General features: G+C 43.5%; 10 protein-coding genes and 4 pseudogenes across 14 annotated transcripts; 7 read left to right on the top strand and 7 right to left on the bottom strand.

Annotated features, from left to right (window-relative positions):
* Nucleotides 1-3,381: 3,381 nt before the first annotated feature.
* On the top strand, nt 3,382-10,449 carry LOC311099981 (fibroblast growth factor 13-like; the record flags this gene model as incomplete). Its single annotated transcript, XM_084140707.1, has 5 exons — nt 3,382-3,586; nt 4,253-4,363; nt 5,151-5,254; nt 9,297-9,495; nt 10,307-10,449. The coding sequence occupies exons 1-5, from the start codon at nt 3,385-3,387 to the stop codon at nt 10,447-10,449; spliced, it is 759 nt and encodes a 252-aa protein (XP_083996833.1). The 5' UTR covers nt 3,382-3,384.
* A 42,873-nt stretch (nt 10,450-53,322) lies between these two features.
* LOC311099335 (zinc finger protein ZIC 3-like) lies at nt 53,323-55,112 on the top strand (the record flags this gene model as incomplete). The annotated part of the gene is made up of 3 exons (XM_084140056.1): nt 53,323-54,304; nt 54,520-54,683; nt 54,921-55,112. 3 exons carry the CDS (start codon nt 53,323-53,325, stop codon nt 55,110-55,112), a joined length of 1,338 nt encoding a protein of 445 aa, XP_083996182.1.
* A 5,575-nt stretch (nt 55,113-60,687) lies between these two features.
* On the bottom strand, nt 60,688-74,271 carry LOC311099320 (pinopsin-like; annotated as a pseudogene). Its single transcript has 4 exons — nt 73,851-74,271; nt 72,322-72,659; nt 60,984-61,217; nt 60,688-60,851 (listed from the first exon to the last, which is right to left on the bottom strand). The product of its transcript is annotated as a pinopsin-like (transcript).
* A 14,595-nt stretch (nt 74,272-88,866) lies between these two features.
* Nucleotides 88,867-94,439, bottom strand: LOC311100285 (17S U2 SnRNP complex component HTATSF1-like). The gene is made up of 10 exons (XM_084141142.1): nt 94,401-94,439; nt 93,794-93,958; nt 93,469-93,670; nt 93,335-93,382; nt 92,378-92,532; nt 91,761-91,924; nt 91,553-91,649; nt 91,205-91,294; nt 89,919-90,056; nt 88,867-89,572 (listed from the first exon to the last, which is right to left on the bottom strand). Exons 2-10 carry the CDS (start codon nt 93,956-93,958, stop codon nt 89,294-89,296), a joined length of 1,338 nt encoding a protein of 445 aa, XP_083997268.1. The 5' UTR covers nt 94,401-94,439; the 3' UTR covers nt 88,867-89,293.
* Nucleotides 94,440-95,931: 1,492 nt separating this feature from the next.
* On the bottom strand, nt 95,932-124,700 carry LOC311099857 (annotated as a pseudogene). The gene is made up of 33 exons (XR_014615727.1): nt 124,689-124,700; nt 123,383-123,557; nt 122,675-122,849; nt 120,974-121,159; nt 120,629-120,816; nt 113,371-113,377; nt 112,528-113,169; nt 112,026-112,123; nt 111,825-111,889; nt 111,670-111,721; nt 111,482-111,519; nt 111,125-111,273; nt 110,782-110,886; nt 110,241-110,317; nt 110,078-110,142; nt 109,896-109,941; nt 109,711-109,733; nt 109,414-109,562; nt 109,066-109,189; nt 108,328-108,428; nt 102,320-102,524; nt 101,805-101,973; nt 101,497-101,637; nt 101,275-101,400; nt 100,920-100,965; nt 99,102-99,205; nt 98,868-98,989; nt 98,384-98,652; nt 98,133-98,238; nt 97,579-97,862; nt 96,982-97,083; nt 96,666-96,821; nt 95,932-96,523 (listed from the first exon to the last, which is right to left on the bottom strand). The product of XR_014615727.1 is annotated as an uncharacterized misc_RNA (transcript).
* Nucleotides 124,701-126,325: 1,625 nt separating this feature from the next.
* LOC311100061 (sodium/hydrogen exchanger 6-like) lies at nt 126,326-143,360 on the bottom strand. Its single transcript, XM_084140803.1, has 16 exons — nt 143,027-143,360; nt 142,557-142,756; nt 142,074-142,151; nt 141,874-141,950; nt 140,417-140,529; nt 138,742-138,847; nt 131,686-131,827; nt 131,331-131,436; nt 131,136-131,224; nt 130,893-131,006; nt 130,644-130,755; nt 130,361-130,514; nt 130,204-130,234; nt 129,915-130,000; nt 128,317-128,422; nt 126,326-128,246 (listed from the first exon to the last, which is right to left on the bottom strand). The coding sequence occupies exons 1-16, from the start codon at nt 143,301-143,303 to the stop codon at nt 127,902-127,904; spliced, it is 2,136 nt and encodes a 711-aa protein (XP_083996929.1). The 5' UTR covers nt 143,304-143,360; the 3' UTR covers nt 126,326-127,901.
* A 1,523-nt stretch (nt 143,361-144,883) lies between these two features.
* On the top strand, nt 144,884-150,375 carry LOC311099856 (cytokine receptor common subunit gamma-like; annotated as a pseudogene). The gene is made up of 4 exons (XR_014615725.1): nt 144,884-144,941; nt 149,301-149,437; nt 149,579-149,975; nt 150,113-150,375. The product of XR_014615725.1 is annotated as a cytokine receptor common subunit gamma-like (transcript).
* A 13,870-nt stretch (nt 150,376-164,245) lies between these two features.
* On the top strand, nt 164,246-175,812 carry dpp3 (dipeptidyl-peptidase 3). The gene is made up of 18 exons (XM_084140746.1): nt 164,246-164,319; nt 167,731-168,061; nt 168,358-168,447; nt 168,544-168,681; nt 168,830-168,904; nt 169,157-169,247; nt 169,377-169,507; nt 169,644-169,774; nt 169,877-169,935; nt 170,045-170,239; nt 170,377-170,489; nt 170,816-170,908; nt 171,187-171,249; nt 172,606-172,730; nt 172,860-172,980; nt 173,170-173,349; nt 173,483-173,645; nt 175,215-175,812. The coding sequence occupies exons 2-18, from the start codon at nt 167,792-167,794 to the stop codon at nt 175,355-175,357; spliced, it is 2,181 nt and encodes a 726-aa protein (XP_083996872.1). The 5' UTR covers nt 164,246-164,319; nt 167,731-167,791; the 3' UTR covers nt 175,358-175,812.
* Nucleotides 175,813-175,833: 21 nt separating this feature from the next.
* On the bottom strand, nt 175,834-185,775 carry rin1a (Ras and Rab interactor 1a). The gene is made up of 10 exons (XM_084140745.1): nt 185,518-185,775; nt 182,977-183,171; nt 182,664-182,778; nt 180,896-180,968; nt 180,719-180,810; nt 179,180-180,232; nt 178,721-179,029; nt 178,458-178,589; nt 178,205-178,371; nt 175,834-176,548 (listed from the first exon to the last, which is right to left on the bottom strand). Exons 2-10 carry the CDS (start codon nt 183,169-183,171, stop codon nt 176,234-176,236), a joined length of 2,451 nt encoding a protein of 816 aa, XP_083996871.1. The 5' UTR covers nt 185,518-185,775; the 3' UTR covers nt 175,834-176,233.
* A 565-nt stretch (nt 185,776-186,340) lies between these two features.
* On the top strand, nt 186,341-194,749 carry LOC311100284 (uncharacterized protein). Its single transcript, XM_084141141.1, has 4 exons — nt 186,341-186,381; nt 187,016-187,385; nt 188,151-189,048; nt 189,147-194,749. Exons 2-4 carry the CDS (start codon nt 187,028-187,030, stop codon nt 189,430-189,432), a joined length of 1,542 nt encoding a protein of 513 aa, XP_083997267.1. The 5' UTR covers nt 186,341-186,381; nt 187,016-187,027; the 3' UTR covers nt 189,433-194,749.
* Nucleotides 194,750-195,502: 753 nt separating this feature from the next.
* On the top strand, nt 195,503-223,144 carry LOC311099855 (alpha-actinin-3-like; annotated as a pseudogene). Its single transcript has 16 exons — nt 195,503-195,571; nt 209,626-210,001; nt 214,321-214,406; nt 214,500-214,583; nt 214,674-214,904; nt 215,041-215,188; nt 215,315-215,465; nt 215,680-215,788; nt 215,969-216,109; nt 216,492-216,641; nt 216,770-216,946; nt 217,388-217,564; nt 221,473-221,619; nt 221,711-221,773; nt 221,910-222,057; nt 222,986-223,144. The product of its transcript is annotated as an alpha-actinin-3-like (transcript).
* A 3,254-nt stretch (nt 223,145-226,398) lies between these two features.
* Nucleotides 226,399-250,412, bottom strand: pacs1a (phosphofurin acidic cluster sorting protein 1a; the record flags this gene model as incomplete). Its single annotated transcript, XM_084140389.1, has 23 exons — nt 226,399-226,517; nt 226,611-226,730; nt 227,634-227,872; nt 228,009-228,144; nt 228,480-228,522; nt 228,714-228,756; nt 228,849-228,957; nt 229,217-229,327; nt 229,929-230,083; nt 230,192-230,298; nt 232,256-232,360; nt 232,592-232,727; nt 233,352-233,503; nt 234,425-234,502; nt 235,813-235,906; nt 236,009-236,226; nt 236,329-236,412; nt 236,515-236,606; nt 242,310-242,454; nt 242,964-243,089; nt 243,247-243,336; nt 243,493-243,580; nt 250,258-250,412. The coding sequence occupies 23 exons, from the start codon at nt 250,410-250,412 to the stop codon at nt 226,399-226,401; spliced, it is 2,745 nt and encodes a 914-aa protein (XP_083996515.1).
* A 4,557-nt stretch (nt 250,413-254,969) lies between these two features.
* Nucleotides 254,970-266,239, top strand: LOC311099708 (calpain-1 catalytic subunit). The gene is made up of 22 exons (XM_084140448.1): nt 254,970-255,242; nt 255,582-255,894; nt 256,004-256,073; nt 257,948-258,066; nt 258,975-259,108; nt 259,204-259,372; nt 260,015-260,098; nt 260,186-260,271; nt 260,441-260,515; nt 260,657-260,817; nt 260,901-261,061; nt 261,161-261,172; nt 261,322-261,533; nt 261,638-261,677; nt 261,790-261,855; nt 261,928-261,985; nt 262,080-262,144; nt 262,252-262,320; nt 265,119-265,197; nt 265,596-265,712; nt 265,801-265,859; nt 266,060-266,239. Exons 2-22 carry the CDS (start codon nt 255,625-255,627, stop codon nt 266,084-266,086), a joined length of 2,133 nt encoding a protein of 710 aa, XP_083996574.1. The 5' UTR covers nt 254,970-255,242; nt 255,582-255,624; the 3' UTR covers nt 266,087-266,239.
* A 192-nt stretch (nt 266,240-266,431) lies between these two features.
* On the bottom strand, nt 266,432-275,112 carry bbs1 (Bardet-Biedl syndrome 1). Its single transcript, XM_084140447.1, has 17 exons — nt 274,957-275,112; nt 274,301-274,374; nt 274,067-274,101; nt 273,597-273,869; nt 273,303-273,349; nt 272,999-273,037; nt 272,815-272,887; nt 272,584-272,715; nt 272,214-272,320; nt 268,982-269,102; nt 268,705-268,863; nt 268,403-268,472; nt 268,103-268,261; nt 267,807-267,940; nt 267,548-267,682; nt 267,314-267,400; nt 266,432-267,175 (listed from the first exon to the last, which is right to left on the bottom strand). Exons 1-17 carry the CDS (start codon nt 274,983-274,985, stop codon nt 267,089-267,091), a joined length of 1,761 nt encoding a protein of 586 aa, XP_083996573.1. The 5' UTR covers nt 274,986-275,112; the 3' UTR covers nt 266,432-267,088.
* Nucleotides 275,113-288,358: the final 13,246 nt, after the last annotated feature.

Raw genomic sequence — 288,358 nt, 5'->3', positions numbered from 1 at the left:
TTGTCCAGAGCAGTAGGCCCAAGAATACTCTTCTTTATTACTTCCGTAACTTATTAGCTGCTGATCAAATCTTTAAGGGTGGGGATTGCTTGGCTTCCCTTTTCTTTCCTTTTACTAATGTTGTAGGATAATTGTATGTAATGGAGACCTGCGGTCGATTGGATGTTTATCAATTCAGCCATGAAGACATCAATGTCACAATCCATAACATTCGCCATTTACAGTATATTTAATGACAGGGTGAATAAAATGAACATTTTCCATAACAATGGATAGACTTCTAAGCCATTATAGGCCATTTGATGTTTGTAAAGGGGTTCCCTTATCTTCCCGCACACCAGCGTAGGCTACAGTGGCCCAGTAATGGACGTTTTTGGCCGATCAGCGATGCCTTGGGATAAATCATTAATGAGCATTCCTGAAGACATAATGGCCTTCCACTAATGCTTTATAATGATCTCCTATCACAACCACGTGCACAGATTTAATGGATGGAATGCCTTTGAGAATTCTCCGTTTAAACTTCGAAAAGTCCTCTCCCCTTTCACTGTGCATATCGGGAAGAGCTAAAACATTAACAAAGAGCTCCTCCTTGGCTCCGCGAAGCATGACTTTCCCTCTCCGGAGATCAACATCAGGTGCGCTCATTTAAATACATTTTATTATTAAAATTTAGACTAATCTAACAAAAAAAAGCGTTTTGTTTTGGAAGGAGGCCCAGGTAAATTCAATCAAATATTAGGCTTTCCTACTGATGCCCTCGCCTAATGCTCCTGTAAGCATGGATTGAAGTAGTTTTCCCCCTGGTGGAGTGACGCTTGTGAGTAGAGAGTGCTGTCCACGGTGCTGATCTTAAAGGTTACGGTCCAAAGAGCTGATGTAGTGACATTCCCTGTCGAATATAATTGAATAGGTGTTTCATAGAAATAGAAGTGTACTTTTGCTCTGTCCAAGGTGCTGAAGTTATAAGTGACGCTCCCTGTTCAAGGTGCTGAAGTTATAAATGACGCTCCCTGTCCAAGGTGCTGAAGTTATAAGTGACGCTCCCTGTTCAAGGTGCTGAAGTTATAAATGACGCTCCCTGTCCAAGGTGCTGAAGTTATAAGTGACGCTCCATGTCCAAGGTGCTGAAGTTACATTTGTTTGCTTTCCTGCTATATTTTATGTTAATGAAAAATGGATCTATTCACAGTTTAATTGTTGTTGTTGTTATTCTTCTTTTTTATGGGGTTGTTATTTTACTGTTGACACGAGATGACAAGAATTGGGTAGTAATGTGTAAGTGATTCTCTATGAAATGCAGGTGGCGCAATTGAAGAAATGATCTGTCCAATATCTTCAACAAAGGGCCAAAGAGAGAGGGCAATTGAAGAAATGATCTGTCCAATATCTTCACCAAAGGGCCAAAGAGAGAGGGCAATTGAAGAAATGATCTGTCCAATATCTTCACCAAAGGACCAAAGAGAGAGGGCAATTGAAGAAATTATCTGTCCAATATCTTCACCAAAGGGCCACAGAGAGAGGGCAATTGAACACCAAATGAAATGAATGATAATCAAAACACCGAGATTTATATCACGACTGAAGCAACTTATAATTTTATGGAAATTATTCAGCCAAATACTAAAACGGTTATAATAGGGGGAAGTTATAATAGCTTATGGGGAAATGTTTATTTCACATTCAATCTCATTCAGTTTCAAGCACAAATATGATTGCTTATGCTTTAATTATTCATCCAAATAAAACTAGGAGGCGTCACTCATTGATCCCCTATTAACTTTCATCGACAACTTTCATTTATTTTTGAGGGCAAATCATACTCAAATCAACTTTTTGTTATTGTTGATGTCGTTGACGATATTGTTGTTATTGCCGTTTTTTTCTGAGACCCATTATTTTTGTACTATACAATTCTTATTTTATTCTATTGAATGAAAGGTTAATTACATTTAGGATAGGCCAAAATGCCGCCAAATCCGAAACCACAACAAAACTTCTATACATTTAAATCTGATGACAAATGTGGTTGTTACCTGACTCAAGAGAGGCAACAGACAGATGTTACCCCAAGATGAAGACCCCCACCAAAGTCTTTCTTGAGTCTGACGACATTTCTCAAGCTTATGTTCTCGGCGCTTCGGAAAGCACCAATTTAAGCCTCTCGAAAGTATAGGCTCATGCAGATTCACTTCACATGGCCGCAGCCCTGTTGGAGAGGCGACAGGGGAGCTGAATGAGCTTAATCTGCCGCAAACAAGTTAGTTTTAGCAGAAAGCACAAATCTAGGAACACCTCCCTACCCTTATTATTTTTGCAATGGGCCATAGGATGCTATCAGTGATCTTCTGTTCTCCCTGGATTTATATGATGCGACATTTTCTTTCTGCGTTTTGCATCAGCTTCTCATGCCTTGCCTGTCAGATGCCTAAATTCAGTTATGAAGATTCCTGCAAAAAGCGCCCGCAGTTTCTCCTAATGCATTTGGTTCAGACTCCTATGCCGCAATTCATATCGCAGAGATGGAGAGGTGGAAGGAATAGTAGGGGATACTCTGCACCAAAATGAGGCAAGACCTCTCTCTCTCTCTTGCTCTCTCTCTCTCTCTCGTCATAGCCTAACATGTATGAGTGTCTCTCGTCATAGCCTAACATGTATGAGTGTCTCTCGTCATAGCCTAACATGTATGAGTGTCTCTCGTCATAGCCTAACATGTATGAGTGTCTCTCGTCATAGCCTAACATGTATGAGTGTTATACCACGTGGCACAAACAGCTCTTTACTGTAAGTCATACTGTAGGTTATGTGGCATTGGCTCCAAACCCGAGGAGAGGATTGCTTGCGGTTGCTGCATTAATGGCACACACAACTATGACAAGAGTTGTTTCATTGATTGAAAATAATTTGGAGGACTGCATTTTTTCTCACGGAGAGTGGATGGATGCATCCCAGCCGGTGTGCACGCAGGAGAAGCTGCAGTGATCAACAACACATCGAATGTATAAATTGGAGAGACTAGCTGTTGATTCACAGCTGAAGGCGCCCGAGCCCACTGGGCACAGACGTCAATTCACCGTCTATTCCATGTTGGTTCAACGTAATTGCATTGAATTGGCATTGAATTGACGTGGAAACAACGTTGATTAAACCAGTGTATGTCCAGTGGGAGGTTTGTCTGCTCGGAATATCCAGAATCATTTTTTTCCAGCTGTGACAATAAAACTATATTGACTTTTTTACGCACTTTAAGGATATAATGGATTATTTGGTTTACATAAAAACAATACTGCTTAGATTTCATTGGATAATATTCATTATTTGGTGAGTGGTGGATATATCATTTTCTTCTGGGACGTTTGCCATCACTAAGCCGCCAAACTGGCTATGGCCGCTGCGATCGCCAGCTCCCTCATTCGGCAGAAGAGGGAGCGGGAGCGGGAGAAGGCGAATGCCTGCCGCTGCACAAGCAGTCCGAATATTTGCAAAGCAGGGGACAGGGGACCCTGTGAGAAACCGAGCAAGCTGAACGTGTTCTCACGCGTCAAACTCTTTGGCTCTAAGAAACGGAAGAGAATAAGGCGACCAGGTGTGCTCTTGAGTGTGATTTCTCGACATAACACAAAAACTGTCATCATCACAATCATCACCATCACCATCACCACCAACTCTTCGAACACCACGAACACTTCCATCCTATCCCATTTTAAATGTGACGACCTCGGAGTAATTACACCTCTGTCCAAATTGTGATGGTATAGTATAAGAAATACATTATTTGACTATCTATCCATCAAACTGTCGTGCTCCTGCAAGTCCATACACTCATCAATGAATTACCTCACTCTAACACTTAAGACACTGCCATCATCGGATAAGAGCACAACACATTCACACTGCCATGTTTCTGTTGCGCATGAAATTATCATCTTAACAAGAATGAAATTCAAAACACAGTGTCAGTGTACAGTATCCAGACAGCTAGATCACCTGTTTTTGAAACTATGAATGAGCTTGATATTGCATGGCCGGCCATCACTATCCCAGGTACCCATCACACTGTTTTGGGTTTGTGTGATGTCTATGGGATGCCTGAGGTTCCTCGGGTGGTTTACTACTGACTGTGTGTGAAGCAGTAGCAAACTAGCTAGTAGAGTTGGACTATAGACTTGGTATATGTCTTTTTTATTATCTCCTCTCTCCTTCTCTCTTCCCTCTCCTCCTGTTCTCACGTTCTGCCCTGTTGTCTCCACAGAGCCCCAGCTCAAGGGGATAGTGACGAGGCTGTACAGCCGCACAGGCTTCTGCCTTCAGATGCAGGCTGATGGAACCATCGATGGAACCAAGGACGAGGACAACAGCTATGGTAGGACTATTTGTATTTGACTGTGTTTTTGCCTTGAATTCGTTCAAATTTCAGATGATTGTGATATTGAATTCAAGAAGAGAGAATAGTCGGCTTCACTTCTTTTGCTCAACATTTTCTGTAGCTCTATGTTCCCTATTACATCTCTGGTAGAATGTTTCCCTTATACAGTCTACACTCAGAAAAAAAGGTGCTATCTAGAACCTATAAGGGCTCTTCGGCTGTTCCCATAGGATAACCCTTTGAATAACCCTTTTTGGTTCCAGGTAGAACTCTTTTGGTTCCAGGTAGAACCCTTTTGAGTTCTATGTAGAACCCTTTACACAGAGGGTTCTACATGGAACCCAAAAGAGTTCTACATGGAACCAAAAAGGGTTCTACCTGGAACCAAAAGAGTTCTACCTGGAACCAAAAAGGGTTCTACCTGGAACCAAAATGGTTCTACCTGGAACCAAAAAGGGTTCTACCTGGAACCAAAAGAGTTCTCCCTGGAACCAAAAAGGGTTCTACCTGGAACCAAAAGAGTTCTACCTGGAACCAAAAAGGGTTCTACCTGGAACCAAAAGAGTTCTACCTGGAACCAAAAAGGGTTCTACCTGGAACCAAAAGAGTTCTACCTGGAACCAAAAAGAGTTCTACCTGGAACCAAATGAGTTCTACCTGGAACCAAAAAGGGTTCTACCTGGAACCAAAAGTGTTCTACCTGGAACCAAAAATGGGGACAACAGAAAAACCCTTTTTTCTAAGAGTGTACAACCCATCCTTTCTTTTGGATTCCACATTGCAGCTGTGTTCAACCTCATTCCTGTTGGGCTGCGAGTGGTGGCCATCCAGGGGGTTCAGACCAAGCTCTACCTAGCCATGAACAACGACGGCTTCCTTTACACTTCGGTGAGTCTCACTTTACATTTTAGCAGACACTCTTATCCAGGGTTAAGTGCCTTGCTCAAGGGCACTTCGGCAGATTTTTCACCTAGTCGGCTCGGGGATTCAAACCAACGACCTTTCAGTTACTGGCCAAACACTCTTAATTGCTAGACTACCTGCCGAATCCATTGGGTCTCCTACACACTTTTCCTAGCTAGGTTTCCATGTGGCAGGTCGTATATCACATTATAAACTGGCTGGTTCGAGCCCTGAATGCTGATTGGCTGACAGCTGTGGTATATCAGACCTTATACCACAGGTATGACAAAATATTTATTTTTACTGCTCTAATAGGTAACCAGTTTATAATAGCAATAAGGCACCTCAGGGGTTTGTGGTATATGGCCAATATACCGCATTGTGTTTTGCCTAAGAACAGCCCTTAGCCGTGGTATATTGGCTATATACCACAAACCCAGAGGTGCCTTATTGCTTAAGTATACTATTACCTGTGTTACTGAGCTAATTGATTACGTTGAAGGTCACCTTAACTGCCATGTTAATTATATTTAAGCATCAATTGTTGGTGTGAAAACCAAAGTGACTGGAGTGATGACTAAGGTCAGTAGTTGTGCAGTAGTTGCTGCTGTGAGTGTGGCAGTGGCAACCACATTGTGTTTTTAACTTGTAATAGTGATCTTGTCACTTTGTTTATGTCCCCATTGGTAACCTGGGGGCTATCTTTATGAGAGTGATGGTTTGTATTCTGTGGAGTTGCAAGTTACCATGGAGACACATGAGTATGGAAATGCTAATGTCAACCCTCTGAAGTTGGGATTATTTCAGCTCTGATGAGGTCATTTCGCAATGTGGATGGAAAAATAAAGCATGGGCTGAATTTCAAACACTGCATTTAGATTCACTCTGTTTATTTAGCTAAGTTGCCTAAAGCCTAGCCTGTGTGTGTGTGTGTGTGTGTGTGTGTGTGCGCGCGTGCGTATGATTGGATGTGTGTGTGTGTGTGTGTGTGAGTGTTATCACCATAAACATTGTTGTCTCTGGATATCTCTTGCCAGAATGAGGTTTTGTATCGATCTTTGCCAATGAAAGTATTGACCTTTGTCTGGCAATTGAATGAGTCTGTTTTCAAACTATGCAGTTGAAAAGTAATCAGCTCGCCACCACAATCTGAGCGAGCTGTAAGTGTGAGGGATGGCTCATGGTGGCTCCAATAGTCGGAGATTACCATCATAGGCATGTTCACACAGTATGGCAAGCCAGTTCAATTCAGCTCGTCAGTCAAATGAGGTTTTCACAACTCAATTCTGAAAGTGATCAGTTGTAAGGGACCTCATACTGTAGATTTGCAGCTGGGCCCTTTGGGGCAGGCCTATGCTGATTTGTAAGCTGTACTGCTCTGGACAGATTCTCGTAGTGCTTCACGCCAGGTAGTTATTCCATCCCTTCTGTCCTCATTCAATTCCCTTTGGACATTTGATATGAATGGATAGCCTGGGTGAGAGTGAAATGGTTGAAACTGGGTGGAGCTTTCTCTCTTTCTCTGCCTCTCCCTCTTTCTGTCTCTGCCGCTCTCGTTCTCTCGTTCTCTCTTTCTCTGCCTCTCTCTTTCTCTGCCTCTCTCTTTCTCTGCCTCTCTCTTTCTCTGCCTCTCTCTTTCTCTCCCTCTCTCTTTCTTTCCCTCTCTCTTTCTCTGCCTCTCTCTTTCTCTCCCTCTCTCTCTCTGCCTCTCTCTTTCTCTCCCTCTCTCTCTCTGCCTCTCTCTTTCTCTCCCTCTCTCTTTCTTTCCCTCTCTCTCTCTCTGCCTCTCTCTTTCTCTGCCACTCTCTTTCTCTGCCTCTCTCTTTCTCTCCCTCTCTCATTCTCTGCCTCTCTCTTTCTCTGCCTCGCTCTTTCTCTGCCTCTCTGTTTCTCTCCCTCTCTCTTTCTCTGCCTCTCTCTTTCTCTCCCTCTCTATTTCTCTGCCTCTCTCTTTCTCTCCCTCTCTCGTTCTCTGCCTCTCTCTTTCTCTGCCTCGCTCTTTCTCTGCCTCTCTGTTTCTCTCCCTCTCTCTTTCTCTGCCTCTCTCTTTCTCTGCCTCTCTCTTTCTCTGCCTCTCTCTTTCTCTCCCTCTCTCTTTCTCTGCCTCTCTCTTTCTCTGCCTCTCTTTCTCTGCCTCTCTTTCTCTGCCTCTCTCTTTCTCTGCCTCTCTCTTTCTCTGCCTCTCTCTTTCTCTCCCTCTCTCTTTCTTTCACTCTCTCTTTCTCTGCCTCTCTTTCTCTCCCTCTCTTTCTCTCCCTCTCTCTTTCTCTGCCTCTCTCTTTCTCTCCCTCTCTCTTTCTCTGCCTCTCTCTTTCTCTCCCTCTCTCTTTCTCTGCCTCTCTCTTTCTCTCCCTCTCTCTTTCTCTGCCTCTCTCTTTCTCTGCCTCTCTCTTTCTCTGCCTCTCTCTTTCTCTGCCTCTCTCTTTCTCTCCCTCTCTCTTTCTCTGCCTCTCTCTTTCTCTCCCTCTCTCTTTCTCTGCCTCTCTTTCTATCCCTCTCTCTTTCTCTGCCTCTCTCTTTCTCTGCCTCTCTCTTTCTCTCCCTCTCTCTTTCTTTCCCTCTCTCTTTCTCTGCCTCTCTCTTTCTCTCCCTCTCTTTCTCTCCCTCTCTCTTTCTCTGCCTCTCTCTTTCTCTCCCTCTCTCTTTCTCTGCCTCTCTCTTTCTCTCCCTCTCTCTTTCTCTGCCTCTCTCTTTCTCTGCCTCTCTCTTTCTCTGCCTCTCTCTTTATATCCTCTCTCTTTCTCTGCCTCTCTCTTTCTCTCCCTCTCTCTTTCTCTGCCTCTCTCTTTCTCTCCCTCTCTCTCTCTCTGCCTCTCTCTTTCTCTCCCTCTCTCTTTCTTTCCCCCTCTCTCTCTCTGCCTCTCTCTTTCTCTGCCACTCTCTTTCTCTCCCTCTCTCTTTCGCTCCCTCTCTCTTTCTCTGCCTCTCTCTTTCTCTCCCTCTCTCATTCTCTGCCTCTCTCTTTCTCTGCCTCGCTCTTTCTCTGCCTCTCTGTTTCTCTCCCTCTCTCTTTCTCTGCCTCTCTCTTTCTCTCCCTCTCTATTTCTCTGCCTCTCTCTTTCTCTCCCTCTCTCGTTCTCTGCCTCTCTCTTTCTCTGCCTCGCTCTTTCTCTGCCTCTCTGTTTCTCTCCCTCTCTCTTTCTCTGCCTCTCTCTTTCTCTGCCTCTCTCTTTCTCTGCCTCTCTCTTTCTCTCCCTCTCTCTTTCTCTGCCTCTCTCTTTCTCTGCCTCTCTCTTTCTCTGCCTCTCTCTTTCTCTGCCTCTCTCTTTCTTTCACTCTCTCTTTCTCTGCCTCTCTTTCTCTCCCTCTCTTTCTCTCCCTCTCTCTTTCTCTGCCTCTCTCTTTCTCTCCCTCTCTCTTTCTCTGCCTCTCTCTTTCTCTCCCTCTCTCTTTCTCTGCCTCTCTCTTTCTCTCCCTCTCTCTTTCTCTGCCTCTCTCTTTCTCTGCCTCTCTCTTTCTCTGCCTCTCTCTTTCTCTGCCTCTTTCTTTCTCTCCCTCTCTCTTTCTCTGCCTCTCTCTTTCTCTCCCTCTCTCTTTCTCTGCCTCTCTTTCTATCCCTCTCTCTTTCTCTGCCTCTCTCTTTCTCTGCCTCTCTCTTTCTCTCCCTCTCTCTTTCTTTCCCTCTCTCTTTCTCTGCCTCTCTCTTTCTCTCCCTCTCTTTCTCTCCCTCTCTCTTTCTCTGCCTCTCTCTTTCTCTCCCTCTCTCTTTCTCTGCCTCTCTCTTTCTCTCCCTCTCTCTTTCTCTGCCTCTCTCTTTCTCTGCCTCTCTCTTTCTCTGCCTCTCTCTTTCTCTCCCTCTCTCTTTCTCTGCCTCTCTCTTTCTATCCTCTCTCTTTCTCTGCCTCTCTCTTTCTCTCCCTCTCTCTTTCTCTGCCTCTCTCTTTCTCTCCCTCTCTCTCTCTGCCTCTCTCTTTCTCTGCCTCTCTCTTTCTCTGCCTCTCTCTTTCTCTGCCTCTCTGTTTCTTCTCTCTTTATTTCTCTCACATTCACACTCCTGTCTTTATCTCCTCTCTGTCTCCCTCTTTAGGAACACTTCACCCCGGAGTGTAAGTTCAAGGAGTCTGTGTTTGAGAACTACTACGTGACCTACTCCTCCATGATCTACAGACAGCAGCAGTCGGGCAGGGCCTGGTACCTTGGCCTCAACAAAGAGGGGGTCATCATGAAGGGGAACCATGTGAAGAAGAATAAACCGTCAGGCCACTTCATCCCCAAGCCACTGAAAGGTGAGTGGGTCTTACTCTGAGAGGCTATGAGTGGGTCTTAAGGCGTCCGCATGCTTCCCAGCCGAAACAGTTCTGAATGGTTGATGCATATATTATGACGACATTTTGTGACGTTTTTGAGCGTTTTTGTCCCGGCTGTTCGGACACACAAACATTTTTCTGGAGGCAAACCGAAGTCGGTAGCCAAAGTCTACGCCCCTTCGTCTGTGATTTGGTCAACAATAGAGATTCTTCAATAAAGTCTTTGTTGTCATTCAACAAGAGACAACTTCTTTATTCATGCACATTTTTCATTGAGAAATACTGCACCAAAAATATTAGTTAGATGTAAAATTGCGCGACTAAGAAATCCTTGGCAAAAATGTCAAAATTAATGACAGCAATTTATATAGCAGATTTCTTGAGTTATCTTAATTCTGACTATTTTGAGGACGTGTATACTGGCTATGGCGTTCAAAATGGACAAACAGTACTATTGCCACTTTTTTCTCTTTTAAGGGAGTCGAACGGAAGCATGCTGACGCCTTTACTCTGAGAGGGTCTTACTCTGAGAGTCTGTGTGTCAAATCAAATCAAATCAAATCAAATCAAATTTTATTGGTCACATGCGCCGAATACAACAGGTGCAGACATTACAGTGAAATGTGTGTGTGTGTGTATCTGTGTTGAAGGTTGTTGGGGGAACTGTTGGAGTTAAGGGGCTTGTTAGAAAGACTCACCCTAGTATATTGCAGAAGAATATCATGTTTGTCAATACACAATACAGATACCCAGAGTTTATCTTTACCATCTCTGCCTCTTTGTCTTCCAGTTGCCATGTACAGGGAACCGTCTCTCCACGATCTGACCGAGTTCTCCCGCTCCGACAGCGGTACTCCCACTAAGAGCCGCAGTGCATCGGCCCTGCTGAACGGAGGAGGGAAGCCGCTGAGCCAGAACGAGCAGTCCACATAGCTGTGGGGGTCAGCGTCGGGCAGAGGCGGCTCTCACAGTCTCATCGTAAGCAGACTCAACTGATCTTCGTCAAACTGAACAGGTGGAGAGGAAGCAAATTAGGTTAGCTTAGTGTGTACTGAAACCACTGTGACAGACTATGACATCATCAATTAAATCAATCCATGAGCGAGCTTCTGCGGGTCAACTTTGCTATGAACTTCGATACGAAAAGCCTAAGCCATTTTGCTGGTCTGAAATTTATATTCTTCCTTGTATTCTTGAGCATATGTAACGTATTACCCATGTATATCTCTCCAAAGGTCTTGAGAGGGAGTTACTGGTCAGTATTTATGTGGTCCGTGAACTGTTGCTTTCATGCCTCCTAAAAAAAGCGTTTTTGTGTGTTTGAGTCCAGGGTGTACATATCTGCAAGCCTTCTGCTTCGTCTGCCATATAAACTGCTTGCCAGCTATACTGATTGCGATAATTTTTCCTGTGTACCAAAGAGTCAAGTGTCGTATATGATGAATGGTGGCAATTATTGCTGTCAACAAAAGGAGTCTGCTCATACTGAACATTGATCATAAGGTTTATTCAGACCACAAGCTTCAGCATGAGTTTACAGACACGCGTTGTCCGGAGAGCAGTGTCGTCCAATTTTCATGTCTGCTCTGTCCTATCTTCTTCGTGTACCCCTATTTATAACCAATGCAACAAGATGGCTCCCTCTGCTGGCCAGTTTACAATACACTTCCTGTCTATTATATGTTACATTATACTAACATAACCAACATTCCATTTCGTCATGAAAAACATTTAACAAAGGCATAATCTTCAGATACGATATTCCCCCCTTTCGAGACGAAATAAACGTCTCGAAAACAAACAGAATAAGATTATGACTATTAACCATTTATCTCATTGAATATTCTTAACCTTAAACCCAAAAACATTCTCCTCTAGAGTGTAAATACCTTTCTATGAAATACCTGTTTATGAAGTGTGAATACATTACTATGAATTATGAATAAATCTCTATGGAGTGTGAGAGCGAAAAACTGTCCAGCAGCCATCCATCCATATCAATCAAGACAGTAAAATTCTCTCACGGTCCCTCTGCCCCAGGCAACCACCGTCGGTACTCCAGATAACCTCATTAACCATGTAAATGCATTTGAAACTATGATGTAATTAAATACCCATGTAAACAAAATCCTATCCATAAATATCCATTGTACAACTGGTCAACCCATCGAATCGTACAATGAATCTCTCCCTTCCTAGACCTTCTGTCCCTAACCCCATCGAAATAAACAAAAGCATCTAAGATCCTCATCTGCATTCAATAACATCAAACATCATTCTACTAAAATCAATACCTAAGAATATGACACAATTATGTATTACACATGTCTATATTTCATTGCAGACACTGGAATGTAGTCCACTACACTTCATCTCCCTGTAATGTCCTCTTCCAATGGACTTGTTGATGATGGAATCAGCCACACCCTCCTTGTTTCATCTCCTCCAGTCATATTGTCCCTTCATATTGTCTTTGTTTGAGTATTCCAATCTCCACATATTCTCCCAAATGCTTCTGTAATGACAAGAAAATAAACAACCAAACAGTATCCTTTGCAAAACAACCACTTTCAAATTAAACCTCCATTTCCCCTAAGAATTTAAAAAATGATACATAAATGATGCATAAATGATGTATGAATCACATTAACCTATCCCCCCCTTGATTCATAAATCATACTAAAATCATACTAAAAAAAAATGTTTTCCTTGAAACAATAAAAATAAAATGATCAAATAATCAAAAAGGATATTTATCCATTCAGTAGTCCATCTAGACCCCCTCGTCCGTCTTCGTCCAGATCCGGAACAGTCAACACCGGCATCTGAGTGTTGTCTCCAGGCACCACTTCTCCAACCTATCTCAATCTCATAACTTTCTCAAAAGTCAGTACAAACATCACACAGTGTTATCAAAGCTTAAACTAGAATCTGACCCATCACTGCCCCTACTGGCCTAATTGATCTTGCAACCAAATCCTTTCAAATGCATCCCTTATAATGCATCTATAACCCCAGTGATATTATCTGAACTATCTGGACTCAAAGTATAACTAATATTTATCAATATTATCTTCCCAAATGTTACACCATACCATGAATGAAGTCCCCCCTTCTCCCTTAGACTTACCCTTCAATGATAGGCTTGAAGACTATGACATGTCGCCATGTGTCTGCTAAATGACTAAAATGTAAATGTAATGTCACCCTTTTAACCCTAGATTTAGCTGTGTCCAATGCTATCCCTCTTATAATGGTAAAACCTCATATGGAAGCTTAAACGTTGACCTGTAACAACATCCTATCCCCCATAGGGTAAGAATATACTCTATCATCACAAACCCACCAAATATCTCTAAAATTCCCATAGTCACATTGTCAGTCAAAAGCTAATCTTTTAACCATCAAAGTCCTGCTCTTCTTACTACCTGATATATAAAAAGTAACCGATTATTTGTCATTACTACCCTTAAGGTCATACTTATCCAAAGTTATCATCTAACATCCCAATCTGATCTTCCCATAACCCCTTACCTCATATGTTTTATTAGAACAACAACAACTTTTATCCTCATTGGTTCACCTGAATACTTCAGGTTTCCACTGTTACCTGACTTTACATCTAACAATTCCCATAGGATAATCCATTTACCCAAGAACACTTAAACCCTACTGTTTTGACAACGACATTATTTTATCTGTCAATGACTGTTGCCAATTCCACAGTCATGACAAAGCTCAAGACTGACCCACACCTGACAGAGGCTGCGCAACCGTCTAACAGGTTCGGGATGGAATTCTCAACAGACATGGACCCTCAAGATTCCTCACTGATTCTTACCGAATGAGTTAATCTATCTCCAATTTCCACAACAGAGGAACGAGCAGCACTGATCAGATGCCCCCCCCCCTCTGTCATCAAAATCAAAAGACCTCATCCTGCAGCTTCCATGATGAATCTCTCTTCTCCATTTCAGATTAATCTATATTGCTCTCTACTACTATCTGCTCTACTTTTTTAACCCTATTCGTAGTAACCTAAACCCCTGAGTCTCTCTTGCTGCCTCCTTTAATTTCAGAAAAGTTGTTGTCATCCTTCCTACATTTGCTATTACCATCGTATCATTAATCCCTTCCAAAGTTACCATTAAAGTAGTTGATTTAGTTGATGAATTAAAACCCTTAATTCCTTCTAGTGGAAAAGCTACCCATATCCCATGTGTATTATTCACTGTTGGAGTGACTACTGTAATAAACTTATCTTTAACTCCCTCTGTGACTGTGGAAACTTCTACAGACTTCAAATCTTCCATTATAAGCGTCACCTTACAAATTACATAGCCCTTTAACCAATAATTCTTAACCAAAACAAATTTTAATGCTTTCACTAGATAAGTACACATATTCTCCCTAACCTTTCTCGATAATATTACGCGACATAAGTGAACAGTCACTCCTAACCCTCTTCTCAACTATACCTCCTTTTACTCCTGGTCCTGATAACAACACTTATTCTCCATAATTATCTCTCTCTCTCTCTCTCTCTCTGTGAAAGAAACGTCATCATCCTAAATGGCATATTATAATTATTATTATCCTAACCCCCATAACAGTATTTTCCCCCTATAATTGATGCTGGACCCTTAATCAAATGCGCTATATTTATGGCTTTAATAACTATCAATGTTGAAAGAGTTAAATTACTTCTACCTGTTATTTTAATAGACTCACGTGTTGATGTCATTATTGTTACTACCTCATCCCTAGTTTTCCCCTAAGCTCTGAACTCTTTCCTTGTACTTCCATCCATCACCCCTAGTGTCACTTTTTCCCCCTTTCAGTTCTACCTCTAAACTTTAAACTTTTGATTACACAAAATACACCTATAATGACATTGATCTCCCTGCTGGAAACTGTAAACATAGATACTCAATCACCCTCAAATCATTCAGCAACACATACTTTCTCAATGCATCTGCTCCTAACCGATTTAAACTCCTACCATATCTTCCCACTAAACTTTAAAATGTCCTTCCTCACTGTTCTCTCTCTGTCTTACTACTAACTTTGAAACTTAGCTTACTGTCTCAGAGTCCCTTCAACCTAACCTACCCCTAACTTATTTTAATCTAATCTTTTCTCTCATAACATTTAAAACCTTTTCCCCTGATCTATTGACAAAATCTCTTACCACCAAATTTTTGGAATATGTGATTGGGAAAGTTCCCCACCTGCTTCTGACTCATTACACACAGACTTGGCAAAACCGACTAAACACCTTTTAGCCTAACCTCAAATCTCTTAGTGTAAGAATGTAACCCAGAATAAACAGTCACCCCTTTTAACTTTTCAGACAGATTGTCTGACAGTCGTCTAGTGGACATCTTATTGTACAATTCAATTCTCTTCCCAACACTACAATAACAGTATCTTCTAATATTAGTACCTTAAGAGTAAGTACTACCTCAAATCCCTATCCTAATTAGTTATCAATTAGTGATATGTTTAACCTCTTTAGGCCTAAACCCAGATAAGTTTTCCCCTATTCACTATCCCTTCTAATGGTCGGTTGTTTCAACTGTTAGCTATTTTCTCTTCTTCTCTAATCAAGGCTCTCAGCAATGCACCCCTTCCGGATATTCTCGGCACTCTAGAATATTTAGTGTTCACCTGAAGCACAGGTGATCTTCACTTGCTCGTTGATCTTCCTCTGTTTCTTCTTCTCCAATTCTGTGTCTGTCCAGAAACTGACAGTCGATATGGAACATCTGGTCCCCCCTTGGCGGGTACAATTGCCTTTGATATTGTTCAGTTAAAGCTGTAACAGTGATTGTTGATTTGATTCCCTCTGATTCTTCATAACCAACACTTATTTTCTCCTTCTCCAACTCTTGGGATTATTTTCTCAGCAGATTTTCTTGATCCTGTTCCTTCTCGTCGTTGACATATCAGTATTCTTCAACCTTAGTTCTAAGTTCTGTCCTCGAAATATCATCTTCATCATCCTCTTCACGTTCCAGACATCTCCTATTGTTGAGATCCTTTTCTTCATCAGTTTTTCTTCTCTTCATCTTCATCTTCATCTTTCTGAACCTCCTTCTCTTCGTTTCCAGACATGTCGGTTCTTCTTACTTCTGGAGTTTTGAATTCATCTTCATCGTTGTTTCTGCTGGTACCCTATCTATTATTACTCTATATTTCTGATGCAATAATCACTCCTGGATAATCATTGTAAGCTGAGAATAAACATCCCTAAGCTCTACTTTCTAAACCTATTTTATCAATTTCTGTTTGAGAATGAAGGGCAACTTTTGTTTCACTTGCCGGATACCCTAGCAACACTTTAGTTAAAGGATTACCACTATGCACTATATCAACCCGTGTAATGACTTTCATAGTCCTGATATCTTTTTCCCCATTGTAACACCCTTTTATATTCCTTTATTGTGAACTATCTTATTCTAGACTGTATAAATTATATAGACTTCCCCCCTGTAATTATTAATATAACCCTAACAACTCCAAATAAATCCTGAATAATTAAACCCAATTTTTATTCCTATATCCTATGTCACCAACTTATCCATTAGTGTTGAGTATATTACCACAGCCCATCAAATGCAAGTAAATGCAAGTTAGTCATCTTCAGACTAAAATACCCATAAACAAAGCCTTCTAACCTTCAATACTACAATACTCCAATTCCCATAACCCCTTGTTTCTTCCTATGATATAAACCCCAAGTATCATAATTGCAAAATAATGTCAGTACCTGATTTCCAATCGAACTGTAATCCAGCCCAGTGATGCACATAGCCTCCAAAATGTAACTTTTATTGAAATAAAATTTGCCAAGCCCCTGTAAAATCGTCATAACATCACATATCCTGTTAGAGAAAGATTTTGTAACCATAATCAGTACCAAAACCTTTTTGACTTGATCCTCTGCCACGTGACGTGCACGTCAGCACGTCCTCTCTCTCTCCCCTTTGCTCTCGTCTGTCGTCTAGTCCTATTGCTCCTCTCATATGACAGAAGAACATACACAGAAAAAGACTTTAGTAGTTAATGCAATCACTGAGTATTTCCAACCATTCAATATTCATTCGTTCTACCTTATTCACTCTAAGACTTTAACTCAGAATTAAATAGATCGCTCAAAAACCTTTTTTTTATTTTAATCCGTTATTTAATTATTTAATTCAATCTATTATAATCCGTTATCCTATATTTAATGTATAAATTCAATAGGTCCCAAACAAGTTTCATCTTAACCCACCACCGTTTAAACTAGAATCATCGTGTGAAAATCTCCTTGTGCCTATTTGTTCCGTCGTCTGTGTTCCTCTGTCTCCCCCTGCAGTTTAACCAATGTGCTGTTTTGCAGAATCCCACGCATGCGCAAATATTATTTTAAAATTAAACGCATCCCCATACATTTACTAAATAGATCGCTCCAAACCATTTCATTTAATTTTAATCGTCTTATTTTAATTAATTATACTCCGTCAACATATATTTGATCTATAAATGTACTACATCTCGCCAAATAGTTTAACGTTCACATAACAGTTACTTTAACGATTTTAAAAGAGTCGTGTTCACCTCTCTCTTCCGGTAGCCCTTAAACCCATGAAAAGGAAACCCCAAACAAACATATGACCTTACGCCACCATTTTGTTTCGTCGACCGCATGTCGTAGATTTAGTGCCGTAAACCAAAACGTGTCCTAATCTCGTGTCATAAACTCCCCCTTTCTGTAGTGTAGTGTCGCAAAATTAAACGCATGCGCACAACCATTCAAAAACCCCTTTTCACCGTGGAAGAAAGATTCTCTCTTCTCTCTCTCCCCAAACAGAAAGAATAACAGCCAGCTGTAACTTCCCATTTCCCCCTTATAGTCAAACAACATTTAACAGCGCTCACAAAACATACAACCTGACTTACAGACAGTGACAAATTTAAGAGACTTTAATCCATCGCAATGGAATCTCTAAGGATATCCGTTAGCATGTAGCACGCAACACAATTAGCCTGTAGCATTAGCCTAAGGTACACCGTGGCACAAAACACAATTAGCACTAGCATCCACCTCAGCCACCATGATGTAGCATGATTCACACTTTAGCCTTACAAAAATTAGCCTGAGCAACGATGTACCACGTGGCCTGAAACAATCCAGCATTAACACCAACCTCCAGCTAACTGCAGCCTACTAGCTATACAAATGAACACCCCGCACCGCGGCCCAATCATTATCCATGATCATCAATAATATCTCCTTCTAACTTTTTGTTGCCTTGAAAGATGAATCTCATATCAAGCGGTTATCCCCAAACCAATTTCCCGTCGGCCAGAGGAGGAGTATAACATAAATACACCAATTCACTTCATAATTCCCGCTTAAGAAATCAACCTGACCCAATACTAACTAAGTCTGGATTTGTAGCCCATTCATAAAGAATCGCCTCCTCGAGGTCTTTTCCAGATTCACGGTGCTCTAATTATGCAGATATCTTCCCAACATTATTCTCTACCAATCCATTTGTACAATCCATTGTTGTAAACAGCGTTTACACATCAACCAAATTTAAAATATTTTCGTTCAGACTCCCAGTTAACAGCCATAACGCCACCCGAAACACGGTCGTAAGGGTACATTCCTCCAGTGTACATAAGCAGTAACAAACCAACAACTTAGCTGTGTCTAGTCGGGTCATGACTCCAAATCACAGTCAGCTTGAGTTAGCTTGTCGACTCCAAATGCAGCAAAGAAGGATTGCATCATCCCTCCTGGCAAGCTCGCCATTCTGTCGTATATGATGAATGGTGGCAATTATTGCTGTCAACAAAAGGAGTCTGCTCATACTGAACATTGATCATAAGGTTTATTCAGACCACAAGCTTCAGCATGAGTTTACAGACACGCGTTGTCCGGAGAGCAGTGTCGTCCAATTTTCATGTCTGCTCTGTCCTATCTTCTTCGTGTACCCCTATTTATAACCAATGCAACAAGATGGCTCCCTCTGCTGGCCAGTTTACAATACACTTCCTGTCTATTATATGTTACATTATACTAACATAACCAACATTCCATTTCGTCATGAAAAACATTTAACAAAGGCATAATCTTCAGATACGATACAAGCGTGTTTCTCTAGTTTTACTCAAGGCAAAGAAAGGAAGAAAGAAAGAAGGAAATTGAATCACAAGCATAGGCCATGTCCTAAATCCCTCTTGCCTACTACTAAAACGACATACTGTGTAGTGTGTACCAATCGTACTACATACTATTTAGAATGTACTGTTTAGTAAACATTTATGCAGTAAGCAACAAATATCAACATACTAGGCTCACCCATACTGAGAATGCGCCATCTAATGCACAATTGCGTTGTTTCCCGACATTCATTCATTTTGGTACAACTCTTCCCCTTTTTTTGATTATCAGCTGATAATGTTGATGTTGTCAAACACACGTAGGTCTAAAAAGACAATTGGCTTCCTCAATAGCATGCAGAGAATTTGTACTAGATGAAAAGCCTAAATGAGTATGACATCCTGGCATTTAAAGCATACTCCATTTTCAGAATGTGTCATAGTATAACATTTTCTATTTTCTCATACCCAATCAGCCTACTATTTAGAACACAAGTAGGCATTGGGTAATTGGACACGGACAACGTGTGGTCTATAGCAGCTTGTTTTAATAATAAAATAGAGAAACAGTGTAGTTGTTTAAAAACTTATGTCAACCCTTTTACAGTATTGCGTCATTAGTAGGCTCCTTTGACATAACAAACTATAAACTACATTTCATATTGTATTTAGATGTGTTCAGTCATTTGCTTGCATGTATGTGTGTTTAGTGTTATTTGTGTGTGTGTGTGTGTGTGTGTGTGTGTGTGTGTGTGTGTGTGTGTGTGTGTGTGTGTGTTGAAGGCTAATAACATAATCCTTTATGTTTTATTTTACTATGAAGCGGGGATAATTAGTGACATTGAGGCTCTTGCAGATTAAATGATTGTTTGTGTTCTCCTTCATTGTTTTTTCCCTGGAGCCTAATAGATGCTGATGTCTATCATTTTGATTGATTGACTGATTGATTTATTGAAAATATTATTGCATGGGAGACTGTGGACCTCTGGGAAATAGCAGCATGATGTACTGTAGGTCTACTCTGCTTATTATCAACCTGTTTTGGACCCTGTGCTCCACTCTGTACCAGTCTACAAGGGAATGATCCACAGAGCACAGATACACTTTTAATCTGGTACCTTCTTCCAGTTTGTTATTTGTTGTTCTAAGGAAAATGCACTGAATAAAATGTTTATAAGGAAATACGATTTTTGTCAAATTGTGCTTATTTTGACCTTCTTTTACACCTGTTGATAGTGGCATTAATTAATCCACCATCATTTACATTTACATTTACTTCATTTAGCAGATGCTCTTATCCAGAGTGATCATATGGATAGGATAGCAAGATCATCATCAATTCATCCATAGCGAACTGGGCCCATATTCATTCACAAAGCATCTCAGAGTAAGAGTGCTGATCCAGGACCAGTTTTGTATTTTAATCATAATTAATAAGATTATATGGGCAGGGAGGACCTGATCCTAGATCAGCACTCTTGCTCTGAGACAGTTCCCTAGCGATGAATGAAAAGCCCATTTTGCTGTGTGGCGCTAGAGGCTGAAAGGTCATTAATATTGATAGTAATGATGCGTCACAAGGCCTTCTCAACAGGAGAGTGACTGAGCCAATCAGAGTGGAGCACAACTCTCGAGCTCTGCTTGAGGTCGCATAGACCTCAGCACAAACAGTATTATAAATGAGAACAAGAGAGGGCGAGAGAGACCCCTGTTGCTGCAGGAGAAATCGTGCAGTCTACAGAACATTTGGTAGAGCATGTCTATTCGCCATAGAAATAAAGAAATGCAGCACAAATGTGGGGAGAGCTCTTCACTGCAGGGTGTGTGGAGAAAGCATAGCAGCACGAGTTGCACATGATCAAAACCACATCAGTAGAGGGCAGCATTGGTATGACTTTGGGATGACAATATATTTTGTTGTCCCGCAGTTTATTTGGAAACGGTTGTCTTTCTGATTTGTATCCGTTAGCCTACGTCTACCTATTGTATTAAAAGCACATCTTTGTCGCATTTATTCACACACTCAGAATTCACTGCTTCTACTTTAGTACCTCTCCTCTCAACGTCGTCTTTACCTCTCCTAGTTGGACGTGCGAGATCAAGTGCGCCTAGCCTATATGTGTGGTCTCATTGAAATAGAGTTGGCTGCCTATACATGGGCAGAGAATCACGTGGTAGTTACCTTTCCAAGGAAATTAACTTTTAAATGATTAGACTATAGTTTACTACAGTGTCTTTAAATAAATATTGATAATGGAAAGAAGTGCAGGGTTCTCAACCAACGTGAGTCGAGGTGCAATCAATACATTTGATCATCATTGAAAAGGAAAAGTTGCAACGCGAGCACAGGCTACCATAGTGAGCAGGCTTTGCGCCTTTCCATTTTCAATAAATATTGATTACCCATTTATTTGTTTCTGCCTGCAACTCGTCCCGCTCCTAAAAGGTAGGCTATATTCTATATGCAAAACGTAGCTCAAGAAAAAGTGTAAATGTCCGCTCTCATTATTCTTGCTGCTTCAAGTTCAGTAGCCATACATGATCTGGTGCGCGTGTTGTCTCAATTCAACAGAGTAGGCTATAGACTATGCATAGGCGGAGAAGAACGGGGAACGTATCTTCCCAAGGAAATTGACATCCTAAATATGATTAGGCTATAGTTTACTACATTGGCTAGAAATACATATTGATCACCCATATTTGTTTCCGTCTGAAAATAACATTGCGGGACTGCGTTTGGGTTGGGGACCAGTTCTTGCGTTAGCGGGTGGGAGTGGCACAGAAAGCCAGCGGGTACGGGCGGGAGCGAGATGAAGAAATCAGTTCCGCACAGACCTCTACACAGCAGGAACTGACTGAGACAGTGACAAACAGGAATGACCGCTGTAATTATTATGGTATTGATAACAACACAGAGAACAGCGCACATCATTGACAGCAATCAATAGATGAATCTAGAGCCCTTGGTTGAAGGATAAGGTAAACATGGAACACCTGCAAGCAGTGAATAATATACCACTCTTATCAATCACTCTGGAGGGGTCAATAAAGGGTCAATGATAGGGAGAGGGGAACGTTATTTATCTCTTATATTTCTAAGCCAATGAGGATGCCATCTAGATAGCCATTACTATTGGGAGATACATATCACATGTCATGTAATGGATATCTACAGGCCCTACTCATTGGCCCCTTAAGAGTGACTGATAAGAGTGGGATATTATTCACTGCTCTGGCCTGTGTGGCATGCTTGCCTTATCCTTGATGCTCATGACAATGGCTTACTTCCAACACTAATTGCATAATTGCAGATGAAGGGCCATGCTGTGGAACTGTAATCTTGCTAAGATCCTTACCTCTCAACCTCTGATCTGTTACTGACCATTCACTTGACCCCTGTTGTTATGCTTGTTGGGAAATATTTTCATGTCACTCACACTCAGCCTCAGGATTAAATACAATAATTGCACTCTTCTTACTATCATGTGAGGCCAATTCTTAGCTCATGTGTGAGGCCAACTCTTAGCTCATGTGTGAGGCCAACTCTTAGCTCATGTGAGGCCAACTCTTAGCTCATGTGAGGCCAACTCTTAGCTCATGTGAGACCAACTCTTAAATGTAAGTGAGGCCAAAACTTAGTTTATGTGAGGCCAACTCTTAGCTCATGTGTGAGGCCAACTCTTAGCTCTTGTGAAGCCAACTCTTAGCTCATGTGAGACCAACTCTTAAATGTATGTGAGGCCAAAACTTAGTGTATGTGCGGCCAATTCTTAGCTCATGTGTGAGGCCAACTCTTAGTTTAGCTCATACTAACTATCAGTCGCTCTGGATAAGTGTCACGATCGTCGTATGAAGCAGACCAAGGCGCAGCGTGATATGCGTACATCTTTTAATGAGTACTTAACACTATGAACAAAACGATACGTGAAGTCCTAAGGTTAACAAACACAAACCTCTCCGGAACAAGATCCCACAAAAGACAAGTGCACAACAGGCTGCCTAAGTATGGTTCCCAATCAGAGACAACGAGCCACAGCTGTCTCTAATTGGGAACCACCCCGGCCAACATAGAAACACATAAACTAGAACAAGAACATAGAAAACGAAACATAGAACCTAACACCCAGAAACTAACACATAGAAACTAACACCCTGGCTCAACATATAAAAGTCCCCAGAGCCAGGTCGTGACAATAAGAGCGTCTTCTAAATTACTTACAGTGCCTTCAGAAAGTATTCACACCCCTTGACTTTTTCCACATTTTGTTGTGTTACGGCCTGAATTTTAAAGGGATTCAATTAAGATTGTATGTCACTGGCCTACACACAATGCCCTATAATATCAAAGCAGAATTATGTTTTCTAAATTGTTACAAATGAATTAACAATGAAATGCTGAAATGTCTTGAGTCAATAAGTATTCAACCCCTTTGTTATGGCAAGCCTAAATAAGTTCAGGAGTAAAAATGTGTTTAACAAGTCACAGAATAAGTTGCATGGACTCACTCTGTGTTCAATAATAGTGTTTAACATGATTTTGTAATGACCACCTCATTTCTGTACCCCATACATACAATTATCTGTAAGGTCCCTCAGTCAAGCAGTGAATTTCAAACACAGATTCAACCACCAAGACCAGGGAGGTTTTCCAATGCCTCGCAAAGAAGGGCACCTATTGAGATTAGTAAAAAAAAAAGCAGACATTGAATATCCCTTTGAGCATGGTGAAGCTTTTAATTACACTTTGGATGGTCAATACACCCAGTCATTACAAAGATACAGGCGTCCTTACTAAGTCAGTTGCCAGAGAGGAAGGAAACCCCTCAGTGAATTCACTATGAGGCCAATGATGACTTTAAAATAGTTACAGAGTTGAATGGCTGTGATAGGAGAAAACTGAGGATGGATCAACAACATTGTAGTTACTCCACAATACTAACCTAAATGACAGAGTGAAAAGAAGGAAGCCTGTACAGAATACAAATATTCCAAAATATGCATCCTGTTTGCTATAAGGCACCAAAGTAAAACTGCAAAAAATGTGGCAAAGAAATTAACTTTATGTCCTGAATACAAAGCGTTATGTTTGGGGCAAATCCAACACAACACATCACTGAGCACCACTCTTCATATTTTCAAGCATGGTGGTGGCTGCATCATGTTATGGGTATGCTTGTCATCGGCAAAGACTAGGGAGTTTTTATGATAAAAAGAAACGCAATAGAGCTAAGCACAGGCAAAATCCTAGAGGAAAACCTGGTTCAGTCTGCTTTCCAATAGACACTGGGAGACAAATTCTCCTTTCAGCAGGACAATAACCTAAAACACAAGGCCATATCTACACTGGAGTTGCTTACAACAATGAATGTTCCTGAGTGGCCTAGTACTTAAATCAGCTTGACAATCTATGGCAAGACTTGAAAATGGCTGTCTAGCAATGATCAACAACCAACTTGAGAGAGCTTAAAGACTTTTTAAAATAATAATGTGCAAATATTGTACAATTCAGCTCTTTGAGACTTACCCAGAAAGACTCACATATGTAATTGCTGCCAAAGGTGATTCTAACACATATTGACTCAGGGGGTTGAATACTTATCTAATCAAGATATATGAGTGTTTTATTTTAATAAATGTTGACATTGCAGAGTATTTTGTGTAGATCGTTGACAAAAAAAGGACAATTAAATCCATTTTAATCCCACCTTGTACCACAAAACATTTGGAAAAAGTCAAGTGGTGTGAATACATTCTGAAGGCACTGTAAATGTAAAAATGTAAATGTAATCTCATTTACATTCTTATGATATAAAACAATGTTATTTGGTATTTGTATGAGTTATTCATCAACAATATTGAAAGATTCAAACAAAAAACTTAATGTGGCCACAATGTTATCACCACAGACGTGACTGGCTTCCAGTTTGAGGGGATAGAGCACAACTAGCTTTTAATGAAGGCATTTTACTGGAACATGAGTCACAATCAGTGCAGGGATTGGCTATGGTGGCTATGTTGTGGACAGCTGATAGGTTCACTCCAACTGGTAGGAATGGAATGTGTCTGAAAGGTACGTTTATGGAACCCTGTCCTATTTTCAGATGTGCTGTCACCTTTGTTTCAGTCAGACGGGGCAGATTCAAGAGACTGCCATTAAGGTGATGAGTCTATAGAGTTTAAATAAACTGCTCTATCTACACAGTAACCCAGTGAAATTAATTCCTCTAATGGGAGGAGGTGCTTTGGGACTTTGTCAGACCAGACTTTCCAGGAAAATTAAAATTAAAAAGCAAACTTAAAAACAAAACTTGCCACTGTCCACCAGAAAATAAGATTGTGATCTTACTTAAATCATTAACTTGTATGTTCTCAAAGTTAAAGAGTGTTCTGTTCTTCACTTCTCTGACTCAGCCTAAAATGCATCTGCATACGATTACCGGAATAAATCATATTTATTGGCTGTGAGCCCTGATTACTCCAGAGGGTTGTAACTTGTACAGTAGTGTACACAAGCACATCCACCACGCTTTCATAAATACAGATGGATTATAGCAGTAGGCCTAGCCTTCATTACCAGGAAGACAGTTTTCTTCCAAGTTGTTCCGTTTCCCCTCTAGTAATACCTCTATCGATTAATTTGTTACAAATTCAATGGAATGAGTAGAGACCACAGGTAGCCTAGCGGTTAAGAGCATTGGGCCAGTAACGGAAAGATCGCTGGTTCGAAACTCAGAGCCCAGAAGGTGTAAAAATATGCCTTTTCTCCACTTGCGCAAGGCAGTTAACCCCCAACAACTGCTCCCTGGGCGCTGACGACTTGGAGGTTGATTAAGACAGACCCCCACACATCTCTAATTCAGAGGGGTTGGGTTAAATGCGGAAAACACATTTTGGTTGTGCAACTGACTAGGTTTTCCCTTCATACTGTGACTGTTGTCCTTGTGTGTGTTCCTCACCACGGCTTATGTATTGTATAAAACATCACTCCTCCAGGCAGGCCAGCGGCACTCTTTCACCCCAGCACCTGATGCAGAGAAGCTCTACCTGATGATCCCCATTACCATGCAGCACAGGCCCTCTGTCTGCAGAGACAGAGATATGACTCTGGAATAGAAATGACCTTGTTTACTCTCTTCCCTCATCGTTAGAGTGGACCTTTTCAGATCCTGCATGCATTAAGCATTAATGGGAAAGTACCGCAATGTATGTCCCCTGTAGCTCAGTTGGTAGAGCATGGCGCTTGCAACGCCAGGGTTGTAGGTTCGTTTTCCCACGGGGGGCCAGTATGAAAATGTATGCACTCACTAACTGTAAGTCGCTCTGGATAAGAGCCTCTGTTAAATGACTAATATGTAAAAATAGGGACCCCATACATTGCTGGGAACTAATAGACAGAGATCACAGGGACATTAGGTAGAATGTTATCTGCTGATATATCAGAGGCTAATATCTCACCTCAAGGTCAACAGAGATGTGTTTCACTGGAAACAAACATCCTACAGTGATATAACAAATTATTGATTTTAAGTCGTTGATCGTATTGAAATTGGTCCAATAGGTTCAAATTAAATGGTTGTGGTTAACCAAGGTCTCAGGCCTTGTGTTGGGGATATGAAAACAATTTATTGTGAATGAGGTGTAATTCTCCGCTGGACACTTGAATGAATGCAGATGTGTAACCAATGAGAGGAGTTCTGCAGCAGCCTCTTCATCATCTGTGAGTAATGGAGTCGCCATCTACTGGTGAACAAAGGGAGATACCTTTCCAGTCAGCCTGGTCTCATAGACTAGACGTAACATAGTAAACGTAAATCATGGACAGCCAAATTAAAGGAAAGGGAAAGGGAAATATGTTATGTTTGGTATGGTTGCATAAGACAGAAGGTTACTTAAGGCAGAGTACAGGCCTCAGTGTTAAGTACGGTCGTTAAGACACTAACAGCTTACAGACGGTAGGCAATTAAGGTCACAGTTATGAAAACTTAGGACACTAAAGAGGCCTTTCTACTGACTCTGAAAAACACCAAAAGAAAGATGCCCAGGGTCCCTGCTCATCTGTGTGAATGTGCCTTAGGCATGCTGCAAGGAGGCAGGAGGACTGCAGATGTGGCCAGGGCAATAAAATGCAATGTCCGTACTGTGAGATGCCTAAGACTACAGGGAGACAGAACGGACAGCTGATCGTCCTCGCAGTGGCAGACCACGTGTAACAACACCTGCACAGGATCGGTACATCCGAACATCACACCTGCGGAACAGGTACAGGATGGCAACAACAACTGCCCGAGTTACACCAGGAACGCACAATCCCTCCATCAGTGCTCAGACTGTCCGCAATAGGCTGAGATAGGATGGACTGAGAGCTGTTGTAAGGCAGGTCCTCACCAGACATCACCGGCAACAACATCGCATATGGGCACAAACCCACCGTCACTGGACCAGACAGGAAAAAGTGCTCTTCACTGATGAGTCGCGGTTTTGTCTCACCAGGGGTGATGGTCAGATTTGCGTTTATCGTCGAAGGAATGAGCGTTACACCGAGGCCTGTACTCTGGAGCGGGATTGATTTGGAGGTGGAGGGTCCGTCATGGTCTGGGGCGGTGTGTCACAGCATCATCGGACTGAGCTTGTTGTCATTGCAGGCAATCTCAACACTGTGCGTTACAGGGAAGACATCCTCCTCCCTCATGTGGTACCCTTCCTTCAGGCACATCCTGACATGACCCTCCAGCATGACAATGCTACCAGCCATACTGCTCGTTCTGTGTGTGATTTCCTGCAAGACAGGAATGTCAGTGTTCTGCCATGGCCAGTGAAGAGCCCGGATCTCAATCCTATTGAGCACGTCTTGGACCTGTTGGATCAGAGGGTGAGGGCTAGGGCCATTCCCCCCAGAAATGTCTGGGAACTTGCAGGTGCCTTGGTGGAAGAGTGAGGTAACATCTCACAGCAAGAACTGGCAAATCTGGTGCAGTCCACGAGGAGGAGATGCACTGCAGTACTTAATGCAGCTGGTGGCCACACCAGATACTGACTGTTACTTTGATTTTGACCCCCCCCCCTTTGTTCAGGGACACATTATTCAATTTATGTTAGTCACATGTCTGTGGAACTTGTTCAGTTTATGTCTCAGTTGTTGAATCTTGTTATGTTCATACAAATATTTGCACATGTTAAGTTTGCTGAAAATAAACGCAGTTGACAGTGAGAGGACGTTTCTTTTTTTGCTGAGTTTAGATATGGCACGCACGTGGGAGAGCGGGATGTTCCCGAATGCTGGAAGGGGGGCCCGAGTAAAAAAGTTAAGGCAAAAATGAGAAGGAGGGTGATTGGTCGGGTGGTTGGAGTAGGTGTATAACGCGAATGTCTAGCAACCCAAAGGTTGTTCACATTTCATCATGGACACCTTTAATAACGTTGCAACTACTTATCATGTTAGATAACCCTTCCCCTAACCCTAACCCTAACCTTAACCCTTTAACTTAACTCCTAACCCTAACCTTAACCCTAACCCTAACCCCTAGCCTAGCTAACGTTAGCTGCCTAGCTAACTTTAACGCTAGCAACCTAGCTAACGTTAGGAACAACAAATTGGAATTCGTAACATATCATATGTATTGCAAATTCGTAACATATTGTACGAATTGCAATTTGTAAGATATCATACAAATTGAAATTCGTAACATGTCATATGAAATGCGTGACATCCACAAATTAATACATATCATACGAAATGTAACATATCATACCAAATGGAGTGTCTCTGATTTAGGTACAGAATAATATACATTTACATTTACATTTTAGTCATTTAGCAGACGCTCTTATCCAGAGCGACTTACAGGAGCAATTAGGGTTAAGTGCCTTGCTCAAGGGCACATTTACGTCATTTAGCAGACGCTCTTATCCAGAGCGACTCACCAATTGGTGCGTTCACCCTATAACCAGTGGGATAACCACTTTACAATTTTTTTTTTGGGGGGGGGGGGGGGGGGGGGGGGGGTAGAAGGATTACTTTATCCTATCCCAGGTATTCCTTAAAGAGGTGGGGTTTCAAATGTCTCCGGAAGGTGGTGAGTGACTCCGCTGTCCTGGCGTCGTGAGGGAGCTTGTTCCACCATTGGGGTGCCAGAGCAGCGAACAGTTTTGACTGGGCTGAGCGGGAACTATGCTTCCGCAGAGGAAGGGGAGCCAGCAGGCCAGAGGTGGATGAACGCAATGCCCTCGTTTGGGTGTAGGGACTGATCAGAGCCCGAAGGTACAGAGGTGCCGTTCCCCTCACTGCTCCATAGGCAAGTGTCGTATCGAGTGAGTGGTGGCAATTATTGCTGATGAACAAAAGGAGTCTGCTCATACTGAACGTTGATCATAAGGTTTATTCAGACCACAAGCTTCAGCATGAGTAACAGGTGACATGACACCCGGAGAGTGACGCCTCAGAATGGCTGCTCGTTCTGACTTTCTTCTTCGTTTTCCCCCCTATTTATAAACACTGATGCTCCCTCTTCTGGCCAATCACCAGTCTCCCCTGTCTACAACACACTTCCTGTCTGTTATATGTGACGTTACACTAAAAACATTCCCTCTTGATACTAACATAAACAACATTCCATTTTTTCATGAAAAACATTTAACACCATCATAATCTTAATACACTACATATTCCCCCCTTCGAGACGAACTAAACGTCTCGAAAACAAACAGAATAGGATTATGACCAGTAACAATTTCTTATTGAGTATCTTTAACATTAAACCAAAAACATTCTTCTCTAGAGTGTAAATACCTTTCTATGAAATATGAATAACTGTTTATGAAGTGTGAATACATTACTATGACATATGAACAAATCTTTATGGAGTGTAAGAGCGAAAAACTGTCCGGCAACCTTCCATCCATTAATCAAGACAGTAAAATTCTCTCACGGTCCCTCTGCCCCAGGCAACCACCTTCGGTACTCCAGATAACCTCATAAACCATGTAAATGCATTTGAAACTATGATGCAATTAAATACACATGTAAGCCCCTGCAAACAAAATCCTATCCAATAACATCCATTGTAAGGCTGGTCAACCCATTGGACCTTACAGTGAAACTCTCCCTACCTAAATTTCCTCTGTCCCTAAGCATTCACGAAATAAACAAAAACATCTAAGATCCTCACATGTATTCAATAACATCAAACATCATTCTACAAAATTAATCCCTGAGGCTATTACACAATTATGTATTACACATGTCTATATTTCATTGCAGACACTGGAATGTAGTCCACTACACTTCATCTCCCTGTAGTCTCGACTTCCAATGGACTGTTGATGATGGAATCAGCCACACCCTCCTTGTTTCATCTCCTCCCGTCATATTGTTTCATATTGTCCCTTCATATTGTCCTTGTTTGAGTATTTCAATCTCCATATGTTCCCCCAAATGCTTCTGGAAGAAAAGAAAAGAAACGACCAAACAGTATCTTTTGCAAACCAACCCTTTCAAATTAAACATCAATATGCACTACGAATATAAAAATGATATATAAATGATGCATGAATCACATTAATCTCCTCCCCCCTTTGATTCATAAAATCATTACAAGAATCACACTAATATTAATTCTTTAAAAATGATCAAATAATCAAAAATGATATTTATCCCTCAGTTCCACTTGTCCATCTTTATCCAGATCAGGAACAGTCAACACCGGCATCTGAGTGTTGTTTCCAGGCATCACAACACCAACCTATCTCAATATCATAGCTTTCTCCAAGGTCAGTAACAACTTACAAACATCACACAGTGCTATCAAAGCTGCCATTAAATGTAAACCATCACTGCCCCTACTGGCCTACCTGATCTTGCAACCAAGTCTTCTCAGACCTCCCAAACGCATCCCTTATATTCTCCAATGCATATCTAACTATCTGAACTATCTGGACTCAAAGTATAACTATTATCATCAATAGGATCTTCCCAAATGTTACACCATACCATGGAAAAAAGTCAAGTCCCCACTTCTCTCCCAGACTTATTCTCCAATGGTAGGCTTCAAGATTACTAAATTTAGCCATGTCTCTTTTCACCCTATTTTCAACAGTAGTTTCAGATTGATCTGTGTTCGGTGCTACTCCTCTTCTAATTGTAAAAACCTCATATGGAAGCTTCAACGTTGACATGTAACAACATCCTTCCCATCCATGGGGTAAGAATATATATGCTTTATCACCACAAACCCTCCAAATATCTCTAAAATTCCTCATAGTCACATTGTCAGGCAAAAGCTAATCTTTTAACCATCAAAGTCCTGCTGTTCCTACTACCTGGAACATAAAAAATAACATATTTCTCATTACTACCCTTAAGGTCATGCTTACCCAAAGTTATCATATAACATCACAATCTGATATTCCCATGAACATACCCCTTACCTCATATGTTTTATTAGAACCAAACAACTTTTAGCCCTCCATGGTTACACCTCAAATGCTTCAGGGTTTGCTTGTTACCTGATTTTACTTTCCATCTAACAAATGCACCCAAATTAATTCACTTAACCCAATAACACCTAAACCTAGGCTTAAACAAATGTTTTGACAACGACATTATTCTATCGGTTACTGATTGTTGCTGATACCACAGTCATGACAAAGCATATACTTGATAGAGGTCGAACGACCGTCTCTACCATGTTTGGTGGAATTCTCACCAGACATGGACCCTCAAGATTCCTCCCTGATATTACAGAATGAGCTGACCGCTGGACCCAAAGATTCCTACCTCTAATTTTCACAACAGAAGAATCAAACCACTCCCTTTAGTTTCTCTCTCCCCTAACGAGCGGTACTGCAGATACCTCTCCTTGTCTGTCATTAAAATCAAAGACCTCATCCTGTCCTCCATGATGAATCTATATTCTCTCTACTACTATCTGTTCTCCTATTTTAACCCTATTCGTACTATCATTGACAGCACTCTCCATCCGTAACATAAACCCCTGAGTCCTTCTTGCTACCCCCTTTAATTTCAGAAAAGTTGTTGTCGGTGTCATACTTCCTACATTTGCTATTGCCATCGTATCACTAATCCCTTCCAAAGTTACCATTAAAGTAGTTGACTTAATTGCTGTATCAACCCTAATTACTTCTAGTGCAAAAGTTCCCATTATCCTCTGTGTATTATCTACTGTTGGAGTGACTACTGTAACATATTCTTCCTGAACTCCCTTGATGACTGTGAAACTTCAACAGATTTCAAATCTTCCATCATAAGCGTCACTTTACGAATTACATATCCTTTAACCAATAATTCTTAACCGGAACAAATTTTAATGCTTGCACTAGATAAGTACACATATATTCTCCCTGACCTTTCTCTGTAACATTACGCAACATAAGTGAACAGTCACTCCTAACCTCTTCCACTTCATATCGTTGTACAAACTATCCCTCCTTTGACTAGGGGACACCGCTTCTACATCTGGTCCTGATAACAATACTTATTCTCCATAATTATCTCTCCATATGAGATAAACGTCCCCATCCTAACCCTAATAAGTATTCTTTCCCTAAAATTGGTGCTGTATTGGTTCCCTTATAATCAAATGCGATATATTTATGGCTTTAATAACTATCAATGTTGAAAGAGTTAAATTGCTTCTCCCTGTTGTTCTAATAAACTGAAGTGTTAATGTCCTTAGTTACTCCTAATTTTCCCCAAAGAAAAGTTGTCTCTGCTTGTACTTCCATCTATCACCACTAGTGTCACTTTTTCCCCAAATCTCAGTCCTTTCTCTAATCCCCGACTTTCAAACTTTTGATTACACAAAATACCCCTATAATTACCTTGATCTTCCTACTCTACAGTGTCATTCACCATTGTTCTCTCTCTTACTACTAACTTTGAAACTTAGCTTACTGTCTCAGAGTTCCTTCAACCCTAATCTACTCCTAACTTATTTTAATCTAATCTTTTCTCTCATAACATTTACAACTTTCCCCCTGATTTATTCACAAAATCCCTTACCACCAAATTTTTAGAATATGTGATTGGGAAAGTTCCCCACCTGCTTCTGACTCATTACACACAGACTTGGCAAAACGACTAAACACCTTTTAGCCTAGCCTGAAATCTCTTAGTGTAAGAATGTAACCCAGAATAAACAGTCACCCCTTTTAACTTTTCAGACAGATTGTCTAATAGACAGTCGTCTAGTGTACATCTTATTGTACAATTCAATTTAAACAATGCATCTCTTCCCAACACTGCAATAACAGTATCTTCTAATATTAGTACCTTAAGAGTAATTAACTGTTTTACTACCTCAAATCCCTATCCTAATTAGTTATCAATTAGTGAGATGTTTAACCTCTTTAGGCTGAACCCAGATAAGTTTTTCCACTATTCACCATCACTTCTAATGGTCAGTTGTTTTTACTTCAATTGTTAGCTATTTTCTCTTCTTCTCTAATCGATGCTCTCAGCTGATACCCCCCTTCCGGATCTTCTAGACACTAACAGGTGATCTTCACTTGCTCCTTTATCTTCCTCTGTTGTTTTCTCCTGACGCATTTTCATCACAGGTAAAGTACCCAATCTGTCCACAATTATAACAGTCTTCTGAAAGTTGCTGAAAGTGTAGCTGAAATCTTCCTCCTCCTTCTATTTCTTCTCGTCCTCTTCAATTCTGTGTCTGTCCAGAAACTGGCTTTGGATATGGAACATCTGGTACCCCCCTTGGCTACAATTGCATTTGATATTGTTCAGTTGAAGCTGTAACAGTGATTATTGATTTGGTTCACTCTGATTCTTCATAACCAAAACTTATCTTCTCCACCAGTTGTATGATTGAGTTTTCAGAGTTTCTTCGTCCTGTTCTTTCTTCTTCTCCAATTCTTGGGATCCTCTCAGCAGTTTCTCCTCTTCTGTATCTTCAGCTGTGTTACTTCTTCTAAACTATTTGCTTTATCCAGGCATGATAAACATCGGTCTATATCTCCTTTCTTCTTTGCTAGTCATTGTAGGATAAAATCCTCTTGAACATAAAGCACCTTTAATCTCCAAATCTTCATCGCTTTCTTCATCTTCAACTTCCATCAGAGATCAAATCTCGTGTATCCTTCTTCTTTTTCCTCTTGCCAACTTCCTTCTGATCACAGAGTCATATCCACCCATGCATGACCTCTTCATCATCACTCATCTTCATCATCCTCATCCTCATCCTCTTTAACCTCACTCTTCTCTTCCATACATCACATTTTCTTCCTTCTGGAGTTTTGAATTCATCTTCATCGTCGTTTCTGCTTGTCCTCTATCTATTATTCATCTTCATCTCTGATGCAACAATCCCCCTCCTAGATGATCACTGAAAGCTGAGGATAAACATCCCTAAGCTCTACTTTTTGCTGAATCCGTATGTGAGAAAGGTGTACTAACTTCTGCCATTAGTTTTTCTAACACTACTTTCTAACACTACTTTAGTTAAAGGATTACTATTTTTTCCCTATATCAATCGGTGTAATCACCTTCATCTAGCCTTGCTGTCCTTTCTCCCCATTGTAACAACCCTTTTATATTCCTTTATTATGAATTAGCTTATTTTAGACTGTATAGCCTATGGCTTCCCTCCTGTAATTATTAATATAAACCTAACAACTCCAAATAAATCCAAATAAACTCCAAATAAATCAATTAAAAATCATGAATAATTAAAACCAATTTTTATTCCTATGTCACCAATTTATCAATTAGTGTTGGCTATCTTACCACAACCCATCAAATGCAAGTAAATGTAAGTTAGTCAACTTCAAAGCAATCCCAAAAACAAAGCCTGCTAACCTTACAACCCTTTGATTTTTATAAATTCCATTGTTTAATATGCACCCAAGTATCTTAATTGCCGAATAATGTCAGTACCTGATTTCCAACCGAACTGTAATCCAGCCCAGTGATGCACAGAGACTCCAAAATGCACATTTTATTCAAATCAGTATTTGCCAAGCCTATGCGAAATCGTCATACCACATATTTTGTAAGGGATGATTGTGAACTAGCCTGATATCTGATCCTCTGCTTCGTCACACCTTGTCACGTGACGCACGTCAGTCACACGTTAGCCCCTCCTCTCTCCTGTCGTATCGTATTGCTCCACTCATATGACAGAAAAACAGAGAAACAGAATCACATTTTAGTAGTTAATGCAATCACTGAGTTATTTCAACCATATTCAATATTTCTTCGTTCACCCATTATTCACTCTAAGACTAACCTCAGAACTAAATAGATCGCTCAAAAACATTTTTATTTTATTTTAATCCGTCATTTAATTCAATTCATTATACTTCGCCAAGATATATTTAATGTATAAATTCAATAGATCACAAAACAAGTTTCATCTTTAACCATCGCCGATGTAACAACTAGAATACTCATGTCCCAATATCTCTTTGTCTGTGTCCATTTCCCCCTTGCAGGGTAACACGAGATGGGACCTATGACCTTTACCCATAATGCAGTGTTTTGTAGGCTTAGCCCAACCGCATGTTGTAGTTTTAGCCCCGTAAAATCAAGCACATGCGCACATCCATTCAAAAATACCTTTTCACCGTGGAAGGAAGATTCTCTACTCCCTCCCCAAACAGACAGAATAACAGTCCAGCTGTACCTCCCGTTTCCCCCTCCTAGTCAAACAACATTTAACAGCGCTCACAAAACATATAACCTGACTTACAAACACAGAGACAAGTTTAAGAGACTTTAATCCATCGCAATGGAGTCTCTAAGGATATCCGTTAGCATGTAGCACACAACACAATTAGCATTTAGCCTTAGCCACGATGTACCATGTAGCATGAAACACACTCCCATTTAGCATTAACATTAGCCTTAGCCTCTAGCTAACTGCGGCCTACTACGCCAATAAATATCCTGCATTGTGCCCAAATCATTATCCATCATTATCCATATCTCCGCCTAACTTTATGCTGCCGTGAATGATGAATATCATATCGAGCGGTTACCCCCAACATATCTCCCGTCGGCTTATAGGAGGAGTATAACATAGATACAATCGTTCACCTCATGGTTCCCAGAACCAACCTGACCAAGTCTAATACTTCGCCCGGATTTGTAGCCCACTCCTGCGAGTCGCCCCCCCGGGGGTCTTTCCAGATTCACAATGCCCTAAATATGTATACGTATATCTGCCTTTATTCACTACCAATCCATTGTTCTCGACTTGCTATTATTTACCGTTTACACATCAACCAAATTTAGAAATTTTTCAGACTCCCAGTCAACAACAATAACGCCACCAGAGGCACGGTCGGAATGGTACATTCCTCCAGTGTACACAAGCAGTAACAAAACTAACAACTTAGCTGTGTTTGGTCGGGTCATGACTCCAGACCGAAGTTAGCTTGAGTTAGCTTGGCGGCTCCAAATGCAGCAAAGGAGGATTGCAGAACCACTCCTGGCAAGCTCGCCATTTGTCGTATCGAGTGAGTGGTGGCAATTATTGCTGATGAACAAAAGGAGTCTGCTCATACTGAACGTTGATCATAAGGTTTATTCAGACCACAAGCTTCAGCATGAGTAACAGGTGACATGACACCCGGAGAGTGACGCCTCAGAATGGCTGCTCGTTCTGACTTTCTTCTTCGTTTTCCCCCCTATTTATAAACACTGATGCTCCCTCTTCTGGCCAATCACCAGTCTCCCCTGTCTACAACACACTTCCTGTCTGTTATATGTGACGTTACACTAAAAACATTCCCTCTTGATACTAACATAAACAACATTCCATTTCTTCATGAAAAACATTTAACACCATCATAATCTTAATACACTACACAAGCACCATGGTCTTGTAGCGGATGCGAGCTTCAACTGGAAGCCAGTGGAGTGTGCGGAGGAGCGGGGTGACGTGAGAGAACTTGGGAAGGTTGAACACCAGACGGGCTGCGGCATTCTGGATGAGTTGTAGGGGTTTAATGGCACAGGCAGGGAGGCCAGCCAACAGCGAGTTGCAGTAGTCCAGACGGGAGATGACAAGTGCCTGGATTAGGACCTGTGCCGCTTCCTGTGTAAGGCAGGGTCGTACTCTCCGAATGTTGTAGAGCATGAACCTGCAGGAGCGGGTCACCGCCTTGATGTTGGCGGAGAACGACAGGGTGTTGTCCAGGGTCACGCCTAGGCTCTTCGCACTCTGGGAGGAGGACACAGCGGAGTTGTCAACCGTGATGGCGAGATCATGGAACGGGCAGTCCTTCCCCGGGAGGAAGAGCAGCTCCGTCTTGCCAGGGTTCAGCTTGAGGTGGTGATCCGTCATCCATACTGATATGTCTGCCAGACATGCAGAGATGCGATTCGCCACCTGGTTATCAGAAGGGGGAAAGGAGAAGATTAGTTGTGTATCATCAGCGTAGCAATGATAGGAGAGGCCATGTGAGGATATGACAGAGCCAAGTGACTTGGTGTATAGGGAGAAAAGGAGAGGGCCTAGAACTGAGCCCTGGGGGACACCAGTGGTGAGAGCACGTGGTGCGGAGACAGCTTCTCGCCACGCCACTTGGTAGGAGCGACCGGTCAGGTAGGACGCAATCCAGGAGTGAGCCGCGCCGGAGATGCCCAGCTCGGAGAGGGTGGAGAGGAGGATCTGATGGTTCACAGTATCAAAGGCAGCAGACAGGTCTAGAAGGACAAGAGCAGAGGAGAGAGAGTTAGCTTTAGCAGTGCGGAGAGCCTCCGTGACACAGAGAAGAGCAGTCTCAGTTGAATGACCAGTCCTGAAACCTGACTGGTTTGGATCAAGAAGGTAATTCTGAGAGAGATAGCAAGAGAGTTGGCTAAAGACGGCACGCTCAATAGTTTTGGAAAGAAAAGAAAGAAGGGATACTGGTCTGTAGTTGTTGACATCAGTGGGATCGAGTGTTGGTTTCTTGAGAAGGGGAGCAACTCTCGCTCTCTTGAAGACGGAAGGGACATGGCCAGCGGTCAAGGATGAGTTGATCAGCGAGGTGAGGTAGGGGAGAAGGTCACCGGAGATGGTCTGGAGAAGAGAGGAGGGGATGGGGTCAAGCGGGCAGGTTGTTGGGCGGCCTGCAGTCACAAGTCGCAGGATTTTATCTGGAGAGAGAGGGGAGAAAGAAGTCAAAGCATAGGGTAGGGCAGTGTGAGTAGGACCAGCAGTGTCATTAGACTTAACAAACGAGGATCGAATGTCGTCAACCTTCTTTTCAAAGTGGTTGACGAAGTCATCCACAGAGAGAGAGGAGGGGGGGGCGGGGGGGGGAGGATTCAGGAGGGAGGAAAATGTGGCAAAGAGCTTCCTAGGGTTAGAGGCAGATGCTTGGAATTTAGAGTGGTAGAAAGTGGCCTTAGCAGCAGAAACAGATGAAGAAAATGTAGAGAGGAGGGAGTGAAAAGATGCCAGGGCGGCAGGGAGTTTAGTTTTCTTCCATTTCCGCTCCGCTGCCCGGAGCTCTGTTCTGTGAGCTCGCAATGAGTCATCAAGCCACGGAGCTGGAGGGGAGGACCGAGCCGGCCGGGAGGATAGGGGACACAGAGAGTCAAAGGATGCAGAAAGGGAGGAGAGGAGGGTTGAGGAGGCAGAATCAGGAGATTGGAGGGAGAAGGATTGAGCAGAGGGAAGAGATGATAGGATGGAAGAGGAGAGAGTAGTGGGAGAGAGAGAGCGAAGGTTGCGGCGGCGCATTACCATCTGTGTAGGGGCAGAGTGAGTAGTGTGGGAGGAGAGCGAGAGAGAAAAGGAAACAAAGTAGTGGTCGGAGACATGGAGGGGAGTTGCAGTGAGATTAGTAGAAGAGCAGCATCTAGTAAAGATGAGGTCAAGCGTATTGCCTGCCTTGTGAGTAGGGGGGGACGGTGAGAGGGTGAGGTCAAAAGAGGAGAGAAGTGGAAAGAAGGAGGCAGAGAGAAATGAGTCAAATGTGGACATAGGGAGGTTGAAATCCCCCAAAACTGTGAGGGGTGAGCCATCCTCAGGAAAGGAACTTATCAAGGCGTCAAGCTCATTGATGAACTCTCCAAGGGAACCTGGAGGGTGATAGATGACAAGGATATTAAGCTTAAATGGGCTAGTGACTGTGACAGCATGGAATTCAAATGAGGAGATAGACAGATGGGTTAGGGGAAAAATTGAGAATGTCCACTTGGGAGAGATGAGGATTCCTGTGCCACCACCCCTCTGACCAGATGCTCTCGGGGTATGCGAGAACACATGGTCAGACGAGGAGAGAGCAGTAGGAGTAGCAGTGTTTTCAGTGGTAATCCATGTTTCCGTCAGCGCCAGGAAGTCGAGGGACTGGAGATTAGCATAGGCTGGGATGAAGTCAGCTTTGTTGGCAGCAGAACGGCAGTTCCAGAGGCTGCCTGAGACCTGGAACTCCAGGTGTGGGGTGCGTGCAGGGACCACCAGGTTAGAGAGGCAGCAGCCACGCGGTGTGGGGCGTTTGTGTAGCCTGTGCAGAGAGGAGAGAACAGGGATAGGCAGAGGCATAGTTGACAGGCTGTAGCAAATGGCTACAATAATGCAGAGGAGATCGGAATGAAATGAACTAAACATCTGGGACAGTAGAGAGCAGGGCCTCCCTCACCAAAAACTTCTACTTCTAACAACTATAATTGTTTCACTGAACCACCCGAACAAAAACTCTACCAACTTCCACCTTTAGAAATCAGAATTGTTGTGAACCACAGCGGTTCAATGTTTAAAGGAATAGACTCAACCCACTTTATTCAGCTAGCTAACTATGACACCATAGCTAACTAGCATGCTAGCATCCAAAAACACACAGTTTAGCACCAACACTTGCATCCAAAAACACACAGTTTAGCGCCAACACTTGGTCACAACAAACCACCAATAGTGTGTTAACACACTAAGCAGATAATTTGTGTCCGTGTCTGTTGGCTAGCTAGCAATGGCCACTGTGTTGACCTTGTTTGAAGAACGGCTAGCTAGCTAGCTTCGTGCTACCCCCGGCACCGCCGAACAACAATGCCAACCCACAGTAACTAACCACAACAGCCCACGATGCCTAGCTATGACGCCATAGCTAACTAGCATGCTAGCATCCAATAACACACAGTTTAGCACCAATACTTGGTTACAACAAACCACCAAGAGTGTGTTAACACACTAAACAGATAATTCATGTCCGTGTCTAGTTTCTTTCGTAACGCAGCAAAAAATTAAGCGTTGGTTAGCTAGCACATTAACATTGGAAACAACTCTCCACCGTTGCACTAAACAGATAATTACCAATAAACGTTACCAGTAGCTACCCGCTAGCTAGCTAGCATACCAAGAGTGTGTTAACACACAAAACAGATCATTCATATGAAATGCTCTGAGACCAGGTTGTTCCATTTAATGTGGAGAAGCATGCTGACTGGACAAGGTATTGTCATCTGTGAACTTCTACAATGTCCAAGCTCAACTAATTAATTGCTTCAGTAATACAATCCAATTACTGATAGAACAACATACCGTAAGTGGTACTGGTCTTTCAGAAGAATATGGTGACTTGAGGTTTTGTTCAAGCAAACAATCAATTTCTGTTGAAGGCACTTACACTGTCCTGACTCTCTATTGGTAATGAATTATTAAACAATGAGAAAACAACACCTTTCAAACCTGATCATATGACACTATCCCTGTCATCTTGGTTTTAGAAAATCTTATTTTTAAATAAATTAATTGGTACCTTTTATATCATCTTTGTTTTAGAATATTAACATTAACCTCTCCCATTTCTAAACCCCATTATTTGTTAACCTCTCTCGCTCTCCTCTCCTCTCTCTCTCTCTCTGCCTTTCCTTGCAGTTAGTCAGGGTGATGATGAGGGCTAATTCACTTGTTCAAAGGTGCAGTAATTGAGTGTATTTGACATCTGGTTGTTCAGGATTTCTGCTGTAGTTTTGGAGTGTGCAGTCAGGGCTTGATTCATGCCATCTGGGTAACTGTCTGTAGAGGCCAACAAAGTCCACCAACAGGATCGTTATCTTAATACCATGGAATCTCACTGGACAGCCATATCATTCTGGTTTGAGATGTGTCAGGGCCAGAAGCGGCCATTGTTGAAAACAACGGTAGGATTAAGTTGGGCTGAATCAATATTCACGGCAGAACATAGAGAAAGAAACTCTGGGGTTTTGTTTACACAGTCACACAGCCATGGTTGGTCTTTCCTACACAGTGGGATTAAATAAAACAGCAGGTCCTCTAAACCAGCGGTTCCCAACCAGGGGTACTAGGACTCCTGGGGGTACTTGGCCTATCCACAGGGGGTACTTGAGAAGACTCATGAGACCATAGTCCTACTGGTAGAATGTACATGAGGGGGTACTTCAGGGGTACTCCAGGCAGAGCAAAATTCAGTTGGTGGTACAGTAACCGAAAAGGTTTGGGAACCACTGCTCTAACCCCTCTCTCATCTGCCTCCAAACTGCCTTACCTCAACACTTACATGGAAACATGGACCCGGATAGTGCTATCCTCCCAGCAACAGGTGCTTCCTCCTCAACATGTTCTATAGGAAAGTGCTGATGGATTTATCAGGAACCATTTTGGCAGGACAGAAAATGTGTTAAGGCCTCAAGATTGAGTACTCGAGATGAATTGCTGCATCAACCATGGTGTGCTGCCGTTATCTATGCAGCAGAGGGCACTCTCTTCCAATGTAAATGTTATTGTTCTGATAAACCTTTTCGTACTACTATTTTGAATAGTACACGAAACATCTAATATAAATTGCATGAAATGATACGTGCCATCATGTAAATGTGATGACTTCATTTATTTATATTGAAATCAAACCCACAACCTGGTTGGACTACTAAGGGTTTTATCATAGTAAGAGTGCTGCAAACATCATCGTCATCCTCTCATCATAACCATTCAAGGAAAAAGATAATAGCATTACAGAAGGTAGAGTAGCCAGGAGGAGGCATAAGGCTTTCTCTCTTTAGCCACGTTTATACCTGGTTCTAACATGTATCCTTTGTCCTGATCTTTGTCTTCATTATGATTTTGCCCACATTTTTAGACAGGTGTAGACAATTAAAAGACTCATTGTGATCAGATTTTGATCAGATCTTATAACTGTAAATGGAAACGATCAGGACAACATCGGGATAAGATCAAGACGAAGGTTGCATGTTAGCGGCAGGTATAAGCAGGGCTTTTATCCCCTGTTGTGTGATGGGAGAGGCCTCTAATCTATGTGCTTTCTCTTACATCTAATTTCCAATTTTCTTCCGTAAAATGACCAAACAACCACCTATTCACTCTGTCATCCATTACACTTGTCTATTCTCTTCTATCAAGTAAATAAACTGTAGGCCTGCTTCTAAATTGCAAATATAGCCTCCCCCCCCCTTCTCTCACATATGCTGCACGATCAGATCCTTTATCTGTCCTTTGAAAAGAAGCCTGAAGTACAATACCTTTCTCTTCTAATGGCCCGTAGAATATAGGTTTAATGTGCCATCCAAATTCTCACAAAGGCCCCTTGTTAGTATCTCCTCATAAAAGCTACTGGCCCAAATATAATCTGTAGTCTTAGGTGAGTGGCCCACTGCGCAGTATGCTTGTATTGGGGATCTTTTCATAGGCCCTGGAGCCAGCAGGGAAATATAGAGGTAAGCCTCCAATGTACAGTACCCTCCTCTCACTTTACTCCTCCAGGATAAATAACTTTTAGGGGGCAAGGGTTTGGGGATTAGAGTGGTTTTAATGTGAAAATATTTTAAATACATGGACATATTTTGTGATAACAAGGCATTTTTGGTAAGGATATGCTCACCAAAATGAAGGTCAGACAGACAGGTTGCCAGAATGCATATACAGTTGAAGTCGGAGGTTTACATACACCTTAGCCAAATACATTTAAACTCAGTTTTTCACAATTCCTGACATTTAATCCTAGTAAGAATTCCCTGTCTTAGGTCAGTTAGGATCACCACTTTATTTTAAGAATGGGAAATGTCAGAATAATAGTAGAGAGAATGATTTATTTCAGCTTTTATTTATTTCATCACATTCCCAGTGGGTCAGAAGTTATACACTCAATTAATATTTGGTAGCATTGCCTTTAAATTGTTTAACTTGGGTCAAACGTTTCGGGTAGCCTTCCACAAGCTTCGCACAATAAGTTGGGTAGATTTTGGCCCATTACTCCTGACAGAGCTGGTGTAACTGAGTTAGGTTTGTAGGCCTCCTTGCTCGCACACGCTTTTTATGTTCTGCCCACAAATCTTCTATAGGATTGAGGTCAGGGCTTTGTGATGGCCACTCCAATACCTTGACTTTGTTGTCCTTAAGCCATTTTGCCACAACTTTGGAAGTATGCTTGGGGTCATTGTCCATTTGGAAGACCCATTTGCGACCAAGCTTTAACTTCCTGACTGATGCCTTGAGATGTTGCTTCAATATATCCACATAATTTTCCTTCCTCATAATGCCATCTATTTTGTGAAGTGGCACCCCCACAGCATGATGCTGCCACCGCCGTGCTTCACGGTTGGGATAGTGTTCTTCGGCTTGCAAGACCCCCTTTTTCCTCCAAACATAACGATGGTCATTATGGCCAAACAGTTATATTTTTGTTTCATCAGACCAGAGGACATTTCTCCAAAAGGTACGATCTTTGTCCCCATGTGCAGTTGCAAACCGTAGTCTGGCTTTTTTATGGCGGTTTTGGAGCAGTGGCTTCTTCCTTGCTGAGCTGCCTTTCAGGTTATGTTGACATAGGACTCGTTTTACTGTGGATATAGATACTTTTGTACCTGTTTCCTCCAGCATCGTCACAAGGTCCTTTGCTGTTGTGCTGGGATTGATTTGCACTTTTCGCACCAAAGTACATTCATCTCTAGGAGACAGAACACATCTCCTTCCTGAGCGGTATGACGGCTGCGTGGTCCCATGGTGTTTATACTTGCGTACTATTGTTTGTACAGATGAACGTGGTACCTTCAGGCGTTTGGAAATTGCTCCCAAGTATGAACCAGACTTGTGGAGGTCTACAATTCTTTTTCTGAGGTCTTGGCTGATTTCTTTTGATTTTCCCATGATGTCAAGCAAAGAGGCACTGAGTTTGAAGGTAGAAATATATCCACAGGTACACCTCCAATTGACTCACATGATGTCAATTAGCCTATCAGAAGCTTCTAAAGCCATGACATCATTTTCTTGAATTTTCCAAGCTGTTTAAAGGCACAGTCAACTTAGTGTATGTAAACTTCTGACCCACTGGAATTGTGATAAAGTGAATTATAAGTGAAATAATCTGTCTGTAAACAATTGTTGGAAAAATTACTTGTGTCATGCACAAAGTAGATGTCCTAACCGACTTGCCAAAACTATAGTTTGTTAAAAAGAAAATTGTGGAGTGGTTGAAAAACGAGTTTTAATGACTCCAACCTAAGTGTATCTAAACTTCCGACTTCAACTGTATTTAGTTTTACATTTTACCAACCTATGAATGCAATTGTTCAAATAATAGGCAGTCTTTGTACATTTTGTTGTTGGGTAATGTATTGTTAAGCTTGTTTACGTTTTGAGGCTTGATAGGTTATCATTAATGCAGGTTTGTCTGTGTTTATGGATTATAGTTTATAGTATGAATGTGTTTCCACTCCCCATGGAAGCCCGTTTTATAAAGAACATTTGAGATGTACTGTGTTGTTACTTTCACTTTCAGAAGAATATCTATATACTTATACTAAACAAACTCTAAGTCAGCAGGGGTTAGATGACACATCACTGAGGATGTGGGCTGGCTGGTAGTCTAGCGATTAGGAGGTTGGCCCAGTAACGGAAAGGTTGCTTGTTAGAATCCCAGAGCTGACTAGGTGAAATCGGTCGATGTGCCCTTGAGCAAGGCACTTAAACCGAATTGCTCCTGTAAGTCGCTCTGGATAAGAACGTCTCCTAAATGACTAAAATGTAAATGTAAATAAGAGCGTCTGCTAAATGACATAAATGTATGATGTACATGACAGATACAGTGTATTTGACTTCTGACTTGGTTGGTTTGCTGAAAATTGGGAACATAGAGTTCATTCGGAAAGTATTCAGACTCCTTGAATGTTTCCACATTTTGTTACGTTACAGCCTTATTCTAAAATTGATTAAATTGTTTTTTTCACCTCATCAATCTACACACAATACCCCATAACGACAAAGCAAAAACAGGTTTTTAGACATTTTTGCAAATTGATTAAAAATAAAAAACTGAAATATAACATTTACATAAGTATTCAGACCCTTTACTCAGTACTTTGTTGAAGCACCTTTGGCAGCGATTACAGCCTCGAGTCTTCTTGGGTATGATGCTACAAGCTTGGCACACCTGTATTTGGGGAGATTCGCCCATTCTTCTCTGCAGATCCTTTCAAGCTCTGTCAGGTTTGATGGGAAGTGTCGCTGCACAGCTATTTTCAAGTCTCTCCAGAGATGTTTGATCTTCCTAGAGCGGCCAGCTCTAGGAAGAGTCTTGGTGGTTCCAAACTTCTTCCATTTAAGAATAATGGAGGCCACTGTGTTCTTGGGGACCTTCAATGCTACAGACATTTTCTGGTACCCTTCCCCAGATCTGTGCCTCGACACAACCCTGTCTCGGAGCTCTACGGACAGTTCCTTTGTCCTCATGGTTTGGTTTTTGCTCTGACATGCACTGTCAATTGTGGGACCTTATATAGACAGGTGTGTGCCTTTCCAAATCATGTCCAATCAATTGAATTTACCACAGATGGACTCCAATCAAGTTGTAGAAACATCTCAAGGATGATCAATGGAAACAGGATGCACCTGAGCTCAGTTTCAAGTCTCATAGCAAAGGGTCTGAATACTTATGTAAATAAAGTATATCTGTTTTTTAATGTTTCATTTGCAAACACATCTAAAAACCTTTTTCCGCTTTGTCATTATTGTGTATTATGTGTAGATTGATGATGGGAAAAAATAATTTCATCAATTTTAGAATAAGGCTGTAACGTAAAACAAAATATGGAAAAAGGGAAGGGGTCTGAATACTTTCCGAAAGCACTGTATATATATATTCAAATACCCTGTTTTATATGATTATTTTACTGAAATGTATGTGCACGATGAATACTGGTGGGCTAGTGGGTTTCTTTCTTTTCATTGTTTTAAATTAAATTCCATAAGAAGACAGGCAATAAATATAAATAGATATATAGGCTAGTAAATCAAAACCTTGTATACTATTGTCAAAGACTCAATAATAGGGATTCTAGGCCTCAATATTGATGCTGCTTCTGCTTTTTGTTAATACAAAAACACACAGTGACACAGAAAGTTAAATACTGTAGTGTAAAATATGATATTTACTGATCAATTATGTAAAGTGTTGGTCCCATGTTTCATGAGCTGAAATAAAAGATCCCAGAAATGATCCATACGCACGAAAAGCTTATATCTCGCTCAAATGTTGTGCACTAATTTATTTACATCCCTGTTAATGAGCATTTCCCCTTTGCCAAGATAATCCACCGACCTGACAGCTGTGGCATATCAAAAACCTGAATAAACAGCATGATTATTACACAGGTGAAGGTTGTGCTGGGGACAATAAAAGGCCACAAAATTTTGAGGGAGCGTGCAATTGGCATGCTGATTGCAGGAATGTCCACCAGAGCTGTTGCCAGAGAATTGAATGTTCATTTCTCTACCATAAGCTGCCTCCAACGTCGTTTTAGAGAACTTGGCAGTACGTCCAACCAGCCTCAAAACCGCAGACCACGTGTAACCACGCCAGCCCAGGACCTACACATCCGGCTTCTTCACCTGCGGTATCGTCTCAAACCAGCCACCCGGACAGCTGATGAAACTGAGGAGTGTTTCTATCTGTAATAAAGCCCTTTTGTGGTGAAAAACATATTCTGATTAGCTGGGCCTGCCTCCCCAGTGGTTGGGCCTATGGCTGCGCCCCTGCCCAGTCATTTGAAATCCATAGATTAGGGCCTAATGAATTTATTTCAATTGACTGATTTCCTTATATGAACTGTAACTCAGTAAAATCTTTGAAATTGTTGCATGTTGCGTTTATATTTTTGTTCAGCATACAATGAGCATATTGTGAGTATAGTGAGTGTAATTGATAAATGTCTCATAGGTAACACAGAAATTAGACATAGCCAGTGTGGGATATCCTTTGTTCTGTTACATTGACAGTACTAGTATTGGAGTAGTTTAATTTACAAATGTTCTTCCATATCATAAGTTGTTGTGATAACATAAAAGCATTTTTAAAAATCTAAATTGCCGTTGTGAATAATATTTGAAATCTGTCTCACTGACAAAAAATAAACATTATCAGACTCTCACACAACATGGAGGACCCAACTGACGCAACCTCCTACCAGAACATCTCAAAATGGCTACCATTCCTGAATCATATTTTCATTAACAAATTGATGCAGCGCATAACAGCTCATAACATAATCTCAGCCTTTATTTACATACTGAGACAATAAAAAAGGGAAAATGGTGGTTGTGTACATTTTGGGGTACATCCAGTAGATCTATTTCATCAATTTGGCCAGTGAACGAGGAATTTGAACTGATTTGGTCAATCTATGCTATCTGTATTACAGATCAGGCTCAGAGATGTTTAAACTACTTGATACCCCCATTTTCTCTGTCTCATACTGGTGCCCTTATGATCATGAGAATGTTTTGATATTGATTTGATAATGGAACTGTATTGGTTACTATGAACTGAATCGTGTACGCAGCTTTTTGAGTTTTGAATTAATAAGGAGCTTGCTATTGAGGCCTGCATTCAAAGCTTTGCATTACGACCAAAGAGAAGGGGAGATCATCATAAGAAATTCATTAATGTTATTTCTGTGGTTACAGTGAATGCCCTTTCAATGCCAAAGGCCTCTGAATACTGCTTGCATGAGATTGCATCAGAGACATTAGCAAGCGAGGCAATCTGAATGAATGAATTCATTAATTAATGAGTCTGAATGTAATGTCCTAACATGCTAGATTGGATCGAGCACATGTTTATTGTCTATCACAAACATAATCATACAAATCAGATTGGTTTCTTGTGTGAATCATATCAATTTGTTTGCTTGTGGGGTACCCCTGCACATTGATCTGGTACCGGTACTTCCTGTAAATAGCTCCATTCTTGTGTATTTTATTCCTCTTGTGTTACTATTTTTATTATTTTTTTTTAACTCTGCATCATTGGGAAGGGCTCGTAACTAAGCATTTCATGGTAGACTACATCCGTTGTATTCAGCGCATGTGACAAATAACATTTGATTTGATTTGATTTGATTTATTAAACACACATTACTTTTTAACATTAGTGCGAGCTTGGAAACATGTATTACAATTATCATACTGACTCCTTGGAAGGGAAACAAAGGGACATCCCTACAGCAACTGGATGAGAAATAAAGCATCATAACTAGGGGTTGGCATTTCTTTACAAAATACATCAAAGTGAGATGCTTTTTTCATCGAAAAAGAAAGTACATGAAGAAAGATAATGGCTTGGGAAAAACGTTTAGGATTTGATTTCCTCACTTGTATACTCCGGGTCGGTATTCATGTCATAAGAAGGAATTCCCCTCGACTACGCCGACAAATTGCGGAAAACAAACATTCTTCCCCATTGACCCCCATTGTAAAAGAGCCAACTTCGTCGTTGGTTTTTTGTTATACAGAAATCACAAAACATTTTGAAAAGCTGCTGTGTTGTTCAATGTACATGTAACCAGGTCAAAAATCCAAACCTACAGTTCCCAATGATCCCACATAGGGATATAAGAGCCGGCTATTCGGCGTGGGAAATTGTGGGGACCCAGTGTCGATGTACACGTAGCAAAAATGTAATCACAGGTAAGACATTTAACTTGTTTAGTATAGTCCCTTTGTAACTCCACTCACTACATGTATCTGTATAGTTAGTTTGTTTGTGTGGTCTTGGCTAGCTTTAATGTTTTGGTCGGTAGCTAGCTAGCTAGCTAGAACTCACTCACTGGCTAACGTTAGCACCATCATGAAAAGAGGCATGAGGGAAGCCCTACAATATTACATTTTTCTAAGTATTGAGAACGCTCGGGAGCAGGCAATTTTCGAAAGTCATGTCTTTAGATATGTTGTACTTTTCTTAAATGTAGTTTCGCAATTGACTAAAACAAGCAGACAACAAGAAAATTGCAATTTGAAAAAAGTTTTTGCTGTGAGCCAATGGTTGTTGTTTTCCCCTGGGACTATGGGTTGATGCACTAGGCCTAACGTTTCCAATCTTTCCAAACTGTTTTTACAAACATGTATAATGATAAAAGCACCGCTGGATGTTTGCAACTTGGAGCTCTGTTTTCAGAAATTAAGCCAGGCTACCTGGATAGTTCATTAACTATTTTATTAGTTAGACTTGCGAAAGCAAAATTCCCACTTTAAATAATGTACAACATATTTCTGACTTTTTCTTTGGAACGCTTCTCCTCTTACACTAGGCTAAAAACGCAATTCAAACTTTAAAACGTGCAGAACATTCTGGAATAGTGTGCTTTTGAAAACATTTATACTTTTTAAAAGTTTTGTCCTTCTAAAAAAACGAATCCACTTTAATGGGATTTCTTCAACATTCTAAAGCTCCCGTTGTTAAAAACTCCCATGACTTCCAACATTCGATTCACTGTAAACATTTTCACTTTTGACACAAATCAGCTACTTTTCCAACAAACAAAAACTTAGAGGGTATGACATATTAATCTACTTCTTTGCCGTTCAAATCTGAAATCAGAACAGAATTATATTCTACCAAAAGAGGTACAGCTGTTTAAGGAACTGCACCAACTACTTTCATTAAGCTAACTTCCCACTGTTGAATTAACTAACAGCCATAGAACATTCAAAAATGTCAAATTATAGCACTGCAGGAGTACATTCTAAGCATTAGACAATGAGTAAAGATTGTGATTTATGACACAAATCAGCTACTTTGACCACTTTCCCAACAAGGTAGGCTTTTCCTGAAGTCAATGACCAAAAGCGCCCTCTTTGTCCTCATGGATGGAATGTTATTAATATTTTTCAGAATGTAATTATTAGTACATTTCTTTCTTCTTCTTTTGACGAAAATCCGGTATTTCTTTGTCAAACAGTTTTGTTATATTTCAGTCTTCAGTGATGTATATAAAATGTAATATTGGGATGCAAACTCAAAATGTAACACATTTCAACTCCATATCTGACATGGTATCAGTGTCTTCTTTTTTTAAAGCTCATAACCATGTGTGTGAGGTGCATACTTTTGTTTCAAAGTAGATTTGTTTACGAGTACCAAGAATCACTCTGTGTAGCCCACTGCAGTAAAAGGTTAACTTAGAGTTGATAAAATTTGAACAGAACAGCAACTGCACCGCCCGCAACCGCAGGGCTCTCCAGAGGGTGGTGCGGTCAGCCCAACGCATCACCAGGGGCACACTGCCTGCCCACCAGGACATCTACAAAGCTGGGACTGAGATACCTAAAAACAGCTATCTCCAGGCCATCAGACTGCTGAACAGTCATCACTAGTCACCTTCAGCCCGCTACCCTGCCCTGCACCTTAGTCACTGTCACTAGCCGGTTACCACCCGGTACTCTACTTAGCACCTTAGAGACTGCTACCCTATGCGCTGTACATAGAGTCGTTGAACACTGGTTACATTAATAATGTTTACAAAATGTTTATTGCTCTGAAATCATTTTAAACAGATAAGATTAGCATTCCTGCAACATTATCTTGTTGAACTATAATTTGATCTCTGAAAATTACGCTAATTGTTTATTCGGTTTACATGTAAATACTGTATTCTGGACATAGCTCATCCATATAACTACTGCTGTACATACCTTTTTCCTACTTGTATATTGACCATATTGTCTATATACACCATGTATTTATATTCTGGACTCTGATATTGCGCGTTCCGATATTTCTTAATTTCTTGTTTTGTCTTCTTCTTTTTTGTCGTTGTTGATTATTTGTGTATTAGTATTGTACTGTTAGATATTTACTGCACTGCTGGAGTTAGAAACACATGCATTTCCTGGCACCTGCTTTAACATCTGCTAATCTGTGTATACAAATAAACTTTGATTCGATGTTGACTTGATTTAAATCTGAAATCAGAATGTAAATATCTTCTACCAATACAACAATACAGCTGTTTTAGTAAACACATCAACTACTTTCTCTGTACTTTTACAAACAACTGAAATGTTGTCCACTTTTACAACAACTTGGAAAACAATTTAGAGTGTATGAAATCTTAGTCTACTTCTCTGCTTTTCAAATCTGAAATCAGAACAGAAATATATTCTACAAATCAAATTATAGCACTGGGGGGTTTGAGTACTGACAGTCCTGAATGCTGATTGGCTGACAGCCGTGGTATATCAGACCGTATACCAAGGGTATGACAAAACATTTATTTTTACTACTCTAATTACATTGGTAACCAGTTTATAATAGCAATAAGGCACCTCTGGGGTTTGTGGTACAGTATATGGCCAATATACCACACCAAGGGCTGTATCCAGACACTCCGCGTTGCGTCGTGTGTAAGAACAGCCCTGAGCCGTGGTATATTGGCCATGTACCACACCTCCTCTGGCCTTATTGCTTAATTATAGCACTGGGGGGAGCACATAAGACTGACTGTGCCACATAGTTCACCCAACTAAACTACCCTCACACTCCCAGACCAAACTACAATTTACTATAGCTAACCCATGGCCTACCTAAAACATTCAATATTATTACTGCATTGTACTGCTACTAGTACTTCTGTGCTACTTACTACTACCTAGTCTCCCACTGAAGGCTACTATCAACTATGTATAAAACAGTCCCGTCCTCTACTACACCAGCCTCAATTGTTCAACACACATATTCCTTTTTAATTCCTTATGAGTTAAAGTATAGTAGTCTGAGTCTAGTTATTTGTGATGAAATATGTGATGTCACCGCCCACACTATAAAAGTAATAATAATATAATATGTAATACAATATGCCATTTAGCAGATAATAAGGTTGATTATAGTAGTCTATCAAAGAAATCAGACCAGATATTTTTAATATTTAACTTTGACTAGACTATATTTCACAGCTTCGCTTAAGTAACAGTTCTTTCACTACCACAAATACATTTGTTTTCATGAAAAATGACCATCTAGTTTATTTATTTATATTTATTTAGAGCTCCTGTTTGCTGCACCTGGTAGGCTACTCCATGTGAAAGGCTACCTGCAGAGGGCAGCCATATGCTCCAATCCGATCCGTGACTAATTATTGGCAGTGGCTTCAAACGCCTTGCTAAACCATTTAACAGGTGCTTAAGGCCGTTTGCAAACACATAAGCTATATGAGGCCTAACTTTCTGTCGCTTGAATCCCGTGTCAAAAAAAATGATAACAGTTTGAAAGTCTTTGGTCAATTAGGCTTACTTATGATCGGAGAACAACATCTGAGAACAACATCTGACTGCCAATTCGCAGTAATTCTACAGGCTAACAGCATAATCGCATTAGGCCAACCCCTATTTATTTATTTTATTTGTATTTTGTTCGTTTTAATTTGAAATGTCTGATAACTGGGTTATAGCCTACCTCTGTACCAATGCTACACCTGACAGCAATACTGGATACAATTGCTCAATTGCTATGAAAACTAAGTGATTCTTGAGATAAATAAATATAAGCTATATCCTACATTAAAAACAAAAATATCCCTGAAATGTTTCAGCCTTTATGCCTATGCACATGTAGGCTACACAGAAACATTAAGAGTGAATTAGCCTGTTTCAAATAGGCCTACACGTGACATGGAAGTTGGCTTATAGCCTACAGGTCAAGTGTAATAAGCTATTTGTATGCAATAATTTAGCAAAGTACGCACATGTAGGATAGTTTATTATTTGGAGGCATTTACTTGTGCATGGACCTGCTTGGTAAACCATAGTGTACAGGAGAAGCTACGGCCAAAATACTGCAGTGCGGGTTTGGTTGAATACACTATAATGAAATTCCCAAACATTGCCGATCTAAAGCAGTATAGTGGTGGTAATTAGGCAGTGTCAAGGGTATAGCAATGACGCCCAGGAAAGTCATGGAACCCATGAGAATAAGGCTACACTTTTTGATAGACAAGAATTATGACAGCTTGACGCTTTTGAAGTTACTACAGATTCTTTCTACGTATACATGTAGGCTACCAGTCTGCCAATGAGGCAATGGCTTTTCAATTAATTCACTGTACAAAAATCACGTGCCAAGAGGTTATCTTGGATGTCATTGGTTACTGTATAGTTGCTGCTGGTGTCGTATTTGGGCGGAGTGATTGACTTGAATCGACCGAATACATTCACTAGTCTAGCCTATAGCCCACGCAATCGAAAGGGGTGGGAGTTTGACCCCCTCTCACCTTTTGTGCCATCTAAAAACCTTAGGATTTCAAGGAATTGTGGATTAACCTATACATTTAACAGAATGGAAACGTGCATACGATTTTCGCACATTATGGACACTTTGGCCACTATAAAGCTGTAAAAGGTTTCTGTACTTCTTTACAAAAGTGATATCTTCGGTGCTTCAATGACCAAGCTCGTTGACCACGGTGAGCAATTCTCCGCGCTTGGTGTCGGGGACGTTGGAATGCCAAGACATCTTGAACCGGGGGGCAAAGACATTCGGTTAGGGATCAGCCCTTACGGAGAGACCTCTCACATAGCAGCCTTCAATCTCAGCACTGCATGTCAAGACGTTGCCGCCGCACAGAAGTCCCCGTTTATTCCCCAAGTCTCTGGATACGCAGCTGCGCTCGGAAACCACTACGGCGGGCACTTTGGTTCACATGAATACAGAGCTATTGACTCCATGGATTTTTCGATCAGGTATCGCACTTCAGACATTGTCGATATAGCAACAAGGGATGCTGAGCACGGATTTTTCAGCCGCACCTCAGCAGAAAGTGTACGAATGCCCCTGATGATCTCTGAAAACCTGGTGCACCCTCTCTTTCCATCTATATACGCATCCCCAAACGCATCCCCAAATGGATACATAGCGAACAGCAGGGCGCATTTGGGTTCACAGGGAGACGTATACGTGGGAGCAGATCCGCATCAACCTGTCTCCAGCCAGCACCCACACGTCAGTGCCAGCCAGCTCCACTTTGATCACAATGTGGAGATGGGTATGAGAGTGGCAACACAGAATGGTAACGGTGCTTTCTTTCGATACATTCGACAGCCCTCTAAGCAGGACGTCACATGTAAATGGGTAGATGAGAATCAAACAAATCAACCCCAAAAAACGTGCGGCAAGATGTTCTGCTCCATGATCGAACTGGTTTCGCACGTCTCCATGGATCACGTCGGTGGTCCAGACCAGGGTCTGCACACTTGCTTTTGGGAGGATTGTCCGAGAGAAGGTCAATCTTTTAAAGCAAAGTATAAATTAGTCAACCACATTCGTGTACACACTGGAGAAAAGCCATTCAATTGTCCGTTTCATGGTTGTGGGAAAATATTTGCCAGGTCGGAAAATTTGAAAATACATAAAAGGACTCATACAGGTAATGAGCCTGCCATACATTCTATCAAATCAACCGGCCTAACACAGTATTTAATGTGTTATATGAAACTGGTTAAAGTTACAATGCGCTCTGTTTTAAAACTGCTATGGGTCCAACTTTGGCTAACTACCAGTCAATAGGCCTATCCAAAAGCAATTTTAACGCACAACGCACTGCAATTTATGAAATTAATTTCTACGCATTTTCTTTGGCAGGTGAAAAGCCTTTTAAATGCAATTTCGAAGGCTGTGACAGGCGGTTCGCCAATAGCAGCGACAGAAAAAAACACATGCACGTACATACCTCAGACAAGCCATACAACTGCAAGGTGTGTGACAAGGCCTACACTCATCCCAGCTCTCTGAGGAAACACTCGAAGGCAAGCCATCATTTCTGGTGAAAGAATGCCAGCGTATATGACCTATATTTATATGACCTAGGATATAGAAATCAAATGATTCTCCATTGTTATATCTAATTGAAAGAAAACACACACAGATATAGGCTATGGATAAAACTGAAGGACTAGGCTACATATCCTGTTTTTGTAAATTGGAGCAATCAAAAAATACACTTTTGAGTAATCACATCTACAATAAATGTTCTCACTTTGCAGGTTCACGAATCTCAAAGCTCAGGGACCTCCCCAACCGGAACCTCTGGATATGAGTCATCCACGCCACCAGCTCCGTGTAGACCTATGTCCTCAACCATCGAAGACTCGACAAAACCATCCATGCTGGTCAAGCATCATAAGTCAATATTTAAAGAGGATCTCTCATCCAATTGTGTTGAATGGTACGTTTGAAACGGTAGGAACAGGCCTATAGCCTAGGTTTGCCAAGTTTTCAATAAAAGTTCAGAAAACACAGGGTAGGCCTATACATTGCCTTAGTGTTGAGCTGTAAAGGTGCTTTCATAAAATGCAGAGCAAATGCAATCATTTTGGAGTGATGTTTCTTCTATAGCCTCCCAAATGTTTGGAAAAGTCTGATCCTGGGAAAATACTACACATTTACTGCTGATTTACAGATGACAATGTGGCCCACTGCACCAAAGCCTTTAAATTCATAGATAGGCCTCCATATAACCCTAATGATGAAAGAAAGAAAGATACGAAATGAACAAACAAAAGCAAAATATAGAAACCATAAAGTGCATAAAAAGAAAGGAAGTAACTTCAAAGAAAAAAAAGAAAACAGATGGAGGAAATTAATTATAGTAGAAGAACAGTATTTGCATGTGTTACTATATTTTAGCTCTGTTGTCATAATCAGTTTTAAGACAGAAAAACATGGGCCTGCTGTCATTGACATGGAATGTTGCCTTTTGCAAAGAACAATATAAAATGTATAGCTTAATTTCTCTATATTAAAATATACCGTTTACAATATAATTGATATAATTGTATTTTAGTTGCAATTTATTGTAATGTTGGTGTATACATTTACAGATATAAATGGTTATATATAAATCAACATGATTTATATATTTCTATCATGTTCATAAGAGGCATGCAACTTTAGTCAACACTTCAATGAAAAACATGTTTATGGACATTTTATAAATTTTTGTTTTGAGTGATGTTGACTTGTATACATTTTGGGGCTTTTATGTTTTAGATGTTGGATTTTGGAGTGGTAGCCTACCTTTTGCTAAATGATTGACAAGATCCAGCATTTGATGACAAAGCAAAGTTCACAATCCATTAAGGCACCTAAGACAAAAAATATTCTGAAAGTGTTCAGTGGAACATCAAGGAAAATATTTTAAACAGGCAATTTAAATACATCTGGTATATGTTGTTCAGTTAGCCAAACTAGCATCAGATTCAGATAAAAAGTGAAATGAAAACTAAATGCAAAATATCATAGATCAAGGCAAAAGAGAAATAAATAACAGAAATCTGACCTATTTTGAAATTGTGGCATTTAATTTTGTTTGTTGATTTGTTGAAATTGATACTATATATGTAGTGTATCCCAAATTACCAATAAATTGGTAAGACTTTGATTTAGTTTTCCCCTGTTTATTTATCAGGATGATGCTGTACATTATGTGTGGATCTGTACACGAATCTGCTCTCAATATAGCCTATTAGATATCACTGGCGTAGCAAATTAACAAATTGTGTTGAAATATCAGGATATCCTTTATCAGATTAACCATCAAGCTACCAACATATTTTACATAATGTACATCAATTACCCACTGGGGTCATTTTGACCGCAAGAAGAAGCTATTGAAAAAGGAACAATCATAGCAAAATATCAACTTATGAGTTATCAAAACATCAACAAAAAATGACCAAAACAGACTGTTATTTTAGCAAAATTACCATTCATTTGCTAATTCTGTCAAAAAAATATATAAATGTTTCTTTCATATAATGTGCAGCTTTTTCCCAAAGTACAATCCACGTTAGTGCTAAGATGCTAATTGACCATCATTTGATTATATCATTTAAGTTTTCAGAATTTTGAAGTAAATATACATTTTGTCATATTCTTGTGGTAAAAACGACTGCCTACTTGAAATATACTTAATTATATTGACAAAAAGTGATTCAATTCACTTCAAAAAGTGATTCTGAGAGACATTGACCAAAAATATGGCTTAGTTTTCTTTATTTATAGTGAAACAATCAGAGGGGTATGCGCAATGGCAACATGCTTCAAAAAACCTGCCCAAATATTTTAAGTCACATCAAATATCATTGTATACCATTGGCAGATATTTATAGGCACGGAAATAAGGTCATTTTTGTTTTGTACACAGTCATAAGATACGTGGTATAGAAAAGTACAATCTTAGGCGAGTACATGGGGCGCTTTATCTCTGCAGGTGATCTGTCTATCTGGTCAAAATCACTGATACAGGTCCCCCTCTACCCTCTGGTGGTATGGATAACTAGTAATTTTGTCTCCATAGAAACCTAGATTAAAATAATCAGTAAGAAAAAAAAAAATTATGCACTCATTAACTGTAAATTGCTCTGGATAAGAGCATCTGCTAAATGACTAAAATGTAAATGTAAAAAAGAATAAAGGTAATATAATGTATCATATTACACAGGCGGAATTAAGGGATTTTTTTTGATACAGTTCATATTGATATAGAAACACTAAACAATGATTTAGATTAGTTAAGAACAAGTTGATTGACAAAATCATGAACAATTAGAAGAATTGAATAAACCACCTTTGGGCTATGATTTAAAAAAATATGCCTCTGGGGTCAAAATGACCCCAGTCGGTAGCTTGAGGGTTAACAGAATGCCTTCTGATGATAAGCATGGTATCAGAGAGAACCTATATTTAAACCCATGCACTGCACCATTCATATATTATCTTTTACAGGTCTTTATTTTACTGTTGGCCATGAACGGGCACACAACACTACCTACCTTTTCGGCCTACCCTTCAGCTCTATTAGTCTATATCTGCTGGCTTAGCTGGAAGCACGTTCTAAGAGGATCAACCCATAAGCAGTTTCCAACGGCCCTTTGTCACGCAAGTGTCTGTGTCATCTTTGTGAGAGTCTGGTCCTGTGTTGTTTTCTACGGATAGCCTGGCGGTACCAATGTCAACTGACTTCTTGTCGGTTCTAGCCCTGCTTATCGGTAGACGCCCTCACGAATATGAAGTACTCCCCTCAGTAATATCACACCAATTTCACAAGCAACTGAGTAATCATGGTTGCCACAGATTTAACAGAGATTTTTTTTTATTCTCCAAAATGCCCCATAATCTTCATCTTCCCTGTTCTCCACCTTCCTCTTCACCATAATCATCCTCTTTGCCCTCCATGGCACTCTTCTGAGGACACTCCTGCCATATGAGCGGAGCCATCAGCCGTGGTGGTGACAGGCTGGAGCCTGCAGTAATTGTGCCCCTGCTGAGGTTCTGGCCTGTCTGGGATCAGGGCCCAGCAGGAGGGGGGAGGGGGGAGGGGGGGGGGGGGGGCCTGCCCTACAGCCATGGGAACAGCCAGGGGAGGAGGAGCCTAACCTGTCAGAGATTAAGACCTACTTGTTGATCTCTCATCCCACATACTCACTAAGCTGAACAAAAATTAATCTTTGGACAATTTGGGAGAGGAGAAACTGCTGAACAAACATGAATTCCACCTACAGTTGGGGTTGATTAGGAGAGGAGGGAAGTTAGAAGGTACCTAGTGTTCACAAAACCGTTTATAGTCAGTTGACCTTTAGTAGATTATCGGAAGAGAGACGAAACAGAAACTATTTGTAGAATATTAAAGCTCATCATTAGCTGTTTATTAGCAAAAATCTGTCTCTCCACTTGTCTGATTCCAGTCAAAGTCCTTTTTTCTGTGTGTATATGTATGTGTGTGCGCTGTGCGTGCATTCATGCATGCGCGTCTACTCCCATTCATTACTTTAATCTTATTTTTCAGCAGTCTCTCCTCTCAGTGCCAGACCAAGCCTCTTGCCCAGTAGGGTACACTTCTACCCCTGACCACCTGCTGGGCTCAGAGCATGGCCCCATTCATGACTCTCTCCTTCTACTTTTTGGTCCCCTCCCCTCCCTCTACAGACATTTGCTTTGGTCCTTATTTTTTGTCCACTTTCTTATCTTTACATTTAGGTCGTTACGGACAGCCCCTCTTACAATAACTGTATGCAGAAAGCAGAGGAAGACTCAACTTCACAGGACTTTCAACTAAAAAGTGGGCGGAGACATGAATCACATATGGCTTAACTCTAGTGACCTCCCACTGGGTTATATTTGTGAGGTGTGGTTCATTGAAGAGAAAAAAGCCAAGTGGGGCTAATGGTGCCAACCATTTACATTTTAGTCATTTAGCAGACGCTCTTATCCAGAGCGAGTTAGTTAGTGCATACATGTTTTTTATTTCAGAGCCACATATAGAGAGTTAGGCCAACTTTTAGAACATTTTATATTGTTCTAATTCTAGTCATTCAGTTATATAGAATTGTTTAAATACATCACATGTAATGTTAATGGAGAGCTAACATGGCTGCCGTAGAATATTGTAGTGTCAAGTAAATGTATCATAATGCTCATTCTAGACATTCTATTTTATAGTATTTAAAAAATAAAATATTCCCCATGTAATGTTATCGGGGAGCTAACATGGCTGCCAAAGAATGTTGAAGAGTCATGTAAATGCATCATAATGCAGAAACCGCATTGGCCCAACTCTCAAAATATATATATTGAACAAAAATATAAATGCAACATGTAAAGGTATTGATCCCATGTTCCATGAGCTGAAATAAAATATCCCACAAATTTGAGGAGTATTTCTGTCTGTAATAAAGCCCTTTTGTGGCAAAAAAAACTCATTCTGATTGGCTGGGCCCTGGCTCCCAAGTGGGTAGGCCTATGCTCTCCCAGGCCCACCCATGGCTGCACACCTGCCCAGTCATGAAAATTAATAGATTAGGGCCTAATGCATGTATTTATATTGACTGGTTTCCTTATATGAACAGTAACAGTAAAATCTTTGAAATTTATATTTTTGTTCAGTGTACATGGCCATCTGGTGCCATCTAGTGGTGAAGAGGAGATGCATCAAGCAGCCTTTCAGCAGGGTGGTGGTCAATATAATACTGAAACTTCCCTTTTACTTTGTAAAATATCTTTATTGAACAGATCACTAAATCAATGATAACCTAATGTCAAAGTCATTAGAGCCTCCTAATAATGTGACAATCATCTTGTAAAATAATGGTGATTTTCAACATAAATATCGGGAGCATTGTGAATGTTACTGTGTTTGAACATGCATACACAAAAAAGGCATCAGATTTATAGTAACTTATGAAAGAGAGAACCCATCATGATGAATGGGCTTTTGTCACAGAATTCACATTGGAAAAACGGCAGTCAAGTTCTGCAGACATCAATTCACAGACTGCTTGATACACAGATTATATCATAGAAATATAATTATATTTCTATCAATGATATACAGGAGATCTTACATCTGGTTGGTACAAGGGGCTGGGATAACTAAGAAAGATGAACGTGTTATCTATATTGGCCATGTTAAAGCAGGCTGCCATCTTGTGGCCGAACAGGCCACATTCAGCCACAGGGTGAAGGAAAAGGTTGCTGCAACTTAGCTACATATACAGTATGATGGCAACTTTAAATGACATTTACACATCCAGTTGACAAATAATACCTAATCTAATGAAAATAGAGATAGTTTGGTACCTTCATTTCACAGCAGCCTTGATAACCTCTATCATATCATTTTGCAGTGTGGGCACCATGTGTCTTGGCTCCTGTGAGCAGTGGAGTAGGCCCAAAATACCTCAGCTCCTCAGGGGTGGTAGTGCACAACCAGGACCAATTTCTCTCTCTGCTGAGACCTAGAGTGGGGTCCCACTACTGTCCAGGGGCTTGCATGTACCAGGGGATGTGTCAGGCTCCTCATGGGCAAGGGGAGTTGCCGTTAGGGCTAGTGACTCGGCTGCTGGGCAGGGTGCATTGGGTGTGGCTGCCAGATGATCTGACCCGCAGCTCACAAAGGCCAGGAAGCACCTGTAAAACTGTAACACATGAAATCATCAATGCAATGCATCTTGTGTGATAATGGAACACTGAGGTTTCAATTTCATCATCAAATCACCGACAAGTAAGAACAATGGCCTTTGACGTGTGTGTCATTGGCAGGCTGTTACCTGGTTGTTTAACAGCATATATATGATAGGGTTGAGAAAAGTGCTACTTTTGGCAAGGATGGAGGGGACAATGCTTGTTGTGGGGCTGACAAGGCCATCCTGACCAAAAGTAGCTAGCAGAGCTATCACCCCGTAGGGCATCCAGCAGAGCAGGTAGCAGGACACCATGGTGACAACCATCACCAACACATGGATCTCCCGCCGATGTGCAGCCAACTGGTTGATTTTGGCTACCTGAGGAGATATGACTATTACTTATATTATTATACTGTATGATTTATATTATATAACAAGAATAATAATAAAAGCCATTTAGCAGACACTTTTATCCAAAGCAACTTTCAGTTGCATACATTGTACAGTCGTGGTCAAAAGTTTTGAGAATGACAAGTGTTGGTCTTCACAAAGTTCGCTGCTTCAGTGTTATGAGATATTTTTGTCAGATGTTACTATGGTATACTGAAGTATAATTACAAGCATTCCATAAGTGTCAAAGGCTTTTATTGACAATTACATTAAGTTTATGCAAAGAGTCAATATTTGCAGTGTTGACCCTTCTTTTTCAAGACCTCTGCAATCCGCCCTGGCATGCTGTCAATTAACTTCTGGGCCACATCCTGACTGATGGCAGCCCATTCTTGCATAATCAATGCTTGGAGTTTGTCAGAATTTGTGGGTTTTTGTTTGTCCACCCGCCTCTTGAGGATCGACCACAAGTTCTCAATGGGATTAAGGTCTGGGGAGTGTCCTGGCCATGGACCCAAAATGTCGATGTTTTGTTCGCCGAGCCACTTAGTTATCACTTTTGCCTTACAGTGGGGGAAAAAAGTATTTAGTCAGCCACCAATTGTGCAAGTTCTCCCACTTAAAAAGATGAGAGAGGCCTGTAATTTTCATCATAGGTACACGTCAACTATGACAGACAAAATGAGAATTTTTTTCTCCAGAAAATCACATTGTAGGATTTTTAATGTATTTATTTGCAGATTATGGTGGAAAATAAGTATTTGGTCAATAACAAAAGTTTCTCAATACTTTGTTATATACCCTTTGTTGGCAATGACACAGGTCAAACGTTTTCTGTAAGTCTTCACAAGGTTTTCACACACTGTTGCTGGTATTTTGGCCCATTCCTCCATGCAGATCTCCTCTAGAGCAGTGATGTTTTGGGGCTGTCGCTGGGCAACACGGACTTTCAACTCCCTCCAAAGATTTTCTATGGGGTTGAGATCTGGAGACTGGCTAGGCCACTCCAGGACCTTGAAATGCTTCTTACGAAGCCACTCCTTCGTTGCCCGGGCGGTGTGTTTGGGATCATTGTCATGCTGAAAGACCCAGCCACGTTTCATCTTCAATGCCCTTGCTGATGGAAGGAGGTTTTCACTCAAAATCTCACGATACATGGCCCCATTAATTCTTTCCTTTACACGGATCAGTCGTCCTGGTCCCTTTGCAGAAAAACAGCCCCAAAGCATGATGTTTCCACCCCCATGCTTCACAGTAGGTATGGTGTTCTTTGGATGCAACTCGGCATTCTTTGTCCTCCAAACACGACGAGTTGAGTTTTTACCAAAAAGTTCTATTTTGGTTTCATCTGACCATATGACATTCTCCCAATCCTCTTCTGGATCATCCAAATGCACTCTAGCAAACTCCAGACGGGCCTGGACATGTACTGGCTTAAGCAGGGGGACACGTCTGGTACTGCAGGATTTGAGTCCCTGGCGGCGTAGTGTGTTACTGATGGTAGGCTTTGTTACTTTGGTCCCAGCTCTCTGCAGGTCATTCACTAGGTCCCCCCGTGTGGTTCTGGGATTTTTGCTCACCGTTCTTGTGATCATTTTGACCCCACGGGGTGAGATCTTGCGTGGAGCCCCAGATCGAGGGAGATTATCAGTGGTCTTGTATGTCTTCCATTTCCTAATAATTGCTCCCACAGTTGATTTCTTTAAACCAAGCTGCTTACCTATTGCAGATTCAGTCTTCCCAGCCTGGTGCAGGTCTACAATTTTGTTTCTTGTGTCCTTTGACAGCTCTTTGGTCTTGGCCATAGTGGAGTTTGGAGTGTGACTGTTTGAGGTTGTGGACAAGTGTCTTTTATACTGATAACAAGTTCAAACAGGTGCCATTAATACAGGTAACGAGTGGAGGACAGAGGAGCCTCTTAAAGAAGAAGTTACAGGTCTGTGAGAGCCAGAAATCTTGCTTGTTTGTAGGTGACCAAATACTTATTTTCCACCATAATTTGCAAATAAATTCATAAAAAAATCCTACAATGTGATTTTCTGGAAAAAAAATTCTCAATTTGTCTGTCATAGTTGACGTGTACCTATGATGAAAATTACAGGCCTCTCTCATCTTTTTAAGTGGGAGAACTTGCACAATTGGTGGCTGACTAAATACTTTTTTCCCCCACTGTATGTCAAGGTGCTCCATCATGCTGGAAAAGGCATTGGTCGTCACCAAACTGTTCTTGGATGGTTGGGAGAAGTTGCTCTCGGAGGATGTGTTGGTACCATTCTTTATTCATGGCTGTGTTCTTAGGCAAAATTGTGAGTGAGCCCACTCCCTTGGCTGAAAAGCAACCCCACACATGAATGGTCTCAGGATGCTTTACTGTTGGCATGACACAGGACTGATGGTAGCGCTCACCTTGTCTTCTCCGGACAAGGTGTTTTCCGGATGCCCCAAACAATCGGAAAGGGGATTCTGAGAAAATGACTTTAATGTATTTTTATATATTTTTTATTGTAATATTATTATTATTATTATTATTTATTTATTTATTTTTTGGGGGGGGGGGGGGGGGGGTGGATCAGCTTAATATTGCAGATAGATTGTATCTTCTATCAATGTAATTGTCTGCATCACTTCCAATCCCCCATGTTTTTTATATATACATACTCCCCTTTATTACTTTTCAACCCCGCCATCCTTTCCCTACTTGGAGTAAATAAGTGAACAACAATGCCCAAGCCTCTACTTCCGGTCTATACTTACTATCTACACCTTATGGATATATATATATATATATATATATATATATATATATATATATATATATATATATATTTTTTTTTTTGCTCCTGAACTTCTTCTACTCTCAACCTCTCCGATCATTTTCATGATGTCCATTCGGTTTGCTTCTACAGTGGGGAGAACAACTATTTGATACACTGCCGATTTTGCAGGTTTTCCTACTTACAAAGCATGTAGAGGTCTGTAATTTTTATCATAGGTACACTTCAACTGTGAGAGCCGGAATCTAAAACAAAAATCCAGAAAATCACATTGTATGATTTTTAAGTAATTAATTTGCATTTTATTGCATGACATAAGTATTTGATACATCAGAAAAGCAGAACTTAATATTTGGTACAGAAACCTTTGTTTGCAATTACAGAGATCATACGTTTCCTGTAGGTCTTGACCAGGTTTGCACACACTGCAGCAGGGATTTTGGCCCACTCCTCCATACAGACCTTCTCCAGATCCTTCAGGTTTCGGGGCTGTCGCTGGGCAATACAGCCTTTCAGCTCCCTCCAAAGATTTTTTATTGGGTTCAGGTCTGGAGACTGGCTAGGCCACTCCAGGACCTTGAGATGCTTCTTACGGAGCCACTCCTTAGTTGCCCTGGCTGTGTGTTTCAGGTCGTTGTCATGCTGGAAGACCCAGCCACGACCCATCTTCAATGCTCTTACTGAGGGAAGGAGGTTGTTGGCCAAGATCTCACGATACATGGCCCCATCCTTCCTCCCCTCAATACGGTGCAGTCGTCCTGTCCCCTTTGCAGAAAAGCATCCCCAAAGAATGATGTTTCCACATCCATGCTTCACGGTTGGGATGGTGTTCTTGGGTTGTACTCATCCTTCTTCTTCCTCCAAACACGGCGAGTGGAGTTTAGACCAAAAAGCTCTATTTTTGTCTCATCAGACCACATGACCTTCTCCCATTCCTCCTCTGGATCATCCAGATGGTCATTGGCAAACTTCAGACGGGCCTGGACATGCGCTGGCTTGAGCAGGGGGACCTTGTGTGCGCTGCAGGATTTTAATCCATGACGGCGTAGTGTGTTACTGATGGTTTTCTTTGAGACTGTGGTCCCAGCTCTCTTCAGGTCATTGACCAGGTCCTGCCGTGTAGTTCTGGGCTGATCCCTCACCTTCCTCATGATCATTGATGCCCCACGAGGTGAGATCTTGCATGGAGCCCCAGACCGAGGGTGATTGACCATCATCTTGAACTTCTTCCATTTTCTAATAATTGCGCCAACAGTTGTTGCCTTCTCACCAAGCTGCTTACCTATTGTCCTGTAGCCCATCCCAGCCTTGTGCAGGTCTACAATTTTATCCCTGATGTCCTTGGCCATTGTGGAGAGGTTGGAGTATGTTTGATTGAGTGTGTGGACAGGTGTCTTTTATACAGGTAACAAGTTCAAACAGGTGCAGTTAATACAGGTAATGAGTGGAGAACAGGAGGGCTTCTTAAAGAAAAACTAACAGGTCTGTGAGAGCCGGAATTCTTACTGGTTGGTAGGTGATCAAATACTTATGTCATGCAATAAAATGCAAATTAATTACTTAAAAATCATACAATGTGATTTTCTGGATTTTTGTTTTAGATTCCGTCTCTCACAGTTCAAGTGTACCTATGATAAAACTTACAGACCTCTACATGCTTTGTAAGTAGGAAAACCTGCAAAATCGGCAGTGTATCAAATACTTGTTCTCCCCACTGTATATGCCATATCTTTCTAACTGTGCTCTTTCCCAAAAGCTCCCAACATACAACCTATATACTTATTATGGACACAGTATGCTTACATTATTAGCTATCTCTGTTATTATTTGTTGTTATTTGTTATTAGTCCCATCCTTAAACTCTATTCAATACCTCCCATCTCTTAACACCATCCATATAGGATTTCTATTTGCCATATATATTTCAACCGTACTGTGATGTTTTACAAAAGTTCTGAACCTTTCTATTCTCATTGCTTCTACAGATTGTGAATTAAAGATAAACATTTTTGCTAAAAGTATTATTATATTATTGATTGATTGACTATGACTTTTCAGATCACCCAGTAATGCTATCTGCAAGGTTAGCTCCAGGTAAATATTGCAATCCTTTAGCCATTCCTGGACCTGAGTCCAAAAACAAGCTACAAATGGACAGAACCAAAACAAATGATCTAATGATTCTGTCTCTTCACAGCAAAATCTGCAGAGCTGGGAAGATTGTATCCCCCATATAAATAACATTCTATTGGTAGCAAGAATTTTATATAATAATTTAAATTGAAAGATTCTAATTTTTGAATCCGGTGTCGTTTTGCGTGTCAGTTCATAAACACTATGCCATGGGATCAGTACGTCAAAGATCTCTTCCCAACTATTTTGCAATCTATATGGGACGGCTGTCAATCCTTTGGTCCTTAAGTGAAACTGATATACTTTTTTATTTATCACAGTTTTCCTTAACCAATTATGTTCTTTAATGCAAGGCCGACAGACAAATTCCTTACTTTCTCCCCCTTCCACTTTCCTCTTCCACTTTTGCGGTAAGGCTGCAATTATTTGGTTGTAATTTTGGGTAGAGCAGACATTTCCATTTGTTTTTGTTAGCTGCATGTGCGACATAACTCCACCAGTCCTACCGATGATATCATTTACGAAGATTATACCTTTTGAAACATTCTGTCAAAAAATAAAGGTTTTTTGTCAATGAGTATATTTGAATTTAACCACAATATTTGTTGCATTATTTGTTCCGTCGTTTCTGGAGGATTAATTTGAAATTGCAACCAACTTTCTATGGCTTGTTTTAGAAATAGTGATATTTGGGAGATTATTTCCTTTTCAAATAACTGCAAATGAGTTGTTGTAATCTGAATAAAGGGAAAAAGGCCTTTCTTGAACATTGGGTGAGACAATCTTACTAATTTGCTTGAGAACCAGTTCGGATTTAAGTATAACTTTTGTATGACTGAAGCGTTTAGTGATAGGTCTAATGCTTTAATATTTAATCATTTCTGTCCTCCGAATTCATATTCATTATATAAATATGCCCTTTTAATTTTGTCTGGCTTGCTGTTCCAAAAAAAAATTAATATTTTTTTCTCATATAATTTAAAAAACTGTTCGCTAGGCGTAGGCAAGACCATAAGCAAATAGGTAAACTGGGATAATACAAAATAGTTAATCAGGGTGATTTTTCCACAAATTGACAGGTATTTTCCTTTCCATGGTAGTAAGATCTTATCTATTTTTGCTAAATTTCTATTAAAATTTATTGAAGTGAGATCATTTATTTCCTTTGGGATATGTATTCCGAGTATATCCACATCACCATCAGACAATTTTATTGGTAAACTACATGGTAATGTAAACATTTTATTTTTTAGTGATCCAATACGTAATATAGTACATTTGTCATAATTTGGTTATAATCCAGAGAGGTTAGAAAATGTATCTAGATCCTCTATGAGGCTGTGGAGGGATTCTAGTTGTGGATTTAAAAGAAAACATGAATCATCAGCGTACAATGACACCTTTGTTTTTAAGCCCTGTATTTCTAATCCTCTGATATTATTATTGGATCTAATTTCAATAGCTAACATCTCGATGGCCACAATAAATAGATATGCCGATAGTGGACAACCTTGTTTCACTCCTCTTGACAGTTTAAAACTTTCGGAGAAATAGCCATTATTTACTATTTTACACCTAGGGTTACTATACATGATTTTGACCCATTTTATAAGAGATTCTCCAAAATTGAAATGCTCCAGGCATTTATATATAAACCCCAGTCGAACTTTATCAAATGCCTTTTCGAAGTCTGCTATGAATAGCAGGCCTGGTTTCCCATATTTTCCATAGTGTTCTATTGTTTCCAATACTTGCCTTATATTATCTCCAATGTATCTTCCATGTAAAAAACCTGTCTGATTAGAATGAATAATATCAGACAATACATTTTTAATTCTATGCGCTATACATTTTGCTAGGATTTTTGCATCACAACACTGAAGTGTAAGGGGCCTCCAATTTTGTAAATGGACTGGATCTTTATATTTTCCACTTGTATCCTGTTTCAGTAATAATGAGATCAGACCTTCTTCTTGAGTGTCAGATAATCTACCATTTACATAGGAGTGGTTAAAACATGCTAATAACGGTCCTCTTAGTATATCAAAAAAGGTTTGGTATACCTCGACTGGTATGCCATCCAACCCTGGAGTTTTCCCAGACTTAAAGTCTTTAATTGCATCCAGAAGTTCCTCCTCTGTAATTTCACCTTCACATGAGTCTTTCTGTGTGGCTGTTAATTTGACATTATCAATAGAAAAAAAATCTCTACAATTAGCTTCAGTTAGAGGAGATGGAGGCGACTGAAAAGAAAACATATGCTTAAAGTACTTTGTTTCTTCCTTCAAAATATCATTTGGTGAATTATGGGTGACACCGTCAATTGTAACCAGTTTCATTAAGTTCTTTTTGGTAGCATTCCTATGTTGAAGATAAAAATAATTTTGTGCATTTTTCCCCATATTCCATCCAGTTTGCTTTATTTTTATAATATATTACACTTGATCTTTCTTGAATAAGTTTCTCCATTTCTTTTTGTTTTTCCTCTAATTTATTCTGAGCCTCTATGTTACAGTTTTTTTTGCCATCTATCTGTTCTGTTATACTTTCTATTTCCTTTCTTAGTATAAACTCTTCTGACCTAAATTGCTTTTGTTTTCGAGATGAGTACTGAATTGCATGGCCTCTAAAGGCACATTTAAAGGTGTCCCATACAATAAGGGGATTCGCTGTACCTATGTTATGTTGGAAAAAGTCATTTATAAATTCCTTTGTTCTAATTATAAATAAAGTATCATCTAATAGGCTTTGATTAAATTTCCAATATCCTCGCCCACGTGGAAATTCAGTAAGAGTAATGTATATGCCTATTAAATGACTTTACCCTAGTCCTCAGCAGTCCAATCCCTGTACCTTTTGCAGAATATCAGTCTGTCCATGATGTTTTTCCTGGAGAGAAGTGGCTTCTTTGTTGTCCTCCTTGACACCAGGCCATCCTCCAAAAGTCTTTGCCTCACTGTGCGTGCAGATGCACTCACACCTGCCTGCTGCCATTCCTGAGCAAGCTCTGCACTGGTGGTGCCCCGATCAACTTTAGGAGACAGTCCTGGCGCTTGCTGGACTTTCTTGGGCGCCCTGACTCCTTCTTCACAACAATTGAACCTCTCTCCTTGAAGTTCTTGATGATCCAAAAAATGGTTGATTTAGGTGCAATCTTACTAGCAGCAATATCCTTGCCTGTGAAGCCCTTTTTGTGCAAAGCAATGATGACGGCACGTGTTTCCTTGCAGGTAACCATGGTTAACAGAGGAAGAACAATGATTTCAAGCACCACCCTCCTTTTAAAGCTTCCAGTCTGTTATTCTAACTCAATCAGCATGACAGAGTGATCTCCAGCCTTGTCCTAGTCAACACTCTCACCGGTGTTAACGAGAGAATCACTGACATGATGGCAGCTGGTCCTTTTGTGGCAGGGCTGAAATGCAGTGGAAATGTTTTTGGGGGATTAAGTTCATTTTCATGGCAAATTGACATCATCAAAACTGAGGCAGCAGACTTTGTGAAAATTTGTATTTGTGTCATTCTAAAAACGTTTGACCACGACTGTATATAGCTCCAGGAATCAACCCACTGTCCTGGCGTTGCAAGTGCAACGCTCTACCAACTGAGCTACAGACTCAGAGGACCATTTTATTCAAGTTACTTACACTGACTGGATGGGGGTTTGATTGGAGAAATTAAACGCATCACTATCATCTAGAGAAGATCACTACCATTCTCGGTGGTCAGGTTTAGTTTTATAACAACAGCAGTCTGAAGGCCGCCTCATGATTTCGGTATATCAGGGAATAAACACATAAAACATGCATATCTAATGTTTATGCAGGGGAAACATACAGCCATTACACAGGCAGTCATAGGGTGTGAGCTTTACACATAAAAACATGCTAGAGGCCAGGGTTAATGATGGCTAGCGGGTGGTGGCCAAACCCCATGGAATAGCCTACTGACATACAGATGTAGGATCTTAATTTGATCACTCCTTTGTTGCTGAGAATGTTCCTGCACAGCAGGAAATGCAAACTAGTAGTGTATTCAAGGTTTAAAAAGGCTTCTAAAGTTTGTGATTTCCACTTTAACATTTCAGACTTGATTTGTCCTAACTAAAAATGTATCAACCCCTACAAAAAATGTCTATTCATTATAATCCACGTAATAATTCACATTTCCTGTTGCTGCAGGATTATTTTCCTGCTGTAGCAAACTGGCTGAAATTAAGATTCTACATCTGTAAGACGTTGATTCTTAGATGTGCATCAGTCCCCTTGGTAACAGAAAAACCAAACAACCATTGATCTACTCCTTGAAGTCTACACGTGTTATGTTTACCCACTTTAGAAATGATGATATCATGACCTGTAATGTTTCTGCACAAGTATTCCCATGTAATCCATGACTAATTTCACATACTGTATGTAACTAATAGTGCTCTCCGTATGTTAAACTGTAAGTAATGATTAGAATAGTGGGGTGGAGATTACTTGCTGTTGATGAATGTACACTGAGTATACCAATCATTAGGAACACCTTCCTAATATTGAGTTGCCCCCGGTCAGTCTATGTCATGGAAAGAGCAGGTGTTCTTAATGTTTTGTATACTTAGTGTAGTTTAGAAGAAGATAAGCCACCAATTACAATTTAGCAACTCGGATGTATAATATTCAGTAACTAATTTTGCTGCATGTTTCGTAAAATAACAGAACATGTCTGACACTAAGAAATCAGAGTAAAATAAATCTAAACTTCATCATATAAATTACAAGTAATTGAACCGATAAAAACAGACAGACACTGGAGTGGAACAAGCCTTGACACCTGTTAAAGGAAATCAAATACAACAGGGGGGAAATCAACAACCTTATGTACTGTAGACTATTGTTGTTATTCAAACTTTTTGTGTCAGCCACTTACAGTGCAGTCATGCGGTCATTATAGAGTCCTTCTGATTTGCAGAGAAAGTAAAGCTGTGTTGAAGACCGCCTAATCTAATGCATAAAACCACAGTAGGTCTACAGTGTATAATAAGCATGGAAAAACTGATGCTCAAAATCATACCCAGGGCATGCATTTGTGGCCCAACACTCAGGAAATGTGTTCCTAAATGACCACAGGGAATATCTATCTGAATGAAAGGAGAGTGAATAAAGAGTTATCAGTTTATGTTAGGGCATAATACAGACAATGTGGGTATACTGTATGTCCCACTATTGCACTAGTGGCAAGGTGGACTAGCCAACCTGCCTCACCTTTAGAGTGACTGCAGACCTTCATGCTGGCAGAACTTAGCATGAATGATGGTGGCCCACTGGAATGTCACAGCTGTCTCAACATGATACATGGTTTCACTGTGTTGAATGTGTAGTGTTAAGGATTTCCTAAGGAGGGCATTTTCTTGCCAATATCTTTAGCTAAGGTCTGCTGTACATGTCACAGATTTAGGACAAACATTGTGACATTTCCACTTCCTGCTTTTTCAATTATTGTCTCTGTCTTGCATATTTCACCATAGTTTATCCTCCTTTTTGTTATTACCAAAACACATATTAGGATCTGAGCAGTCTGTTGGGAGTGGTCTAGAACAGGGTCATGGCTCTATGTGGAGGGAGGTGAAAGATGCTTTAAGAGAGACTGATGCTTCCATCAGAGAGGGAAGAAGATGTTTACTCAGGGCAACAAGGCAATACAAAAAGCCTTCAGCACATCATTCACTTCCTTTGTGTGAAAGACAGCCGAGAGACATAATCAACCTTGACATGAGTGAGTGGCGCAGTGGTCTAAGGCACTGCATCGCAGTGCTAGCTGTGCCACTAGAGATCCTGGTTCGAATCCAGGCTCTGTCGTAGCCGGCCGCGACCGGGAGACCCATGGGGCGGCGCACAATTGGCCCAGCGTCGTCCAGGGTAGTGGAGGGAATGGCCGGCAGGGATGTAGCTCAGTTGGTAGAGCATGGCGTTTGCAATGCCAGGGTTGTGGGTTCGATTCCCAAGGGGGGCCAGTATGAAAAATAAAAAATAATGAATGCACTCACTAACTGTAAGTCGCTCTGGATAAGAGCGTCTGCTAAATGACTAAAATGTAAATCATCATTGTCACCATCTTCATGTACAAGCATGCCCACCATTGTCATCAAAATACTCACCATCAATACAAAATCGGTTTAGGATTGACCAATGACACGGACTCACCCCACGGATGACAAAGAGGATCTTTCCATAGCAGATGATCATGAGCAGCAGGGGAAGTAGGAGGCAGAAGATGAAGAGGCAGGTGACATAGGAGATGTTCCTAAAAGAGCGCTGGTGCCACTGCACTGAGCATATGGTGCCTGGGCCCTCGGGACCGTAGCTGCTCCAGCCAAAGAAAGGTGGCACCGTCCAAACCAAGGAGTAGAGCCAGCAGCCTGCGATGGCCAGCCAGGCCTTCTTGTAGTCAGCCGGGTCAGACGGGTCAGCCTTCATGTAAGGCACCATCGTGGAGTAGCGCTCGTAGGACAGGACGGCCAGGGATACTCGAGAAACAATGCCTGCACAGAGAAATGGGTGGAGGTGCCCCAGTGTCTGTGCGTTAGAGATGTCTAAGATGAGTATGAAGTGTCTCCTCTCTAACGTTCAGAAAGCTCCGCAAGTGTAATAATGTCAAAATAAGTTTGTTACTCACCAAATATCTTCATTTACTCCAGTTACGGCCGTTATGTACTTCCAAAAAAGGTCTAAATATTTTTTTTTCAAGCAAACTAAAGAAATGCCTCTTCAGCACCTCCAACGTATTGAGCTGGTGTAGACTTCCGACCTGTGCGTGGCAGTAATGACTGATTTACATTGGAGGTGCCGAAGAGGCATTTTTTTGGTTGCTTGTACATTTTTATTTAGACCTTTTCTGGAACAACATACAGGCCATAACGGGAGTAAATGAAGATAGTTACTCACCAAATATGGAGTTTCGCTAAGGAACTAACATATTTTGACATTTTAACGCTTGCAGAGCTGTCTAATGGAAGTTTGAGTCAGAGCTTCCTGGGCGTTAGAGAGGAAACACGTCATACTCATCGTAGACATCCCTAATGCACAGATACTGGGTGAAAGAAGACAGAGGAAGCAAAAGTTTCCACATTGTAATCCATAACGCATACCCTTGCAGTTAGAACCTATAATATAGATTACACTCTGTCTCCAGATGTCAGCCTTTAATCCGCAATCTAAGTCCTAGACAAGCAGGCTACCTCTCTTGATATATGAAAGGCATGCAGAGCATACCATGTGCAATTTGTATAATTTCTGCTGTGGAAAAAAATCCAGCTCATAAATAAGATGTAGGTATTATTCTATTGGTCAGCAGACATCTTAACCAAGGTGTCAGTTTGTATATTGTTGAGCAGGGGACAAGATACAGTGAAAGATTACATAAGAATAAAATACTAACAGTCATCAAGAAACACTGGTTTGACTTGAAAGTTTGACTCAGAATGTGTCTCTTTACCAGTCAAACTGACTGTGTAGCGAGTATCAGAGATCAAAAGTGTTATTTGCTTATTTACTGTTAATTCAAGACTAGGATACATGTGGTATGTATCTCTCACACAGGATGGAGAGCATGGCGCGAGGGGACCTGTTGAAACATGAGATGACATGCAAGTTTCTTCTTCGGTTTTCAGTCTCTCTAAAACTTTACCATTATGAAAAGGATAGGAAGCGTATAGGTTATCAAGTCAACTCACCGAAAAGCGAGTTGGCGAAACCGTACCATTTGCACCCTTGGTCTCCGATGAGCCATCTGCCGTAGAGGCTCGCGGCAAAACTGAAGGCAGTTCCAAAGATACAGATCAGCATGTCGCTCACGCTGATGTTGAGCAGGATGAGGTTGATGGGTGTCCTCAGCACCTGAAACCGCGCGAAGAGGAGAAGGACGAAGAAATTGCCGATGAATCCTAATAGTAAAATGACACCGAGGAATACTGCAACCACTGTGTGCCCTGTCCTGCTGAGCTCGGGCTTCTCCCTGTTCATAAGAAAGTCACAGACACTGTCATTCGCGCTGGGGTTCGTCCCGGAGCTGTCCTCGGTGCTGAAATTGAAGTTGCCGCTCTCAACAACAACCATGGTAGCGCCTTGCGGAGTCGGTGGCGCTGGATGACACATTTCAAGGGGCGGGGGGAGATTGTTCTGGACCTTAGCTCTCGCTCACACGTTGGTCAGTGCAAGAAAGATAAGACTCGCCTGCAGATTATAGTTTCCACTGCTCTCGCTTGCAGCTCTAGTTATACACTTCCCGAAGAGTAGGCTATCGATCGACGAATCGGCCCCAGACTGCTCAACGCCAACTCTTTATTTATCTCACATTCCCACTGGGAGTTTTCATAGTTTTAATTGAATGTTGTACGCGATGAGGTAGTCGGCGAAACACTAAAATAGTTGAATTAGCCAACAACGGTAGACTATGGCTAATATACTAATGTAATTAGATAAGCACCCACATCAGTCTCTATTCAATGAATACAAAGCACACTGACGTCACACAATGGCTGCGTTGACACATGCAGCCCAATTATGATAGTTTCCCACTAATTAGTATTTTGACCAATCAGATCAGCTCTTTTGCCATTAATTGGGCAAAGGGTCAGAATTGACCGTATAAAGGTCAGAATTGACTGCAGCCAAACACATGAATTGCATTTTCCAAAGACAGTTGCCCTCCTCAAAATACTGTACTTTCAGACTCAGTAATCAACAACCTTATGTACTGTAGACTATTGTTGTTATTCAAACTTTTTGTGTCAGCCACTTACAGTGCAGTCATGCGGTCATTATAGAGTCCTTCTGATTTGCAGAGAAAGTAAAGCTGTGTTGAAGACCGCCTAATCTAATGCATAAAACCACAGTAGGTCTACAGTGTATAATAAGCATGGAAAAACTGATGCTCAAAATCATACCCAGGGCATGCATTTGTGGCCCAACACTCAGGAAATGTGTTCCTAAATGACCACAGGGAATATCTATCTGAATGAAAGGAGAGTGAATAAAGAGTTATCAGTTTATGTTAGGGCATAATACAGACAATGTGGGTATACAGTGGGGAGAACAAGTATTTGATACACTGCCGATTTTGCAGGTTTTCCTACTTACAAAGCATGTAGAGGTCTGTAATTTATATCATAGGTACACTTCAACTGTGAGAGACTGAATCTAAAACAAAAATCCAGAAAATCACATTGTATGATTTTTAAGTAATTAATTTGCATTTTATTGCATGACATAAGTATTTGATACATCAGAAAAGCAGAACTTAATATTTGGTACAGAAACCTTTGTTTGCAATTACAGAGATCATACGTTTCCTGTAGGTCTTGACCAGGTTTGCACACACTGCAGCAGGGATTTTGGCCCACTCCTCCATACAGACCTTCTCCAGATCCTTCAGGTTTCGGGGCTGTCGCTGGGCAATACGGACTTTCAGCTCCCTCCAAAGATTTTCTATTGGGTTCAGGTCTGGAAACTGGCTAGGCCACTCCAGGACCTTGAAATGCTTCTTACGGAGCCACTCCTTAGTTGCCCTGGCTGTGTGTTTCGGGTCGTTGTCATGCTGGAAGACCCAGCCATGACCCATCTTCAATGCTCTTAATGAGGGAAGGAGGTTGTTGGCCAAGATCTCGCGATACATAGCCCCATCCATCCTCCCCTCAATACGGTGCAGTCGTCCTGTCCCCTTTGCAGAAAAGCATCCCCAAAGAATGATGTTTCCACCACCATGCTTCACGGTTGGGATGGTGTTCTTGGGGTTGTACTCATTCTTCTTCTTCCTCCAAACACGGCGAGGGGAATTTAGACCAAAAAGCTCTATTTATGTCTCATCAGACCACATGACCTTCTCCCATTCCTCCTCTGGATCATCCAGATGGTCATTGGCAAACTTCAGACGGGCCTGGACATGCGCTGGCTTGAGCAGGGGGACCTTGCGTGCGCTGCATGATTTTAATCCATGACGGCGTAGTGTGTTACTAATGGTTTTCTTTGAGACTGTGGTCCCAGCTTTCTTCAGGTCATTGACCAGGTCCTGCCGTGTAGTTCTGGGCTGATCCCTCACCTTCCTCATGATCATTGATGCCCCACGAGGTGAGATCTTGCATGGAGCCCCAGACCGAGGGTGATTGACCGTCATCTTAAACTTCTTCCATTTTCTAATAATTGCGCCAACAGTTGTTGCCTTCTCACCAAGCTGCTTGCCTATTGTCCTGTAGCCCATCCCAGCCTTGTGCAGGTCTACAATTTTATCCCCGATGTCCTTACACAGCTCTCTGGTCTTGGCCATTATGGAGAGGTTGGAGTCTGTTTGATTGAGTGTGTGGACAGGTGTCTTTTATACAGGTAACGAGTTCAAACAGGTGCAGTTAATACAGGTATTGAGTGGAGAACAGGAGGGCTTCTTAAAGAAAAACGAACAGGACTGTGAGAGCTGGAATTCTTACTGGTTGGTAGGAGATCAAATACTTATGTCATGCAATAAAATGCAAATTAATTACTTAAAAATCATACAATGTGATTTTCTGGATTTTTGTTTTAGATTCAGTCTCTCACAGTTGAAGTGTACCTACGATAAAAATTACAGACCTCTACATGCTTTGTAAGTAGGAAAACCTGCAAATCGGCAGTGTATCAAATACTTGTTCTCCCCACTGTATGTCCCACTATTGCACTAGTGGCAAGGTGGACTAGCCAACCTGCCTCACCTTTAGAGTGACTGCAGACCTTCATGCTGGCAGAACTTAGCATGAATGATGGTGGCCCACTGGAATGTCACAGCTGTCTCAACATGATACATGGTTTCACTGTGTTGAATGTGTAGTGTTAAGGATTTCCTAAGGAGGGCATTTTCTTGCCAATATCTTTAGCTAAGGTCTGCTGTACATGTCACAGATTTAGGACAAACATTGTGACATTTCCACTTCCTGCTTTTTCAATTATTGTCTCTGTCTTGCATATTTCACCATAGTTTATCCTCCTTTTTGTTATTACCAAAACACATATTAGGATCTGAGCAGTCTGTTGGGAGTGGTCTAGAACAGGGTCATGGATCTATGTGGAGGGAGGTGAAAGATGCTTTAAGAGAGACTGATGCTTCCATCAGAGAGGGAAGAAGATGTTTACTCAGGGCAACAAGGCAATACAAAAAGCCTTCAGCACATCATTCACTTCCTTTGTGTGAAAGACAGCCGAGAGACATAATCAACCTTGACATGAGTGAGTGGCGCAGTGGTCTAAGGCACTGCATCGCAGTGCTAGCTGTGCCACTAGAGATCCTGGTTCGAATCCAGGCTCTGTCGTAGCCGGCCGCGACCGGGAGACCCATGGGGCGGCGCACAATTGGCCCAGCGTCGTCCAGGGTAGTGGAGGGAATGGCCGGCAGGGATGTAGCTCAGTTGGTAGAGCATGGCGTTTGCAATGCCAGGGTTGTGGGTTCGATTCCCAAGGGGGGCCAGTATGAAAAATAAAAAATAATGAATGCACTCACTAACTGTAAGTCGCTCTGGATAAGAGCGTCTGCTAAATGACTAAAATGTAAATCATCATTGTCACCATCTTCATGTACAAGCATGCCCACCATTGTCATCAAAATACTCACCATCAATACAAAATCGGTTTAGGATTGACCAATGACACGGACTCACCCCACGGATGACAAAGAGGATCTTTCCATAGCAGATGATCATGAGCAGCAGGGGAAGTAGGAGGCAGAAGATGAAGAGGCAGGTGACATAGGAGATGTTCCTAAAAGAGCGCTGGTGCCACTGCACTGATCATATGGTGCCTGGGCCCTCGGGACCGTAGCTGCTCCAGCCAAAGAAAGGTGGCACCGTCCAAACCAAGGAGTAGAGCCAGGAGCCTGCGATGGCCAGCCAGGCCTTCTTGTAGTCAGCTGGGTCAGACGGGTCAGCCTTCATGTAAGGCACCATCGTGGAGTAGCGCTCGTAGGACAGGACGGCCAGGGATACTCGAGAAACAATGCCTGCACAGAGAAATGGGTGGAGGTGCCCCAGTGTCTGTGCGTTAGAGATGTCTAAGATGAGTGTGAAGTGTCTCCTCTCTAACGTTCAGAAAGCTCCGCAAGTGTAATAATGTCAAAATAAGTTCGTTACTCACCAAATATCTTCATTTACTCCAGTTACGGCCGTTATGTACTTCCAAAAAAGGTCTAAATATTTTTTTTTCAAGCAAACTAAAGAAATGCCTCTTCAGCACCTCCAACGTATTGAGCTGGTGTAGACTTCCGACCTGTGCGTGGCAGTAATGACTGATTTACATCGGAGGTGCCGAAGAGGCATTTTTTTGGTTGCTTGTACATTTTTATTTAGACCTTTTCTGGAACAACATACAGGCCATAACGGGAGTAAATGAAGATAGTTACTCACCAAATATGGAGTTTCGCTAAGGAACTAACATATTTTGACATTATAACGCTTGCAGAGCTGTCTAATGGAAGTTTGAGTCAGAGCTTCCTGGGCGTTAGAGAGGAAACACGTCATACTCATCGTAGACATCCCTAATGCACAGATACTGGGTGAGGGAAGACAGAGGAAGCAAAAGTTTCCACATTGTAATCCATAACGCATACCCTTGCAGTTAGAACCTATAATATAGATTACACTCTGTCTCCAGATGTCAGCCTTTAATCCGCAATCTAAGTCCTAGACAAGCAGGCTACCTCTCTTTGATATATGAAAGGCATGCAGAGCATACCATGTGCAAGAGGGCAATTTGTATAATTTCTGCTGTGGAAAAAAATCCAGCTCATAAATAAGATGTAGGTATTATTCTATTGGTCAGCAGACATCTTAACCAAGGTGTCAGTTTGTATATTGTTGAGCAGGGGACAAGATACAGTGAAAGCTTACATAAGAATAAAATACTAACAGTCATCAAGAAACACTGGTTTGACTTGAAAGTTTGACTCAAAATGTGTCTCTTTACCAGTCAAACTGACTGTGTAGCGAGTATCAGAGATCAAAAGTGTTATTTGCTTATTTACTGTTAATTCAAGACTAGGATACATGTGGTATGTATCTCTCACACAGGATGGAGAGCATGGCGCGAGGGGACCTGTTGAAACATGAGATGACATGCAAGTTTCTTCCTCGGTTTTCAGTCTCTCTAAAACTTTACCATTATGAAAAGGATAGGAAGCGTATAGGTTATCAAGTCAACTCACCGAAAAGCGAGTTGGCGAAACCGTACCATTTGCACCCTTGGTCTCCGATGAGCCATCTGCCGTAGAGGCTCGCGGCAAAACTGAAGGGAGTTCCAAAGATACACACCAGCAGGTCGCTCACGCTGATGTTGAGCAGGATGAGGTTGATGGGTGTCCTCAGCACCTGAAACCGCGCGAAGAGGAGAAGGACGAAGAAATTGCCGATGAATCCTAATAGTAAAATGACACCGAGGAATACTGCAACCACTGTGTGCCCTGTCCTGCTGAGCTCGGACTTCTCCCTGTTCATAAGAGAGTCACAGACACTGTCATTCGCGCTGGGGTTCGTCCCGGAGCTGTCCTCGGTGCTGAAATTGAAGTTGCCGCTCACAACAACAACCATAGTAGCGCCTTGCGGAGTCGGTGGCGCTGGATGACACATTTCAAGGGGCGGGGGGAGATTGTTCTGGACCTTAGCTCTCGCTCACACGTTGGTCAGTGCAAGAAAGATAAGACTCGCCTGCAGATTATAGTTTCCACTGCTCTCGCTTACAGCTCTAGTTATACACTTCCCGAAGAGTAGGCTATCGATCGACGAATCGGCCCCAGACTGCTCAACGCCAACTCTTTATTTATCTCACATTGCCACTGGGAGTTTTCTTAGTTTTAATTGAATGTTGTACACGATGAGGTAGTCGGCGAAACACTAAAATAGTTGAATTAGCCAACAACGGTAGACTATGGCTAATATACTAATGTATAATAATAATAATAATAATAATAAGCCATTTAGCAGACGCTTTTATCCAAAGCGACTTACAGTCATGCGTGCATACATTTTTGTGTATGGGTGGTCCCGGGGATCGAACCCACTACCTTGGCGTTACAAGCGCCGTGCTCTACCAGCTGAGCTACAGAGGACCACGTGGGTGCTTATCTAATGTAATTAGACACACCCACGTGTGTAATTAGATAAGCACCCACATCAGTCTCTATTCAATGAATACAAAGCACACTGACGTTACACAATGGCTGTGTTGACACAGGCAGCCCAATTATGATAGTTTCCCACTAATTAGTATTTTGACCAATCAGATCAGCTCTTTTGCCATTAATTGGGCAAAGGGTCAGAATTGACCGTATAAAGGTCAGAATTGACCGCAGCCAAACACTTGAATTGCATTTTCCAAGGACAGTTGCCCTCCTCAAAATACTGTACTTTCAGACTGTTTCATTAATGCACAGTGTGTCGAGCCATGGTCCATGACTGAATACAATAGGTTATGTTGATGGCTATTATCCTATTAGTCACAACCTGCTCACTTGTATATGCCATACTGTTCACAGTCAGATAATGTTACACCTACAGTCAGAAGTTTACATACACTTAGGTTGGAGTCATTAAAACTCGTTTTTCAACCACGACACACATTTCTTGTTAACAAACTATAGTTTTGGCAAGTCGATTAGGACATCTACTTTGTGCATGACACAAGTAATTTTTCCACAGCATCATGCTGTAGGGGTGCTTTGCTAAAGGAGGGACTGGTGCACTTCACAAAATAGATGGCATCATGAGGAAGGAAAATGATGTGGATATATTGAAGCAACATCTCAAGACATCAGTCAGGAAGTTAAAGCTTGGTCGCAAATGGGTCTTCCAAACCTGACCTCAATCCTATAGAAAATGCGTGGGCAGAACTGAAAAAGTGTGTGCGAGCAAGGAGGCCTACAAACCTGACTCAGTTACACCAGCTCTGTCAGGAGGAATGGGCCAATATTCACCCCAACTTATTGTGGGAAGCTTGTGGAAGGCTACCCAAAATGTTTGACCCAAGTTAAACAATTTAAAGGCAATGCTACCAAATACTAATTGAGTGTATGTAAACTTCTGACCCACTGGGAATGTGATGAAAGAAATAAAAGCTTAAATAAATAATTCTCTCTGCTATTATTCTGACATTTCACATTCTTACAATAAAGTGGTGATCCTAACTGACCAAAGACAGGGAATTTTAACTAGGATTAAATGTCAGGAATTGTGAAAAACTGAGTTTAAATGTATTTGGCTAAGGTGTATGTACATTTCCGACTTCAACTGTATGTTCCGGTAAATATTGAAATAGCTGCATGAAGATCTGGAGCCCAAGGCTTATATTTAAATTGAGCTTTTCTTCCTGTGGTTGAAATGGGCATCATCTGTATGAAGCGCCATGATACTGTTCCATCCCAGGGGGTCATCTCACTTTCCCCAGACAGAGACACACAGAACTGCATTACAGTATAAACAGTGCTATTAGCCTACCTCTAGCTTTGAGTATGTTGGTAATCTAAAGAGTAAAGAAAACATTTATTTAGAGAGCCTGAGAATGGAAATTGGACTGCTCAAAAGCTTTTCAGATCGTTATCTGTGAAAATTGAATTATTCGAGCCATAACTCTCTCAAGCTATATCCAAAAGTTTGGATGTAACCCTTTGAGAGATATTTTGATCTCATCAGTCTCAGCAGCCTATAAGACCCAGAAAAGTGGGAGCACTCCTAAATAGGCCAAATGTCACACCAGAGATGCTTCTAGGTCAACTCTCTGCTTTGTTCTTCCATTGTGGTAATGAATTGTAAATCAAATCAAATGTTATTGGTCGCATACATATATTTAGCAGATGTTATTGCGGGTGTAGAGAAACACTTGTGTTCCTAGCTCCAACACTGCAATAATATCTCACAATACACACCAATCAAAAAGAAAATAATGGAATTAAGGAATATAGAAATATTAGGACAAGCAATGTCAGAGTCCGGAGTGTGTGTGTGTATATATATATATACATATACATATACATATACATATACACACACATACATACACTGCTCAAAAAAATAAAAGGAACACTAAAATAACATCCTAGATCTGAATGAAATAATCTTATTTAATACTTTTTTCTTTACATAGTTGAATGTGCTGACAACAAAATCACACAAAATTATCAATGGAAATCAAATTTATCAACCCATGGAGGTCTGGATTTGGAGTAACCCTCAAAATTAAAGTGGAAAACCACACTACAGGCTGATCCAACTTTGATGTAATGTCCTTAAAACAAGTCAAAATGAGGCTCAGTAGTGTGTGTGGCCTCCACGTGCCTGTATGACCTCCCTACAACGCCTGGGCATGCTCCTGATGAGGTGGCGGATGGTCTCCTGAGGGATCTCCTCCCAAACCTGGACTAAAGCATCCGCCAACTCCTGGACAGTCTGTGGTGCAACGTGGCATTGGTGGATGGAGCGAGACATGATGTCCCAGATGTGCTCAATTGGATTCAGGTCTGGGGAACGGGCGGGCCAGTCCATAGCATCAATACCTTCCTCTTGCAGGAACTGCTGACACACTCCAGCCACATGAGGTCTAGCATTGTCTTGCATTAGGAGGAACCCAGGGCCAACCGCACCAGCATATGGTCTCACAAGGGGTCTGAGGATCTCATCTCGGTACCTAATGGCAGTCAGGCTACCTCTGGCGAGCACATGGAGGGCTGTGCGGCCCCCCAAAGTAATGCCACCCCACACCATGACTGACCCACCGCCAAACCGGTCATACTGGAGGATGTTGCAGGCAGCAGAACGTTCTCCACGGCGTCTCCAGTCTCTGTCACATGTGCTCAGTGTGAACCTGCTTTCATCTGTGAAGAGCACAGGGCGCCAGTGGCGAATTTGCCAATCTTGGTGTTCTCTGGCAAATGCCAAACGTCCTGCACGGTGTTGGGCTGTAAGCACAACCCCCACCTGTGGACGTCGGGCCCTCATACCACCCTCATGGAGTCTGTTTCTGACCGTTTGAGCAGACACATGTACATTTGTGGCCTGCTGGAGGTCATTTTGCTGGGCTCTGGCAGTGCTCCTCCTGCTCCTCCTTGCACAAAGGCGGAGGTAGCGGTCCTGCTGCTGGGTTGTTGCCCTCCTACGGCCTCCTCCACGTCTCCTGATGTACTGGCCTGTCTCCTGGTAGCGCCTCCATGCTCTGGACAGTACGCGGACAGACACAGCAAACCTTCTTGCCACAGCTCGCATTGATGTGCCACCCTGGATGAGCTGCACTACCTGAGCCACTTGTGTGGGTTGTAGACTCCGTCTCATGCTACCACTACAGTGAAAGCACCGCCAGCATTCAAAAGTGACCAAAACATCAGCCAGGAAGCATAGGAACTGAGAAGTGGTCTGTGGTCATCACCTGCAAAACCAGTCCTTTATTGGGGGTGTCTTGCTAATTGCCTATAATTTCCACCTGTTGTCTATTCCATTTGCACAACAGCATGTGAAATTTATTGTCAATCAGTGTTGCTTCCTAAGTGGACAGTTTGATTTCACAGAAGTGTGATTGACTTGGAGTTACATTGTGTTGTTTAAGTGTTCCCTTAATTTTTTTGAGCAGTGTATATATATATATATACACACAGTGGGGAGAACAAGTATTTGATACACTGCCGATTTTGCAGGTTTTCCTACTAACAAAGCATGTAGAGGTCTGTCATTTTTATCATAGGTACACTTCAACTGTGAGAGACAATCTAAAACAAAAACATACAATGTGATTTTCTGGATTTTTTATAAAGAGCAAATACCTACGCATGTGAAGCTTGGTTATGGAAGATACGCTGTAAGAGCTTTCGTCCCCAAACCACTGCAGTGTAAGAATTGTAAAGGATTTGGCCATGTTTCAAGTGTGTGCAGGCGAACAGAGTACACTGAAGAATGGTGTGTAGAAGGACAACGGTGTTGCAATTGTGGTGGGGAAGAAAGAATTCAGAAAACAAGTGATGCTAGGGAAGTATGGTAGTGGATACACTACACCCTGTTGTAAATGTTTGCTGCCAGACAAAATATACAGTGTGTGTTAAAAAGGTGGATTTTGTTGCGTTCATTGCCACAGTTATAAACTGTACAGCACAAGTCTCAAAGAAGTCGAAGAAACTGGACATTATTGTGGCTGCGGCAGAAAAGTTTTTGGGACTCAAGGATTTTACATCTGAAGACTTACAAGGGGTACTGGCTTCTGAAGACCTGCCCTCCCAGGTTCCCCTTGAGCCTGTGTAGTGATCAGATCTGTCTTATTTATTTTTAACAGAAAAATTGTTTGATTTATTTTTTGGTCGTTTTTGGGGGGAATTCTGTTTCCATCCCGCATAGTAGGTTGTGGGATGTACATTAAATTGTGTGATCGCCAATATACCATAGAATAATTAGACCCCTGCTAAGTAACTCTTGCAAAGATTTAAAGCGCAATTATGCGTTTCATCTCCAGTACATTGCCACAATTGTCAGTTATGTAGCAGCTCTACTGATAATCTCAGTGCATCCTTCCTGGGATGGCAATCAATCTACTGTCGGGGAATGCCAACACCCCAGACAAACACATTAGTTCACTGTTCTATGGAAGCGGACAGTATACCACAATGTTATGAATAATGGCCAAATCTACCTCGCTCCCTATTCGACTGAATCGCTTAGGAGTAGTCCAACATCTATCGGAAACTGCTAAACTACCTGTTCACTACCCTCCTGCTCTCCGCGGATGTGCACCTCAAACCTGAGCCTAACACCGCCGAGCCAGCGATACTCACCGGAGTGGAAAGCAGTGGATGGCGGCGTCCTCAAATCATGGCCGCCGCGGAAGTGGGTGAGTGCTATGGTCCCATCATTTCTCTCGAGTTACCCGGCTCCAAGACAAAATTTGACTCTCCAAACATATAGAAGTCGCTATACACGATCCCCGACTCTGCTTCTGGCACGCAAGCTGTTTTAATTAGTTCCCCGCATCCAGTGCAAGCGCAAGGGATAGTTAATTGTACTACAGAACTGCCCCTAATCAAAACGGCCTAAACCCCGCCATCAGAAAACACCGAAAATATAACTTTTTTTTCAATGTGTCAATCACGCTCGAGTCATATGGGACCTACGAGCTAAGCCCAGGGACTACTAGTGGGGCACTTGAACATTCGCAATGTCATTCCAAAAAGTCATCAAATTCAACATCTTCTCACAGATTCCAACCTGACTTCCTCTGCCTTTCAGAGACATGGCTCCATAAAAACTCTGTCTGCTGCTTTGATTGTGCCTGGCTACAATGTTGTCAGGAGAAACAGGGTTGAAGGATGTAAACCAATTGAATGGTCATGTGATAATGAACTAGAATGTATTGGCCTAAACTTCACACTGTCTCCCCAAATGTATTTGACCCTTATTGGAATGTACAGGACCACCTTCCACCAAAAGTGTGTTTTTTGATCAGTTTAATAACATGCATAGGGAATGTGATTTTGGGAAAGAGGTAATCTTAATGGGAGATTTTAACATTAATCATGAAGACAAGTATTGAAGGAAAACCCTCAAATGGATCACAAATACCTTTGACCTTACTCAACTAGTTCAAGGGCCAAACAGGGTGACTTGTTGTTCTAAAACACAGATTGATCTGGTGTTCAGTAATAAACCAGAGAGTGACTAAATCATTCAATATGGTTACTGGGCTGTCTGATCATAATCTGACACTCATAGCCAGAAAGCCTTCCAAGAACAGGTTTAACCTCTCTACTGTTAGAAAGCCTGATCAGCTCAGAATACCTAAGAGTGAATTAAATGATTTTGGAAACAGAATTAAGGTAATTAACTGGAATGATCTCTTGTCCTAAACAAATGTGGAAGCTGATAGTCAGGTTTTTCTATCCACAATCCAGACTACAATAAATGGCTTCCTAAAGACAATCATATCCAAACCTGGCCAAAAGAGCACTCTTCCTTGGCTAAATGGAGAAATCTGGAAACTGATCAAAGAACGAGATCATGCTCTAAAAACAGCCTTAAAGTCCAAATTAGAGCATGACAGAAGTAGGTTCACCATGTTGACAAATAAGGTGATGAAAGAAATCAGGCAAGCCAAGGAAAACTGTTTATCAACATAATTGGTGAAGCTAAGGAAAATTCTAAATCTAGGAGAATCTAAAACATTTAACAGGGAAAGACCAGAGTAACACTGCAAAAAGACTAGAAATACATGTGAATGACAGTAACACAGGATGCAGTCGATAATAGCAACAGCCTTCAATTCCTATTTTGTTGACTCTGTCAAGGTACTGACGCAGTACCCCTCCACTGGTTTCTTGGGCTCAGCGCCAGTGAATGACCCTCAACCTGTCTTCATCATAAGGGAGGTTTCTGAGTCAGAGGTGAACAAGGTGATTAGCTCACTTAAGAACTCTAAAGCCGAAGATGTTTGGGCTGGACTCTACCTTTCTTAAAAACTACAAAGAGTCACTCACTGGCCCCATTACTAAGGTCACCAACCCATCTATTGGTCAGGGTGTGTTTCCAAGGGTCTGGAAGTTGGCCATAATACCGGCCACCTTTAAATCAGGTGACCCTGCTGATGTAACTACAGGCCATTTAGTATACTACCTGTGGTGTCGAAGGTTGCTGAAAATTGTGTAGCACAGCAACTGATTGCCCACCTCAACAACAGCCCCTTCACATTACACTCCATACAGTTTGGCTTCAGAGCAAAACACTCCACAGAAACGGCCAACTGCTTTCTTCTGGAGAATATGAAGTCCAAGATGGACAAAGGGGGCATTGTTAGGGCTGTGTTTCTAGACCTAAGGAACGCTTTTGATACCGTTAACCATGAGGTTCTCATCAAAAAACTGTCCAAGTTCAACTTTACCCCTGATGCCTTGAGATGGATGAAATCATACCTTGAAGGCAGAACCCAGTGTGTCAGTGAGCAATGAGCTGTCTCCCACTCTCAGCTATGATGTGGGCGTGCCCCAAGGGTCAATACTGGGGCCCCTCCTGTTCAACCTGTACATTAATGATCTGCCTTCTGTCTGTACTGGGTCTGAAGTACACATGTATTCAGATGATACAGTGATATATGTGCATGCAAAGAGCAAACAACAAGCTGCACAAGAACTCACTACTGTAATGGTCCAGGTTACAAAGTGGCTCAGTGACTCACTACTGTAATGGTCCAGGTTACAACGTGGCTCAGTGACTCACTACTGTAATGGTCCAGGTTACAAAGTGGCTCAGTGACTCACTACTGTAATGGTCCAGGTTACAAAGTTGCTCATGTTTGCATCTCAATGTGAAAAAAGTCTGCATGTTCTTCACAAAGAGGGAAACTGATGTCGATGTATCAGGGGAGAAGCTCCAGGTAGTATACGATTTTAAGTACCTTGGCATCATACTTGATTCCAAGGTAACTCAAATAACCAAATTCAACCTAGCTAATGTCCGATTCATACAAAATTGTTTGACTACAGAGGTAGCAAAACTGTACTTCAATGCTATGATCCTCCCCCACTTAACATACTGCTTGACTAGTTGGGCCCAAGCTTGCTGTACAACATTAAAACCCATTCAGTCTGTCTACAAACAGGCTCTCAAAGTGCTTGATAGAAAGCCCAATAGCCATCATCACTGTTACATCCTGAGAAAGCATGAGCTCCCGAGTTGGGAAAGTCTTGTGCAATACACGGACGCATGTCTCGTATTCAAGATCCTAAATGGCCTGCGTGTTGCTTGTCTATGTTTCTCTGTCTGTCTGCCTGCTACGTGTTGCTTGTCCAATGTTGCACTGTCTGTCTGCTACGTGTTGCTTGTCCTATGTTGCTCTACATGTGCTCACTGCTCATTGTTTGTCTCTATTGTTATTGGAATAGTTTTTAATAACCTGCCCAAGGGCTGAGGTTGAAAATTAGCCAGCTGGCTAAAACTGGCACTTTTACTGAAAAGTTTATTAATGTGCACCTGTAAAAAATAAACTCAACTATCCAGGCAATGCGTCTGGCATGAGATCTGGCATGCGTCAGCAACCCCTGGGCAGAGGAACGCCCCCATTGTGGTTAGCTGATACCATGCGTCAGCAACGCCTGGAAAGAGGACTGTGCCCAAAACCATTACTTGGAGGTGGGAAATCTGTTAGAGTTAGAGGATAGGGACAATGTGTGGTAGATGATGGTTATTGGCATAACAGCTCATTAGTGATGCAGCTGTGCACATGATTAAGAGGCTGGACATGAGCTTGTCTGGAAGCTGGATGTGTGTGGGTGGTCTGGATGTGTGTGGGTGGTCTGGATGTGTGGGTGGTCTGGATCTGCCTTCCCCAGAGGACTTATCACCTCGATCCAGCACAGGCAGCTACTGGGAGAGTAGGCTGATATCCAGCTCTCCCTCCCCACAGGCTGAAACCTCCCCACTACTTCCCCAGTCTCTGCTGCTTTTTCTAACATTCCACAACTCTCCCACTGGCCACACGCTGGTTGAATCAACGTAATTTCAATGAAATTACGTTGAACCAACGTGGAATAGACATCTGTGCCCAGTGAATCTAATGTATGGTTACTTTTTCACACAAACAAACAAATCTGCTGCCCTATGGCATTAACTACACAGCAACCAATAATACAGGTGAAAGATTAAACAATACCATGCATGGTTGCCATTGGTAAAATTGTCAAATTGATTTTCCATCTCAAAACAAATCATATGACAAGACAGACACTTGAGTTTCAGCTTTAAGGTTGAAATCGAGTCCACTACTAGAGAGCCAATGAGAAACCTGGATGTAAACCCTTTCAGTTGAACACTTCTCCAAGGCTTGGTCCCTAACGGAGTATCCATTCCAGATGATTCACATCAAGACCAAGATAATTTAGTTCATTACACAAATGTAGTATAAAATACATTAAAGCGATGTTGCAAATGTATTGGTGTTTTTGAAGGGAAATAATTAAATATATCAATCACTTTTTTTTTAATTAATCGCCAAGTATTCAAGAACCGAGTACTTCCATGCCAACAGTCCAATTCCTCAATGTGTCACTTTCCACCAATCAAACAGGGAGGTGTGGGGCAGTTTAGCAGACTGTCCTTTTTATACGCTGAACAGAGGGTGACGTAGACAGACATCTCTCTACGTGTCCTCTTCATCACTTCCTGTCAGTGGAACCTACTGCTGAGTCCTCAGAGGTCTCTGGTTCCACCCCTGGGTCTTCTGCTACCTTCACCCCTGCTTCCTGGCTCTGAGAGTTGGAGGTCTCCGTCACAGGTCCCTCTGCCTTGATGAACGATGACTCTGTGGTTGGTTTATCTGGTCCCTCTGTACTTCCAGGCGGTGCCCCCAGCGGTGCAGGCCCCTTGCTCCCTCCCTCCAGGTAGGCTGCCCAGCCCTTCAGCCTCTCTTCTCGTTCCCTAGTGGTTTCCTCCACCTATAGACAGAAAGACGTCAACACAGTTATATTCACTATGGTACATTAACAGAGGTGGTTGCTATGCTCCAGAAACAGTTTAAGATGTGTTAAGCCTCTCTGTAATCTTTAATGTGATAGTGTAGTCTTTCATTTGACTCCTGGTCAGGCTCCTGTCACTGCCTCGTTCAAGTTTTATTTGTCACATGTACAGTGAAATGCTTAACTTGCAAGCCCTACCCAACGGTTCCGTATATTCAATATTAAAAATAGTTTAACAAATGTTTTTTTTAAACATTAATGAGCCCGGTCTGTGCTGACATTTGGGTCCTTTCTGCTTCTAATGTGGCAACAGCATGGTTCTTACCTGGTAGTCAGTGGATCCATCCCACAGCTGTGCTGATAACTTCTTGCCCCCAAACCAGCGGCCGTCCAATGCTATCTGACACACGTCTGCATCCTCTGACTCTTTGAAGGCCACCGAGGCCACTCCATCAGGATGTCTCTATGGAAGAAATAGGAGCATGTCACTAGCTAGGTTTCCCTCCTTAAGAAATATGCACATTTTCCCACCAGAGTTGTTTCCATCAAACTGGCTTGAATAAACCACCAGTGCAGAGTGATGTCACATTTGGCAAAACACTGTCGCATAAACTTTGCTTTATTGGATATAAAACGTTTTGAAGGGATTCTATTGTATTTTAAATAAACTATTGCATGTTTCTATCAAATGTTTTACGTGGTAACCTACATGAGATTATGGATTAGAGGAATAATTTGTATTTATCTTTGTCAACAGCTAAATAAATATTCACCCTTGTAGATTGTATTTTGTGTTGTCAACAGTTAGGAAAGTTTAACAACAATTAGCTGTTTCCATCACACCTGTTGTGAGTCAGGTATTTCATTGCATAAAAATGGCAGGATGGAAACATGGCTACTGTCAGGACACTGAAGATATACAGGTAACAGCCAAAATAAAGGAAACACTGGAGTAAATTAGGGATCCTGAGTTAATTAAGCAATTAACATCCCATCATGCTTGGGTCATGTATAAAAATGACTGCATTGTTGATTACTGCATTGTTGGGAAAGAGCTTGCAAGAAAGGCATTTCACTGTACTTGTGCACGTGACAATAGAACGTGCATCTTGAAAAATGCCCAGATGCTCATTATTTTGACTACCATGGCTAGAAGAGATGTCAGTGACTTTGAAAGAGGGGTCTCATGGGAGCATAGGGAGTTTAAAGGGAGTGTGGATGTGTCTCTGTCACCAGATCTCAACCCAATTGAACACTTATGGGAGATTCTGGAGCAGTGCCTGAGACAGCATTTTACACCATCATCAACAAAACACCAAAATAACAGAAATTATCATGCAAGAAGGATGTCACATCCCTCCAATAGAGTTCCAGACACTTGTAGAATGTATGCCAAGGCGCATTGAAGCTGTTCTGGCTTGTGGTGGCCCAACGCCCTATTAAGACAGTTTATGTTGGTGTTTCCTTTATTTTGGCAGTTAACTGTATATAACTCGATGGTTCCCAAATGCTACCTTATGGAGGACATGTTTCGGATTTTGGAGTGTGCTATTTTGTTTATGCCAGTGAGACAGAAATTAGGTTAGCCTATTCACATTAGCAGACACTTACGTCGAAAACAATGACCTTCTTCACCTGACCAAATTTCTCACATTCTGTCCGCAGGTCGTCCTGGTACTCGTTTAACACCAGGGGGTCTTCCTGTGGGACAGAGATACAGTATATGGGTTTAATACAGATAAGAAAAGAAGAGCTTCGGAGTGTTGGGATGTTAAACTAGAACCCAACCATTCCTGATCTCTGACGGAGAAAGGCTTATGCCTAACTCCCTAAAACACATTGCTCTGGGGATATTTGCTGTCCTCCTCATACCAGTCATCTATATATTTACATCAGCTCTTTGTGGTCATGCGTGTTGATGTAGGTATGAGAGAGAGAGATAGAGAAGTCTTTGCTCACCTCAAAGTCACTGGGGTGGAACATGTTCTGGATGATGAGCACACGTTCATGCCTCATGCGTGCCTCCCCTTTCTTCTCTGGCCTCCAGTCCAGCTGCCTGTCAGTCAGACCAATGGTGAGAGATGAGCCACACAAAAGGGAAACCTACTGGCCAAAAGCACTGAGATACTCCAATTCGAATTCCAGAATTTAGCAGGAGGGGCCATACTTCTGCTGGGCCTTCATCCTCTTCCGGTGATCCTTGCTCTTCTTCTTCTTCTTACTGGCGTCGTACTGGCCCTTGAGCTCGAACCTGGCAGCTTCCACATGGAGCTGATAACCCCTGATCTCTGACTCGTCAATCAGCCCCTCAGCCAGGGCTACAGACTCCTTCTGCAGGGGAGGGGGAGAGGAGGGGCACACTGAATGGAGACGCTACACACTCTTACCACACATACTTTCATAGACCACAATGGAAATCTGGAATTTACTTTGTGTTATCCCTGTCAAGTTTTTTTGTATGTATGTACTGTGTGTGTGTGTGTATATTTTATCTGTCAAATAATAAAATCTGCAACAAAAAAAGACAACACAAAGACATCCATGTACCTCTTACACTGACTGAGAACCCTAATCATCCCCACTGCACTCCTCATAAGACTGACACACACACACAACCAACCATTACACCGCTAAGCCCAGGGGTGGAATCATTACTCCAAACAAGAAAACAAGTGTTTCTATTGGACAGATTTAGCAATCAGGGAGGGACCTACCTGAATCTATCCAATAGAACATTTCGTTTTCGTTCTGTTTGGAGTAATGATTCCACACCAGAGCACTGACCTTTAAGTAACAGCAGAGTCCATCCCCCTTCTGGTTCCCATAGCCGTCGCTGTAGAGCTTGACTTTGTACTCTTCAGAGACAGGGTCCCTCATGACAATGCCACACTTAGACATGAGCTCAACAAACTCTTCCGTGGTGATGTCTGGTGGTAGACCTGAGGAATAGGAAAGAACTTTCCTGACTAAAAGGACAGTTGGAACTTTCCTGAATGATGCATTTCTGCCTTAACAGTTACATTCAATTGTGTTGGTAGCATAGAGCTAGAGGACTCCCCATTGATATAATCAGTTTTAGCATGGACATTGCCATTGAGGGTTTACAACATTTTAAAGTAGTCAACTGGGTGGGGATTCCTATGAGTTGGGAGCAATCAGCCAATGAAGAAGAAATTGACTACTTTAAAATGGAGCTGCCCATGCTGTCACAGACGCTATAATGGCACAGGTACAAAGATGAGTCCTCTATTTATCTCTATGGTTGGTAGCCAAATCAAATCACATTTTATTGGTCACATAAACATATTTAGCAGATGTTATTGCGGGTGTATAGCGAAATGCTTATAATGCCACCAGACCTGGGTTCAAATACACATTTATTTAAACATTGGTATTTTATATACTTATGGTATTTGAATTTCACTTATTTTCTGTGTATTTGAATATTTTCCCCTGGCCAAATCCACTACTTATATTTGAAGTATTTGAATGTCTTCCAAATACTTCAAATAATGTATATCAAATGGGATTTCAAAGTATTTTCAAATGCTTCAAATAAAATACTATTTGAAAATATTTTCTAATACTTTCTTTCAAATACCCTTAACTCAGATAACATTTATTCCCAATACTTTCCAAATGTATTTCAAAATTGAAAGTATTTAAAATACAGTAAATAGTATTTGAACCCAGGTCTGGTAGCCATATCCATAGATGGTGACAAAGAGAAGAGAGACTTACCTGACACATACACATTGGTATTCTTGTCTGTTTCCACATCAAACCAGGCTGCAAAGACAAGGATGTCCCTTTGAGTACACACATCACTTTGAGATTATCACATGTTCACTTCATGGATGTAAAACATCCTGTACCTGCGTCTGCCTTCCTCTTCTCTCCTTTCTCCTTTTTGACCTCTTTGGACTGTTCCGTGTCTGTGCTCTTCTCTGCTTTCTTCCCCTCCTCTGGTTTGGCTGGTGTGTCGGTGTCAGGTGCACATGCAGCATTTGGATCATGCTGCCCATCCTTTGTGAAGCCGTAGTTAGCTTGATACGCTGCAAGGAAGTCCTCTGTTATCTGGACGAGAAGACCAGAATTACCCTAAGCACTACTTCACACAAAATATTCTCACAACAAAAGGTGATCAGAGAAACTGACAGAAATGTACGATTTTAGGCAGAAGATGAGAAGGTAACATACTTTAGGAAACCATGCTTTCTTGTCATGGTCCCAGTCATACTCTGTCCCATCCTCTGGGTCCACGAAGGTGTAAGGGTCATCTCTGCCCCCCTGTTTCTGGCCATACAGCTGCTGCAAACGGAGCTGCTCATGGAACTCCTTATTTCCATTAGTATCACCACTCATCTAAACAACAACAGGAAAAATAGGTTCAGGTAGTGACAAGGACATATTTGCATTGAAGATCTTTCTTGTGTCGAGAACATGCTGTGATGTTGAATGGGACATTGCCAGCTAGAATAGTGGCCCAACCATGTTAACTAATCATTTCAAAACTAACGTAAGACTGGTGAACTGTAGAGTCAAGATTTTTAGCTAGCTAGTTACTGGCAATCAATCAAGTGTGCCTAGCTAGCTTACGTAGCTCACTAATGACAACACACTTGCAACGGTAGCTAGCCATCTCTGTCTTGTGTGTTTGGCCAGGAATTCGACGACAAAACGAAATAGCGAGCCAAATAGCAGCAATGGTTGTATTTGGAGATCAATGAATTGTCGCATTTCTTATGTAGAGTATTGATTAGTTATCTAATTTCACGTTCACAAAACATTAGCCAACTAACGTTACCTTTGATGGTCCACCAACGATGACTGAAGATACACTTCCGGTGTCAAAGAATAACGTCCGGTAGTTAATAAACAACATGAGGGTCGTCACTAGTTACCACAGCCACAAAGTCATAATTATGTATAAACCCCACCCATTTCTACAATTTAGCAATTTAGCTCATGCCAAAGAGCAAGAGGATTTACTCCGCCCAAATTATGTCCGCGTGAGATAAGCCCTTTTTTGTACGCAGGTCAATGAGAAAGTGTGGAATTGCATGAGGCTTATTTGATTGAATAAAAATGTCGTAATGCTTAGGCTGTTACAAATGTATTGATATAAGTGGATGCACATGGCATTCCGCCAACTTTAAGAAAACCAATTTAGTTGTGCCTGTTGTTCACAGGTGTATCTGCCCACTGAGGTAGATCGGCCCTCTCATTGGCTAGAATCAAATATATTTATAACTAACCCAAGATAGACCAGAGCCTGTCGCATTGGGAGGAAAATAATCATAGTGGGCAGAACAAGCAAGGAGGTGGGCAGAGCTAAGCACGAGCTTGCGAGATCCTATTGGCGCTTTCTAGCATTATTTGCATATCTCCGTGTGCAATAACTCAACTCTGTTCCTAACAGATTATAGTTTTGGGACCAGAAAACTGTAGTGAGATCAAATGTTTAATCCATGACAAAATTAGCAGAATGTCGGCCAAAATCCATCTTGCTCCATCTTCTCCCACTGCCAGCCACTGGGCCAGAGAGTTGGATATAATGACAAGATACCTATGTCTCCACCCTAACAATGTTATTCATTGTCCACAGAGTGGAATGGCAGGGTGTCAAGCTCCCGCCTATTCCTCTATTTGGATTGGTGGATACATCTCGCTATTTTAAGAAATTTTTGAACATTCGATGAGGGTTGTTGACATCAACCAAATGTATTCAATGGAGAGAGAGGCTATGCTACTAACCTCATGTCAATATAAAGTGTTTTTTTCTTGTTGCAAGGATGTCACATGTCCTACTTATATCAGTACACTTGTAACAACCTAAGCAGTACTGAAACTTCTTATTAGATTAAATAAACCTTAAGTAGCAAATAAACCATAAAAAATGTGTTGACCAAATTCAACACACTCATTGACCTCCATACAAAAACTCCTCGCTTGGTGAGGGAAAGAAACGAAACAACACCACCTGCTGGAGAAGACAGATTTTTGACCCAGTTATCCCTCTCCATTCGCCTCTTCCTCTCTGACTGGGCTTCCTCTCATCACCATTGGTGTTGAGTGGAAATGCCTGGCTCATTGTTCAATCTGTGCTGGAATAGTTCCACCTAATCTCGTCTGCCATCCATCCTTGAGAGACATGTATTTCCATTGTTAGCACGGTCACGCGAATATCTTGTCAATATAGGCTATAACAGTAGAGAGCACCACCCCTTTCACCACAAATCAACAAAATAACTGGGGTCAGTGCTTCCATCCCAATTTTTCAGGCGCATACTTGTATTTTTCCTCTCACATAATACTTTGATGCTGACACAAATACCGATATTTTAAAAATGATTGCAGTCAATGTCATTTATTGTCAGTTTTACACACGTTTACAGACTAGTCTAATTTGTCACACCTTCAGTACAATTAATATATCAGTAAGGATGGACATCAGGACATCAGCTAGATCATCACAATGAACTTCATTTTTATTTGTTCCAATGTAAGAATAAAATAAAAACATCATTCATATTATGTCCAAAATTACTTTTGCTTCATCATACTGTGCATATGCTACTCTCTTGGGGAGACTTCCTTCACAAGTGCATTCATGTCCCATTAAGATTGAGTCAAAGCACAAGCTGCCATGTCAGACAAAAGCAAGCTATGTCTGATATTTCAGATTGCACACGCTGATTGCACAAGTTGACTTACAATCTTTGTTTGTAAGCACAAATTAAAAGGTGTTCCTCCCTGCTGTATTTGAAAGGTGTTAAGGGATGGGTAGCCGATGTCTTGGGTGAGATCCGTCTTGCCAAGTGGGCCCCTCGTAGTTCCCCTCCTCTGGGAAAGAGGCCCTCTTGTGAGGAAGAGGAGTGGCGTTGCATTGGACGCGTGGTAGTGCAAAGCTATTCACATACACGAGGTCTGCCAACCAGGGGGAAACAAGAAGAACATATATTTATACACTAAACACTGTCTCTCTAATCACTCATGATAATGTCCTCATAGGAGTCATAGAATAATGATAAATCAGAATGATTCTTGCTTGGAAATAATGGGATCTCACCCAAGTTAGGTCTTCTGATGGAGACCTGTCGTTGACTGGAGTCGGAGGAGGCAGATGTGCTGTCTGTGGCACTGGACTTGATGGACCTCACAGAAGGCATGCGCACCAGAGGGTTAGGCCTGTATTTGGCACCAACCGTGGCAGTATGGCTCCATTCTGAACAAGACAAGTTATACATCTCCAACTTTTTATTTTCAGATCAACATAAAAATGTATTTTTTGTAAACATTTAATTTAATCTGACAATGGTCAAACTGAGTAATTTCATTTCTGATTTGGGTGGTAGGAAGTTATATTGATATGTGATTGCAAATACCAGAGTATTCTTGGAGCCTTAAGCTTCCAAAGCACAAATGGATTCTCCATTGTTTTCTCACATTCTCCTTCATCGGACAGTGGAACAGGAATATAAAGAACCCTGAAACACAGTGGTAACACTGGCATCAGGTTATACCCTATATACCCAATACCCTATGATGTAGCCCTTTCCTGTAGTCAATTAACAAAAGCGCCCTCGTTGGACTCATGGTTGGAATGTTATTAATATTTTTCATAATTGCATAATTAATAAAGATTATTTAAAAGAAAACGAATAAAATCCAGTGTTTCTATGTCAAACAGTTTTGTTATATTTCAGTCTTCTGTGATGTTTATACTGTAACGTGTAATATTGGGATGCAAGCTGAAAATGGAATACATTTCAACTCTATATCTGACATCGTACGTGTGTGAGGTGTATACTTTTGTTTCAAAGTAGATTTGTTTAAGACTACCAATAATCACTCTGCGTGACCCTGATTTAGCCCACTGCAGTAAAAGGTTAAAGGGATGAACTGGCATCAGGTTATACCCTATATCTTATACCCTATGACTTAAACAGACAAACGCCTGTTGCTTGGCAGCAGTCACTCACCTTGCAGACTGTTCAGGACACAGAAGACGTAGATGAGGGGAACCTTGGCTGGCCCCCAGGCGAAGAAAGCCACAGTCCAGGTGAGACCCAGCAGGAAGGTGAGACTGGACACCCCCTTCAGGTCCTGCAGAAGGAGGCCGCTGTGGATGCCGGCTGGCTGATTGACCCGCATGTGGCGGATCTGGACCAGGACCACAACGAAGGTAGCCATGTTGCACAGCAGCACCAGCAGAATGTAGCCCACCACAGACACATAGAAAGTCACTTCATCTTGGATCCAGCAGCTGATAATAGGAGAGAGGGATTTATCTACACATCTGAATAACAACCTCAGTCCAGAATCTATAATACACAGATATACTTTACAGACACTAGTACCACACAATGGTCATCCATGATCTACACTTTGTTTAATTTAACTGTATAAAGTTTTGACTTGAGTTGACACTGAGAGTGTCAGATACATGTCATTAAGTGTCAGAAAAAAAGGTGCTGCTCATCTAATGATAGTGACCGGGAACGATAAACTACGGAAGGATGAATCTAATACCCACAACGCATCTGGGTTATCCAGTGGTTCTATGGACTCACTGCCGAGGGAACTGCCGTAAGACTCTCTCTTCATAACCAGAACAAGGCAACACATAACCAGAGGGATTCCTGCAAGAGGGGAGGAAGATGGAGAAGGAGAACAGGTGATATGGTTCAATTTATAAAAGTAAAGGGGAATACTGCTAACTAGTAAAAAATAAAAAAAAGAACACATTTTGCTAATGTTCTAATTGAACTAAGACGTTGATCTCACCCCATCCTAGCGCACAGAACTTTAGGATGTAGGATGGCACATAAACATTGAAGACTTTGACCAAGGCAAAGTACATATGCACAGCCTCCAGGCCCATCCAAGTGAAAGAGGCCAGCAGGAAGTAGTGCAGTGTGGAAGCCACCGCCACACAGAGCCCATAGCTGCCAAAGGAGGAGAGCCAGGAGTTGACGAGGAAAACCATGTTGAGCCCCAGCAGCGCCAGAGACAAGTTGATGAGGATCTTAGATGGATAGTCTCTGCGGAGCTTCCTGTGAGGGAAGGTGGGGGGATATGAGACAGAGAGGAAGCAGACAGGGCAAGAATCAAGTAGATAGTTCTGTATAAGGTGTATGAAAAAAAGTAGGAGGCTGTGGAATGAATAAGTTACTTTACAACAGACGAAAAGATGATACAGTGTGAAAATAGGAAGACGGTACCACTCTAAACTGCCGGGTGTACAGTATGTAACTGAATTGATTCATACTCAAATGCTGTGTATGTCAATACAGTGATTCCCAGGAAGAGGGAGGATACACCACAGCCCAAATAAGTTATGATGGTCAGAATTTCCTCATTTGGTATGTCGACTGGAGTCCTGGATACGTCCTATAACACAAGTGAGGACAGTGGGGTAGAGAATGACATCATAGTGACAACAAAGCTTTGATAAAGTTTTGTAAGGTTACCAGCCTTGGTGCATTTAAATGAGGGTCATTACCAGAAGTACTCCAAAATGAGTGAGGTGGTCACACAGGCATGTGGTATAGTCAGCACTGGTGTTGTGCTTCCTGCATCCATGCTGTTCCCATCCTCCATTTCCTTCTGTAGTAAAATAAACTAAATACTTGATCTACCTCTGAGATAACATAAACACACAAATCAACTCTAAGTATACTCTTTCCAAAATGTTCTGATTTTATTTGTTTGATAATTCTTCAGTGATTTACAGTGCCTTCGGAAAGTTTTCAGACCCCATGACTTTTTCCACATGTTGTTACGTTACCACCTAATTTAAAAATTGATTAAACAGTTTTCCCTCATCAATCTACACACAATACCCCATAATGACAAAGCAAAAACAGGTTTTTAGAATTTTTTGCTAATTTATTTGGGGAAAAAACGGAAATATCACATTTACATAACTATTCAGACCCTTTACTCAGTACTCTGTTGAAACAACTTTGGCAGCGATTACAGCATCGAGTCTTCTTGGGTATGACGCTACAAGCTTGGCACACGTGTATTTGGGGAGTTTCTCCCATTCTTCTCTGCAGATCCTCTCAAGCTCTGTCAGGTTGGATGGGGAGCGTCGCTGCACAGCTATTTTCAGGTCTCTCCAGAGATGTTCGATCGGGTTCAAGTCCGGGCACTGGCTGGGCCACTCAAGGACATTCAGAGACTTGTCCCAAAGCCACTCCTGCGTTGTCTTGGCTGTGAGCACAGGGTCGTTGTCCTGTTGGAAGGTGAACCTTCGCCCCAGTCTGAGGTCTTGAACGCTCTTGAGCAGGTTTTCATCAAGGATCTCTCTGTACTTTCCTCCGTTCATCTTTGCTTCGATCCTGACTAGTCTCCCAGTCACTGCTGCTGAAAAACATCCCCACAGCATGATGCTGCCACCACCATGCTTCACCGTAGGGATGGTGCCAGGTTTCCTCCAGACGTGACGCTTGGCATTCAGGCCAAATAGTTCAATCTTGGTTTCATCAGACCAGACCTTTTGGCAAACTCCAAGCGGGCTGTCATGTGCCTTTTACTGAGGAGTGGATTCCGTCGGGCCACTCTACCATAAAGGCCTGATTGGTGGAGTGCTGCAGAGATGGTTGTCCTTCTGGAAGGTACTCCCATCTCCATAGAGGAACTCTAGAGCTCTGTTAGAGTGACCATCAGGTTCTTGGTCACCTCCCTGACCAAGGCCCTTCTCCCCCGATTGCTCAGTTTGGCCGGGCGGCCAGCTCCAGGAAAAGTCTTGGTGGTTCCAAACATACTCCATTTAAGAATGATGGAGGCCACTGTGTTCTTGGGGACCTTCAATGCTGCAGAAATTTTTTGGTGTCCTTCCCCAGATCTGTGCCTCGACACAATCCTGTCTCGGAGCTCTACGGACAATTTGTTCGACCTCATGGCTTGGTTTTTGCTCTGACATGCACTGACAACTATGGGACCTTATATAGACAGGTGTGTGCATTTCCAAATCATGTCCAATCAATTGAATTTACAACAGGTAGACTCAAATCAAGTTGTAGAAACAACTCAAGGATGATCATCGGAAACAGGATGCACCTGAGCTCAATTTCGAGTCTCATAGCAAAGGGTCTGAATACTTATGTAAATAAGGTATTTCAGTTTTTTTATTTTAATAAATGTGCCAACATTTTTTTAAACCTGTTTTTGCTTTGTCATTATGGGGTATTGTGTGTAGATTGCTGAATAATTGTTTGTATTTAATACATTTTAGAATAAGGCTGTAACGTAACAAAATGTGGAAAAGGTCAAGGGGTCTGAATACTTTCTGAAGGCACTCTATAATAGGACCCACCATTTTGATTGAAGTCCCAGTAGACACACTGCACCCCCTTGCCAAGCTTCAAGAGAAAATATAATTGGATCAGGCACTAGAATATGGGTTTGATTGATCATTTTACAAGTGGTTGTTCAATTGATTTATTGTCACTGTTACGAAAAAAGATTAGAGTTAAGAGTTTTTTTACAGCAGTAATTTTGCAGTGTAACTGCAGTTGGAGCGCAGTATAACTGCAGTTCAACTGCACTACACCGTAGTTATTCTGCAATTACTGCGTCCAAAATACCACAGTCGACTGCAGTTACTACACTTTTACTGCAGTTTCAAAACTGCAATCTTTTTTTGTAAGGGCAGTAAGTGTTCCACATACTGTATTGGACATCAGGTGATGCAGTGTCACCTCAACATCCTCCTCTAGGTCCTTGATGGGGCCACTGGCATTGGTGACACTGGCTGAGACCACATAAGTGTTCAGGATCTTCCCACTCGGGTTGTTCTGAAAGCGAAAGTATACAGGATTGGGATTTACTTCTATCCTTTAATACAATACAGTTCTGACATAATAAACCCTGCTGTGGTGCAACTCTGTTACCATGAAGAGAGTTGGGATTCCATAAAACTGAAACTGAACCCGCGGCTGGGCACCACTGTGTTGAGGAAAGCTGTACTTCAAGGCTGATGGTAGGGAGATTAATGCAACTGTCCCTTTGAATGGATCCTTGTTGATATAAATCTACAACACCAAGATGAATTAAGGCCATCACCAGAATGCCATCTCAAAATCAATGACTGTACAGATGGTTAAACTGGCTTTATTCCTCAGAGCAGTTATATTACCTCGTGTTTAGAAGGATAACGCTGGTAAACTATTGTTATGTATGGTATTTCATTCGTGCTAACCTCAGGGTTCAGGCCCTCTGCCGTTGACGAGACGCCAAAGGTGAGGCTCTGAAACTGGCCAGGATCTACATCCACCACAGAGATCGCCATCGCAGGAGCAACCAAAGTGTAATTTGTCTGGGAAAAACAAGACATCTTGTCCCCAACCATCTCTGTGATGTTCAGTATTCTACAGAGCAAAGAGAAGGGGGCAGAGAAGAGGACACAGTGAAGAGTGATAGCAGAGCATACTGGAGAAAAAGAGAGAGACAGAGAGAGAGAGAGAGAGAGAGAGAACATATTATCAATTCGTACAGCTTCAATAGTCTAGGGCTACGATCCGATATCCATACTAACATTAGCCCAATACATTCCTTCATTCTAAGTAGTATGTTAGTGTGGATACTGGACCAGGTTCAAGGTCTATCGTGTTCGTCTGTGTGGTTTTGAAAAAGCCTCCTCCTGATCACCACTCCATTTCTTTAACCACCTGATCTGTGTCGTAGGGCTGAGTGGAACAGAGAGAAAACACCCACTGATTGGTGACATGCTGCAGGTAGCTCTTAGACTCCAACATGTCTGAGATGATGCTGATGATAGCTTTGCCCAGAGGTGGGGTCATCCAGCTGATGGATACAATGTTTTTGAGTTTCGTCAGAACGGTGTCAAGTTCAGTGCAGTTGAGGTGTGGATGGTCCTCCAGCAGGCTCTCTATCATCTCTACCACATCCATCGCGTTCTCTGAAAACATCACAAGCATAATACATTGATTGAAATCCGAAAGGTAGACGGTTTCGAATCCTAGGTTGGGCCCCTACCATCGGAAAGTATTCAGACCCTTTGACTTTTTCCAAATGTTGTTACATAACAGCCTTATTCAAAAATTGTCAAAGACTCCAGACACCCTAGTCATAGACTGTTCTCTCTGCTACCGCACGGCAAGCGGTACCGGAGCGCCAAGTCTAGGTCCAAAAGGCTTCTTAACAGCTTCTACCCCCAAGCCATAAGACTCCTGAACAGCTAATCATGGCTACCCGGACTATTTGCACCCCACCCCCTCTTTTACACTGCTGCTACTCTGTTTATTATCTATGCATAGTCACTTTAACTCTACCCACAAGTACATATTACCTCAATTACCTCGACTAACCGGTGCCCCCGCACATTGACTCTGTACCGGTACCCCCTGTATATAGCCTCCCTACTGTTATTTTATTTTTTCCTTATCTATTTTTTCCTTTTTCTTAAAACTGCATTGTTGGTTAAGGGCTTGTAAGTAAGCGTTTACTTACAAGCCCTTAATTCGGCGCATGTGGCAAATACAATTTGATTTGATTTGATTTATTCTCCAATTGATTTTTTTTTTAAATCCTCAGCAATCTATACACAATACCCCATAATTACAAAGCAAAAACAGGTTTTTGAGAAATATTTGCAAATGTATACAAAATCAAAAACAGAAATACCTTATTTACATAAGTATTCAGACACTTTCCCATGAGACTCGAAATTGAACTCAGGTGCATCCTGTTTCCATTGATCATCCTTGAAATGTTTCTACAACTTGATTGGAGTCCACCTGTGGTAAATGCAATTGATTGGACATGATTTGGAAAGGCACACACCTGTCTATATAAGGTCCAACAGTTGACAGTGCATGGCAGAGCAAAAACCAAGCCATGAGGACAAAGGAACTGTCCGTAGAGCTCTGAGACAGGATTGTGTCGAGGCACAAATCTGGGGAAGGACACCAAAAAATGTCTGCAGCATTGAAGGTCCCCAAGAACACAATGGCCTCCATCATTCTTAAATGGAAGAAGTTTGGAACCACCAAGACTCTTCCTAGAGCTGGCCACCCATCCAAACTGTCCAAACTGAGGGAGAAGGGCCTTGGTCAGGGAGGTGACCAAGAAGCCGATGGTCACTCTGACAGAGCTCTAGAGTTCCTTTGTGGAGATGGGAGAAACTTCCAGAAGGACAACCATCTCTGCAGCACTCCACCAATAAGGCCTTTATGGTAGAGTGGCCAGACAGAAGCCATTCCTCAGTAAAAGGCACATGACAGCCCGCTTGGAGGGCACCTAAAGACTGTCAGACCATGAGAAACAAGCTTCTCTGGTCTGATGAAACCAAAATTGTACTCTTTGGCCTGAATGCCAAGCGTCACGTCTGGAGGAATCCTGGCACCATCTCTACGGTGAAGCATGGTAGTGGCAGCATCATGCTGTGGGGATGCATTTCAGTGGCAGGGACTGGGAGACTAGTCAGGATCGAGGAAAATATGAATGGCGCAAAGTACAGAGAGATCCTTGATGAAAACCTGCTCTAGAGCGCTCAGGACCTCAGACTGGGGCGAAGGTTCACCTTCCAACAGGACAACGACCCTGTGCACACAGCCAAGACAATGCAGTAGTGGCTTTGGGGCAAGTCTCTGAATGTCCTTGAGTGGCCCAGTCAGAGCCCGGACTTGAACCCGATCGAACATCTCTGAAGAGACCTGAAAATAACCTGACAGAAGAATAGGAGAAACTTTTTACATTTTACATTTTTAGTCATTTAGCAGACGCTCTTATCCAGAGCGACTTACAGGAGCAATTAGGGTTAAATGCCTTGCTCAAGGACTCATCGACAGATTTTTCGGTTACTGGCACAACGCTCTTAACCACTAAGCTACCTGCCGCCCCAAATACAGGTGTGCCTAGCTTGTAGTGTCATACCCATGCTAATTAGCATGCTAATTAGCTAGTTAACACACTATTGGTGGTTTGTTGTGAGTATTGGTGCTTAACTGTGTGTTAAACTGTGTGTTATTGGATGCTAGCATGCTAGTCAGCTATGGTGTCATAGTTGGCTAGCTGAATAAAGTGGGTTGAGTCTATTCCTTTAAACATTGAACAACTGTGGTTCACAACAATTCTGATTTCTAAAGGTGGAAGTTGGGAGAGTTTTTGTTCGGGTGGTTCAGTGAAACAATTTTAGTTTCTGAGGTAGAAGTTTTTGGTGAGGGAGGCCCCCCTCTCTCCTCTCCCAGATGCTTAGCTCATTTCATTCCGATCTCCTCTGCATTTTTGTAGCCATTTGCTACAGCCTGTCAACTATGCCTCTGCCTATCCCTGTTCTCTCCTCTCTGCACAGGCTACACAAACAACGCACCACACCGCGCGGCTGCTGCCTCTCTAACCTGGTGGTCCCTGCACGCACCCCTCACCTGGAGTTCCAGGTCGCAGGCAGCCTCTGGAACTGCCGTTCTGCTGCCAACAAAGCTGACTTCATCCCAGCCTATGCCAACCTCCAGTCCCTCGACTTCCTGGCGCTGACGGAAACATGGATCACCACTGAAAACACGGCTACTCCTACTGCTCTCTCCTCGTCTGACCATGTGTTCTCGCATACCCCGAGAGCATCTGGTCAGAGGGGTGGTGGTACAGGTATCCTCATCTCTCCCAAGTGGACATTCTCAATTTTTCCCCTAACCCATCTGTCTATCTCCTCATTTGAATTCCATGCTGTCACAGTCACTAGCCCATTTAAGCTTAATATCCTTGTCATCTATCGCCCTCCAGGTTCCCTTGGAGAGTTCATCAACGAGCTTGACGCCTTGATAAGTTCCTTTCCTGAGGATGGCTCACCCCTCACAGTTTTGGGGGATTTCAACCTCCCTATGTCCACGTTTGACTCATTTCTCTCTGCCTCCTTCTTTCCACTCCTCTCCTCTTTTGACCTCACCCTCTCACCGTCCCCCCCTACTCACAAGGCAGGCAATACGCTTGACCTCATCTTCACTAGATGCTGCTCCTCTACTAATCTCACTGCAACTCCCCTCCAAGTCTCCGACCACTACTTTGTTTCCTTTTCTCTCTCGCTCTCCTCCCACACTACTCACTCTGCCCCTACACAGATGGTAATGCGCCGCCGCAACCTTCGCTCTCTCTCTCCCACTACTCTCTCCTCTTCCATCCTATCATCTCTTCCCTCTGCTCAATCCTTCTCCCTCCAATCTCCTGATTCTGCCTCCTCAACCCTCCTCTCCTCCCTTTCTGCATCCTTTGACTCTCTGTGTCCCCTATCCTCCCGGCCGGCTCGGTCCTCCCCTCCAGCTCCGTGGCTTGATGACTCACTGCGAGCTCACAGAACAGAGCTCCGGGCAGCGGAGCGGAAATGGAAGAAAACTAAACTCCCTACCGACCTGGCATCTTTTCACTCCCTCCTCTCTACATTTTCTTCATCTGTTTCTGCTGCTAAGGCCACTTTCTACCACTCTAAATTCCAAGCATCTGCCTCTAACCCTAGGAAGCTCTTTGCCACATATTCCTCCCTCCTGAATCCTCCTCCCCCCCCCCCCCCCCCCTCCTCTCTCTCTGTGGATGACTTCGTCAACCACTTTGAAAAGAAGGTTGACGACATCCGATCCTCGTTTGTTAAGTCTAATAACACTGCTGGTCCTGCTCACACTGCCCTACCCTATGCTTTGACTTCTTTCTCCCCTCTCTCTCCAGATAAAATCCTGCGACTTGTGACTGCAGGCCGCCCAACAACCTGCCCGCTTGACCCCATCCCCTCCTCCCTTCTCCAGACCATCTCCGGTGACCTTCTCCCCTACCTCACCTCGCTGATCAACTCATCCTTGACCGCTGGCCATGTCCCTTCCGTCTTCAAGAGAGCGAGAGTTGCTCCCCTTCTCAAAAAACCAACACTCGACCCCACTGATGTCAACAACTACAGACCAGTATCCCTTCTTTCTTTTCTTTCCAAAACTATTGAGCGTGCCGTCTTTAGCCAACTCTCTTGCTATCTCTCTCAGAATGACCTTCTTGATCCAAACCAATCAGGTTTCAGGACTGGTCATTCAACTGAGACTGCTCTTCTCTGTGTCACGGAGACTCTCCGCACTGCTAAAGCTAACTCTCTCTCCTCTGCTCTTGTCCTTCTAGACCTGTCTGCTGCCTTTGATACTGTGAACCATCAGATCCTCCTCTCCACCCTCTCCGAGATGGGCATCTCCGGCGCGGCTCACTCCTGGATTGCGTCCTACCTGACCGGTCGCTCCTACCAAGTGGCGTGGCGGGAAGCTGTCTCCGCACCACGTGCTCTCACCACTGGTGTCCCCCAGGGATCGGTTCTGGGCCCTCTCCTTTTCTCCCTATACACCAAGTCACTTGGCTCTGTCATATCCTCACATGGTCTCTCCTATCATTGCTACGCTGACGATACACAACTAATCTTCTCCTTTCCCCCTTCTGATAACCAGGTGGCGAATCGCATCTCTGCATGTCTGGCAGACATATCAGTATGGATGACGGATCACCACCTCAAGCTGAACCCTGGCAAGACGGAGCTGCTCTTCCTCCCGGGGAAGGACTGCCCGTTCCATGATCTCGCCATCACGGTTGACAACTCCGCTGTGTCCTCCTCCCAGAGTGCGAAGAGCCTAGGCGTGACCCTGGACAACACCCTGTCGTTCTCCGCCAACATCAAGGCGGTGACCCGCTCCTGCAGGTTCATGCTCTACAACATTCGGAGAGTGCGACCCTGCCTTACACAGGAAGCGGCGCAGGTCCTGGTCCAGGCACTTGTCATCTCCCGTCTGGACTACTGCAACTCGCTGTTGGCTGGGCTCCCTGCCTGTGCCATTAAACCCCTACAACTCATCCAGAATGCCGCAGCCCGTCTGGTGTTCAACCTTCCCAAGTTCTCTCACGTCACCCCCCTCCTCCGCACACTCCACTGGCTTCCAGTTGAAGCTCGCATCCGCTACAAGACCATGGTGCTTGCCTATGGAGCAGTGAGGGGAACGGCACCTCTGTACCTTCAGGCTCTGATCAGTCCCTACACCCAAACGAGGACATTGCGTTCATCCACCTCTGGCCTGCTGGCTCCCCTTCCTCTGCGGAAGCATAGCTCCCGCTCAGCCCAGTCAAAACTGTTCGCTGCTCTGGCACCCCAATGGTGGAACAAGCTCCCTCACGACGCCAGGACAGCGGAGTCACTCACCACCTTCCGGAGACATTTGAAACCCCACCTCTTTAAGGAATACCTGGGATAGGATAAAGTATTCCTTCTAACCCCCCCCCCCCCCCCAAATTGTAAAGTGGTTATCCCACTGGCTATAGGGTGAACGCACCAATTTGTGAGTCGCTCTGGCTAAGAGCGTCTGCTAAATGACGTTAATGTGCCCTTGAGCAAGGCACTTAACCCTAATTGCTCCTGTAAGTCGCTCTGGTTAAGAGCGTCTGCTAAATGACTAAAATGTAAAATGTAATACCCAAGAAGACTCAATGCTGTAATCGCTGCCAAAGGTGCTTCAACAAAGTACTGAGTAAAGGGTCTGAATACTTATGTAAATATTGTTATTTTTTATTTTTTATAAATGAGCAAAAATGTCTAACAACCTGTATTTGCTCTGTAATTATGGGATATTGTGTGTAGATTGATGAGGAAAAAACGATTTAATCAATTTTAGAATAAGGCTGGGGGGATCTGTTGTAACATATGGACAATAAAGTTGTATTCTAAATGGACGTAGCAGAACTATCCAGGAACTCACCAGGAGTGACTTCAATGTTGTCTAGGTCTGTAATGGTCTCAACCACAAATGGGCACTGGTGCAGATCTGGGATGCCCCAACTGATTGTTATACCCAACAGACTGTAAGTACGACAGGTGTGGCAGGAGTCATCCGCCCATGGTCAAACAGATGAGAGACAGGAAAATTAACGTCAATTAATATAATATATTTCCTGAATGTAAGTGTTAGGTGCCTCGTAATTCAATCCATATGGCATTTTTAAAGGCTCAGTAATAGTTGTGCAGTCCATCATATATTTATCTTAATGGAGGCGAACAGGTGTCTCAGAGACCAACAATATCACATCCCTTGCAAACAGTATGGCTCCATTCTTAACACACATAATAAAATCGATCATGGTAATTATTTAAATATTAGCTCTGCTCATTCTCTCTAACGGATTCATGTTTTTATTGCAGGACGTATTCCAGATGTAGTCATCAATTGATTTTGTTATAATCGTTCAATGCAAATATCCCTGTTCCAGTGTGAAAGAGAGACAGCTTGGTCATTATGTTGCAGACAGCACACAGTCTCTGACAACAAGATGAAATGGGCTATAAAATCAATGAGCCAGAAACAATAGAACTCTAAAAATAAACTGTTCGATGACAGGAGAGACAACATTTTTGAGACCACAAGAGCCTTTCATCATTGGTAATTTGTCATAAATCATCATAATGGACTACAGTATGTCAGCTTGACAGTTTGTCTCACCAGAGCCTGGTAGCCATCTTGCTGGGGTCTCCCTGACATGGCAGCGTGGCAGTCTGGGGGGCCCAGGTGACCGGCCATACAAACAGGCCATGTCTGGTCTGGTGGCGGTGCTCAAGACAACTCCCTGGCGGTGGAGCAAACAAGGAACACAAGGCATCAACGCCTGCACAATCCACAGGGACAAATGCTCTATTTTCACATCAAATAAGTTCAAATCATTCATATCAAAGGGAAAGCAATTTTCGACCGTTTTTTTTCTTCAACCCCCAAGCCTCTTTTTCTCTAGACATTCCCAGAGTCCTTTCAATTTGAGTTTTATGGGTCTTGTTTCATTCAAACAAAGCTTACGTATATGACGGATCTTGATGTCCTTGGACTTGGTTTCTATGGTTATAAGGTCATTGGTGTATATCTTCTCCAGCAGGGTACGGATCCTTGTTGTTGTCTCCTCTTGACTTGATGACGTTGTCACCCGCACCCGGAACAGGCAGCCGTGTCTGTGGATGGATGGGGAAACCAAATAGTTACATATTGTTCACTCCATTTTATTATAAATGACATGCAGTGTTTAGTTGTCCTCAGTGTATGTCTGACTCGCTTGTGATTTTATTTCTATATTTATTTTATTATTTTCTATGATCATACCTTGACGTTTTGAGCAAGGAAGGCTGTAAGAAAGAGTGGCACTATTTAGTGCCAACAGACCCTGAGTATTTGTGAAGACAGAGTACCGGCAGGTCAAAGTAGTTTTCATTTTACAATGGGGATATGTTAACCTCTCACAATTAAATGTCTTGCTGCCTCAACTACCAAGAGAGTAATTTACATACCCTATCAGAATCAGTCGTGTTTGATCGTGGAGATGGATGCTGCACACTGAAAGACAGATCACCTACTGATTTAACTGATACTCTGTATTCTGTTTATTCTTTAAGACGTTTGTATTAAGAGCCAGGCAAAATCTCCCATGATTCCATTTGTGGGATATAGTGAGTGTTTTACTGATACATACCTGTATGCCTTTACCAAAAGCTGGAAGATCAGAACAGACATCTCAGCAGGTAGAGTGCCATACAGCTGAACATGTCAGAGAACAGGCAGAGTGATTAGTAACCTGGATTCATCAGGAAATCAAGCATTTGAATGAAGAAATGCTGTCCTTTCGGCTCACATACCCAGTTAATGATAGTCTGTCTCGGATTGTCACAGGACCCAGTAAGGGTCACGTTCGCATCAACCTCGAAATATATGTCTGCAATGAAAGACAGTTTACGCCTCATGTCCACCAGATGCATCAAACTCTTTGCGTTCCGACGGAAGTCATTAATTGTCAATGGAGCAGTCTGCAACGCTACGTTGGGGGTGCTGCGGTGCGTTCAGTGTACCGCATGAGTTCAATATTTTCAACTCGTGCGTTGCTTTACCGTGCGGTGGTACAAACAGAAGTACACACAGACTCCAACTAGCTAGCTTTTAGCTAGTTGAAAAGCGAAGCACATGTGCGCCAAGTACGGAAAATCCGTCTAGACATCTGGCAAAACAAAATGCATATGCATCTGGTGGACATTGGAAGTTCGAGGTAGTAACCCACCTCCCAACAGAGAGCGGGTACATTTTCAATGTAAAAATCCTATCACATGCAGTAATTAGTTTGGTTGTGGATGGAAGAAGGGATGGACTGGATCATTTCCTGAAACAGATGAGGAACACACTAACCTGAGAGTTTGCCACCAGTCGTGACACTAAGGTCTGTGGTTGTGTCAGAAGAGGCTTCAGTGACTATGTCAATGGGAGGAATGTGTGTGGCTCGGGGGAAGTCCTCTGTGGAAAAAGACAATCACTCTCCTCATTACAGTGGAACCATAGACATGTATTGGTTCTCCTCATCACAGTGGAACCAAAGACCATTGACATCACTCATCTAGATCATCTATAAGACCAGGAGTTTGTCCTCCTGACCAGGAAAAACTCAGGGCCCTAATCACTTATTAACATTTCCTCTTTAGTCATTATTTTCTCTCCAGAGGTGGGATTCCTTTTGAAAAGCTTTGTGTCTTACCTACAGCGTTCACTTGGATGCTGTGGGGTTTAGCCACTAGTGTGAGATGTCCGGAGTTATGATGTGTGTTCAGCAAAAGAGAGACCTGTTTCTGCACTGTCCTGACATCAGAGCTGGGGATAACATTCAGGTGGACCAGGCAGTCAAAGCTGTGTGGTGATACAACAATGATTAAACAACAACAAGCACAAGTCCTTTTAGTCCCAAACCTATAGCTTCAATCAGCTCCTGGAAATGTGAGGTAGTGAGTATATTTCTTTGTAAATGTTTTGACAATTGTAGTAGTGTCATAGAGACCTTTTTCAAAAAGTTAAACTTGAACCTTTGTGAATACCACCAGAATAAAGTATTTCTTACTTGTTTGTATTGAATTCAGCCCGCAATTTTGGTTTGTCCTGGGGAATTGAAATTGTAATAAATGCTATCATTTGTGCTCAAAAAGGTGCACTGATCATCATCAGAATACATGTTTAACTTTGTAACTATCATGTTATTGTTCTTACTGTGTATTGTAGGATCATCATTCCATCGAGTTCAACACTTACCTGGCCCTCTTCCTCGTATGTCTCACCAACAATGTTAAGAGTGTGAAATGGCCTGCAGTGGAGATTGCAATTGAGAGGAAGAGATTATTTACTTATATTGCATAAATAAATCCATTATATACCTGTACTAAATTTGTAGTTGGGTCTTTTCTTACCTGGTTGACACAGACACAGAGACTCTGTACAAATAGTATTTGTTGGATGGTAATATTTTTCTGAGCTGCAATTAGATAAAGTTAATGGAACCATCAAAACAGAGAACGTTACATATGGAGAGTTCTGAACTCTCTTCTAAAAGTTCTGGAATCATTCTAAACACTGTGCAACAGTAAGTGAAATGTGACCCAATATCTTACCCATTGATGTGCAAGGTCTCTGGCTTTGTATTTATCTGTACTGTTTCCATCGTAGCAGATGATGGTGATCTTGACTTTAACTTCATATAGAGACCAGGCTGACAGAAATTATGAAAATGATGTCATTGATCAGAAGCAATGTATAAGATGCAAAGCATTGCTTTGGTGTTTAGACCATTTACCTTCTGACTTGTAGCTACTTATCATCTACAGATCTACCGTAGAAGAACCATCTCTAACGACCTGAAAGTAACTGCAGAGAGCTTTGAGTTTGATGTTTAACACATGTTTAATGATTCACCCTGTGTTTGCTCCATTGGATACGAGATCAATATTTGAACTTGGGTCCAGATACATAACAGGAACAGCAGAGGACACCAGAGAAATAATAAAATGGCTAATCATAGCTGACACCAATCAGTTTTTCCATAGAGAATTACATTTAAAATAAATGTATAGATAATCAAAATCTATATAAAATATAAATGGTCTCCTGCCTCACCACATTGTAGACGGGAGTCTGGGACTGGAGGACACCTCAGGGTGAGCCAGTCGACAGCATCCCAGCGCACCTCATCCCCCTCTGTGCAGCTCAGGTCAGACACCTGTTCAGGGGTGCGTGCTTGTCCCCACATGCGGAACAGAGACAGACTCCCATTGAAGTTGGTACCGTTCTCCACATGCATCTCCCCTTGGACTACGTAGTGCGAGACACCCAGGGTGAGTGTGCCGTTGGGGGCCAGCCTGCAGCAGGAGGGGGACAGGGGGGATTCCTTAGCATGGGCTGGAACATCCACACTACTCCCATTGACGTAGAGGGCTGGCTGGTGAGATGCCCCAGACCAGGTTATACAGATGTAGTGCCAGTGGCCCAGGGGGAGGTGGAGGGGGGCTGACCACCTCATCCCAAACAGCCAGATGTGGACGAGGCCCTCCTGACCGGCCAGGCCCAGCTCAGCCTGCAGCCCGTCAGGGTGGAGGTACATGAAGGCTGTCCAGGCCGGTGTGCTGATGTGCTGCTGAAGGTGGACACACACACTGAGCTCCTCCAGGGCAGGGATGGAGAGGTCCGGACTCAGCTGCCAGTAGCTGCACTCCCCTGTAAAGTCAGCCATTTCCCCCCACAAGCTCACACTGGAACACTCTGGTGTACACAGGGCACATGGACTGCTGTCAGTTGTTTGTCGTACTTATCTTCCACATCTCCATTCATCTCTTCACTCTCTTCCAGATACAGTATTTCTCCAAAAATGGTCAGCATATGGCTTGTTATTGATCAGTTGTTTGTGTAATTGAGTGCGAGTGCTGAGTGCAGTGCAGTGCAGTGCTGTGGCCAGCTGTTTACCTGGATCCTGGGGAGAGGCACGGCTTAGTAGAGACAGACTGAGAAGGAGATGGAGGAGTTTCTTACAAAGGTTCATCACAGCTCTGAAATAAACATCAATAACAGTAAGACCTGCACTCAAGCTTTTACTCTGGTGTTTTATATAAATCTTTGAAATGTAATCTTTGAAGATCTTATTTTGTAGGGAAACATTTTATTCTGTGTAATATCCTATCAATCATTGTACAAGCTTTACATTTGGGCAAACACTTTCCAAAGGACAGTTTTCTAAGCTGCTATTATCCAACACAATACAATATCTGAGAGAATATAGCAACTCTATTGCACTTTGTTATGTGTTCGCATATTGTCTTTCTATTATCATTGCTTCCACTGCCAAAGCCTTTAAGGTCGTTCCATATGACTTCAATCCCTTTCTAACTGCACCGCTTTTGATTTGAACAAAACCTTCCATACATGTTTTCCCACGGTAGACGTGGTCAGAAAGTGCCAAAACATTCAGGAGATAGAGGTGCTCAAAGGTGACCCATTTAGCATACCCCAGCCGACCATGAGACATCCATGTCTTCATCACTGAAAAAGATAAGTGGTTGATTTTGATATTATTTGAAAGCTTACAAACAGTGTTGTCAAACTGTTTTCAAAAAAAGATATAATATTTTAACCTTTAAAGTAAATTATCTAAAATGTGTAAACTCAGATATTTTTCAACATACAGTATGTTGTATCTTAGACCCTATTTTAAATCATCAGAGGTGTTTGTGTTGGGCCTACCATCGGTTTAGACACAGCATACTCACCTTATCCCTATACATATCTACCCCTACCACTCCAGTATCCCTGCACATTGTAAATATGGTATTAGAACTGACCCTGTATTTAGCTACTGACCCTGGAACTGTCCCTGTATTTAGCTACTGACCTTGGAACTGACCCTGTATTTAGCTACTGACCCTGGAACTGACCCTGTATTTAGCTACTGACCCTGGAACTGTCCCTGTATTTAGCTACTGACCCTGGAACTGACCCTGTATTTAGCTACTGACCCTGGAACTGTCCCTGTATACATCTTACTTACTTTCTCGTGTTCTTCTTATTTCTATTTCTCGTGTGTTTTTGTTCTACTTTACTTTATTTATAGTATAATATGTTTACTACTGATATTGATTACTGCATTGTTGGGAAAGAGAAAGCAAGAAAGGCATTCCACTGTACTTGTGCACGTGACAATAAAAAACTTGAAACTTGAAATAAATTTAAAAATGAAATAAAATAGAAACGTCAACTTTCAAATGTTTTTTTTATTTATTTTTTTTCTCGGGGGGAATGGATCAGCTTAATATTGCAGATAGATTGTATCTTCTATCAATGTAATTGTCTGCATCACTTCCAATCCCCCATGTTTTATTTTATTTTTTATATATATATTCCCCTTTATTACTTTTCAACCCCACCATCCTTTCCCTACTTGGAGTAAATTAGTGAACAACAACGCCCAGGCCTCTACTTCCGGTCTATACTTACTATCTACACCTTATGGACAGAGTTAATTTTACAATAATTCTATATATATATATATATATATTTTTTTTTTTTTTTTTTTTTTTTGCTCCTGAACTTCTTCTACTCTCAACCTCTCCGATCATTTTCATGATGTCCATCCGGTTTGCTTCTAAATGCCATATCTTTCTAACTGTGCTCTTTCCCAAAAGCTCCCAACATACAACCTATGTACTTATTATGGACACAGTATGCTTACATTATTAGCTATCTTTGTTATTATTTGTTGTTATTTGTTATTAGTCCCATCCTTCAACTCTATTCAATACCTCCCATCTATCTCTTAACACCATCCATATAGGATTTCTATTTGCCATATATATTTCAACCGTACTGTGATGTTTTACAAAAGTTCTGAACCTTTCTATTCTCATTGCTTCTACAGATTGTGAATTAAAAAATAAACATTTTTGCTAAAAGTATTATTATATTATTGATTGATTGACTATGACTTTTCAGATCACCCAGTAATGCTATCTGCAAGGTTAGTTCCAGGTAAATATTGCAATCCTTTAGCCATTCCTGGACCTGTGTCCAAAAACAAGCTACAAATGGACAGAACCAAAACAAATGATCTAATGTTACCACAAAGATGGTTGGAGGTTCACACATCAGATAATGTTGAATTGAGTGGGAATATCAATTGTTTAAATTAAACGGTAAATCTTCCATAGTAAACCTATTGAAATCATAGAAATATAGATCATAGAATAGACATTTCTTTTCAAGTTGACATTCCATGGTGGGTGGACCGGCGGCCATCTTTCTGGTAGTAATTGAAAGTTGAAATGTCAATTCATTTTACATTTCAATGGTGTACCTGCTAAATTGCATTGGTCTGAAGGAATAAGTCCATTCTATGAATTTCTATGATTGAAATGACAACCACCCTGTATTCAAGAGCATGTTGTGTCTCAGCGAGCACAACACATACACTACAGATGATGTAAAATAGGGTCTAAGCGACAACATGTGTAAATGAGAAAAATCTGAGTTTACGTGTTTTTAGATCAATTATTTTTTTACGTTTTTATTTTTCAAGAAATTATAAAATAGCTTGACCACCCTGTTTGTAACATTTCAAATGATATCAAACTCGATCGTTTATCTTTTTCAGTGATGAAGACATGGCTGTCTCGTGGTAGGGTGAAGTATGTAAAATGGGTCAACTTTGAGCATCTCTATCTCCTGAATGTTTTGGCACTTTCTGACCACTTCTACCGTGGGCAAACATGTATGGAAGGTTTCATTCAAATCAAAAGGGATGAAGTCAGAAAGTGATTGAAATCATATGAAACGACCCTTCATAGTCCAATGTGTAATTCAACATGAGACTGACCATATTCACAGTAATGAACATCTAGAATAATCTATAGCAGAATTATAGACAATCATAAAAGATGACAATTTATGACATGAATGAGAGATGACATTATGATTAAAATGAAATTGAGTTGGAAATGGATATACTAAACAGAGAATAGAGTTTGACGCATATTTGACATTATATGAAACATCCACCAACAACAACAACATTGGTTTGCCACTTCACACTTTATCCCTGTGTAAACCGCTGTCTTGAATTCAACTAAAATGTACGTTTAATCACAAATAAATGTGCAAATACTTGTTCAATATCATTAAAGTGAAGTTAAAGTATACTTTTTTAAAGTAAATTATATAAATGGTGAATTGACTTACCAAATAATTAGGAGCCCTGCCACAGACAGATGATCCTGGTATATAGTAACTTTACTGGATGGTGCTATTAACCATTGTATCTATTCCTAAATTACCTGTAGTGTTCTATTGTCAGTGAGACCTGTAGTGTTCTATTGTCAGTGAGACCTGTAGTGTTCTATTGTCAGTGAGACCTGTAGTGTTCTAGTGTCAGTGAGACCTGTAGTGTTCTAGTGTCAGTGAGACCTGTCGTGTTCTATTGTCAGTGAGACCTGTAGGTGTCTACACACACCTTGAAAACCCCTATATGACTGTCGCTCCACCCCCTCACTTCTTACCTCTTTCAAATCAAATCAAATCAAATTTTATTTGCCACATGCGCCGAACACAACAGGTGTAGACATTACAGTGATATGCTTACTTACAAGCCGTAAAAAAACAAATAAAAAAAGTGTTAAGCAAAAAAAATAAAAGCAAATAACTAAAGAGCAGCAGTAAAATAAAATAACAGTAGGGAGGCTATACACAGGGGGGTACCGGTGCCAGTGAATCAGCCTCTAGGCTGGGTGTAAGATATTTTCTTCCCAGATAACTGCTCTTTCCAAGCTTGAAATTAATGCATGTTTGTTACATTTTAAATCTCTTAGTTTTGATGTCATATAAACTGTAAAGTGAAATGTCTGTTACTAGATTGATTAGGCAGCTGTCCATGGGGCTGAGATGAGCATCTGAATCTCATGTTGTGTTTTATAAAAAAGAAAAAATAGTATATACTGAACCCAATATATGACAATGCAATGTAATTACAACTATCATAATGACAAAAGAAAACCAGAGTCCTTCGGAATGCTTTGTGGAAATAATATATTATTTTATTCCTGATAACAGACCCACCACACCAATGCAATATCCGTCACAATAGCTATTATAAGTAATCACTATGGGACACCGTATTTTCCTTTAAGACCTTTGAATTAACAGTTACAGTTATGATGTACCCCAGGGTTGTCACACTCTGGCTCCGGGACTGTGTGTTAGAGCCAGGGTGTATTTCATTTGGTGGTGTTGGGTTGGGTGAGTTTCATTTGTTTGTGTTTTTTGGTGATTGGTTAATGACTCCCAATCGGAGGTAACGAGTGTCAGCTGTCGGCTCGTTATCTCTGATTGGGAGCCATATATATTCTGTGTGTTTTTCTCCTTGTGTTTGTGGGTTTTTGTTTCCTTGTGCTATGTTCAGTCGGTGTCATAGAGAACTTCACGTATCGTCTTTTGTTGTTTTTTCGTGGTCGCTTTGATAAATAAAGTCATCATGTTCACTCACAACGCTGCGCATTGGTCTCCTCCTTCAGACGATCGTGACAGAAAAACCCACCATCAAAGGACCAAGCAGCGTGTCCAGGAGCCGAGGGTCTGGACATGGGAAGAGCTTTTGGACGGTAAAGGGTCCTGGACGTGGGAAGAAATCCTGGATGGCATGGATCGCCGTCCATGGAGCGAGACAGAGGAGAGGCGACGGAGAGAGGAGCAACGGCGTCGGCAGAGCCAACGTCGGAAGGACGAGAGGCAACCCCAAGAAATTTTTGGGGGGGGGCACATGGCTTGGGCGACTGAGCAGCAGGAGGCTGCCACAAGGCAGAGTCAGAAGGCTGCCAGGTTAAGGGGGTTGACGGAGGCAGAGAAGGGACGGATTCAGGAGGCTACCAGGTCAAGGGGGCTATTGGCGAGTAGAAGGAGGGAAGTGTGTGTGGCACGGCGTGAAGGACTGATGTGTGTTGCCAGCCCGGTCCGGCCCGTTCCTGATCCTCGGTTGAAGCCAGTAGTGTGTGTTCCCCGTACGGTACGGCCTGTTCCGGCCCCTCGCACTAAGTGTACGGTGCGCGTCGCCAGCCCAGCCCGGCCTGTTCCGGTCCCTCGCACTAAGTGTACGGTGCGCGTCGCCAGCCCGGTTCGGCCTGTTCCTGCCATCCGCACCAAGTGTACGGTGCGCGTCGCCAGCCCAGCCCGGCCTGTTCCTACTCCACGCACCAGGGATACGGTGCGCTTCGCCAGCCCGGCCCGGCCTGTTCCGGCCACTCGCACCAGGGATACGGTGCGCGTCGCCAGCCCAGCCCGGCCTGTTCCTGCTCTCCGCACTAGGCGTGAGGTGAGTCCCCAGGGTCCAGCATGCCCTGTTCCGGCTCCCCGCACTAGGCGTTATGGGAGTCCCCAGGGTCCAGCATGCCCTGTTCCGACTCCCCGCACTAGACCTGAGATGCGTGTCCTCAGCCCGGTACCTCCAGTTCCGGCACCACGCATCAGGCCTACGGTGCGTCCCCAGGGTCCAGCATGCCCTGTTGCTTCTCCCCGCACTAGCCCTGAGATGCGTGTCCTCAGCCCGGTACCTCCAGTTCCGGCACCACGCATCAGGCCTACGGTGCGTCCCCAGGGTCCAGCATGCCCTGTTGCTTCTCCCCGCACTAGCCCTGAGATGCGTGTCCTCAGCCCGGTACCTCCTGTTCCGGCACCACGCACCAGGCCTACGATGCGCCTCAGACGGCCAGAGTCTGCCGTCTGCCCAACGGGGCCTGAACTGCCCGTCTGCCCAAAGCCTGCAAAGCCGCCCGTCTGCCATGAGCCATCAGAGCCGTCCGCCAGACCGGAGCCGCTAGAGCCTTCCGCCAGACAGGATCAGCCAGAGCCTTCCGCCAGACAGGATCAGCCAGAGCCTTCTGCCAGACAGGATCAGCCAGAGCCTTCTGCCAGACAGGATCAGCCAGAGCCTTCTGCCAGACAGGATCAGCCAGAGCCTTCTGCCAGACAGGATCAGCCAGAGCCTTCTGCCAGACAGGATCAGCCAGATCCGTCAGTCGGCCATGAGCAGCCAGATCCGTCAGCCAGCCATGAGCAGCCAGATCCGTCAGCCAGCCATGAGCAGCCAGATCCGTCAGCCAGCCATGAGCAGCCAGATCCGTCAGCCAGCCATGAGCAGCCAGATCCGTCAGCCAGCCATGAGCAGCCAGATCCGTCAGCCAGCCATGAGCCGTCCAGCCAGGATCCGCCAGAGCCGTCCAGCCGGGATCCGCCAGAGCCGTCCAGCCGGGATCCGCCAGAGCCGTCCAGCCGGGATCCGCCAGAGCCGTCCAGCAGGGATCCGCCAGAGCCGTCCAGCCAGGATCCGCCAGCCAGCCAGGATCCGCCAGAGCCAGCCAGCCAGGATCCGCCATTTAGTCAGGTGCTGCCCCTTAGCTCGGTGTTGCTCCTTATCCTGGTGCTGTCCCTTATCCTGGTGCTGTCCCTTAGCCTGGTACTGCCCCTTAGTCCGGTACTGCCCCTTAGTCCGGTACTGCCCCGTAGTCCGGTGCTGCCCCTTAGTCCGGTGCCGCCCCTTAACCCAGTGGGGTGTAGTTGGGGGGTGGTAATGTGTAGGAGGCAAATTAAGTGGGTAATGACTATGGTGGGGTGGGGATCACGACCAGCGCCAGAGCCGCCTCCGTGGAGTAACACCCACCCAGCCCTCCCCATTTTTGGGTTAGGCGCGGTCGGAGTCCGCGCCTTTGGGGGGGGGTACTGTCACACTCTGGCTCCGGGACTGTGTGTTAGAGCCAGGGTGTATTTCATTTGGTGGTGTTGGGTTGGGTGAGTTTCATTTGTTTGTGTTTTTTGGTGATTGGTTAATGACTCCCAATCGGAGTTAACGAGTGTCAGCTGTCGGCTCGTTATCTCTGATTGGGAGCCATATATATTCTGTGTGTTTTTCTCCTTGTGTTTGTGGGTTTTTGTTTCCTTGTGCTATGTTCAGTCGGTGTCATAGAGAACTTCACGTATCGTCTTTTGTTGTTTTTTCGTGGTCGCTTTGATAAATAAAGTCATCATGTTCACTCACAACGCTGCGCATTGGTCTCCTCCTTCAGACGATCGTGACAAGGGTTGAAATGTCTCCTATTGAATATAACCCAATCTTAAGAAAGATACTTGAATACCCCACAGAACCAACTGATACTAACCCAAATAAAAGTAAAACAATTGCTTTCAGCTTTACAACCTGACAAGCTGGCATGGCAGGCCCACTGTTTCCTCCAATCTGTTCCAGGTTCTTGGCACAGTCTGAGCAGAAGATGTCCCCTCCGTTGGCCACAAAGCGCTTGCTAGCCAGGCTCAGGGAGCACTTCTTGCAGTTGAAGCAGTACTCATGCCACGAGCTACCCTCGTAGTTCACTACATTGGTGGCTTTGAACAGGACAGAGAATAAACAACAAACAATTACAAATGTGTACAATCGTTCAATAGTGGAATTAGTGTGTGTGTTGTTTGTATGTATGTATGTATGTGTGTATGTGTGTATGTGTGTATGTGTGTATGTGTGTGTGTGTGTGTGTGTATTGACCTGTAATGGGGTTCTGGCAGCCGCTGCATTTCTTGGCTACAGTAGTCTTGTAGCAGTCCACACAGAAAGCCTTCTCCTCATTGGAGGTAAAGCGGGTCCCAGCCAGTGGCTTTCGGCAGGAGCTGCAGACAAAACACTCCGAGTGCCATGGCTGCTCCTGGTAGTTCACTCCCCTGTGGTAATGGCCTAGATAGGGGTCAGGAGAGAGTCAAGTCAGTTTAGAGGGGAATCCTCACTAGGGCCCTGTGTTTTGCGCAACCATGTGACATGCCTGGATTTCAACTTTTACTTACACTGAGCAAAAAAAATATAAACGCAACATGTAAAGTGTTGGTGCCATGTTTCATGAGCTGAAATAAAACATCTCAGACATTTTCCATAAGCACAAAAATCTTATTTCTCTCAAATTATGTGCACAAATTTGTTTACATCCCTGTTAGTGAGCATTTCTCATTTGCCAAGATAATCCATCCACCTGACAGGTGTGGCATATCAAGAAGCTGATTAAACAGCATGATCATTACACAGGTGCACCTTGTGCTGGGGACAATAAAAGGCCACTTTAAAATGTGCAGTTTTGTCACACAACACAATGCCACAGATGTCTCAAGTTTTGAGGGAGTGCGCAATTGGCATGCTGACTGCAGGATTGTCCACCGGAGCTGTTGCCAGAGAATTGAATGTTCATTTATCTACCATAAGCTGCCTCCAACGTCATTTTAGAGAATTTGGCAGTACGTCCAACCGGCCTCACAGCCGCAGACCACGCGTAACCACGCCAGCCCAGGACAACCACATCCGGCTACTTCACCTGCGGGATCGTCTGAGGGGGGTGGGGGGTGGTGCTGAGGAGTATTTCTGCCTGTAATAAAGACCTTTTGTGGGGGAAAACTAATTCTGATTGGCTAGGCCTGGCTCCCCATAGGGCGGGCCTGGCTGCCAAGTGGGTGGGCCTATGACCTCCCAGGCCCACCCATAGCTGCACCCCTGCCCAGTTATGTGAAATCCATAGATTAGGGCCTAATCAATTTTCTTATTTCCTTTTATGAACTGTAACTCAGCAATACGTGTGAAATTATTGCATGTTGCGTTTATATTTTTCTTCAGTATAGTTATTTTTCATCAAACTGTCCCTTTTCTTTTTACGTCAGGTGGTCCAGCACCATCCTCAGACAGTTGCTTACATGTTCTGGTTTAATTCTCATTTCTGGATAAGGCCTACAAAACCCTGGGAAAGTAACCATCTCTTCCACTTTACTTCTGTATTATGTCCCCTAATCTTTTGAATGGGCTTGATGATTATATCATCAAATTCATAACAATGTGGTCATAAAAAAAAATATATATATACAATTATATTTGTGTTTGTAGATTAATTTACTTCTGCCAGATGCCTTTTATGAAGTTTCTGCGCTGAAGACCATTACGCTACGTTTTTGTCTATTGAATACCATTCAAAAAGCTTACAAAAGTTCAAAAACGACTTGCTGAAAAATGCATACTTGCATACCGTAAACAGGATAGCATCTTGCTATGTTACATGACTGTCCATAACACAAGGTACTACTCATGTAATTTATATGGCAGAACAACTGGTTTCTAATCAACCATTTAGGTCCAATAGGCTTATTTAAAATGGACATCCATCAATTATATCAAAGTATTTTGATCTCATTTTAAAAAATCTAATCTTTACGTTACCTGCTAACAGCTGACACAGATCTTGGCAAACGTCTTCTCATGGCAAGGGTTACAGTAGATGTCCGTGCCTTTGGTCAGGAAGCTTTGAGAGTGTATGTTGTTGTTTTTTGACAGTGGAAACAGGTGAAGCAGTCCTCATGCCACACGTGGCCTTTATACTCCACATCCTCAGAGCTTTTAGGAAAGGAAAATATTCACATCAGTCTCTAGGAAGGTTTAAAGGGGAAATCCTGCGATTAGTAAATCCATTTTGGGACTTTTAAATTGATGATGTATACCCATTGATTCTTGAAGAATATAACTTAGTTCAGCTGTCATTCCCCATCAGAACCCCAAATATAAGCTTGTTTTACTCAATTGGTTGTAAACAATATAATTGTAAACAAACACTACATACCCTCAAAACATCAATTTTATCGATGGTCAGTCCTTCCATCCTTTGCTCTGAAAGTGGTTACATTTCTCCAGCCCCATCCATCAGCTATTTACCAATACAGTGGCAGGGTGGCCCTTTGTTATTATTTGAACAGCAGATTGCCCCTTTAATGGAACTTAACTGTAATTTAAGAAAGCGTTTACTAATTACATCTAAGTTCACATAATGCAGAGTATCTAAAAAATTAAGCATAGTGGGTATAAATATCACTTGCTGAATTTCATGTTAACTCATATCAGTGACAGTGAGTCTTAGCCCATAGTGCCCCCTACCGGCAAAAATGGCTTTGTAGCAGGCGTGACAACGAGGGGCATCTTCTCCGGACCTACACTTCCCACACATGATGCCGTCATCCTTAGCACTGAAAGACTCCTTGGCTAGCGGCTTGTAGCACTTGTAGCAGCGAAAGCAGTCCGCGTGCTAATAGCGGCCCTTATGTTTCAGCTCCTAAAGGAAGGAAGGAAGGAAGGAAGGAAGGAAGGAAGGAAGGAAGGAAGGAAGGATGGATGGATGGATGGATGGATGGATGGATGGATGGATGGATGGATGGATGGATGGATGGAAGGGCAGGGAGAAGAAGGGAAGGGAAGAGGGAACGAGAGTAACTGTTTTCTTCCTCAGATGCTGTGTAGACAGTGTGCACTCATAAACACGTCCAGTCAGTCTAGTCATGAAAACACATGCTGACAGTTTGCAGGTAAAGACAAACCCATATGGAAACACACAAAAAAACATATTTACATGTAATATATATATATATATTTATATATACATTTAATGCCAGTATCTTAGACCAAAGTAACAAGGTAAACAGAGCTGGAGCATCCTTTATCTTTCTGGACATGAAAAGGGGCTTGGTGCTTTACCTCACCTTAACCCAGTGGTATTGAAACTTTTTCAGCGGGGACCTAATTTTTTTTGCCAATAATTTCTGCCAACCCCATCCCACCCCAAGTCTAATGAAACAACCTTAAAATCTGTCCATTTAAACAACAAAAAAATCAACAAATAACCTTCAATTCATTACATTTTGATTGTTCTTATTCAAATTAAGAGAACCAATAAATATATTTACTTAATAAAGTTATATTTTTGAAATTATCTTTCTCCAAAACGTCTGTATTTTGTCCCATACAATAATCTGTGATTTATTTTTTATCTGGCTACACCACTGCAATTCACGACCCCAACTTTGAATACCACCGGATGAGGAAAATGTAATTGGAATTGGACTTTAACATCAGCTTGTGGTTAAAACAGAACTAAAGCAGAGCACAGCTTTCAGACACATGCACACAGCCACTTTAGCAGCTGGGCAAACAGGGTGGTATGTTGGCATCAGTGGAGGCTGCGGAGGGGTGCACAGCTCATAGTAATGTCTGGAACAGAGCACATGGAATGGTATCAAACACCTGGAAACCATGTGTTTGATACCGTTAAACTTATTCCACTCCAGCCATTACCATGAGCCCGTCCTCCCCAATTAAGGTGCCACCAGCCTCCTGTGGTCGGCATGAGTTTATCACTAAAGAATGTGGATGAAAGCTGAGAAGCAAGACGTCTGTAGACTGGTGGCACAGTCTGCTTCATGCTGTCAACAGTCTGCAAAATCTACTGAACTATTCTCAGAAACTGCCTATAGTCTAGTCCACACAGAAATACACACTAACCCTTACAACATTATACTTTTACTAAATTTAGACATGGGCCAGATGTCTATCAGCAGCTGACGGACACAAACCGATATGGGCCTTTTACAACGGGCTCTGTATGGCATCTGTGTCATCATAAGTTATGGTCACTTTCAAGAGGTAAGTACCCAAGAGGCCAAAACAGGCCATGTGTCTTAGTGAGACTCAATTTATTTACTTTCTGGTATCTCAGCCAACGCCCCAGCCAACTCAACACATTATTGCATATAGGCTTACAGTATTTATTTAAGTCTATAATTGTTTCAAAGGAAATATAATTCGGTGTTTACAGAAAGATCACATCTATTAAAGTAGGCATAGGCCTTTTATGAACGCTGGTGATGAGTTAACTGACGTCGCCAGAGTGGGTAGGCTATGGAATCCTGGACCCAATTCATTGGCAAACTGCAAACTATTAATAATAGGCTTGTTAAAAGGGGTAATGTAGCCTAGTGCTGATTCTAGCATAAAGCAGACATGAAATGCAATATTCTAAGGTGCAAATCAGAAACAGCCTAATATCAAATCAAATCAAATTGTATTTGTCACATACACGTGTTTAGCAGATGTTATATCGGGTGTAGCGAAATGCTTGTGCTTCTAGCTCAGACAGTATTATCTAACAATTTCACAACATATACCCAATACACACAAAACTAGTAAGGAATGGGATTTAAGAATATATACATAAATGGACAAGCAATGACAGAGCGCATTGACTAAGATACAGTAGAATATTATAGAATAGAATGCAGTATATACATATGAGATGAGTAGTGCAAGATATGTAAACATTATTAAAGTGACTAGTGTTCCATTTCTTAAAGTGGCCAGTGATTTCAGTAGGCAGCAGCAGCCTAGAATGTGCTAGTGATGGCTATTTATCAGTCAATATTGCCATGTATTATATCGAATGACTAACTGTACATTCGTGTTTACATAGCTTTTACATTTACAATTTAGGCTACTCGAAAAACATACCTCGCCAATAGCTATACAAGTCGTTTCTAATGTCCTTGTATTCATCAATTCCGACACAAGATTCAGATCTGTCCATGCAATTTACCAAGTTCAAAGAAAGTTATGTTGGACGCGCGCACGAACTCCCCGATATACACAAGCGCCACTTTTCTTCTGAACAGGATATAGCCTACTACAGTAAATGTACCCTACAAAAGACCAAACCACTCGTCCGGAGTCAAGACATCAGGGGGAAAAAATCAGGACTGGATACGACTGCCTTCGAATCAACGCAACAGTATTGCATTTCAACGCAGAATATTATTGGCCAAGACTTGAACGAACTTCAATGAACGATTAACCACTTACTGGTGTGAAATGTTGGTTGATCAGTCCATTTAAATGTGGCTACCACTATTCTTTACACGTTTAATACTGAAAGGAAGTGTTTGTGAAATACAACAAGTTAAAGTTATAACATACTTGTAAATAAATACAAAACAGTGAGATGGATTTGGTACTTGAAACAGAAAAAAAAGAATAATCCAAAATTAATGTTGTAGCCCAAGAGGAACATTTATTTTTATTCACGTTAGATTGACATATTTAGAATTTAGGCTACTGTACATTGAGACTGTGCATAACTTTGTCAACTACAAATGAGTAATAGAGATCTAAGATTGTCTCTCCCCACATCCAATTTAACTATATTTTTTTGAATTCACACAAAAACAAAACTATTCACAAAATAAAGCTACATCAATATCATACACCCAAATACTGTTGGAACAAGTAAAGGCTGCCTCACCTTTTCAGGTTCAATTTGCTGCTACTTTAACAACTGACCTTTAAGTTACTATGCTAAATATCAGAGCAGAACAACAATCCCATTTACAGATTAGTTCCAGTTAGACTATATGAACCATTGCATTCATAACATGTGGTTACTCTAGCTACTGTCGGTGGTAGGGTTGCATTGTAGTCAGGTCGTTCAACATAAGTTCGAGTGGCTCAATCTAAATAAAGATTACAATGCAAACAAATTATATGTAATAAAGCGCAAAAATCAAAATCTGTTCATAGTTTCTGCCCACCTGACTGAGAAAGAAAGGCAGGTATAATTCTTTGAAAACCAAAACTAATCCTGCATAGCAGGAGCTCAGGGAGTGACAGTTCCAGCTAGCTGTCTTGGAGCCCATACACACATTAAGCCCGACTGGACTGAGTCCATAGACAGCAGCTCTGTACGGTATTGTACCAAACCCTTCACCACAGCTTTCTGCTCAGGTCGTTAGATTCAGTATCAAGGCATCTGCTTATAGATAAGGGCCTTGTAGTGAACAGAGCAAGAGTGGAGTTATAAATCTCCAGACTTATAAATCTGCTTATGAACATTTCACTATTTCATTTAAAGTAATGACATATCTTAATAATTTCCACCTGCCTTCATTTGCAAATGGATATTAATACATTTGTGATCTACAACTAATGAATATTACAATTTACGGTAAAAGGTTCATAGTACAATATCACATTGAATTCCGCAGGGTCTTGGTATAACACTGAGCAGGGTTTCAAGTTATAATAATCCCAATTATTTACTGTAAATTATTAATGAATATGTACAAATCTGCATACATTAAAAAAAAAATATATATATATCATTAGGCACTTGTTTAAAACAGTTCAGCCTCCTAGATCCCTCAATACAAACGCCTCTGATTTAAATAATGACCCTCACGTCAGGCAGTAGCAGTCAGGTAGGAGAACTGAGCGCAACTTATTATTCAGAACTTACTAGCAACTAAAATACACCCTAAACTATTCGCGCAACATAAAAACCACCACTGAAATTCATATTTATGTTTCTGTGTTTTGAAAAAGGAACAAGCATGGCTCTTGAAACCACCAAAAATTCCCTATGGGGTAAGAGCAACAATGAAAACCTCAACATACAAATAAATAAGAGTAAATTAATAAATATAGGATGTACTTTTTAAAATATACAAATACATGAATGGACAGAGAGGAGAAAGAGGCAGGCATGGGTAAAGACCACAACACAACCCATTTTGCTTTTCAAAGCAGGGGTTGTTCAAGACCAAGGGATGGCTAGACAGAAAAAGGGAACCCTTGGCCTCTAGAGTCTGTTGCGTCTGGGATCGGAGAAGGGATCTGAAAAGGGATCGGAGAAAGGCGGAGGGGAGGTGGGGGGAGGGGGCAGGGTCAAAGTGGGTTCAAGGGGGTCGTCCATGGGCAGGACCAGACGTGTTCCTCTGATGACCAGTTCATGCTCCCCAAACGCCAGCTCCTGGTCCAGGGCCTCCTCCGAGGTCACACCCATGGTGGAGGCAGACAGGTGTTTATGGTTGGTGGTGCGGGCGCCCGAGGCATCGGTGCTCACTGTGACGTCACCATACATGGTTGCATTGCCGTCATTCAGGACCAGTTCGTCAGAGTCATCATTGTGCTGGTGCCCTTCATTCTAGAGAGAGAAGGAATCATGAACCACTACCATTACCTGTGTGTGTGTGTGTGTGTGTGAGAACACTCACCTCATATGCCTGAGTGCTGGTGAGACAGCGTGCCAAGGGGCCACAGCAGGCAGGCAGGGTGGCAGTGAGGGGTGGGCCGCTGTGAGTCAACAGGGGTTTCAGGTAGCTGGAGAAGGCTGCAGTCAAGGGATCTAATCCTCAAGGGACTCTAAACACTGTTATAAACCGGGTAGTTCGAGCCCTGAATGCTAATTGGCTGTTAGCCGTGTTATATCAGATCGTATACCACAGGTATGACAAAACATTTATTTGTACTGCTCTAATGAAGTTGGTAACCAGTTTATAATAGCAATAAGGCACCTCGGGTGTTTGTGGTATATCGCCACTATCCCACGGCTAAGGGCTGTATCCAGGCACTCTGCGTTGAGTTGTGACTACAAACAGCCCTTAGCAGTGGTATATTGGCCATATACAACACCACCTTGGGCCTTATTGCTTAATTATAGTGGTCTGAACCCAATCATCATTAATAAAGGAATAACCTCTATAAAGGCATTTAGTGCCTTGTCATATTTTCATTGAGGAATGTGTCTCACATGAACTGACTTGCCTTCACTTTGCAAAGGAAATTCATAGGAGTGGCCTCTAGTGTATAATTAAGCAATAAGGCCCGAGGGGGTGTGGTATATGGCCAACGTACGACGCAACGCGGAGTGCCTGGATACAGTCCTTAGCCGTGGTATATTGGCCATATACCACAAACCCCGAGGTGCCTTATCTATGAACGTTTGAACATCTTGGAGAAAAATCTGGCCTTAATGGCCATGTACTGTTATAATCTCCACCCGGCACAGCCACAAGGGGACTGGCCACCCCTCAGAGCCTGGTTTCTCTCTAGGTTTCTTCCTAGGTTCCTGCCTTTCTAGGGAGTTTTTCGTAGCCACTGTGCTTCTACATCTGCATCGCTTGCTGTTTGGGGTTTTAGGCTGAGTTTCTGTTTAGCACTTTGTGACATCTGCTGATAATAATGTTTACATATCTTGCACTACTCATCTCATATGCATATACTGTATTCTATACTATTCTATAATATTCTACTGTATCTTAGTCCATGCCGCTCTGTCATTGCTTGTCCATATATGTATATATTCTTAAATTCCATTCCTTACTAGATTTGTGTGTATTGGGTATATGTTGTGAAATTGTTAGATATTACTTGTTAGATATTACTGCACTGTCGGAGCTAGAAGCACAAGCATTTCGCTACACCCGCTATAACATCTGCTAAACACGTGTATGTGACAAATAAAATTTGATTTGATGTAAAAAAGGGCTTTATGAATACATTTGATTGATTGATTGATTGGTATTATAAACTGGTTACCAACGTAATTAGAGCAGTAAAAATAAATGTTTTGTCATACCCGTGGTATATACAACGGCTGTCATCCAATCAGCATTCAGGGCTCGACCAACCCAGTTTATAATGTTTAACATTGCATCCTGCACTGCCCTATACTGTGCATATAATCACCATTGAATAGTGTTTCCTCAATGGTTGGTCCAAGTTGAAGACTGGATTGTTATGGCTTCATATAATGACTCACAACCACATTCTAAAGGCTTTGGGTGTGTGACATGTTGCAAATAAAGGATACGTATTGTCGAAATTGTACCATATTCTGAAAGGCCAGGCACTCTCGTGTTTGGTGTTCCTACGTTGCGTTCCATCCGAAACAGTCACCTGCTCAAAGACATAAAAGTGATGTGTTGAGAAGACACATAAGAGCATGTGACTTCTGTAATACCATAACGGTACAACAGCAATCTCCAATTGTGCACTATTCGTATTCCTTTGTCCACACAATGCTACCCTGTAAACTGACTTCTGCTGTCCTTTAGAAGCAAATTTCAGAATCATGAACAATCAGATGGTTGGTTACTTACTGAGCTGTCTTGGTCCGAGTCCACTCCCACACTAGCACAAACACAAGGATGAGAATGTGTAAGAAGAACATACAGTAGAGCTATTTATCCATCCATCTATATCGAGGCATGATGATCAAACTAGTGGTGAAAGTTGTGACATCTAGGTGAGACTCACTGTATGCTCATGAAGGAGAGCATTGGGGTGGTGCCGCCTCCACACACCCACACAGTGAAGAAGACGATCAGGAGGGTGGTGGAGAACATCATCTGCCGGGCATACGTGGCCGTGTCCCGGATGGAGAGGGCAAAGGTCATAGCCCCCCGCAGGCCTGATCAACAGATATCAGAGAGGACAGTGAATTCAGAGAAAACTACACAAACAACAACAAACATGATCTACAGACATCATCAATCATTCAACTCCTTCTAGTACATGACAACTATAGACAGCCTCCTACCTGCAAACATCATAACATGTTGGAAGTTAGACCCAATTTTGTTCTTACGGCCCAAATTGAGCAAGAAAGAGAGGGGGTAGATGTTGGCTGCCCTGCCAAGGAATACTGCAATCTGGTAGGGGACAGCAGTAAAGGAAAGTGGCTTCTGGATGGGAAAAACTACATCCAGTTATAATTTAAGACATTACACTGGCTGTATAAAAAAGAAAAAACACCTCTCTCTCTCCCTCTCTCTCTTTTTAAGGATACAAATGCTCCAATGATGAACAAGGGATTGAACACATGGGACTGGAAGGAGAACAGCGTCAGGCCCATATAGGAAAATATGAAATTCTCCGCCAGGAAGTTCAGGAGCTCAAATAGCTTTGGGACGAGAGACAAAAACAATATCAACGAAAACAAAGTATTTAATATTAAAATGTTAGGCCAGGCATAGCCTAACAACAACCAACAGCATGGTTAAGACAAATAGACTGGTATGTGTTCCAGTACCTGTTTGGTCCTGTCCTGGGAGTCAGGAGAAAGGTTGTTGAAAGTGTAGTGAGCTTGGGTCATCCCACAGAACAACACGGCTACCACACCTGAACGAGGAAGTCCACACAGATCAGCATGTGTTGGGGACTCACCTATGAAAGGTAAGCTTGAAACCGTGTGTGTACGTGTTTGTGTAAACGCTGCATTAGTTACCAGTCATTTCACAGGCCTCAGCCAGCAGGAAAGTGCTCCAGGACATGAGGAAGAACAGGGCCGTCTCCAGCAGGGGGAAATCACGCAGCTTGGTGAACTTGGTGACGTGAGGAGCGACAGGTCAAGGAACAGACAGAGAACTTCAATCCATCACAGAAACATCCCAACATTCAGGATGAGATAACACCATAACATAGCAAACGCGTTACTTCTGGAGAATAGAAGCTGTAATGCTTTAAACCCCAAGTTGCCTAGATAAAGCAGATTAGCAGACTTTCAATTTCAATCTATGAAATTCACAGGCTTTTCTTTTGAATGAATGCCATCGTCTGGCACGAAGGTGGCGAAAGGATATCAGTGCAGTCATGACGCCGGTGGCCACACCGAGGGCGAAGGATCCACTGAAGACCCCAAGGAACACACCAAAAGACTTGATCATGGCTGTGGCGTCGAAGGTGTGGCTGTTGTCCCCGGCTGGCTGGTAGGCACCTATGGAGCTGTAACCAGTGCAGACACATGGAGCCAAAGACAGGTGTAAGAGTCAGGAGGCTCTACTACTAACAACTCATATGTTTGCAATGCAAAAGTAAAGGGAAAACGTGAAGAAATCAGTAAGATATAGTATCTCTGCAACATCTGTACATGGGTCGTTCCACAAAATAAGTCCCTTTTGTGTCCCTTTTATATTTTAAGTAGAAATTGTGCACCAATATTGAATTCTAAATGTTATAATAAATGAAGTGCCCTTTAATATAGACCACATGGAAAATTCCATAAATGTGAATCAAGACTTTCTAAAGTGCCAAGATTCTGCATTTTGACATGTCCCTCTGTGACTTCTAGGAAGATTTTAGCCCACTTAACCCAAACATTTCTCCCAACTTTTCACCGTCATGGTAAAGCCCTAGTTATTTTGTTGCTTTGACAAAGTCATTTCAGAAAAGTATTATTTATTTCATGTGATTAGTGATTCATTTGAAAGTAACTGTCTAGTGTTTCCAGATTTCCATTAAATATGACCTATAATTAATTACAATATGAGTTAAATAGTTTTCCAAAAAAAAAAGAGATAATTAAGTATACTAAACAAAAATATAAAATCAACATGTAAAGTGTTGGTCCCATGTTTCATGAGCTGAAATAAAATATCCCAGAAATGTTCCATACGCACAAAAAGCTTATTTCTCAAAAATGTTGTGCACAAATTTGTTTACATGCCTGTTAGTGAGCATTTGTCCTTTGCCAAGATAATCCATCCACCTGACAGGTGTAGCATATCAAGAAGAAGCTGATCAAACAGCATGATCATTACACAGGTGCACCTTGTGCTGGAGACAATAAAAGGCCACTCTAAAAAATGTGCAGTTTTGTCACACAACACAATGTCTCAAGTTGTCTCAAGTTGAGGGAGCGTGCAATTGGCATGCTGACTGCAGGAATGTCCAGCAGAGCTGTTGCCAGATAATTGAATGTTCATTTCTCTACCATAAACTGCCTCCAATGTCACTTTAGAGAATTTGGCAGTACGTCCAACCAGCCTCACAACCATGGCTGCGCCCCTGCCTAGTCATGGGAAATCCATAGATGAGGGCCTAATGCATTTATTTAAATTGACTGATTTCCTGTTATGAACTGTAACTCAGTAAAATCTTTGAAATTGTTGCGTTTATATTTTTGTTCAAAATATGTTAAAAAGCATATTTTCTGTGTTAGAATGGTGTAGATGTTAAAATGTCAGTCGCGCTGTCGCTCCCGCTCACCTCACTTTTACAAGTATACATTCTTCCTTAAAAAGAGCGTGAAGGGCAACGTGCCGAGTGACCTCACTCATATTATCATAGAACTGGGGTTACGTTAAGTGACCTAACGTTTTATTTCAAATAATAGTTTGGTCACTCAGCATTGGACATCGACAACTCCGGTAGATCTCGCATACCCTCCGAAGCCAGGAAGTCTAGACAGACTCAACTCTGAGGTCCCGACTCCCAGCACACCTGTGCCGCCAAGATCGGTAAAACCTATGGAGAAATAAGGGGGAGTACCCCTAAATGTCGCATAAATCTCTTTGAACAGAGATTCCATAAACCATGCTCATGACGCAACCACACCTCTGGTGGAATAAGCTCTGAAGCCCTCCAGAGGTGGTCAACCCAATGTCCTATAATAATCTACACTTATCCAAAGGATAAACACTTGGCGAGAAATGGGTCTCCCTGCGTGGGGAGGTGCCAAAAACGGGGCTCTCGTCCTGTCCATGTAGAAGCACAAAACATGCACAGGATACAAGCAGTGGAAACACTGTTCCTCCATGGAGAAAAACAGAGGTAGGCACAAAAAAGGGTTTAGGTTGAAGTAACCTTGGATAATCCCAGGGCAAGGTACAGGCACGAGTGGTGAAACTGATAGTGCGTACGGCTCACTCACTCGCTTTGTGGATGCAATGACTAAGGAAAGAGGTATTAAATGAAAAATCAAATTTCCACGCTTTCGAGCGGCGGCTGTGAAATGGCCTCAAGCACAACAGAAAGATCCCATGATGGGACTGGCTGTTAGGGTACTGAGCGTAGGCGACGCGCGCCCTTCATACAGCAGGCGGAGATGGCAGCCAAATACACCTTTATAGTGGAAAAGGCTTTTCCCTTGTCCAAAACGTCCTGTAGAAGCAGAGTATCTCTGGAACGGAGCAAAGAAAGGGAATGCTGCGTTGGTGATTCCTCTTTCAAACACACGCCACTTATTGTCATAGAGCAGCGAACGTGTGGAAGGGGCAGTAGGCCTGTCGCATTAGGATTCATCCTTTCACGGGCCAGGCCCAAAGAGCCACCATATCCGGACAGGGATGGAAATTCTCAGTTCGCTGGGGTCAGCATATCCCTGCGTAACGGTAGCTTCCAGGGTGTAGGCGAAGTACGCCTGCCTGTAGCTGAAAACTGCTATACTGTATAACAGTGAGACTGACAGGGCCCATAAGCCTGGAGATTTAGGCATGTAGAACGCAATTTCTCCTTAAAGCAACTTTACTAGAGGGAGTGTACCGTCGTTGTATCGCTCCTGCACCAAAATAAGCTGTCTGATGACAGCTAGGCTCTCCCACGGTGGGGAGGCTAGACATTAATATCAGTTATAGCAAGAGTGCACATGCAGGGGAGCAGAGTGGAAGATCTGTTAGAGGCATAACCCTTGGAAGCACATGCAAAATGTGTTCTGATTGTCCCATAGCCACCGAGCCATTATGGTACCCATGTAGTGAATGGCGGGGCAGGGAAATGAGCCCGGGACGCTGATGTGAGAACAACACTAAGCATAGTGTCCAATTGTGGCTATCGAGACGGGCACCTGCTGCGTCTAACAGTCTGGGAGTTCGTCTGCTAGATGTGGGGAGCAAACGCGCCCAAATGGTTGCGGGTCACCAGTGCAGTCAAAACCCTATCCTAGGATAGAGTGGAATTGACGCAAATCTTTGCTAGTCAGCGGGGTGTGTAGGTGCTCTCGTATGCCTGAGACAAGGATGACCTCTGGTGGCGTAGCGACGAGTCACTAATAAGGAGCTATGTGCCCATGACAAGGTGCCTGGATGCAACAGAGAAGGTTTATGAAGAGGAACGGGGATAGCGCTTGAGGGCGACTGATGTTCTGTCGTCCTACTCCTGGCTGACCTAAGCAGACACAGAGGGAGAGCGAACAGATTGTCTTCCGCCATTGGCTGAAATAATCAAGTGGGAGGGCACTCGGGTGAGCGAAGTCCAACTCCCAATTGTACCACTGTTTTTAGCGAGGTCAATATATGAGCTGCTGTATCGTGGATTGGTAGAACAAAACAGAGAAATTCCTCCAGTACCACCACCACCGGGTGAGGAGAGATGTCTACGCTGAACTGGAGACAGGAGCACGCTGCCCCTCTCACAAGCTAGGGATCGAGTCCTAGGATCTCTAGTCATCCTGGCCACCAGGGGGCTTGGGAGGGCAGAATTTTGCTGTGACTGCAGCGAAGGACTGCTTACCTCCAGGTCTGCCCTGGTTCAGGGGTTTACCCTTGCTATATAAATCACAAGGCTCTGCGGGGGGTAAAAAGCTATATATTTATGGAGGCAAAGTGCTATAAGTACGGGGTGGGAACAGTGCTTGGTGGAGACTGAATTTTACCCGTCCAGCCTCCGCTTGACCCTAAAGCGATACCGAGGGGAGAGCTTTAGCTAGCATCAGCTAGACTGTCTTAATGCCGACCCGTGGACCGGATCATAGAATGGCGACCGGATCAAACAGTAAGTACAAAGCAACTGGGTGCTAGACAAATTATGTATGAGGGTTAAGTTAGTAATAACAAGACAGTATTTAGCTGGCCTGTTGGCGTTAGCCGGGAGGGCTGGTAGCCTAGCTTGAGTTAGCACAGATCGGTTCTCAGTAACGCCATACAATACTCGCGGGACTCTGGGTCACTGACGGCTGCCTAGGCATGTTAACTAGGTTAAGCGTGTGCTAGATGACGCTAAGCCATGAGGTTCTCATAGTTGATATTAGCTAGCCAGTGTTCACCCAATGCAGTGGGTTACTGTGCTGGCTATAGCTAGCACCATGTTTGCAGAGGAGAGCTGTGTTGCTATTCGGTCTGGAGAGCCTCTTTTGACCGTAGTACCGTTCAGTTTTAGCCGTAGCTAGCAGGCAATTCCAGGAATTTGAGTGCTTGGCTGCTAGGTCGCCCAGCACAGGGGAAAAACTGTAGCCATAACTCTGGGAGAGATGGTTCTGTCACCCGGGTTATACGTAGGCTACTCAAAGCCTGAGCATGGGGTCGTACAGTTCAGCTAGCTAGTGGTAGCCTAGTGGGCTAAACACCTAGATTTAGTTTGCACTTTGTTAGCCGGAGAGCATCATGTCGCTCTACAGGCTGAAAATTGGTGAGCTAGCTGGTTAGCTTCAACTTGTTGGGAGCTCCAGCAGTCGACACAGATGGAATGTGTCCCTCCCTGACATAAAAAGACCCACACGGGCAAGACGCTGGTCTTGCCCTGTGGAAGGGGTAGAGGTAGCCATAGGTCCGGTATGGAAACCCGGGCTATGTATGTGTTGTTTGACGCTTGGCCGTGTAGCTAGCTAGTCTTGTCGTTAGCTATATAGCGTTCACCCAGTGGATTAGTAGTCTAGCTATTGCAGCACACTGGGAAGAGGTAGCCATAACTCTGTTGGAGTAAGCTACAAGCCTGGGGCTATAAGTCTGGTTGTAGGTGGTACGCAGTAACTTGAGAGCACCAAGTGGAGCGTTGCTCTATAGGCTAGAGAATCACCCACGACCGCAGTACCAAAAGGTAGGACCGGTCAGCCTAGCCAGCGAGGGCACTGGTAAGTAGGTGGGGAGAAGAATGCTACCCTGTAGGTAGAGAGAGAGAGCTAGCTCTAGTCATGTGCGCTGACGCTTAGCTGTGTTGTTGCTAGCTAGTCCTGGCGTAGAAAGCTAGTGTTCCCCTTCAAGGGTTAATCACTCTGGTGCTAGCACACTACTAGCTGAAGAGAAGATGCATTCTTCGTGAGCTAGCTGGGTTAGCTTCGCCTGAAGCGAGAGTTAGCAAAGTCTCAACTCTCTTCCTTCCTCCACCTCAATGGGAATAAGAAGCACAAAGTGGTAGCTAGGTGGGCTGGTAAGGGCAAAGCTAGTCATGTGAAGCTATCTCGCCAGAGGAAAGTTTTACACTCCGGTAAAATGTTCATCCTCTCAACAAGTAGCGGAATTCCTACGCTCGGCAGCGAAACCTCACGGATTCGCCTCTGAACAGTTTAGCAGGAAAGCAGTAGTCCGAGTCGATGCTGAGGAGAGTATGAAAAACTATTACGACCTCGTAAGGAAGAACAAAAGTGAGGTGAGGGAGCGACAGCGCCTTATAAAGGAGCGGGGTCCCCACTATTGGCTGTCGCTCCTGTCTGTCTATGATAGACGTTGTGTGATAGGAGTTCCTTATTGACCAAGCCCAACGAAGGCGTTACCCATACTGAGTGACTATTTAAAATAGAACTCTCGTTTTAATATGGTGACACATTGAATTAATAGTCAAATCATAGTGTAAAAGCAGGTGAGCTGTTAATAATATTTTTCGACATTTTCTGGTGTTTTGTGGTGAAAAACTGAGTGGGTCGAGCATAACACGTCAACCTTGTTACCCATAGATAGACAGGGAAGACATTTTATTATCAATGTAAAAAGATATTGTGAAGCTTACATTCTCCTGATGCACACAACAAGCTTCCATTCCCCTGTAACAAGGGGATTTATGGCCAATGTAAGATGAAATCATCAACCCTGTTACTTTATTTGGCACTTACTATAGTAGTTTTTTTTCTCTCTCCACCAAGTTACACTACCCAAAAGGGACTCATTTCGTGGAACGAACCACATCTTTTGTATTTACAGCACAAAAGTCTGGGGAGGTGCTTACCATGTCTACATAGCTAGCAGCTATGCCTACCACACAGTTATAAGAGCCTCTCCTTCCAAAACTGAAGGGGAAATGATCATTTGTGAAACAAATCCCAACCTATAGGAACCCAACTCCACTCCACACAGGTCTCTTGATCATTTAATGGTGTGAGAACAGATTGATTAAAAGGTCTGACTTGGCATAGGCTAATTTAATTGCTAATTGAGATGCTAATTAAGAAATATGCTGATTGTAAACCCCACAAGGACTGCAGTTGGGTTCCACACACTCTAAACGACCAGGACAGCAAATAGCCTGCACAGCAAAAAAGAGCAAAACTGAGAAAGTTTAGAGAACTATACACACTGAAAAAAAAAAAAAAAAAAAAAAAACCAACACGTAGGCTACACCCGTTCTACACGAACAGCAAATCACCAGCGCATACTCCCTTACAAGAGGAATTATGTTTTCCACAACGCCCACTTTTAACCCTGGTATTTACTATAAATAAGTACACAAGGTACCAAAAACAACGCCATCTGCTGTGCTGAGCAGGTCTTCAGTAGGGGTCACAACATAAGAACAGTCCATTGTTGTAACCACTTAGGCCCTACTCAAGGACCTGTTTTCATTAGCTGGTCATTTGCTGAGCCTACAGTAACCTAAAGTAGCAGGAGGAATGGGGTATAGTAAAGCTGGGTGAGGCAGACTATAACCATAGCCCACCTAGGGGGGCTCCCCTGTTCCTCTACCAATGCTGTGGTCTCTCCATGGCCATGCTGGGCCTGCCTGCTCTGCTTTTCGTAATGCAGAAGAACTCTGTATACAGGTGCCCAGTAAAATGTGAGTGGGTGGGGTTAGTGTCTGCACAAAGTCAACACATCTCCAAACACCAATGAAAGTGACAGGATTGGACAACATAGACAAGAAGATGAGGAGAGGTGCTCGATGTGATGTTACTGTGTGTGGTGCTCATTGACATGTTGAAAAGGACGGAGACTTACGAAGACAGGACTATGGCCACAGCGTCGTTGAGTACACTCTCTCCAAACATCAGGGCGTACAGGTCCACATCCACCTTCAGCTCGTTGAATATGGCAAGTACTGTCACTGTGGGAGCAACAGCAGGAACGTCACATACTTACACTCCATATGATTGCAATGAAGGCTAACCCGAATGCTTAAAAGCAATGAAGGCTAACCCGAATGCTTAAAAGCAATGAAGGCTAACCCGAATGCTTAAAAGCAATGAAGGCTAACCCGAATGCTTAAAAGCAATGAAGGCTAACCCGAATGCTTAAAAGCAATGAAGGCTAACCCGAATGCTTAAAAGCAATGAAGGCTAACCCGAATGCTTAAAAGCAATGAAGGCTAACCCGAATGCTTAAAAGCAATGAAGGCTAACCCGAATGCTTAAAAGCAATGAAGGCTAACCCGAATGCTTAAAAGCAATGAAGGCTAACCCGAATGCTTAAAAGCAATGAAGGCTAACCCGAATGCTTAAAAGCAATGAAGGCTAACCCGAATGCTTAAAAGCAATGAAGGCTAACCCGAATGCTTAAAAGCAATGAAGGCTAACCCGAATGCTTAAAAGCAATGAAGGCTAACCCGAATGCTTAAAAGCAATGAAGGCTAACCCGAATGCTTAAAAGCAATGAAGGCTAACCCGAATGCTTAAAAGCAATGAAGGCTAACCCGAATGCTTAAAAGCAATGAAGGCTAACCCGAATGCTTAAAAGCAATGAAGGCTAACCCGAATGCTTAAAAGCAATGAAGGCTAACCCGAATGCTTAAAAGCAATGAAGGCTAACCCGAATGCTTAAAAGCAATGAAGGCTAACCCGAATGCTTAAAAGCAATGAAGGCTAACCCGAATGCTTAAAAGCAATGAAGGCTAACCCGAATGCTTAAAATTACCAACACAAAGGCTAAAGTAGTTCATAAAACTGTTAAATGGAGTTGACAGCTAAAGCATATTATAGCACTGTGTACAGAATTGGCCCCTCAAACTCAACTCTAGACTTCGAAGCCAGTTCCACTGCTTTTTTTCATTGTTCCCCTATAAAGGGTTCAGCATGCTTCGATTCGGCTAGGTGAACTGAACGCGTTTGCTCGCATACTCCCTTAAAAAGATCTTCACTTGAACATTTTGAAAAAGTGGCAATAGTACTGTTTGTCCATCTTGAGACGCCGTAGCCAGTATACACTTCCTCAAAAGTCTGACGTTTTTGCCAAGAAGATCTTAGTCGCGCAATTTTACATATAACAGATGTCTGGTGCAGTAATTCTCAAGTGAAATAATGTGCATGACGATGAGTTGTCTCTTATTGAATGACAACAAACACTTAATTGAAGAATTCCTACTGTTGACCAATCACTTCGGCTACCAACTTCGGCTTACCTCGAGAGAAAAAGATTGTGCGCATGAACAGCCGAAAAAACCCTTGCCGAAGACCAAAAACGTCACAAAATGCTGTCATAATATATGCACGAACTGTTCCGAACTGATTCGGATGGGAAGCATGTGGACGTCTTAATCAGGCACTGATTTAGACCCGGGACACCAGGTGGGCGTAATTAATTATCAGGTAGAACAGAAAACCATCAGGCTCCGGACCTCGTAGGGTAAGAGTTGAATAGCCCTGGTATAGGCTATGCTAGTCAGGGCGGGGATGATTACCTGGGTCTGTGGCTGAGACAATGGCACCAAAAAAGAGGCAGTCAGTAAAGAAAAAGTCCCCTCCCAACTGCCCAACCGCCTTCATTAATGTCACACAGCCATACATAACCAGCCTGTAAGAGAAAAGAGAGTGATTAATCACGAAAGCAGAACAAAAAAAGACCATGATTAGGAGGAATTTCATGAAATTTGATCCATAGAAGGGTCCTTTGTAGAAATATGTATCTAAAAGCATAATTGAGAAATAATTGATCAAAGTTTACATATTTATGACCCAGGCCTCCTTTAAGACTCCATAATGTTTCACTCAAGACCGTGATTAGTTCATAATTCCAACAGGTTTGAATCTTTTAGTTTATGACAAATCACCCACAAATGTATGTCTCCTTCAGTGGTTCCCAACCAGGGGTCCAGGGACAATTGACAGGGGGTACTTGAGAAGACTCATGAGACCATAGGCCTACTGGTAAAATGCACATGAGGATGTACTTCAGGGGTATTCCGGGCACAGCAAAATTCAGTTGTTGGTACAGTAACCAAAAAAGGTTGGGAACCACCGTGCTACAACACAAAGCTGAAACCACTCCAAAATAACCAGTGTTTCCCCTATATCCATTTAGCAGCGGCAACTGAGTTAGAAAGGATGCCTGTATCTTTGTAGTGACTGGATGTATTGATACAACATCCAAAGTGTAATTAATAACTTCACCATGCTCAAAAGGGATATTCAATGTCTTCTTTTTTTTTTTTTTTACCCATCTACCAATACGTGCCCTTCTTTGCGAGGCATTGGAAAACCTCCCTGGTCTTTGTGGTTGAAATTCACTGCTCAACTGAGGAACCTTACAGATAATTGTTTGTGTGGGGTACAGAGATGAGGTAGTCCTTCAAAAATCATGTTAAAACACAATTATTGCACACAGAGTGAGTCCATGCAACTTATTATGTGACTTGTTAAGCACATTTCTACTCCTGAATTTATTTTGGCATGGCATGCCATGTATGCCAATTCAGCTTTTACAGTGCCTTATAGACTTAAAAAAATTGCTAAACATCATTCCACGTCAAGGGTGTGAATGCTTTCTATAAGGCACTGTAAAAGCTGAATTGGCATACATGGCATAGTCGTGGCATAGTTGTGGTATAGTCATGGCATGGGGCCCCTATTGATTTTGTTATACTGTTTGAGTCAGTCAGATAGCAGAAGAACACAGCATAACCAAAGGCAAAATGTGTAGAATTGCACGAAATTTGCTTTAAAATTGTAATATTTTCCCTCTGCCTCATGGCAAAATGTGTAGAATTGCAGGAAATTAGCTTTAAAACATCAAAGACTGTCATAGGCCACGCCCATTTATATGCCCCCCCCCCCATGCCAACTTTGCCACCACTGCAAAAAAAAATCCTAGTTGAAACACTGAACCACGTTTTTGACCGTTTTAAAGAAATGGGCTCACCCAATGACAAAAGATGATATGACTGTCCCCATGAAAGCATAGGCAAGGATGGACCCCAGGTTCCTGAAGAAATGTCGCTGAAACACAATGGAGGTGTAGGGGAGACAACAAAATAGTATTCCAGTTTAGTACACCAGAATGAATACAGAATCCTTTATTATGGTGCAGGCACACAGTCTTCAAGCCATGAAGTGTCTTACCCGCTTCAAGCTGTAGCCAGCATGGAAGATGATTGGAGGCAGCAAGATGTTGAAAAACACTTCAGGGTCAAAGGTCACCTGACAGAAAATAAAGAAAAGTTAGATAACTAATAAACCCACACTGCAACAATCTATACACTACCATCTGATCACCTATTTTCTGTGAGTGGTTGTCTTTGCCGAATCACTCCTCTGCAGGCAGCTCAAAGCTTATCAGACAACATCCAGCCCATGTTTATGGTTGTAGGCTTTGTCACAAAAGTATTAAATAGCTCCCTTTCCTCCTCTTCATTCATTACTGATCTGGAAAGACTTGATGGGTAAAAGCAATATGATGACTATCAAGTCTTTTCAGCCATCAGTGGTCATGATGGGAGACAGTGAAAGGAGACCATTTCAGAGTAGACTACTGTCCAGGTCTAGGACCATCCAGTCTGCTGGCAATACGTGTGTAAGTTGAGAGTGAGTGAAAGAGTAATGTACCTTCCTGAGCATCTCATCATCCTGCACGTCATGCCCCTTAACAGTGCTGACTTCACCCTTCAGTGTGTACTCATAAAAGCGCCCGCTGACATTGACCAGAAGAGTTGCTGGGCTGGCATTCACACTGCAGTTCATAGTCACATTGTTCATATTTCGTGGCACATGAACACCAAAACGAAGGATCACCCCCACCAGCAGACCTGAGGAGCGGACAGAGATAGAGGTCAGTCAGACATGCAAACATACAAGATGCAAAGAGGTGTCAAATACATCTTATCAAGAAATAACAAGTACAAGTTAATATGGGCATAATGCATGAAAGTCAAGGCATGCTATTTCATTGCCATCTTGCAACGCTGTGGCATGAACTGGAGAATGTAGTTCACTCAAGTGTTGTCATTCTGAATTATATAGCTAACGTTAGCTAGAAAGCTACTATAGCTAGCTACAGAGTTCACGACGGTCCTCACCATAGATCATAGCCAGTCCTGTTTCGTGTAGAAACCTGAAGCGACGGTGTTTAAACAGCCAAATGGTTAAAATAGTGAGAGTTAAGAGCATTATGAATATAAGAAGGTTGGCACTGTCTTGTCTATGGCTTTCCTCAGCCCTCCTCTCAGTAGCAACATTGTCCATAGCAGTATTCTCGCCTTGACTGCCCACTAAAAGAAATGTAAACAGACAAGGTAAAACAAACAATGTCTTCGACGCCTTTAGAGCAGAATTTGGTTTTGTTCTTAGTCCCATGATTAGACAGTGATGACTATCAGACACCAAATAGCTATGAGTAGGTAGCTTGACTAGTATTCGGCCAGCAGCACAAATGATGACGCTACTTTTGTATGGTAATGACAAAACCTTCAAAATAAATGCCCGCATTTCAAAACATTGCAACGTGAATAACTCATTCAAACTATATTCAATTTTAATCTATGTGCCTATAAGCATATGCAAGAACGAATTTATGAAAATAATTAGAAATATGTATATATATATTTTTTTTAAATACAATGTTCAGTTTTGGGCAGTAGAGAGAACTATTGAGAAAAAACTATTCTAGGTGCGGAAGTAAAAGTGGGGTTGGGAATACTCAGTAGGGTCTGTAGAATCTATTTATGGGATTATTTCATGGGGGACTGAGGTCTAAATACCAAGCAGCAGGATATTATCCTGGCAGAACAATCTAGTATTTTTATTCTTCACAGTAAGAGTCCCCCTGCAAAGATGCAAAGTTTTGGGAATATCGATTTTTCTAGCACGATAGTGCAGTACAACCGTTTTTCACACTATTGCAACCACCTAATTTGATTTATATAATAACCAGCAGCACTTTCTACCTCACCCATTCCATTGGACCCAATGCAATACACAGTAGGCCTATTGAATTATTGGAGTAGAAACTGCTGCTGGATATTAAGACATTCTAATTCTACAGACCCTACTGAGTAATCCCAACCCCACTTTTAACCTTCGCACAGAATCGTTTTTTCTCTATTAGCCAATATGTAATTTATAGGCCTACTGTGTATTGCATTGGGACCAATGGAATGGGTCGAGTAGAAAGTGCTGCTGGATATTATATACGTCACATTAGGTGGTTGCAATGCTGTGAAAACCGCTGTACTGCACTAGAGTGCTAAAACAAATCGATATTACCAAAATGTAGCGTGTTTTTGCAAGGGGACTCTTATTTTGAAGAATATAAATCATCGATCTTGCCGCCGCATAATATCTTGCTGCTAAGAGAACAGTAACCTCGTCCCCAGGCTTAGTATCTCTGGCTTCTCGGCTATTGCGCATTTTGGCGGAAGTGTAATGCCACAGGGCTCGTTCGAGATTGGCGCCGACAGTGCAAACCACAGCCGACTGACTGATCTACAAATCACCTTGCATCATAAATAACTATTCAGCATTATTTGTAGATCAGTCAATCAGTCAACATTTATCCACAATGCATCATGGATTTGATGCTCTCGAACCGTTCTTGTTATATATGAGCGTCTCGAACATGGCCACAGAGGTTTCACTTCCCTTTTCTCAGTAATTTGGGCAAAAATCGAGAAGTCTGTCCTCCGTGACCAAGCAACATCCTGCGACCTTAGAGGTATATATCAGATGCTCAACATGCTCTGCTCACACCTACTGTGATGGTCCGGACCTAAACCACACAAAAACAACACTAGACACTATGGAACACAAAGCTTATACTATCTCATCCTGGAATATTCAAGGTCTGAGGTTGTCTGCCTTTGGCCCAAAGAGCAGGAACCCAGACTTCATCAAAGAAATTGGAAATACAGACATTGTCATCCTACAAGAAACATGGTATGAAGGAGACGGAAAAACAGAAAGGAAAACGCTGCACACTGCTGCTCATGCTCCCAGGTGATATTTATTTATAACAACGTTTCGACCCAGGAAGACCTAACGGTCGAAACGTTGTTATTAATAAATATCACCTGGGAGCATGAGCTGCAGTGTGCAGTGTTTTCCTTTCTGTTTGTCATGACTTTGCCTACAACTCCAGCACCTGCGGAAAGTACCTGGATGTAAGTATGTTCTTCAGCTTTTGTACATAAAGGAGACAGACCCACTGGTTGCCCTCTAGGTTACAGAGAACTGGTAGTCCCATCCACCAAACTACCAGGTGTGAAACAGGGAAGAGACTCAGGGGGTATGCTAATTTGGTATAGATCAGACCTAACCCAGTCCTCTGTAGCTCAATTGGTAGAGCATGGCGCTTGTAACGCCAGGGTAGTGGGTTCGATCCCCGGGGCCACCCATACGTAAAAATGTATGCGCACATGATTGTTGGCATATTATATTATTGTGGTCCTCTGTAGCTCAACTGGTAGAGCACGGCGCTTGTAACGCCAAGGTAGTGGGTTCGATCCCCGGGACCACCCTTACACAAAATTGTATGCACGCATGACTGTAAGTCGCTTTGGATAAAAGCATCTGCTAAATCGCATATTATTATTATTTATTATTATTATTAGTCAAAACAGGAACATTTTACATCTGACTAGAAATGTAATGAGGAAATTACCTCAACAGAGAAAAATGTCCTCATGTGTGCTACCTATATCCCCCCAATATAATCCCCATACTTTAACGATGACAGCTTCTCCATCCTAGAGGGGGAGATCAACAATTTCCAGGCCCAGGGACATGTACTAATCTGTGGCAACTTAAATGCCAGAACTGGATAAGAACCTGACACCCTCAGCACACAGGGGGACAAACACCTACCTGGAGGTGACAGCATTCCCTCCCTCATATGCCCCCCTAGACACAACTACGACGTGGTCCTCTGTAGCTCAGCTGGTAGAGCACGGCGCTTGTAACGCCAAGGTAGTGGGTTCGATCCCCGGGACCACCCATACACAAAAATGTATGCACGCATGACTGTAAGTCGCTTTGGATAAAAGCGTCTGCTAAATGGCATATTATATTATTATATTACGACAACATAACCAACAAAAACGGGTCACAACTCCTGCAGCTTTGTCGGACGCTGGGTATGTACATAGTCAATGGTAGGCTTCAAGGGGACTCCTACGGTAGGTACACATATGCAGTACCAGTCAAAAGTTTGGACACACTTACTCATTCAAGATTTTTCTTTATTTTTACTATTTTCTACATTGTACAATAATAGTGAAGGCATCAAAACTATGAAATAACACATATAATCAAAGAGAAACGACAGTCCATCATTACTTTAAGACATGAAGGTCAGTCAATATGGAACATTTCAAGAACTTTGAATGTTTCTTCAAGTGCAGTCGCAAAAACCGTCAAGCACTATGATGAAACTGGCTCTCATGAGGACCGCCACAGGAATGGAAGACCCAGAGTTACCTCTGCTGCAGAGGATAAGTTCATTAGAGTTACCAGCCTCAGAAATTGCAGCCCAAATAAATGCTTCACAGAGTTCAAGTAACAGACACATCTCAACATCAACTGTTCAGAGGATACTGTGTGAATCAGGCCTTCATGGGCGAATTGCTGCAAAGAAACCACTACTAAAGGACACCAATAAGAAGAAGAGACTTGCTTGGGCCAAGAAACAAGAGAAATGGACAATAGACAGGTGGAAATTTGTCCTTTGGTCTGGAGTCCAAATTGGAGATTTTTGGTTCCAACCGCCGTGTCTTTGTGAGACGCAGTGTGGGTGAACGGATGATCTCTGCATATGTATTTCCCACCGTAAAGCATGGAGGAGGAGGTGTTATGGTGTGGGGGTGGTTTGCTGGTGACACTGTCAGTGATTTATTTAGAATTCAAGGCTCACTTAACCAGCATGGCTACCACAGTATTCTGCAGCGATACGCCATCCCATCTGGTTTGGGATTAGTGGGACTATAATTTGTTTTTCAACAAGACAATGACCAACACACCTCCAGGCTGTGTAAGGTCTATTTTACCAAAAAGGAGAGTGATGTGTTAACAAGAGAATCACTGACATGATGGCAGCCGGTCTTTTTGTGGCAGGGCTGAAATGCAGTGGAAATGTTTTTTTGGAATTAAGTTCATTTTCATGGCAAATTAATTGCAATTCATCTGATCACTCTTCATATTTTTTTTATTTTTTTAACCTTTATTTAAGCAGGTAAGCCAGTTGAGAACAAGTTCTCATTTACAACTGCGACCTGGCCAAGATAAAGCAAAGCAGTGCGATAAAAAAACAAACACAGAGTTACATATGGAATAAACAAAACATACAGAACATAACACAATAGAACATCTATATACAGTGTGTGCAAATGTAGTAAGTTATGGAGGTAAGTAAATAGGCCATAGTGCAAAATAATTACAATTTAGTATTAACACTGGAGTGATAGATGTGCAGAAGATGATGTGCAAATAGAGATACTGGGGTGCAAATGAGCAAAATAAATAACAATGTAAATAACAATATGGGGATGAGGGAGTTGGGTGGGCTAATTACAGATGGGCTGTGTACAGGTGCAGTGATCGGTAAGCTGCTCTGACAACTGATGCTTAAAGATAGTGAGGGAGATACAGTGGGGGGAAAAAGTATTTAGTCAGCCACCAATTGTGCAAGTTCTCCCACTTAAAAAGATGAGAGAGGCCTGCAATTTTCATCATAGGTACACGTCAACTATGACAGACAAATTGAGATTTTTTTTCTCCAGAAAATCACATTGTAGGATTTTTAATGAATTTATTTGCAAATTATGGTGGAAAATAAGTATTTGGTCACCTACAAACAAGCAAGATTTCTGGCTCACACAGACCTGTAACTTCTTCTTTAAGAGGCTCCTCTGTCCTCCACTCGTTACCTGTATTAATGGCACCTGTTTGAACTTGTTATCAGTATAAAAGACACCTGTCCACAACCTCAAACAGTCACACTCCAAACTCCACTATGGCCAAGACCAAAGAGCTGTCAAAGGACACCAGAAACAACATTGTAGACCTGCACCAGGCTGGGAAGACTGAATCTGCAATAGGTAAGCAGCTTGGTTTGAAGAAATCAACTGTGGGAGCAATTATTAGGAAATGGAAGACATACAAGACCACTGATAATCTCCCTCGATCTGGGGCTCCACGCAAGATCTCACCCCGTGGGGTCAAAATGATCACAAGAACGGTGAGCAAAAATCCCAGAACCACACGGGGGGACCTAGTGAATGACCTGCAGAGAGCTGGGACCAAAGTAACAAAGCCTACCATCAGTAACACACTACGCCGCCAGGGACTCAAATCCTGCAGTGCCAGACGTGTCCCCCTGCTTAAGCCAGTACATGTCCAGGCCCGTCTGAAGTTTGCTAGAGTGCATTTGGATGATCCAGAAGAGGATTGGGAGAATGTCATATGGTCAGATGAAACCAAAATATAACTTTTTGGTAAAAACTCAACTCGTCGTGTTTGGAGGACAAAGAATGCTGAGTTGCATCCAAAGAACACCATACCTACTGTGAAGCATGGGGGTGGAAACATCATGCTTTGGGGCTGTTTTTCTGCAAAGGGACCAGGACGACTGATCCGTGTAAAGGAAAGAATGAATGGGGCCATGTATCGTGAGATTTTGAGTGAAAACCTCCTTCCATCAGCAAGGGCATTGAAGATGAAACGTGGCTGGGTCTTTCAGCATGACAATGATCCCAAACACACCGCCCGGGCAACGAAGGAGTGGCTTCGTAAGAAGCATTTCAAGGTCCTGGAGTGGCCTAGCCAGTCTCCAGATCTCAACCCCATAGAAAATCTTTGGAGGGAGTTGAAAGTCCGTGTTGCCCAGCGACAGCCCCAAAACATCACTGCTCTAGAGGAGATCTGCATGAAGGAATGGGCCAAAATACCAGCAACAGTGTGTGAAAACCTTGTGAAGACTTACAGAAAACGTTTGACCTGTGTCATTGCCAACAAAGGGTATATAACAAAGTATTGAGAAACTTTTGTTATTGACCAAATACTTATTTTCCACCATAATTTGCAAATAAATTCATTAAAAATCCTACAATGTGATTTTCTGGAGAAAAAAAATCTAATTTTGTCTGTCTTAGTTGACGTGTACCTATGATGAAAATTACAGGCCTCTCTTATCTTTTTAAGTGGGAAAACTTGCACAATTGGTGGCTGACTAAATACTTTTTTTCCCCACTGTAAATAGCAATAGTCATCTTAAATTAGGCTTTTCAGCATGTGTGTTTGTCCTATATTCAATCTTCATTTGATGTGTCGTTAACGTTTGACCCTCCTTGATGCTTTTTCTAGTGAAGCTTTACCCTCCTACCAACCTGTCAGTTGAGATGAACAAAGACCCAGAGCTGAATCTGTACTGGAACAACAGCAAGAACAACCACTGCATTGAGAGTGAAGTGCGCTACAGAATAAACAACAACAAGTGGCAGGTGGGGAGGGGTCAGGACTCAGACGTTGGACTACTGTTTGGACTCTGTAGCCTAATGGTCATTTTTCAACAAAATACTGGACAAATCTTTGAAAGAACTCTCTCTCTCTCTCCTCCACTCTCTCTTTGTTCTTTTCTTCAGAGTTCTACTCTGAGATGGGAACAGAAATATATTGTAAATGACCCCTTAAAGAACAGTCGGTATGAGTTTCAAGTGCGAGCACGAGTTAACAGCGATTGTGGCGAGTCCGAGTTCTGGAGTGATTGGAGTCAGCCCATTCTATGGGATTCCATGAAGGGAAATAACATCACAGGTAAATAGATCCAAAATCTCTGCTTTGGCTTTATGGTTATAAGGTTGTGCTTAGGCTTCTATCAGTACTTTGTCATGGCTCCATTCTTCCTCTGAAAATAAGTTAAACTCTGATTCTGAACTGACCCTATCACTTTGTAGAGAACGACTGAGATGCATCCTCATTCCCATTGTGCCTAATCCAGGCAAGAACCTGGAGGACCTTCTTGACAAGGACAATTTAGAGGTACTATTTATCACTGGTTGCTCTTTACCATTCAATACACTTCATTATAATCTTTGTATCTTATATGTGTTACTGTTATCTACAGTGTAAATCACATCTTATATCTCACATATTACATGTAACCTTTACCTTTAAAGGCCTGGCTTCACGGCTCCAAAGACATTTGCTTCCAGCCTAACTTCACTGAGCGTGTCTGTCCTGTTCGTGAGTATCGTCTGGTTCCCCAAACCGGCAGCGTCAGTGAGTCTGAGAGCAACCTCTCCATCCCAACAGACCAGTCAGATTCCCTGTCCACGTGCTCTTCCTCAACTTCCACTCTTCCTGTCACAAGTGAAAATGAACGAGCTGGTTTTGAATGATTGTTACAAAGGTCTAATAATGCTTTATAATGTTTTTACAATACAAACAGCCACATACAAACTACAACTACACCAACATCCATAATATCACCCCTGCCCAGACCCACCTGCTCACACCCCCATCTCCAGCACCTGCATCACTCTCTGCCACATGGCCTCAAACGGCACCATTTTGTTTCTCTCCATCGCCCACGTACTTTCAACATTTGGATAATGAAGCATTTTAGTTTTCCATTGTGTTAACAATAGAGGATTGGTTGATTTCCAGTTTTTAAGTATATGTGTTTTTCAAGATGATTGACAGGAAAAGTATCCCAATGGGTATCTCACTGCACTCCCATATGCCATGTCTTGAAATATGCAGACAGACGGATTATAGCATTCCCAGAAGGCATGGATTATTGAGTCATTGTTAGTTTTACACTTAAGACATGTGTCTACCGTTGTGCTGCAGAATTTGTGAATTTTGTCTCTTGTGTAATAATTTCTAAACATTTGTTTATACTGGATTAAGGGGGCAGAGTGTCTGTGGGTTTTTGGTTTTTCCTTTCAATTAAGACCTAGACAACCAGGTGAGGAGAGTTCCTTACTAATTAGTGACCTTAATTCATCAATCAAGCACAAGGGTGGAGCGAAAAACCGCAGACACTCTGCCCTCCTTGGAATGAGTTTGAAACATGTACTGTAAAGCTATCAACCTCTGATCCAGAGCGACTTACAGTAACAAGTGCATTCATTTTCATACTGTTATAAGTTTCACTGGGCTTAATTTGTTTGTTTATTTTACTTCTAAATGTCAATATATTTCTCTGTGAATTATGTTTGTGTTCAAACTGTGTAATTTATATTATATTTAGTTAGTTGTATCCTTTATTCCTGCTCTCTGAGGCTCCCCAGGGTTGAGAATGTCAGACTAGACTGGTCTCTGACAAATAATAAAATATCAGTAGGCTACAGTAGAAAAACGTTTGTCTAAAGTTTGAGGTGTTTGAATCCAGAATGGGCATAACCAGACCCAGAGCCATATAGACTCTGGGCGTACCCATCACCAGAGATACTGAATATAATGACGAGGCGCTTGTGTTTCCGCTCTAACAATGGGATTCGTTGTCCACGGAGCAGAACGGTGGGCTGTCAAGCTCTCGCGGTCCCGCCTATTCCTCTCTTTGGATTGGTTGATATATCTTGTTATTTTAAAACTTTTTTGAATATTCGATGAGGGGGGTTGACGTCAACCACCGGTATACAATGGAGAGTGAGACGCTATGCTAGCCTCATGAATATGCATAGATCCTCCCTATGCAACTGGATCCTGGACTTCCTGACAGGCCGCCCCCAGGTGGTGATGGTAGGCAACAACACATCCGCCATGCTGACCCTCAACACGAGGGCTCCTCGGGTGCGTGCTTAGTCCCCTCCTGTACTCCCTGTTCACCCTTGACTGCGTGGCCGCGCACGACTCCAACACCATCATTAAGTTTGCCGACGACACGACGATGGAAGGGGTCAGAGACCTGGCAGTGTGGTGCAAGATAAGGGGAGAGGGGGCAGGGTAAGGAGAGAGGGGACAGGGTAAGGAGAGAGGGGACATGGTAAGGGAGAGGGGACAGGGTAAGGGATAGGGGACAGGGTAAGGAGAGAGGGGGTGGGGTAAGGAGAGAGGGGACGGGGTAAGGGGAGAGGGGACAGGGTAAGGGGAGAGGGGACGGGGTAAGGGGAGAGGGGGTGGGACGGGGTAAGGGGAGAGGGGGTGGGGCAGGGTAAGTGGAGAGGGGGTGGGGCAGGGTAAGGGAGAGGGGGCAGGGTAAGGGGAGAGGGGGCAGGGTAAGGGAGAGGGGACAGGGTAAGGGGAGAGGGGGTGGGGTAAGGATAAGTGGAGAGGGGGTGGGGTAAGGATAAGTGGAGAGGGGGTGGGGTAAGGAGAGAGGAGACAGAGTAAGGGGAGAGGGGACAGGGTATGGAGAGAGGGGACAGGGTAAGGGGAGAGGGGGCAGTGTAAGGGGAGAGGGGACAGGGTAATGGAGAGGGAACAGGGTAAGGGGAGAAGGTAAGGGGAGAGGGGACAGGGTAAGGGAGAGGGGACAGGGTATGGAGAGAGGGGACAGGGTAAGGGGAGAGGGGACAGGGTAAGGGGAGAGGGGACAGGGTAATGGAGAGAGGGGACAGGGTAAGGGAGAGGGGACAGGGTAAGGAGAGAGGGGGTGGGGTAAGGATAAGTGGAGAAGGGGGTGGGGTAAGGATAAGTGGAGAGGGGGTGGGGTAAGGATAAGTGGAGAGGGGGTGGGGTAAGGAGAGAGGGGACAGGGTAAGGGGAGAGGGGACAGGGTATGGAGAGAGGGGACAGGGTAAGGGGAGAGGGGGCAGGGTAAGGAGAGAGGGGACAGGGTAAGGGAGAGGGGACAGGGTAAGGAGAGAGGGGACAGGGTAAGGAGAGAGGGGGTGGGGTAAGGAGAGAGGGGACAGGGTAAGGAGAGAGGGGGTGGGGTAAGGGGAGAGGGGACAGGGTAAGGGGAGAGGGGACGGGGTAAGGGGAGAGGGGAGAGGGGGTGGGGCAGGGTAAGGGGAGAGGGGGTGGGGCAGGGTAAGGGAGAGGGGGTGGGGCAGGGTAAGGGAGAGGGGGCAGGGTAAGGGGAGAGGGGGCAGGGTAAGGGAGAGGGGACAGGGTAAGGGGAGAGGGGGTGGGGTAAGGATAAGTGGAGAAGGGGGTGGGGTAAGGATAAGTGGAGAGTGGGTGGGGTAAGGATAAGTGGAGAGGGGGTGGGGTAAGGATAAGTGGAGAGGGGGTGGGGTAAGGATAAGTGGAGAGGGGGTGGGGTAAGGAGAGAGGAGACAGGGTAAGGGGAGAGGGGGTGTTGTAGAAACATTTGACTAGATAATCAACTCAAAAATATCTCTCAAGACATCAGAGCCTGTGAATTTAAGAATTTAGACTTTATTTAAAAAACAAAGCCGAGCCTTTTTCCAAAGAGACAAAGACTGTCCCTTTTTCGCCAAGAGCTCAATTTTATAGCCACATGTACAAACATTCCTAACTTTTTTTTAGTTCGTACCACCCTCTCATTCGATCATTCTATTGGCTGCGTGCCTAGGCCCCTTCTCAAAAGCCCCTTCTTAAAAAACTAATGTAAATGCAAACCAGATGTCTAGAACAACCCCATGGCCTCAGTTTAAAAACCCCTGTAAAATAACACATCATATCCTTAATGTCTATATTCATTATTTAAACATATATCTGGATTATAAAATATCAAACATGTTCATTCTGTTTCACCATTATCATTTCATAATACATTATAAAACATTTATCATTCATCATCCTCTCAGCCCCTGAGATGATATGCATGTGGCCATGTGTCAGGTCATAAGGTCATAAACATAAAGAAACGCAAACACTAGCTCCATTGTTACTTCTATCTCCACAGCCATCACGTCATTGACACTCCTAAACCAGCTGCAGGAGTTTTCATGTAAAACACATAATTATCTCTGCTCTGAATTCAACTGGCTCTCAATCCATAAACACTCCAAGGCATATAGATTTTCAATTTTACAACATATCCATGCTTATTACTAATATTATTATTTTACCTTTGACCTTTCCCTAAACTTGCCTTCATGATACATAAAATAATACCACAGGGGCAGTGTAAGGGGAGAGGGGACAGGGTAATGGAGAGGGAACAGGGTAAGGGGAGAAGGTAAGGAGAGAGGGGGCAGGGTAAGGGGAGAGGGGGCAGGGTAAAGGAGAGGGGACAGGGTAATGGGGATGGGACAGGGTAAGGGGGATGGGACAGGGTAAGGGGGATGGGACAAGGTAAGGAGAGAGGGGGTGGGGTAAGGATAAGTGGAGAAGGGGGTGGGGTAAGGATAAGTGGAGAGGGGGTGGGGTAAGGATAAGTGGAGAGGGGGTGGGGTAAGGAGAGAGGGGACAGGGTATGGAGAGAGGGGACAGGGTATGGAGAGAGGGGGCAGTGTATGGAGAGAGGGGACAGTGTAAGGGGAGAGGGGACAGTGTAAGGGGAGAGGGGACAGGGTAAGGGGAGAGGGGACAGGGTAAGGGGAGAGGGGACAGGGTAAGGGGAGAGGGGACAGGGTAAGGGGAGAGGGGACAGGGTAAGGAGAGAGGGGACAGGGTAAGGAGAGAGGGGACAGGGTAAGGAGAGAGGGGACAGGGTAAGGAGAGAGGGGACAGGGTAAGGAGAGAGGGGACAGGGTAAGGAGAGAGGGGACAGGGTAAGGAGAGAGGGGACAGGGTAAGGAGAGAGGGGACAGGGTAAGGAGAGAGGGGACAGGGTAAGGAGAGAGGGGACAGGGTAAGGAGAGAGGGGACAGGGTAAGGAGAGAGGGGACAGGGTAAGGGGAGAGGGGACAGGTTAAGGGGAGAGGGGGAAGGGTAATGAGAGGGGACAGGGTAAGGGAGAGGTAGAGGGGGATGGGTAATGGCAGAGCACATTCTTCTTCTATTATATAAAATAAGTCTCACGTATCAAAATAGCAATTTATTTTTATCTTGACTAACTTCGACACTCTTTCATCGCCCCCCATACAAAAATTCCTCACTTGCTTAAAGGTGCAATATGCAGAAATCACTCCGCCATTTCTTCGTTTTTAATTGATTACATTTCCTCTCAGTTACGTTATAGGCCCACGTAGTTGGTTGGAAGGCGGGCTTGGGGATTCCGGTGGTTGTGTTAGAGACGTGGGTTGATCGGAGCAGCAGTATCAATTGTTGATAGAAAATCTAACTTAACTAGGTGTGGCGGCGGTTCGGCACGGTTCGGCTGTGACTGGGTCAGAGATGGTGGAAGATAGTGATGGAGAAGAAAGTGAAGCAAGTATGGAACATAGTGGTACAAATAAAGGAGGGAGTAGGAAAGAGAAAAAGAAAAAGAAAGCGGGAGAGCATGGGAGTAGGGGTTTGAAGGGGAGCGAGAGGTCTATGGAGGCAGAAAAGTACGTTTGAGGAGAGCAACATAGTTTCCAACGCTAGCGGCAGTTCGGAGGTAGAGAGTGCCGAGGAAGGGCAAGATAAGATGCGAGGGGAACATGGAGGTGAGGACAGTCTAAAACAGAGAGGATTCAGCCAATAGTGAAAGCTGCTGGGAGACATCTGAGTATGACAGGGTTGACATGGGAAGAGGTTCAAGATTACCTCAATCAGCTGAGGGTGGAGTCATATATTACTGGATCTAATTTATGGTGGTAGTACTACAATGGAATGCTCCAAGCCTGTTGGCTAATGGACAGGAGTTCAAGCAGTTCATTGTGGATGTGCCAGCTAAGCCTGATGTGATTTGTGTGCAGGAAACATGGCTCAAACCGACTATGGAGTTTATCATACAGGGATATGTATTGGTTCGTAGGGACAGAGATTTAGAGAGGGGGGGGTGTGCCACCTTCATAAAGCAAGGACTTCCTTACAGGATGCTAGGCAAAGGTATTGAACAGAAGTACGTGGTGGTGGAGGTGTGGTTGAGAGGAGGGGTGGTTGTGGTTGTGAACGCCTATAATCCTTGTCAGATATTGGACCTGAAAGTGCTGGAGAGGGTGGAGGGCCAGGATAGAAGTAAGGTAATGTGGTGTGGGGAGTTGACAGTAGGGAGTGATCATTACCCCATAGTATGTACAGTGGGCCAGAGGGAGGAGGAGGTGTCAGTGGATGGAGTATGCAGGTGGGTGTTTGGAAGGGCAAAGTGGGAACAGTTTCAGGAGCTGAGTGAGCAGGTGATGGCTCAGGTGGATATGAGAGGAGATGTGGATAGTATGAATAACTGGGTGAGAACAGCGTTAGTGGGGGCAGCTACTGAGGCTATACCTAAGAGTTCAGGGAGGAGGAGGAGGAAAGCAGTCCCATGGTGGACGGAGGAGTGTGGGGCAAGGGTGAGGAGTAGGAACAGGGCATTTAGAGTACTGAAAAGGACGCATAACTTCCAACATCCGATTCAGTATAAGCAGGCCCAGGCCCTGGTGAGGAGAACTATCCGTCAGGCAAAGAGGTCATGTTGGCGTCAGTTCTGTGACACCATTGGAAGGGTGTCACCTGTGGGAGAAGTGTGGGGGATGATTAAGAGGATGAGTGGGGTCAGAAGAGAGTGGGATTATCCAGTGTTGACGATGTGGCAGTAACAGATTTACATTTACATTTTAGTCATTTAGCAGACGCTCTTATCCAGAGTGACTTACAGGAGCAATTAGGGTTAAGTGCCTTGCTCAAGGGCACATCGACAGATTTTTCACCTAGTCGGCTCGGGGATTAGAACCAGCGACCTTTCGGTTACTGGCACAACGCTCTTAACCACTAAGGTACTCTGCCCTCTCCAGATGAGGAGAAGGCAGAGATGATGGCCAAAGCGTTTGTCCAAGTGCATAGCTCTGCAAATTTGTCAAAGGAGGGGGAGAGAGAGAACGAGAGAGGAGCACCCTGGAATGTTGGATAGGAGAGAGGATGTAAATGATGTGTTGAATGCAGCATTTACCATGGCAGAGATGAAAAGGGTAATAGGTAAGGCTGGGTTAACTTCACCTGCGAAATATGAGGTGTGCCATGTTATGTTGGCCCATCTTAGTGATGAGGCACTGGATACGGTATTGGTGTTGTACAACAGAGTGTGGGAGGAGGGGAAACTACCAGGCAGCTGGAAGGAGGCAGTAGTGGTACCAATCCGGAAGGGAGGGAAGGATCCAACGAGGCCAACAAGCTATCGGCCAGTAGCTTTAACATCACATGTATGTAAGATTATGGAACGTATGATTATGGAGAGGCTAACTTACTTCCTGGAGAGCAGGAGGCTAGTGTCGCCACATCAGAGTGGGTTCAGGAAGGGTAGGGGAACTATGGACCCAGTGCTCTACTTAGAAGCAGAGGTCAGGAAGGCTCAGGTTAACAAGAAGACTGTTGTAGTTGTCTTTTTTTATGTGGAGAAGGCATATGATATGATGTGGAAGGAGAGGTTGTTAATCAAGCTTGATATTATGGGGAAGGAGGAAGAACGTACAACTGGATAAAGGATTTCCTGTTTGGAAGGTCTATTCAGGTGAGGGTGGGGAAGTCTCTATCAGGCAGCTACCTGGTGGATAACGGTACACCACAGGGGAACGTGATTAGTCTTCTGTTGTTCTCAATCATGATCAATGATGTTTACTCTCAGGGGCGGCCGGATATTGGGAGGTTGTTATTTGCAGATGATGGGGCCTTATGGAAGAGGGGAAGGGCCATACATAGTCAGGAAGGTACAGGAAGCAATTGGTGAGGTAGAGCGGTGGGGCTTCTGGTTCTCTGTAGAGAAAACAGTGTTCTTTTCCAGGAGGAAGGTGGGAGATGAGGTATGCTTGAGGTTATATAGGAGAAACTTGGAGAGGGTGGGGTCCTTCAGGTTCCTTGGGGTATACTTTGATACTAGACTGACCTGGGCAGAACACATTGAGAGAGTGGTTGGAAAGTGTAAGAAGGTGCTAAATGTGATGTGCTGTCTGACGGGGAAGGAGTGGGCGTTCCTCATTGATCCGATCTGTAATAGACTACGGCAGTATAGTGTATGGTTTGGCAGCCCGGACCTGCTTGTCATACAGGGCCAAGGACTCAGAATATGTAGTGGGGCGTTTCGGACCTCCCCAGTGGCTGCACTACAGATGGAGATGGGGGACATGCCATTGCATATTATGAGACAGCAGCTGGCAATTAATTATTGGGTCAACCTACAGGGACATGGGGTGTCTCATCCTGCAAAGGGGATTTTACAGGCATGCTGGGAACATGAGCGAGGACAGAACACAAGCTTTGGGTGGGTGGGTAATACCCAGGCAAAGGGGATGGGACTGTATGGAAGGGTTTAGTCCAAAAATCCACCATGGCTACTCCCGTCTCCAGTAGTTGATCTAGAAGTATTGGAGAGACTACAGAAAGATAGGGAGGGGGTTGATCCATCTGATTTGTTTAATAGACGTCTGGATACTGTAAATCAGGATTGTGTGGCCATTTACACAGATGGTTCTCAAGATACAAGGACAGGACGTACTGGGTCAGCATTTGTAGTGCAGGAATGTGGGGTGGCAGTCAGGAAACACATTACAGATCATCTGGCTGTATATGCGGCGGAGCTGATGGTCATACTGTTGGCCTTGCAATGGTTGGAGGAAGTCAAGCCAGACAGAGTAGTTATTTGCTCTGATTCATCTGCAGTGTTGATGAGTCTGCAGTCTGTCGTAGTAAATATAAAATGTTATAGATTGATCTGAGTAATATGTTGTGTAAAATGGTCTTATAAATGCTGTTACAGGAGTGTGTCATGTGTCTGATACTAACAGCGGACTGTTCTGTGTCATGTGTCTGATACTGTTGTGTTAGTTGTCTGTGCATAACATTTTAGTGGCGAACAATGGACAGAGGACCATATCTTGTCACCAGGTGGCCAAGGACAACACCCACGCCACAGGCCACAATCACTTGTTGCTCCCCACGAGTTTCCCTTGAGACACACACACACACACACACACACACACATCTCACTGTGGACGCACACTCATTCTCAACTCCCCTGTCTACTGGTCGGGTGCCAAGGGCAGAGGACTCTGCCGTGCACCAATGGGGCATCTGCTCTGGACAGAGCAGACCCGCCTCCTACGCCTCGGGAACCAATCAAGGGACTAGAAGAAGGACCCCTTCCTTTATGTTACATTGTATAAGTAATGCTGTAAACTCTGTTTATCCATCCTTCTCAGCTGACACTATTAGCGTGGCATATGATTAGGTCCATGCATGTTAATTAGCAGGATCCCATGCATGTAGCTTGAACAGTACCAGCTATCTCTGTTTTAATAAACTGCCTTTTGCTTAAGCAAATTCCTCTCTGTCTAGCGTCGTTGGTTTTGTACTTCCTCTCCAATTATGTGTTCACCAACAAATTGGTAGCAGAGGATGGTTTCTAATTCGATCTAAAAAGTTGGTGCGAGAGGAAAAGGCAAATCATCGATCTAAAAACAGACGGAAGAGTGACCTGAAATCCAGGAGACATCAACTATTCGTCTTGCCTCAGGAACCTGATCAGAGCGCGCTCTTCTAAAAAGGTAAGCAGAGCCTGTTAAAACAAAATCTTGCATATTGTATTATAGACCAATACCAAATTATGATCAGTAGTACTGAGTGTGAGTATGAATACTTGTTAAATAATTTCCATCCTAAATGAATTAAGGCATAAATGAGATATCTGGTACTGTGAACACTGAGAACTGTGATTATATTATGAATACTGATGGTTGTATATTATGAGAGTCTTACCAGTGGCTGAATACTGATGGTTGTATATTATGAGAGTCTTACCAGTGGCTGAATACTGATGGTTGTATATTATGAGAGTCTTACCAGTGGCTGAATACTGATGGTTGTATATTATGAGAGTCTTACCAGTGGCTGAATACTGATGGTTGTATACTATGAGAGTCTTACCAGTGGCTGAATACTGATGGTTGTATATTATGAGAGTCTTACCAGTGGCTGAATACTGATGATTATATTATGAGAGTCTTACCAGTGGCTGAATACTGATGATTGTATCCTATGGGTTAAATTGCGATTTAACACAGTATGTGGATAAGATTTGACCCATAATCTAGATTCCTAAGGGACCCAGTTTGAACTGAGACCTTTTGCATAAATCCTATTAGGGGAGGTCCTACCCTATAGGTTGCGAGGAGGTTGAAGTTAAACTGTGGCAGAGTTCTAGACATTAGGTGGGGGAGAATCACCGAAACTGACCAGAGGTACTAAATTCCCGGGGATTCCAGTTATCTCTGTGATTTCACACTTAAAACGTTCCATATAAATGGTTGTGTGAAAGGTACAATTAAGCTGAGACTAAGTCCTTCCTAGTGATCGAGTTGTCTAAAAAAAAAAAATCATTTGATAGGGATCCAGTTGCTTCTGTGACTTCACATAATGAAGGTGCCTTTTAAGGTTGTGTGAAGGGTGCAGTCGAACTGAGACTATGTTTTAGGACGCTCTGGTAATCTAAATTCATTAGTTGCTTCTGTGACTTCACATGTAAAATTAATCCTTACATAAGGACGTGTGGAGGGTGGCAGTCGAACTGACAATATGTTTTAGGACGCTTTGAGAACCGGAATGTATTAAGCATTGTAATTCCAATTGGCTTTTGGTTGTGTGTTTTTATGTATTATAACGTGTAATGGATGATGGGAAGTTATAGTGAGACTTATGAAACTGAATACCAATCTGTGGAATTGAGTGAATTTGACCTAGGCTTTCAGGAACCAGGGACTGGGGAAACTGGTATTGAATTTGTGCATGATTCTAGAACAAGCGTGAGATAACTAAAGCGTGGTGTGTGCTGTGTGTAGAAATTACTGCATTGGTGTATGTGATTGGAATTCTGATTTTTATGATAATGATTGCATTACACATAATATAAAAACAATCAGCCTCTTTATATACGAGGGTGTCGTACATGAGATAAGTCTGTATTGATACCGATAATACATCCTTGGAAATAAAACACCAGGGACGGGATAAGTGTATAAAGATAGTAAAGCAAAATGGCAGGGCCAAACCCAACCATACCCAAATTTTATGAATACCTAGAACAACGAATGACAGAGAGAGCAGAGGGAGAGTTGAGAGTAGGGACATGGGAAATAGAGGAGAGTAGGAGGGTGCAACCTAAAAAATCTGACACAATGTGTGTGAAAGGGTCTCCTACAGTCGCCCCAGACACCAGCACCACTCCTGGCCCCACCTCACTATACAGCCTAAAAGGCACCATGACTTTTGGCCCACAACCACAACCATGGCCTCAGCAAGGCACTCCACCAAGTCCTCCTAGAAGAGGGAACTACCTGTGCTACAACTGTGGAAAAACTGGACATTTTAAAAGAGACTGTAGAGGAAAGGGAGGACCCCCACAACAACCATAAACCCACCTGTCTGAACTCCAGGTGCCCGAAGGCGTGATCCTCATCCAATACTACTACCACCGACATCACAGACTGAACTCAACCAAGGCGATATAGCACGGTTGCAGAGCTCAGCAGGACCCTATGAACACTCAGTCTGGGCCCAGGAGGGGGCGGCAGAGGACAGGACGAACTCTGGACGTGCCATGATGGAAGACTAGTTGAACCAGCTAGACTCTGCCCAGAACTGTTGAGTGAGGCCCACGGGCCCACGCACGAGGGAAAGTTTAAGACCCTCCAAAAGTTCCCACACATCTGGTGGCACCCTCACATGACAGAAACTGTAGACAGGTTTTCAAAATGGGTAGGGGCAATTCCTACAGAAACTACAGAATAAGAGGATGCTAGGTCAGTCATTAAGTGGCTACAAACTGAATTAATACCCAGGTACGGTATACCAAGGCAGATAAGATCTGACAGCCACACGTTTTAGCAACAAAACATCTGAGAGAGGTGGAGGAAATGTTCGGAATCATGCACAGATTCGGTTCAGTAACATCCACAGTCCCAGGGACTCGTGGAACGCGCCAACCTAGCCAAGGGAGGGAGGTCATATGCCCTCCCTTGATGTACAACAGATAGAAATGACTGATTATGTGAAGAAATTGACGGAACTTTCTGCAGCACTCTCTTCTCAGGTGCGGAAGGTCCAGGAGAGGGAGCTGTCGGGAAGTACGCTGCCACTGAAGGTAAAAGTGGGAGACTGGGTGAGGGTAAAAGTCCACAAGAGAAAGTGGCTGGAACCCAGGTGGACTGGACCGTACGAAGTGAAGGAGGTTACTTCACACTCAGTCCAGGTCAGAGGTAAATCAGGCGCACCCTGGCACCATCTAACTCATTGCACACCAGCCCCCACTCCTTCTAGATCACTGACAGAAGTCAGGGCTGATTTGAGCAGCCAAAACCAAAATTTGACACCAAAATGAAGATGAAATAGAATTTGAACAACAGCTTTGATGTATTTAATCGTGCACTAGAGGGGGACTAACATTGTTTAATTAACTAGCCATATAATCACTCACTAGAGGGGGACTAACATTGTTTAATTAACTGCCCATATAATTGGTATGCTAGAGGGGGATGGTTGAATGTTTTTTACCATTGCATTATGCGTTATCATGTTTTGTTTTCTTTCCTGCATTATTGTTTTTCTTTTAAGACTGATTCAACTATGCTTAATGCCAACATAATTAATGGATCACGTCTAGAAGACGTGAAGAGGGGGATTTGTCGTAGTAAATATAAAATGTTATAGATTGATCTGAGTAATATGTTGTGTAAAATGGTCTTATAAATGCTGTTACAGGAGTGTGTCATGTGTCTGATACTAACAGCGTACTGTTCTGTGTCATGTGTCTGATACTGTTGTGTTAGTTGTCTGTGCATAACATTTTAGTGGCGAACAATGGACAGAGGACCATATCTTGTCACCAGGTGGCCAAGGACAACACCCACGCCACAGGCCACAATCACTTGTTGCTCCCCACGAGTTTCCCTTGAGACACACACACACACACACACACACACACATCTCACTGTGGACGCACACTCATTCTCAACTCCCCTGTCTACTGGTCGGGTGCCAAGGGCAGAGGACTCTGCCGTGCACCAATGGGGCATCTGCTCTGGACAGAGCAGACCCGCCTCCTACGCCTCGGGAACCAATCAAGGGACTAGAAGAAGGACCCCTTCCTTTATGTTACATTGTATAAGTAATGCTGTAAACTCTGTTTATCCATCCTTCTCAGCTGACACTATTAGCGTGGCATATGATTAGGTCCATGCATGTTAATTAGCAGGATCCCATGCATGTAGCTTGAACAGTACCAGCTATCTCTGTTGTAATAAACTGCCTTTTGCTTAAGCAAATTCCTCTCTGTCTAGCGTCGTTGGTTTTGTACTTCCTCTCCAATTATGTGTTCACCAACAAGTCCTTTAGCTCACGTAGCAGACAATACCTGCTTTATGATCTACTACAAACCCATGGCAGGATTAGACAGATGGGTATACAGATGGGTCCCAGCCCATGTGGGGTTGGAGGGGAACGAGGCAGTTGATGTACTGGTTAACAAGCACTTAGTAGTGGGGATGTTGATGTTGTAGTTTCAATTAGCAAGGCAGAGGCAAAAAGCTTAATATGGACAGTGATGGTGCAGAGATGGCAGGAGCAGTGGAATAGAGATAATAAGGGAAGGCATTTATTTCAAGTACAGAGGAAAGTCGGGAAGGGGAGGATGGCAGGAAGGGACAGAAGAGAGGAGGCTATTTTTTACTAGATTAAGGGTGGGACACAGCCAGTAGAATAATACTTTAAATGTGATAGGAAAGCATCCAACAGGAAAGTGTGATTATTGCCAGGAAACAGAGACCGTGGAGCATGTATTGCTACAGTGTGGGCAGTATTTTCATTTTTAGTCATTTAGCAGACGCTCTTATCCAGAGCGACTTACAGTTAGTGCATACATTATTATTATTATTATTATTATTTATTTTTTATTTTTTTATTTACTCACAACCCTGGCGTTGGAAACGCCATGCTCTACCAACAGAGCTACATCCCTACCGGACATTCCCTCCCCTACCCTGGACGACGCTGGGCCAATTGTGCGCCGCCCCATGGGTCTCCCGGTCGCAGCCGGCTAGCTCTGCGCCATTGCGCCACTCGCCACTGCGCCACTCAGGAGATCAGAAGGAAAGAGAGAGGCTGAGATCTAGTATGAGGGAGAAGGGAATACAGGAAATTAGTTTAAAGAGTACATTGAGTAGAACCTAATTAGATATAGTCTCAAATATTTATTTTTTAAGAGCAACGGGGCTGGCATGTAGGATTTAGTTTCTGCCTGTCTCTGGCCCATACTCCAGTACAGTAGGTGGCAGTAATGTACCATAACGTTGGATGCCAACCGCCGATAAATCCCACCGAAGAAGAAGGCAGGCGGGGTTGGCATCGAACGAACATAGGAAGTGAATTTGAGAGTGAGATTGCAATTTGACGTTCAGACGTGTCCACAAATAATCAGGTAGTGTAGCCTAATACAAACTTGATTTAACGGCAACAGAAAGATACTAATAATCACTGCTGGATGTGTCGTTGTAACCTGATTCAAGGCTTGCGTATTTGTAAATGTACAGTAGCAAGCGACAGAAGAACTACTCACTCAACGTTAGCTTGCCGGCTGACTAGCTAGCTAAGGTTAGCTGTTAGCCAGGGGTGTATTCATTACGGAAACAGTTTACTGTTTAAGAACCAAACCGAGCAAATGGAACAAAACGGAGAGGGACCTACCTGAATTTGCTCAATGGAAACTCTCGGTTTCTGTTACAAAACGTTTTAACAGACGAAACGTTTTGCAACAGAATCGGCGTAATGATTACACCTCAGTGCATAGCGGTAGCTGGATAACTAGCTACCGGCTGCTACCATGTTCTACTATTATATAAGTTAAAATGTGTATGGTTAGTAGCCAGCTAGTAGCCAGCAGATCCGACCTGCTTTCTTACAATTGGCTAGGGTCAGAGAGACTTTATGTGTAGATTAAAGGTCACAGCATGCTCCCCATCCGAAACAGTTTGTGCATATATTATGCTAAGATTTTGTGACCCACGGACCTTTTGTAGGCCCAAATAAAATAATTATGTATATTGAACAAAAATATAAACGCAACAACTTCAAAGATTTTACTGAGTTACAGTTCATAAGGAAATCAGTCAATATTAATTAATTAGGCCCTAATCTATGGATTTCACATGACTGGGAATACAGATATGCATCTGTTGGTCACAGATATATTTTCTTTTTAAAGGTAGGGGCATGGATCAGAAAAGCAGTCAGTATCTGGTGTGATCACCATTTGCTTCATGCAGCGCAACACATCTCCTTCACATAGAATTGATCAGGCTGTTGATTGTGGCTTGTGGAATGTTGTCCCACTCCTCTTCAATGGCTGGGAGAAGTTGCTGGATATTGGTGGGAACTTGACCGCACTGTTGTACAAGTCGATCCAGAGCCTCCCAAACATGCTCAATGGGTGACATGTCTGGTGAGTAAGAAGGCCATGGAAGAACTGGGACATTTTCAGCTTGCAGGAACTGTGTACAGATCTTTGTGACATGGGTCCATGCATTATCATGCTGAAACATGAGGTGATAGCAGCGGATGAATGGCACAACAATGGGCCTCAGGATCTCGTCACTGTATCTCTGTGCATTCAAATTGCCATCGATAAAATGCAGTTGTATTCGTCGTCCGTATCTTATGCCTGCCTGCCCATACCATAACCCCACCGCCACCATGGGGCACTCTGTTCACAACGTTAACATCAGCAAACCGCTCGCCCACACGATGCCATACATGTGGTCTGTGGTTGTGAGGCCTGTTGGACATACTGCCAAAATCTCTAAAACGATGCTGGAGGTGGCTTATGGTAGAGAAATTAACATTCAATTATCTGGCAACAGTTCTGGTGGATATTCCTGCAGTCAGCATGCTAATTGCACGCTCCCTCAACACTTTTGTCATCTGTGGCATTGTCGTTTTAGAGTGTACTTTTATTGTCCCCAGCACAAGGTGCACCTGTGTAATGATCATGCTGTTTAATCAGCTTCTTGATATGCCACACCTATCAGGTGGATGGATTATCTTGGCAAATGAGAAATGCTCACTAACAGGGATGTGCACAACATTTGAGAGAAATAAGCTTTTTGTGTGTATGGAACATTTCTGGGATCTTTTATTTCAGCTCATGAAACATGGGACCAACACTTTACATGTTGTGTTTATATTTTTGTTCAGTGTATACATATTTTTTGGAAATCAGTCCGGGTCTCAACTTACTTTTGAGAGGTAGAATAATAAAATACACAAGGTGCAATTTCGAAATGTGGTTGTGCATCAGCAGTCACTCAATTAGCCAATGTCAGCAAAACAAATTGGATTGGTAAATTAGTCTAGTGGCCAGCTATCTAAACTTGTAGTAAGCATGGTTGAATTACAGACTGGGATGTGGGGCCCATTGATCATCCGTTATATTAAAAACGGAAAACATTTTCCTCAACCCTATTGCAAAATGTGTAGAATTGCAGGAAATTAGCTGTAAAATTGCAAAATCTTCTCCGCCCCATGACAAAATGTGTACAATTGCAGGAAATGAACTTTAAAACGTAATTGTTTATCTTCACTGTAACGAGGGGGGCTGCTAAAAAAATTTGTGGCCCCCACCTCCATCAAAGTTACCCATCCCCGATCTAAACAGCTGTGAAATATATTTTCCATACCTAAAAATATTGTATTTTCAGCTGTTTGAAGCTGGTGTACAAAACTGAAAGTAAAAGCTCAACTTAAGAACAGGAAGTATAGAAATAGTGCACATAGAACATATCTACCACTTTTTAGACTTGCTTTCAATGAGAATGACCGATGTATAACTCACATTTCTTTGTGAATTTGGTCGGGTCACCCAAAAAGTTACTTATTGCAGTTTTAAGGGTGTGTCTACACTTGACACTTCAATGCGACTTCTGCTATTAGAATCGAAGATCGGGTCTAATCGCATTGTGGTCGGATTGTGTTCAGACCTGGTTGACCACTTCAGGTAGTGGTCAGGGACACATTGTGTGTGATGTTCTCCTCAGTCTGGATGCAGTCATGCTACCGAAAGCACATACAGTTAGCAAAGTCAGCAGCACTCCACACACAAGTCTCCATAAAACGTGTGTTTTGGTAGCAAGAGGCACCTTTTTTCATTAAATGTTGGCGGAAATACGTTCCTAGCGTGTGAGGAATGTGTTTGCTGGCATCATAAATGCTAGCTAGCTAGCTAGCTTATTTAGACAAAATATTTTTTGTTTGGCTAGTGTTATGCTAACCTGTTAGCTGGCTACAGTAGTTGCCATCAAGTTGTTGTTGTGTTATTATCAGATTTAGCATGTTCCACCATTTGCTGAATGCGTTGTACTCCTAATTGTCCCATTATCCCAACTGTTACACCGAAAAGATTGAACGACTGCTAGTCTTTCCGTAAAACTGTCCTATTTGTCCTCATGCTAGGTAGCAGAAGTCACAGCAGCCATGGAATGGCAGTGTCAGCCAATCCGCTCCTTTGTTGTTAAACGTGACGTGCCTAGCATTAGGACGAAAACGGCAGTCTACTTAAAAACTAGCAGTGTCTTAATCTACACAGGAAGCCTGTCCGACCCTAGTGCAGCTGTAAGCAAGCAGGTCGGATCTGCTGGCTAGATTGCTAGCTAACAGACAGTCTAACTAGCTAGCTGTCTAGATAGTTTTGATTGCTTCATCAAGCAATGTATTTAGTTAAAGTTACAGCCAGGAATGATTCTCAGAACTTCTCACCTGAAGACTGTGGAAATGTAACCATGCATCTAGAAACATTTTTTGGAGCTAATAAGATCATGCATTTTGTTTACATCTACAGATTCTGAACTGTGAGCGTTGTGTTGACGAGGCAGCCGCAAGCGTCCAGATTGTTGTTCACTATGGTGGACTCTCAGTACTTCCTCCCCAATGACATTGGGATCTCTGCGCTGGACTGTACTGAAGCCTTTCGCCTGCTGTCCCCTAGAGAAAAGCTCTATGCACACTACCTCTCCCGGTCTGCCTGGTATGGAGGACTGGCAGTGCTGCTGCAGACCTCGCCTGAGTCTGCCTCCATCTTCGTTCTCTTACAGAGGCTGTTCCGCAAGCAGCCACCAGCACAGCTGGAGAGCATGGCCACTGCAGCTGGACTTAGTCCTGAGGAGTACCAGGTCAAGTAATGCACCTGCCTACAGAGCCTGGAGAGAAAGACTGAGTCAAACAATGTATACACCATAGAATTAGAATGTGTACACACACACACACACACACACACACACACACACACTCTGATGGTACATGCTAGAGTTCTATCAGAATGTAGGCTATAGAGTACAGAGTACACGGTGAGTTGAATACGTCACACATCCACTCCACCTGCCCAGGCATCCAGCCTGTTGTAATAAACATGTCTTCTGTAACTCAGCCTGACTAGATAATAATAGCTATTCTTCTTCTCTGTTTGTAGGCCTTTCTTGTTTATGCTGCTGGTCTCTATGCCAACATGGGAAACTACAAGTCATTTGGAGACACCAAGTTCATTCCCAACCTCCCCAAGGTAGATCATCCTCGCTTTTATAACTGAATGTATTATTTTAAAAAGCCTTGACATAATCACGGTGGTGGCCTCTAATAACCACTCATTGCGGTATAGGAGAAGCTGAAGGACCTTGTGTGGCAGAGCCAGGCCTTCCAGGACAGCCCCAGTGAGATGGAGGCCCTGTGGGACAGCTGCTCCACCCTCCTCTTCTCCCTGGAGGACCAACAGAAACAGCTGGGCTTGGGGGACAAGGTGAGACACTTCCTGATGCCAAGCTCTCATCCCACTCATGCCTTATGTGGTGATTGGTCCACTTATTGCCAGCCTTAGTTGTTTAAATAAATCCTGTATACTGTAGCCTAGGTGTTGATAATGATGTTGCTTTATTTCTTGTTCTCAGGGAATCACCACATACTTCTCAGGGAACTGTTGCTTGGAGGATGCAGAGTTGGCCCAGAAATTCCTGGATTCAAAGGTGTGTATTCAAGTTTGTCTTATGTCTGTGTTATTAGTATTGCAGGATTTAGGCGGCAGGTAGCCTAGCTGTTAAGAGCATTGGGCCAGTAACAGAAAGGTCACTGGTTCGAATCCCCAAGCCAACTAGGTAAAAAATATGTTTATGTGCCCTTGAGCAAGGCACTTCACCCTAATTTCTCATGTAAGTCGCTCTGGATGAGAGCGTCTGCTAAATGACTAAAATGTAAATATATATGTGTCTCCCTTACAGAACCTGAGTGCCTACAACACACGACTGTTCAAGAACAAATCAGAAGGGAAGCCCAACTATGAGGTGCGCCTGGCGTCAGCTGTGCAGAAGGGTGAGAGTGCCATGTCCTTTTTAAAAAGCTATGCTAATTGAGGAAACACTGGTGGTTGCTGGTTCTTTTTCTGTTAATGTCAGTAATGCATTCTCTTTATTAAATCCCCCTTTTCTGTCATTGCTGTAGACTGTGCAGTGGATGGGGAGGGGGAGACCAGGTGTGGCAGATATGACTTTGAGGACTGTGTCTTCACGGTGTCCAGGGGAGACTATGCTTACCTCATGAAGAAAGTGAGTGAAAATCTGGAGAAAGCGAAGGTGAGTTCAAACAGTATCCTAATTCAAATGAATGTTTGTCCCATTATCAATTAAAGAGTGTATGTGTTTCGAAACTACTAGTGCATCTTAAAAATGTACGTTTGGTCTCATGTGAACGTCTTCACCTTGGTGACAGGACCATGCTGCCAATGAGAACCAGAAGCGAATGCTGGAGGAGTATGCACGGAGTTTCACCTTTGGGTCCATAGAGGCGCACAAGGAGGGCTCTCGTTTCTGGATCAAAGACAAGGGACCCATCGTTGAGAGGTGAGAGAGCACTGCCCTCCACATTTGGCCTTCCACTCTGGATTAAAAAAGAAGTAGCAATCCATTCATTTTCTGTTCCTCTTTTTTCTATTTCTCTCCTAGTTATATTGGCTTTATAGAGAGCTACAGGGATCCCTTTGGTTCCAGGGGAGAGTTTGAAGGTACAAATGAAGAAGCAAAGCATGTATTATCAATATCACCCCTATTATCAGGACATATTTTGGAAGACTCCTTGGTGATCTTATTGGGGTTTGTCTTGTCTTCCCTCAGGCTTTGTGGCTGTGGTGAACAAGGCGATGAGTGAACGCTTTGCTAAGCTGGTGAGCTCAGCTGAGGTGCTGCTGCCAGAGCTGCCATGGCCAAAAGACTTTGAGAAGGACCGCTTCCTCCTGCCAGACTTCACCTCCCTGGACGTGCTGACGTTCGCTGGCAGTGGCATTCCAGCTGGCATTAACATTCCCAACTGTGAGTGCCACTTCCAACAGACTCTTTATCCCTTTAATATTGACATGACTGACCCACAGTGTCTTATGGTCTTGGAAGGATCTCTTAATGACTTCAGCTTGACGTTAACTCTGAGTGTGTGTCTGATCTGTGTCCAGATGATGACATCAGACAGTCGGAGGGCTTTAAGAATGTCTCCCTGGGCAACGTGCTGGCTGTGGCCTACGCTACCCAGAAGGACAAGCTCACCTTCCTGGATGAGGAAGACAAGGTAATCAACATCCTCACTATGACCTCCTCAGTACCAGGTGTAAGGCCCTGTGTTTTGGGCAATCGTGTGTCATAGCAAGGTTTTATCCTGTATTTTTTGCCAGAAATTGTAATTAGACCAAAAATGAAAGCAATTGTCTTAGAATTGTTCTGGACAATCTGACATCAAAAGAAAAGGGGACAAGTTGATGAAAAAACTTTAAATAAATGTTAAAATCCAGGTCATGTGGCATTATTGCGCAAAACACAGGGCCCTATCAAAGATACAATTATGTCTTAGTCTGATCTTGATCGGTTCCTTCAATGGTCTCTCTGTCTGTCTTTCAGGATATGTACATTAAGTGGAAAGGGCCCTCCTTCGAGGTGCAGGTTGGCCTCCATGAGCTGCTGGGCCATGGCAGTGGGAAGCTCTTTGTCCAGGTGAGAGAGCGAGAGTCCTCCATCCATGCTCATGTCATGCATGGTCTGTCTTTGCATCCATAGTCCTGTCTATGCATTTGAGTGGTTACATTTCTCCAGCTCAATACCCCCCCAGCTGTTTACCATAACAGTGGCGAAGTGCCCCGCTTTGTTATTGATCAAACTGCAGATTGCTCCTTTAATATCTAAATGTCTGGTTTCTAGCTACAGCCATTGTATTTCATGTTATGAAGATTGTGAATGATTTATTGTGTCATTATGTGCTGTCATGTGTACAGGATGAGAAGGGGACTTTCAACTTCGAGCAGGATAATGTTCGCAATCCTGAGACTGGAGAACAGGTGAGTCTATACATCAGTCGTTTGGTATCATAAAGATAGGCTGATTCTGAGAGAGCATCATTTATTGTTGGGGTGAAGTGACATACACTACATGACCAAAAGTATGTGGACACCTGCTCGTCGAACATCTCATTCCAAAATCATGATCATTAATATGGAGTTGGTCCCCACTTTGCTGCTATAACAGCCTCCACTCTTTTGGGAAGGCTTTCCATTAGATTGTTGGAACATTGCTACAGGGACTTGCTTCCATTCATCCACAAGAGCATTACTGAGGTTGGGCACTGATGTTGAGCGATTAGGCCTGGCTCGCAGTCGATGTTCCAATTCAACCCAAAGGTGTTCGATGGGGTTGAGGTCAGGGCTCTGCAGGCCAGTCAAGTTCTTCCACACCGATCTCGACAAACCATTTCTGTATGGACCTCGCTTTGTGCATGGGGGCATTATCATGCTGAAATAGGAAAGGGCCTTCGCTAAACTGTTGCCACAAAGTTGGAAGCACAGAATTGTCTAGAATGTCATTGTATGCTGTAGCGTTAAGATTACCCTTCACTGTAACTAAGGGGCCTAGCCCGAACCATGTAAAACAGCCCCAGACCATTATTCCTCCTCCACCAAACTTTACAGTTGGCACTATGCATTAGGTAGGTAGCGTTCTCCTGTCATCCGCTAAACCCAGATTTGTCCATCGGACTGCCAGATGGTAAAGCGTGATCACGCCAAAGAAAGCCTTTCCACTGCTCCAGAGTCCAATGGCGGCGAGCTTTACACCACTCCAACCAACGCTTGGCATTGCGCATGGTGATCTTAGGCTTGTGCAGCTGCTTGGCCATGGAAACCCATTTCATGAAGCTCCCAACGTTGCTTCCAGAGGCAGTTTGGAACTTGGTAGTGAGTGTTGCAACCGAGGACAGACAATTTTTACGCGCTACACGCTTTAGCACTCGGTGGTCCTGTTCTGTGAGCTTGTGTGGCCTACCACTTCGTGGCTGAGCCGTTGTTGCTTCTAGACGTTTCCACTTCACAATAACAGCACTTACAGTTGACCGGGGCAGCTCTAGCAGGGCAGAAATTCGACGAACTGTTGGAAAGGTGGCATCTTATGACGGTGCCATGTTGAAAGTCACTGAGCTCTTCAGTAAGGCCATTCTACTGCCAATGTTTGTCTATGGAGATTGCATGGCAGTGCTCGATTTTATACACCTGTCAGCAACGGGTGTGTCTAAAATAGCTGAATCCACTCATTTGAAGGGGTGTCCACATTCTTTTGTATATATAGTGTATCTATGATCTTGATTATTCTTAGAATTTCTGGTTTGATTGAGTATTGTGTAAAGTATGGTTTCTGTGCTTCAGATCACCACCTGGTACAAAGGCAATGAAACATGGGACAGCAAATTTTCCACTATTTCTTGCTCCTATGAAGAGTGCAGGGCTGAGTGTGTGGGGCTCTACCTCTGCCTCAACAAACACGTGCTCAGGTCTGTTTATCCATACTGGTGTACACACATACATACTCTGTTACTTACTAAAGCTACATCAATATATAAACAGTGATCTTATGTGGGTTAGGATGATCTAACGAGGATGTTGTCCCTGTGGGTTTGCAGTATCTTTGGCCATGAGGGCGAGGATGCAGAGGAGGTGGTGTACATCAACTGGCTCAACATGGTCCGAGCTGGCCTGCTGGGCCTGGAGTTCTACACCCCTGAGAGCAAGAGCTGGAGACAGGTCAGCTACACTAAAGTTCAATCCAGTACATCAGCCTGTCACTTTACTTGATCATGCTATCTTTCTTACTCTGTAGCTCTTTGAATGGCTTCCCTACAGACTGTGAGCTAGCCCCGCGAGCCAGCATGATCTCGCTAGCTAACATGAATGGTTCACTGCAGAGTAAACCTCCTGTTCTCTCTGTCTCAGGCACACATGCAGGCTCGCTTTGTGATTCTGCGGGTGCTCCTGGAGGCTGGCGACGGGCTGGTGACTCTGAAGGAGAGTACAGGAAAGGATGGGTGCCCAGATGCCCTTATAACGCTGGACCGCAGCAAGGTCCACACTGTGGGCAAAGCTGCCATCGAGAGGTTCCTATGCAAACTACAGGTACAGCCGTAGAAGCCTAGAAAATGTCTTGATCATGGCTGGGATTACAGGGGTAAATTACCAGCCATCAATATTCATACAAAAAATCTAATCAGGTCTCCTATTTGACCCATTATCATCTCTGTCCCTGCAGGTCATCAAGTCCACAGCTGATGTGGAGGGAGGCAGAGCTCTGTATGAGGGCTACTCAGCCGTGTCAGATACTGGTTCTCACAACTTCCTGCGCCTGCGTGAGACTGTTCTCCTGCGCAAAGAGGCTCGCAAGATGTTTGTTCAGGCCAACACAAGGGTCAAAGGTCAGTCTTTTTCCCCTCTCCTAATGCCAAGACACGTCTACATTTAAATGGCACTTCATATACACTACCGGTCAAAAGTTTTAGAACACCTACTCATTCAAGGGTTTTTCTTTATTTTTACTATTTTCTACATTGTAGAATAATAGTGAAGACATCAAAACTATGAAAAAACACATATGGAATCATGTGGTAACCCAAAAAGTGTTAAACAAATCAAAATATATTTTATATTTGAGGTTCTTCAAATTGCCACCCTTTGCCTTGATGACAGCTTAGCACACTCTTGGCATTCTCTCAACCAGCTTCACCTGGAATGCTTTTCCAACAGTCTTGAAGGAGTTCCCACATATGCTGAGCACTTGTGGGCTGCTTTTCCTTCTCTCTGCGGTCCGACTCATCCCAAACCATCTCAATTTGGTTGTGGAGGCCAGGTCATCTGATGCAGCACTCCATCACTCTCCTTCTTGGTAAAATAGCCCTTACACAGCCTGGATGGCTCATTGTACTGTTGAAAAACAGATTATAGTCCCATTAAGCCCAAACCAGATGGGATGGTGTATCGCTGCAGAATGCTGTGGTTTGCCTGCACAGACAGTGTCACCAGCAAAGCACCCCCACACCATAACACCTCCTCCTCCATGCTTTATGGTGGGAAATACACATGCAGAGATAATCTGTTCACCCACACCGCGTCTCACAAAGACACAGCGGTTGGAACCAAAAATCTCCAATTTGGACTCCAGACCAAAGGACAAATTTCCACCGGTCTAATGTACATTGCTCGTGTTTCTTGGCCCAAGCAAGTCTCTTCTTCTTATTGGTGTCCTTTAGTAGTGGTTTCTTTGCAGCAATTCGACCATGAAGGCCTGATTCACACAGTCTCCTCTGAACAGTTGATGTTGAGATGTGTCTGTTACTTGAACTCTGTGAAGCATTTATTTGGGCTGCAATTTCTGAGGCTGGTAACTCTAATGAACTTATCCTCTGTAGCAGAGGTAACTCTGGGTCTTCCATTCCTGTGGCGGTGCTCTTGAGAGCTAGTTTCATAATAGCGCTTGATGGTTTTTGCGACTGCACTTTGTTCTTGAAATGTTCCGTATTGACTGACCTTCATGTCTTAAAGTAATGATGGACTGTCGTTTCTCTTTGCTTATTTGAGCTGTTCTTGCCATAATATGGACTTGGTCTTTTACCAAATAGGGCTATCTTTTTTTATACCCAACCTAAGCTGGTTTAGAGAATGCCAAGAGTGTGCTAAGCTGTCATCAAGGCAAAGGGTGGCTATTTGAAGAATCTCAAATATAAAATATATTTTGGTTTGTTTAACACTTTTTTTGGTTACTACATGATTCCACATGTATTATTTCTATAGTTTCTACTAAGTAGAAAATAGTAAAAATAAAGAAAAACCCTTGAATGAGTAGGTGTTCTAAAACTTTTGACCGGTAGTGTATATCTTCCTACTAAGTGGTCTACCTTCTTCATGGAAAGACTTATCACCTGGCCTAAACCATTCTAATAGCACATACGCCATTGGTATTCTAAGACCTGATGTATTGTGTGATGCAGGTGAAAGTGTGGAGCTGGTGGAATACGAGGGCAGTGCAGCCGGACTGATCCGCTCCTTCACAGAACGGTTTGCAGACGACGCCGAGGAGGTGGAGGCCCACCTGCTAGAGCTGAACAAGAGGGATGCCCCCTGCTGGTGCTGAGTGAACAGTGCAGATACACCGCCAAAGCAGTGCTAAGACCCAGACATGCTACTGCCCTGCCCACGCCTGCTCCTGACTGAAACACCCCTGGCCTGGCCTGCGTGGACCTGTCATAAGAAAGGATCTTTCAGTGCACTGTCAAATGCATTTACAAATCAGTCGAGAGTGGAATGCACACGTGGTTATGGCTGTGATTGGGAGACGAGAGGCACAGTTTGAAACTACGTTAAGCCCCTATCATTATGCAGTTGTTATTTCTCCCTTTCAATTTCAGGAAGGAAAGTGTAAACAATCTGGTGTGAAAGGACCTAGCGGTAGGAGCTTGAAGTCAGTTTGAAATGAGGCCAGAGTATAAAAAAGCTAAGTGACTCAAGGGGACTACACGGTTCACCGTCAACTGTGTCAATCAAATCCCAACCACCATCTTATTAAACTTTTATGTTGACACATTTCAATTGCTGTTTGTCTTGACAATGTTCTTTTTTTTTTTTTTACTCCTTCCAAATAATATTAATCATATTAGGGCACTTAAAGACACCACTGAGACATGGTCAAAGGCAATGCATTTTCAAAGGGTCCACAGTACTGGAAGTCTCTCTTGGTTAGGTTGTTGAAAAACAACCTATACAAAAATAAATGTGATTAAAAAAAAAAAAAACTTTGGTTATGTGTAACTTGCATAATGAGCTGCATACTAAACTGGTACATATTGGAATATAATTTACACAGATTTGTGTATTTATTTACATTGCAATCTCCATTCATACAAATGTGCATTTAAATAGTTTAAGAATAAAGCACAAAGCAACTATTTCTTGCAGTCGAGTGTGGTTTAAGAAAATCGGTCCATAATGTGTGGATACCAAAGTCGACCACTCAAGGTAATCCCACAAAGTCCACAGCCTCCTTTCTGGTTAATTTGCCAGTCTTGAGTTCATCCTGGTTGGCTTGCTGGTATATGAGGGGTGATCCACTGCTTCCTTGGCCCTGTAGGTCTTGGATCTGGGCCTGTGCTGGGAGGGCTTGGATCTCCCCCTCACTCCGCCAGTACAGTTTATACAGCTCTGGGTTGCCCACCCCAAATTTAGCAGCACAGAGCTGGGTCAGGGCCTCCCCACTAACTCCTGCCCTCCACTGCAGGGTTTTCATCCAGTTGTTCTCTCCATCTTGAAACAGAACCCTGACACACCTCTGCAACACAGAATGAAAAGAAGGTATGTACCCAGGAGAACAGTATCCAAGCATTCCTTACGGTAGCTTTGGGGTACAGAGATATTCTACTGTGGCATATTATTCCACAAATCTGTTAGGTATGACGAGTGTGTGTTAATTTGTGTTCAGTATTAGTGCTAGGTGAGGGATTCTATACAGCAGGGGTCAGCAACAAGCAGCCCATGGGCCAAAATTGGCCGGGGGGCTGGGGGACTTTAGTTTTTGGGTAAAAAAAGGACTGTAAAATCAAAATGAATTCATCTAAAAATTAGTTTAATTTTTGATATTTTAAAATACAATCTCTTTCTGGGCTTAGTTGTGGTCAATTTGCAATGTACAAATTATTATAACTGTTCCGATCCCCTGACCATTCCCTCTGACAAAAATCATCCCGCGGCTGAATCTACACTGAACAAAAATATAAACGCAACATGTAAACTGTTGGTTTCATGAGCTGAAATTAAAGATCCCAGAAATTTTCCAAACACACAAAAAGCTTATTTCTCTAAAATGTTGGCACAAATTTGTTTACATCCCTGTTAGTGAGCATTTCTTCTTTGCTAAGATAATGCATCCACCTGACAGGTGTGGCATATCAAGAAGCTGATTAAACAGCATGATCATTACACAGGTGCGCCTTGGGTTGGGACAATAAAAGGCCACACTAAAATGTGCAGTTTTGTCACACAACACAATGCCACAGATGTCTCAAGTTTTGAGGGAGCAAGCAATTGGCATGCTGACTGCAGGAATGTCCACCAGAGCTGTTGCCAGATAATTTAATGTTCATTTCTCTACCATAAGCCGCCTCCAACAATGTTTTAGAGAATTTGGCAGTATGTCGAACCAACCTCAACCACGTGTATGGCGTCGTGTGGGCGAGCAGTTTGCTTTTGTCAATGTTGTGAACAGAGTGCCCCATAGTGGTGGTGGGGTTATGGTATGAGCAGGCATAAACTACAGACAACGAACACAATTGCATTTTATTGATGGAAACTTGAATGCACAGAGATACCATGACGAGATCCTGAGGCCCATTGTCATGCCATTCATCTGCTGTCATCACCTCATGTTTCAGCATGATAATGCACGACCCCATGTCGCAAAGATCTGTACACAGTTCCTGCAAGCTGAAAATGTCCCAGTTCTCCCATGGCCTGCATACTCACCAGACATGTCACCCATTGAGCATGTTAGGGATTCTCTGGATCAATGGTTCGACAGTGTGTTCCAGTTCCTGCCAATATACAGCAACTTCGCACAGCCAATGAAGAGGACTGGGACAACATTCCACAGGCCACAATTAACAGCCTGATCAACTCTAAGCGAAGGAGATGTGTCGCGCTGCATGAGGCAAATGGTGGTCAAACCAGATACTGATTGGTTCTGATCCATGCCCCTACCTTTTTTTAAAGGTATCTGTGACCAACAGATGCATATCTGTATTCCCAGTCATGTGAAATCCATAGATTAGGGCCTAATGAATTTATTTCAATTGACTGATTTCTTTATATGAACTGTAACTCTGTAAAATCTTTGAAATTGTTGCATGTTGCGTTTATATTTTTGTTCAGTGTAGTTGCCTACCCCTGCTATACAGTATTGGTGCTAATAAATGAATTAATTGAGCCGTACCAGTTGCTGTTGTAAGTTTTTCTGGCTCTGCGCCTGGCTGCTCCGGCGCCGGCTCCAGTCTTTCAAAGAGTCTCTGGCCTCGTGGGTCAGCCCACTGGAGGGCACTACTTCAGGCTTGCTCTGGATCAGGCACAGGCTGGCATACACACTGGTCAGGTAGTACCCACCTGGTACAAGCATTACAAAATTATGGATTATGATGGCTATTTGGCATCACATACTATTCCAAATATTTTCACATTTAAAGCCTTACCCTCCCCTTTGAGCCATGATGACTCCAGCAGTTCCATCATGTACTCCACCTCCACAGACAGCTCAGGCATGTTACACTGTACGAGGACATAGGACAGGGCTGGCAGGAAGTCATCTGCACCGAACTCCTGGCCTGCTCATGGAGACAAGACAGAGCAACCATGTTGACACAAGCCATGACAAGACCAAGGATGGGAGGGATAGCAGCTTTTGGTTCTGTAAAGTTTATTTCTTTACCACGTTCTCTCATAGAAAAGCCCTCACCTGAATTGTCCTTCATGGCTTTATAGATGAGCTTGCAGACCTGCAAGAGTAGCACAACCTTGTCAATGGGAGAGTAGGCCCGCCTCATGAGCGCTAACTTCTGCCGCACCTTCTCCACACCGGCAGCATCCGGCACTCCCACCCGCACTCCAAAACACTCCAACGGGGTCTTTCCCCTGGCCACAGCCAGACTCTCTGCCATGCTTTGGGTGGAGCCATCTCGCTCATGCAAAGTTTGCAGTGTCCCGTCTATTTGTCCCTTCATAGGTTTCAGCACACAGCGGAACATGGCTTTCTCCAGCACCAGGTCTGCACACAAACAAGCATAATCATAAGATGTCACATGTCATCATCACTAGGGAAACATGCTAGTACTGGTTGTATTTAAAATGACTGAGCATATTTTGAATTTATTTGACTAATGCCTGCTGTTTGCATTGGGCAGCAATGCTGCTGTACCTTTCTCATCATCAGGCACCATGGTCTCAATGGGGGGCTCTAGTTCTCCACAGTCCAGCAGAAAGGTTTTGGCCTGGGAGAGGAAGAGGCGGATGCCCTGCAGTAGCTCTATGCCAGATCTCTGGCACTGAGGCTTGATCGCCTCTCGCTGCTGCCTGAGGAAGTCCTGCACCAGGACACCAAACGCAGTCCTCCTGTCATGGGACAGGTCCTCCACCAGCCTCGCTACGCGCTTCTCAGGCACAAAGAAGGACACAAAGGCTGCACTAAGCTTGCGCAGGGCTGAGACGGGCTGGTGAGCGGGAGAAGTGCATGGGGGTGAGGGGTTACTTGTTCCCCTGCTGAGGGAAGGTCGCTCTGAGCTCTCATCTGCCTCCTCCAGGCTGCTGAGGGAACTGCTGCTATCCAGCTCACTCAGGGAGGGAGCACATCTCTGCTCCAGCAGGAGACCCACCTCCTCCTCACTCACCCCCTCCTCCCCCTCACCTACTTTCTCCTGGGCCAGTCCCTGCAGGAGACCTATGGGCACATGGTAGTCATCCTCCTCTGCAGTGGGAGACAGTGTGGGTGTGACCCTGGTCTTCTTCAGAAGAACTGGCTGCAAGTAATCTGAGTGCTCCTGGACGGGTGCTGTCCCTCCCTCACCCTCCACTCTGGCCTCCATTGCTCTACTGGCCTGCTGGACCTTCTTGCTCTTTTTCTTGGCCAGCAGAGGTGGGGGAGGGGGAGGAGCGAATGGTGGGGACAAGGGGCTAGAGTTCTCAGTGGAGACACGCACCTTGAGGCTGCGTTTGAACTGGTGGCGTCTGTGCAGTGCAGTCTGGGACTGCAGGAAGAGTGGGTTGATGAAACAGAGAGCCCCTTGGCCTGCTGCCCCACAGTTCAGCTCCTGGGGGCTGCGTGTTTGGATGGGGCAGAACTCTTGAAACAGGGTGGGGCTCTCCTCGGGCGTGGCACAGTCCTCAGGGGTGGGGCTAGGGGGCAGCGGTGCCTCCTCCACTGGTGGGGGCCCATTGCGTGGACCTCTGAAGTTCAGCTGGGAGCTCCAGAACTCTGAGTGAAAAATAAGCAAAACTATGTCAGCATACGTCCTCAAGGCTATCCTTGATCAATCAATCGAATGTATTTTATAAATTCCTTTTTACATCAGCAGTTGTCACAAAGTGCTTTACAGATACCCAGCCTAAAACCCCAAAGAGCAACAATGGAGAGGCAGAAGCACAGTGGCTATGAAAAACTCCATAGAAGGCAGAAACCTAAGAAGAAACCTAGAGATGAGTTGTGTACGGCACACAATGGCAGCTAGTATTACAATAATAATATAATAATAATATGCCATTTAGCAGACGCTTTTAGCCAAAGCGACTTACAGTCATGCGTGCATACATTTTTTTTTTTGTGTATGGGTGGTCCCGGGGATCGAACCCACTACCTTGGCGTTACAAGCGCCGTGCTCTACCAGCTGAGCTACAGAGGACCACAACAATGGCCAAGACCTTGGTGGATCATCAGACCTCTGAACCACTCTGTGGTACCTACCCACTCCCATGTGGGAGATTGACTCCAACTGTTTGTGGGATGAAGCCTTGACTATGGCCTCAGGGAGCTCCAGGGGGAAGGGCAACACATCCCTGAAATAGACAGCACATAGGTTTTATAGACAGGTCTGATTGGTCTAAAGGTCCTGAACCTATTCTACTGTGACGTAGAACATACCGGCTAACACAGTAGAAGGCGATGAGCCGGCAGAGGTCAGGGAAACTGATAGCGGCTCTCTCCAAAGAGAAGGCTGTGAATGGAAGGAAGACGGGGAAGATCATTGGTAAGACCCTCATCGTTCACTGCAACGGGCTGTACAGTTGAAGTCGGAAGTTTACATACACCTTTGCCAAATACATTTAAACTCAGTTTTTCACAATTCCTGACATTTAATCCTAGTAAAAATTCCCTGTTTTAGGTCAGTTAGGATCACCACTTTATTTTAAGAATGTGAAATGTCAGAATAATAGTAGAGAGAATGATTTATTTCAGCTTTTATTTCTTTCATCACATTCCCAGTGGGTCAGAAGTTTACATACACTCAATTAGTATTTGGTAGCATTGCCTTTAAATTGTTTAACTTGGGTCAAACGTTTTGGGTAGCCTTCCACAAGCTTCCCACAATAAGTTGGGTGAATTTTGGCCCATTCCTCATGACAGAGCTGGTGTAACTGAGTCAGGTTTGTAGGCCTCCTTGCTCGCACACGCTTTTTCAGTTCTGCCCACAAATGTTCTATAGGATTGAGGTCAGGGCTTTGTGATGGCCACGCCATTTTGCCACAACTTTGGAAGTATGCTTGGGGTCATTGTCCATTTGGAAGACCCATTTGCAACCAAGCTTTAACTTCCTGACTGATGTCTTGAGATGTTGCTTCAATATATCCACATAATTGTCCTTCCTCATGATGCCATCTATTTTGTGAAGTGCACCTGTCCTTCCTGCAGCAAAGCACCCCCACAGCATGATGCTGCCACCCCCGTGCTTCATGTTTGGGATGGTGTTCCTCGGCTTGCAAGCCTTCCCATTTTTCCTCCAAACATAACGATGGTCATTATGGCCAAACAGTTCTATTTTTGTTTCATCAGACCAGAGGACATTTCTCCAAAATGTACGTTCTTTGTCCCCATGTGCAGTTGCAAACCGTAGTCTGACTTTTTATTGGCGGTTTTGGAGCAGTGGCTTCTTCCTTGCTGAGCGACCTTTCAGGTTATGTCGATATAGGACTTGTTTTACTGTGGGTATAGATCCTTTTGTACCTGTTTCCTCCAGCATCTTCACAAGGTCCTTTGCTGTTGTTCTGGGATTTATTTGCACTTTTCGCACCAAAGTACGTTCATCTCTAGGAGACAGAACGCATCTCCTTCCTGAGCGGTATGACGGCTGCGTGGTCCCATGGTGTTTATACTTGCGTACTATTGTTTGTACAGATGAATGTGGTACCTTCAGGCGTATGGAAATTGCTCCCAAGGATGAACCAGACTTGTGGAGGACTACAAAAAAAAATTCCTGAGGTCTTGGCTGATTTATTTTAATTTTTCCATGATGTCAAGCAAATAGGCACTTTGTTTGAAGGTAGGCCTTGAAATACATCCACAGGTACACCTCAAATTGACTCAAATTATGTCAATTAGCCTATCAGAAGCTTCTAAAACCATGACATAATTTTCTGGAATTTTCCAAGCTGTTTAAAGGCACAGTCACCCACTGGAATTGTGATACAGTGAATTATAAGTGAAATAATCTATCTGTAAACAATTGTTGGAAAAATTACTTGTTTCATGCACAAAGTAGATGTCCTAACCGACTTGCCAAAACTATAGTTTGTTAACAAGAAATGTGTGGATTTGTTGAAAAACTAGTTTTAATGACTCCAACATAAGTGTATGTAAACTTCCGACTTCAACTGTAGATGAAACATCTCTGGCTTTATCTTTCAACACTCACTGGAGTTCACTTCGCGGATGACAAATTGTTTGACAAAGGAGGGGATGCTGTCGTCTGCAAGCCTGACACACAGCACTTTCTTCTGTGAGGTGTTGGACTTGCGCACCAGAAAGGTCTGCAGAGAGACAGAGATATACAAACTTAGGTTGTGGTTTGTGTGTGTGTGCAGTGTGCGTCTCACCCACAGGAGGTTGGTGTAATAGGTGGAATGGTATCAAATACATCATTTCCATGTGTTTGATGCCATTCCATTCGCTCCATTCCAGCCATTACTATGAGCCATCCTCCCCTCAGCAGCCTCCACTGGTCTCACCCCAGGCGGCTCCCTCTGTAGGATGTGCAGAGCAGTAGCAGAGTTGATGGACAGCTGCAGCCAGACAGGGTGTGTGAGAAGCAGACGGTCCAGCACACTGATGCTCTTCAGGGAGCCACGCTGAGGACAAGCCCGCCTCTCTCCTACCGGCTCCCCTACCGGCTCAGGGAAATCATACACCGGGTCCTCCTGCATCTGGGGAACAGAGAAATACAGTATATAGCACAGGTACTGTATGGGATCTATACACCATGTGGTTATGCTTTATGTTGCCACAATGATGCTTCCCATTCAAGGTAAAACACCAGCAAGAGAATACACATTCTTCATGGTTCTGCTCTTCCTCAGACTAATGCTTCTGAATCAGTACCCTTCCTGTTCTGTTCTGGTAACACTAGCATGCATCATGTCATGTGTTCCGTGTCCTGTGTCCTGTGTTCCGTTTCCTGTGTTCTGTGTTCCGTGCTGACCACTACTTCTCCATCCATTTGGGAAACTCCCAAACCCTATTCCTTCCTCTCACTGAGTAATCTGGAGGGTGTATGTCATCAACTGAGTACGACTCACCACACGTGAGGGTGGTTAGTGTGTGTGGCTCTAATGTATGCGCATATCCTAAGGATACTACCCTCAACAGTGAACTTGCTGGGACTGAAGTATAATTTTGGTTTAGCTTTTTAAACCCTTTGAATATGAGAAGGTGTGGCTGTATTTTGACAGAGGTAGTTATGTGCACAGGCTGTTATCATTGAAAATCACAGGATGTCTATTCCGCCAACTTCCCTCCAGGGATTGGCTGCTGCTGTATATATGCCCCTGAGCCTAACACACCATTCTAGAGAAGAGGTGGATGTAGGGCTGGCTGCCCAAGTCTCGATAGAAGCCTGGCAAGTCTAGACTTGGGGAGCTGAAAACACTCTCCAAACCTACTGAGAAGTGTGTGAAAATGCTAATCTAACCCAGCAAACAATTGAGAGGTACAGGTCTAAAATTGAAGGCAGTAGCTTAAATGTGCCTTCATATTATTAATGCAATAAAACATGTCCAGAATGAATAGCCTATTCTGAAGCCCGCTATTGAACCTCATAAGTCTGACCCCATGAGACTATTGTATAACTGATAAAAAAACAACTGTGACCTGCCAGGATCTGAATATACAGTATCACTAGAATAACATGAAGGTGTAATGACCTGCCAGGACCTGAATATACAGTATCACTAGAATAACATGAAGGTGTAATGACCTGCCAGGACCTGAATATACAGTATCACTAGAATAACATGAAGGTGTAATGACCTGCCAGGACCTGAATATACAGTATCACTAGAATAACATGAAGGTGTAATGACCTGCCAGGACCTGAATATACAGTATCACTAGAATAACATGAAGGTGTAATGACCTGCCAGGACCTGAATATACAGTATCACTAGAATAACATGAAGGTGTAATGACCTGCCAGGACCTGAATATACAGTATCACTAGAATAACATGAAGGTGTAATGACCTGCCAGGACCTGAATATACAGTATCACTAGAATAACATGAAGGTGTAATGACCTGCCAGGACCTGAATATACAGTATCACTAGAATAACATGAAGGTGTAATGACCTGCCAGGACCTGAATATACAGTATCACTAGAATAACATGAAGGTGTAATGCCAAACAAGTTGTTTACAATTAGTTTATTACTGGCGGTATACAGCTCTTGTGGAACCAGTGGTGATTTTTTTGTTGTTGCCATAAATAACAGTTGACTATATTGTAATTGTGTTGCTCCCATGTTGTTGTCATGTTGTGTTGCTACCATGCTGTGTTGTCATGTGTTGCTGCCATGCTATGTTGTTGTCTTAGGTCTCTCTTTATGTAGTGTTGTGGTGTCTCTCTTGTCGTGATGTGTGGTTTGTCCTATATTTTTATTTTGTTTTTAATCCCAGCCCCCCTCCCCATAGGAGGCCTTTTGGTAGGCCATCATTGTAAATAAGAATTTGTTCTTAACTCACCTTTCTAGTTAAATAAAGGTTAAATAAAAATAATTATAACCAACCATGATATCAAATGTTACTTCAGTAAATTGAAAAATGTGTTTTGTATTTTATTTGTATAAATAATAACAGCATCCTATTTGTGGACATGGTCTGGGCTTCCAACATACTTGTGGACCACTTATTGTGGTCCTCTGTAGCTCAAGTGGTAGAGCATGGCGTTTGTAACGCTAGGGTAGTGGGTTCGATCCCCGGGACCACCCATAGGCCTACGTAAAAATGTATGCACACATGACTGTACGTCGCATTGGATAAAAGCGTCTGCTAAATGGCATATTATATTATTTCCACGTATTATCTACAAACACGTTTTGCCTTGAGTGCTGCTCTGTCTGTACCACTCTGTGCGCGGCTTACTTCCTTGATCTACGATCTTCTTGCATACCTTCAGTTAATGAGCGCCAGATCTCATGATTTCTCTAATCATACAAACATTCACAACTGTTTCTTGTTTTACACTTTAAATTAAATGGCAACATGACATAATTTACCTTAATCTCCCGATCCCCTGTCGTCCTTAAAATGTGACAGAGATTATGCTGAATAGCCTACTGTAAATCCCACTTGATCCCTGCCTGAATTTCTAAATGCCATTGAAACTTCAAAAGTATAGAGAAATGTAATAGTCCTAGATCTCTGGATATGCCATGCTGTCTGTCTGGGACTCTCCAGGCAGAGCTCTCTCCGTGAAGCTGTGGTTCAGAAGTTCCTGGAACTCCTCTGCTGTCTTCCTTATATTTTCTATTCACACTTGGGAGAGAAACAAACCTGAACCAAGGTTAAATACGCATGCGCCCGTCACCACATTGTGAACATTCCATTAATACAGTATTTCCAATGGGAAATTCGCCTCTAAAACACAATTACAATCTATCTTTATTCTGTACTTTGTGAAAGAGGGCTAGGCAATTAACCTGCATCCATTATTTTTTAACTTCCGAGTGGTCATCACTATTGCAACCAAATTAGGTAGCAATCATTTACATCTTTTACAGACATACACAGCCTATTTATTGAAATGTTAATGTCTGTTTCATTTGAAACAATAGAGACTCAGATATACATAATTTACCAGGCAAATGCAACAATAAGAAGTAATGGTTGAAAGCATAACATTAGGAATTAGAATACTAGGATTTCTACGGTTGAAACACTCAGTGGTAGCCTTGTACACACCACTCAAACAACATGGTAATTTACATTGTAGCAAAATATGTAGCCAGCACCGTGTACGCCTCCCATGAACATTTACATGTAGCCACAGTTCTGCTCTAGTCATTTGTTGAAAATATCACACGTCACTCTCTCAAAGATCGGAAGCGGAGGTGGTCATTGGAAATATTGCGCCGCGTTAGGTAAGATGGAGGCACGGTGTGCTTATTTTTTGTTTGAGTAAACGTTTGTAATTTTTGTTTAACTCGGCAACTTTCATGAATGCACAATGGGATATACAAAATTTACATAACGCTCTAAATAGTTGCAAATAGATGTGATTAGTTAAACTGCTTCTGAACATTATTTTTCAACACCGCAAGATGGCTAGCTTAGCTAGCCAGCATGCTAACGTTAACTCTAACCCGCGCTGAATTTATAATTTAGCTAGCCAGCCAGGATAAATCTGATCACACCTCGACCAACTAATGTTTGTATAGTACAGCAATGTCGTGTAATTATATGAGCTTCTCGTGTTTCCCGATCGGGTGTTGCCAAGCATCACCGAATTGATGCCACCTCGACTCGAGAAGGGAGGGGGAAACTAACGTTAGCTTGCTAGCTAGGTTTTCTAATGTTGACCATGTGGACTAGTTTAGCTTTATGCGTTAAACTATTGTTAGTTACATGTCACGTTTTATTAAACGACTATATTCATGATATGCCTATAGTGGTTGCATCCGGTTCCTCATAGACGTCCCTTTACAGTTGTGTCGTCAGCTAAAATATCAACTTAACTTAGCTAGCTAGGTCACTGACACCCTGCTCCTTCCCCAGGTGTACCCAGCCATGGAGTCAACGGATAAGAACGATGCTATAAAGCTCTTTGTGGGGAACCTGGCTTTGGACACCTCTCAGGAGGACCTGACACAGCTCTTTGGGCCATACGGACAGGTGGTCACCTGTAGTGTACTCAGGCAGTTTGCCTTCATCCATCTCCAGGGAGATGGTGCTGCTGATCTAGCCATAAGGGAACTGAATGGACGGGAGTTCCGTGGCCGCAACCTGGTGGTTGAAGAGTCCCGCGGAAGGCCCATGCATTCCACCAAGGTGTTTGTGGGGAACCTCAGTGCCATGTGTTCTGCCGAGGACCTGCAAGAGCTCTTTCAGACCTTTGGGAAAGTTCTGGAGTGTGATAAGGTTAAAGGTGAGTCTCTCTCCCCCCCCCCCCCCCCATCCACTTGTCAAAAGATTTTCAAGCAAATACTGGTATTCAAATTTTACTGGTAGAGGTGTTTTCATCAAATTGGTTTGTTGAGGATACAACGCTGTGTGTAATGATATAGTGCACATAGAAAGCACTTTGTTCAATATCTTAATTATGTTGATGGTTTTGGGACAAAAACTATTGCGATAAACAGTAAATGTGTCCAATGTGGACTTGGCACGTGCGCTCTAGGCTATAGCTCGCAGGGTACATGAGATTATGGCTTTTTATTGGTCAATTACAGCCTAGCACTGATCACCTTGTCACCAGCATCCAAATTAAGACCGCTTACATTTATTGGAAATAAGCATCAAGCTCATCACCGTGCATGTTCACCACGCTGTGAGGTTCATCATAACTTATTTAATCTGTTACCTAATAAACGGTGCATTTTTTTCCACCTCGTAGTAGGAGTGCAAGTTTACTTCGATATGATGGTTATTCCAGCAAGAACTGCGCAAAAACAGCATATCCACCGCTATTTATCGTATTATATTTCACCATAAAAAAAAATACTACCCCTGTCTAATGTGTTTTGTCAACATTTTGGAAAGTTAAGACAATTTAGCTGTTTCCATCAGACCAATCGTGAGTTTTATTTATATTTTTATCAGACTGATGTTTTACTCATAAAAATGGTTGGATGGTAAACATGGTTAGTAATTTCATTAGCTGACTGTCTTGTCATCCTGTGCTTGATTACAGCGAGGCTCTCCTCCTCTGCGGGCTATGCCTTTGTACACATGGAGCGGAAGGAGGATGCAGTGCAGGCTATCGAGGCTCTCCATGGGACCACCTTCAAAGGCCGACCGCTCTCTGTGGAGCTTTCCAATGTGCAGCCCAGTAATCCTACCACAACTACAGCCAAGGCCCCCATCATGAGTCACTATGCCACTGAAAGCCTCTCCATCAAGCCCCATATGGAGCACCACCAGAGTCAGGCTGCTGTACTGGCTGCTGCGGTTGCTGCAGCTGCAGGTCTGCCTCTTCAGGTGCAGCAGAGTTTGCACAACTCTGTCTACAACACAACAAGCTTTGATCCCACGTATGCTGCACTAAAGGGCATGACGGCAGCCAGCGCCACAGATGGTACCCCAGTGAGCCCTGCTGTCTATGGTGCCCTCGCCAGCCAGGTGTACGGCTCTGTAGCAGATCAGGTATACGACTCTATAGCGAACCAGGCCTCCAGCTATCATAATTCAGCCACACCGGACGCAGCAGGCTACAGTAACCAGTACGACCCCACAGCTGGAGAGGCACCGTCAGCCCAGGCTGCTGTCAACCCGGCCTACGGTGGGGCATCGGCCCTCTACAACGCCAGCTCAGCCTATGGCTCCATGGGGGGCGCAGAACCCACTGCCCAGGCCATCTTTGAGGCAGCACGGGCCCGCTTCTTCCAGCAGGGCCAGCAGGTTCTAGCTGAGCAGCAGATGGGGACTAAGTCAGGGGACAGGGACCGCAGCCCAGTACGCCGCTCCACCCCACTGCTGCCTGACCCCGTGCCCCAGCCCTTCCCCCAGCCACGCCCCAAACGCCGCGCCCTCCTCCCAACGCCACCCGGCCGACCAGAGGACCCCGCTGCTGATAGAGACCCCATTGCCAGGTACATGATGCAAGTTTGGGGCAGTTTTGATATTTTGAAGCAGATCAAACATATTCAACAGCGTATTTACAATATTCTTTCTCATTTCTCAACTTCAGATGCTATGCAGAGTACTATCAGCAGGTCCAGCAGTACCATCAGTACCAGCAGTACCAACAACAGTACCAGCAGTACCAGTATGGCTACCCACCTCCAGCCCCGACCCAGATGCCCCCCACGATGCCCACCTACCAGATGCCCATGCAGGCCCCACCCCCGACCGAGGCCCACAACCTGGCAGCGCCTGCTACCTACGCCCCAGCTAGAGCGTATGAACCGCCTCCATCACACAAGGAGCCCCTCCTCCGCCGCCCTGACTACTCCCACATGCCAGAGCCCCGATAACCCTTTAGATTGCAGTGTGTATGTGAATGTCTATGTGAGTGTGTGGGTTCTGAGTGATGTATGTGTGACAGTAGTTGTGGTCCAAAAGTGCATCACTGGAAGTTTGCCCATTTATAATTCCCCTGTTTTGCAGCTTCTCTTTTCTGAACACAATTCTGACAAGTTCATTTTTTACTTTATGGTAGGCCTGGTCTTGCTTTGATAAGAACGCTGCCCCACAATGCAGTGAACTGTATTGTGAAGTCGTTATGGTTGTAAGGAAGTGTATGATTGTAATGCGTACTGGGGGCTCTGTAATGACAGCTATTCCTTACACATACCCGTCCCATAAATTGTAAAAAATGCGAGAATATTCATCCATACCAGAGGAGTGCCTTGTTAAAAGCCTAGTTGAAATATATTGTAAAAGAAATGTGTATATATTTGAGCAATGAAAGGAAGCGCCCAAATCGATCCATGCATTTTTTTATCAGACCGTTCCCCCTGTCCTCGAGGTGACGTTAGCTCATCCAAATGAGCCATTAGTTTGCATACACGACATGGTCAAAAGTATGTGGACACCCTTCAAATTAGTGGATTCTGCTATTTTAGCCACACCCGTTGCTGAACACCCGTTGCTGAAAGGTGTATACAATCGAGCACACAACCATGCAATCTCCATAGACAAACATTGGCAGTAGAATGGCCCGTACTGAAGAGCTCAATGACTTTCAATGTGGCACCGTCATAGGATGCCACCTTTCCAACAAGTCAGTTCGTCAAATTTCTGCCCTGCTAGAGCTGCCCCGGTCAACTGTAAATGCTGTTATTATGAAGTGGAAACGTCTAGGAGCAACAACGACACAAGCTCACAGAACGGGACCGCTGAAGCGTGTAGCGCGTAAAAATCGTCTGTCCTCGGTTGTAACACTCAATACCGGGTTCCAAACTACCTCAGGAAGCAACGTCAGCACAATAACTGTTTGTCGGGAGCTTAATGAAATGGGTTTCCATGGCCGAGCAGCCACACACAAGCCTAAGATCACCATGCGCAATTCCAAGCGTCGGCTGGAGTGGTGTAAAGCTCGCCGCTATTGGACTCTGGAGCAGTGGAAACGGAGTGGAGTGATGATTCACGCTTCGCCATCTGGCAGTCCGACGGACAATTCTGGATTTGGCGGATGCCAGGAGAATGCTACCTACCTAATGCATAGTGCCAACTGTAAAGTTTGGCGGAGGAATACTTGTCTGGGGCTGTTTTTCATGGTTCGGGCTAGGCCCCTTAGGTCCAGTGACGTCTTAACGCTACAGCATACAATGACATTCTAGACGATTCTGTGCTTCCAACTTTGTGGCAACAGTTTGGGGAAGGCCCTTTCCTGTTTCAGCATGTCAAAGCCCCCAGTGCACAAAGCGAGGTTCATACGGATATGGTTTGTTGAGATCGGTGTGGAAGAACTTGACTGGCCTGCACAGAGCCCTGACCTTAATTAATCCCTTTGGGATGTTGGCCTACACCCATCATCAGTGCCCAACCTCACTAATGCTCTTGTGGCTGAAGTCCCCCCAGCAATGTTTCAACATCTAGTGGAAATCCTTCCCGGAAGAGTTGAGGCTGTTATAGCAGCAAAGGGGGGACCAACTCCATATTAATGCCCATGATTTTTGGAAATGAGATGTTCGACAAGCAGGTGTCCACATACTTTTGACCATGTAGTGTATATAGTTTAGAGCTTCATTTTCCCATTGGCCAGATTTAGTTTTTTAACATTTATATTGCCTTCATCGAAGACGTGATATGAAAAGTCACTGTTCCAATATGTTCCAGCGTATGTAGGTCTTTGGTTAATAAAATGGTAATTGGGTTTAGAGCTTGTGTTTAAAATGTTTTAAAGCAAGGGGCAAAGTATCTTTACCTATAGGCTAATTTGGACATAAGGACCAGTGTGTGTGAGTGACTGTATGTATGTATGGACACGTGTAAACATTCTAGGGGATCAATTTAAGCATGATGCCTTCACTTTTTATAACAATCACAGGAATACACACGCACACCTCAGTCATCAAACTTTCTCTCCATAAAGTCTGGGGCTTTGGGAGAGAGACTCAGGCGCTTTGCTGCAACAACACTACACGTCTCTGCTGGAGTGATAAGCAAAACTCACTTTTCTCCGGCCTCTGGGAATGTAGTCCCTCCCCACGTCTCACACGACCTCCCGTTGGAACTGATCAAACTTATCAGATAGAAATCCAACTAAGCAGACCACTTAAAGATTCGACAGTCTAGCTTTAAACTCGCATTTTCTGGGGAACTAGTTTTTTATTTGCAGACAGTGATGCATGAATGCTTTCCTTTATTGTTGTTGTCATACCATGAATACTAGCCTAGTGACTTAACTGGTTTCACCTCTGTTTGGTTTAAACGTAAAATGGAGACGTTGAAAGCCCTGCTGGTGGCAAGTGCATGCAGAGGGCTTCCTTTAAGCATGCCTTTCAGGATCTGAGGGCAATCAACTGCCATTTTGGGCCTCACCTTTTCTCCAAAGGACAAAAACTAGTGAGCTTTTCACACACAGTACATTGTGTGGTTTGACCGTGTACAGGACAAACATTTCACACTTCCTTTTCTTTGTTTTCTTTTGGTTTTAAGTGAACTTCCTGATCGTAATATTATGTGAGCGTATTTACTTCAATTGGACCATCAAATTAATGAACTGTCTTAAATGGAAGGAGGAGCCATTAGGCTCCCCAGGTTTGATGGAAACGTATTGGCCTCTATTATTCACTATGTAACATATTGAAACCTTAAGCCTCAAGCTTAAGTAATAAAAGTAGGAGTGATTTGGTTTGAGAATAAAACACCATGCGACTGTATTTTTTTCTAATTTAAAATAGGAAATGTTATCCCTATCGGGTTAATTATTAGACATGCGATTAAACATGATATTAAATCGTTTCTATGTTTTTTCAAAGGATTTACTAATTATTTCAACCTTGCACGTCTAAAGGGAAACACTTTGTTGAAAGACGAGAAGTTGCTGCTCTTACATTCTTGATTATCCCATTCCTATGAACTATGACAAAATAATTTCGCACAGTTCTCAATTGGGCTCTACCACTTGGTCTCAGCCTTGGTCTTCATTACACCTACATCAGAACATGCGACAAACCTCATGGCAACGTTTGTTAGTTTTCTGCCGTGGGTGTTAGGATTGCCTTCAACTGTTCTTCTATCATTAGAATAACAATGTGTAGCCTTGCTGCGTCACAGTATTTGGATGTAGGAGTGGGCTGTAGACTGCAGTTGGTTATGGATCAGTTTAAATTTTCTGATAGGACAAATTTAAATCGTTATCTCATTCTTTCTGGTTACCATGATAACATGCACCTGCTTATTGCACGTATATTCCTTTATGGCTTTCTGTGATGTTTTAAAACTGTAGTGCATGACATTGTTACTTTTACTGCTCTTCCAGCCACGTTTTCCCTTCTCGCTAATTATTACAGCTAAAATGGCTCCTGGGTCCCTGGACGCCATGTTGTGTGTGACGGGGGAAGAAAATTAGTCGCGCAATACCGTGGACGCAGTCCCAACAAAGGTAAAGCCCACTGCCCCCGACCACGCCTGCACTTCGACCATACACTTCCCTCATTGACCCCACTCCTTCTGCACAACGAGGCACCCCATCTTATTATTTCTTTGAGGTCTGTTATGCTGGAAGCCCAAGAAACTATCACAAGACACCCAGTTTACAAGGACGTAGGGCCTGAATGTCTGGGCATGTCCGGCTACTAGTATGACTGATAAGGATTATCTCCACCAGGCACATACACTATTTAGGCTTTTGCAGACCCACCTGATCTGGGTTGACGTTAGATGTGCCTGTAAAATAGTCCAGTCATTACATGGCTCTATCTGATGCCATCTTCCATTAGGAAATTAGATGACCCCATCAACAGTAGTCATGGATTTTTCTTATTTTCTTTGATTCTATTGATGTTTTTAAAGGAATAATTTTGCCAAAATTGAAATGAATCACACTATAATGGCATTAAATGATTCTTCAAGTAATCCCTCACAAAAATGTGTTTTAAACCTGTACTCAAAACAGATTTAGGAAACTGTTATTGTAATTGAGGGTGATCAGATTGGGGTATGCTGGAGTTGTTGCGTATGCTTGTGTTGTGGCATATTTTTCTGAGGTATTTCCAGTGAGACGAGACGTGCATTCACGCTCAAAACTGAGGTGTTCCAGCTGTGCTTTGAACGGCTAAGGACGCAGTGGTACGCAAAAGGCCAGATGAACGGAGGGAGGTAGGGCTATCGACCTCTGTCCCACGCATGTTGGGTGAGTAACCAATGCACCACTGACCCGCTTAAATTCACCCTACCCCTTCAATCTGCAACACAAGGCCCAACCCTCTCACTCTGATCCCATAACAAGTATATCTACAGGCCTACAACACAATCACCCAGAGGACATTCCACAGCTGCGTTAGCTTAGAAGATATGGACGTCAAGAGGACAACATTCAGTATTCTCCCTTCCCTGTCTAGTTAGTTTGCTAAGTAAATTCTACATATCCTAATCACCCTGTTTAAATTGTCTGATTACAATTTGCAAACCTTGATTGGGAACCTTAATGTAATCATGTGGTTGATTTAAGATATATCTTAGGCTGTGTTTACACAGGCAGCCCAATTCTGATCTTTTGCCAGTAATTGGGCTTTTGACCAATCAGATTAGATATTTTGCCAATAATTAGGCAAAAGATCAGAATTGGGCTGCCTGTGTAAATGAAGCCAAACACCAAAATGCCACCATATTATTTTGTGAAGTTTGTATTGCTGTGTTTATTGAGGACTTAAGTGGCCTCCCTCAATGAATGAGAGCTGGACTATATCGACCTATGATACACCGTGCACAGTTTCAAAGTTCCCTTACTCATCTGTTATTATAGTTTTAAATCAGGACTAATCATATCTCTACTAAACAGTTTTTCTCCAGTTGCCCCGTCCCATCTTTCGTGCGATGGAATTCCTGACAACGTTTTTACAGAGACTTGTTTGAGCGCATGTGGATAAGGACTGAAAACTATATGTAAGATCAAGCTTTATGAGAAATCAGGGAAAATACTGTACATCTGTAAATAACTGTTATTTGTCCATTACAGAAAATGAGACAGGTTGCTGATTGCAGAACCATTTATTGAAAGATAAAGAAATGATAATCACCGGAAATGCTTAATTGAGAATTTGTTTTAATTTTTAGGGTCAAATTAGTTTCAATTAAGACACTTTTTACTCTGTTCTTTGTAAGTCTCAATAAATAACATTGAAACAACTCATTTGTTTTGGAAAGCCTAGTTTGTTATGGGCATGAAGGGAAATGTTTACTGAACTGAGAAGTATGACACAATGCTCTGCATTATGTGAATGTGGAATAAAGCCTTTCATATTGGTTTTGATCCTTTCTCCCATATTCTATCCTGAGCCTGCAACCCCTGGTTAGTGGCAGTTCCCCCCAAGACCTGTCACAAATGGCTACATATCAAGGACTTACATTTACGTCATTTAGCAGACGCTCTTATCCAGAGCGACTTACAAATAGGACTTGATTGGAATGTATAGCTTACACATGTTTATTTGTGACCCATATTGATCTGTAGATGATAACTCATGCATTCTAGATGGATGCATCTGCAAGTGGCATACATGCATATCCACTAGTTCCGCCTAGTCTTTTTAGTGTCACTTATAGCCCCAGGTCGAGCCAGTCATATTTAACGGGATGCTGTCACGTGTGTCGCCTATCACCAGGGGTTTGAGCGCCTTCTTTATTTTGTGCGGCGGGAGCACCATCTAGCCTATTGGCAGGAATCTGTAATCGGGCGCAGCTTTATCTGCCACTGAAAGTGTGTGTACAATTTTGTGGGCTTAAGAGTTGACGGCTCAGGGCGTGTATGTTTTAATTGAAAAGTGCAAATGAAATTGAACAGGTCGAGGGGATAAGCATCTCCCAAAGGAGACATCGAAATGACAGCAATTGAAGCGCAGGTGCAATATGGTTCCTACATGATGACACGTCTACATGAACCAAGAGGATGATTGGGACAGGGACCTTCTGTTGGACCCCGCCTGGGAGAAACAGCAGCGCAAGGTGATTTGCGTTAGCGGGTCATATCAAGGACAGCCCACCAAGTTTGCATGGCGTTACTATTTACAATATTCATGATGGGTACTTATGTAGCCTGCAGGGAGTAATATTGTTAGTGTGATCATGGATAAACACTGAGTGGACAAAACATTAGGAACACTTTCCTAATATTTAGTTGCACCTGCCCCCCTTTGCCCTCAGAACATCCTCAATTATATATATATATATATATATATATATATATATAATAAACTGTGTGGTTCGAGCCCTGAATGCTAATTTGCTGAAAGCAGTGGTATATCAGACCATATACCACTGTATGACAAAACATTTATTTTTACTGCTCTAATTACGTTTGTAACCAGTTTATAATAGCAATAAGGCACCTCGGGGGTTTGTGGTATATGGCCAATATACCACGGCTAAGGGCTGTATCTTGGCACTGCGTTGCGACGTGCATAAGAACAGCCCTTAGCCGTGGTATATTGGCCATATACCACAAACCCCAGGGTGCCTTATTGCTTTAATAATATATACATTAAATAAATATATGCCATTTAGCAGATGCTTTTATCCACAGCAACTTCGACATGTATGCATTTTATGTGGTCCCGGGAATCAAACCCACTATCTTGGCGTTGCAAGCGCCATGCTCTACCAACTGAGCTACAGGGGGGGCATGGACTCTACAAGGTGTCGAAAGCGGTCCACAGGGATGCTGACCCATGTTGACTCCAATGCTTCCCACAGTTGTGTCAAGTTGGCTGGATGTCCTTTGGGTGGTGGACCATTCTTGATACACACGGGAAACTTTTGAGCCTGAAAAACCCAGCAGCGTTGCCGTTCTTGCAATTCTTGACACACTCAAACCGGTGCGCCTGGCACCTACTACCATACCCTGTTCAAAGGCTCTTAAATCTTTTGTCTAGCCCATTCACCCTCTGAATGGCACACATACACAATCCTTCTTTAACCTGTCTCCTCCCCTTCATCTACACTGATTGAAATGGATTTAACAAGTGACATCGATAAGGGATCATAGCATTCACCTGGATTCACCTGGTCAGTCTTTCAAGGTGTTCCTAATGTTTGGTACACTGTGTATATCTGTTGTATGGCTTAAGGTCTCTGATAACAATTTGAATGAGTTGCCAGTGAACTTATTGATTAAATGATTGCATGTACAATACCATTTTGGGGATGGGTAAAATGGTCAATATAGTGTAGACCACCTACAGGTAGGGAGGAGGATGCCTGAGTCACATTTAAACTCAGCTGATCTAATTGAATACTGGCCATTCACCTGCTTGATTTTGGATGTTTCATTGCACATACCAGTTTATACAGTGGGGGAAAAAAGTATTTAGTCAGCCACCAATTGTGCATATTCTCCCACTTAAAAAGATGAGAGAGGCCTGTAATTTTCATCATAGGTACACGTCAACTATGAAAGACAAATAGAGAAAAAAAAATCCAGAAAATCACATTGTAGGATTTTTTATGAATTTATTTGCAAATTATGGTGGAAAATAAGTATTTGGTCACCTACAAACAAGCAAGATTTCTGGCTCTCACAGACCTGTAACTTCTTCTTTAAGAGGCTCCTCTGTCCTCCACTCGTTACCTGTATTAATGGCACCTGTTTGAACTTGTTATCAGTATAAAAGACACCTGTCCACAACCTCAAACAGTCACACTCCAAACTCCACTATGGCCAAGACCAAAGAGCTGTCATAGGTCACCAGAAACAAAATTGTAGACCTGCACCAGGCTGGGAAGACTGAATCTGCAATAGGTAAGCAGTTGGGTTTGAAGAAATCAACTGTGGGAGCAATTATTAGGAAATGGAAGACATACAAGACCACTGATAATCTCCCTCGATCTGGGGCTCCACGCAAGATCTCACCCCGTGGGGTCAAAATGATCACAAGAACGGTGAGCAAAAATCCCAGAACCACACGGGGGGACCTAGTGAATGACCTGCAGAGAGCTGGGACCAAAGTAACAAAGCCTACCATCAGTAACACACTACGCCGCCAGGGACTCAAATCCTGCAGTGCCAGACGTGTCCCCCTGCTTAAGCCAGTACATGTCCAGGCCCGTCTGAAGTTTGCTAGAGTGCATTTGGATGATCCAGAAAAGGATTGGGAGAATGTCATATGGTCAGATGAAACCAAAATAGAACTTTTTGGTAAAAACTCAACTCGTCGTGTTTGGAGGACAAAGAATGCTGAGTTGCATCCAAAGAACACCATACCTACTGTGAAGCATGGGGGTGGAAACATCATGCTTTGGGGCTGTTTTTCTGCAAAGGGACCAGGACGACTGATCCGTGTAAAGGAAAGAATGAATGGGGCCATGTATCGTGAGATTTTGAGTGAAAACCTCCTTCCATCAGCAAGGGCATTGAAGATGAAACGTGGCTGGGTCTTTCAGCATGACAATGATCCCAAACACACCGCCCGGGCAACGAAGGAGTGGCTTCGTAAGAAGCATTTCAAGGTCCTGGAGTGGCCTAGCCAGTCTCCAGATCTCAACCCCATAGAAAATCTTTGGAGGGAGTTGAAAGTCCGTGTTGCCCAGCGACAGCCTCAAAACATCACTGCTCTAGAGGAGATCTGCATGGAGGAATGGGCCAAAATACCAGCAACAGTGTGTGAAAACCTTGTGAAGACTTACAGAAAACGTTTGACCTGTGTCATTGCCAACAAAGGGTATATAACAAAGTATTGAGAAACTTTTGTCATTGACCAAATACTTATTTTCCACCATAATTTGCAAATAAATTCATTAAAAATCCTACAATGTGAATTTCTGGATTATTTTTTCTCATTTTGTCTATCATAGTTGACGTGTACCTATGATGAAAATTACAGGCCTCTCTCATCTTTTTAAGTGGGAGAACTTGCACAATTGGTGGCTGACTAAATACTTTTTTTCCCCACTGTATGTACTTCAACCTGTCTGTCCTATAGTGGTCATTGACGGGGGTAGGCTAGCCTACATTGGTTTCCCATCAGTGTGAGGGTAGTTGAGCCAAATGCAAGTCTCAGCTCCTATATTGCAGAGACTGCAACAGATGACAACACCAAGACAGGGAGACGTAGACGTGCCAAGAGAGCTTATTGTATTTCAGTCCCCCAAATAGACTAATGAACTATAAATACGTAACCCGCCCACCACACCCCCTATGTCATGTTCCTACAGCCCATCAATCCCACTGCTACTGCTTTGCCCCTTCATCATTCTCTGGGGTTTTATGAGAGTACAACATGGTAGACTAGTCTTATCCAATAAGGGCCCTAAATCTTTTGAAGTAATAACCTCTAGATTCTTACCATTTATTTTTCTTCTGATTCTGATCGTCAGAGATTCTGATCGTCAGAGACTCTGATCGTCAGAGACTATGTTGCACTGCACTTAGTAAACACTTAGGGCCCCCTATTTTGTGGCTTTTGAGAATTCATTGCATTGAGTATGGTCACCTTTTGCAGTGGTGTTTGTGTGGTATTTATCTGTAAAAATAATTCTGGCCATTATTTATTTACCTGTCGGAGCCCGCTCCACTCCACTATGGTGCTATTCTACTATGTATGTAGATCTACACGTTTATCTATTTTAGGCTTTTGTTTGGGTGTTCCCCTGGTAGTTGGGTGTTCCCCTGGCAGTTGGGTGTTCCCCTGGTAGTTGGGTGTTCCCCTGGCTCAGTGGTGTAGTGCAGGGATTAGGCCTGTTTATGGAGGGCCATCTGATCCTGCCTGTGGTCTCTGGAGCCTGACAGCCGCAGGACTGTCTGTGTGTATGTCTACCACCCGTTAGCTCTCTGTTTGGCATCCATCAGTTGCTAGTTAGATTGTTGGATGCAGCTGTCCAGGAAAGGGACCAGTTTTACACCTGTCCACATGCATCCTGCTCACAGGTGACATGCTCAGCTTCACAGAGGGATTGTTATGTATTGTTCCCACTTAAGCATCTCTGAACGAGTTGCAGTACAGTGGGGAAAAAAAGTATTTAGTCAGCCACCAATTGTGCAAGTTCTCCCACTTAAAAAGATGAGAGAGGCCTGTAATTTTCATCATAGGTACACGTCAACTATGACAGACAAAATGAGAAAACTACATTTTTGTGTATGGGTGGTCATACATTTTTGTGTATGGGTGGTCCCGGGGATCGAACCCACTACCTTGGCGTTACAAGCGCCGTGCTCTACCAGCTGAGCTAAAGAGGACCACCATATTGCTTTGCTCACACAATATCGTTACAAATACACAGAAATTGACACATTTTGCTGTATGGATGTTCGTCAGGCTAAGTGAGTGATGAAACCACAACGGCTTAAATGTTCTTGTCACGTTTCTATCACTTTGATATTTTTCTAGCACGTGACCTAGTGTGATGTGTGTATTCTAGTCCACTAATTGCTGTGCTAAAATACCAGCCTCAATGTCTTATTGTGTAGTTATTCATTGGCCATCCATGCCTCCACTGCATAGTCATTGAAAACGGTAACACCCTAATACAGTATGATGGAATGCAGTTAATGCTTTTGGGTGGTCCTGAACCAGTTGCACCACCACTAGCAATGAACTAAAGCCTGGTTAGCAATGAATTACAGCCACACACTCCAAATACAACTTCCTATGGTCAACATCATGTATTCTTTTTTTATTTAACCTTTATTTAACTAGGCAAGTCAGTTAAGAACAAATTCTTATTTACAATGACGGCCTACCCCGGCCAAACCCGGACGACGTTGGTCCAATTGTGTGCCACCCTATGGGACTACCAATCACGGCCGGATTGTGATACATCCTGGAATCAAACCAGGGTCTGTAGTGACGCCTCTAGCACTGAGATGCAGTGCCTTATATAGGTCAAATAGGTGTATTTCGCATCACCTATTTGACCTATCCTATCCATTTATTTTCTCCTAATCTTAACTAAAACTATGTGACTGAAGTCATTCAATACTTTTCATACGAGCAGTCTTTTAAGGGGTTTCCATCTGCACCTTCGTTCTGAAAGATTCGCCATTTTTATTTAAGGTACAAATCAAAAGGTTTTGGAGATCAGGGAATTATGCCGGCTGAATCTGTCGGGAGAGAGAGGGCAAGCTGGGGAGCCTTTTACAGGCTGTAGATGGAGGGAGGGGGCTGAGAAAGCCATCAGTATGATCAAATGGTAGTTGCTATTCCAGAAGATGTGTCCTTGTGGGGCAGCTTCTATAAACTGCCTGGTGTGGCCTAGTAGGCTTTTGGGGAGTGGGGTTATCGGTGTCAGGACTCAAGGTCATGCAGGTATTTCTGATCAGCTAAATTCAGGATCCGTCTAAGTGGAGGGTTGGAGCTGAATCTCAAGAGAGAGATTGGAGGGTAAGGGTTGTTTAGGTTATGGAGACCGATGCAGTTAATCCCTGCAAATAATGTTATTGACCCCATTTTATATCAATTGCTCCTTCCAAGTAAGGTTCAGCCTTTCAACAGCAGACTGTACATGGCAAAGGTCTTACTTTACACTAGGCAAGTGTCTAGGTGACTTAGAGATTGAACAGGATCTTAATAAGCGCATACAAATTCGTAACATATTGTATGAATTGGAATTCGTAACATATCATACGAATTGCAAGAAAATTATTATAATAATAAACAAAAAACTCTATATGAAATGGATGACGTTGTGCACAATTTTCGGGGACCCGTTTTGGCTCGTGAGATAATTTCAAAACTACTGGCTGAACTGATAAAAACCTTTTATAACGCATCTTTGATGTGACAACCTCTCTTGAGAAGAGATGGCAGAGAGGAGCCCCACAAAATGCTTGGTGCTAGCATTTCCAACTTACTCCTCAGCCCCCAAATACCAGTAAAGGGTCTACACAGAATTCTGTTGTAACCATAGTACACCGTAATATTTTGTAACCGTAGTATTTCAAAACACTGTTAATGTGCTCAATTTTTATAATGTTATGCAAATTCATGATATCGTATAGGTGTAGGCCTAACTGTCCAATGTCTCATATAGTGCACTGTATTTTATTACTAATTAAATAGTACATGAAAATCAATCAGATTCAGGTAAAGATATCTTTATAATAAATACATTATTATCTCTGACCGAAAGATCTATGTGCACCCGATGCGCCAAACTGGACTGAGATCAAATGAAACTTCCAGAGTAAAGTAAACAGGCTCTTTGTACACACAATGGGAACAATGATGTCACTGTGAATGAGCCATGATGATGTAATCATTACAGCTACAGTATGGCTGCTGCTCTAGCAGTCGGATTTGGGGAAATGGGGCATGACTGATGATTGGTCCTAGGTGTTTTGGAGAGAGGGGTCCGTCTCTGTCAGGACTGAAATTGGATCCTCACTCTTAAAATAAGGCAGGTGCAGGTGTCATAAATGACAACTGTCTCATTCACAGATTTCTGTCTTCCGCAACTGAAAATGCCAATTTTCGAATACATTATTATTATAATATGTATGTTCTGTCTCATGAGCTGAACCTTTAAAAAAACAACAACACATAAGCTATATGTAGTACCAATGCAACGTTGTTGCATGATGCTTTTGGTTCATCTGGTTTGTTTGTAAGCAGCGTTTATAAATCCTTGTTGTGTATCTTTCAGTAGATGCCATGTTGCGTCATCCATCACTGGATGGAAGCCTCAGTCTGTCTGTACAGTCTTAGAAGACTCACTGTACTTTGGACACCAGAAGGCCTACTAATTATGCTGATGCAGGTATAAATAGTCGCTGGGGTTTCTGAAGCCCTCTCAAATGCTGACAGACATACATGCAGCGGCCATTAAATCAACGAGCTGGCGCCACACTAGTTGACATGTTGTAAGTCGTTATGCAGCAGGTAACTAGCCTACCTTGGTACCAAATCAGTTTGTGCTTTTCCCAACTCCATTGCTGTCGTTGTCCAGCCAAACACGACTATGAGTGACAGGGATTTGGAATGATAGCACAAACAGACTGTCACTCAGGCTAGTAGGTAGCTACAGTGAGGGAAAAAAGTATTTTATCCCCTGCTGATTTTGTACGTTTGCCCACTGACAAAGACATGATCAGTCTATAATTTTAATGGTAGGTTTATTTGAACAGTGAGAGACAGAATAACAAAAAAAAAATCCAGAAAAACGCATGTCAAAAATGTTATAAATTGATTTGCATTTTAATGAGGGAAATAAGTATTTGACCCCTCTGGAAAACATTACTTAGTACTTGGTGGCAAAACCCTTGTTGGCAATCACAGAGGTCAGACATTTCTTGTAGTTGGCCACTAGGTTTGCACACATCTCAGGAGGGATTTTGTCCCACTCCTCTTTGCAGATCTTCTCCAAGTCATTAAGGTTTCAAGCCTGACGTTTGGCAACTCAAACCTTCAGCTCCCTCCACAGATTTTCTATGGGATTAAGGTCTGGACACTGGCTAGGCCACTCAAGGACCTTAATGTGCTTCTTCTTGAGCCACTCCTTTGTTGCCTTGGCAGTGTGTTTTGGGTCATTGTCATGCTGGAATACCCATCCACGACCTATTTTCAATGCCCTGGCTGAGGGAAGGAGGTTCTCACCCAAGATTTGACGGTACATGGCGCCGTCCATCGTCCCTTTGATGCGGTGAAGTTGTCCTGTCCCCTTAGCAGAAAAACACCCCCAAAGCATAATGTTTCCACCTCCATGTTTGACGGTGGGGATGGTGTTCTTGGAGTCATAGACAGCATTCCTCCTCCTCCAAACACGGCGAGTTGAGTTGATGCCAAAGAGCTCGATTTTGGTTTCATCTGACCACAACACTTTCACCCAGTTTTCCTCTGAATCATTCAGATGTTCATTGGCAAACTTCAGACGGCCCTGTATATGTGCTTTCTTGAGCAGGGGGACCTTGCGGGCGCTACAGGATTTCAGTCCTTCACGGCGTAGTGTGTTACCAATTGTTTTCTTGGTGACTATGGTCCCAGCTGCCTTGAGATCATTGACAAGATCCTCCCGTGTAGTTCTGGGCTGATTCCTCACCGTTCTCATGATCATTGCAACTCCACGAGGTGAGATCTTGCATGGAGCCCCAGGCCGAGGGAGATCGACAGTTCTTTTGTGTTTCTTCCATTTGCGAATAATCGCACCAACTGTTGTCACCTTCTCACCAAGCTGCTTGGCGATGGTCTTGTAGCCCATTCCAGCCTTGTGTAGGTCTACAATCTTGTCCCTGACATCCTTGGAGAGCTCTTTGGTCTTGGCCATGGTGGAGAGTTTGGAATCTGATTGATTGATTGCTTCTGTGGACAGGTGTCTTTTATACAGGTAACAAGCTGATATTAGGAGCACTCCCTTTAAGAGTGTGCTCCTAATCTCAGCTCGTTACCTGTATAAAAGACACCTGGGAGCCAGAAATCTTTTTGATTGAGAGGGGGTCAAATACTTATTTCCCTCATTAAAATGAAAAATCAATTTATAACATTTTTGACATGCGTTTTTCTGGATATTTTGGTTGCTATTCTGTCTATCACTGTTCAAATAAACCTTCCATTAAAATTATAGACTGATCATTTCTTTGTCAGTGGGCAAACGTACAAAATCAGCAGGGGATCAAATACTTTTTTCCCCTCACTGTACCTTTGTTAGACCTCTTGTAATCTCGGTTAACCCAGAACTAAAATCTCACGTAATTTGAGATAGTCTGTCCACAAGAGATTAGGCCTCTTGTACACGGTCTGGCATGTTATGTGGTGTGTAGTATAACTGTGTAGGGATGGGATTACCATTATAGTAGTGGTGGGAGCTGTCCTCCACCAAGTTATGAAATGGTAATTCCCTGGAGATGCAGACAGGATAGAGGATGTCAGTTGCTTTTGTATAGTCACTTAATGCCCAGTCTATATAATGTGTTTATTCAATGTAACATCAACCACATACAGTGGCTTCGTAATATGAATGCCCCTTGATCTTTTCCACATTTTGTTACGTTACATCCTTACTCAAAAATAGATTACATAAATAAAACATCCTCAGCAATCTACACACAATACCCCATAATGACAAAGCGAAAACGTTTTTTTTGACATTTTTGCTAATGTATAAAAAAAAAAAACAGAAATACCTTATTTACATAAGTATTCAGACCCTTTGCTATGAGACTCGAAATTTAGCTCAGGTGCATCCTGTTTCCATTGATCATCTTTGAGATGTTTCTACAACTTGATTGGAGTCCACCTGTGGTAAATTCAATTGATTGGACATGATTTGGAAAGGCACACACCCGTCTATATAAGGTCCCACAGTTGACAGTGCATGTCAGAGCAAAAACCAAGCCATGAGGTCGAAGGAATTGTCCATAGAGCTCCGAGACAGGATTGTGTCGAGGCACAGATCTGGGGAAGGGTACCAAAACATTTCTGCAGCATTGAAGGTCCCCAAGAACACAGTGGCCTCTATCATTCTTAAATGGAAGAAGTTTGGAACCACCAAGACTCTTCCTAGAGCTAGTTGCCCGTCCAACTGAGCAATCAGAGAAGAAGGGCCTTGGTCAGGGAGGTGACCAAGAACCCGATGGTCACTGACAGAGCTCTAGAGTTCCTCTGTGGAGATGGGTGAAACTTCCAGAAGGACAACCATCTCTGCAGCACTCCACCAATCAGGCCTTTATGGTAGAGTGGCCAGACGGAAGCCACTCCTCAGTAAAAGGCACATGACAGCCGGCTTGGAGTTTGCCAAAAGATACCTAAAGTCTCTCAGACCATGAGAAACAAGATTCTCTGGTCAGATGAAACCAAGATTCAACACTTTGGCCTGAATGCCAAGCGTCACGTCTGGAGGAAACCTGGCACCATCCCTACGGTGAAGCATGGTGGTGGCAGCATCATGGTGTGGGAGTGTTTTTCAGCGGCAGGGACTGTGAGACTAGTCAGGATCGAGGGAAAGATGAACAGAGCTAATTACAGAGAGATCCTTGATGAAAACCTACTCCAGAGCGCTCAGGACCTCAGACTGGGGCGAAGGTTCACCTTCCAACAAGACAATGACCCTAAGCACACAGCCAAGACAACGCAGGAGTGGCTTCGGGACAAGTCTCTGAATGTCCTTGAGTGGCCCAGCCAAAGCCTGGACTTGAACCTGATCGAACATCTCTGGAGAGACCTAAAAATAGCTGTGCAGCAACACTCCCCATCCAACCTGACAGAGCTTGAGAGGATCTGCAGAGAAGAATGGGAGAAACCCCTAAATAATAATAATATGCCATTTAGCAGACGCTTTTATCCAAAGCGACTTACAGTCATGCATGCATACATTTTTAGGTATGGGTGGTCCCGGGGATCGAACCCACTACCCTGGCATTACAAGTGCCATGCTCTACCAATTGAGCTACAGAGGACCACAAATACAGGTGTGCCAAGCTTCTAGCATTATACCTAAGAAGACTCCAGGCTGTAATCGCTACCAAAGGCGCTTCAACAAAGTACTGAGTAAAGGGTCTGAATACTTATGTAAATATGATTATTTCTGTTTTTTAGCAAGAATTTCTAAATTATGGGGTATTGTGTGTAGATAGATGAGAAAAACAACAACAATTTAATCAATTTTAGAATAAAGCTGTAACATAACAAAATGTGAAAAAAGTCAAGGGGTCTGAATACTTTCCGATTAGCACTGTATATACAAGAAGTGGTGTGGAACAGGAACTATAACACTTCAGCAACTCACCTCAAAGTGCAGCACTCATCTAATGCAGCACTCCATCACTCTCCTTCTTGGTAAAATAGCCCTTACACAGCCTGGAGGTGTGTTGGCTCATTGTCCTGTTGAAAAACAAATGATAGTCACACTAAGCCCAAACCAGATGGGATGGCGTATCGCTGCAGAATGCTGTGGTAGCCATGCTGGTTAAGTGTGCCTTGAATTCTAAATAAATCACAGACAGTGTCACCAGCAAAGCACCCCCACACCATAACACCTCCTCCTCCATGCTTTACGGTGGGAAAAATCTCAAATTTGGACTCCAGACTAAAGGACACATTTCCACCGGTCTAATGTCCATTGCTCGTGTTTCTTGGCCCAAGCAAGTCTCTTCTTCTTATTGGTGTCCTTTAGTAGTGGTTTATTTGCAGCAATTCGACCATGAAGGCCTGATTCACACAGTCTCCTCTGATCAGTTGATGTTGAGATGTGTCTGTACTTGAACTCTATAAAGCATTTATTTGGGCTGCAATTTCTGAGGCTGGTAACTCTAATGAACTTATCCTCTGCAGCAGAGGTAACTCTGGGTCTTCCATTCCTGTGGCGGTCCTCATGAGAGCCAGTTTCATCATAGCGCTTGATGGTTTTTGTGACTGCCCTTGAAGAAACTTTCAAAGTTCTTGAAATGTTCCGTATTGACTGACCTTCATGTCTTAAAGTAACGATGGACTGTCATTTCTCTTTGCTTATTTGAGCTGTTCTTGCCATAATATGGACTTGGTCTTTTACCAAATAGGGCAATCTTCTGTATACCCCCCTACCTTGTTACAACACAGCTGATTGGCTCAAACGCATTAAGAAGGAAATAAATTCCACAAATTAACTTTTAACAAGGCACACCTGTTAATTGAAATGCATTCCTGGTGACTACCTCATGAAGCTGGTTGAGAGAATGCCAAGATTGTGCAAAGCTGTCATTAAGGCAAAGGGTGGCTATTTGAAGAATCTCAAATATAAAATATATTTTGATTTGTTTAACACTTTTTTGGTTACTACATGATTCCATATGTGTTCTTTAATAGTTTTGATGTCTTCACTATTATTCTACAATGGAGAAAATAGTAAAAATAAAGAAAAACCCTTGAATGAGTAGGTTTTCTAAAACTTTTGACCGGTAGTGCAGTTGCAACTCTTGCCAAAGCCCTAGGCAGAGAGCTAAGAGTGTAAGTAATCGTCTCTTGTGACTATTGTGGTTGTATTACCATAGTTTTTACACTGATATGAGAGCTTTGAAACACATCGTAAACACAAACACACTTCAATGTTGTGTGTAATGTAGTATGTGTTGTTGGAAGAATAATTCTTATTGGAAGGAGAAGCTAGACAATGATTACAACTGATCTGTCTGTGTGGACACAATGAAGGAGTTTGGATTAGTGCAAGCAGTAACACTTTACTTGACAACCAGTGTCATAACCATGACCTTCCCTAAACTGGTGCCACAAAGTTGGACGCACAGAATCGTCTAGAATGTCATTGTATGCTGTAGCGTTAAGATTTGCCTTCACTGGAACTAAGGGGCCTAGCCCGAACCATGAAAAACAGCCCCAGACCATTATTCCTTCTCCACCAAACTTTACAGTTGGCACTATGCATTTGGGCAGGTAGTGTTCTCCTGGCATCCGCCAAACCCAGATTCGTCCGTCGTACTGCCAGATGTTGAAGCGTGATTCATCACTCCAGAGAATGCATTTCCACTGCTCCAGTCCAATGGCGGCAAGCTTTACACCACTCCAGCTGATGCTTGTCATTGCGCGTGGTGATCTTAGGCTTGTGTGCGGCTGCTCGGCTATGGAAACCAATTTCATGAAGCTCTCGACGAACTGTTCTTGTGCTGACGTTGCTTCCAGAGGCATTTTGGAACTCGGTAGTGAGTGTTGCAACCAAGGGCAGCACTCGGCGGTCCCGTTCTGTGAGCTTGTGTGGCCTACCACTACGCGGCTGAGCCGTTGTTGCTCCTAGACTTTCCACTTCACAATAACAGCACTTACAGTTCATCGGGCAGCTCTAGCAGGGCAGAAATTTGACGAACTGACTTGTTGGAAAGGTGGCATCCTCTGACGGTGCCATGTTGAAAGTCACTGAGCTCTTCACTAAGGCCATTCTACTGCCAATGTTTTTCCTATGGAGTGGCTGTGTGCTCGATTTTATACACCTGTCAGCAATGGGTGTGGCTGAAATAGCCGAATCCACTAATTTGAAGGGGTGTCCACATACTTTTGTATATATAGTGTATATTGCGTTATTTTATGACACCTACAAAAGTGTCAAAACCCAAATTAGTTTTTCCCTGCCAAGAAGTTTCCTTTTGTTTTACAGTTTGTTTTTCTTAAATGCTTTGTTGTTGTTGTAATGAATTCTTTACAGTCATGTTTTTTTAATCATATTTTAAATAACTTGTAGAAAGTACACTTTATGAAACTGTCTAGAAGCATTATGACCATCATAATCATATAAGCCAGATAGGCCTATCACATACAGGCCCTTATATCAGTCATCAGTCACAAAGAGGGTGTCTTGTACTGTTCCTGAAATCAATGTGTGCGCAATTACAATGATAATTTAATATGGTAAATAAAAAATATATATATCATAAACATACTATTGACACGTAGGCTATGGTGTAATGGAATGTTTTGCCTTGTGTGGTAGGTTTTGTGGGTTTTGACACTGTTATGTAGGTGTCATAACCAGCCATAAAATAACAAAATATATGTCACAACAGGTCTAAATATATGTGTCATGACAGTGTTATGACCATATTATAACAGGTTATGACACGTTATGTCAGCTACTGTGACATGGCTATGACTGTCATAACATGTAATGACGCTGGGTGTCAAATAAAGTGTTACCGTGCTAGCAAAGCAATTCAAGCAGAAAGGGACTGGCAACCAACTGTTTATTATAGAAGTCTATGCTGCCAACTCAGAGGTAACTGGTAGTCATGGAAATGGTCGCAGTACATACATTTTTTGCATGATGGGAGCTCTGCATTTTATGGATGTGGTGACATCTGTGTTATTTGGCTAAATGCCAGACTCAAAAGTATATTGTGTTGCTCTTTATATGATATAAAACATTGTTCAAGTGTTTTGGTTAAAGTATAAGCATAAATCACTATTTTCATGTGTGTGTGTGTGCGTCCACGTGCAGATGCCTGTCTATTGTCTCTGTCTGAGCCGTTGGGCTTACGTGTTCCAAACCACTATGTTAAGGCAGGCCCAACATTCTTGCCAACTAACAACAGGGTTTAGTAGAGAGCTGGTGGGCTCCTGCCTAATGTCCCAGTGACTCAGTCCTGCGTGTCTGTGGAGGGTGCTAATAGGAGTGCCAGCCCAGGGCCACAGTCTCCCACAACCCCCTGGGAGTGCCAGCCCAGGGCCACAGTCTCCCACAACCCCCTGGGAGTGCCAGCCCAGGGCCACAGTCTCCCACAACCCCCTGTGAGTGCCAGGCCCAGGGCCACAGTCTCCCACAACCCCCTGGGAGTGCCAGCCCAGGGCCACAGTCTCCCACAACCCCCTGGGAGTGCCAGGCCCAGGGCCACAGTCTCCAACAACCCCCTAGGAGTGCCAGCCCAGGGCCACAGTCTCCAACAACTCCCTGGGAGTGCCAGCCCAGGGCCACAGTCTCCTACAGCCCCCTTGGAGTGCCAGGCTCTGGGCCACAGTTTCCTACAGCCCCCTGGGAGTGCCAGGCTCTGAGCCACAGTCTCTCACTGACCTTAACCCCCAAACCTAGCTCTGTTTCCCAGGCTTCCTTACATTCAAGTGATAAATGAGACTTGGAAGACATGGCGCGACCTTAGCTTCAGACCTGCTATACAACCTGAAGTCAACAGGGCTCCACAATAATAACCACTGTATTTGTCTCATAGTTCACTCTGGTTTGAGGTAATATATTGGAGAAGCTATAGCCCTCAGTGACAGCAACAGTTATAGTTTCAGGTGGAATTTAGCCTTTTCGTAAATGATGGTTTAGCCTGGAAGTTGTATTAACACCTTAGTTCTGATAGTAATATAATCATGGTTTAAAACAATAACTTTCAGCTAGAGAAAGAGTTGCTCAGTTGCTGAATGGTGTGGTGTTCTGCAATGGGACATTGTCTTATGTGAGTTAATGTAATGTTGTGTCGAGAAAACGTTGCTAATTAGGCTGTGAGACCAAGGAAATCCGCTGACACTGTACTTTGATTATAAAGGTTTATTCATAACAAAGGATTACAGGTTCAATTTATGGATGTCTGCAGACACCCGGAGAACAGCCGACCCAAATTCAAATATGCTATTCTCACCGTCCTTTGTCCCAAACCATAGTATATATCCTATGTAATCTGATATGGGTGTTTTCCCCTACAGACCACTCCCAGGAGTCCACACAACAGACTTCCTCTGCTTTAGGGTGCCCCTCTAAAACTGCTCTCCAGATGCTCCCTGGGCCAAATCAACATTCTCTCAGATACCATTTGAAAACGTTAGCAAAGTCATAATTCCTCAGATACTACAGTAATGTTAGTGATTGAGCTTCAGAGACAGGTCGTTGAGACCTGAGTTTTGTGGCGAGGCCTTGTTTGTTATTGTGGCTTTATGTGCAATAGATATTTGGAAATGACTTCCTCAGAAAAATAGTAGTTCACCATTTGTTATGCTTTTGTCTAGAGTTTTCTCAACAATAAAGTTGGTGTTAGGTAGGGGTAGTGCATTGATGTATCAGTATGAATGCCTCTTTGGTCTACATCTGTTTCTTGTTCATTTCCTTAAGAATTCTTGCTGTTATGCTCTTCACCCCTGTCATGCACAAGACATACACTCCATATTATCATTCTTTCCAGAGTTCTTGGGCATTTTGTAGCACCAGTTATTCAATTTAGAAGTAAATAAAACATGATGATCATTATGATCGATCATATGATGAGTTGATCTATCATTCTCAAGTATCAGTTTAACACAAGTTATTTCATTTTTATTAATTTACTGGTAATACAGTGAGGTTTTACGAGTGTGGTCAATGCCTTTCTCTTAGGAAGAAGGATAAACTGTGAATGATTGTATGATGTTATCCCATCCTAAATCACCAGGAGGCAGGGTAAAGGTATTACTGTAAAGCTAACATCTAGAGTGGTTCAGAAAAAAGCACCCCCTCTCCTTTTCCCAGCATTCCCTTTCCACACACTGTTGGTTGAGAGTGTCTGCTGCAGGAATGCTCTGCTGTCAGCTGTCCCCTGGTATCCTATGGCTACCCGATATAGCCTCCTTCAACCCCACCCCCTTCTCCTTCTTTCTCCTCCTTAGCCCCCCTCCCCCACCCAGTCTAAATTTGGTCATCTATGGCAGTAGAGGTTGATTTGAGGGGTGGGCACCTGCTGCGGAAGAGTCTCCTCTTCTAGCCTTACTTACATCAAATTACATTGGGCCTGAACATTCTTAAATCTCTCTCTCTCCATTTCACCCTCTTTCCCTCTCACTATCTCTCATGCCGCTCCAGTTGATGGAAAACTGCAGCACACTGTCACGTATACTCCCTCTCCGGCGTTCGAGGTCGCCAGTCTGCTCATTATTACGCACACCTGTCACCATCGTTACGCGCACCTGCGCCTCATGAGACTCACCTGGACTCCATCACCTTCCTGATTACCTCCCCTATATCTGTCACTCCCTTCCCCAGGCGTTATTGATTCTGTTCCTGTGTTTATGCGTAGACGTTACTGCTATGTTGTCTCGTTCTATGTTTGTTGTTTTATTAAACGTTTCACCTGCACCTGCTTCTCGACTCACAGCGTCTTCGTTACACACACGCTGAGTTTTTAAGCATATACATAAATACAAACAGATTGATCCTCACAACCTTCAACAGCTTCACCATGGGTTCAGTCCTTCCCTCAGACTCTCCTCTCTCTAGGTTCTTCCCTCAGACTCTCCTCTCTCTAGGTTCAGTCCTTCCCTCAGACTCTCCTCTCTCTAGGTTCTTCCCTCAGACTCTCCTCTCTCTAGGTTCAGTCCTTCCCTCAGACTCTCCTCTCTCTAGGTTCAGTCCTTCCCTCAGACTCTCCTCTCTCTAGGTTCAGTCCTTCCCTCAGACTCTCCTCTCTCTAGGTTCAGTCCTTCCCTCAGACTCTCCTCTCTCTAGGTTCAGTCCTTCCCTCAGACTCTCCTCTCTCTAGGTTCAGTCCTTCCCTCAGACTGTCCTCTCTCTAGGTTCAGTCCTTCCCTCAGACTCTCCTCTCTCTAGGTTCAGTCCTTCCCTCAGACTCTCCTCTCTCTAGGTTCAGTCCTTCCCTCAGACTCTCCTCTCTCTAGGTTCTTCCCTCAGACTCTCCTCTCTCTAGGTTCAGTCCTTCCCTCAGACTCTCCTCTCTCTAGGTTCAGTCATTCCCTCAGTCTCCTCTCTCTAGGTTCAGTCCTTCCCTCAGACTCTCCTCTCTCTAGGTTCAGTCCTTCCCTCAGACTGTCCTCTCTCTAGGTTCAGTCCTTCCCTCAGACTCTCCTCTCTCTAGGTTCAGTCCTTCCCTCAGACTCTCCTCTCTCTAGGTTCAGTCCTTCCCTCAGACTCTCCTCTCTCTAGGTTCAGTCCTTCCCTCAGACTCTCCTCTCTCTAGGTTCAGTCCTTCCCTCAGACTCTCCTCTCTCTAGGTTCAGTCCTTCCCTCAGACTCTCCTCTCTCTAGGTTCAGTCCTTCCCTCAGACTCTCCTCTCTCTAGGTTCTTCCCTCAGACTGTCCTCTCTCTAGGTTCAGGCCTTCCTTCAGACTGTCCTCTCTAGGTTCAGTCCTTCCTTCAGACTGTCCTCTCTCAAGGTTCTTCCCTCTCAAAGTTCTTCTGACAGACAACTTCCGGACTTTATAGCGTTCCCAGAAAGCATGGATTATTGAGTCATTATTATTTTACACTTAAGACATGACTGCTGTGGTGCTGTGGAATTTGTGAATTTTGTCTCTTGTATAATAAATGCTATACATAAACTTATACTGGATTAAGCGTACATTTTCATTAACTGTAATTTCATTAGCTATACTCCAACATTCCCTCCATCTTGTGCCAACATCAGTTCTTTTTAAGTCTTGGTTCCAATAGTTAATATTTTTTTCTAAGAGATTGTCAGTTGGATATGCTCTCTGCTAGGTTTTGTATATCTTCCCTATCATATGAACAACATCCTTTTCTGACTCAAAGAAGATTCCCTCAAGGTTGCTCTGATGTCCCAAAAGATTTCAAATCCAAATGTCGTGATATGTAACTTTTAAGTTGCATGTATTTGAAACTATCTACATTTGTCAGTCCAAAATTACTTTTTAATTCTGTCATGGAAATACATGTATTTCCTGTTACCAAGTCAATTACCAGCTTCTACCCCCAAGCCATAAGACTCCTGAACAGCTAATCATGGCTACCCGGACTATTTGCACTGCCCCCCCACCCCATCCTTTTTACGCTGCTGCTACTCTGTTAAGTATTTATGCATAGTCACTTTAACTCTACCCACATGTACATATTACCTCAACTACCTCAACTAGCCGGTGCCCCCGCACATTGACTCTGCAACGGTACCCCCCTGTATATATAGCCTCCCTACTGTCACTTTATTTTACTTCTGCTCTTTTTTTCTCAACACTTTTTTTGTTGTTGTTTTATTCTTACTTTTTTTGTTTAAAATAAATGCACTGTTGGTTAAGGGCTGTAAGTAAGCATTTCACTGTATTGTCTGCACCTGTTGTATTCGGCGCATGTGACCAATAAAATTTGATTTGATTTGATTTGATTTGTATGCCTTTAGTTTTCCATGTGGATCAATATATCGGTGAATTCTGAAAAGCTATCCAAGGATTGATCCATAAGGTTGTGTTTTTAGGGAGTGATATTGGTTCTTGTATAATACATTTCATTTTCTTGCATATTGTTATAGTGTTCTTAACTATGAAGTTGTTTTATTGTCTTAACCAAATAAGAGAAAACATTTCTAAATATTTCTCTGCATATCTTTGGCAATCTTTTTTACTTTTTCTTCGCATTTTAGATATTGTGAACACTCCAAAGCCCAATGAGAAAGCCATCATGACCTATGTGTCCTGCTTCTATCATGCCTTTGCTGGAGCAGAGCAGGTGAGGCTTCCCTACTGACCACCATTCTACATAGCCTTTCCCCTTAGAGATCCAGCCTGGACATCCTGTCTGACCTCTGTTCTTGTGTCCTAGGCCGAGACAGCTGCCAATAGGTTCTGCAAGATGCTGGCTGTGAACCAGGAGAACGAGAAGCTGATGGAGTAGTATGTCAGTTTAGTTTGACCTGTTCTTGGTCCATTCCAAATAATGTCTCTGTGTTACGATGGCTTCAGTGCATACATATCTGTACTCCCCCCCCCCACATAGCTGCTGGAGTGGATCCGTTGCACCATCCCCTGGCTGGAGAACCGTGTGGCGGAGCAGACCATGCGCGCCATGCAGCAGAAGCTGGAGGACTTCCGTGACTACCGTCGCGTCCACAAGCCCCCCAAGGTCCAGGAGAAGTGTCAGCTGGAGATCAACTTTAACACCCTGCAGACCAAGCTGAGGCTGAGCAACAGGCCCGCCTTCATGCCTTCTGAGGGAAAGATGGTCTCGGTACGTCCCCCACAGTCACCCCCACACCACTTTCATTGATTCTGACTTTCACTCTCATTACCATCATCTGGTCAAGTCTGTTATGTTCTCTGTTCACTGAGCCCCTGGTTTCTCTTGGACCTCTGTCTCCTCTCAGGACATTGCCAATGCCTGGAAGGGTTTGGAGCAGGTAGAGAAGGGTTATGAGGAGTGGCTGCTCACTGAGATCAGATGCCTGGAGAGACTAGACCACCTGGCGGAGAAGTTCAAACAGAAGTGTTCCCTGCATGAGTTCTGGACCTCAGGTGTGGGAAGTGGGGATGGAGACTCTCAATTATCTAAAATCAAGTGGAGGGTTTGTGTTAAGAAGGTTGTAAAAACCCTGCTCTAAACTTTGTGTAATAGTCAGTGTGTGTCTCTGTGGCCTTCAGGTAAGGTGGAGCTGCTCTCCATGAAGGACTATGAGTCTGCCTCTCTGATGGAGATCAGGGCTCTGATGAGGAAACACGAGGCGTTTGAGTCTGACCTGGCAGCACACCAGGACAGAGTGGAGCAGATCGCTGCCATCGCCCAGGTGCTCAAGTAAGGAGAAATGGAGAGAGAGCGAAAGAAAGAGAGAGACAGAGAAAGAAAGTAACTAGACGGAGAGTGACAGAGACTGAAAGACTGATCTAATGATAAAGATAGATAAAATGAAAGCGAGAGTGAGAAATAGAAGAGAATCACCCTTTTTTCTTTTGGTCTAAAATTACTCTGAGGGAATGCTATCTCCAATCTCATATTCTTCATGTCCTAGTGAGCTGGACTATCATGATGCTGTCACCATCAACACCCGCTGCCAGGTCATATGTGACCAGTGGGACAATCTGGGCACTCTGACCCAGAAGAGGAGAGACTCACTGGAGGTACCCTGGAGACAGACAGACATGACCCTATTTCAAACCTCCACATAACACTGTGACTTCCTGACCTCTACATAACTTACCCTACTTACAGAAATAGGCTTCAGATGTTATGTCCTTTTATTCAGCTTCCATACAAGTCCATAGTTTCCAGTTGATAACACTAAATGTATGTTTTTTCAGCGTGTGGAGAAGCTGTGGGAGACCATTGACCAGCTGTACCTGGAGTTTGCCAAGAGAGCAGCCCCCTTCAACAACTGGATGGATGGAGCCACGGAGGACTTACAGGACATGTTCATTGTTCACAGCATTGAGGAGATCCAGGTAGGAGGCAGAGAGAGGAAAGGGACATGATAGGAGGGGGGAGGGTAGCTAGGGGGGAGTGTAGCTAGGGAGGGGGTAGCTAGTGGGGAGGGTAGCTAGGGGGGAGGGTAGCTAGGGGGGAGGGTAGCTAGGGGGGAGGATAGCTAGTGGGGAGGGTAGCTAGGGGGGAGTGTAGCTAGGGAGAGGGTAGCTAGGGGGGAGGGTAGCTAGTTTGTGATATCCTCATTACATTCATTTATTATTCCTTCCTCCACTTTCTCCACTTCATAATTCTCTGTGCTCCTCCTCTTTATTCACTGCTGCCTCTTTTCCTGGCTGATCCTATTCTTCCTTTCTCCTCCTCCTCCTCCTCCTCCTCCTCCCTCCTCCTCCTCCTCCTCAGAGTCTGATTACAGCCCACGACCAGTTCAAGGCCACCCTACCGGAGGCTGATAAGGAGCGCATGGCCACCATGGGCATCCAGAGTGAGATTGTGAAGATCGCTCAGACCTACGGCATCAAGCTGTCAGGAATTAACCCCTCTCGTTCTAAGGCTGAGCATTGAACAACTCAATGGAACAATGCTTTGGTTATCATTCAGTCTTTAACACTAATCCATCAGGATACATCAAGCTCCAGGTCCAGTCATCAACTTTGTACCTCCTTTGTTAAACTTTGTAGAGTTTTGATCAGCTTTGCCCGTCCTTTATCTGTGGTGTGCAGGTGAAACACCTGGTGCCCCTCAGGGACCAGATGCTGCAGGAGGAGGTGGCCAGGCAGCAGTCCAACGAGAGGCTGAGGCGCCAGTTTGCTGCCCAGGCCAACATCATTGGACCCTGTATTCAGACCAGGATGGAAGTACAGTAACGCCCGACAACTCCCACTCAAACTCACTCTTCATTAGATTATCCCAGAGCTGTTTATAACTGTTCAAGCATATCCTCTCAAGACAAAGTAAATTAATCCTGGTATTAACACAACTTTTATGTGATGTGTATACATGTTTTTATTGATTCTATGGAACCCAGGCTCCCTGGAAAAAAGTGGCAATTCTTAATGAGTGGATTATCCTGGCTAAATAAATACAATTAAATGAATGAATGGTGGTCCTCTGTAGCTTTGATGGTTGAGCATGGCATTTGCAACACCAGGATAGTGGGTTTGATTCCGGGGACGTAAAATGACTATTGCTTTGGATAAAAGTGTCTGCTAAATAGCATATATTACATTATATTATTGATGAACTGTCATTGTACTCTGTATATGTCCCACTAACACAACACCTCTCTCCTCCTGTAGGAGATCAGCCATGTGTCTGTGGACATCGCCGGCTCCCTGGAGGAACAGATGAGAAACCTGAAGCAGTACGAGCAGAACATCATCAACTACAAGTGTAACATCTACAAGCTGGAGGGAGATCACCAGCTTAGCCAGGAAGGACTCATCTTCGACAAGCACACCAACTATACCATGGAGGTACTGCCACAGGCTTCCTCTGTCTCTCTCTCTCTCTCTCTCTCTCTCTCTCTCTCTCTCTCTCTCTCTCTCTGCCTCTCTCTCTCTCTCTCTCTCTCCTCTCTCTCTCTCTCTCTCTCTCTCCCTCTCTCTCTCTCTCTCTCTCTCTCTCTCCTCTCTCTCTCATCTCTCTCTCTCTCTCTCTGTCTCTCTCTCTCTCTCTCTCTCTCTCTCTCTCTTCTCTCTCTCTCTCTCTCTCTCTCTCTCTCCTCTCTGTCTTTCTCTATCTCTCTCTCTCTCTCTCTCTCAATTCAATTAAATTCAATTCAATTTCAATTCAATTCAATTTAAGGGCTTTATTGGCATGGGAAACGTGTGTTAACATTGCCAAAGCAAGTGAAGTAGATAGTAAACAAAAGTGAAATAAACAATAAATATTAACAGTAAACATTACACTCAGAAGTTTCAAAAGAATAAAGACATTTCAAAATGTCATATTATGTATATATACAGTGTTGTAACAATGTGCAAATAGTTAAAGTACAAATGGGGAAAATAAATAAACATAAATATGGGTTGTATTTACAATGGTGTTTGTTCTTCACTGGTTGCCCTTTTCTTGTGGCAACAGGTCACAAATCTTGCAGCTGTGATGGCACACTGTGGTTTTTCACCCAGTAGATAAGGAGTTTATCAAAATTGGGTTTGTTTTCGAATTCTTTGTGGATCGCTGTAATCTGAGGGAAATATGTGTCTCTAATATGGTCATACATTTGGCAGGAGGTTAGGAAGTGCAGCTCAGTTTCCACCTCATTTTGTGGGCAGTGTGCACATAGCCTGTCTTCTCTTGAGAGCCAGGTCTGCCTACGGCGGCCTTTCTCAATAGCAAGGCTATGCTCACTGAGTCTGTACATAGTCAAAGCTTTCCTTAAGTTTGGGTCAGTCGCAGTGGTCAGGTATTCTGCCACTGTGTACTCTCTGTTTAGGGCCAAATAGCATTCTAGTTTGCTCTGTTTTTTTGTTTGTTCTTTCCAATGTGTCAAGTAATTCTCTTTTTGTTTTCTCATGATTTGGTTGGGTCTAGTTGTGTTGTTGTTGTTGTTGTCCTGGGGCTGTGTGGGGTCTGTTTGTGTTTGTGAACAGAGCCCCAGGACAAGCTTACTTAGGGGACTCTTCTCCAAGTTCATCTCTCTGTAGGTGATGGCTTTGTTATGGAAGGTTTGGGAATCGCTTCCTTTTAAGTGGTTATAGAATTTAACGGCTCTTTTCTGGATTTTGATAATTAGCGGGTATTGGCCTAATTCTGCTCTGCATGCATTATTTGGTGTTTTACGTTGTACACGGAGGATGTTTTTGCAGAATTCTGCATGCAGAGTCTCAATTTGGTGTTTGTCCCATTTTGTGAATTCTTGGTTGGTGAGCGGACCCCAGACCTCAGAACCATAAAGGGCAATGGGTTCTATAACTGATTCAAGTATTTTTAGCCAGATCCTAATTGGTATGTCAAATTTTATGTTCCTTTTGATGGCATAGAAGGCCCTTCTTGCTCTCCTCGTTCACAGCTTTGTGGAAGTTACCTGTGGCGCTGATGTTTAGGCCGAGGTATGTATAGTTTTTTGTGTGCTCTAGGGCAACGGTGTCTAGATGGAATTTGTATTTGTGGTCCTGGCAACTGGACCTTTTTTGGAACACCATTATTTTTGTCTTACTGAGATTTACTGTCAGGGCCCAGGTCTGACAGAATCTGTGCAGAAGATCTAGGTGCTGCTGTAGGCCCTCCTTGGTTGGTGACAGAAGCACCAGATCGTCAGCAAACAGAAGACATTTGACTTCAGATTCTAGTAGGGTGAGGCCGGGTGCTGCAGACTGTTCTAGTGCCCTCGCCAATTCGTTGATATATATGTTGAAGAGGGTGGGGCTTAAACTGCATCCCTGTCTCACCCCACGGCCCTGTGGAAAGAAATGTGTGTGTTTTTTGCCAATTTTAACCGCACACTTGTTGTTTGTGTACATGGATTTTATAATGTCGTATGTTTTTCCCCCAACCCCACTTTCCATCAATTTGTATAGCAGACCCTCATGCCAAATTGAGTCAAAAGCTTTTTTGAAATCAACAAAGCATGAGAAGACTTTGCCTTTGTTTTGGCTTGTTTGTTTGTCAATTAGGGTGTGCAGGGTGAATACGTGGTCTGTCGTACGGTAATTTGGTAAAAAGCCAATTTGACATTTGCTCAGTACATTGTTTTCACTGAGGAAATGAACTAGTCTGCTGTTAATGATAATGCAGAGGATTTTCCCAAGGTTGCTGTTGACGCATATCCCACGGTAGTTATTGGGGTCAAATTTGTCTCCACTTTTGTGGATTGGGGTGATCAGTCCTTGGTTCCAGATATTGGGGAAGATGCCAGAGCTAAGGATGATGTTAAAGAGTTTAAGTATAGCTAATTGAAATTTGTGGTCTGTATATTTTATCATTTCATTGAGGATACCATCAACACCACAGGACTTTTTGGGTTGGAGGGTTTGTATTTTGTCCTGTAGTTCATTCAATGTAATTGGAGAATCCAGTGGGTTCTGGTAGTCTTTAATAGTTGATTCTAAGATTTGCATTTGATCATGTATATTTTTTTGCTGTTTGTTCTCTGTTATAGGGCCAAAAAGATTGGAGAAGTGGTTTACCCATACATCTCCGTTTTGGATAGATAGCTCTTCGTGTTGTTGTTTGTTTAGTGTTTTCCAATTTTCCCAGAAGTGGTTAGAGTCTATGGATTCTTCAATTGCATTGAGCTGATTTCTGACATGCTGTTCCTTCTTTTTCCGTAGTGTATTTCTGTATTGTTTTAGTGATTCACCATAGTGAAGGCGTAGGCTCAGGTTTTCTGGGTCTCTATGTTTTTGGTTGGATAGGTTTCTCAATTTCTTTCTTAGGTTTTTGCATTCTTCATCAAACCATTTATCACTGTTATTACTTTTCTTTGGTTTTCTGTTAGAGATTTTTAGATTTGATAGGGAAGCTGAGAGGTCAAATATACTGTTTAGGTTTTCTACTGCCAAGTTTACACCTTCACTATTACAGTGGAACGTTTTGTCCAGGAAGTTGTCTAGAATTGATTGAATTTGTTGTTTCCTAATTGTTTTTTGGTAGGTTTCAACACTACTTTCCTTCCATCTATAGCATTTCTTAATATTATTCAGTTATTTTGGCTTTGATGCCTCATGATTGAGTATTGCTCTGTTCAAGTAGACTGTGATTTTGCTGTGGTCTGATAGGGGTGTCAGTGGGCTGACTGTGAACGCTCTGAGAGACTCTGGGTTGAGGTCAGTGATAAAGTAGTCTACAGTACTACTGCCAAGAGATGAGCTATAGGTGTACCTACCATAGGAGTCCCCTCGAAGCCTACCATTGACTATGTACATACCCAGTGTGCGACAGAGCTGCAAGAGTCGTGACCCATTTTTGTTGGTTATGTTGTCGTAGTTGTGCCTAGGGGGGCATATGGGGGAGGGAATGCTGTCACCTCCAGGTAGGTGTTTGTCCCCCTGTGTGCTGAGGGTGTCAGGTTCTTGTCCAGTTCTGGCATTTAGGTCGCCACAGACTCTCTCTCTCTCACGCTCTGTCTTTCTCCCTGTATCTCTCTCTCTCTCTCTCTCTCTCTCTCTCTCTCTCTCTCTCTCTCTCTCTCTCTCTCTCTCTCTCTCTCTCTCTCTCTCTCTCTCTCCCTGTATCTCTCTCTGTCTCTCTCTCTCTCTCTCTATCTCTCTCTCTCTCACTCTCACACTCTGTCTTTCTCCCTGTATCTCTCTCTGTCTTTCTCTATCTCTCTCTCTCTCTCTCTCTCTGTCTTTCGCTCTCTCTGTGGCTTTCTCTCTCTGTCTGTCTGTACGGTCTTCCGATTCTAATCCTGTATTCTCCTCTCTCCTCCTCTCAGCATGTGCGTGTGGGCTAGGAGCAGCTCCTGACCACCATCGCCCGCACCATCAACGAGGTGGAGAACCAGATCCTGACCCGCGACGCCAAGGGAATCAGCCAGGAGCAGCTCAACAAGTTCAGAGCCTCCTTCAACCACTTTTACAGGGTAATACGGACCTTGAGCTTGCCTGTCAAAGTCATCTTTAATATCTTTCCGTCCGTGTGGCTTAGTGATCTTTGTTTTTCCTTTGTCGAAGAGAAATGGCATGATGGATCCAGATGACCTCCGTGCCTGTCTCATCTCCATGGGCTATGATTTGGTGAGGGGGACTGCTTCAGGACCCAGTCATTTGGGGCAATGGACATGCGTTGGTTTCTGTATGTGAGTAATTATTTGTTGTACTCAAATAACCCTGTCTTCCTTTCGCTCTCACTCTCTCTCTGTGTGGCCCTCAGGGTGAGGTAGAGTTTGCCCGCATCATGATGCTGGTGGATTCCAACAACAGGTGTGGTCACCTTCCAGGCCTTCATCGACTTCATGACCCGCGAGACAGATACCGCCGACCAGGTCATGGCCTCCTTCAAGATCCTGGCCTCCGACAAGGTGAGTTGGGCAGAACCATTAAATCAAATAAAATTAAATTAAATTTTATTGGTCACATGCGCCGAATACAACAGGTGCAGACATTACAGTGAAATGCTTACAGCCCTTAACCAACAGTGCATTTATTTTTAACAAAAAAAGTAAAAATAAAACAACAACAACAAAAAGTGTTGAGAAAAAAAAGAGCAGAAGTAAAATAAAATAACAGTAGGGAGGCTATATATATACAGGGGGGTACCGTTGCAGAGTCAATGTGCGGGGGCACCGGCTAGTTGAGGTAGTTGAGGTAATATGTACATGTGGGTAGAGTTAAAGTGACTATGCATAAATAATTAACAGAGTAGCAGCAGCGTAAAAAGGATGGGGTGGGGGGGCAGTGCAAATAGTCCGGGTAGCCATGATTAGCTGTTCAGGAGTCTTATGGCTTGGGGGTAGAAGCTGTTGAGAAGTCTTTTGGACCTAGACTTGGCACTCCGGTACCGCTTGCCGTGCGGTAGCAGAGAGAACAGTCTATGACTAGGGTGGCTGGAGTCTTTGACAATTTTGAGAGCCTTCCTCTGACACCGCCTGGTATAGAGGTCCTGGATGGCAGGAAGCTTGGCCCCAGTGATGTACTGGGCCGTACGCACTACCCTCTGTAGTGCCTTGCGGTCGGAGGCCAAGCAGTTGCCATACCAGGCGGTGATGCAACCAGTCAGGATGCTCTCGATGGTGCAGCTGTAGAATTTTTTGAGGATCTGAGGACCCATGCCAAATCTTTTCAGTCTCCTGAGGGGGAATAGGCTTTGTCGTGCCCTCTTCACGACTGTCTTGGTGTGTTTGGACCACATGAAGTAACAGTTCATTTCAACCATTGATTTAGGTTGTTTTGTAATGTCCGTGTTGTGACCCCTGATGACCTTTGTTGACCTGTGTCCTCCCCTCCCAGAGATACATCACAGTGGAAGAACTGCGCAGGGAGCTGCCCCCAGAGCAGGCCGACTACTGCGTCAGCCGCATGTCCAGGTACTTTGGCAGCGACGCGCCCCCAGGCGCCCTGGACTACATCTCCTTCTCCAGTGCCCTGTACGGAGAGAGCAACTTATAAACACAACCCAGACACCCTCCTGTCCATACCCACATACAAAACACACACACGTCCCCCCAAAAATCCCAACCCACCCAACTCTAAGACCACCCGCACAACTCACTGGGAGGCTTTTCTCTGATCCCCTGGACTTCATTCATAAGACCTCCTGTAGCTCAGTTGGTAGAGCATGGTGCTTGCAACGCAAGGGTTGTGGGTTCGTTTCCCACGGGGGAACATTTACTGTAAGTCGCTCTGGATAAGAGCGTCTGCTAAATGACTAAAATGTAAAAATTAGTGACCTTGTCTGGTCAACTCAACCAAGAACTCAGGCAAATATGAACTTTCACAATATAAGGATTCCTGTATGCATCACTGTCTGCAGTTTATGATTTGCAATGTTTGACCCAACAAGGCCACTGTAGACTGTGAGTAGTTAAACTAAGGCACTCATATCAGGACTTTTAAAAAGTGCTTTTTATTCTCATTGACTAGGGCACTAGGAGCAAAGTCTCCCTCTCATACTCACTCAGGCGACATTTGTTTGGAAAAAATAAAATAAATAAAGTACTTTAAGTCAGCTGATTGTGAATCCAGACTCTGTCGTAGCCGGCCGCGACCGGGAGACCCATGGGGCGGCGCGCAATTGGCCCAGTGTCGTCCAGGGTAGGGGAGGGAATGGCCGGCAGGGATGTAGCTCAGTTGATAGAGCATGGCGTTTGCAACGGCAGGGTTGTGGGTTCGATTCCCACAGGGGGTATGAAAAAAAAATAATGTATGCACTAACTAACTGTAAGTCGCTCTGGATAAGAGCGTCTGCTAAATGACTAAAATGTAAATGAATGGTGCTGATGCATGCTATTTTATGTCACAAGTTCCACCCAACTCTCTTGTCCTACTGAGCTGTGAGATCATCGCTGTCAATGTTAGGTTTTGGGGCGAAGTCACTACATCAAATGTAACTACTTGCAGATGTAAAGTATCTCAGGGTATCGTCCGGAATGTATTGGTGTGTTCTGGCCAAGACAGCGTGGGGGAACTGAGGCTAGAGGAGAATGAAGGGATGAAGTACTGCATTAGATATTATTCTTCCTCCACTGGTCAAGTCCAACTGTGGAGAAGAATAGAGCAGGCGGTAGGAGAGTGCTTAAGTTGAGAGGTTCAGCATGCGGTAGAACATGACGGTATTAGGACATGGGATATAGAGGGACAATGAGACAAACCTCAATCCATCACGTTAGTGTCATATGCATGCCAAGTAGCATGTGGAATGTATGCTCTGATTGTGAGGAGCAGAAAGTTGGGAGACATTTACAGATGGATACTAGATAGGCATCTCAACTGAATAAAGTGCTTGAGCACAACTGTCCTAATGTTCTCCTGGTTCTGAGTTGATGTCCTTATTGTTAGTTGCTCTCATCCTATGCTTGCCCATAACCTCTCAGCTTTACAATAGCTTCCATTTTCCCAACCCATGCATCGTACACCCTTCTCTACCTCTCGCAATATTAATTCCTCTTTAACAGATACTTGACATTGATCCTTGGTGGTAGTTTGAATCTTTGGTACAACAGCTTACCGGTTAAAAAAAAAGCCCAACTCCTCAGTCTCCTGAAGATAGTGTGGAAAGAAGGTCATGGGATTGCCTCTGGCGCAAGGCTTCAACAAGAGCATGAGGTGTTTGGCTCTGAAGAGATCATCTGACCCCATCCATGTCCTCCACCCACAATGTAAGATCCACTTGTCATCAGATACGTTTTTGACTAGTAGATACAAGGATGCATTTGTTACAGATACACTTTAATTTTCATTTGATTTATTGACGTGATTAGTCATAATTCCTTGTCTTGAACTTCTTGTACGTTTCCTTCTTCTAAGCTTTAATGACAAGACAGTCTTCCATCTCTAACAATGAATCATCGTTAAACAAAAATCCATTAGTCCAAGCAACAATAGAAAAACAAGTGTAAGTCGTGATCATTTATTTATTCAGTTTAAAAGGACATGTCAATATTTTTGAAAGATGACCTCATAATGATGGATGACACCAAAGCTCAATTTCAAGCATATCATTGTGACAAAAGGGCATCTGCAGTGCTCAAACTATAGTACATGTACCATATAAACATACATGTTTGACCACCACAAGCTTTGATGTAGACAATTCTGCAAATCTGTGTTGATTTCTGTAGTGTTTTAAGTGTTTATTTCTATGACAACCCATGTCTATATGCACACAAATTCACAAGCATTTGGGGTTCTCACACACACGCTTGTGCCACACACACACACACACACACACACACACACACACACACACACAAAAGTAACCAACTCACAGAAAAATAATGAATCAATGTAGAAAGTAAGGCTTTCTGAAAACAGGTCCAATTATTACAAAGTATTTCTATAAATAACTTTTGTTATTGTTATATGAAATGTGCTTCACTTGACACTCTGCTTGAGATAAAGTACAAAAACACTACAACACAGCCACAAGAACAGCAGCAGTTAATGTTGTCAATCCACTGAAGGAAACCCAATACAAAGTGCCAAAGCATATGAAAGAGGAAAAAAACATCTCAAACAAGCCAACTCGTTATATTGTATCTTGAACACACGTTAGAAAATAGGATGATGGCAAGAGGAAGAGAAACTCCAGCATCAAATCTCTCAGAATAAATAACTGAGATTATGGCCTCTTCTTAGTGGTGTTAATCCATGTCATCATGTAACAACTCTCCTTAGTCATGTAACAACTCTCCTTAGTCATGTAACAACTCTCCTTAGTCATGTAACAACTCTCCTTAGTCATGTAACAACTCTCCTTAGTCATGTAACAACTCTCCTTAGTCATGTAACAACTCTCCTTAGTCATGTAACAACTCTCCTTAGTCATGTAACAACTCTCCTTAGTCATGTAACAACTCTCCTTAGTCATGTAACAATAATCCTTAGTCATGTAACAATAATCCTTAGTCAATGGCTTTCTGTCCAGTGCCCTCCAGTTTAGACAGCTGATAATATGACGCCCAGGAAGCTCAGAGTGAGTGGCCATGTCTGGGTTGGCCTCTAGGTGGAGGACTTGTCTGGGTTGGCCTCTAGGTGGAGGTCTTGTCTGGGTTGGCCTCTAGGTGGAGGTCTTGTCTGGGTTGGCCTCTAGGTGGAGGTCTTGTCTGGGTTGGCCTCTAGGTGGAGGTCTTGTCTGTGTTGGCCTCTAGGTGGAGGTCTTGTCTGGGTTGGCCTCTAGGTGGAGGTCTTGTCTGGGTTGGCCTCTAGGTGGAGGTCTTGTTGTAGCCAAACAGCCCCACTGGCAGGTACTTCACATGGGTGGGCCACTGGGCAGCCAGCTGGAAGAACTTGACATCAGTCCACTCCACGCCGTCAACAGACACTGAAAAATAACCAATAGTTCCACGACTCCCATCTACAAGCACCTAAAAACAACCAATCATGTTGAAGCTGAGCCTAGACGGGTTCAGTGTACCTTTTAGGCTGGTCTGCTGCTGCTTGGTAGAACAGATGAGTCTGGTGATGCCCTCAACCACCTGGCTTTTACAGTCTACATCCCTCTCTTTGGGCTTCTTGCCCAGGAATATAGTGGAGACTGTGGATATGGAGGAGATTAACACTAAAACACTTAACAACAGCATGTATCAATTGCAAGGTTCTCATTCTAGTTATTTATTACATTCTCTACACTAAATTAGGTGTTGGACAAACTGCATGTGGTGGACAGTCCGCAATTTCCCTACTCCTAGTCCAGCCGTCCTCCTCACCTTTCTATTTCCCTACTCCTAGTCCAGCCGTCCTCCTCACCTTTCTATTTCCCTACTCCTACTCCAGCCGTTCTCCTCACCTTTCTATTTCCCCATTCCTAGTCCAGCCGTTCTCCTCACCTTTCTATTTCCCTACTCCTAGTCCAGCCGTTCTCCCCACCTTTCTATTTCCCTACTCCTAGTCCAGCCGTTCTCCTCACCTTTCTATTTCCCTACTCCTAGTCCAGCCGTCCTCATCTTTCTATTTCCCTACTCCTAGTCCAGCCGTCCTCATCTTTCTATTTCCCCATTCCTAGTCCAGCCGTTCTCCTCACCTTTCTATTTCCCTACTCCTAGTCCAGCCGTCCTCCTCACCTTTCTATTTCCCTACTCCTAGTCCAGCCGTCCTCCTCACCTTTCTATTTCCCTACTCCTAGTCCAGCCGTTCTCCTCATCTTTCTATTTCCCTACTCCTAGTCCAGCCGTCCTCCTCACCTTTCTATTTACATTTGTACATTTTTTATTTTTTAATTTTTTTAAATGTTTAGTCATTTAGCAGACGCTCTTATCCAGAGCGACTTACAGTTAGTGAGTGCATACAATTTCATACTGGCCCCCCGTGGGAAACAAACCCACAACCCTGGCGTTGCAAGCGCCATGCTCTACCAACTGAGCTACAGGGGACTACTCCTAGTCCAGCCGCCCTCCTCACCTTTCTATTTCCCTACTCCTAGTCCAGCCGTCCTCCTCACCTTTCTTGTTCTTCTCCTTGGTGACCACAGTCATGGCCATGGTGTTGGCCTGGGGCTGGTTCTCAGTGGAGCCCCCTCCTGGAAGCCTGCTGACCTGCAGGGAACGGAAGGCACTCTTCAGAGTGTTCTTGGAGCCCTTGTCACACCTCTCTCCATCCTTCTTCCGCTCTGAGCATGTTGCTACCCAGTAATCCACCGTCAGCCCAATGGTGTCCACCCCATGGGACATATTAGGGCTCCTGGTAGAGAGGGAGCGAGAGGCAGAGGGTGTAAGAAAAACAACTCTTGTTCAACAATGTACTAAAACTTGGGTTTAACTGCAGGGATGGGAATGAACTGTTCATATCAGACTGTTGTACGCTGTGGTTGTCTTACCCCAGTCCGCTGCTCAGGGAGGGAGACGGGGGTGGGGTGACAGCCTCTCTGGTCATCCCTGTGGGAGATCCATGAGAGGGTGGGGAGGTGGAGGGAACAGCCAAGCTAACACTAACAGCCTCCTCAGTGTCTCCACCTGTAGGCCCAAATCAACACAGTCCTTAACACTGCCCAGGGACAGTCTGGAGAGAGAAAGGTGAACATCAACAGACATTATAAACTGGGTTGTTCGAGCCCTGAATGCTGATTGGCTGACAGCCGTGGTATATCAGACCGTATACCACGGGTATGACAAAACATTTATTTTTACTGCTCTAATTACGTTGGTAACCAGTTTATAATAGCAATAAGGCACCTCGGGGGTTTGTGGTATATGGCCAATATACTACGGCTAAGGGCTGTATCCAGGCCATATACCACACCCCCCCAGGCCTTATTGCTTAAATAGGTAGTCCAGAAATATGAACCCACCTGAATACGCCAGATTCGGTTCAATCAACCCTACTTTCACCATCTGTTTCACACACAGGGATCAGTTAGTCAGTATCAGCCTTACACTCCAGAGATGACTTGGGAATAGTTTGGATATCCCTTATCTGTTGGTTTACATTGCTTAAGAGTTATGGTTGAGTTACAGGCATTATTTGCCAAACAGACTGCCTCAACATCAGTATCGATGAAAACCATCAGTACTGATTTACTTACCCCAACGAAAGGAACAAACTTCTGGTAAGAGTCTTCGTCATATCTGGTAGGGTGAAAATAATGGGTGGCCAATAAAATATGTTCTTCCTGGTTAACATTAAGATATAAATAAGCCACGCAAGACACTCCACTCACCTCTTGTACTTGCAGGTGAGCATGGCCTCAGCGATAGGCAGCTGGTGTGTGACAGAGACGCTGCTGATGTACCGTCTGATCCTCCCTGCCACGTCCACTCCGTCTGCAGCTGGAGCCGAGGGGAGGGGAACAGACAGCAAGGCTGACTGGATCTGAACTGACTAGGCCCCTAGCTAAAGATGATATGGGGCAGCTTGCACTTGTTTTCTAGTCTAATTTATATGCTGATCAAGTTCCCAAAGGCACACGCTTGAATACTACCAGCTCAGTAGGAGAAGTGTTATACAGAGGGGAGAGAGAGAGAGAGAGAAGAATAAAGGGTGGTAGAAGAGAGAGAATGAAAGAAAGAGAGAGAGAGAGAGATTTACTGGAGTGAGGGGGCTCCAGGCGGCTGAACAGATCTTTCCAGGCATTGTCCAGGAACACAGAGCTGTAGCGAGGGTCCAGGGAGGCCAGGTGCTTGGCTACGGGGTGACAGCCTGGAGGCAGAGTAGAGGTAGCCACATAGTGAGTCACGGTTCATACACCCAACCGTCTCAGTACTGCAGCACTGAGCAGCCCACTGTACTGCGGCACTGAGCAGCCCACTGTACTGCGGCACTGAGCAGCCCACTGTACTGCGGCACTGAGCAGCCCACTGTACTGCGGCACTGAGCAGCCCACTGTACTGCGGCACTGAGCAGCCCACTGTACTGCGGCACTGAGCAGCCCACTGTACTGCGGCACTGAGCAGCCCACTGTACAGCGGCACTGAGCAGCCCACTGTACTGCGACACTGAGCAGCCCACTGTACTGCGGCACTGAGCAGCCCACTGTACTGCGCTTCAGCTGCATGGGGTATAATGAGTGGAGCAGCCCACTGCCAGGAGGAGTTATCAGAACATGAGAGTGGCGTTTTTTGTAAATCTTTGTTTACGCTTCAGCTGAATAGGCTTATAAATAAGCATTACGTAACCATAACACTAGATATGTACCGTACTGTGTCTCACAGCAGTCACATTGTATAATGACTATCTTCTAGACCCAAGCAATGTGTTAAATGGTATATACTCTCAGGAGATGAACCCATCTCTCTCTTACCCAGGGGGACCACCAGGAAGTGGATGAGGCTGAGCCAATCAGATGTTTTGTTGGCCAGCTGAGTGACAAAGAAGTGTAGGATGGCCCCCAGGTAGCTCTGTCCCCCTGCCACCACCACCTTGACCGGCCGCGGCGCGGACGAGTTACAGTTACAGCTGCAGGGAGGGGTCAGGTTACTGGAGCTCATCATAGGTCACCTTCATTACTACACAATGAATTCAACACACATAAAGTGTGTAGAAATTGAACCTTTGGCTACTCACAACTTCTGGATGCGTGTGAGGAGGGTGGTGAGGACAGCCTGAATCTCCACCCCACAGCAGGTACACACTACTGGCTGCTTCTGGGCCAGCAGCACCTCGGACACATACTACACACGTTTACCAGAGGACGCAAACATATAAATACAGATTAACACACATACTAATTAACGTTTACCAGAGGACGCAAACATATAAATACAGATTAACACACATACTAATTAACGTTTACCAGAGGACGCAAACATATAAATACAGATTAACACACATACTAATTAACGTTTACCAGAGGACGCAAACATATAAATACAGATTAACACACATACAGTGGGGGAAAAAAGTATTTAGTCAGCCACCAATTGTGCAAGTTCTCCCACTTAAAAAGATGAGAGAGGCCTGTAATTTTCATCATAGGTACACGTCAACTATGACAGACAAAATGAGAAAAAAAAATCCAGAAAATCACATTGTAGGATTTTTAATGAATTTATTTGCAAATTATGGTGGAAAATAAGTATTTGGTCAATAACAAAAGTTTCTCAATACTTTGTTATATACCCTTTGTTGGCAATGACACAGGTCAAACGTTTTCTGTAAGTCTTCACAAGGTTTTCACACACTGTTGCTGGTATTTTGGCCCATTCCTCCATGCAGATCTCCTCTAGAGCAGTGATGTTTTGGGGCTGTCGCTGGGCAACACGGACTTTCAACTCCCTCCAAAGATTTTCTATGGGGTTGAGATCTGGAGACTGGCTAGGCCACTCCAGGACCTTGAAATGCTTCTTACGAAGCCACTCCTTCGTTGCCCGGGCGATGTGTTTGGGATCATTGTCATGCTGAAAGACCCAGCCACGTTTCATCTTCAATGCCCTTGCTGATGGAAGGAGGTTTTCACTCAAAATCTCACGATACATGGCCCCATTCATTCTTTCCTTTACACGGATCAGTCGTCCTGGTCCCTTTGCAGAAAAACAGCCCCAAAGCATGATGTTTCCACCCCCATGCTTCACAGTAGGTATGGTGTTCTTTGGATGCAACTCAGCATTCTTTGTCCTCCAAACACGACGAGTTGAGTTTTTACCAAAAAGTTCTATTTTGGTTTCATCTGACCATATTACATTCTCCCAATCCTCTTCTGGATCATCCAAATGCACTCTAGCAAACTTCAGACGGGCCTGGACATGTACTGGCTCAAGCAGGGGGACACGTCTCGCACTGCAGGATTTGAGTACCTGGCGGCGTAGTGTGTTACTGATGGTAGGCTTTGTAACTTTGGTCCCAGCTCTCTGCAGGTCATTCACTAGGTCCCCCCATGTGGTTCTGGGATTTTTGCTCACCGTTCTTGTGATCATTTTGACCCCACGGGGTGAGATCTTGCGTGGAGCCCCAGATCGAGGGAGATTATCAGTGGTCTTGTATGTCTTCCATTTCCTAATAATTGCTCCCACAGTTGATTTCTTCAAACCAAGCTGCTTACCTATTGCAGATTCAGTCTTCCCAGCCTGGTGCAGGTCTACAATTTTGTTTCTGGTGTCCTTTGACAGCTCTTTGGTCTTGGCCATAGTGGAGTTTGGAGTGTGACTGTTTGAGGTTGTGGACAGGTGTCTTTTATACTGATAACAAGTTCAAACAGGTGCCATTAATACAGGTAACGAGTGGAGGACAGAGGAGCCTCTTAAAGAAGAAGTTACAGGTATGTGAGAGCCAGAAATCTTGCTTGTTTGTAGGTGACCAAATACTTATTTTCCACCATAATTTGCAAATAAATTCATTAAAAATCCAACAATGTGATTTTCTGGATTTTTTTTTCTCAATTTGTCTGTCATAGTTGACGTGTACCTATGATGAAAATTACAGGCCTCTCTCATCTTTTTAAGTGGGAGAACTTGCACAATTGGTGGCTGACTAAATACTTTTTTCCCCCACTGTACTACACACATTTACCAGAGGACACAAACATATAGATACAGATTAACACACATACGCAAGTAAATATGTACACAGGGAGTGGAGAAGTGAGGGATGATGGTGAAGATAGAAAGGAAGGAGTGAAGGAGTGAAGGATACCTGTCCCTGCCAATCACTGGTGTTGACCAGGACCAGGCTGTCTGGGAGGGTAGTGTCTGAGGAGAAGATCTGATTCAGCTGGTCATACACAGCCTTCCTGGGCACCTACCAACACACACACACACACACACACACACACACACACACAAATACACGTGCGCGTTCGCCAGTCAAATACTGGGCTCACACATGCTTCAATGAAATAGATCAATGCAACAGGATCCCTACCAGTCAGAATCACCCTCTGCAAACAGAGAATCCCCATTTAAGGACTTAGCTCCAGGGTGAGTATGGGTACGGACTAGTGGACTGGCTCTGGTTAGGGTCAGGGGTCACCTGTGGGGTGTGGCTGAGCTCTGGTGACCTCTCGCTGTCAGAGCTGTTGGTGCGTTCGCTCAGTGGTTTGGACAGCGCTCGCCTCTCCTTCATTGGTGTCCCACGTCTCTGCTTGGGTCTGTTCTCGCCATCCAACCTGGAACACACACTCACTCACTGGTGAAATGCACATGCAGAGTCAGTGCCCACACAGACACTATGACATAAAGTGTGGAGTGCATGTGTGGCACTGACAGGTTTTTTGTGTGTGTAAGGCGTCCGCATGCTTCCCATCCAAAACAATTCGGAACCGTTTTGTGCATATATTATGACAACATTTTGTGACGTTTTTGTTTGTTTTGGTCTTCGGCAAGGTTTTTTTTGGTAGCCGAAATCTACGCCCCTTCGTCGATCATTGGTCAACAGTAGGGATTCTTCAATAAAGTCTGTTGTCATTCAACAAGAGACGGCTCGTTTTCATGCACATTCTTCATTGAGAAATACTGCACCAAACATCTTAGTTAGATGTGAAATTGTGCAACTAAGATCTCCTCTGCAAAAACTTCAAAATTAATGACAGATTTCTTGAGTTAGCTTACATTCATTCTGACTATTTTGAGGAAGTGTATACTGGCTACGGCTTCTCAAGATGGACAAACAGTACTATTGCCGTTTTTTTCCAAAATGTCCAAGCAAAGGTCTTTTATGGGAGTATGCGAGGACACTCGTTTCGGTTTTAGGCACCAGTCGAACGGAAGCATGCAGAAGCTTTTAGACTGACCTGGGGGAGGGCATGGTGGTGTGAGGCATGGTGGTGTGGTTCTCACTCTTGCTACTCCTCAGTTCCCTCATTGGGGTCCTGGGTAGCTGCCCTGCGACAGAGACGGTGATGCAGACAGTTGTGTCCAGTAACCCCTCTGGATCAGTCAGCTCCTAAACAAACCAACAGACCTGTGATGGGCTGTTCGGCTCTCTTCACTGACTCAGGTCTTTTCGACTCGTTCAGTCAAAAGCACAAATCGTTCAACTCATTTTGTTCATTTGAGTCAGTCACGCCCAGAGCATGCAGGACCCCCTACTGGCGAACGATGAACTACGAGCCTCTCGTTCACCATAGAGGGCTTATTGGAGCTGTCATTTGTGACGGAGACTTGTGAAACTTTAAACAATGTACATTTGTTGACTGTAAGGCATCCAAATAAGATTATTTCTAGATACATTTGAAACAAGGTCTAGTTGTGTCCGCAACCGGACTAGATTGCGAACGACTCTTGGTAGAATGCATTGCTTGACTGCTGTGGGTGATAAACACAGTCGTTCGCAAATTGCAGCCCCCCCCCAAACGTTTTGTTCTCGCGTTCTCGTTGAGCAGAGGCAGTGTATGTTTTGGTTTTACAAAGCTGTGTCAATCATAACTTCAATAATCAATTAATTGCAGTCCTTCTTGCACCATGCGATCAATTATCAGTTATAAACATGTATTTTTCTTCTCTATGTCATGATCTATTTTTCTGTTCCTATATGACAGACAGTTGGTGGTAGGAGCACGTCTCTGGAGCTGCTGTCGGAGGAGCATGTATTCATCCTGCTGTAGGCCTCATTATGGCCAGTAATAGCAAGTCAAACAAATTACTAAAACGAAAAACGAGTCATGACTCGAGTCCGTAAAAATAATTGTTCAAAATGAACAAATCGTTTGCGAACTGCACATCACTACAACAGACAGCCAACAGACAGACAGACAGACAGACAGACAGAAACACCTCATAACACTGAAATGCACAGGCCACCAATGAGAGAGGGAGCATAAGAGAGCAGGGAAAACAGAGTGTGTGGGGAGTTGGAGGCTCTCACATGGGTGTCTGTCTCAGAGTCATCCAGGTTGCGGGAGCGAGTGCGTTTCATCTTGCCTGATTGGGGCTGCTCTCCTTGCTGCAAGTCAGACAGCAGGAAAACAGTGGTCAGAGGGAGTGCAGGGGGACATCTGGACTTAGACGGCCAGCTATCTGTACTGTTCTCTAGTGTCCTCTACTCTAACTGTACTGTACTCTAACTGTACTGTACTCTAACTGTACTGTACTCTAACTGTACTGTACTCTAACTGTACTGTACTCTAACTGTACTGTACTCTATCTGTACTGTACTCTAACTGTACTGTACTCTAACTGTACTGTACTCTAACTGTACTGTACTCTAGTGTACTGTACTCTAACTGTACTGTTCTCTAGTGTCCTCTACTCTACCTGTACTGTACTCTAACTGTACTCTAGTGTCCTCTACTCTAACTGTACTGTACTCTACTTTAACTGTACTCTAACTGTACTGTACTCTAACTGTACTGTACTCTAACTGTACTGTACTCTAACTGTACTGTACTCTAACTGTACTGTACTCTATCTGTACTGTACTCTAGTGTCCTCTACTCTAACTATACTCTACTCTAACTGTACTCTAACTGTATTGTACTGTACTGTACTCTAACTGTACGGCACTCTACCTGTACTGTACTCTAACTGTACTCTACTCTAACTGTATTGTACTGTACTCTACTCTAACTATACTCTACTCTAACTGTATTGTACTGTACTCTAACTGTACGGCACTCTACCTGTACTGTACTCTAACTGTACTGTATTCTAGTGTCCTCTACTCTAACTGTACTCTACTCTAACTGTACTCTAACTGTATTGTATTGTACTCTAACTGTACTCTAACTGTATTGTATTGTACTGTACTCTAACTGTACTGTACTCTAACTGTACTGTACTCTACTCTAACTGTACTGTACTCTAACTGTACTCTAACTGTATTGTATTGTACTGTACTGTACTCTAACTGTACTGTACTGTACTGTACTCTAACTGTACTGTACTCTAACTGTACTGTACTCTAGTGTCCTCTACTCTAACTGTACTGTACTCTAGTGTCCTCTACTCTAACTGTACTGTATTCTAGTGTCCTCTACTCTAACTGTACTGTACTCTACTCTAACTGTATTGTACTTTACTCTATTCTACTGTACTCTCACTGTATTCTACTTTAACTGTACTCTAACTGTACTGTACTCAACTCTAACTGTACTGCACTCTACTCTAATTGTACTGTACTGTACTCTAACTGTACTCTAGTGTCCTCTACTCTAACTGTATTGTACTCTACTTTAACTGTACTCTAACTGTAGTGTACTGTACTATAACTGTACTGTACTCTACTCTAACTGTACTCTATTCTACTGTACTCACTGGGCTCAGAGTGTCTCTGGGTAGACTGCACCTGCTGTTCAGACTGCCAAACTCGGTCTGCGAGCTGGACTGGGATATGCCCTCAAAGAAGGGCCTGGACGGTCAGAGAGAGTAGAGGTCACCAGAGTTCTGTCAGGTGGATGTTTGTGAGAACATACATTTGTGTTAGCTATAGATAAGTCTGATGTATCATGACCTGAGCTTGGGTTTGGGTGTGCTGAGGATGCTGTCCGTCTCCTCCATCTCTGGGCCACTATCACTGGGGTTGTACATCTCCAGACTGTCATAGAGCTCATCCAGATCCTCCTCCACATCACGGATGTGCTCCTGGGACACGTGCTTCAGGCCAAAGTCCACTTCATCAGACACCTTAAACCTCTTCAACAAGGCCACAAACTTCTGCTTGATGTTGGGCTGCCGGGTTAAAGGAACATGTAGATATCAAACTGGGTGACTAGAAGAGTGCCAGGTAATCATAACAGCACAGAGAGACAGATCAGATGACTGAATGCTTACATGACCTCTGGTGATGGAGGCTGCAGAGGTGAGTTTGCGTCTGTGCTTCTTCTTCCTCATGTCATCTTCTTCGTCGAACAGATACTGAAACAGAGGGAGGATCAACTTAGTGGTCAAACTGGACAGACACTCCATCCAAACTCCATTTAAACCTGTTTTCCCCCCTCTCCTCCTCCTCCTCCCTACCTGGATGTCAGCAGGGTCATCACTCCCGTCCTGCTCTGATGAATAGCTCTCCTCCTCTTCCTCAGAGTAGTTGTCAATGTCAGGGGAGCGGTCTGTGAGTTACAGGGAGCCAGAGAGGAGATACGTTATATATGGGGAGGGGATGAGAGGAAGAGGGGGGAGGGGGAAAAGGACGAGGGGGAGGAGAAGTGTCACGGATTCTGCCGAGGCTGCTCCTCCTCCTTGTTCGGGCAGGCTTCGGCGTTCGTCATCCCCGGAGTACTAGCTGCCACCGTTGAATGTTTCTATGTTTGATTGCTTTTGTCTGTCCATTGCACCTGTGTCCGTTTGTGTCTGATTATGTGTTCTATAAGTTTCCTGTTTTGTATTGGTTAGGTTGTGTGTTGTTATTCGCCTGTCCGTTAGTGCTGCGTGTTCTTTCTGTTTATTGTTTTGTTAGTTTACGCACAGTCTGCGTAATCGTTCGCCTCTGTTTGTGTTTGAGGCCGTTCATTGTATTGTGCTTGGGTTTTTGCACTAGTAAACGTTGTTGGACTAAGCTTCGGTGTCCTGCGCCTGACTCCCGCACCACATTAACCTCAGCTAGTGACAGAACAACACACCTCTAGATGGAGTCAGCAGGAGCAGCGGCGGCACCCAAGTCGCTGGAGGATCGGATCAGCGACCAAGACACCATGATCCGGCAACTTGGGGCCGCCATGAACGAGGTGTCCAACACGCTGCGCCGATTGGTTACGAGGGAGGTGCCCACGCCGTCGCACACCTTACCATCACCATCGGCCAGTCCTCCTCTCCCAGCACCGGAACCCAGTGGCATTCGGCTCTCGCTCCCGAGGGCTTATGATGGTTCTGCAGCCGGGTGTCAGGGGTTCCTCCTGCAGGTGGAACTCTACCTGGCCACCATACACCCGGCGCCCTCGGGATACGAGAGCGTCTCCGCCCTCATCTCCTGTCTATCCGGCAAGGCGTTGGAGTGGGCCAACGCCGAATGGAGGGGAATAGACGCCGCTACCATCACCTACGCGGAGTTCTCCCGCCGCTTCAGGGCTGTGTTCGATCATCCACCTGAGGGGAAGGCGGCGGGGGAGCGTCTGTTCCACCTCCGACAGGGGAAGAGGAGCGCACAGGAGTTCGCCCTGGAGTTCCGGACTCTAGCGGCGGATGCGGGGTGGAATGAGAGGGCCCTCATCGACCATTACCGGTGTAGCCTACGAGAGGACGTTCGTCGTGAGCTGGCCTGCAGGGACACCAACCTATCCGACCAGTTGGTGGACATCTCCATCCGTCTCGACACCCTGCTGGCTACCCGCGGACGTCCCGAGTGGGGGTCGTCCATTCCACCCTCCAGCACCTCCGAGCCGATTCCCATGGAGCTCGGAGGTGCTGGCGCTAGAGAGAGGAGGAGAGAGAACCCGAGGGGGGCCATCCCCTGCACCAACTGTGGCCGTGGAGGACACACTGCGGCCAGGTGCTGGGGAGGGTCTCCTGGGAGAGGGGACAACAGGTCACGCACTGGGGAGTCATTTCAGGTGAGTAGGCGCCCCACTTACCCAGAGCTCTCTGTTGGTCACATGTGTATACCTGTGAGATTTCCACAGGTGGCACCTCATTCCCAGCATAAGGCGCTAGTAGATTCAGGCGCAGCTGGGAATTTTGTTGATCGTGAATTTTGTTATAGGTTAGGAATTCCCCTTCGGCCAGTAGAAGCCCCCTTTCCTGTTCATGCCCTAGACAGCCGGCCGTTGGGGTCGGGGTTGATCAGAGAAGTCACAGCACCACTTAAGATGACAACGCAGGGGGGTCATGAGGAGATCATTCAGTTTTATCTGATTGACTCTCCTGCGTATCCCGTGGTGCTAGGGCTTCCCTGGTTAAGCGCCCATGATCCTACCATTGCGTGGCAACAGAGGGCTCTTATGGAGTGGTCTGCCCAGTGTGTAGGGAGATGTCTAGGTGTTTCCTTAGGGGCGACCTCGGTAGAGAGTCCGAACCAAGTGCCCGCAATGCGCATTCCCCCTGAATATGAAGATTTAGCACTTGTGTTCAGCAAAGCGAGGGCAACACAGCTACCACCTCATAGACAGGGGGATTGTGCGATAGATCTCCAAACAGGAGCGGCACTTCCGCGGAGCCGTGTGTATCCCCTGTCTCAAGAGGAGACAGCGGCTATGGAGACTTACATAGCCGAGTCCTTGGCACAGGGATACATACGGTCCTCCACTTCCCCGGTTTCCTCGAGTTTCTTCTTTGTGAAGAAGAAGGACGGGGTTTTGCGCCCGTGTATTGATTACCGTAGTCTCAATCAGATCACGGTTAAGTACAGTTACCCTCTTCCACTGAATGCGACTATGACGGAGTCATTACGCGGAGCGCGGTTCTTCACAAAGTTGGATCTCAGGAGCGCGTACAATCTGGTGCGCATTAGGGAGGGGGATGAATGGAAAACAGCATTTAGCACCACCTCGGGTCATTACGAGTATCTCGTCATGCCATACGGGTTAATGAATGCTCCTTCAGTCTTCCAATCCTTTGTTGACGAGATTTTCCGGGACATGCATGGGCAGGGTGTGGTAGTATACATCGACGACATCCTAGTGTATTCTTCTACACGAGCCGAGCATGTAGCCCTGGTGCGCCGAGTGTTGAGGAGACTGTTGGAGCATGACTTGTATGTCAAGGCAGAGAAATGCTTGTTCTTCCAGGAGTCCGTCTCCTTTTTGGGTTATCGGTTGTCCGCGTCTGGTGTGAAGATAGAGGTTGACCGTGTGTCGGCCTGCGTAATTGGCAAACTCCAACCACTGTAAAAGAGGTGCAGCAGTTTTGGGGTTTTGCTAATTACTACCGGAGGTTTATCCGGGGCTTTGGACAGGTTGCAGCTCCCATTACGTCCCTGCTAAAGGGGGGTCCGGTTCGTTTGCAGTGGTCAGCTGAGGCGGACAGGGCATTTGTCAAACTGAAGAACCTGTTCACCTCGGCTCCGGTGCTGGCGCATCCGGATCCCTCTTTACCATTCCAAGTAGAGGTAGACGCGTCCGAGGCCGGTATTGGGGCAGTCCTGTCGCAACGGTCCGGTACGCCCCCTAAGCTCCGCCCCTGTGCGTTCTATTCTAAGAAGCTCAGCTCGGCGGAGCGTAATTATGACGTAGGGGACAGGGAGCTGTTAGCTGTAGTCCAGGCCCTAAAGGTGTGGAGGCATTGGCTTGAGGGGGCTCAACACCCTTTCCTCATTCTGACTGACCACCGTAACCTGGAGTACATCCGGGCAGCTAGGAGATTGAACCCTCGTCAGGCTAGGTGGAACATGTTCCTGACCCGGTTTGTTTTTAAGATCACATACATCCCAGGGTCCCAGAACGGTAAGGCAGACGCCCTGTCCCGGCGGTATGACACAGAGGAGAGGTCCATTGAGCCTACTCCCATACTGCCGGAGTCTTGTTTGGTGGCTCCGGTGGTGTGGGAGGTCGATGCGGAGATCGAGCGGGCACTGCGTACCGACCCTACTCCCCCCGAGTGTCCTGTGGGGCGGGCGTACGTTCCGCTCGAGGTTCGTGACCGCCTTATTTATTGGGCTCATACATCACCCTCCTCTGGACATCCAGGTATTGGCCGGACAGTGCACTGCCTTAGCGTGAAATACTGGTGGCCAACGTTAGCTAAGGATGTGAGGGTTTATGTCTCCTCCTGCTCGGTGTGCGCCCAGTGTAAGGCGCCTAGACATTTGCCCAGGGGAAAGTTACATCCCCTGCCCGTTCCACAACGACCATGGTCCCACCTCTCGGTGGATTTTGTGACCGACCTTCCCCCCTCCCAGGGGAATACCACCATTTTGGTCGTTGTGGATCGGTTTTCCAAGGCCTGTCGTCTCCTCCCAATGCCGGGTCTCCCTACTGCCCTACAGACCGCTGAGGCCCTATTTACCCACGTGTTCCGGCACTATGGGGTCCCCGAGGATATTGTGTCTGACCGAGGTCCCCAGTTCACCTCCAGAGTCTGGGGGGCGTTCATGGAACGCTTGGGGGTCTCAGTGAGCCTTACCTCGGGGTACCACCCAGAGAGCAATGGGCAGGTTGAACGAGTCAACCAGGATGTGGGTAGGTTTCTGAGGTCCTATTGCCAGGGCCGGCCGGAGGAGTGGTCTAGGTATATCCCCTGGGCAGAGATGGCCCAGAACTCTCTCCGCCACTCCTCCACCAATTTAACACCTTTCCAGTGTGTTTTAGGGTATCAGCCGGTCCTGGCACCATGGCACAAGAGCCAGATCGAGGCCCCTGCGGTGGATGAGTGGATTCGGCGCTCGGAGGAGACGTGGGACGCTGCACATGTCCATCTGCAGCGGGCCATCCGTCGACAGAAGGCGAGCGCCGATCGCCACCGCAGTGAGGGACCGGTTTACGCACCGGGAGATCGAGTCTGGCTCTCGACTCGAAACCTGCCCCTCCGCCTGCCCTGCCGGAAGCTGGGTCGGCGGTTTGTGGGGCCCTTCAAAGTCCTGAGAAGATTGAACGAGGTGTGTCACAGGTTACAACTGCCTATTGATTACAAGAATATTAACCCCTCGTTCCATGTGTCTCTTCTCAGGCTGGTGGTAGCTGGCCCACTCCAAGAAGATGAGATAGGAGAGACCCCTCCACCCCCATTGGACATCGAGGGGGCCCCGGCGTACAGGGTCCGAACCATCTTGGACTCGAGGCGCCGGATGAGTGGTCTCCAGTATCTCGTGGAGTGGGAGGGGTACGGTCCGGAGGAACGGTGCTGGGTGCCTAGGAGGGACATCCTAGATCCATCCCTCCTGACTGAGTTCCACCGTGGGCATCCCACGCGCCCGGGTCCGCGTCCTCCTGGCCGTCCCCGAGGCCGGGGTCGGCGCACGGCTGGGGCCGCGCGTCAAGGGGGGGGTACTGTCACGGATTCTGCCGAGGCTGCTCCTCCTCCTGGTTCGGGCAGGCTTCGGCGTTCGTCATCCCCGGAGTACTAGCTGCCACCGTTGAATGTTTCTATGTTTGATTGCTTTTGTCTGTCCATTGCACCTGTGTCCGTTTGTGTCTGATTATGTGTTCTATAAGTTTCCTGTTTTGTATTGGTTAGGTTGTGTGTTGTTATTCGCCTGTCCGTTAGTGCTGCGTGTTCTTTCTGTTTATTGTTTTGTTAGTTTACGCACAGTCTGCGTAATCGTTCGCCTCTGTTTGTGTTTGAGGCCGTTCATTGTATTGTGCTTGGGTTTTTGCACTAGTAAACGTTGTTGGACTAAGCTTCGGTGTCCTGCGCCTGACTCCCGCACCACATTAACCTCAGCTAGTGACAAGAAGAGGGGGAGGGGAGGGACTGAGGGGAGGGAGAGGGGGAGGGGATGTGAATATAGTATGATGAGAATAGTATGTAAACCTTGTGTTACGTGGGTAAGGCAGTGGCTGATTGGATGGTTAAACCTTGTGTTACGTGGGTAAGGCAGTGGCTGATTGGATGGTTAAACCTTGTGTTACATGGGTAAGGCAGTGGCTGATTGGATGGTTAAACCTTGTGTTACATGGGTAAGGCAGTGGCTGATTGGATGGTTAAACCTTGTGTTACATGGGTAAGGCAGTGGCTGATTGGATGGATGATTCCACTGACTGACCACGGTGTGGTACTGGCGCCTACATGTTGAACTGTTCAATACACTGACATTCTGGATACTTACAAACAATTGTATACAAGCACATTGCCCAATGTTAAAAACCTTTCTGTTTCCATTCTGAAGGCCTTACTTCCCCACAGTTTGTGTCCCCTTTGCTCTCTCTGGATCTCCCTTACTTTACCTGAAAGTTTGGCCTTGGACACCTCGTGGTCGATGGGCTGGCTGGAGAGAGAGTAGACCCTCATCTCAGCCACAGTCACAGCCGTGTCCTTCACTGTGGTGTGGAGAGCCAACACACGGGCTCCCTCACTGGGATGCTGCATCACCTATGGGGGGGGGGGAAGAGAGAGAGAGAGAGAGAGAGAGAGAGAGAGAGAGAGAGAGAGAGAGAGAGAGAGAGAGAGAGAGAGAGAGAGAGAGAGAGAGAGAGAGAGAGAGAGAGAGAGAGAGAGAGAGAGAGAGAGAGAGAGAGAGAGAGAGAGAGGGGAGAGAGAGGGGAGAGAGAGGGGAGAGAGAGGGGAGAGAGAGGGGAGAGAGAGAGAGAGAGGAGAGAGGGGAGAGAGAGAGAGAGAGGGGAGAGAGAGAGAGGAGAGAGAGGGGGGAGAGGAGAGAGAGAGAGAGAGGAGAGAGAGGGGAGAGAGAGAGAGAGAGAGAGAGAGAGAGAGAGAGAGAGAGAGAGAGAGAGAGAGAGAGGGGAGAGAGAGAGAGAGAGAAAGAATTGGCAGGAGACAAGAGAGACAGTAGTACAGATGCAGGATGGCGTGTTATACAAACAAAAGCCTGAATGATCGTAATCATGGCAGCTAAACGCTGGGGTGAGGTGAACCCCTCTCACCTCTGCCATGTTGATGAGGCCCAGTGCCAGGGTCTTAAACCCCAGGATAGTACGGTTCTTGTACCTCTTCCTCCTCTGCAGCATGATCTGCAGTCTGTTGGCATCTCGCTTCAAAAAATGTGGATACTAGAGGAAGTAAAGATGTGAGAGATAGTGAGGTTGACAGAATCAGACAGGCACTTAAATTATGCACTGGAAATAGAACCTATGGAAACATTTTTAAAGCATCTGCCTCTCTTTGCATACGCACAATTGTCTGTGCAAAGTCCCCGGGGTAACTCACTTGCAAGGAGAACGTCAGCTGAAGTTCAGTCTCAGTAATTCCAGCCGATGACAATAGGATCTCATTGGAACGTAAAATGCGCTTTGATCCCTAAGAGGATATTCCACACACGTTATACATCTCCTGTATATATTGCCCATGGATCAACAAGTTCTGACTAGTCACTAGTCACTTCTGCAAAACATCCTACTACTGTATATCTATGTATACTTTGTGGAAGGAAAGGGGGAATGTGAAGAGGGTCACCTGGAGTTTGACTGCGATGACAACAGAGGTTAGGTCTCTGTCCAGCTCCTGAAGCATCACCAGCTTCTTCAGGGTAACAGTGAAGAGCCTGGGTTTAGGGGGAGAGAAGGGGATATTCATATTTCTCTGTTTAGTCTGAACCAACAACATGAGCAAAGAAAGTATCAGTCTTTGACAATGACATTTTTTTAACCTTGGGTCCTAGGTGCAGCACTTGACCTGACTTCACACAGATTGGGATTGGATAATAGGAGCTGAGTGAGTAATGTTTAGTCTGAAGCTATTTTTTACTTTCAAAAACCAAGAAGAAAAATACATTACAATGATATATTTTACTTTATAAGGACTGAATGCTAAGGCTACCAAGCTTGCTAGTACAAAGAGATACAACTTCAATTAGCACTGACGTGTGAAGTGAGAGGTGTCAAAGCCCTTGAGCCCAACAATGGCAGGAGAGTCGCACAGTCTACCCCAACCAAATGGAGAGGCCTTAGAATCACCCCCCGCTGTTCAGAGGTCATTAAAATACAGTACCCTCTGAATGTAAAAATGTTAAGACACGAAAAGAGTACAAAATGAAGCTCCTTATAGGAAATCAGGAGACACTTTTTACTGACTTTTATAAAAATGGGAACATAAGCAACCTTATCTTCCACACAGACCATCCCCTGGCATGGCACAGTGTTATACTAACACACTACTCCTCTGTTAAGAGGGGGGATGTTAGCGATGGGTGGAAACTCAGGATACTAGACAACGAGGACTCTGAGTCATCTAATATAAATCTCTATAAATCTGGAACAATATTGGTACAGGGCAACACCAAACAGTTCCAGCTGGACTTTCACCTAATCAAGGAAATAGCTCAGCAGGAGAACCTCTCCCTTGAGAAAGATACCCCCACCCCGAGCGGGTCAGACCAGACCTCTTCATTAAATAACCCCACAGAGCAACCCCAAGCGGAAAGTCAACTTCCCAGCACAGAGTACTACTCCCTCATTGAAATGAAGGATCAATTCACCCAGCTGGAGGTAAGGCAGGTGGAGCTGGAACAGCAGGTGAACACACTCCAGTCAGCACAGACCCAGACAACAGTCCAGCACAACAACACCCCCTTAACTAGACCTGGAGAGCTGGAGGTAGAGAGATACATATCTGCACTCTGGACTGTGGTGAGACAACATCAACAGGAGAAAGAGCAGGAGCAGGAGAAGAACAGAGCACTAGAGGAGAGGATCAGAGTGCTGGAGGAGAAGGTGAGAATGATGACGGGTGACAGAGAACAACCCATTAGAGAGCTGGCCACCCCCGCAGAGAAGCCAGCAGAACAGCCCACCTCAGATCCTGGCCAAAGTCTCGACACCGCAGCAGAACAGTACACCCTAGACCCTGACCATAGCCTCCACATCACAGCCAGACAAACAAATGAAGAACCCCAAGCCCAGGGGATCTCAACCCCTCTGAGCACCCCCCCTGTCAGCCACCCTGATAGCTCTCCTGACGACCCCCCCACACCCACTGAGGACATACACAAGCCACAGATTGTACTCCTTATGGACTCAAATGGGAAATACATACAAGAAAATAAACTTTTCCCCAAACACAGTGTCTAAACTATGGTGTCCAAACACCCAGCGCGCCCTAGACCTTCTGTCTGAGGACCAACTAGGATCACCCAGCCACATAATAATACACACAGGCACAAACGACCTGAGAACACAGCAGGAAAGGGTGGCCACAGCACTCAAGGGAGTGATAGAAAAAGCTTCTTCTACTTTCCCCAACGCACAAGTGGTTATCTCAACCCTATATCCAGCCCACAGCACCATCAGCCACATCTCCACCCCCACCCCCACCAATTAACACCCCCCCAAGTCAACCATGCCCACACCCCATTTAGCCCCCCTCCTACCCACCCCATGCCCCCCACTCCCGCAAAGAGGGCCTCAACATGAAAGTCACACATACGACCAGGCTGTGAGCAGGCAAACAGGCCCAACCCCCCCTCTTACACTAGCCCAAGCCAATGGCATGTACCAGATGCTCAGCAGGCTCTGCTCACAATTACTGGCCTGAGGCCAAACCACACAACCAACAACATTAGACACTTTATGGAACACAAAGCCTTCACTATTTCATCCTGGAATATCCAAGGCCTGAGGTCATCTGCCTTTGACCTAAAGAGCAGGAACCTGGACTTCATCAAAGAAATCAGAAATACAGATATTGTCATCCTACAAGAAACATGGTATAGAGGAGAACATAAAATTTGACATACCAATTCGGATCTGGCTAAAAATACTTGAATCAGTTATAGAACCCATTGCCCTTTGTGATTGTGAGGTCTGGGGTCCGCTCACCATCCAAGAATTCACAAAATGGGACAAACACCAAATTGAGACTCTGCATGCAGAATTCTATAAAAATATCCTCTGTGTACAACGAAAAACACAAAATAATGCATGCAGAGCAGAATTAGGCCGATACCCGCTAATTATCAAAATCCAGAAAAGAGCCGTTAAATTCTATAACCACTTAAAAGGATGAGATTCCCAAACCTTCCATAACAAAGCCATCACCTACAGAGAGATGAACTTGGAGAAGAGTCCCCTAAGTAAGCTGGTCCTGGGGCTCTGTTCACAAACACAAACAGACCCCACAGAGCCCCAGGACAACAACACAATTAGACCCAACCAAATCATGAGAAAACAAAAAGAGAATTACTTGACACATTGGAAAGAATTAACAAAAAACCAGAGCAAACTAGAATGCTATTTGGCTCTAAACAGAGAGTGTTTCAGTCACCACTGTGACTGACCCAAACCTAAGGAAAGCTTTGACTATGTACAGACTCAGTGAGCATAGCCTTGCTATTGAGAAAGGCTGCCGTAGGCAGACCTGGCTCTCAAGAGAAGACAGGCTATGTGCACACTGCCCACAAAATGAGGTGGAAACTGAGCTGCACTTCTTAACCTCCTGCCAAATGTATGACCATATTAGAGACACATATTTTCCTCAGATTACAGAGATCCACAAAGAATTAAAAAACAAACCCAATTTTGATAAACTCCCTTATCTACTGGGTGAAAAACCACAGTGTGCCATCACAGCAGCAAGATTTGTGACCTGTTGCCACAGGAAAAGGGCAACCAGTGAAGAACAAACACCATTGTAAATACAACCCATATTTATGTTTATTTATTTTCCCATTTGTACTTCAACTATTTGCACATTGTTACAACACTGTATATATACATAATATGACATTTGAAATGTCTTTATTCTTTTGGAACTTCTGTGTAATGTTGACTGTTAATATTTATTGTTTATTTCACTTTTGTTTACTATCTACTTCACTTGCTTTGGCAATGTTAACATACGTTTCCCATGCCAATAAAGCCCTTAAATTGAAATCGAAATCGAATTGAATTGAATTGAATTGAATTGAGAGAGAGAGAGACTGGTGATGGTTACCAGTGAACAGCTGATTGGGTTAGGAGTTGTCTGTGTAATAATTTATATATTTACTAAAAGCCATGCCAAACAGACATGGCACTGGAGGCTAAATAGAAATAGCTAAAGTGATTATAAGCCACCCAGGCTCCTTCTTAATTGCATTTGTACAAATAGATAACATATGATGAGGTGCATTCTCCTTTAAATAAGGACTTCACTGAGAATCAGAGGGAGGAAACAAGAGATCCCCAAGCATCAAGTCAAGGCCAAAAGCTTCACAGTTTCTATACATGAAAGAAAGAAAAACTTGTCAACATACTATACAGTGTGTGGACCACTTTAAGAGAAACAAATCATTTTCATCCAGCTCTTCTTCAAATCCACCCACGTCCTCTCTCCATTTTCCCTGCCAGAGAGAGCACCCCCGCAGGCAGCCTTGACTCTTTAGAGGGGTCCTTCGAGAATCCACACACCAACCCGCTCCTACCCCCTCTTCTCTATTGCTACAAGATGAAAAGCAGTATCAGAGAAATGTGTAGCATTGGTAACAATCATCTGTTATAAGTCGTAATGGATGAGTAGGTTGCTTAGCAACAGTCTGTAGGCATATGTATGTAGACATCAGTAATAATTAGCCAATTGTTTATGTTGCTTCTACTCTGTATGTGCTGTATAATTATTTATTCTGACAGCATGTTGTTTTCCTGTGGGGTTTAGGAGCAGCTGTCTATGGCACCCTGCCTGCCCAACTGCTCAGGGATACGTTGATTTGGAGCCTTTACATTCTGGTCAGTCGTGATCTTGGACTTCTTCTTCATGACTGTGGTCCTCCAAACATAATTTTTCATTATAGGAGTTGAATGTTCTCTTTCTTTAAAAAAGGGGCAATCTGCGATTGCTACATACATTTCTAGCCTTTTAAATGAATGATATACAGTGCATTCGGAAAGTATTCAGAACCCTTGACTTTTTCCACATTTGGTTACATTACAGCCTTACTCTAAAATGGATTCAATTGTTTTTTTCTCCTCATCAATCTACGCACAAGACCCCATAATGACAAAGCAAAAACATTTTTGCAAATGTATTAAAAATAAAAAACAGATATCACATTTACATAGGTATTCAGACCCTTTACTCAGTACTTTGTTGAAGCACCTTTGGCAGCGATTACAGCCTCAAGTCTTCTTGGGTATGACGCTACAAGCTTGGCACACCTGTATTTGGGGAGTTTCTCCCATTCTTCTCTGCAGATCCTCTCAAGCTCTGTCAGGTTGGATGGGGAGCATCGCTGCTCAGCTATTTTCAGGTCTCTCCAGAGATGTTCCATCGGGTTCAAGTCCGTGCTCTGGTTGGGCCACTCAAGGAAATTCAGAGACTTATACTGAAGCCACTCCTGCGTTGTCTTGGCTGTGTGCTTAGGGTCGTTGTCCTGTTGGAAGGTGAACCTTCACCCCAGTCTGAGGTTGTGAGCACTCTGGAGCAGGTTTTCATCAAGGACCTCTCTGTACTTTACTCCGTTCATCTTTCCCTCGATCCTGACTTGTCTCCCAGTCCCTGCCGCTGAAAAACATTGCCACAGCATGATGCTGCCACCACCATACTTCACCGTATGGATGGGGCCAGGTTTCCTCCATATGTGACGCTTGGCATTCAGGCCAAAGAGTTCAATCTTGGTTTAATCAGACCAGAGAATCTTGTTTCTCATGGTCTGAGAGTCCTTTAGGTGCCTTTTGGCAAACTCCAAGCGGGCTGTCATTTTACTGAGGAGTGGCTTCTGTCTGGCCACTCTACCATAAAGTCCTGATTGGTGGAGTGCTGCAGAGATGGTTGTCCTTCTGGAAGGTTCTCCTATCTCCACAGAGGAACTCTGTAGCTCTGTCAGAGTGACCACCGGGTTCTTGGTCACCTCCCTGACCAAGGCCCTTCTCCCCCGATTGCTCAGTTTGGCCAGGTGGCCAGCTCTAGGAAGAGTCTTCGTGGTTCCAAACTTGGAGGCCACTGTGTTCTTGGGGATCTTCAATGCTGCAGAAATGTTTTGGTACCTTTCCCCAGATCTGTGCCTCAACACAATCCTGTCTCGGAGCTCTATGGACAATTCCTTCGACCTTATGGCTTGGTTTTTGCTCTGACATGCAATGTCAACTGTGGGATCTTATATAGACAGTTGTGTGCCTTTCCAAATCATGTCCAATCAATTGAATTTACCACAGGTGGACTCCAATCAAGTTGTAGAAACATCTCAAGGATGATCAATGGAAACAGGATGCACCTGAGCTCAATTTCGAGTCTCATAGCAAAGGGTCTGAATACTTATGTAAATAAGGTATTTCTGTTTTTTATTTTTAATAAATTGTCTAAAAACCTGTTTTTGCTTTGTCATTATGAGGTATTGTGTGTAGATTGATAAGGGGGATTTGTTTTTAAAAATCTATTTTAGAATAAGGCTGTAATGTAACAAAATGTGAAAAAAGTCAAGGGGTCTGAATACTTTCCAAATGCACTGTATACCCATTGACTCTTGTCTTGAAGAATATCACTTCTAAATGCCTCATGAGCTTATTAGCTCAACTGTCATACCCTATCAGAACCCTAAATATAAGCCTGTTTCATTCTATTGTTTGTAAACAATGTAATTGTAAACAAACATTGTATAGCCTCAAAACATAGTTAAAACTATAATATTGTTCTCATGGATGATCAGTCTTTGCATCCATTGCTCTGTCTATGAATTTGAGAGTGGTTACATTTCTCCAGCCCCATCCCTCAGCTGTTTACCAAAACAATGTTTGTTATGGTTTGACATTCGGATTGCCCCTTTAAAGACACTCCCTAATATTCACTACCAGCAGCACTAGTCTACCACTACAGGCTAACTTTATCTATGTGACTTGTACACTTTACAGTAATCACAGTCACCTGACTGATACTGATGGTCAAAACAAAACTTGTGTCATATTTACAGTCAATTCCAGCACTGCAATGTGCATTATTCAAAGGAAAGACAGAAATAGGCCTCGGCTGTTATTTCAACTTTAATAATATTATTATTTGATGTTATTTTCATTAACTCATTCATTTGTTGAACTTTTATTCTACCTAGGTCTACATAACTTATATTGTGGGGGGTGGGTCAGGTGACTTCCCACTGATTCAACAGTATACCTAAACTACATCTGACTGCAGACGCCGATACTATGTAGCAACTTCTTTATAGTCATCTGTTCACGATTGAAAACCTCGACTGTCAGAACCAGATGTTAACAGAGAAATTAAAAACGTCAAGCCATAGTGTTTAGGCGGCCATACCTGGGCACACAGCTTGGAGATGAGCTATCAATTTCCCAGGTCGCATACAGGTTCATTTGAACCGGACGGTTCGGGGAGATAGTTACGGTCTTAGACAGCTGCATTTGTGGAGATGGTGTGCCCCCAGCCCGCGGGAGACTCCCTCTCTCCGACATACTGGAGGTGTTTCAGATGTAGAAGAAAAATACCTTCTGTCATTCAGTTTCCCGACTTGTGCATACGGATATTTTCAGCACAACCGATGCTTTAAATTGCGTTTTCATATACACAGAATTCCATGACTCCTTGCTTGCTTTTCTGTTCTGCAGCCCACATTTGATGCTATTAGGTCACAAGTTCGATGTTTTTCATAGCAGGAAGCGGACATTTGCCCTCCAGGGAGCACAAGCGAATAGCTACGCCTCTCGTTAAAGATGCACTACAATCCTGACAACAGTCCCTCTCAAGAATAATAACGTGAGAGTTAGGGCGTCAGAGCAGGTGCATATGGTTTGCGTGCGTGCGTGCGTTCTCTCTCTCACACACACACACACGCGCACACACACACGCAGACACACACAGAGCTATTATTGTAAGGCCAGCCTCTCAGAGCTGCCACCCACACTAGGGAGAGGTGAGGAGGCATGGGACCAGTAGAGCGATCCCAATTGGAACATCAGTGTGTCCTACTCATTAATTATAGCCTACATCTTGCAATGCTCATAATGACCCCGTAGCCATCTTATAAGATAGTCGATGTTTCATGTCATTTTAATAAAACAAGGTTTCACCCAATAGACTGAATAAATATGCATACAGAAACCTACAAATCTGATTAGGATCTTTATTGGTTATAAGGTTGAGAAAGCCAACGTGTGATAGTGCAACTTTAAAGCAATGGCTGTGTTAGATTAAGAAAATTCATGAAAACTGCAGTTTATCGGACAAGAATCACCTTTATTCGCATATATAAATTAGACTTGGTGAAATTGTGCTGCCACTATAAACATAATATATAGACGATAAACATGATATACAGACGATAAACAGAATATATAGACAGACGATAAACAGGATATACAGACAGACGATTAACAGGATATAAAGATGATAAACAGAATATACAGACTATAAACAGAATATACTGTAAGCTAAGAACTACAAGCTTCTACAAGCACCGACGGAATAAGCTGTAACATATTCAGAGTGACAGGGATGAATGTGGTAGTAGCCTAGATTGTAATGAACTACCACCCAGAGTAGCCTAGCTTCTATTGAGTTACATGCCTTTTGTTCTACTTTGTTCTCATTGTGCATCCGATGGTAGGTCTCTGTTACATTCAGTGTAACCTGATACTGGGAGATGCAAGAGAACACACCTGCAGACAATATGAACTGGAATGACAAACCTGATTACTCTGGGTTCCTGCAGCTATTGCTTAACTTGAACTTGTAATGGATGAGGTATCTCTTACAGTCTAGAAAGAGAGATTTAAATAGATGGTAAAGTAATCTTTAGTCTGACAGGCTAGCTATGTGACAGTCACACTAGTGTTGTTTGTAGCATTGTAGTGTATACATCAGGAAACTTAGTAGGTATCAACAGAGGGTGTATCCCTGAGTACATCATGTCTTGGTATAGGAGGTTACACAAGGTCAAGGTTTTTAGAACAGTGAATTCACCCAAATCATTACAAACTGCTATTTTAAAAAGAAGAGTAATACATTTAACAATATCCATAAATGTAACATTGACATAATCTGTTAGTCATAATGGAGGTGTAAGCCCTGCTTAGCAACAGTCCATGCTCCGTAGGCATATGTATGTAGGCATCACTAATAATTAGCCAACTGTTTATGTTGCTTCTACTCTGTATGTGCTGTATAATTATTTATTCTGACAGCATGTGGTTTTCCTGTGGGGTTTAGGAGCAGCTGTCTATGGCACCCTGCCTGCCCAACTGCTCAAGGATACGTTGATTTGGAGCCTTTACATTCTGGTCAGTCGTGATCTTGCACTTCATGATGCTTCTTCTTCATGACCATGGTCCTCCAAATGTTGTTTTTCATTATAGAGTTGAATGTTCTCTTCCTATAAAAGGGGCAATCTGTGATTGCTACATGCATTTTTTTACTTTTAAATTGATGATATAAACCCATTGATTCTTGACGAATATAACTTATAAATGCTGATGAGCTTAGTTCAACTGTCATACCCCACTAGAACCCAAAATATAAGCCTGTTTGGTGCAAGCAGGTTGGCTGTTAGGTAATGTTTTTACATATTACAGAATATCAATGAATGCCAGTTTGGAAGCCAAACCAATGTGTCATTTTGTAATTTGGGTGAACTATCCCTTTAATGGTTTGAGACTTGCTGCCACTCCAATCTGTCCCCTATACACATTTAATTGTTGGGGCACAACTACCACATATCAGTTAAATTGGTACAGCACTCTCACTAACGGGTGGCACAAATGTAGCCTGTTACAAGGTACGCCTCAAAATATGTTAATAAGCCAAACACAACAATACCTTGCAACCACTAGCGGTCCAAAAGTTTTTGGCGCTCCAAAAATAGGGTACGGTACTATATTCTGTTGGGTGGAATTACAGTACCATTCAAAATACAGCAATTATTTCCTTGCCAACAACATTTTCCCACAGTGCACCATAATTTTGAGTATGCTGCAGAATAATGCTTCACAGTATTTTAGTGTTTATAAATGTACACATTTACCATATAAATCACAATTTTCCATAACAGTGTAAATGTGTACATTAATTAACACTAAAATACTGTGAAGCATTATTTTGCAGCATACTAAAAATTATGGTGCACTGTGGGAAAATGTTGTTGGCAAGGAAATAATTGCTGTATCGTTTTGTAAATCATATAAATGTTGTACACACCTTGTTTGGTTTGTTCACTTCAGACCTTGATGTCACTCCATCCTATCACTCAGAATTGTTGAAAAAGTTGCCAGTTGCCCATCCCACAATGATGTGCGGTTACAGTAATGCACTGTACTTCCCTTTAGACTTGTTGGAATTGGCCTATATGGATATGGCTAAATTGAAATGTTTCTTGCAGAATAAATATTTAAAGCATATGCATAACCATGGTAGCAATTGAAAGGGAACAGTTTGGAGATAATGGGAAAGTTATTAGACCAAAGGTGAGTACACAACAGTTCACCTGACATAAGACTGAATCCAAACATTACACTGTTGTTTTTATGTGCATTTTACATTTACTGTACTTTTTGGCGCATTTGTTGATAACGAAATCTGAAAATACTCTGGATACATTCAGTAACACGATAAGACTATTCCTGGAAAATGTGGGGTAGGTGCAACATAAGACAAAAAAATAACAAGGGTTTGAGTGAGAGGACTAACTGGTGTCTCCAAGTGGCCACACACCTCTCCAAAGTGTGGACAGTTCCTAAGCAATTGCAATGCACTTTTATGACTCAAAGAAGAGTCTTCAACTATTGGGTACTTTACTTCTAGCTCTGCCTTTGAAGAACTAGAGCAAGCACACTTGCATTTGTTTTGTTTGGAACACAGTCCAGCATACCCGCCATCACACAATTACTGTTGTTGTTTACGCAATCCAAAAACGGTCCATTATAAATCGCAATCTGGGTCATGTGGGCATAATTTGAAAGCTTATTCGATTGGCAACATCACTAGCTAAGTTATAAAATACGATCTTACAGTGTTAGGCTTTCGCAAAGCAATTCAGATAAACAAATCGTAATTTTTGTGCGCACAGAAAGGAGTCATGAGTGCATTCAGGTGCGTGTGCGGTTGCTAATGTTCTTCACAATAAACAATCATAGGCTCATCTGTTCAGAACAACCCATGGTGATACCATGTCGTCTTGTAACTGTACATCAAACATACTGATCATAAACCTTGACACTGTATATGACATGAGTTTTATGATTTGGAAATGTGAAGTGCACATTTGGACTGTTTGGCTTGCTTGTATGACATCACAGCTTATTTATGATTAGTCCTCAGCGTCTCTTTTTTCAAAATACATCAAGTCATCTTAATTTACAGAATCTCCCTCACTCAGACAAGAAAACGTTTGCAAAAGTTGCCCAATTACCGGGAGGGATGGGGACAACTTCTTGTCGCGCGCTGCTCAAATTCAGAACTGCTGTCAGTCAGTCAAAACCCATACAGCGCTGTCAAACAGCGCCTGAGCTCTGACGTCATGTATAGTATGTTACTGTTCAGACATTATGTTCCAAATTAGGCCCAAATCTGCCATTTTCAACAAGTAGGCCTAAATGGGTAGGAGTGTACATCTTTGGAATTTACGGTATTGTGCACTGTTTACGGCAAAAATCACACAGAGTAAATTGCCATTTAGAACAATTTACTGTAAATAATTAATACGGTACTTTACTGTTAGTTTTATTGTATAATACTGTCAAAACAACAATAACATTTAATACTTGGTTTTTCTTGTTACTGTATGACTGCTCTATTGCCACTAGATGGAGGCATTGTTACAGTAAAACCACTCAGCTGATGCCAGAATTTTAGTGAAGTTCTGTTGTAACCAGAAAAGAGGGGATTCACAGAAACATGTAAATTACAACGACATCATATATTTACATGGCCCATGCTTATTCGGTGGCCTTAATTAGATAAATTCGACTGACAAATCCGTTTCAAATCAAGTTAGGCCACCTGCTAAATTGCACCTCATATCTTAGAATATACTTGGGCTATATAATATTATTTGGTGTGTGTATGGAAAAGCACCTCTCATCAAACACGTTTTTTTTTTTTGTTGAATTCGCAAGATATGTGCTGAGTAATGCCAAATGCTTTGCGCAGGCCTATAGCAATCTTCCATGGGACGGTCGGTGTGAGAATCTGAGCAGCAGCCAGAAAACCAACCCAGCTTTTAGTTCAATGAAGCACGGCGAGGCATTTAACGGTGGCGGTCCAAAAAATCACGGCGTAAACACGTCTGTAAGGTATTTAAAAAATAATAATATTGTTATTGTAATATCTGACCAATATGAATGCATGGACGTGTTTGTGTTCGTACACTCGCAAAAATGCATTGAGTCGCTTTTGTTATCAATAATCTGATGCATTCAGTCAATACATGGTGAACACTGCTTTATAGGATTTGCCTGAGACTTACCCTACGTGTTAAAAAATACATTAACTATAATATGAGTATAACTGTTTTGTTACTCTCTCTCTCTCTGTGTGAATGTGTGTGTGTGTGTGTGTGTGTGTGTGTGTGTGTGTGTGTGTAAGCACCTTCTCATCAATTATAACTTATTATCAATTTTCGCCTTATTCAGCTCCATTTCCTAGTGTTTATTGGGTGGAGTTGGGGAGTAGGCTATGGCTATGGAGCAGGTGATTGAGCCTGTGTTTGCCTCTGGAGTGGCTGCTCGTTTGAGGAGCCAGTGGGACCGCAATGAGGGCATCGGTCAGAATGACAAGGCCCTGAAGTTCTTCGGCCAGGACTTTGAGTGTCTCCGGGCCCACAGTCTGCAGAGCAGACGCCTGTTTGAGGATGATGCATTCCCTGCTCAGACCTCATCGCTGGGCTTCAAGGAGCTGGGGTCACACTCTGCAAAGACACAGGGGGTCCGATGGATGCGCCCCACGGTGAGGGAGAGATACAGTACATCTGCAGGTTATAACTTTCTACTGCAGAGATGCTCCTATCCATCTTGATACTTGTCTCACCCGTAGAAACTCTTTCTGTGTTCCTCAGGAGTTCTGTTCTGACCCTCACTTCATCGTAGACGGAGCCACGCGTACAGACGTCTGCCAGGGAGCTCTGGGTGAGTTCAGATTGCCCACAATGTGCCCAACCTCTGCCCTACTGTGCTATGGAGCTGGGCTTTTGGACTCCTACAGTGAGGGGAAAAAAGTATTTGATCCCCTGCTGATTTTGTACGTTTGCCCACTGACAAAGAAATGATCAGTCTATAATTTTAATGGTAGGTTTATTTGAACAGTGAGAGACAGAATAACAACAACAAAATCCAGAAAAACGCATGTCAAAAATGTTATAAATTGATTTGCATTTTAATGAGGGAAATAAGTATTTGACCCCCTCTCAATCAGAAAGATTTCTGGCTCCCAGGTGTCTTTTATACAGGTAACAAGCTGAGATTAGGAGCAGACTCTTAAAGGGAGTGCTCCTAATCTCAGCTTGTTACCTGTATAAAAGACACATGTCCACAGAAGCAATCAATCAATCAGATTCCAAACTCTCCACCATGGCCAAGACCAAAGAGCTCTCCAAGGATGTCAGGGACAAGATTGTAGACCTACACAAGGCTGGAATGGGCTACAAGACCATCGACAAGCAGCTTGGTGAGAAGGTGACAACAGTTGATGCGATTATTCGCAAATGGAAGAAACACAAAAGACCTGTCAATCTCCCTCGGCCTGGGGCTCCATGCAAGATCTCACCTCATGGAGTTGCAATGATCATGAGAACAGTGAGGAATCAGCCCAGAACTACACGGGAGGATCTTGTCAATGATCTCAAGGCAGCTGGGACCATAGTCACCAAGAAAACTATTGGTAACACACTACGCTGTGAAGGACTGAAATCCTGCAGCGCCCGCAAGGTCCCCCTGCTCAAGAAAGCACATATACATGCCCGTCTGAAGTTTGTCAATGAACATCTGAATGATTCAGAGGAGAACTGGGTGAAAGTGTTGTGGTCAGATGAGACCAAAATGGAGCTCTTTGGCATCAACTCAACTCGCCGTGTTTGGAGGAGGAGGAATGCTGCCTATGACCCCAAGAACACCATCCCCACCGTCAAACATGGAGGTGGAAACATTATGCTTTGGGGGTGTTTTTCTGCTAAGGGGACAGGACAACTTCACCGCATCAAAGGGACGATGGACGGGGCCATGTACCGTCAAATCTTGGGTGAGAACCTCCTTCCCTCAGCCAGGGCATTGAAAATGGGTCATGGATGGTTATTCCAGCATGACAATGACCCAAAACACACGGCCAAGGCAACAAAGGAGTGGCTCAAGAAGAAGCACATTACGGTCCTGGAATGGCCTAGCCAGTCTCCAGACCTTAATCCCATAGAAAATCTGTGGAGGGAGCTGAAGGTTCGAGTTGCCAAACGTCACCCTCGAAACCTTAATGACCTTAATGAGATCTGCAAAGAGGAGTGGGACAAAATCCCTCCTGAGATATGTGCAAACCTGGTGGCCAACTACAAGAAACGTCTGACCTCTGTGATTGCCAACAAGGGTTTTGCCACCAAGTACTAAGTCATGTTTTGCAGAAGGGTCAAATACTTATTTCCCTCATTAAAATGCAAATCAATTTATAACATTTTTGACATGCGTTTTTATGGATTTCTTTGTTGTTATTCTGTCTCTCGCTGTTCAAATAAACCTTCCATTAAAATTATAGACTGATAATTTCTTTGTCAGTGGGCAAACGTACAAAATCAGCAGGGGATCAAATACTTTTTTCCCTCACTGTATGTGCAATGGTGACGAAAGGACAGGAACTGATAGATAAACAGAGAGACGGAGACTTACATGATGACAATACCCCTACTTTTCTCAAAATTGAGTTTTTTCAAACCATGATTTCATCATCATAGCTAAGTTATATAGGCACACCTAATGTAATGTCATGTGGTAGGTGTCATGTGGTATGTTCTGTGTGCCAGGTGACTGTTGGCTGCTGGCAGCGATCGCTTCACTCACACTGAATGAGACTCTACTGCATCGGGTGGTGCCCCATGGGCAGAGCTTCCATCAACAGTATGCTGGGATCTTTCACTTCCAGGTACTTCTACACTTCACCACCTTCCCCCGTACCACTCCTATCAGTCCTTACCGCTCTTACCCGGCTATACCTTTCCTGTCCTGTTCTGTCCAGAGCTACTCCTGTTTTCCCACATATTTATATATTTGACCCATCTCCAGCTCAATATCCAGTTGGTCTGCTATGATTTCATGCCCTTTATTTCAGTAGATTCTACACCCAAATGCACAGACCTTTACAATACACTAGCTACTGTAACTGATCTGGCCCTCCACCCTAAATTCCCCACTACCCAGCACAGGGTTGGAGTGCCACTGCCCCACAACCCCCAACTCCTCCAGTCAGTCCTGTCCCCACAGGCTGCATGCATGCTGCTATATTTACTGCCAGTATTTATAGGTGGACATAAACAGTGTGTCACTCAGAACAGCAGGGCAGGGCTGCACCAGCACCCTGCTGGCAGATTCCTACAGGGAGCACCAGGCCAGCCCCGTAGCCCACCGGCCGGCCTGGCCCCCCCTGCTGGCAGATTCCTACAGGGAGCACCAGGCCAGCCCCGCAGCCCACCGGCCAGCCTGGCCCCTTTAACACCCACCCAAAGAGAGGGCAAGGGATAAAGATCTGGGGCACTCACTTAGCATCAGATGCAGTGCACTCATAACTGAAAGAGCACAGCGGTTGTTTTATCTCTTTGGGTTTGGACAAACACTCTGGGGAGTCGGCTGAACTGCAGTTGTCTTGTTGCCAAGCAATCTACTCTGTCCCTGGCAACCTGCAGCAGAGCCTCTCCCAGCAATGAATGCAGCATATTAAACACAACCATCCTTAAATCACAGAAGTTATACATTACTGCATTTGTATGGTGTGTTTCCCAAATACTATTTTGTAGCAGTTGTGCTCGTCTCCCATGTTGTGTACCTGGTGTGTAGTTCTGGCAGTTTGGGGAGTGGGTGGACGTGGTGATTGATGACAGGCTGCCAGTGAAGGATGGAAAGCTGCTGTTCCTCCACTCAGCAGAGGGGGCAGAGTTCTGGAGCGCCCTGCTGGAGAAGGCCTACGCAAAGTAAGGACAATGGATGGCGAGAAAAAGGCAATTTAGTGTACAGACACAACATAACAAACTGTTATAACAGAACTGTCTGTTTGTCTGTGTTACAGGCTCAACGGCTGTTACGAGGCCCTCTCAGGGGGCAGTACATCGGAGGGATTTGAGGACTTCACAGGGGGCGTGACAGAGATGTTTGAGCTGAAGAAGGCCCATCCAGACCTATTTAGCATAATCAGTAGAGCAGTGGAGAGAGGATCCCTGCTGGGATGCTCCATAGATGTTAGCAACACACACCATGCACACACACACGCACACACACACACACACACACAGTCTTGTATAACTAACCTTGTGGGGACACACAATTCAGTCCCATTCAAAATCCTATATTCCCTAACTCTAAACCTAACCCTAACCTCTGTAGCTCAATTGGTAGAGCATGGCGCTTGTAACGCCAGGGTAGTGGGTTCGATCCCCGGGACCACCAATACGTAAAAATGTATGCACGCATGACTGTAAGTCGCTTTGGATAAAAGTGTCTGCTAAATGGCATATTATATTATTATTATAACCTTAACCCTCACCTTAACACTAGCTCCTAACCCTAAAACTAACCCTAGCTCCTAATCCTAATCCTAACCCTAGCTTTTAACCCTAAACCTAATTCTAACTCTAACACTAATTATAACCTTAACCCCCTAGAAATAGTATTTGACCTTGTGTGGACTAACAAATTGTCCCCAGTTGGTCAAATATTTGTTAGTTTACTATTCTTGTGGAGACTTCTGGTCCCCACAAGTATAGTTAAAACATGTTCACATACATGAACACAAACACACACACATACACACACTATTCTTTAAGAAACTATTTGTTTGTGCGATATAGATCCCATACAAAATCATTCTCGAATTCTCTCAGATCTCTGGTGTTTTCGAGATGGAGGCGATGACATTCAAGAAGCTGGTGAAAGGCCATGCCTACTCTGTGACAGGTGTGGAGGAGGTGAGTGAAGGACCTGGCTAATGGAAGTTTTGATTAACAATACACATATAGTTTTATCACAGACAGCACCTCATGCTTATTGGCTAGGTGGAGTTTAAAGGAAGTCCCACCAAGCTTCTGCGGATCAGGAACCCCTGGGGAGAGATGGAGTGGACCGGAGCCTGGAGTGACAAGTGAGAGAAGAGGTGGAGGGAGAGAGAGATAGAGGTGAGATGGGGAGAGAGGGGAATGAGGTGGAGGAGAATTGGGTAAGAGTTAGTTCAGGAAAAGTTCAGTCTTGAGTCAACTTGGGCTGGTGATATATATTTTAAGAGATGTGTCAGTCTTTATTTGTGGTTTCAGTTCAAGAGAGTGGGCTGGAGTTGAACCATCGGTCAGAGCTAGATTGTACAACCGTAGCGAAGATGGAGAGTTCTGGTAAGTAGTTTGTCAAGAGTTTTTTAATATTCTATATTTTTAGGGTATTGTTTTGCCAATACAAATATCCTAACACAATATTAAGCTAATAGTACCCTCAAGACCAGTCTCTCTGCCTCTCCCATAAACCCTCCCACACAGGATGTCATTCCGTGACTTCCTGCGTGAGTTCAGCCGTTTGGAGATCTGTAATCTGACAGCAGACGCCCTGCAGGCCAGCCAGGTGAAGAAGTGGAGCTCAGCGCTCTACCCTGGAGAGTGGAGGAGAGGCAGCACTGCAGGGGGTTGCAGGAACTACCCAGGTACATTAGGAAACTGAATTGAGAGAGAAGGGGGACAAGGAGTAATAGATTAGTTTTTGTATGTTTTCCCATCTTCTCTACAGCAACGTTCTGGCTCAACCCTCAGTTCAAAGTGGCCCTTCAGCACCCAGACGCAGATGGCCAATCAGGTTGCAGCTTCCTGGTGGCGCTGATGCAGAAGGATCGTCGTCGGCAACGGCGTGAGGGGAAAGACATGGAGACCATTGGATTCGCCATCTATGAGGCAAGATATTTACTCCAGTAATTATTTTTATTTGGTAACAGTCAAGTTAAGAATCTGTAAGAATGATGTGACTTAAATACCTTTCTATCTTTCTTCTAGGTTCCAGAAGAGGTATGACACATTCTGGAAATGCTAGGAGTCCATCTCTGCATGAGACCATAACAGCAATCTCTACCCACAAATATTGGTCCTCTCCTTTCTGTACCATCTCCTATCATCCTCTTTCCTTCTTTCCTCTCCTCCTCCTCTCTCCTGGACAGTTTACAGGTCGGGCCGGGGTGCATCTGAAGAGGGACTTCTTCCTGACCCACAGCTCCAGTGCCCGGTCAGAGCTCTTCATCAACCTGAGAGAGGTCAGCACCCGCTTCTGCCTGCCCAAGGGAGAGTACATCATCGTCCCCTCCACCTTCGAGCCCCAGAAGAACGGAGACTTTGTGCTCAGGGTGTTCTCTGAAAAGCCAGCCGACTCCCAGTGAGTGAAGGGTGGTGGGGTGGGGTGGGTAGTTCAGAGGGAGAGAGACATATGAAAAGCTTAAGCCAATGAAACTGGCTAAAGACTTGCTCCTCTCCTAACAGGGAATTGGATGATGACATCACAGCTGATCTGCCTGAGGAGGTGAGAAATGGTTTTGAACTAATTCAAACCAAGATGAATCTATTGATTAATCAGCATACAGCAGATGTACAGATGAGAGAAAAGCCAAACGGTCTGTGTGTGTCTGCTGCAGATAGTGCTGGATGAGAGCCAGATTGATGCAGGCTTCAAGGGTCTCTTCAGACAGCTGGCTGGAACGGTGAGAGAAACTACATTTTTGGCGGGATCCATGGTACTTGTAGTCCTTTCTTACTTTATTTTATTCTCACAGGAAACGGAGATCAGTGCCTCCAAGCTTCAGACCATCCTAAACAGAATCGTCAGCAAGCGTGAGTGTTATACTGGCATCTCTTTTGGTTAAAGGGAAAAGGCATGTGAGGGAAGACTTGTATGGTGTGTTCACTGTCACTTTCTGTGTCACAGATAAGGACCTGAAGACAGACGGCTTTGGGAAGGAGGCTTGTCGTTGCATGATAACTCTCATGGATGTATCCTTAATTACAACTTCTTTATACCCACCCTGATGTGTGTCCATCAACCATCACTGTGCTTCCTCTTTATTGCTCTCAGTCTGTCCTTGACATTGATTTGACAGACCACCGGCACCGGGAAGCTGGGCTTGACAGAGTTCCATGTGCTGTGGGAGAAGATCAAACGGTACCTGGTGAGTCCAGCATGTCCTACTCTTCTAAATAGACCTCCGAAGCTTTCAAGCTATTGTTGGGTATGATTTCCACACCATGTTTGCTGTTGCCAACCTTTGTAAATAACCTCTCTCCACTGTTCTCACCCTCTCCTCCACCAAGTCAGACTGTTAATAACCGCTCTCCCTCTCCTCCACCAAGTCAGACTGTTAATAACCTCTCTCCCTTTCCTCCACCAAGTCAGACTGTTAATAACCGCTCTCCCTCTCCTCCACCAAGTCAGACTGTTAATAACCTCTCTCCCTTTCCTCCACCAAGTCAGACTGTTAATAACCGCTCTCCCTTTCCTCCACCAAGTCAGTCCTTTCTCTCTCTCCTCCACCACGTCAGACTGTGTTAATAACCTCTCTCCACTCCTTTCTCTCTCTCCTCCACCACATCAAATCAAATCAAATTTTATTGGTCACATGCGCCGAATACAACAGGTGCAGACATTACAGTGAAATGCTTACTTACAGCCCTTAACCAACAGTGCATTTATTTTTAACAAAAAAAGTAAAAATAAAACAACAACAAAAAAAGTGTTGAGAAAAAAAAGAACAGAAGTAAAATAAAGTAACAGTAGGGAGGCTATATATATACAGGGGGGTACCGTTGCAGAGTCAATGTGCGGGGGCACCGGCTAGTTGAGGTAGTTGAGGTAATATGTACATGTGGGTAGAGTTAAAGTGACTATGCATAAATAATTAACAGAGTAGCAGCAGCGTAAAAAGGATGGGGTGGGGGGGCAGTGCAAATAGTCCGGGTAGCCATGATTAGCTGTTCAGGAGTCTTATGGCTTGGGGGTAGAAGCTGTTGAGAAGTCTTTTGGACCTAGACTTGGCACTCCGGTACCGCTTGCCGTGCGGTAGCAGAGAGAACAGTCTATGACTAGGGTGGCTGGAGTCTTTGACAATTTTGAGGGCCTTCCTCTGACACCGCCTGGTATAGAGGTCCTGGATGGCAGGAAGCTTGGCCCCAGTGATGTACTTGGCCGTACGCACTACCCTCTGTAGTGCCTTGCGGTCGGAGGCCAAGCAGTTGCCATACCAGGCGGTGATGCAACCAGTCAGGATGCTCTCGATGGTGCAGCTGTAGAATTTTTTGAGGATCTGAGGACCCATGCCAAGTCTTTTCAGTCTCCTGAGGGGGAATAGGCTTTGTCGTGCCCTCTTCACGACTGTCTTGGTGTGTTTGGACCATGATAGTTCGTTGGTGATGTGGACACCAAGGAACTTGAAGCTCTCAACCTGTTCCACTACAGCCCCGTCGATGAGAATGGGGGCATGCTCAGTCCTCTTTTTTTTTCCTGTAGTCCACAATCATCTCCTTTTTCTTGGTCACGTTGAGGGAGAGGTTGTTGTCCTGGCACCACACGGCCAGGTCTCTGACCTCCTCCCTATAGGCTGTCTCATCGTTGTCGGTGATCAGGCCTACCACTGTTGTGTCGTCGGCAAACTTAATGATGGTGTTGGAGTCGTGCCTGGCCATGCAGTCATGGGTGAACAGAGAGTACAGGAGGGGACTGAGCACGCACCCCTGAGGGGCCCCCGTGTTGAGGATCAGTGTGGCAGATGTGTTGTTACCTACCCTTACCACCTGGGGGCGGCCCGTCAGGAAGTCCAGGATCCAGTTGCAGAGGGAGGTGTTTAGTCCCAGGATCCTTAGCTTAGTGATGAGCTTAGAGGGCACTATGGTGTTGAATGCTGAGCTGTAGTCAATGAATAGCATTCTCACGTAGGTGTTCCTCTTGTCCAGGTGGGAAAGGGCAGTGTGGAGTGCAATAGAGATTGCATCATCTGTGTATCTGTTGGGGCGGTATGCAAATTGGAGTGGGTCTAGGGTTTCTGGGATAATGCTGTTGATGTGAGCCATGACCAGCCTTTCAAAGCACTTCATGGCTACAGACGTCAGTGCTACGGGTCGGTAGTCATTTAGGCAGGTTATCTTAGAGTCCTTGGGCATGGGGACTATGGTGGTCTGCTTGAAACATGTTGGTATTACAGACTCAGTCAGAGACATGTTGAAAATGTCAGTGAAGACACTTGCCAGTTGGTCAGCACATGCTCGGAGTACACGTCCTGGTAATCCGTCTGGCCCTGCGGCCTTGTGAATGTTGACCTGCTTAAAAGTCTTACTCACATCGGGTACGGAGAGCGTGATCACATAGTCATCCGGAACAGCTGGTGCTCTCATGCATGCTTCAGTGTTGCTTGCCTCGAAGCGAGCATAGAAGTGGTTTAGCTCATCTGGTAGGCTTGTGTCACTGGGCAGCTCGTGTCTGTGCTTCCCTTTGTAGTCTGTAATAGTTTTCAAGCCCTGCCACATCCGACGAGCATCAGAGCCAGTGTAGTACGATTCAATCTTAGTCCTGTATTGACTCTTTGCCTGTTTGATGGTTCGTCGGAGGTCATAGCGGGATTTCTTATAAGCGTCCGGGTTAGAGTCCCGTTCCTTGAAAGCGGCAGCTCTACCCTTTAGCTCAGTGCGGATGTTTCATGTAATCCATGGCTTCTGGTTGGGGTATGTACGTACGGTCACTGTGGGGACGACATCATTGATGCACTTATTGATGAAGCCAGTGACTGATGTGGTGTACTCCTCAATGCTGTCTGAAGAATCCCGGAACATGTTCCAGTCTGTGCTAGCAAAACAGTCCTGTAGCTTAGCATCTGCGTCATCTGACTGTGTTAATAACCTGACTGTGTTAGCATCTGCGTCATCAGACTGTGTTAATAACCTCTCTCCACTCCTTTCTCTCTCTCCTCCACCACATAAGACTGTGTTTAGGAAGTTTGACCTGGATAAATCTGGCACCATGAGCTCCTATGAAATGCGGATGGCACTGGAATCAGCTGGTACTGTTTTATTACTGTTCTAGTAGCATCCTCACTAAATGTATAAAGCACAATAATATAACCAACACTGAGTTGACTGTGCGTTTACTGTGAATGCAGTCTTCTCTAATGCCAGAACATTGCCTTTAAATTTCAATCAAACTGTAACGTTGACCTTCCGCAAGTACGTATTGAATAGAGCCCTTTTAAGTGCATAATAACATGACCAGCTCTGCCCCTGGTCACTTTATCCAACAGGAGACCAGTCTCTACCTAGTACTACCATGACAAGCTACCCGTTTGTGTAACCAGGCAAAAAGCCTAAAATAGTTTTGCTGATAAGACTAGTTGTCTAGGTGAGATATCATAAGAGCTGTGTTTGATGTGCTGTTCACCCACTGTCCCTTTCTCTATGTCAGGCTTCAAGTTGACCAACCACTTGTTCCAACTCATCATCCTGCGCTATGCAAAGGAAGACCTGAACGTGGACTTTGATAACTTTGTAAACTGTCTCATCCGCCTGGAGACCATGTTCAGTGAGTTGACTTCATCTCGAATACAGCAGTGATACCTCTGATAATGCTACTACCAGTAGATATAACCACTCTCTGTTCACCATTCTAGAGACCTTTAAAGAAATGGACACTGATGTAGATGGGGTGGTATCCTTCAGCTTCTTCCAGGTATGTCACAACCATCAGAAACTGTCTTCTTATTTTGAGGGAGAGCAGCTTGTGGAGTTTTAACGTCAAACTGCTTTTGAGCCCAGACACAACTGTTCCTTTCTCTATCAATGTTTTACTGGTGTCATTGAAGTGTGACTACTTTAAGCTGTTAAATGTGTTATGAGGTGTTGGTAAAGTCTTTGCCCTCTTTCCTCTAGTGGATCTCCCTCACCATGTTTGCCTAGACATATGGATGGCCCTGGCCTGCTACAGCTTCTGTTTGTGGCGTCACCCCGACTCCAACTATGCATTACAACGGCCATAGAATATTGTCTTAAATGTGACTAGTTGTGGTTCTAAAACAGGTCGAGGAGAACACATAAATGCTTTTGAACGTTGCCTTTGCCTGACTTTTTCATTTTATATATTAAAAATAATAAAAATAAACCTGTGATCAACTTGTTTTTTAAACAAGTTGTTGGATTTATATTCTGCCAGAAGTCAATCATAAAGCCTTAGTTTGAGAATAACAAAACAGATATTCTAACCTCAATGACAAAAATGCCTTGAAAAATAGAGAAAATAAAACAGACATTTAAGGTTTTATTAAGTACATTTAAAGTGTTTGAAAAGCCAACTCTTTCTGGATACCTCTGCACTTCTCAGGAATGTATGGATTTTTATTATCTTTCATTTTTGAAAATAAAGTGCAATGATTGAAACATCTGAACATGTAGCCATTATCCTCTGTCATAATCTGAACGTCAAACATTAAGAAATGAGCAGCACAAATCTGTTTTTTCCCGGCAATTATTTAACAAACTTTAAAAGAGCAATAAATAATGCTTATTTATATATAAATATAATGACTTTATATACACTTGTATTCAAAACTACCATAATTGTCCTGACATCTCTATCCACCAACACACAGCTTACAATTTCACTTACATTTGAATTTTAAATCCTGTGATTCAATTCTAAACCCATTTCTCTCCATGGAGTTTCCTCTAAGGACAAATATCCCTACATCTTCACCTACCTTACATATGCTACACATGGCTTTTAACAACCTCTGGGGCAAACACAGGCTGCTCCTGTTAACGTCCCAGTCACCTTGAGTCAGCCCAGCCACTAGAGGGCGCTAGAAGCACATGGTGAGCGCATAGCAGCCAGCCCAGGAACTGAAGATGATGCTCTCTCTCTCTCTCTCTCTCTCTCTCTCTCTCTCTCTCTCTCTCTCTCTCTCAGTTGAGTGCCAGTCCCTCACTGACGGGCATGTTGATATGGGCAGTCAGCAGGGGTGCACTCTTGCCCTCTCGCAGCACAAACACCTGTAATTACACAACGTGTGTCAACAACAGCTTACCTTCTACTCTCACATAGGTTTTATGTTCAAGGAGGCACTGAAATGGCTACACAGTGAAGTTACCTAATGGAAAAATAGAGTAACAGAGAAATGAAATGCATACTTTGATGATGTCAGAGATTCCTTTATCACTCAGGCACTCCACAAATGTGTCAATAGGGTAGTTGAGCCCAGGAACCAGTAGGGGGATCTGTGGAGAGATTGAACACATTCAATAATATTCAGGCTATTAGCCAAAGTGAAAGAATGTATATAAACTACCCAGCGACATTAGTGAGGTGTACAGTAAATGTCACTTTTCAGCTGATGATACATGATGGATTAAAAGGAAGGTCACCTTGAAGAAGGCTGTCCTCATACTGTACAGGCTCTCGTCATACAGGAAGCTGATGGCCAAGTTCATGACAGGACGGCATGCAGCTGTGTTCTGGATGTTCAGAGTTAGCTTGAAGGACGGGCCCAGGCCCTGCACCTAACACAGACAGGACGACAGGAGGAGAGAGACTCCACCAGGAGTTCTGACTGTGTGCTAAACCATCGCTGGGATTCTATTAGAGACACTCACATTCCCTCATACACCAGGACATCAGACTCACCACTGCGTTCATCTTGAGAGGCTCAGACAGGCTGGAGGACATGGGTGTAAGGCTGGACTCTAGGGCTTTAACGTAGGCCCTCGCTGCAGCCAGACGCAGACGACTCAGGTCCATCTGGAAGGCCCTGTGCATTGCTGGAAAACACATGGCCCAAACCGAACATCAAAAATTGACCCACAAACCCAAGACCCCAAAACTCTCTCCAAAAACTGCTGAGAAACAAGCAAACCATTGTTCAGTCTGGAGGTTGTGGCCACTGGCCAGGCTAGACTACAGTTCTGGTTGGACATACGTACCCACAGCATTCTCCCGTTCCCTCATGGTTTGGTCCACGTACAACTTGGTCTTCTTGGGGATATTGAGGCGGATGCTTTGTGCCAGAGGGGGGCCTGGGGCAGAGTCCCTGTCATCAAACACAGCTGTCCTCTTCAGGATCTTTACTATCAGACCCCCTCCTACAAAACACAGGGACACACACTGAAATCAGGCACGGGGCTTCATTTCATCATCTGTCCATTGTACTAAGCATCCTAGACTAGAGGACCCTCTTTTAAACAAGACTTCAAATCCATCCTAAATGAACAGGTAATATGTACCTTTGGTGGTCATTATAAGGGTTCCGTCTTCTCGTCCATATCTCCCAAAGCAAATGCTGGTCACTACATCCTGGAACACAGAGGACTGACAGTCAGAACTAATCATGACAGTGGGGTACAAACCTAGCAAACCTAATCACCTTTCAAAAACATAGGATTTTGTTGGGGTGCCAAGTCCAGATAAAACTAAAACAAGCAGGAAATAAGCATGTGAATCTGTTTCTAAAGAGTCTGTTTCATCAGAATCAAGTAGCTACTAACCTATTGGTTAGCTTTTGGCCTGTCTAGCCATGGCGTCTTACCGGAGTCTTGATGGTGCTAATGAGGTTTTTGTCCCTGTAGATGTGGACCTCACAGTTAGCCAGACCCACTAACACCGCCTGGAAGCCCCTGGTGGGGAGGTCCATCACACCCATGGTAGTGACAGGGGCAGGCAGGCAGGCCGTCCACAGCTTCTTCCCCTGGACACAGAGGACAGGACAGGACACACACACACTCAGGCCTCTTCCAACGATCACATCACACAGCTGCAGTTTCTACTGAATTGACTGAGTGTAGGTGAGAGAGGGTGTTACCTACCTTCTGTGTGAAGCCCTGCAGGGTCTCCTGGGCACAGCCCACCACCACATTCTTCCCCATCCTCACCAGCCCCACAGGGTGAGAAGACAGCTCAATACAGTACTTGGGCTTGGGGGACTCCCTGCAAAGACAGAGCACAACAAAATGGCATCCAGCTATTTCCCTTGCATCCTCCGAAAATAAACATTGGCTGGCAGTAATACACTCAGGCCAGATGTAATACTTTTAAACTTTTAAAGTTTTGGGGGAGGGTCATCCATAGGACAGGGGTCATCCATATGGAAGGCCAATGTGCGACTTCAGCCTCAAAACATACAACTTTCAAACCAAGATGTTTTCCCGACAACTTTCTTCCACCTTTTCTTTATCTCTGAATAGTGTTGTCGGTATCAAAGCCGAATCTTTTATTTCCGCGAACCGACCTAGTCATGATTGCGATAAAGTTCTGCCTACGGCTTAGTAATGCTGAGGCGTCATTGGCATGCACTACGCTCTTGAGCTCTTGATGGTTGCTAGGCAGCGCCCTGTTACTACTATCCTGGCAGTTGTAAACTTTGCGAGGCATGTCACTTCACCCATCTCTTTGGATTGCCCACCACATGCACTGTTTTCTTAACCACAACTGGATGGATCCATAAAGAATGACTGTGGGAATAAATATCACTGAATGACCAACATACTGGAATAAAGTAGGGTACCCTGCATGTGTTCAACAATTTCAGCATCGTTTTGCGCAGCTTTGAGACAAGTGTGGGGACTCTTGATAAACCAATGTCAGATTTGACTTTTTTACTGAATCTCCATTTGGATATTGGTTAGGCTACAATTAGACTGTTGAAATGTTAGCTAAGTTGAGTTGAGTGCTGCTGATGATCATCTTGTCTAGGCTCATTTATTAACACTGATCAGAACATTTTGCCAGCATGTTACTGCACGTAGTCTAATTAACAATTTGATTATTTTGCTTTTCACTTGCAGTCGCTTAGCAGCCTAGGCCTACTCCCAACCAAAAAGCCTGTGACTTGTCTTAATCAATCAATGTGATTTTGTTTCACTGAATCTCCATCTGTATATTTGGTTAATTCTCTGTCTGGGCAAATAAGTAGAGGTGGTAGCTCATCTATTCGATTGCAATAATGTATCCTAAATCAAGTGTTCATCTATCACTGATCAGAAACATTTAACATGCTATAATGTATCCTAAATCAAGTGTTCATCTATCATCGATCAGAAACATTTAGCATGCAATAATGTATCCTAAATCAAGTGTTCATCTATCATCGATCAGAAACATTTAGCATGCAATAATGTATCCTAAATCAAGTGTTCATCTATCACTGATCAGAAACATTTAACATGCAATAATGTATCCTAAATCAAGTGTTCATCTATCACTGATCAGAAACATTTAGCATGCAATAATGTATCCTAAATCAAGTGTTCATCTATCATCAATCAGAAACATTTAGCATGCAATAATGTATCCTAAATCAAGTGTTAATCTATCACTGATCAGAAACATTTAACATGCAATAATGTATCCTAAATCAAGTGTTCATCTATCACTGATCAGAAACATTTAGCATGCAATAATGTATCCTAAATCAAGTGTTCATCTATCACTGATCAGAAACATTTAACATGCTATAATGTATCCTAAATCAAGTGTTCATCTATCATCGATCAGAAACATTTAGCATGCAATAATGTATCCTAAATCAAGTGTTCATCTATCACTGATCAGAAACATTTAGCATGCAATAATGTATCCTAAATCAAGTGTTCATCTATCACTGATCAGAAACATTTAACATGCAATAATGTATCCTAAATCAAGTGTTCATCTATCACTGATCAGAAACATTTAGCATGCTATAATGTATCCTAAATCAAGTGTTCATCTATCACTGATCAGAAACATTTAGCATGCAATAATGTATCCTAAATCAAGTGTTCATCTATCAATGATCAGAAACATTTAACATGCTATAATGTATCCTAAATCAAGTGTTCATCTATCATCGATCAGAAACATTTAGCATGCAATAATGTATCCTAAATCAAGTGTTCATCTATCATCGATCAGAAACATTTAGCATGCAATAATGTATCCTAAATCAAGTGTTCATCTATCATCGATCAGAAACATTTAGCATGCAATAATGTATCCTAAATCAAGTGTTCATCTATCATCGATCAGAAACATTTAGCATGCAATAATGTATCCTAAATCAAGTGTTCATCTATCAGAAACATTTAGCATGCAATAATGTATCCTAAATCAAGTGTTCATCTATCATCAATCAGAAACATTTAGCATGCAATAATGTATCCTAAATCAAGTGTTCATCTATCACTGATCAGAAACATTTAACATGCAATAATGTATCCTAAATCAAGTGTTCATCTATCACTGATCAGAAACATTTAGCATGCAATAATGTATCCTAAATCAAGTGTTCATCTATCACTGATCAGAAACATTTAGCATGCAATAATGTATCCTAAATCAAGTGTTCATCTATCACTGATCAGAAACATTTAACATGCTATAATGTATCCTAAATCAAGTGTTCATCTATCACTGATCAGAAACATTTAGCATGCAATAATGTATCCTAAATCAAGTGTTCATCTATCACTGATCAGAAACATTTAACATGCTATAATGTATCCTAAATCAAGAGTAGGCCTATTATTTTGCTCCAAAAGCCCGAGGATGTTGTGAAATATGAACACGAGACTCACATGCTTTTGAAAAATATAGATTGCTATTATTTTCTATCGGTATCCTGATGAAGATACTCTGAAAGTAGAAAAAAAAATGTGGCCCGTGCTACAGACGGCTATATCATTCCGCTAATACCTAGTAAAGGCGCAGTGCACTACTTTTGTGCGAGAAAAAATGTACGTTAAAAAAAGTATTATTATTACATTTTGTATATATATTTTTCTTCTTCCAGATTTTTCAGGGGGTGCTGCAGCACCCTCAGCACCCCTACTTCCTGCAGCTATGCCCCTACTTCCTGCAGCTATGCTCCCACTCCTAAACTTGCTGGCATGTGCACAGGAGATATAAAAGGCTTATCCCGGCAAGAATGTGGTAAAATGGGACTGTATGAATTGGGTTCTACAAAAACATTGCCAGATTTCTTTTTACAGGCAACATACTGTAAAGTCTGTCTGTAAAGGGTCATAGAGAAAGGTATTTTTTGGTCGGTGGTTCCCATACCTGCGGAGGATGTAGATATTCCCATTGCGACAGGCCACAGTGATCCGGAACTCCACATCAAACTGACCAGTCACATCCATTTGCGTGGGAGAACTGGGGAGGGACATCTGTGGCAACAAGAATATGGATGTCAACAGAGGGAATGGAGAGAGTAAACCAGATGAATTCAACAACATGACTGAACCTGGATAATTCAACAACAATAAATGTTTTAACCTTTATTTATCCAGGTTAGTGTCATACAAATGTGTGCATGGAATTGAAGCAAAAGCCCCTCTTACACTAGCCACTGTCACGCTCTTCCTCCCATATCACATCTAACCAATGATTGATCTGTTATTGTAAATTCCTCTTTGTGAATTGAACATACCTTGGAGAGGATGGTGAAGGCCTCAGGGTCCAGGATATAGACATCTTTACTCTCAGTGCCAATAACCAGACAGCTGACTGCATCCTCATCAGCCATGTTCTTCTTCAGGGTGCCGATGCATGTAATAACAGTCTAAGAGCACATACAAACAGTTGACTCTGTGTGTGTGTGTGTGTGTGTGTGTGTGTATGTCACATTGCTCAAGTCAATCACTGCTGTGAGGAAGGCTACCTGTCTTCGTATTGGCTGCGCCTTATGAAGGTTCACAAAAGCCTCCATGTCTTGTGGGTCCAACATGAGGAACCTTGACAGGTAAAAGGGAACAATGGTGATATGAAACTTCAGTCTGATCCAGTATCAGACGGCACTCCACTCACACAAACAACCAGAGTTACTTATCCAACTGAGTTGTTACCTCAAAGATCTGACGGAGAGTGGAACATCAGCTTTGTCTCTAGAAAGCAGGAAAGTAGTACTAATTAATACCATGACCCTGATCCTAATCCATGATCATAATGCCATTTTGTCAGTGTACTTTGGATGTGGCACGAGTAACCTGTTTTGATCATCGTACAGTCTTTTGAATGGTTTCATATATATTTTTAAGACGGTCAGATAATCAAGCATTGGCAATAAAATAAAATAAGTATTTCCCCCAAACACACAATCAACAGTCAATTGGGAACATAACTCGACGCATGCTATTAGCAGAAACTTACCGGATGCCCTCCAACATTTCCTTCAAGCTCAATGGGTCAATCATGTCCTTAAGAAAAGAGAAGGGTTATTAGTACAGCAGGCCAATCAAAAGAGAACCATGGTGCTCTCCCAGAAGCGTGGCTGGTGCGTAAAACCCGCCAATTCAGAGAAACAAAAAGGTGTCGCATAAAGTACAGCAGGCCAAAATTGAAAACAGCTCAAAAGTTGTTGCTCTAACAGTGCAGAGGGAAATTACAACATAATTAACTTTTTTTTATTGTTTTGTTTGCTGAAATCTTTGCAGCTCCACTCACCTCCCTTGCCTGGTTCCATACGTCCTGTTCCAGGGCATTGACCTCTAATGGAGGGAGAGTGAACTTGAAGTAGGGCCGAAGGTTTTTATAGACATAGATGAAGGGGCCGGAAGCTACAGCGATGGCAGGCGTGCGTGGCTCATGCTGGTCCATGAGGAAAGAAACCAAGCCAGTGGGCAGGTCAAGCAACGTGTTCTCACTCATCAGGCCAGTTCCACGGTACACCTTCAGCTTCATGTTGCATGAACCAGTTCCCAGGTCCCCCACCACCAACTAAAACAGAAAGAAGGACAATGTTCATCTTGTACACAGAAATCACAGGCACACTAATCAAACACCACACGTACACGCACCCACAGAACAAAATGAGTCAACCAAAAAACATGCACAAAGAGCTTCTTCCTATGAGAAAAAGGATTAGAGGCAGATTAAGAAATCGCTTATAGCAAGTGTAGCAACATTATTCTTACCTTATTCTCACCATCCCCATGCAGGTCTGCAAGAGCTGTATAAGAAATACACAGGCCACGGGTAAATTCATTGTCTGAGAAAATAGCGGATTTATTTATAGATATTAATAAATATGTATGTACAGACAAGATGTATAGCATCAAAATTAGAGCAAATGTACATTTAACAAGGCTACATTTAACAAGGCTAGTGACAGAAATTAGAAATGGGTGGTAGCTAAGGTGAAATCTTACCGATGCAAGATGAAAAAGTATAGAGATTGGCCACTGGATCGTAGTGTGCATCTAACCATTTACTGGTCTCAGAGCTGTTAAGAGACAGAGTAACGTTATGGTTTTTAAGCAAGGCAACGACTTTTCAACCATAATTTAGCAAGCATAGAAATAACGTTTGACAGCTAGCCAGCGTCGCTGGGATTTCTTTACATTTACCACTGGGCACAGGCGTCATTTCAACGTCTAACTTAGTGTTGATGTACATTTCGTTTAATTGTCAACTAATGTGAATTCAACGTAAATTCGACAAAACAGGTCACTATGTCATAGAATTTAGGTTAAAGTTGCGTGAAAAAAAGACGAAATTCCCTTAAATGTATGACTTTTTGCTAATCCAATCAGTTTTCTACGTTGATTCAACGTCATTTCATATATTTTTTGTTGTTGAAATGATGTGGAAACAACATTGATTCAACCAGTTTTTTGCAAAGTGGGTAGCTAACTAGCTAATGCGATTAGCTAGCTAGTGATAGCAAAGTTGGCTTGCTTGATATCCTGCTAACGTTAGCTAGCTGGCTTGCTGGCTAACGTTAGCATGCTAGACGTAGCTAGCTAACGTTAACGAAACGTTAGCTGAAAGGTTTGCGTTCCTGTAGCTAGCTAGCGTAACTTACTTTTCTTTCATCTGTGAGAGTGAAGGCATGACCAATATGATATTCCTCAATTAATATTGTAAGGATATCCTGTGATGCAAAATTGTTTTGCCACTGAGGTAGCTAGCTGGCTAACGTTAGCTTGCCTGCTTGTTTACGTTAGCATTAATCATCTGATCGGCTTTTCCGTTTCTATGGCAGCAAGGAAGGAGCAACGGAGAAAAGATTCCTTAACAAATTCCTCAATAAATCGTTCCGCTTCTTAAACGCTACTCTGTGAAATCGCGGTCTTTGATCGTACACACCGAGTACACAAAACATTAGGAACTTCTCTTTCCATGACAAACTGACCAGGTGAATTCAAAGTGAAAGCAGTGGTGGAAAAAGTACTAAATGGTCATACTTGAGTAAAAGTAAAGATACCTTAATAGAAAATTACTCAAGTAAAAATAAAAGTCACCCAGTAAAATACTACTTGAGTAAAAGTCTAAAAGTATTTGGTTTTAAATATACTTAAGTATCAAAAGTAAATGGAATTGCTAAAATGTACTTAAGTATCAAAAGTAAAAGTAAAAGTATAAATCATTTCAAATTCCTTATATTAAGCAAACTAGACAGCACTTTATTTATTTTTTAATTGACAGATAGCCAGGGGCACACTCCAACACTCAGACATAATTTACAAACAAAGCATTTGTGTTTAGTGAGTCTGCCACATCAGAAGCAGTAGGGATGACAATGGATGTTCTCTTGATAAGTGTGTGAATTGGACCATTTTCCTGTCAAAATGTAACGAGTATTTTAGGGTGTCAGGGAAAATGTATGGAGTAAAAAGTACATTATCTTCTTTAGGAATGTAGTGAAGTAAAAGTAAAAGTTGCCAAAAATATAAATAGTAAAGTACAGATACCCCAAAAAACTACTTAAGTAGGACTTTAAAGTATTTTTACTTAAGTATTTTACACCACTGGGTGAAAGGTATGATCCCTTATTGATGCGACTTGTTAAATCCACTCCAATCAGTGTAGATGAAGGGGAGGAGACAGGTTAAAGAAGGATTTTTAAGCCTTGAGACAATTGAGGCATGGATTGTCAATATCTGCAGTGGTGACCTGTCATTCAGGGCAGGTGGGGCAGAACCTGTTTTGAGGCCAACATTTTTAGCAGAAATGCCTGTTTTGCATGTTATTTTGGCATTAATACAGTGGGGGAAAAAAGTATTTAGTCAGCCACCAATTGTGCAAGTTCTCCCACTTAAAAAGATGAGAGAGGCCTGTAATTTTCATCATAGGTACACGTCAACTATGACAGACAAACTGAGGGAAAAAAAATCCAGAAAATCACATTGTAGGATTTTTTATGAATTTATTTGCAAATTATGGTGGAAAATAAGTATTTGGTCACCTACAAACAAGCAAGATTTCTGGCTCTCACAGACCTGTAACTTCTTCGTTAAGAGGCTCCTCTGTCCTCCACTCGTTACCTGTATTAATGGCACCTGTTTGAACTTGTTATCAGTATAAAAGACACCTGTCCACAACCTCAAACAGTCACACTCCAAACTCCACTATGGCCAAGACCAAAGAGCTGTCAAAGGACACCAGAAACAAAATTGTAGACCTGCACCAGGCTGGGAAGACTGAATCTGCAATAGGTAAGCAGCTTGTTTTGAAGAAATCAACTGTGGGAGCAATTATTAGGAAATGGAAGACATACAAGACCACTGATAATCTCCCTCGATCTGGGGCTCCACGCAAGATCTCACCCCGTGGGGTCAAAATGATCATAAGAACGGTGAGAAAAAATCCCAGAACCACACGGGGGGACCTAGTGAATGACCTGCAGAGAGCTGGGACCAAAGTAACAAAGCCTACCATCAGTAACACACTACGCCGCCAGGGACTCAAATCCTGCAGTGCCAGACGTGTCCCTCTGCTTAAGCCAGTACATGTCCAGGCCCGTCTGAAGTTTGCTAGAGTGCATTTGGATGATCCAGAAGAGGATTGGGAGAATGTCATATGGTCAGATGAAACCAAAATATAACTTTTTGGTAAAAACTCAACTCGTCGTGTTTGGAGGACAAAGAATGTTGAGTTGTATCCAAAGAACACCATACCTACTGTGAAGCATGGGGGTGGAAACATCATGCTTTGGGGCTGTTTTTCTGCAAAGGGACCAGGACGACTGATCCGTGTAAAGGAAAGAATGAATGGGGCCATGTATCGTCAGCAAGGGCATTGAAGATGAAACGTGGCTGGGTCTTTCAGCATGACAATGATCCCAAACACACCGCCCGGGCAACGAAGGAGTGGCTTCGTAAAAAGCATTTCAAGGTCCTGGAGTGGCCTAGCCAGTCTCCAGATCTCAACCCCATAGAAAATCTTTGGAGGGAGTTGAAAGTCTGTGTTGCCCAGCGACAGCCCCAAAACATCACTGCTCTAGAGGAGATCTGCATGGAGGAATGGGCCAAAATACCAGCAACAGTGTGTGAAAACCTTGTGAAGACTTACAGAAAACGTTTGACCTGTGTCATTGCCAACAAAGGGTATATAACAAAGTATTGAGAAACTTTTGTTATTGACCAAATACTTATTTTCCACCATAATTTGCAAATAAATTCATAAAAAAATCCTACAATGTGATTTTCTGGAATATATTTTCTCATTTTGTCTGTCATAGTTGACGTGTACCTATGATGAAAATTACAGGCCTCTCTCATCTTTTTAAGTGGGAGAACTTGCACAATTTGTGGCTGACTAAATACTTTTTTTTCTCCACTGTACGTGTCACATATCAGTTTGCAAACAATGTAAAAAATATATATATTGTGATGACCTGACTAGATCATAAAAGAACAACTGTCCAGACAGAGGATTGGGTTTACGAATGGACGGTTTATTAAACCAACTTTACACAGGCTACTGTTTGGCCGTAGCCCACGCCAAATAAATGAAAGATAACCCACAAGCCAATCGTGACCTTCTCTTGTGAAGCCCAGACGTAAAGAGAGGGAGAACAAAGGCTAAACCTGGTCTTAACTTCCAATGCTCCATCCCCCTGCCCAACCCCCCTCCACGCCACTCCGCCAACCGCCAGGATGCCCGGCATCAGAACATTCCAGGCATTCCCGTGATTGGCAGATAGCAGGTTGATTGACATGTCGGACCCCGCGAACACTGGGTACTGGTAGGTACAACACAACCATCTACTAGCCTAACACATAACACACAGCTGTCTGTGCGGGTCGCTACAATATAATATATTTTTTGTTTTCTTGAGTAAGTCAGCTCCAAAATGCAGGTGTTTCAGCCTAGCTCAGTGCTTTCTGTGGTGGTGGGGCAAGCCAGCAGAAAATAGGAGCTCATGGGGACACTATGTCACTACCAAGTCTAAGTCCTTAGTAAGGGTAGACATAGAACATTCAAGCCCTTTGGGTCCTGCCACAGAGTTACATTAGAAGTGCCCTTCCAAGAAGGCTCAAGGTCATTGGCCACAGATAAAATGACGTCAAATCACGTTATATGTACAGTAGCTTTAATTGGACTGATCATGTCAATATCTTACTTTCAAAATCTTAGCTAGCAGTCATCATCATGAATCAAGTCGACAATCTACTGGCAAATCCTTTTTAATCCTTGTCATATGAAGATCGGTATCGGTGCTCATCGGCCATTGGACATAAACATTACACAACAAGTTGGAAATTGCAAATTCAACAATGAGTGGTTTGGAAGGAATCGGTGACAGTGGCTAACTGCAAGCATTGCAACTGGGAAGTCGGGAATAAACGAGCTCAGACTGGGCAAATATGTTTTGAACGGTCATCCAACTCAGAATTGTAAATCCGGCCTCTTTCTCTTTCTTTGATGACAGAATTTGCCCCCGAAGGACCACCGCACCACCTTCCTGTTCAAGTGAGCATATCACAACAAGGTGAGTCCAAAAATGTCTTATATGCTGCTGCATAAATTATGTAATATGCCAGGGAGATATGTATACTGTAGCTAAGAAAGTAATACTAAGTGTATATTGTGTAGTAAGCTGTTAGTAGCCCATGTGCCTCACCCTAATAATTTGGTATATTTTCACCTCTTAATTTCACCTACTGTTCTGACTCGGTGGTGCACATGTAGCCTATAACCTGTTTTTGAGAAATGTAATCATCAAATATTGTAAGAGCTTTCATTGTCTGCTTATATTTCCCCTTTATTTATCCTATGGTTCTGACTTGGTGTACAGGGAGAACACTGTAAGAACTGCCCATGTTCTGAATTCTGTCGCTGTACATTTCAAAAGTGCTGAACAAATAGTTATATTGACTATGTCCGTCCTAGCTCGCTCACTAATGTCTTAATCGAAATTACGGATTGCCTCTTATTCGCTTCTCGTCCCCTTATGTCATAGTTTGTACATCTCAATTGTCAGTAGAAACCACATGTGTTTAAGCAAGTCAGCCATAACAGCTATGTGTTTTTTTAAAGGCAGTAAATGAGGCTGTTTGAACTGTTTCGCTGCCAGACAAGGCTCCGCTGATAGCCAGGGGTAGCAGTGGTAAGGTGATGGGACTCTGCTGTTGGGACAGCTTTATGTAGGCCCTAACAGTTTGTGGGCACCGTTTGTCACCGTTATATTACAATTAATGTATTGTTTAGTGTTGTGTTGTGTAGTGGTTTTGCTGGCATGCATCCCACCATTTTGTTTTTGCCCCACCAAGATTTACATGCTAAAATCGCCACTGTATATGTGCCATTCAGAGGGTGAATGGGCAAGACAAAATATTTAAGTGCCTGTGAACGGGGTATGGTAGTGGGTGCCAGGCGCACCATTTTGAGAGTGTCAAGAACGGCAACACTGCTGGTTTTTCACGCTCAACAGTTTCCTGTGTGTATTAAGAATGGTCCTCCACCCGAAGGACATCCAGCCATCTTGACACAACAATGGGAAGCATTGGAGTCAACATTGGCCAGCATCCCTGTGGAACGCTTTCGACACCTTGTAGAGTCCATGCCCGACGAATTGAGGCTGTTCTGAGGGCAAAAGGGCATGCAACTCAATATTAGGAAGGTGTTCCTAAGGTTTTGTACACCAAGTGTAATTATGGCCTATATCCTCATGAGACCAGGCAATTCATTTTTGTCCTCTCTAGTGGATATCAGTTCTTGGTCCATATCTCTGAGGCCATACAAGTCACTGTGTTACGTCCTGTTTTCCCTTTGAGGGGATATTCTGGGCCTTTTAATTATATCACGTCTGGGGGTGTGACCTTGACAACTTTATCTTCCTGGTAAAAAAAAATTCTGCTGTCAGAATTAGCAAATTTTATGGAAATTTGAAAAGTAGTGTGTGTAATTATGAATTATCATTTTTGTGAGTTTGATATTCAAATTGTTTCTAGTAAGTGTATATCTCAGGAATAGTTAAGTGAGTTGTCAGGACTGTGTAATATTTTTTTCACATTAAATGAGAGCTCATCAAGAATTGTCCTCTGTAGTGGACACCCGGATGCCACAGCTATGTTTTTCACCTACTGTACCAACACAATACAGTCAAGCATACACACCTACAGTCTATGTAAGCTCAGAAACAAACACATTAACATTAACAGTTCAGGCAAATACACAAGCCCAAAACACATACAGTGGGTAGAACAAGTATTTGATACACTGCCGATTTTGCAGGTTTTCCTACTTACAAAGCATGTAGAGGTCTGTAATTTTTTATCATAGGTACACTTACGTCATTTAGCAGACGCTCTTATCCAGAGCAACTTACAGTTAGTGCATACATTTTTCTTTTTTTTCTTTTATACTGGCCCCCCGTGGGAATCGAACCCACAACCCTGCCGTTGCAAACGCCATGCTCTACCAACTGAGCTACCTCCCTGCTGGCCATTCCCTCCCCTACCCTGGATGACACTGGGCCAATTGTGCGCCGCCCCATTGGTCTCCCGGTTGCATCCAGCTACAGCAGAGCCTGGATTTGAACCAGGATCTCTAGTGGCACAGCTAGCACTGCGATGCAGTGCCTTAGACCACTGCGCCACTCGGGAGGTGAGAGACGGAACCTTAGACCACTGCGCCACTTCAACTGTGAGAGACGGAATCTAAAACAAAAATCCAGAAAATCACATTGTATGATTTTTAAGTAATTAATTTGCATTTTATTGCATGACATAAGTATTTGATACATCAGAAAAGCAGAAGTTAATATTTGGTACAGAAACCTTTGTTTGCAATTACAGAGATCATACGTTTCCTGTAGGTCTTGACCAGGTTTGCACACACTGCAGCAGGGATTTTGGCCCACTCCTCCATACAGACCTTCTCCAGATCCTTCAGGTTTCGGGGCTGTCGCTGGGCAATACGGACTTTCAGCTCCCTCCAAAGATTTTCTATTGGGTTCAGGTCTGGAGACTGGCTAGGCCACTCCAGGACCTTGATATGATTCTTACGGAGCCACTCCTGTTTGTTTCGGGTCATTGTCATGCTGGAAGACCCAGCCACGACCCATCTTCAATGCTCTTACTGAGGGAAAGAGGTTGTTGGCCAAGATCTCGCGATACATAGCCCCATCCATCCTCCCCTCAATACGGTGCAGTCGTCCTGTCCCCTTTTGCAGAAAAGCATCCCCAAAGAATGATGTTTCCACCTCCATGCTTCACGGTTGGGATGGTGTTCTTGGGGTTGTACTCATTCTTCTTCTTCCTCCAAACACGGCGAGTGGAGTTTAGACCAAAAAGCTCAATTTCTGTCTCATCAGACCACATGACCTACTCCCATTCCTACTCTGGATCATCCAGATGGTCATTGGCAAACTTCAGACGGGCCTGGACATGCGCTGGCTTGAGCAGGGGGACATTGCGTGCGCTGCAGGAATTTAATCCATGATGGTGTAGTGTGTTACTAATGGTTTTCTTTGAGACTGTGGTCCCAGCTCTCTTCAGGTCATTGACCAGGTCCTGCCGTGTAGTTCTGGGCTGATCCCTCACCTTCCTCATGATCATTGATGCCCCACGAGGTGAGATCTTGCATGGAGCCCCAGACCGAGGGTGATTGACCGTCATCTTGAACTTCTTCCATTTTCTAATAATTGCGCCAACAGTTGTTGCCTTCTCACCAAGCTGCTTGCCTATTGTCCTGTAGACCATCCCAGCCTTGTGCAGGTCTACAATTTTATCCCTGATGTCCTTACACAGCTCTCTGGTCTTGGCCATTGTGGAGAGGTTGGAGTCTGTTTGATTGAGTGTGTGGACAGGTGTCTTTTATACAGGTAACGAGTTCAAACAGGTGCAGTTAATACAGGTAATGAGTGGAGAACAGGAGGGCTTCTTAAAGAAAAACTAACAGGTCTGTGAGATCCGGAATTCTTCCTGGTTGGTAGGTGATCAAATACTTATGTCATGCAATAAAATGCAAATTAATTACTTAAAAATCATACAATGTGATTTTCTGGATTTTTGTTTTAGATTCCGTCTCTCACAGTTGAAGTGTACCTATGATAAAAATTACAGACCTCTACATGCTTTGTAAGTAGGAAAACCTGCAAAATCGGCAGTGTATCAAATACTTGTTCTCCCCACTGTATGTTTTTCACCTACTGTACCCATTGACTGTAATGTTAATGTTTTTCACCTACTGTACCCATTGACTGTAATGTTAATGTTTTTCACCTACTGTACCCATTGACTGTAATGTACATTTTTTCATATTAACGTCCTCATGACTACTACAGAGGACCATTTTGCACTTACAATAAAATATAAATAACTATATTTTTTCTAAAAGATAAATCTTGGTAAGATGTTTTTTTCACTCTAAACACTTGTGTTATGTAAAACATTTATACCAAACTTTTTTTTTTCGGGTCTCAGGAGGATATACAGTGGGGGAAAAAAGTATTTAGTCAGTCACCAATTGTGCAAGTTCTCCCACTTAAAAAGATGAGAGAGGCCTGTAATTTTCATCATAGGTACACGTCAACTATGACAGACAAAATGAGGAAAAAAAATCCAGAAAATCACATTGTAGGATTTTTAATGAATTTATTTGCAAATTATGGTGGAAAATAAGTATTTGGTCAATAATAAAAGTTTCTCAATACTTTGTTGTATACCCTTTGTTGGCAATGACACAGGTCAAACGTTTTCTGTAAGTCTTCACAAGGTTTTCACACACTGTTGCTGGTATTTTGGCCCATTCCTCCATGCAGATCTCCTCTAGAGCAGTGATGTTTTAGGGCTGTCGCTGGGCAACACGGACTTTCAACTCCCTCCAAAGATTTTCTATGGGGTTGAGATCTGGAGACTGGCTAGGCCACTCCAGGACCTTGAAATGCTTCTTACGAAGCCACTCCTTCGTTGCCCGGGCGGTGTGTTTGGGATCATTGTCATGCTGAAAGAGCCAGCCACGTTTCATCTTCAATGCCCTTGCTGATGGAAGGAGGTTTTCACTCAAAATCTCACGATACATGGCCCCATTCATTCTTTCCTTTACACGGATCAGTTGTCCTGGTCCCTTTGCAGAAAAACAGCCCCAAAGCATGATGTTTCCACCCCCATGCTTCACAGTAGGTATGGTGTTCTTTGGATGCAACTCAGCATTCTTTGTCCTCCAAACACGACGAGTTGAGTTTTTACCAAAAAGTTCTATTTTGGTTTCATCTGACCATATGACATTCTCCCAATCCTCTTCTGGATCATCCAAATGCACTCTAGCAAACTTCAGACGGGCCTGGACATGTACTGGCTTAAGCAGGGGGACACGTCTTGCACTGCAGGATTTGAGTCCCTGGCGGCGTAGTGTGTTACTGATGGTAGGCTTTGTTACTTTGGTCGCAGCTCTCTGCAGGTCATTCACTAGGTCCCCCCGTGTGGTTCTGGGATTTTTGCTCACCGTTCTTGTGATCATTTTGACCCCACGGGGTGAGATCTTGCGTGGAGCCCCAGATCAAGGGAGATTATCAGTGGTCTTGTATGTCTTCCATTTCCTAATAATTGCTCCCACAGTTGATTTCTTCAAACCAAGCTGCTTACCTATTGCAGATTCAGTCTTCCCAGCCTGGTGCAGGTCTACAATTTTGTTTCTGGTGTCCTTTGACAGCTCTTTGGTCTTGGCAATAGTGGAGTTTGGAGTGTGACTGTTTGAGGTTGTGGACAGGTGTCTTTTATACTGATAACAAGTTCAAACAGGTGCCATTAATACAGGTAACGAGTGGAGGACAGAGGAGCCTCTTAAAGAAGAAGTTACAGGTCTGTGAGAGACAGAAATCTTGCTTGTTTGTAGGTGACCAAATACTTATTTTCCACCATAATTTGCAAATAAATTCATTAAAAATCCTACAATGTGATTTTCTGGAAAAAAAATTCTCAATTTGTCTGTCATAGTTGACGTGTACCTATGATGAAAATGACAGGCCTCTCTCATCTTTTTAAGTGGGAGAACTTGCACAATTGGTGGCTGACTAAATACTTTTTTTCCCCACTGTACATGCATAATGACTTTAGATAATCTGTCATACAGTGCATTCGGAAAGTTTTCAGACCCCTTGACTTTTTCCACACATTGTTACGTTACAGCCTTATTCTAAAATGGATTAAATAAATAAATAAATAATCTCATAAATTTTGTTTTGATTCTTGGCAAAATGCTCACGAACAGGAATGTAAACTAATTTGTGCACATAATTTGAGAGGAATAAGCTTTTTGTGCGTATGGAACATTTATTTAATTTTTTTATTTGATTTCACCTTTATTTAACCAGGTAAGCCAGTTGACAACAAGTTCTAATTTACAACTGCGACCTGGCCAAGATAAAGCAAATCAGTGCGATTAAAAACAACAACACAGAGTTACATATGGGGTAAACAAAACATAAAGTCAAAAATACAAACAGAAAAATATGTATACAGTGTGTGCGAATGTAGTAAGTTATGGAGGTAAGGCAATAAATAGGCCATAGTGCAAAATCGTTACAATTTCGTATTAACACTGGAATGATAGATGTGCAAAAGATGATGTGCAAATAGAGATACTGGGGTGCAAATTAGCAAAATAAATAACAATATGAGGATGAGGTAGTTGAGTGGACTAATTTCAGAATGGCTGTGTACAGGCGCAGTGATCGGTAAGCTGCTCTGACAACTGACGCTTAAATTTAGTGAGGGAGATAAGAGTCTCCAGCTTCAGAGATTTTTGCAGTTCGTTCCAGTCATTGGCAGCAGAGAACTGAAAGGAATGGCGGCCAAAGGAGGTGTTGGCTTTGGGGATGACCAGTGAGATATACCTGCTGGAGCGCAGACTACGGGTGGGTGTTGCTATGGTGACCAGTGAGCTAAGGTAAGACAGGGATTTGCCTAGCAGTGATTTATAGATGACCTGGAGCCAGAGGTGGGACAAAGTCATTGTTATGCAAGTCACAAGTAAGTCTCAAGTCTTTGCCCTCGAGTCCCGAGTCAAGTCGAGTCAAAGATGAGGCAAGTCCCAAGTCGAGTCAAAAGTCAAAGCCATCAAGTCTCAAGTCGAGTCCAAAGTCCTACCATTTTAGTTTCGAGTCATTTCAAGCCCTCTTACCACAGAAATAAAATGTATACAAATCATGTATGTCTGTAAGATTTGTATTTATTTAAACCTTTTTATACAATAACATTAATCAAATACAGCAAAAAACATAACATTTAATTTTCACAAAAAAAATGCTTGTATTTGAACAGCATATTGCACTAGAACAATGCAGAGAGAGAGAGAGAGAGAGAGAGAGAGAGAGAGAGAGAGAGAGAGAGAGAGAGAGAGAGAGAGAGAGAGAGAGAGAGAGAGAGAGAGAGAGAGAGAGAGAGAGAGAGAGAGAGAGAGAGAGAGAGAGAGAGAGAGAGAGAGAGAGAGAGAGAGAGAGAGAGAGAGAGAGAGAAAATGGTTTACGGGGAAGGACAAACACCAAAGCTCTGGAAGTAAAAACAGTGTGGGAACCTGCACTGCAAATGAACAGATCTTACTCCATGTGAAACTCCTACCACAGGAGAGAGAGAGCTGTGTGGACAGGTGATGAGCAGAGAGTGAGTGTGTGTGCGCGCATGCGTGCTGTGGACAGGTGGAGGGAGGCCCCTATACTGCATTGCATTTGCAAAAGATCAAATTGGCCAAAAGTCTGTCAGTCATTTGTGCACGATGGGGACGCAGAATGATGCCACCATGGCTGAAAACTCGCTCCACTGGAGCACTAGAAGCAGGCACTGCCAAGACTCGGATGGCTACTTGAAAGAGTGAAGGAAGAGTCTTACTGTTCAGTGCCCAGAACAAAAGGGCATTCTGTCCTTCTGCCATGTCAATGTAGTGACTTAGCTGTACTGCTGGTGGGGTCCCAACATCCCTTTTCTGCCTCTTATGGTATGCAGCAAACAGCCCTTCTCCTTCCATGTCCTCTAGTTCTTCTTCAGCAGGCACCGGCACAGGCTGCTCTGTCTCTGCAGCATCTTGCAGGATCAATTCTAAAAATAAAAATAAAAACGTGTCACAACAGCAGAAACAAAAGAGCCCTTATTTCTGATGTTGATGATACTGTTCAAGACTGAAATTTTTTATTATTGTTAAAGTCAGATTAATATCACATTAGATCCTATATCAGATTAAGATCAAATTATTGTACGTTGCATTTAAGTTGCATTGCAAGTCAATAATATTTACCTTTAACTCGTTGTGCCACCTCTGCCTTGATGTCACGGTTGACCAGCACATGGGGCTCAATCCACAGCAGACAAAAGGCTGGATCCAAGGCAGCTGCTTTCAGGTAGACTGTGTCTGAAAAGGGGGCAGTGATCCCTTCTTGAGACTGGGCCATTTTTACATTAATGAAGATCCCAATAAATCTTTTTTTCAGGGATGCCTGCAGACCTCTGACCAGGCCACTCAGGAAACGAACTTGAGGCTTCAGCTTCTCAAGATGGTGATTGAGGGACAAGATGGATGGAACAACTGCACTGATTGTAATGACTTTCTCCCCCTGTGTCAAATCAGTTGCTTCTCCGAACGGTTTTAAGATGTCCACCAACTCCTTCAGCAGATTCCACTCTCGTGGTGTGAATGACAGTTCTTTATGCCCGGCCTTCTCAAGAACTGCGCAGAGCTTTTGCTGATCACAATGAAGGACTGCTTTTACCTGCCGCAGTGTGGAATTCCACCTCGTGCTCACTGCAGCAGGGATGCCTCTGTGCTCCCCAAATTCACCATCGAAGATGTCTTTAAACGTTGTGCTTGTGTGGAGCAGGGAGCTAAGTTTTGATAACTTGGAGAGAGAAGGACATGCCGCTTTTGTTTCTTTCAAACCGTCTCCCACAACCAGCTGCAATGTGTGTGCAAAACACTGCAGGCGCTGTTTCTTTGCCATAGCAGCATCGACGGTTTGCTGGTCTTCTTGGGTTAAGTCATGCCATAGCTCAGGATCATCAAGATTATCTCCAGCATCTTCATCTTCCTCCTGTTCGCTGGGGAAGCAGACTGTAAATGCCTTGCGCATGTTAGCAGCATTGTCACTAATTATATAGTCCAATTTAGCTTTGATGTTGTATTCATCACATATTGCCTCAAATTGGTCACAGATTCGCTCTGCTGTGTGAGAGCCTTTGAAGCGGTTGCAGGCCAAGAGATTAGTCTTTAGCTGTACCCTCTCTGCATCTCGCTCCATCCAGTGCACAGTGACACCAAGGAATCCCCTCATCTTTCGATCAGACCAAATGTCCACAGTGACTGAAACATGGTCAGTGTTGCTCAATTGAGTTTTTAACTTTGACCGTCTCTCCTCAGCAAGGCTCTCTGTTTTTGTGGTCAGCGTTCGGCGACATACTGGGGTATACTTGCTGTCCAGCACAGCCAGAAAGTGACGAAAGCTCTTATTTTCCACAATAGACAGAGGGAAATTGCAATCAATAATCAAGTCAGACAGTATCGCATTGGAGATGGCCTTCTGCTGTGGGTGGGTCAGGCTGTAACGCCCTACACGAGTGTCAAGGAATTGTGAGATTGAAGGCTGTTGTGGTTCATCTACGATGATTTTGTTCATCTGGTATTCTTCATACCTGTAACAGAGAAGAATATGAAACAGATGTCAGAAAATCCTTTACAGCCACACATGTTGTATTTGAAACTACTCTTTACTCATATCAATGTTGTTGTGTTAATATTCATTGCCTATTGTACACTACGGTTTACGATAATACATTTCAGTGTCAGTGTATGCAATATTAAGAATATTTTCACTGCTTCAAAATTCATAAGAAAGCCCTTTCCCTCAAGAAACTGAAGTCATATGCTTTATAGCAGTGGTTTTCAAAGTGGGGACGGGGACCCTTGGGTGCCGCGAGGGGGTTCTAGGGGGGCCATGGCAAGTTGGCATGAAAAGTATAGAAAAACAAAATAATTGAATAAATTAAATAACT

The sequence above is a fragment of the Coregonus lavaretus genome (assembly GCF_964263955.1).
Source record: "Coregonus lavaretus genome assembly, chromosome: 24".
NCBI classification, from domain to species: Eukaryota; Metazoa; Chordata; class Actinopteri; order Salmoniformes; family Salmonidae; genus Coregonus; species Coregonus lavaretus.
This window is presented reverse-complemented; position numbering and strand designations above follow the sequence as displayed.

Coding starts and splice junctions, on each gene's coding strand:
- LOC311100285 (XM_084141142.1), bottom strand. CDS start 93,958: ATGAGTGGTGATACTAATGGAAATAAGGAGTTCCATGAGCAGCTCCGT. Junction 93,671..93,793: donor AGAAAGCATGGTTTCCTAAA/GTATGTTACCTT, acceptor CTTCTCGTCCAG/ATAACAGAGGACTTCCTTGC. Junction 90,057..91,204: donor AGAAGGTCATTGTTTTCGAC/GTAAGTGTCTGC, acceptor TTTCTTCCATAG/AGACATCCTGATGGAGTGGC.
- LOC311100061 (XM_084140803.1), bottom strand. CDS start 143,303: ATGGGACTAAGAACAAAACCAAATTCTGCTCTAAAGGCGTCGAAGACA. Junction 141,951..142,073: donor CTGGCTACAGCTTGAAGCGG/GTAAGACACTTC, acceptor ATTGTGTTTCAG/CGACATTTCTTCAGGAACCT. Junction 128,423..129,914: donor TGGTACAATTTCGACAATAC/GTATCCTTTATT, acceptor AGCCTTCTCCAG/CTACCTGAAACCCCTGTTGA.
- dpp3 (XM_084140746.1), top strand. CDS start 167,792: ATGGTGGACTCTCAGTACTTCCTCCCCAATGACATTGGGATCTCTGCG. Junction 168,905..169,156: donor AGAAATTCCTGGATTCAAAG/GTGTGTATTCAA, acceptor TCTCCCTTACAG/AACCTGAGTGCCTACAACAC. Junction 172,981..173,169: donor AGAGCAAGAGCTGGAGACAG/GTCAGCTACACT, acceptor TCTCTGTCTCAG/GCACACATGCAGGCTCGCTT.
- rin1a (XM_084140745.1), bottom strand. CDS start 183,171: ATGCAGGAGGACCCGGTGTATGATTTCCCTGAGCCGGTAGGGGAGCCG. Junction 180,969..182,663: donor CATCCGCGAAGTGAACTCCA/GTGAGTGTTGAA, acceptor TTCCATTCACAG/CCTTCTCTTTGGAGAGAGCC. Junction 178,590..178,720: donor AGCCATGAAGGACAATTCAG/GTGAGGGCTTTT, acceptor CTCCATGAGCAG/GCCAGGAGTTCGGTGCAGAT.
- LOC311100284 (XM_084141141.1), top strand. CDS start 187,028: ATGGAGTCAACGGATAAGAACGATGCTATAAAGCTCTTTGTGGGGAAC. Junction 187,386..188,150: donor GGAGTGTGATAAGGTTAAAG/GTGAGTCTCTCT, acceptor GCTTGATTACAG/CGAGGCTCTCCTCCTCTGCG. Junction 189,049..189,146: donor GATAGAGACCCCATTGCCAG/GTACATGATGCA, acceptor TCTCAACTTCAG/ATGCTATGCAGAGTACTATC.
- LOC311099708 (XM_084140448.1), top strand. CDS start 255,625: ATGGCTATGGAGCAGGTGATTGAGCCTGTGTTTGCCTCTGGAGTGGCT. Junction 260,099..260,185: donor CTGTGACAGGTGTGGAGGAG/GTGAGTGAAGGA, acceptor CTTATTGGCTAG/GTGGAGTTTAAAGGAAGTCC. Junction 260,272..260,440: donor ACCGGAGCCTGGAGTGACAA/GTGAGAGAAGAG, acceptor TTGTGGTTTCAG/TTCAAGAGAGTGGGCTGGAG.
- bbs1 (XM_084140447.1), bottom strand. CDS start 274,985: ATGCCTTCACTCTCACAGATGAAAGAAAA. Junction 272,321..272,583: donor CCTTCACCATCCTCTCCAAG/GTATGTTCAATT, acceptor TTGTTGCCACAG/ATGTCCCTCCCCAGTTCTCC. Junction 267,401..267,547: donor TGAGGACAGCCTTCTTCAAG/GTGACCTTCCTT, acceptor ATCTCTCCACAG/ATCCCCCTACTGGTTCCTGG.